This window comes from Oncorhynchus mykiss, chromosome 6, assembly GCF_013265735.2.
Source record: "Oncorhynchus mykiss isolate Arlee chromosome 6, USDA_OmykA_1.1, whole genome shotgun sequence".
Taxonomy (NCBI): domain Eukaryota; kingdom Metazoa; phylum Chordata; class Actinopteri; order Salmoniformes; family Salmonidae; genus Oncorhynchus; species Oncorhynchus mykiss.
In genome coordinates this window covers 21,098,790-21,332,214 of record NC_048570.1, presented here as the reverse complement: position 1 = coordinate 21,332,214, position 233,425 = coordinate 21,098,790, and the positions used below count along the sequence as shown (strand labels likewise).

The 233,425-nt window shown below is 42.4% G+C and overlaps 9 protein-coding genes across 14 annotated transcripts; 7 read left to right on the top strand and 2 right to left on the bottom strand.

Moving 5' to 3' along the window:
- Positions 1-1,408: 1,408 nt before the first annotated feature.
- Positions 1,409-14,167, bottom strand: pmpca (peptidase, mitochondrial processing subunit alpha). The gene is made up of 13 exons (XM_021605596.2): positions 14,012-14,167; positions 9,620-9,822; positions 9,403-9,482; positions 9,155-9,237; positions 4,736-4,830; positions 4,474-4,574; positions 4,004-4,267; positions 3,820-3,912; positions 3,582-3,700; positions 3,402-3,492; positions 3,127-3,189; positions 2,868-3,012; positions 1,409-2,716 (listed from the first exon to the last, which is right to left on the bottom strand). Exons 1-13 carry the CDS (start codon positions 14,056-14,058, stop codon positions 2,547-2,549), a joined length of 1,554 nt encoding a protein of 517 aa, XP_021461271.1. The 5' UTR covers positions 14,059-14,167; the 3' UTR covers positions 1,409-2,546.
- Positions 14,168-40,032: 25,865 nt separating this feature from the next.
- LOC110513712 lies at positions 40,033-60,280 on the top strand. The gene is made up of 20 exons (XM_036979598.1): positions 40,033-40,097; positions 44,136-44,311; positions 45,206-45,490; positions 45,637-45,788; positions 45,914-46,067; positions 48,753-48,942; positions 49,066-49,160; positions 49,248-49,434; positions 49,558-49,655; positions 51,497-51,650; positions 51,829-51,947; positions 52,213-52,365; positions 52,546-52,659; positions 54,689-54,756; positions 54,957-55,068; positions 55,329-56,400; positions 57,430-57,578; positions 57,844-57,913; positions 58,024-58,216; positions 58,313-60,280. Exons 2-20 carry the CDS (start codon positions 44,206-44,208, stop codon positions 58,814-58,816), a joined length of 3,975 nt encoding a protein of 1,324 aa, XP_036835493.1. The 5' UTR covers positions 40,033-40,097; positions 44,136-44,205; the 3' UTR covers positions 58,817-60,280.
- ptgs1 (prostaglandin-endoperoxide synthase 1) lies at positions 60,070-120,641 on the bottom strand. Of its 2 annotated transcripts, XM_021605593.2 has the most exons (11): positions 119,670-120,640; positions 119,466-119,555; positions 103,014-103,130; positions 99,587-99,727; positions 96,818-96,961; positions 96,534-96,715; positions 92,884-92,967; positions 87,234-87,480; positions 86,765-87,051; positions 73,383-73,530; positions 60,070-60,817 (listed from the first exon to the last, which is right to left on the bottom strand). In XM_021605593.2, exons 1-11 carry the CDS (start codon positions 119,674-119,676, stop codon positions 60,468-60,470), a joined length of 1,797 nt encoding a protein of 598 aa, XP_021461268.1. In that variant the 5' UTR covers positions 119,677-120,640; the 3' UTR covers positions 60,070-60,467. The 2 variants fall into 2 exon arrangements, with proteins under 2 accessions (XP_021461268.1, XP_021461269.1); XM_021605594.2 differs by lacking the exon at positions 103,014-103,130 and having other exon boundaries at positions 119,670-120,641.
- A 22,277-nt stretch (positions 120,642-142,918) lies between these two features.
- Positions 142,919-149,557, top strand: LOC110525464 (LIM/homeobox protein Lhx6). 2 transcript variants are annotated; one of them, XM_021605590.2, is made up of 8 exons: positions 142,919-143,470; positions 144,719-144,901; positions 145,142-145,263; positions 146,134-146,354; positions 146,716-146,816; positions 147,040-147,135; positions 147,306-147,486; positions 147,712-149,557. In XM_021605590.2, the coding sequence occupies exons 1-8, from the start codon at positions 143,393-143,395 to the stop codon at positions 147,792-147,794; spliced, it is 1,065 nt and encodes a 354-aa protein (XP_021461265.2). In that variant the 5' UTR covers positions 142,919-143,392; the 3' UTR covers positions 147,795-149,557. The 2 variants fall into 2 exon arrangements, with proteins under 2 accessions (XP_021461265.2, XP_036835492.1); XM_036979597.1 differs by lacking the exon at positions 142,919-143,470 and adding an exon at positions 143,525-144,337.
- A 6,595-nt stretch (positions 149,558-156,152) lies between these two features.
- LOC110525463 (keratin, type I cytoskeletal 18) lies at positions 156,153-168,405 on the top strand. Of its 3 annotated transcripts, XM_036979596.1 has the most exons (10): positions 156,153-156,348; positions 156,506-156,543; positions 157,036-157,460; positions 157,742-157,824; positions 158,485-158,641; positions 159,626-159,790; positions 160,036-160,161; positions 161,164-161,381; positions 167,191-167,216; positions 167,363-168,405. In XM_036979596.1, the coding sequence occupies exons 2-10, from the start codon at positions 156,537-156,539 to the stop codon at positions 167,476-167,478; spliced, it is 1,323 nt and encodes a 440-aa protein (XP_036835491.1). In that variant the 5' UTR covers positions 156,153-156,348; positions 156,506-156,536; the 3' UTR covers positions 167,479-168,405. The 3 variants fall into 3 exon arrangements, with proteins under 3 accessions (XP_036835491.1, XP_021461264.1, XP_021461263.1); XM_021605589.2 differs by lacking the exon at positions 156,506-156,543 and having other exon boundaries at positions 156,155-156,348; positions 157,041-157,460; XM_021605588.2 differs by lacking the exon at positions 156,506-156,543 and having other exon boundaries at positions 156,155-156,348.
- Positions 168,406-172,715: 4,310 nt separating this feature from the next.
- Positions 172,716-183,275, top strand: LOC110525461 (UDP-glucuronosyltransferase 2A2-like). Its single transcript, XM_036979595.1, has 2 exons — positions 172,716-172,883; positions 181,620-183,275. The coding sequence occupies exon 2, from the start codon at positions 181,635-181,637 to the stop codon at positions 183,204-183,206; it is 1,572 nt and encodes a 523-aa protein (XP_036835490.1). The 5' UTR covers positions 172,716-172,883; positions 181,620-181,634; the 3' UTR covers positions 183,207-183,275.
- A 1,358-nt stretch (positions 183,276-184,633) lies between these two features.
- Positions 184,634-188,759, top strand: LOC110525460 (UDP-glucuronosyltransferase 2A2-like). Its single transcript, XM_036979594.1, has 2 exons — positions 184,634-184,777; positions 187,097-188,759. The coding sequence occupies exon 2, from the start codon at positions 187,112-187,114 to the stop codon at positions 188,693-188,695; it is 1,584 nt and encodes a 527-aa protein (XP_036835489.1). The 5' UTR covers positions 184,634-184,777; positions 187,097-187,111; the 3' UTR covers positions 188,696-188,759.
- Positions 188,760-196,524: 7,765 nt separating this feature from the next.
- On the top strand, positions 196,525-201,084 carry zbtb26 (zinc finger and BTB domain containing 26). Of its 2 annotated transcripts, XM_021605587.2 has the most exons (3): positions 196,525-196,669; positions 197,471-197,638; positions 197,843-201,084. In XM_021605587.2, the coding sequence occupies exons 2-3, from the start codon at positions 197,498-197,500 to the stop codon at positions 199,040-199,042; spliced, it is 1,341 nt and encodes a 446-aa protein (XP_021461262.1). In that variant the 5' UTR covers positions 196,525-196,669; positions 197,471-197,497; the 3' UTR covers positions 199,043-201,084. The 2 variants fall into 2 exon arrangements, with proteins under 2 accessions (XP_021461262.1, XP_021461261.1); XM_021605586.2 differs by having other exon boundaries at positions 196,533-197,638.
- Positions 201,085-210,486: 9,402 nt separating this feature from the next.
- LOC110525458 (probable G-protein coupled receptor 21) lies at positions 210,487-217,195 on the top strand. Its single transcript, XM_021605585.2, has one exon. The coding sequence runs from the start codon at positions 212,011-212,013 to the stop codon at positions 213,067-213,069; it is 1,059 nt and encodes a 352-aa protein (XP_021461260.1). The 5' UTR covers positions 210,487-212,010; the 3' UTR covers positions 213,070-217,195.
- Positions 217,196-233,425: the final 16,230 nt, after the last annotated feature.

Here is a 233,425-nt window from a genome sequence, read left to right as displayed (position 1 = left end):
CCGATGCCATAGGAAGGCCAGAAAGATCATCAAGGACATCAACCACCCAAGCCACTGCCTGTTCACCCCGCTATCATCCAGAATGCGAGGTCAGTACAGGTGCATCAAAGCTGGGACCGAGAGACTGAAAATCAGCTTCTATCTCAAGGCTGTCAGACTGTTAAACAGCCATCACTAGCACATTAGAGGCGGCTACCTATAGACATAGATTAGGAATCACTGGTCACTTTTAGAAATGGATCACTAGCCACTTTAATAATGTTCCGTATCCAGCATTTTATCTAAGTCTAAATATTCCTGTTACATTGCACAACCTTCAATGTTATGTCATAATTGCATAACATTCTGGCAAATTAGTTCTCAACGAGCCAGGCGGCCCAAACTGTTGCATATACCCTGACTCTGCGTGCAATGAACGCAAGAGAAATTACACAATTTCCCTAGTTTAATATTGCATGCCAACCTAGATTTCTTTTAACTAAATATGCAGGTTTAAAAATATATACTTCTGTGTATTGATTTTAAGAAAGGCATTGATGTTTATGGTTAGGTACATTCGTGCAACGATTGTTTTTTTTCCCCCGCTTTTGTTAAATCATCCCGGTATGGCGAAGTTGCAACGAGCCAGGCGGCACAAACCCTGACTCTGTTGCACAGAACGCAAGAGAAGTGACAATTTCCCTAGTTAAAAGAAATCCATGTTAGCAGGCAATATTAGCTAAATATGTAGGTTTAAAAATATATACTTGTGTATTGATTTTAAGAAAGGCGTTGATGTTTATGGTTAGGCACACATTGGTGCAACGACGGTGCTTTTTTCACGAATGCGCTTGTTAAATCACCCGTTTGGCAAAGTAGGCTATGAGTCAATGATAAATTAACAGGCAATATATGAAATCAGGACATGCTAGATAAACTACTAATATCATCAACCATGTGTAGTTAACTAGTGATTGTTAAGATTGATTGTTTATTTTATAAGATAGTCCTTGCTGCACTCTCATAACAGGTAGTCAGCCTGCCACGCAGTCTCCTCCTGGAGTGCAATGTAATCGGCCATGATCAGTGTCCAAAAATGCTGATTACCGATTGATATGAAAACTTGAAAACGGGCCATTCCGATTAATCGGTCGACCTCTATACTATGCCACTATATGTTAGTCCAATACCGCTCGGACATACGCATATATATGTTCTTAATCCATTCCTTACTTAGATTTAAGTGTATTTGGGGTATATGTTGTGAAACTGGTAGATGTTACTTCACTGTCAGAGCTAGAAGCACAAGCATTTCGCACCACCCCCGCAGTAACATCTGCTAAACACTTGTATGTGACCAATAACATTTGATTTGAAGTGGACATTGAATATCCCTCAAAGACAGCGTATCAACTTCAGAACTTAAATCTTTTAAATATTTTATGGCAATATTAACATTTATTTACCGGAAACAAATTGGCCTGAATATAGATACACATATGGGTCTTCACATTCAATAGGTTCACTTTCTCTCCAGGACCCAGAGATATCTTGGTTTGAAATAAAATAGTGGCAATATTCTGATATGAAGTGTCTTGATGAAACACAAATAGTGAAAAAGCTGTGGATACATTATTACAATTTAGCAATATAGTTTTGCAACAGAGAAACAAATGTTAAGATTTTCTGGCACCTGAGAGGATATCAGCACACACACATACAGTACTACTTACATACAGAGGTCAAAACTGTGTTGGAATGGGTTGAATGACAGAATGGAGCGCAGGCAGAACACTGAGAATACTAAAACAAACTACACAACACAGTATCTTATTTCAGTCTGGCTAAGTGGAGATCAATGTGTATCTATCTACAAGAAATAACAGTCTCATGATTGGTGACACCAATCCAAGCATTGCCCAATGTTATTTTATTATCTCCTGTGCGGTAGAGGTGACCAACAACTATGTGTATGAGAAGGGACATTGACAGAAGTGCTAGCAGTTAGTCGGAAGAGTGTCTCACAGATTTCAGTCACCCACTGCTGAAGATGACAAGGCCTTAGGTGAGACGTCAGCCTGTGAAATCTGATAAAAGTGTATGTAACATTGAAGGAAGTACCTGTATCAACTGTGAAAACGGTGTAGGACATTGCAAGGCCTGTTTGCTATCCTAAAGGCTAGAGAACAGAATCACAACCCCTTATTAGATTAAGGTCATTTGTAGGTCACCCTGCAGCACTCAAGCAATGCAGCACTCAAGCCATATTCACCCACACTCATTCAAACATACATGGAATTAAACCCAAAAGCATGCCAACCGTCCCAGCCAACGTGGGTCTGGTAAGATACTGAACAGGAAATAAAACTTCCTCTGGCAATAAAATGTAACTGTTCCTGACTGAATAAAATGTAGTTAAAATCACCACTCTCAGCACTTTTCTTTTGCGGTTGAGGTCCAAACATTAGTCCTCTCCCAGAGCTTAACACAGCTCCATTGCCAGACCACTAGTGTAGGCCAGTGTCCAGTTTATACAGTGATGCCTGGGTAAACAAACACGAGGGGGTCTATCGGAAGAGGCGGTACATGCGAGGCAGGTGTCCATCCTTGCTGGACAGGGCAGCTTGGATGTGCTCATAGGAGGGCATCTCTGTCAGGTCTCCTAGGGCTGCTACTGCTGGCTTGCTGCACAGCATCTTTGTTGTGACCCGCTTGATGTCACTCGCTGTAACGTTACCTGGACAGAGTGAAAAGTCAGCATACAGAAGTACTGATTTGTCACGTCAGTTATGATTAGCCAACTCCCTGAAGATTTTTTTGACAAACGTTTCATTCTGGGCTTGCTGATATCAATATCCGCTATTATGATCGAGGGTACTAGTACTCACTGATGAGGTCACATAGCTCGTGTGGCAGCTTCCTCTTCCCTGTGGCTAGAACCTGTCGGCCGACATCCTCAAAGATAACCGGCCGCGACTCCAGGTTCATCATCAGCATAGACTTGAGCTGCGTTTTCGCTCTCTCCAACTCCATCTGAGTACGGAAAGAGAGATGCAAAGTTTTGAAGTCTCAAGAAAGAGTTTAAAGTTCAGAAAGCTTTGTTGCTTTTGTGTCAATTTCCCCTCACAGGCTAATGGCCAGCCTTACCTCTCCTGCTGTCCCAGCCATCTGAATGAACTCTCTGGTTAAAATCTCCACCATTTCCCGAACCTTAATAAAGCAAGATGTTGCAATCAACAACTTTGGAATGACAGCAGCACTTTCACAACTTCAGAGAACACGCATACAAAGTAAAATATTGTTTTTATTTTGAATAGTTCTCCTGATGTTATTCTCTAAGCATATGGCAGCTTTGTTTTAGCCCTTCATCTACCGTGTAAAGTCCTGCCTTTGCATGGCTCTCCCAAATCCCCTGTCCCTACCTGTCTAGGGTCTGCGCTGGCATGGATACACAGCAGGCCAGTGTCCTCATAACTGTGATGGTATGAGGTGGCATTGTACATCCAATGATGCCTGTAGAAAAAATAATAATAAACATAATCCACAAAATAATACAATCTTATGTACTTTAATTAGAATTGTGAATGTTGCATCATGCTTACCTGTTGAGCACATTCAGGTAAAGTCTAGTGAACATGCCTTTCCCAGGACCCCCCGCTGAGAAGGACCCACCTCCACCCATCATCATATTGAGGACGGCAAAGGGGATAAAGTCATCCTCCTGTAACACAAAACATGCATATATTATACATAGAACATCCAGCTACAGGATAGCATAGAAACAGTTCAACCAAGTTGGCAGGAGATCTTCCACATCAACCAATCAAAGTGGGTACCCACCAGGAAGGAGCAGCTCTCCAGGCCAATCATGATGTGTGTGAGCTCAGGGATGGGGGTGGGGCCAAGGCTCACATCTGACATGTCCTTATCCATCTGAGAAGATCAAAAACAAAAGGTTTACATTCTGAATTAGTAAAGAAAATATTTTTAAAAGGGAAAGGAAAGCAAAGTGAAAAATACTTACCCTTACGATTCCACCAGTATACTGTGCCACAGACAGGTCGACATTGGTAGGCGTACTGGCACCCCATACTGGCTTTACATTTAGCAGATATTTCCTGGCACAGGCCACCAGTTGTTCATGTTCGATGCCCACTCCAGCTAGCACCATACGCTCTGGGCAGTAGTAGCTCTGCAGGTACATGTGTAGCAGCTTCTTGTCGATCTTCTCCACGCTCTCTACTGGGCAGAAGCGAGGCAACCCAACGGTGTTCCCCCGATATGCTGCCTTGTTCACAGAGTAAGTGTTGTGAAATATTATGTATCGCCATAGAAATATATGTGTCAACAAATGGCGCAATTGATTATCTATGCACACTGCAGAGAGGTGGGCCAAAGTCAATTACAAACAGTGCAACAATAGATTTCATGCAGCTCAAGAGTGTTGTAATTTTCTGTCACTTAAAGAGTGGATCAACCAGTCACATGACTCACTGCATGGATCATCTCTGTCAGTAAAGGTTCAGGGTCAGGCCTCATGCTCAGATCCTCCAGCTCAAAGCGCACAGCCATCCTAGTCATCTCAATCTCCTCATCTAGTAACCCAAAGCAGAGCCATCCTTGATGAAAATATACTCCCACAAAAACATTTACCAGTCTGTTACTTTGTAGACAACTCAATTAAGTCAACATTTTCTCTCGTCATTAAGGGAAGCATCATTAAACATGACAGATCGGTCACTCAGTGTTGACTCACCTAGTAGGCGTGGCTGCAATACAGCGTCAGAGAGCAGGCTGACTACCGTGTCCAGTCCCTTCACCTCGGCAGAGACTGCATACATGGTTGTGTCTCTGTGAATAGAAACCTTAGGCATCCTACAAACTGACTGAATATCTTCATCCCATTCCACAAAGCAGTACTGAGATCATTTATACAGTACCTTCAGAAAGTATTCAGACCCCTTGACTTTTTCCACATTTTGATATGCTACGCCCTTATTTTAAAATGTACTAAATATGAATTTCTTTATCAGCAATGTACACACACAATATCCCATAATGACGAAGTGAAAACAGGTCTAGACATCTTTGCAAATTTATTACAAATAAAAAAACAGAAATACCTTATTTAAATAAGCATTCAGACCCTTTGCTATGAGACTCAAAATTGAGGTCAGGTGCATCCGGTTTCCATTAATCATCCTTGAGATGCTACTAAAACTTGGAGTCCACCTGTGGTATATTCAATTGATTGGACATGATTTGGAAAGGCACACACCTGTCTATATAAGGTCTCACAGTTGACAGTGCATGTCAGAGCAAAAACCAAGCTATGAGGTCGAAAGAATTGTCCGTAGAGCTCCGAGAAAGGATTGTGCCAAGGCACAGATATGGGGAAAGATACCAAAACAATTCTGCAGCATTGAAGGTCCCCAAGAACACAGTGGCCTCATTCTTAAATGGAAGAAGTTTGGAACCACCAAGAGCTGGCCGCCCAGCCAAACTGAGCAATCGGGGGAGAAGGGCCTTGGTCAGGGAAGTGACCAAGAACCCGATGGTCACTCTGACAGTGCTCTAGAGTTCCTCTGTGGAGATGGGAGAACCTCCCAGAAGGACAACAATCTCTGCAGCACTCCACAAATCAAGCCTTTATGGTAGAGTGGCCAGCCACTCCTTAGTAAAAGGCACACGACAGCCCACTTGGAGTTTGCCAAAAGGCACTTAAAGGACTCTTAGACCATGAGAAACAAGATTCTCTGGTCTGATGAAACCAAGATTGAACTCTTTGGCCTGAATGTCAAGCGTCACATCTGGAGGAAACCTGGCACCATCCCTACGGTGAAGCACGTTGGTGACAGTATCATGCTTTGGGGATGTTTTTCAGTGGCAGGGACTGGGAGACTAGTCAGGATGGAGGCAAAGATGAACGGAGCAAAGTACAGAGAGATCCTTGATGAAAACCTGCTTCAGAGCGCTCAGGACCTCAGACTGGCACAAAGGTTCACCTTCCAACAGGACAACGACCCGAAGCACACAGACAACGCAGGAGTGGCTTCAGGACAAGTCTCTGAATGTCCTCGAGTGGCCCAGCCAGAGACCGGACTTGAACCCGATCGAACATCTCTGGAGAGACCTGAAAATAGCTGTGCAGCAATGCTCCTCATCCAACCTGACAGAGCTTGAGAGAATCTGATGAGAAGAATGGGAGAAACTCCCCAAATACAGGTGTGCCAAGAAGACTCAAGGCTGTAGTTGCTGCCAAAGGTGCCTCAACAAAGTACTGAGTAAAAGGTCTGAATATTTATGTCAATGTGATAGTTTTTTATTTTTAATACTTTTGCTATAAAAAAAAACATTTTGCTTTGTCATGATGGGTATTGTGTGTAGATTGAGGGATTTTTTTGTTTATACATTTTAGAATAAGGCTATAACGTAACAAAATGTGGAGAAAGTAAAGGGGTCTGAATACTTTCCGAATGCACTGTACATGCCAACTACATACTGTATCTACAACATCAAAAGGGATAAAGAGTACCATGACTACACTAGGGTTGCACATTTTGGGAATATTCAGAGGCGGAAACTTTCCGTGGGAATTAATGGGAATATGTAAATTCATGGAAATAAGTAAATTAATATTAATACCATTTAAATGTAGATGTTTTTGGCATTGGATATATTTACCATATCATATGGAGACAGAAACATAAACCTTTTACCTTATCATAAGTAGACAATTGCAAATTATTAAATTGTTCCAATAGAAATAAAAAAAACTATTTAGCTACGAATTGAACTTTAATTAAATGAGTTGACTTCAATGAACAACAAAAGGGAATATTGAATGATCCCCAATGATCTATCGCATCTCCCAAAAATCTGTAAAATGATAGTCTAGAAGCTAAAGCTTTGATTGTCTTCCTCTCAGGCTTCCATGTATTCTCCCTGGACATCCTCAATGTCCAACTCCTTGAACATCAGACTCTGAGGCCTCATCTTCACTGTCACTTTCCAACCTTCTTGAGGATGGCTCTTTGTTAGACTAAAAAAGCCTCAAATTTAACCGGATGCCACCAATTTTTCAACCCTTGTATTGGTCAGCCTGTTGTGTGCTTTGGTGTGTGTGTTCCCAAACAAGGACCAGTTGCGCTCTGAGGCAGCTGATGTTGGTGGGATTTGGAGGATGGAGGCAACAGGGGAAAGAGCCACAGGTCCAAAGTCCCTTCCATCTGATGGCTGATGAGATATGTCGGCATGACTGCCATATTGCAGCTCCATCCTAAAGCCCTTGCTTGGAAGTGTACTTCGCCAGACTGCCAAGAACCTTGCCCTCATCCAGGCCAAAGTGGCGAGACAGGGTAGTGATGACACCATAGGCCTTGTTGATTTTTGCACCAGACAGGATGCTCTTGCCAGCATACTTGGGGTCCAACATGTACGCTGCAGCGTGTATGGGCTTCAGGCAGAAGTCTTCACGCTTTTTGATGTATTTCAGAACTGCAGTCCTCTTATTGGAGCAACAGTGAATTGGGCAGGGCAGTACGGATTTCTTCTCTTACATCTGCAAGCAGAGCCTGAACACAGACAGGATGGCATTGTCTCCCTCGATCCGTGCAATGGCTAGTGCTATAGGTTTCAGGAGTTTCAGGCTGCTTACCACTCTCTCCCAAAATATTTCATCCAGGAGGATCCTCTTGATGGGGCTGTCCATAATCGGCAGACTGTGATATGGCCATTTCTTGGAGACTCCTTCCCCTCCAGGACTGTCAACATGATGACAACACCACCCCAACGGGTGTTGCTGGGCAGCTTCAATGTGGTGCTCTTATTTTTCTCACTTTGCTTGGTGAGGTAGATTGCTGCTATTACTTGATGACCCTTCACATACCTAACCATTTCCTTGGCTCTCTAGTAGAGTGTATCCATCTTTTTCAGTGCCATGATGTCCTTGAGGAACAGATTCAATGCATGAGCAGCATAGCCAATGGTTGTGATGTGAGGGTAGGACTCCTCCACTTTAGACCAAGCAGCCTTCGTGTACGCAGCATTGTCTGTCACCAGTGCAAATATCTTCTGTGGTCCAAGGTCATTGATGACTGCCTTCAGCTCATCTGCAATGTAGAGACCGGTGTGTCTGTTGTCCCTTGTGTCTGTGCTCTTGTAGAATACTGGTTGAGGGGTGGAGATGATGTAGTTAATTATTCCTTGGCCACAAACATTCGACCACCCATCAGAGATGATTGCAATACAGTCTGCTTTCTCTATGATTTGCTTGACCTTCACTTGAACTCTGTTGAACTCTGCATCCAGCAAATTAGTAGTTAAAGCATGTCTGGTTGGAGGGTGTATGCTGGGCGAAGAACATTCAGAAATCTCTTAAAATACACATTGCCTGTGAGCATCAGAGGTGAACCAGTTGCATACAAAGCTCGAGCAAGACATTCATCAGCATTTGTCTGACTATGTTCCTCCATTGAGTAAAAAAAACGTCTGATTCCAGGAGGACCATGAGCTGTTGCTATCGATCAGGTGTCTGATTAATCATTTTCACATTGAATAGAAGTAGAGGGACTTTTGTCAGAGGTTGCTTGTTGTGAGAGCTCACAACTGAGCGAATTAACACTCAGCAGGCTCAAGCAAGCTAAAACCCACATGGTAGCAAAAACTAACTAGCAGAAATGTTTAACAAGTTAGAAATGATTTAAACACTTTGTTGTAGGCTACAATTTACCAGTTAACAAAAAAAATCAGGTATGTCATATAAAATATATTCACCCAGTACTGTAATCAAAACTTACCAGAAAGCATGTAGTCCTTGGCTCAGACAGTGTAGTAGTGTGGGCTCAATAGGATCTCATTAGTGTGCAAGATCTTGACAATCAGCTGTACATGTGATGGAAGAATGCACTGTGCATGCAGAGGGTTGCAAATCCATTGAATTGGGGAGTTTAACCAAAATATGCCACAATACCTTGTGTATCCCACAAAACAATTCACTGTTATAAGCTAATTTTTGATGATTTTAAGCAAAATTACCCAAATTCCCAGGCTTAACTTCCCATGGAAAATTTACCGGAAAGTTTCCGACCCTTAGCAACCCTACACTAGACCTTTCCATCATTCACAGTAAAAACATACTGTGCCTGGATAATAAAGCCAAATAAAATATTCATACCTGGATGTTTGGCAGTCACAGATCCCTCCATGTTTTTCAAGTGTGAGAAGAATTTCATCTTTACTGCCATACTGGGCTGTGGACTGAAGATGCAGAAGGTGTTATCATTTGCCATGAACAAAAACATTGCAATCAATTTGCTTGTGCTACAAAATGACAACATAGTGAGAGGAAACAAAACAGTGGAACATATTTTGTACAAAGGTGTCTGTTGACTAGCAAGACGTCTCAAAACAGGTAAGACTTACAGAAAAGGCAAGTTTCTCCAAAAAGTGTGCAATTCCACTGGGGTATTTTGTCTCATGTCTAGAGCCTGAATTTACTAAAACTGGAAGGAGAGAGAAATAAAATCAATATTCAGTCATACTATTAATATGCCGCATACTATTGATTATGCGGCAAGAGACGGTCTGAAATAGAATGATAAAGAAAGATCAGCTCTATTCAATATCTGTAGCAACTTACTTCCAACTGTGCAGAACTGACCAAACTTGTTTTGAGATGCTACTTTAAGACCATTTTCCAAAGTAGTGATTTTGGTCTCGCATTGTTCATGGCTGTCCACTGCTGCAAACACTGGTTTTGGGATCCCTGGTAACGGTGCAGAGAGTGAGATATTGGGATATCCACTGCCACTGCTGCACTTTCTATACGCTGCAATTCCAAACCTGTAAATGCAAAAACGTGGGTTAGTTTATGGATTGCTGCAAATAACAGCAGCATATCTTGACAGGTGAACTGAACACTCACAAATGAGTACCAGATTCACCTACCCACATGATAAAGCTAGCACCAGATGCTAACCACTGATGATGCCAAAGTCTGCTTGTCCAGAAATCCAAGTTGCCAGTGTCGGTGTACGCTAACATTTGGGACGTTGAACATTCAGGCTACTGGTCAGACTATGGAGGCTTTAGTCTAGAGCAGGGTTTCCAAAGATCTTTGGTTTGGTACTGTTGATTTAATCATACGCGCCTGTCCATTGCAGGACTTAGAACGCAGTTAATCATTTTCAAACTCAATGGCAAGGAAAAAAATCGAGGTGCTCTATTTATAATAGCAGCACCCACCCATAGCTCTCGCTCCAGCAGGTATATTTCACTGGTCACCCCCAAAGCCAATTCCTCCTTTGGCCGCATTTCCTTCCAGTTATCTGGTGCCAATGACTGGAACGAATTGCAAGAATCACTGAAGATGGAGACTCATATCTCCCTCACTAACTTTAAGCATCAGAGGTCAGAGCAGCTCACAGATAATTGCACCTGTACAAAGCCCATCCCCATATTGTGTTATATATATATATATATTATTTTTTTTGCTCCCTTGCAACCCAGTATCTGGACTTGCACATTCATCTTCTGCACATCTATCACTCCAGTGTTACTTGCTAAATTGTAATTACTTCGCCATTACGGCCTATTTATTGCCTTACCTCCCTAATCTTACCTAATTTGCACACACTGTATATTGATTTTTTCTATTGTGTTATTGGCTGTCTGTTTATTCCATGTGTAACTGTGTTGTTGTTTGTGTCGCACTGCTTTGCTCTATCTTGGCCAGGTCGCAGTTGTAAATGAGAACTTGTTCTCAATTGGCCTACCTGGTTAAATAAAGGTGAAATAAAAAAAAATAAAAGTCACTGGCCACAAACACATTCACGGATTTGACAGTCATGCCATCACTCCCGCCGTAACTGGATCCTGGACTTCAACACATCTACCATGTTGACCCTCAACACAGGGGCCACTCAAGGGTGTGCTTAGTCCCCTCCTGTACTCCCTGTTCACCCACGACCGTGTGGCTGCGTACGACTCCAACATCATCATTAAGTTTGCTGACCACACAACAGTGGTAGGCCTGATCACCGAACACGATGAGACAGCCTATAGGGAGGAGGTGAGAGACCTGGCAGTGTTGTGCCAGGACAACAACCAATTTGACAGAACTTGAAGAATTGTTTTAAGAATAAATGTTGCACAATCCAGGTGTGGAAAGCTCTTAGAGACTTACACAGAAAGACTCACAGCTGTAATCACTGACAAAGGTAATTCTAACATGTACAGTGCCTTGCGAAAGTATTCGGCCCCCTTGAACTTTGCGACCTGTTACCACATTTCAGGCTTCAAACATAAAGATATAAAACTGTATTTTTTTGTGAAGAATCAACAACAAGTGGGACACAATCATGAAGCGGAATGACATTTATTGGATATTTCAAACTTTTTTAACAAATCAAAAACTGAAAAATTGGGCGTGCGAAATTATTCAGCCCCCTTAAGTTAATACTTTGTAGCGCCACCTTTTGCTGCGATTACAGCTGTAAGTCGCTTGGGGTATGTCTCTATCAGTTTTGCACATCGAGAGACTGACATTTCTTCCCATTCCTCCTTGCAAAACAGCTCGAGCTCAGTGAGGTTGGATGGAGAGCATTTGCGAACAGCATTTTTCAGTTCTTTCCACAGATTCTCGATTGGATTCAGGTCTGGACTTTGACTTGGCCATTCTAACACCTGGATATGTTTATTTTTGAACCATTCCATTGTAGATTTTGCTTTATGTTTTGGATCATTGTCTTGTTGGAAGACAAATCTCCGTCCCAGTCTCAGGTCTTTTGCAGACTCCATCAGGTTTTCTTCCAGAATGGTCCTGTATTTGGCTCCATCCATCTTCCCATCAATTTTAACCATCTTCCCTGTCCCTGCTGAAGAAAAGCAGGCCCAAACCATGATGCTGCCACCACCATGTTTGACAGTGGGGATGGTGTGTTCAGCTGTGTTGCTTTTACGCCAAACATAACATTTTGCATTGTTGCCAAAAAGTTCAATTTTGGTTTCATCTGACCAGAGCACCTTCTTCCACATGTTTGGTGTGTCTCCCAGGTGGCTTGTGGCAAACTTTAAACGACACTTTTTATGGATATCTTTAAGAAATGGCTTTCTTCTTGCCACTCTTCCATAAAGGCCAGATTTGTGCAATATACGACTGATTGTTGTCCTATGGACAGAGTCTCCCACCTCAGCTGTAGATCTCTGCAGTTCATCCAGAGTGATCATGGGCCTCTTGGCTGCATCTCTGATCAGTCTTCTCCTTGTATGAGCTGAAAGTTTAGAGGGACGGCCAGGTCTTGGTAGATTTGCAGTGGTCTGATACTCCTTCCATTTCAATATTATCGCTTGCACAGTGCTCCCTGGGATGTTTAAAGCTTGGGAAATCTTTTTGTATCCAAATCCGGCTTTAAACTTCTTCACAACAGTATCTCGGACCTGCCTGGTGTGTTCCTTGTTCTTCATGATGCTCTCTGCGCTTTTAACGGACCTCTGAGACTATCACAGTGCAGGTGCATTTATACGGAGACTTGATTACACACAGGTGGATTGTATTTATCATCATTAGTCATTTAGGTCAACATTGGATCATTCAGAGATCCTCACTGAACTTCTGGAGAGAGTTTGCTGCACTGAAAGTAAAGGGGCTGAATAATTTTGCACGCCCAATGTTTCAGTTTTTGATTTGTTAAAAAAGTTTGAAATATCCAATAAATGTCATTCCACTTCATGATTGTGTCCCACTTGTTGTTGATTCTTCACAAAAAAATACAGTTTTATATCTTCATGTTTGAAGCCTGAAGTGTGGCAAAAGGTCGCAAAGTTCAAGGGGGCCGAATACTTTCGCAAGGCACTATTTACTCAGGGGGTTGAATACTTATCTAATCAATATATGTTTTATTTTTCATAAATTCTTTGCAAATGTTTACATGTTTTATTCCACTTTGACATTAAGAGTACTTTGTAAAATGTGAATACTTTCTGAAGGCACTGTATCTACCTTAAATACCTCGTACCCCTGCACATCGACTTGGTACTGGTACCTGTATAGCCAGGTTATCTTACTCGTTGTGCAATTATGTGTTATTCTTTTCTAATGTTTCTCCAATTTCTTTCTCTGCATTGTTGGGAATTGCCCGTAAGTAAGCATTTCACTGTTAGTTGTTGTTTACGAAGCATTTGATGAATAACATTTGATTTGATCAAATGAAAGACAACCCGTCACTGTGTAGAACCACCAGTGAGGTGATGATTTGTTTAGATTATCCTGTCAAAAAAAGTGTTGCTTTAACTTTTTCGTATTGGCCATCTACTGTAAGCATTGGCACAAGGAGATGAAATTATAAATGTCTACTTAACTTTTTTATTTTGCATACGCTTTTACTCAGAACGACTTACAGGAGCAATTAAGGTTAAGTGCCTTGGTCAAGGGCATAGACAGATTTCTCACCTAGTCGGCTCGAGACTTGAACCAGCAAGTTAATTGGTCTTGTACACAGTTTTGCGGACGTTATAGCGGCTGCAGCGAAATGTTTATATTACTAGCTAGCGTCTAACAATGCAGTAAAATGTCAACAAAAACAAAATAAAATCTAAATCATTTAACTTATATTTTAGGACTATCAATTATAATTAACATTATTTTTCTACAGGATTCTACTTAAATCGCGTAAAAACTACCGAATGAGCCCAAAACGTGCTTTGATTGGCTTCTAAACAGCTTCTACCCCGCCCAATCCTTAAAACAACTGAACATCTAATTAAATGGCTTCCCAGACTACGTTACTGTCAATAACGCTATTCGGTTTGAGACAACTATAGATACAAAAATATCTAGCTTTCCACAACATTGTTTTGTTTGACTTTGATTGTCCTTAGCTCCACGACGAGCAACGTTACTAACGTTAGCTTGTTTGCATGCTAGCTAGGCTATACTTGGCCAGCTAGCTGACCACGAAAAGGTACATACATATTTCAGTAAAGTCAGTGCAATCACAAATGCAACTGTTTTAAGATGAACATTGAACATTACCTCTGAACACGGCCCCAAGTTCTGCACCTCGACATGTGCGTTGCCATATTGAATTATCTGAGACCACCAATTCACCCGGATGATACTGCAAAACACTTCCTCTTTCGACTATTGCCTAGCAACGTCAAACCAATTTCCAACCAGAGAAACTTTTGAAGAGATGGGAAACTCCATTGGAATCGTATTAATTACCATAGTGTGTGTTGCCCATGCTACGTCAATGGGTCGCGCGGTTCATTCTGGGCATTTTTGGCACAAGGAGAGCTCTCCTTCAAGGAGTGAATGGGAGTCAATTTGGCGCTAGTTCTAAACCCCAACATTAGCATCAATTTCGTCAACAACAAGTACAACATGACAAATATTTTCCAAAATGTGAGATCATTAACTTGCTCTCTGTAATATTGTATAGCTTTGGAATTGTGGCATTACGTACTTTAGAGGAAATACGCACGTTTGTCGACTAATGTGCCACGTTCAAAACAACTGGGAACTCGGAAATCTCCGACTTCCTAGCGTTCAAATAACTGGCAGCATGACCGCGATTGGTCAACAGTCTGCTGGGTGTGGAGACACTGACGTAATGCAAAGATGCGCAAGACTCTTGGCGGCAGTAATAAATCATCTCCATCTCTGCCCATTCAACATTGTCTACATTTACTTTTTTATTACTTCTAAACAAAATCACTTTTGGGGGGTTTTTCATATGCTTACAATTTTTTGAATCATTGCTTGAATCGTCGTCACTTGCTTGAACAGTCACTATATTTGGTTGTGCTCTTTGCAAAGTAACTACTTTGGATGCAGCAGTTGTTAATAACTAGAATGCTAACGCTTATTGAAATAGGCTGTAGCAAAAGCTAACCAAAGAGCCATTTTACTGGTTGAGGTTGAAGTGTTTTTTAAGTATAATGCAGTTCACTTGTGATGATGACACACACATTATATTAAGCAGGACATTCACAATCTAAAAGTAATGTGAAATTAACTCATATGCAACATGTAAATAGAGGATTTTTTTGATGGCGTACAATAAGAACTCCCCTTTGTTCTGCCACCAATTTGCGAGCACCACACTCACGCGGCAATGTAACAGTATTGCTTCCGTCCCCAGGTTGGAAGCAATACTGTTACATTGCCGCGTGAGTGTGGTGCTCGCGAACCACACATCAACAACTGACACCCACGAAGCATCATTACCCATCGTTCCACAAAAGCCGCGGCCCTTGCAGGGCAAAGGGAGCAACTACTGACGGGACGTGACGTCGCCGATTGAAACGCTGTTAGCGCGCACCACAGTTACATGAACACAGAAAGGGGCCTATTACATTCCTCCTTTTTGCCAATTTGATTCCCATCTCCTTTATCTAATATCTCTGGTCCAACCTTTGTGGTCGTCACTAGTTATCACACACACAAAGTCATAAACCCCGCCTATTTCTACAATTTCTCTTCTTAAAATCTGCTTTTAAACCCAACTCTAACCTTAACCATAACCTTAACCCCAACCAACTTTTGTCAGCTAATTGTGAACGTCAGCAGAGGAAGAGGCGAAGCGAGAGGGATAACTGGACCCAAAATCTTTCTTCTCCAGCAGGTGTCGTTTTTCATTTTTTTTCCGCTCAACAAGCCCGGAGTTTTATTTATTTTACTATGCAAGTTGTCCTTGATTGCCAACATTTTTGATGGCTTATTTGTTACCAGCGGCGTATTTGATCAAATATAAGTTTCGTAATGTTTAGGTTAAGTAGGGCACGTGACATTCCGGCAACTTTGAGAAAACTTCTATCGGAGTTGTGCCTGTCGTTTACTTTCGTATCTGCCCTCTCATTGGCTAGAATGGTCCCGATAATTTCTCCTGGACTGCCTTCCATTTTTAAAGAATTGTATTTTCATTGTTAGAGCAACCACTTGGTTATCTGGTCAATACAATGGATAATCTGTGACCTCAGTCATTGCTTTGAAATGCAACCTCCCAAAACGCAAATGTATTGAGCCCTGCATGTGACATTAACTGCGATTTTTTTTTAAACAAGCTCACAAATTATATAAATTGTGCTCATGATTTATAAAACGAGCTCACTAAAACGGGCAAGAATTGATATAAAACATGCTCATGATTTATGAAACAAGCCCACAAATTGTAAAACGTCCCCTAAAGTCTGTGGAGACAATATCAACCACCACCACCCATTCAGACCCCTTGACTTTTTCCACAATTTATTACAATAGAGCCTTATTCTAAAATTGATTAATTGATTAATCCTCATCAGTCTACATAAAATATCTCATAATGATAAAGTGAAAACAGGTTTATAAAACAGATACCAGTTTTCAGACCCTTTGCTATGAGACTTGAAATTGAGCTCAGGTGCATCCTGTTGCCATTGACCATCCTTGAGATGTTTCTACAACTTGATTGGAGTCCACGTGTGGTATATTCAATTGATCGGACATGATTTGCAAAGGCACACACCTGTCAATATAAGGTCCCATAATTGACAGTGCATGTCAGAGCAAAAACCAACCCATGAGATCAAAGGAATTGCCCGTAGAGCTCCGAGACAGGATTTTGTCGAGGCACAGATCTGGGGAAGGGTACCAAAAAATGTCTGCAACATTGAAGGTCCCCAACAACACAGCGGCCTCCATCATTCTTAAATGGAAGAAGTTTCGAACCACCAAGACTCTTCCTAGAACTGTCCACCCGGGAAAACTGAGCAATCGGGGGAGATTTTAAACACATTTAATCCTAGTAAAAATTATGTGTATAAGGTCAGTTGGGATCACCACTTTATTTGAAGAATGTGAAATGTCATAATACTGGAAAGAATAATTTATCATCAAATTTATAATTTTTCATCACATTCCCAGTGGGTCAGAAGTTTACATACACTCAACTAGTATTTGGTGGCATTGCCTTTAAATTGTTTAACTTGTGTCAAACGTTTCGGGTAGCCTTCCACAAGCTTCCCACAATAAGTTGGGTGAATTGTGGCCCATTCCTCCTGACAGAGCTGGTGTAACTGAGTCAGGTTTGTAGGCCTCCTTGCTCACACACGCTTTTTCAGTTCTGCCCACAAATTTTCTAGAGGATTGCGGTCAGGGCTTTCTGATGGCCACTCCAGTACCTTGACTTTGTTGACCTTAAGCCATTTTGCCACAACTTTGAAAGTATGCTTGGGGTCATTGTCCACTTGGAAGACCCATTTATGACCAAGCTTCCTGACTGATGTCTTGAGATGTTGCGTCTATATATCCACATAATTTTCCCCCTCATGATGCCATCTATTTTGTGAAGTGCACCAGTCCCTCCTGCAGCAAAGCACCCCCACAACATGATGCTGACACCCCGTACTTCACGGTTGGGATGGTGTTCTTTGGCTTGCAAGCCTCCCCCTTTTCCCTCCAAACATAACGATGGTCATTATGGCCAAACATTTCTATTTTTGTTTCATCAGACCAGAGGATATTTCTCCAAAAGTACAATATTTGTCCTCGTGTACAGTTGCAAACCGTAGTCTGGCTTTTTTATGGCAGTTTTGGAGCGGTGGCATCTTCCTTTCTGAGTGGCCTTTCAGGTTATGTCGACATAGGACTCGTTTTAATGTGGACATAGATACTTTTTTACCTGTTTCCTCCAGCATCTTCACAAGGTCCTTTGCTGTTGTTCTGGGATTGATTTGCACTTTTCACACGGCTGCGTGGTCCCATGGTGTTTATACCTGCGAACTATTGTTTGTACAGATGAGCGTGGTACCTTCGGGCATTTGGATGAACCAGGGATGAACCAGACTTGTGGAGGTCTACAATTTCTTTCTGAGGTCTTGGCTGATTTCTTTAGATTTTCCCATGATGTCAAGCAAAGAGGCACTGAGTTTGAAGGTCGGCCTTGAAATACATCCACAGGTATACCTCCAGTTGACTCAAATTATGAAATTTTGCCTATCAGAAGCTTCTAAAGCCATGACATAATTTTCTGGAATTTTCCAAGCTGTTTAAAGACACAGTCAAAGTAGTGTATGTAAACTTCTGACTCACTGGAATTGTGATACTGTGAATGATAAGTGAAATAATCTGTCTGTAAACAATTGTTGGAAAAATTACTTGTGTCTTGCACAAAGTAGATGTCCTATCCAACTTACCAAAACTATAGTTTGTTAACAAGAAATTTGTGGAGTGGTTGAAAAATGAGTTTTAATGACTCCAACCTAGGTGTAAGTAAACTTCAGACTTCAACTGTATGTAAATAAGCTATTTCTGTTTCTTACTTTTAACACATTTGCATACATTTCTAAAAACCTGTTTTCACTTTGCCATTATGAGGTATTGAGTGTAGAATGATGAGGGAAAACATTTATTTAATCCATTTTAGAATAAGACTGTAACGTAACAAAGTGTGTAAAAAGACAAGGGGTCTGAATACTTTACGAATGCACTATATACACACAGTGTCTCATGCGGATGACATTATAGTGTATAAAGTTACATTTCAGATGTATGAACGTTCTCACTGCTCACTCGTTATCCTCATGGACGATTTCACCCTGCATGTTAATAAGTGCTGCTCAGATTCTAAGGACTTTGTCCATTTTGTGTGTCAGGTTGATGGAAACAGTTTGGGAGAGGATTTTGAACACCTTGAGTATTCTGATAACTCTCACGACATTTATATGCACATTAGCTATCCTTCTGGTGCTTGTGACATCCTCGTCAGACAGCTGGCCTTCTTTCTGAGTGAAGGCTGGTATGGAATCGAGATTGTGTGCTTTCTGAAGAGTGGTTTCAGAGCAGCCGATGACACAAGTGGTGTTGGGGAACTTCTCTTTGAAGCACTGAGTGAATGTATTCTGGATTGTCTCCCTTGGCAGACATGGAATATAGATCCTCATGTGCTTCTACATTGTGTCAATCCAGTAGGAAAGGATTCTGCATTCAGCAAGATCACTCTGGAGTGGATTCAGCTTCAGCTTCATCAAGGTTAATAGGATTTGATCAGTGATATGCATTTTGAAGTTATCTGTGTAGAATTTATGCAGAAATGCTACATGGTCAAAGAAAACACTAAGAGGAAGGCCAGTATACAACACTGAGCTGGTGTCATTCTTCAGGATGGTTTGGGTCAACGGCTCTGCACCACCACATTGGTTTGTTTGTGGCAGGTGGGCTTGTTGACTGGTTCTCTTGACACGTAGCTGTCAGCCACTGCTGGAACCTGCATTTGAGTATCAGCATCTTTATGCTGCGGTGGCGTTGGCACACTCAGATCAGACTCTGCATCACCACAGTTGTCTTCATCTGTCAAACAAACATAACAGAGACCACAAGTTTAACAAAATAAAATACACATTCAGCCTAATGGTCATGGATAGGTATATATAAAAAAAACACACAAAAAAAACACTTAAAAGTTGAAAGATTTAGCTAGTTAGGCATTTCATGAGCATCACCAGTGGCATACCAGTAATTGTGGGGATAATCATGGCGTGTGGGAGACATTGTCAGACTGAATTTGTTGAATAGCTGTCACTCCCTGGTCTTAGTATTCTGTGTTCTATTTATTATTTTGGTTAGGCCAGGGTGTGACATGGGTGATTTATGTGGTTTGTTTTGTCTAGGGGTTTTGTAGTTTATGGGATTGTGTTTAGTTAAGTAGTCTAGGAAAGTCTATGGTTGCCTAGAGTGGTTCTCAATCAGAGGCAGGTGTTTATCGTTGTCTCTGATTGGGAACCATATTTAGGCAGCCATATTCTTTGGGTATTTCTTGGGTAATTGTTCCTGTCTCTGTGTTTTGCACCAGTTAGGACTGTTTTCGGTTTTCCACGGTTCTTGGTTTGTATAAGTATATTGTTCACGCTATCATCTTTATTAAAGATGTTTATAAATAACCACGCTGCGTTTTGGTCCGCCTCTCTTTCACCAGAAGAAAACCGTAACAATAGCTAACAATGTAGGGACTAACTAGCTCGGGTAGTTATCTAGCAACACTGTATCAGATTGGCTGCCCTCGAGCTAGCTATCTAAGTGGGTAAGCTAGACAACAGTTAGCTAGCTACAGTATGTTGGGACTTAGGAGTTGCTACCTACTACTAACATAGCTAAACTAGATAACAGATGGGGTGTCCTGAATCAGGCAGAAGTTACGATAGCTAGCGAGTAGCAGCTAGCTAACAGCTACCTGTATGTGTTGATGTGTTGATGAGAAGTTGCTTTCTGGTCTGTACTGGAGCATCATAGCCCAGCCACTTCTCAGGGAAAGGATGCTCTTCTGTCGGCCTCTTGTCCACAAAGTGATAGCAACACACATAGGGTTGGTTTGGTTGTTTCTTCAAGTTCTCCATGAACAGCTTCCCTTTCTGACAGTTATTGTGGCATCCCCTTACCAAACATAAAATGAAAGAAGAACAAAGGCAGAGGGACCTGCTTTATGACCAATAAGTGATGCGACGGGAAACGTACAGGAATTTACGAGCCTCTCCCAACTTGGAATACTAATCAAATGTCGCCCTTTTTACTTTCTGAGAGAGTTCTCAGGGATTATCACCATGGCTGTGTACATCCCTCCCTAAGCCACCACCAAAAATGCTCATAAAGATATTCATTGTACCCTGAACAAACTGAAGACTGCATACCTGGAGGCAGCGTTCATTATCCTGGGGGACTTTAACAAATGTAATTTGAGAGCCGTGCTCGCAAATTACTTCCAAATCAAATCTTATTTGTCACATACACATGGTTAGCAGATGTTAATGCGAGTGTAGCGAAATGCTTGTGCTTCTAGTTCCGACAATGCAGTAATAACCAACGAGTAATCTAACCTAACAATTCCACAACTACTACCTTGTACACACAAGTGTAAAGGGATAAAGAATATGTACATAAAGATATTTCAATGAGTGATGGTACAGAACGGCATAGGCAAGATGCAGTAGATGGTATCAAGGACAGTATATACATATGAGATGAGTAATGTAGGTTATGTAAACACAGTGGCATAGTTTAAAGTGGCTAGTGGTACATGTATTACATAAAGATGCAGTAGATGATATAGAGTACAGTATATACAGTGCCTTGCGAAAGTATTCGGCCCCCTTGAACTTTGCGACCTTTTGCCACATTTCAGGCTTCAAACATAAAGATATAAAACTGTATTTTTTTTGTGAAGAATCAACAACAAGTGGGACACAATCATGAAGTGGAACGACATTTATTGGATATTTCAAACTTTTTTAACAAATCAAAAACTGAAAAATTGGGCGTGCAAAATTATTCAGCCCCTTTACTTTCAGTGCAGCAAACTCTCTCCAGAAGTTCAGTGAGGATCTCTGAATGATCCAATGTTGACCTAAATGACTAATGATGATAAATACAATCCACCTGTGTGTAATCAAGTCTCCGTATAAATGCACCTGCACTGTGATAGTCTCAGAGGTCCGTTAAAAGCGCAGAGAGCATCATGAAGAACAAGGAACACACCAGGCAGGTCCGAGATACTGTTGTGAAGAAGTTTAAAGCCGGATTTGGATACAAAAAGATTTCCCAAGCTTTAAACATCCCAAGGAGCACTGTGCAAGCGATAATATTGAAATGGAAGGAGTATCAGACCACTGCAAATCTACCAAGACCTGGCCGTCCCTCTAAACTTTCAGCTCATACAAGGAGAAGACTGATCAGAGATGCAGCCAAGAGGCCCATGATCACTCTGGATGAACTGCAGAGATCTACAGCTGAGGTGGGAGACTCTGTCCATAGGACAACAATCAGTCGTATATTGCACAAATCTGGCCTTTATGGAAGAGTGGCAAGAAGAAAGCCATTTCTTAAAGATATCCATAAAAAGTGTAGTTTAAAGTTTGCCACAAGCCACCTGGGAGACACGCCAAACATGTGGAAGAAGGTGCTCTGGTCAGATGAAACCAAAATTGAACTTTTTGGCAACAATGCAAAACGTTATGTTTGGCGTAAAAGCAACACAGCTGAACACACCATCCCCACTGTCAAACATGGTGATGGCAGCATCATGGTTTGGGCCTGCTTTTCTTCAGCAGGGACAGGGAAGATGGTTCAAATTGATGGGAAGATGGATGGAGCCAAATACAGGACCATTCTGGAAGAAAACCTGATGGAGTCTGCAAAAGACCTGAGACTGGGACGGAGATTTGTCTTCCAACAAGACAATGATCCAAAACATAAAGCAAAATCTACAATGGAATGGTTCAAAAATAAACATATCCAGGTGTTAGAATGGCCAAGTCAAAGTCCAGACCTGAATCCAATCGAGAATCTGTGGAAAGAACTGAAAACTGCTGTTCACAAATGCTCTCCATCCAACCTCACTGAGCTCGAGCTGTTTTGCAAGGAGGAATGGGAAAAAATGTCAGTCTCTCGATGTGCAAAACTGATAGAGACATACCCCAAGCGACTTGCAGCTGTAATCGCAGCAAAAGGTGGCGCTACAAAGTATTAACTTGAGGGGGCTGAATAATTTTGCACGCCCAATTTTTCAGTTTTTGATTTGTTAAAAAAGTTTGAAATATCCAATAAATGTCGTTCCACTTCATGATTGTGTGGCAAAAGGTCGCAAAGTTCAAGGGGGCCGAATACTTTCGCAAGGCACTGTACATATGAGACGAGTAATGTAGGGTATGCAAACATTATATTAAGTGGCATTGTTTAAAGTGGCTAGTGGTACGTTTTTTACACCAATTTCCATCAATTTCCATTATTAAAGTGAGCGGGAGTTGAGTCAGTATGTTGGCAGCAGCCACTCAATGTTAGTGGTGGCTGTTTAACAGTTTGATGGCCTGGAGATAGAAGCTGTTTTTCAGTCTCTCGGTCCCTGCTTTGATGCACCTGTACTGACCTCACCTTCTGGATGATAGTGGGGTGAACAGGCAGTGGCTCAGGTGGTTGTTGTCCTTGATGATCTTTATGTCCTTCCTGTGACATCGGGTGGTGTAGGTGTCCTGGAGGGCAGGTAGTTTGCCCCCGGTGATGCGTTGTGCAGACCTCACTACCTTCTGGAGAGCCCTACAGTTGTGGGCGGAGCAGTTGCCGTACCAGGCGGTGATACAGCCCAACAGGATGCGCTCGATTGTGCATCTGTAGAAGTTTGTGAGTGCTTTTGGTGACAAGCCAAATTCCTTCAGCCTCCTGAGGTTGAAGAGGCGCTGCTGCGCCTTCTTCACAACCTTGTCTGTGTGGATGGACCAATTCAGTTTGTCCGTGATGTGTACGCCGAGGAACTTAAAACTTACTACCCTCTCCACTACTGTCCCGTTGATGTGGATAGGGGGGTGCTCCCTCTGCTGTTTCCTGAAGTCCACAATCATCTCCTTTTTGTTGACGTTGAGTGTGAGGTTATTTTCCTGACACCACACCCCGAGGGCCCAGGGTCTCGTCGTTGTTGGTAATGAAGCCTACCACTGTAGTGTCGTCTGCAAACTTGATGATTGAGTTGGAGGCGTGCATGGCCACGCAGTCTTGGGTGAACAGGGAGTACAGGAGAGGGCTCAATGCACCCTTGTGGGGCCCCAGTGTTGAGGATGAGCGGGGTGGAGATGTTTTTACCTACCCTCACCACCTGGGGGCGGCCCGTCAGGAAGTCCAGTACCCAGTTGCACAGGTTGGGGTCGAGACCCAGGGTCTCGAGCTTGATGATGAGTTTGGAGGGTACTATGGTGTTGAATGCTGGGCTATAGTCAATGAACAGCATTCTTACATAGGTATTCCTCTTGTCCAGATGGGATAGGGCAGTGTGCAGTGTGATGGTGATTGCATCATCTGTGGACCTATTGGGGCGGTAAGCAAATTGTGGGTCTAGGGTGACAGGTAAGGTGGAGGTGATATGATCTTTGTCTCTCAAAGCACTTCATGATAACAGAAGTGAGTGCTATGGGACAATAGTCATTTAGTTCAGTTACCTTTGCATTCTTGGGTACAGGAACAATGGTGGCCATCTTGAAGCATGTGGGGACAGCAGACTGTGATAGGGAGAGATTGAATATGTCTGTAAAAACACCAGCCAGCTGGTCTACGCATGCTCTACAGTCCTTGCCTACAGTCCTTGGTAGTGGGCCGCATCAGTGGCTCTGTATTAGCCTCGAAGCTGGCAAAGGTGTTAAGTTTGTCTCGAAGCAAGACGTTGGTATCAGCGTCGTGGCTGGTTTTCCATTTGTAGTCCGTGATTGTCTGTAGACCCTGCCACATATGTCTCGTGACTGAGCCATTGAATCTATACTGACATTTTGCTTGTTTGATTGCCTTGCGGAGGGAATGAGTACTCTGTTTCTATTCTGCCATATTCCCAGTCGCCTTGCCATGGTTAAATGCAGTGGTACACGCATTCAGTTTTGTGCGAATGCTGCCATCTATCCACGGTTTCTGGTCAGGGTAGGTTTTAATAGTCACAGTGGCTACAACATCTCCTATACACTTCTTTATAAACTCACTCACCAAATCAGCGTATATGTTGATATTATTCTCTGAGGCTACCCAGAACCTATCCCAGTCTACGTGATCAAAACAATCTTGAAGTGTGGATTCCGATTGGTCAGACCCGCATTGAATAGTCCTTAACACAGGTACTTCCTGTTTGAGTTTCTGCCTATAAGAAGGGAGGAGCAAAATGGAGTCTTGGTCAGATTTGCCGAAAGGAGGGCGGGAGAGGGCCTTGTAAGCATCGCGGAATTTAGAGTAACAATGGTCCCGTGTTTTTCCAGCGCGAGTGCTACAGTCGATATGCTGATAGAATTTAGGTAGTCTTTTTCTTAAATTTGCTTTATTAAAATCCCCAGCTACAATAAATTAAGATATATGGTTTCCAGTCTGCATAAAGTCCTGTGAAGTTCCTTGTGGGTCATCGTGGTATCGGCTTGAAGGGGGGAAATACACGGCTGTGACAATAACTGAAGAGAATTCTCTTGGGAGATAATACAGTCGGCATTTGACTGTGTGGAATTCTAATTCTGGTGAAGAAAAGGACTTGAATTCCTGTATATTGTTACAATTACACCATGAGTTGTTAATCATGAAACATACACCCGAGAAACAGAGTATGTTACAATCCCTGATGTCTCTCTGGAAAGCAACCCTTGCATACAGTTGATCAGGCTGTTGATTGTGGCCTGTGGAATGTTGTCCCACTACTCTTCAATGGCTGTGCGAAGTTGATGGACATTGGCGGATACTGGAACACTCTGTCGTACATGTCAATCCAGAGCATCCTAAACATGCTCAATGGTTGACATGTCTGGTGAGTATGCAGGCCATGAAAGAATTGGTACATTTCCAACTTCCAGGAATTTTGTACAGATCCTTGCAACATGGGGCTGTGCATTATCATGCTGAAATATTAGGGGATGGAGGCGAATAAATGGCACAACAATGGGCCTCAGGATGTCGTCACAGTATCTATATGCATTCAAATTGTCATTGATAAAATGCAAGTGTGTTTGTTTTCCGTAGCTTATGCCAGCTCATACCATAACCCCACCGACACTATGGGGCACTCTTTTTCACCCTGGTGAGGAAGACGAGCGTGCAGATGAGTTTCCCTGAGACGGTTTCTGACCGTTTGTGCAGAAATGAATTGTTTGTGCAAACCCACAGTTTCATCAGCTGTCCGGGTGGCTGATCCCACATGTGAAGAAGCCGCATGTGGAGGTCCTGGGCTTGCGTGTTTACACGTGTTGTGCGGTTTCAATTGGACATACTGCCAAATTCTCTAAAATGACTCGAGGCGGTTGAGAAATTAACATTACATTCTCTGGCAACAGCTCTGATGGATTACAACATAGCTATCTTCATCACTGTGATGCTGGCCAGGAAACTGGAGTACTACACTTTCTGTCTCTCTCTATCACTTCAAAAAAAGCTATTAAATTATTGCCAGATAATTACATTATGGACTAGTCATTAATGGGGCTAAGATTGTCCACTCCTGGTTTAAGTGTGTCCTGTCGTCTTTTTAACTGGCAGTATTCTTCTATCACATTCCTCTCTCTCCACTCCCTTTCTCTCTCTCAACCCCATCTCTTGTTCCCAGGGGGAGTAGTCGTGTTGTTGCTAATGAGAAAGGCCTTGCAAAGACCATCCAGACTCATCTCATTCCTCAACCTGTTGTTCCCACTGGTAGTACTCCTGTCCACCCTCCCCTCCTGGCAGAGGGAGATTCATGTCTGGGCCCTAGTCAGTTGTACAACTGAATGCATTCAACTGAAATGTGTCTTCCACATTGAACCCAACCCCTCTGAATCAGAGAGGTGTGGGGAGGCTGCCTTAATCCACATCCACGTCATCAGCGCCCGGGAAACAGGTTAACTCAGTGGCAGAACGACAGATTTTTACCTTGTTAGCTCAGGGATTTGATCCAGCAACCTTTCGGGTTACTGGCCCAACGCTCCTACCCACCAGGCTACCTGCCGCCCCATTAACATGCTGTATGTGGGAGACAGCAGCAAGGGGCATGGTACGACCAGGATACAATGACACCACCTATTTGTTCGCAACATTTAATTCCCTTTAGTAAAAAAATGATAATTCAGCATTAAAATGTATTGTTGCTATGGATTTATAAACTGAAGGGTGCCTAATGGCGTGCAAATGTTTGTGTTAGTGCACACGTGCGTGCGTGTGTGTGTCCATTCTCTATGATTCAGTTTATTTTGAGAGAAAACACACTCCACCAGTGATCTAGTTTGTTATGATGTCAGAGCAGAAGTGTGATGATGACACTGAATGAAGTGATGAAAACATGAGTATGATGTCTCTGGCAGCCCCTGAAGTACTGGCTCAGAAACCATACAGCAAGGCAGTGAACTGCTAGTCCATCGGAGTCATCAAGATGTTGAGGCCGCTGGATGACTATAGGGTTACCACCACAGGGTCCTGTAGATATTAATGTACTGTGGGTGTCTGTCTGTACTACATGGATGGAACTTCCTAGATGGAAACAGAGGTAATGGGGTTAAGGTGTGTGAGGGTGTGTGTGTGTGTGTGGTGTGATGTGATGAGGGGCGAGAGGGGCTGGGCCACGAGGAATGTGTGTTAAAGTGTGTGTGTGATAGAGAGAGTGTGCAAAAGAGCATGTTGTGGCAAGAACAGAACAGTGGAAGAAATCTCTCCTCCTCTGTGCCACCCCTTCTTGTGCCTCTGGAAATATTTCAGACAAGGTAAATCACCTTCACTCCCTGTCAGTTACATCACTGATTTATTTGACTAACCTAACTGGTATTATGATAAAGAGAAGATGGGAGAGAAGATTAAAATGACAGGAAGAAAGCAGATATGACCGTCTAAAGGTAGTTGCAGACTGACAGTTAACTTCACTTTTCTCAAAGGGGGGTTGGATCAAATGGAATGAGCCTTGTGTAAATAAGCAAAGTGTGTGCGCATGTGTGTGTGTTTGGGGAGGGGATGTTAAGCATGCTTGTTGTAGTACAGTACTGTACCCTGTCCGCGTGTGTGTGTGTGTGTGTCTATATCTGTGTGTCATCCCCAGTCATCCATTCCTCACCTGTTCCTTGGTCCGTTGCTGAGCCTGCCTCCTACCAGTGTCTGTAGGGAGGGCAGAGCAGAGTGGCTCAGCTGCTATCTAACTCGGCCATCTCCGGCCCCCAGGCATGGCCTGCCACTTGCATCATCTCAACACCCACAGCCACTCCTCCACTGCAGACTCCTCCTGCCTCTGCCTCTCTGCATAGCACAGTACCTAGAGCCCACAACCACCACCTCACAGCCCAGCCCAACACAGCCAGGCCACTGGGGAAATAAACATGTAGACAACATTGTCAATACAACAGACCACTACAGAGATGGACAGAGAAGATGTCAATAAAGTAATGTTCATAAGGCACAACACGGAAGAAACTGCAATGAAACGGGGAGGTAGAATACTTTCTGAACTTGTGCAATATCAAATTCTTGTTTTTGTTTATATCATAGCAACACATTGTTTATGGTGTGTGCTCTAATGAGCACAACCTAGCTCCAATAAAGAACATGTTCAAATCAATAGTGGACAGCATCAACAGGGTTGAATTCAGGTGTGCAACAATGTACACGTTGAGTGTTTGTGTGTTTTTGGGTGAATGAATGAATCGACAATGGATGAGAATCCTAGGCTGGATGCCTGGCTGGACATAATGTAAAGTTTGCGGGAACAGTACATGCACAAAGCCTCTCGATTAAGTGGACACAACGCAAATGAGTTAGTGAGAGCCACACAATGGACACAACCACAAAACAAAGCGAGGTAGCTAACTAGTATGCCCAGGCCTATACTTTAGGGAGGGTGTTCAATTTATTTAACAGTAGAAGGGGAGGGTCATGTGAAAATACGTTTAACATTGGGGAGGGCGGGGGCATTTATTTTCATAACATCTTGAGTTACCCCTCCAAAAATAGCACATGGCTAGCATCACATTTTCTACCAATTTATCTAGGCTAGCTAACTAGGTTGCCAGCCCTTAGCTAATCTAGCTAACATTAGCTAATGTTGGTGATTATGTCAATCTGAAATGAAAACCTTAACTGCTTTCGGAAATTTAGTCTTTCAATCGATAACATTAGATGGAAAGTTCAATGTAATAGCCTACACATTCTTACCTTGGAAAGCAGAACTTGCATGTCTGCTACATTATTGTTACCTCCAGTGCTCCATCCTTGAGATGTCGAGGATGACGAGTATGAGCGTCTCCTCTCTAAAAACCAGAAAGCTCTAATTAAAACTTCCATTAGAGCTCTGCAAGCATTATAATGTCAAAATACGTTCTTCACTCACCAAATATGGGTTTTTCTCTGAGCTACTATCTTCATTTAATCCCATTATGGCTGGTATGTACTTCCAAAAAAGGTCTAATAAAACATATACATGCAAATGAAAAAATACCTATCCAATGTATTGACCTGTTGTAGACTGACGATTAAGATAACCTATTAAATTACTCTAAGTTCCAGAATGGGATGAAAACAGCTGCTAAATTGGTCAGGGAGGAATTGAAACCAGTCTATTTGAAATGAATGGTTTAGAGAAGTTGTCAGTACATCCAACCGGCCTCACAACCGCAGACCACTTGTAGCCATGCCAGCCCAGGACCTCCACATCAGGCTTCTTTACCTGCGGGATCGTCAGAGAGGGGGGAGGGGGGGGGGGTATTTCTGAGGAGTATTTCTGTCTGTAATAAAGCCCTTTTGTGGGGAAACTCATTCTGATTGGCTGGACCTGGCTCCCCAGTGGGTGGACATGGCTCCCAAGAGGGTGGGCCTATGCCCTCACAAGACCACCCATGGCTGCAAGTGATACGTGTTTCTTCAGGTGGGGGCCATCGCTTTGGAGGTTCGAACCAATGAAGTTCGTACCATTGTCCGAAAGAAGCTTGAAAGTCTTGCCTCCACGTGCAATGAAGCGTCTTAGAGACATCAGGAAGGCATCGGCATCCAGGCTCTATATGAGGTCCAGGTGGATGCAGTGGCTGGTCATGCATTTGTAGACCATGCCCCATCTCTTTTTGTTTGCGACGCCTGATTTTTATGTTGAATAGTTTGAAATAATCCACTCCAGTAGAGTAGAAGGATGGCTTGTACAGTCGCAGATGAGCAGGAGGTAGGACTGACATCTTAGGAACTTCAGGTTTGGTTCGCCATCTTTGGCATTGCAAACAGGTGTGCTGAAACTTCCAGATGGCCTCCATTCCATGGCAGAATTCAGTATCTATGACACAGTTCTGCCAGAACCCTCTATGGGTCAGGATAGAGGAGAGTCTCATCGAAATCTTGAATGAGTAGCTTGGTCAGTGGATGATGCGGATCCAAGACGATGGGGTGCATAGCATCCATCTCCAGATGCTCTGCGCAGTCTACCGCCAACTGTAAGGAATCCTGAATCCTTATCGTACTCAGGAGACAAGGGACCCAGACGACTGTTAGAAGGTATAGACCGTTTTGACATGACGGCTTCAGGAGGAGGTTCTGTGATGGAAATGTTCTTGTGTATATAATCGTATGTTTAGCACAATGCTGATTTTGTAATAACCTGTCATGCTTGGTTCATGCGAGTGATGGGTTGACTAAATGAGTAAATCACACTATCACTCATAAGCAATTTGGCAGTATGCCCAAAATATTATCTTAGGACTAGGGAAGTGGCCATGTTAATAAAGATTGCTTCATTTACTTTGACTTTGAGTCCTTAGTGGTTAATTTCCACGACAGTTTTCTGCGGCTATGTAGTCTGCTGCTTTGCTGGGTGAACTGGAGAGTGTACCGGCCACCCATGTAGGGATTTAGTTGTTGCCTTCATAAGGTCTTTCCATGTATCAAACGTGCTGATATCTGATATCTGAGAACTGGAACTGAAAGACATGTCAGCAGAAGGCTGATTTATTCAGTTCGCTATCATCAGGCTCCGGGTCAGCAGAAGGCTGATTTATTCAGATCGCTATCATCAGGCTCCGGATCAGCAGAAGGCTGATTTATTCAGTTCGCTATCATCAGGCTCCGGGTCAGCAGAAGGCATTGAAGGCCACTGATTTTCTGATTGTTGGAGGAACTCAGGGCCTTGGTGCCATTAATGCGCTTGGGCCAGCTCTTCCAAGGTCTTGCCCCGAATGATGCCATCCACCGGGTTGTTCTGGGTATCCACATACCTCCATTTGGCTACATCCATTAGGTTCTACATTTTTGCAACACAAGTTCCAACGAATACCTTGTATCTACAAGATTCTGACTTGAGCCAATAAATGACTGTAGTGTAATCGGACCAGAGGATGACTTGTCCAATGGGCAGAGTGAGTTCTGCTTGGAAGACACTGGCCAGCTGAACCCCAGTGAGTGCAGCACTCAGCTCCAAGCGTGGCATCGACAACTGCTTCTTTGGCACAACGCAAGACCTGGCCAGAATGAAGGAAATGTGTACCTGCATCTGGCCACCTACAGTCTGCATGTAGGGAACAGAGCCATATGCTCTCTCTGACGCATCACAGAATATGTGGAAGGCTCTGGTCGACTTTGGGTTGTCAGCATATGGTTTTGCGTAAGTTCTGGGGAGTTCCATTTGGACAAGGTCAGGAATATCTTGTTACCAGACAAGCCATCTGTCTAGCAGGCTTTGAGCTGAATGGGGTCATCCCAACCTATCCCTTCTTTCCACAGGTCCTGGATGAGTACTGTGTGGTGCTTGTATCCCAAGGAGTCTCTGAGGCAGTTCCAACATAGCCCCAGGGTTCCTGGAAATCCGTGCTACTTTGGGAAAGCCATAGTTCGCTTCTTTTCGATCTGGCCTCGGGCGGAAGGGGCTCGATGGCAGCTGGTACATTGCTTGCCCACTAGCGAATCGCTAAGCCTCCAGTCTGTAGCAACTGGCACAGTCCGTTAACGAGGTCTCTTGCTTCATCGGCAGAGGGGATGCTTTGAAGGCAGTTGTCTACGTAGAATGACACCTCAACTGACTTCACAAGGTCTTGGTTGTCTCCTACATTGTCCTGAACATGTCGCTGCAGTGCATAGATGGCGCAACAGGGACTACAAGTCGTGCCAAATGGCAAGACCTGCCACTCATAGATACTCGGTTCTATACATGTTCCGCCAGATGAAGCGTAGCATCAATTTGTCAGCTGGTAAGACACACTGTACACACTGGCTGTATGGGTATCAGGGGGTGAGGCATATCTGAACCAATCAGCAGCAGAGGTTGAGCTTGGGCCACTCGTGGCAAAGGCAGCTTAATGAGGTGGTTGTATCATCTTTGGTGAGCTGCTACTGGGCAGGAGTGTTTGGAAAGGCCTAGGTTGCCTGTGGTGAATGCCGGACGTATCCCATACTTCTTGAAAGGTTTGAGCAGGGGGGACACATCAACGATAACTGAGGCATCAACTACAACTGAGGCACCGACAATGTCTTGTCGAACTGTCCTGAGGGTGAGGGTCTCAGGCTCAGAAGTGAGGTTTAGTTGTTGAAAAGCCTGTGGAAGGATGATGCTACGCTCCGAGCCATCGTAAAGCACAGTGTATGTTTCCAGGTCTCGGTCTCTTGTAAGTAAGACTTTCACGACCTTAAGCATTACTTTTGCCAATCGGTTGGGTCTGTCCAGGTACACCAGGCTTAGGCATGCCCTATCTCAATCCAGCATCAGCATATCCTTCCCCGGGACAGATGGCACCATACCCGGAGCCTGCTCCACCACCTGGCATGGATCAGCTGATTGCCTAATTACTCTGCATTCCGAAGCCATTGTTGCCCTACCTTGAGAGCGGTAGAAAATGTGACTTTGCCCTCAAGATGACCCTAAATGACCTGATGGGCAGTCACAGACACCTAAATGAGCAGTATGTATCAAGTGCTCGTGGCCTATCTGAAACTACAGAGTGCAGTCAAGCTCGCTAAGGCCTATGTGCACGACTCAAGACCTTCCACTGCTGCCTTACAAGCCATGCAGAACAAGTAAGTTCAGCTCTTCCAACTCATCCAGTGTGAGCTAGCCACCATCCTAAACTCCCCAGCTGTCAGGTTCTGAGAAGCCTTCTACACCTTGCCCTGTCTATCCACTCACTGGTAGACATGCTTAGGACACTTGAGGGGCAAAACGGCTATGAGCTCAGATGTGGTTCCCACGTTGACCGGCTCTTGACCAAGATGCCACAAAGCTACCGGGATGAATTCATTGAGTACTGCTTCGATCACAGCATCAACTGGACTGGCACAGACCAGACGTACACCCTACATGACTTGGCAGCCTGGTTGCAGAAGTAGTCCTGGGCTAAGCGCATATCAAGCAGAGCTGGAGCAGGGTGCGGAACCACGGGAGCTGATAAGTGCCATGGATAGGCAGGGAGAAGACGATGTAAGTCTTCATTGTCTCTGCCTCTTTCTCCTAGGTTGGCGTGTTGTGGTTTTGTCATTGGGACAAAGCTGCCATGTGATTCATCAGATGGTGCTGGTGAGAGGCTCCTCTGCTCTTACTGAATTATCTGGGTTCTGGCTGCATCAACACTATCCTTTTATTTAAGAAAGGATGTCACGAGCTTGGCTAGCTCTAGCTCATTAGCTATCTTCTGTAAATGCTGCTGCCTGTTCAGTTGTGTAGCTATTGCTTCTCGGTCCTGGAGAGCTTTCTCCTGTCGACGCTGCGCTTCTTCCTGTTGTCGCTGAGCTTCTCTGGCTTCGCTGCTATGTGTTGACACTCTGTTGACATTGTGATCTTGCTCTAGCTGACGGTGTAGGTTATTAAATTCCATGAGCTTCATTCTTTCGTCTAACATAACTGTTTGAATGTCGGATAGGTCTGGGATGCGACTCACAGATGAGTGGGCACTATACTGTATCTGGAGCTGGTAACACTCCTCTCTGAACGGATGTCTGCCTGACTACTCCTTTGTCCTAATGAGGGGGGTGCCTGGTTGGCTACTTTGAATCATCTCAAATATAAAACATATTTTCATTTGTTTAACACTTTTTTGGTTCCTACATGATTACATGTGTTACTTCATAGTCTTCACTATTATTCTACAATGTAGAAAATAGTCAAAATGAAGAAAAACCCTTGAATTAGTAGGTGTATCGAAACCTTTGTATGTTACAGCATTTTAGTTTCATTATGTTGAAATGGAACCAAATGGTCTGTTTTTGTCTTCAGTCCTTTAAATAGGATAGATGGGCGATATGGGCTATGGTAAAAGTCGAATGTGATAGTCTGCCTATAACCAGCCTGAGTAGGCCTTTATCTTAAATCCTATTCTATTCAGACTTTAATCAAATTGGAAATGAGCTATTATCAACCCCCCCCCCAACAATGTGTACATAGTATGCAGTTTAAGTATTAGCACGTGTGTATGGGTATTCGGACACAAGCCAGTGTCTTTAGGGATCACAGAAGCACCTTTTTGTGAGGCAGTCTCCCTAGCCTAGATTAGGGATGCAGAATAGTACAATTGATCTCTGAGAGTTGCCCATGGCTGCCCACCACTATTGGACCCCAAATAATGGTTTGCCCTAGAAATAGGCAAGGACCTGAATGCTGCTATTTCCACATGCTTTTAGCTTGTTTTGGAACAGCTGAGCAGTTTTTCAGAACAGTTGCTGCAGTAGGGGTATTCAGACATTGTTGACAAAGCAATGAAACATTAAGCTGATTTTGCCAGACATAATTGCAATTATCTTTTGCTATTATGGTCTTGAGGGTAACAATGCTGCTCACTGTGCAAGTGGCTGTGATGCTCTGGACTATCTCTATGTTGCCACGCATTGGTTCTAGCTATGAGCTCCAGGATACCATCCATTCTTTGAAAAATGAGAATGTCCATCTTCACCACCGTCTGGAGAATCTCACCCGCACTCTCCGCAAACTGAAGCATCTGCTCTTGGATCACTCACGAGGTGAGCACTTATGGATTCAAGTTTGCTAAGTTTATATTCATATAATTGTACAGTAGGTGTGTTCCCACATTTATTGCTTACTTATCTGTCATAATATAAGCATAAATTCCAATTAAATTCCATACAGACATGGGAGGACAGCATGACAACTCACTGCATGCCTTGAATGAATGGACACAACATGGTAGTATTATATTTACAGGATACAAAAAGTATCACATTTCTATGATGCAATTAACCACTGACAATACTACATCTGTACCAATCTCCTCAATCGCCCTGGTTTTCCAGGTATCGGTCCTGAGAAACATCACCTGCTGGAACAGGCTTTCTGCTGGCCTGATCTCCAAGGAGCTGCCAATTCTATCTTCACTGTACCTGCCCTCTTCCTCCTTACTCCAATCATTGTCTGGTTGAGCCATCTGCTTTTCTGACTTCTGAGAACTTGAGAAAACAGAAATCACTATTGTTAGCCTGGTCCCAGATCTGTTTGTGCTTTCTTGCCAACTCCTATGGTCAGTGTCTCACGCATGAGTTAGTGTAGGAGCCCGTAATATCGGCATATTAAACAGTGTTTAAGAAATATATTACCTTCAACAGTGTTATCCTGTGATCAAGCCATCAATGTTTTGTGATTATTGGTGTTGCAAAAATGTTATCGGGTTAGCAATTAGCATGTTTGACATTTCAGTGGAAATACTACTATTATCAGCTTTTTGATAAGCGATTTAGCTAAAAAATGCACTGAGTATTATCGGCATAACCCAGTTATTGGCCACCTTGCTATTTTGTTCAATTACAAGATATATCCATTTAAATTTGTGAAAAAAAGTGACACCAACCTCCTCTCTGAAATGTTTACTAGATAGTTGACTAGTTGGCTAGCCTTCCGGTTAAAAAAATGTACTTGCCCGTCAACTTTTCATTGTGTTGGCCGGTGTGCCTTCCTGTGGACTCTGGTTCTTCACCAACATCTTCTTCAGTGTTGTAACCAAATAATGTCTCATAATTTGATTTACAGATGAATCTTATGTTTTGAGAAAGTAGATAACAGTTTAATACTAAAATATAAATGAGTATGAATAATTTACATCAAATAAAACTTTCATTTCAGTGATGTGCATTGACATAAACAATGAAAACACGGTTGGAGTTTGTGTTGCAGAGGAAGAAATACACAAGATGGGTTGAATAAATATATGTAAATTATATTTTAGACATGTATTTTTTACAAATAAATAATTGCATATGAAAACTATTTAATCTCAACCTCCATCCCTATATTGTCACAAAAATCCAGCTCAACCACCACCTCTAGATCCCATTGCACACACCTGCAGTGGAACCAGTGCTGGCAGAAGTCACAGCACACCCAATGGTACCTCTGACTCACACTCCTGCGGGGAGATTGCAGGCGGATCACGTTCCCTACAGCAAACACAGCAGGTGGTGTCTTCTTTTATTTAAAAAATAATAAATAAAACATCTAATTGATTAACATGGTTTGCAAATGTTGAAGGACTACAGCAACAATAGTAATTGATACAACTGAGAGAAAAACAAGCAGATTCTGAAGTACCTGAGGGTGGTGCCATGGGCGCGGTGACAGAGGTAGCTGGTGGAGCTTTTCTCTTCCTTTTCTGTGCTGCAGTTGAGAAAGTAAGTAGTGTTAGACAGAGCATGTTTCAGAAAAAACATTTTCTACTTTTTTACATCAATACCACTAGAGGAAGCTTCAGAAGTTTTGGAAGAGGTGGACATGCTGGTGCTATGGACTGTAGATATGTAAAGAGAGAGACAAATGTTTTAACATTTGCAGTTTTATTAAACCGTTTTCTTTTCATACTTTAACATGTGTTTACCTTAGGTGGTGGCTGTATTCGAATTGCAGAGGGCAGGGACACCAGACAAGGCTGTTGTGGTGGTGTGACCATGGAAGATGGAGGAGGTAGTTGGACTGGAGAAGGGGCTGGGACTGGAGCAGGGGCTGGGACTGGAGCAGGGGCTGGGACTGGAGCAGGGGCTGGGACTGGAGCAGGGGCTGGGACAGGAGCAGGGGCTGGGACTGGAGCAGGACTGGGACTGGAGCAGGGGCTGGGACTGGAGCAGGGCTGGGACTGGAGCAAGGCTGGGACTGGAACAGGGGCTGGGACTGGAGCAGGGGCTGGGACTGGAGCAGGGGCTGGGACTGGAGCAGGGGCTGGGACTGGAGCAGGGGCTGGGACTGGAGCGGGACTGGGACTGGAGCAGGGCTGGGACTGGAGCAGGGGCTGGGACTGGAACAGGGGCTGGGACTGGAGCAGGGGCTGGGACTGGAGCGGGGCTGGGACTGGAGCAGGGGCTGGGACTGGAGCAGGGGCTTGGACTGGAGCAGGGGCTGGGACTGTAGCAGGCCTGGGACTGGAGCAGGGGCTTGGACTGGAGCAGGCCTGGGACTGGAGCAGGGGCTGGGACTGGAGCAGGCCTGGGACTGGAGCAGGGGCTGGGACTGGAGCAAGGGCTGGGACTCGTCTGCTAAATACGTGTATGTGACCAGTACAATTTGATTTGTAATCTGTATTCAGTGTGAATGCGATTTTCATCATGAATCATTGCTCAGGAATGTCTGCCTGCTGGCCCAAAGGGCCTGATTAGAGAACCAGAGCTGAGGGTTTGAATGAAACCACTCTACACACCCACACTCCCTCAACGCTGAGGGAAGTCCTCTCATATCTCACTATCTCACAATGAGCTCTCTCAAGGGGAAGGTATCACTGCATTACAAACAATATTCGGATACTATTTGTTTTATACTTTGGGGTTGTAGGCAAATGCATTTACATTACTGTGCAAGAGATGCATAATTTATAGAATAGATATTCATAGCTCTAGTGACAATTTGGCTTCAATAAATGAATGACTCAACTTAGTACATTGCATTTCAATTACATTATTATTACATTATTGATGCTCCTGAGTATATATATTTACAGCTAACCAATGACCACATTTCCTCCCCAGGACTTTCATTATATATAGTGCTTTTTGTTCAACTTTATTACATCAGCAGTCAGATAGCAATGCTTAGCGTCTAGGCAGGTATTGAGCTGCACACCTCCTTTGGTGGATTTGTGTGTTTGATGTCCAGAATTGACAATATCACATGTGCCAACTAAATCAGTCTTTGTCCAGTTAATTAAAATCACTCTCCTTGCATAGATTATACATCGGTCTATTTGTACTTTCATTTCCATTTGATTGTGCTGAATTGATTGGGGAAAATAAGTCCATTTACATTTGCAAAGACTTACTACAGGTAGACCAAGGCGAGGCTATGCTTGGATAATACCCATGCCTTTGAATGTGCTAAACAGTGCTACTACAGCCTCAATTCCATGGAGATGAGACCATTGTGTTATGCTGTTCAATCAGGTTTAGTCTATCTGCTCTTCTCCCTAGCATGGGTATCAGTGGAGGCTGGTGGGAGGAGTTATAGGAGAACAGGCTCATTGTAATGGCTGGAATGGAATAAATGGAACGGTATTTAACAGATCAAACATATGGAAACCATATGTTTGACTCCGTTCCATTAATTCCATTCCAGCCATTACAATGAGCCTGTTCTCCTATAACTCCTCCCACCAGCCTCCACTGATGGGTAGAATAAAACTGCTTATCTTTTAATGCTTGCATTGACGTATCCTTAATTGACAGTCTTGTCTATAGACTTTACCATTAACCACCAGTTCTGATTCATTTAATGGGTTCTGTGCAGGCAATCATAAAATCCTTATTTTCTATGAACAATCTGCATAGAATAAGTGTCTCACCAACATCTTACATGACATAATAGTGTTGTTATCAATTGTTTGATAATGTGTTAATTTCTGTTTTTCCTCATCTAAGACCACACATAATTCCCAAAGCTGATGCAAAATTGGTGAGTGGTGTTGCCTTGCAGTCATTCTCATTAGCCCCATTTAATGCTGAAACAGTACAGACAGCACATTCCATGATGAGCACATTCCATGATGCACAGCCCATTAACAGATCCACTTCTATAGATTGTCTCATGCCCAGACAGACATTCTATAGAACTGCCTGTTTTAGTCACGCAGGATACAGGCAACTCTTTTGACTTGTTGCCAGAGATTTCCACATCACTAAGGACCTATCATGGTCCAAACACACCAACACAGTTGTGAAGAAAGAGGACACAAAAACGCCTCTTCCCCCTCAGGAGGCTGACATGATTTGGAATGGGCCATCAAATCCTTAAACATTTCTACAGCTGCACCATTGAGAGCATATTGACTGGCTGCTTCACCACTTGGTACTACTCGGCATCCGACCGCAAGGCACTACAGAGCGTAGTGTGTACGGCCCAGTACATCACTTGGGCTGAGCTCCCTACCATCCAGGACCTCCATACCAGGTGGTGTCAGAGGAAGGCCCTAAAAATGGTCAGACTCCAGCCACCCAAATTATAGACCGTTCACTCACTAGACTCTACCCACACACTCACGGATACTACACTGACAATCCAACATACAAACACACACACACAGACACTACATACACTTACACACACATAACACACACACACATATTGACATCACACACACTCACACATAGACACACTTTCACACTCTTCACATGTGCTGCTGCTACTGTTTATGATCTGTCCTGAGTGCAGAGTCACTTTTACCCCTACCTACATGTACATATTACCTCAATTATCTCAACTACCTCTTCACCATGCACATTGACTCAGTACCAGTACATAGCCTTGTTATTGTTATTTTATTGTGTTACTACTTTCCTTTTTAATTTAGCAATTTTTTGTTCTTACTTTTTAACTCTGCAATGTTGAGAAAGGGCTTGTAAACTCCTTGATCACACCTACAGCGTTGTTGCGCAAAATGGTACGCAGAATCATCTGAATATGTGGAAAACAAAAGTTCAACATTCCCTATCTGCTACCATTTCTATCAAGCCATCTATGCATACAGTTTGACGCATACGACGATAAATACAATGTATGCACCACACAGAACGCACTGCAACTGCCTCTGCAACGCAATGCTGCAAGGCAAACGCAGCGTTCCATTGGAAATGAATGTACTTCTGGTGCACCAAAATGCAATGATGCTGTCGAAGTGGTCGAGGCGTAAGTAAGCATTTCAGGGTAAAGTCTACACCTATTGTATTTTCAGTGCATGTGCCAAATAACTTTTTTTTTTATTCATACTGTATGCCCCATATTCTTCTTGATAGTACATTCAAATAATGTCTTTTGGCATGAACTAAATGGTTAAACATATTCATGAGTTATAATTAATATACATTTTCATTATCTGTGCATGTCTTCTTTCACAGCTCATCAGTGCTCCTTCACTGGGAACAATAATAGAAACACAATACTTAGTATTGTATCGTGATAATAAGCTTGTTATAATACTGTTGGAAGTGGAACATTTGGGATTTCCTTGTTCTCATGTGTGTGAAGGTGGTTTTGTTCTTTACTATGGCTATAATTGGATTATGCTCTGCTCTTCTGTTTGTGTGTGTGTGTGTGTGTGTGTGTGTGTGTGTGTGTGTGTGTGTGTGTGTGTGTGTGTGTGTGTGTGTGTGTGTGTGCATGCAAGTGAGCGTGGCTTGTCCTTTCCACCTGGAACCTAAGCATATGCAGCTGACGAACGGAGGGTTTGCACAGACTGGAGAGATCTACTGGATGAAGGTAGAGTATATTACTTTATACATCATAATACTGTATTTCATATTTCTATAACTTGCAAATAAGTAGCATAAGCAAAGGTTGTCTTGTAATTTTAGTTATTTTGCTAAAATAGGTAACACTTGCATGCTTTCTGCATTTTATTTGGTCATTCATTTTAATAGTTTAAAGCTATAGTGTTAGTTCCAGTAACAATAGTGCTAGTTGCAGTTACATTCAAATATACTGTAATATTACAGTGGGTGTTTGTGCTTTTCTGGTAATTACATTTCATATTAATTTGGTAATGTTGCAGTGGCCTTTTACAAGCACTGGAATTATTTTCATGCATCTATGTATGTTTTCAATATTACACATAAATAATGTATTATTCAAAAACAAATTGATTGCATTTTGATGGTTTGGGAGCCTGTCTCATTGGAGTATGAGTGTTCTTTTACATAAAAATGCTGCTGACAAATAATGCAAGACATCTGAAACCAAAACAAAGAAAATCTTAGGGAAAAGAGAGACAGAGCATTTAAGTGCTTGAGTGAGAGATTAAATCCAATCTTAATGACTTGCTAAACTGCTTGTGAGGTAAATGGTCTGCTGTGAGGCAAAGCAAACACACACCCCCAGGCCCTCATCAGATGTGTGTTAGCATACCCACTGCTGGCTCTGCTTCCCATGCCAGATGATTCAGGCACGTAAGTGCCCATTCACATGCCCACTATCAAGCACTTCCACTACCAGCCAGGGTCCATGGCCATGGGACCACTTTCACTATCCTTTTGTTTAACAAATTATTCTAAGACATCAAATAACATCAAATAACATATTCGGAATCATGTAGTAACCAAAAAACTTAACTTAAGGTAAGCGTCCCGCTAGGGGTGAAACTGGAGGGAGTGCAATTCAAATATATAATCATACAAATTATGGATATTAAACATTTAGGTACATACAAGCGTCTTATATCGGTTTAAAGCTTACATTCTTGTTAATCTAACTGCACTGTCCAATTTACAGTAGGCTAAACAGCGAAAGCATGCCATGTGATTGTTTGAGGACGGCGCCCCACATCAAAATATTTTTCCACCGGCATAGGTTTCAGAAATTCACAAATAGCGATTACAAATTCACTGACTTTTTGAAAATCTTCCTCTGATTTGTCATCCAAAGGGTCCCAGCTATAACATGTAGTGTCGTCTTCTTTATATCCTAAAAAGTCAGTTTAGTTGGCACCGTCGATTTGAGTAATCCACTCGTTCAACATGCCAAGATAGGAATCCGAAAATCTACCCCTAAACTTTGTTTCAAGAAATCAAAATATGTTTCTATCCAAACCTCAGACACCCAAAAATGTCATTAAACTATAATATTTCATACGGAAAGAAGTATGTTCAATAGGAAAACAATATTAGCAAGTATGTGTCTTCTTCATCGCGCGAGCATTCATGAATTTCCAAGTCTGTGTCCCTGTAGTAAAACTCATTATTCTTACTCGTTTTGGAAGAAACAAGCCTGAAACCTTGAGCATTGAGTGCTGACATCCAGTGGAAGCCATAGGAATTGCATCCTGAGAGCTAGATGTCAGAATGCCCCTATACGTTCCCTTGTAATAGCATGGGCTCTCTCTCAAAAAAATTCTGGTTGGTTTTTCTTTGGATTTTCTCCTACCATATCTATTGTGTTATAGTCTCCTACATTATTTTAACAGTTCTACAAACTCAAAGTGTCATCTTTCCAATGGTACCAAGTATATGCATATCCTGGCTTCAGGGCCTGAGCAGCAGGCAGTTTACTTTGGGCACGTCAGTCAGGTGGAAATTGAGAAAAAAGGACCCTAGCCTGAAGAAGATTGATTTAATTTTAATTAAAAAAAATATAAATATATTTTATATTTGAGATTCTTCAAAGTAGCCACCCTTTGCCTTCATGGCAGCTTTGCACACTCTATCAACCAGCTTCACCTAGAATGCTTTTCCAACAGTCTTGAAGGAGTTCCCACATATTCTGAGCACTTGTTGGCTGCTTTTCCTTCACTCTGCGGTCCAAATCATCCCAAACCATCTCATTCCTTCTTGATCAAATAGCCCTTAACCTGGAGGTGTGTTGGGTCATTGTCCTGTTGAAAAACTAATTATAGTTCCACTAAGAGCAAACCAGATGGGATGGCGTAACGCTGCAGAATGTTGTGGTAGCCACGCTGGTTAAGTGTGCCTTGAATTCTAAATAAATCACTGACAGTGTCACCAGCAAAGCACCCCACACCATTACACCTCCATGCTTCACGGTGGGAACCACATGCGGAGATCATCCGTTCACCTACTCTGCGTCTCACAAAGACACAGCGGTTGGTTCTCTGAACAGTTGATTTTGAGATGTGTCTGTTACTTGAACTCTGTGAAACATTTATTTGAGGGGTCATGGTATGGGCAGGCATAAACTACAGACAACTAACACAATTGCATTTTATCGATTGCAATTTGAATGCACAGAGATACCGTGATGAGATCCTGAGGCCCATTGTTGTGCCATTCATCCACCACTATCACATCATGTTTCAGCATAATAATGCACTGCCTCATGTCCCAAGGATCTGTACACAATTCCTGGAATCTGAAAATGTCCCAGTTCTTCCATGGCCTGCATACTCACCAGACATGTCACCCCGGGAGCATGTTTGGGATGCTCTGGATCGATGTGTATGACAGCGTGTTCCAGTTCCAGCTAATATCCAGCAACTTCACACAGCCATTGAAGAGGAGTGGGACAACATTCCTCAGGCCATAATCAACAGCCTGATCAACTCTATGCGAAGGAGATCTGCCGCGCTGCATGAGGCAAATAGTGGTCTCACCAGATACTGACTGGTTTTCTGATCCACGTCCCTACTTTTTTAAAAGGTATCTGTATTCCCAGTCATGTGAAATTCATAGATTAGGGCCAAATTAATTTATTTAATTTGTTTGATTTCGCTATATGAACTGTAACTCAGTCAAATCTTTGAAATAATTTTTTTGTTGCGTTTATAGTTTTGTTCAGTGTAGATTGTAGGCCAGACCTACAAACTTGGACGCTACAGACGATTTTGTGAGAAGACTGATTTTCAGGACAATTCATGGTCTGACAAACATTGCTCCTAACTGTCACCTTTCACCGCAGATTGAGATGCATACAATGCAAAAATATATCTCTAGCTTAAACTGACTGATTCTTTTTAGATTTTTAGTTCTTATGCTAATTCATTTTATGTGGGGGCACGGACATCGCCTCTAAGGGGTTAAGTTTTCTGTGTCCACACTGCCTGCACTGTTACACTTAAATTAGTGTTGAATTGTTAGGCGTCTACTTCAAATATTTACATTGAATGGAAATTGAAGTGAAAGCTTTGTTGCCTTTGGTGTTGTATGTTTCCATACTTTTAAAATCAATGTTCATGTGCGTGAAACACATGCCTCTATGAGCACCAACTGTCACATCACATAGTCATTCTATCCTTACATGGACATGTTGGGCTGAGCATGAAAGCCCATGTGATCAGACAGGCAGCTTTCTTCCAGGGGGGCTGATGATAACTGATCTTCACAGTACAAAGCTCCGCAGTCCTTTTCATGTCACCTTCATTGAGTGGAGGGGCTGCTGCTGCTGAACTGGAGGATGAAGTGGCTGGCCCATTGAAGAGAGTAAAGAGGCTAGTAACAGACAATGCTCCACTGCCATCGCGGTGCCACTGAAACACACAACCAAAATAGGTATCATACAGAGAGAGACAGAGAGTGGTGCTAAGTGAGTTCTTTCATATATTACATGGAGCACTGAGAAAATGCAAACACACATGCACAAAAGATCTGCAGTAGTGCAACACAATTGGCAACCCCTTTGGATGCAAAATATTATTAGTTACGCACTATAATAAATACACAATGAGATTAATAATTGCAAACAACACAGGGAAAATTTGAAATAAACTAGGCCCCTGATTGAACTGGTCAAACATCCAAGCTACCTTTTTTAAACCTACTTATATAAGATGATGGGCACAATGTTTCTCAGGACACGTTCACTGCTGGTGCCATGGACGAGCCTCTCTGGACCTCAGTGTCAGGTGGAGCCCTGCAGTAAGATGCTCGAGTCTATGTTTGTCTGCAGTTCCCCTCCTGTGACCTCTCACCTTTGGCTGCTCATTCTCTCCTGCTCTCTTCATGGTCAACCAGCCCTGTCTGACCTGGGTGAGTGAGAGGCAAACTAAACACAGGGTTTACAGTATGTATGCTCTCCCTTTTGTTGCTGTTAATGCTGTTTAATGTTAAAGAGTGGGGCCAAATGTGATCATGAACTTGGTGTTGCCTAATGATTGTATCCATAATTAATGCATAGACTGGTTACTGCACAATTATTGCATAATAATGGTGACTTTTTTCTCGTCATATCATTAATGACACTTACAGAACAATGTTTTCATTAGAGATAGGTCCACCTTTATGAATTGCAACACTAATACTACGAGATAATTATGTATCAATTAAATTCTATCATGATTTCTGCAATGATCGAGACCAGTTTTTCTAAATAGTCTCAATGCTAATTTCCATACCCCATGTATAATGTGACAAAAGCCTTTAAAAAAACCTGCTTCAGCTTCCTCTGTCTCCTAGCAACATGCAGCTTCACACCACACTGTAATCTGTGATTTCTCTCAGTCCTCAGGTAGACTGGATGTTTGGGAACATATTCAATCCTTAGATTTTTAGTAAATTCATATATTAATGTTATTGAATCCTGTTATGTTTTTTTTATTTTATTTTGTAGAGTAATAACTCAAAACAACACTCACTTTTGCTGGGTACTTCACTGTCAATGATTGCATCTAACATTAATGTTTTGAAGTAAAGTATCATTTGTATTATACATAACTAGCAATGTAGGTGCCTAACTGGTGCACTGATCATTTCTGTATCCTTTCCTATGACAAGATACTGACAATTAGACTGACTGGGTCTCATGTCTTACTTAACATAACTTATAGGATCAACCCTTAATAGGGAAGTCTCAGAATACAGTTTGTCAATTTGCTGCCTGTTCTCTCTCTCCGTTTTGTATCTCACACTTGTGTCTGTGTTCAGTGTTCTCCACCCATCCAGAGGATGGTGTTGGTGTACTGGGTGCTCCCCTCACACTGTACTGTGCAGTGTATGACTCCAGCAGCCAGGGGGAACTGTCTGTTAGATGGGAGAGGGCCAGTGGAGAGCCAGCAGCATTGACTCCTGGTCTTGGCAGAGGGATCCACCAATTGGCCAACGGATCTCTGTTCTTCCCCCAGCTGAGAGAGGGGGACCTGGGGAGATATGTCTGTAGTGCAGGCATTGGAGCCAAACACATCATGACTGTTGTCCAAGTGATGGAAGCTGGTTAGTTGGCCTTCTCAGCTCTTCTATATGCTTCTTCTGAAATAATACAATGCATTAGCTTTAATACACATATTATCTGGCTTTTTTGTGAAATCTGTCTCGGAAATGAGAAAAACATAGATACATTGGATTCTTTGTGTGTGTAGACCTGGAGGTGGTGTTCTTCAGTCCTCAGTCTCAGACAGTCAGTGAGGGTCGGCCAGTGTTCCTCCAGTGTGTCTCAGGGGACAGCTCCCCCCCAGCACACATCACCTGGCTCAAAGACAACACACTCTTCACCAAAGGCGCTCAGATTCAGGTATCAAATGCATTAGGCTTTGCATGTATTGTATGGATTTGATCACGTCCATTTTTATGTCTTTGTGTATGTACATTTGATTGTGTGTGGCTGTGTACGTTTAAATACAAAGTGTGCTTCTCCAGGGTCAATATGGAGGGGGTAACCAGAGGAAGACCTCAGGCACTCTTCACCTCTCTAATGTCTCAATAGAGGACGACGGGGAATACGTCTGTGTCACACACAACACCTTACTGAACACCAGCCGGGAAAGCAAGGCAGCTACACTCACAGTACAAGGTGAGACAATGCACAGCCTCTCCCCTACTCGCTATCCCTTCTGTCTGCCCTGTCCTGTCCTCTTAGAACAGCATGGCTAGTGAGGGAGGTAAGAGTCCAAGTCCGAGAACTGGAAGGAGAGGTGGCCAAAGGAAGAATTGGCTTTGGGGGTGACCAGTGAGATATACCTGCTGGAGCGCGTGCTACAGGTGGGTGCTGCTATGGTGACCAGTGAGCTGAGATAAGGCGGGGCTTTACCTAACAGAGACTTGTAGATGACCTGGAGCCAGTGGGTTTGGCGACGAGTATGAGGCGAGGGCCAGCCAACGAGAGCATACAGGTCGCAGTGGTGGGTAGTATATGGGGCTTTAGTGACAAAACTAATGGCACTGTGATAGACTACATCCAATTTGTTGAGTAGAGTGTTGGAGGCTATTTTGTAAATGACATCGCCGAAGTCAAGGATCGGTAGGATAGTCAGTTTTACGAGGGTATGTTTGGCAGCATGAGTGAAGGATGCTTTGTTGCGAAATATGAAGCTGATTCTAGATTTAACTTTGGATTGGAGATGCTTAATGTGAGTCTGGAAGGAGAGTTTACAGTCTAACCAGACACCTAGGTATTTGTAGTTGTCCACATATTGTAAGTCAGAACCGGCCAGAGTAGTGATGCTGGACGGGCGGGCAGGTGTGGGCAGCGAGCAGTTGGAGGCCACGGAAGGAGAGTTGTATGGCATTGAAGATTGTCTGGAGGTTGGTTAACACAGTGTCCAAAGATGGGCCAGAAGTATGCAGAATGGTGTCGTATGCGTAGAGGTGGATCAGAGAATCACCAGCAGAAAGAGCGACATCATTGATGTATACAGAGAAAAGAGTCAGCCTGAGGATTGAACCCTGTGGCTCCCCCATAGAGACTGCCAGAGGTCCGGACAACAGGCCCTCCGATTTGACACACTGAACTCTGTCACAGAAGTAGTTGGTGAACCAGGTGAGGCAGTCATTTGAGAAACCAAGGCTATTGAGTCTGCTGATAAGAATGTGGTGATTGACAGAGTCGAAAGCCTTGGCTTAGTAAAGTACAGATACACCTAAAAATGACTTATGTAGAACTTTTAAGTATTTTTACTTAAGTAAACTAAGCAAAAAAAGAAACGTCCTCTCACTGTCAACTGCATTTATTTTCAGCAGACTTAACATGTGTAAATATTTGTATGAACATAACAAGATTCAACACCTGAGACATAAACTGAACAAGTTCCACAGACATGTAACTATTAGAAATGGAATAATGTATCCCTGAAAAAAGGGGGGTAAAAATCAAAAGTAACAGTCAGTATCTGGTGTGGCTACGAGCTGCATTAAGTACTGCAGTGCATCTCTCCTCATGGACTGCACCAGATTTGCCAGTTCTTGGTGTGAGATGTTACCCCACTCTTCCACCAAGACACCTGCAAGTTCCCGGACATTTCTGGAGGGAATGGCCCCAGCCCTCACCCTCCGATCCAACAGGTCCCAGACGTGCTCAATGGGATTGCGATCCGGGCTCTTCACTGGCCATGGCAGAACACTGACATTCCTGTCTTGCAGGAAATCACACACAGAACGAACAGTATGGCTGGTGGCATTGTCATGCTGGAGGAGATTGCTTGCAATGACAACAATCTCAGTCCGATGATGCTGTGACACACCGCCCCAGACCATGACGGACCCTCCACCTCCAAATCGATCCTGCTCCAGAGTACAGGCCTTGGTGTAACGTTTATTCCTTCGACGATAAACGCGAATCCGACCATCACCCCTGGTGAGACAAAACCGCGGCTCTCCAGTGAAGAGCACTTTTTGCCAGTCCTGTCTGGTCCAGCGATGGTGGGTTTGTGGTCATAGGCAACGTTGTTGCCGGTGATGTCTGGTGAGGACCTTCTTTACACCAGGCCTACGATCCCTCAGTCATCCTTGTTCAGCCTATTGCGGACACTGATGGAGGGATTGTGCATTCCTGGTGTAACTCGGGCAGTTGTTGTTGCCATCCTGTACCTGTCCCGCAGGTGTGATTTTGAGATGTACCGATCCTATGCAGGCGTTGTTACACGTGATCTGCCACTGTGAGGATGATCAGCTGTCCGTCTTGTCTCCCTGTATGTGCCTTAGGCATCTCACAGTACGGACATTGCAATTTATTGCGCTGGCCACACCTGCAATCCTCATGCCTCCTTGCAGCATGACTAAGGCATGTTCACGCAGGGACCCTGGTAATCTTTCTTTTGGTGTTTTTCAGTCAGTAGAAAGGCCTCTTTAGTGTCCTAAGTTTTCATAACTGTGACATTAATTGCCTACCATCTGTAAGCTGTTAGTGTCTTAACGACCGTTCCACAGGTGCATGTTCATTAATTGTCTATGTTTTATTGAACAAGCATGGGAAACAGTGTTCAAACCCTTTACAATGAAGATCTGTGAAGTTATTTGGATTTTTACAAATTATCTTTGAAAGACAGGGTCCTGAAAAAGGGACATTTCTTTTTTTGCTGCATTTACTTAACACTACTGTATCAATGTATACATCATTCCTGTAACTGATCCAAATCATATGCTGTATGCTAAATCAAGGTTGACTAAAGTAGGGCAACTAAACATGAGGAAACTGAACTTAGGAAAGAAAGCCACTATATAGTATTGAGGCACACCCCCATGTTTTTCTGTTGCTCTGCAGGAGTCCCTACAAGGCTGCAGATCACTCAGGGCCCTAACAACATCACAGTTGCCATAGAGACGGAGGCCTCCATGCGCTGTGTTGTCCGAGGCTTACCGCCTCCCACAGTGCAATGGTTCAAAGACAGCCATCTCCTTGTGAACAACTCTGGCTTGAGTCTGCAGAACAAGGGACAGCTGCTTGTTTTCAAGTGAGATCTTGAGGACATTAAGACATTATAAAAGTTGTTTACCTTTAAATCAAATGTAAAAAGCAAGCAGCGATAACAAAAGTGATATTAATGTGTGTGCTGTGCTGTGCCCTTTACCCCCAGGAACGTGTCTGAGGATGATGAGGGTTCCTACCACTGTGAGGCCAGGAACAAGAGGGAGACAGTCAGGTCTAAGGCTGCCTTTCTCCTTCCAGCAGGTGCTCTGGTTGTTGTCAATCAAACCCAAATATCATATCTATACTAGCTCCTTTACTGACATACAGTACCTCCCTACCTCTCCACAGTGATGGGGTGGACCTTTGTCCAGCAGCCTACCAACAAGTCTGTGAGGATGGGGGAGTCTGTTACTCTAGTTTGTAGACCCCCCTACAGCAGACCTCCAACAACAGTGTCCTGGTTCAAAAACAACCGCCTCCTCGCTCCCAAGACACACTTCACTGTCAGGCCTAGTGGAGACCTCATCTTCCACAGGTGTGTGTGTGTGTGTGTGTATACAGTGTGTCTAGCTTATGACTAGATTATTTTTCTGTATGATGGTAATCCTCAAGTGAAACCAGACAGTTTCAAGCTGTAATTAACTGCTTGTTTCTCCAGTGTCTATGACACAGACAGTGGAGTCTACTTCTGCAGAGCATCCAATGTCCACCTGTACAGATCTGTGACCTCCAGAGCTGCCAGACTGACCGTTCTGGGTAGATACTGTATGACATCACACAGGATGTAGGCTTATTATTGTCTAGCCATGTGTCTGTATAAGAGATATTCAGGATGATACCTGATACAGCACGTTAATATTCATACAAATACACTTGCAATCATAATCAAAGACAGTTAATTATCTGAGATATACAGTGCCTTGCGAAAGTATTCGGCCCCCTTGAACTTTGCGACCTTTTGCCACATTTCAGGCTTCAAACATAAAGATATAAAACTGTATTTTTTTGTGAAGAATCAACAACAAGTGGGACACAATCATGAAGTGGAACGACATTTATTGGATATTTCAAACTTTTTTAACAAATCAAAAACTGAAAAATTGGGCGTGCAAAATTATTCAGCCCCTTTACTTTCAGTGCAGCAAACTCTCTCCAGAAGTTCAGTGAGGATCTCTGAATGATCCAATGTTGACCTAAATGACTAATGATGATAAATACAATCCACCTGTGTGTAATCAAGTCTCCGTATAAATGCACCTGCACTGTGATAGTCTCAGAGGTCCGTTAAAAGCGCAGAGAGCATCATGAAGAACAGGGAACACACCAGGCAGGTCCGAGATACTGTTGTGAAGAAGTTTAAAGCCGGATTTGGATACAAAAAGATTTCCCAAGCTTTAAACATCCCAAGGAGCACTGTGCAAGCGATAATATTGAAATGGAAGGAGTATCAGACCACTGCAAATCTACCAAGACCTGGCCGTCCCTCTAAACTTTCAGCTCATACAAGGAGAAGACTGATCAGAGATGCAGCCAAGAGGCCCATGATCACTCTGGATGAACTGCAGAGATCTACAGCTGAGGTGGGAGACTGTCCATAGGACAACAATCAGTCGTATATTGCACAAATCTGGCCTTTATGGAAGAGTGGCAAGAAGAAAGCCATTTCTTAAAGATATCCATAAAAAGTGTTGTTTAAAGTTTGCCACAAGCCACCTGGGAGACACACCAAACATGTGGAAGAAGGTGCTCTGGTCAGATGAAACCAAAATTGAACTTTTTGGCAACAATGCAAAACGTTATGTTTGGCGTAAAAGCAACACAGCTGAACACACCATCCCCACTGTCAAACATGGTGGTGGCAGCATCATGGTTTGGGCCTGCTTTTCTTCAGCAGGGACAGGGAAGATGGTTAAAATTGATGGGAAGATGGATGGAGCCAAATACAGGACCATTCTGGAAGAAAACCTGATGGAGTGTGCAAAAGACCTGAGACTGGGACGGAGATTTGTCTTCCAACAAGACAATGATCCAAAACATAAAGCAAAATCTACAATGGAATGGTTCAAAAATAAACATATCCAGGTGTTAGAATGGCCAAGTCAAAGTCCAGACCTGAATCCAATCGAGAATCTGTGGAAAGAACTGAAAACTGCTGTTCACAAATGCTCTCCATCCAACCTCACTGAGCTTGAGCTGTTTTGCAAGGAGGAATGGGAAAAAATGTCAGTCTCTCGATGTGCAAAACTGATAGAGACATACCCCAAGCGACTTACAGCTGTAATCGCAGCAAAAGGTGGCGCTACAAAGTATTAACTTAAGGGGGCTGAATAATTTTGCACGCCCAATTTTTCAGTTTTTGATTTGTTAAAAAAGTTTGAAATATCCAATAAATGTCGTTCCACTTCATGATTGTGTCCCACTTGTTGTTGATTCTTCACAAAAAAATACAGTTTTATATCTTTATGTTTGAAGCCTGAAATGTGGCAAAAGGTCGCAAAGTTCAAGGGGGCCGAATACTTTCGCAAGGCACTGTACTTTCTTAGGTACAGAAGTAACAAGCTAACCAGCCTATTCTTCCTCCTCCCCCTGACCACCAGCATCTCCCTCGGTGAGGCTGTGGCCACAAGTGGTGACAGTCCCTGTAGGGGCCCAGGTGGTGTTCCAGTGCCAGGTCTGGGGACAGCCCCTCCCCTCCATTGTCTGGTCCAAACAGGGACGCTCCATTCAGACTGGTGGCAAGATCGCTGTGGGGTACGTTCAGTGTAACAGAGGTGGTTCTGTGAGGCTTTAGCTCAGTGGGCGAACACAGTCTTGTGTTACTGATCACTAGAGGAAGTATTTGGCGTAATCAACCAATCTGTCAGGAACCGTTAGCTTGCAGACCACTAACCTTCTTGTGGTAATGAATGACAAGCTTCTCTGTTCTCAGCGTGAGAAACACTACCCTCTACATCCTGTCTGTCAGGAGCTATGATGAGGGCACGTACACTTGTGAAGCCTCCAACACTGTGGGGCATGACCGGAGAACAGCTACTTTACATGTCGCTGGTAACTTACCTTCCCCAGTACAGTACACACATTCTGTTTGATGTTATACTAAAGAAGTGTGTGTATAATGGATGTCTGGATGCCTTAATAGAGCTGAGTACTCTTGATCATGCTACAAATATTGGCCTATATCCCATGTATGGACAACAAAGTTAACTTCATCACATTAGCCGGAAGTGAAGCTCAGGTGTGATTAAGGTGCTTAGTATCTGAATGTATTGAGACAATGTGGTGCTCCCCCCCCCCTCCCCCCTCTCTGGCTTAGTAAGCCCCATCATAGTGTCTTTCCTGGGGGCAGTGAGCAGCTCAGAGGGGTCCTATGTGGTCCTGCCATGCAGGGCAGTGGGGGACCTCCCCATCAGGTACACCTGGACCAGGGGACACTCCATCACCCCAACCCTGGAGAGGCATGTAGATGGTGAGCCAGTCACATTTTAAATAAAACTTACACCTGCCAAGAAAGATACCCTACCACATTCCCTTATGATGGCATAAATCCATTCTACTAGTGTTTACAGATCTGAAGAGATGAGATCGGTGGTAAGGAGAATAATGAGAGCTTTGGTGAATGTGTGACTGTGCCTTCATGTGTGTGCAGATGAGGGGGCTCTGCATATCTCCAGTGTTCAGGTGTCTGATGCAGGGGACTATCACTGTACCGCTGAGAACATAGTGGGACGACAGCAGAGAAGAGCCACCCTCACCATCTCTGGTTTAACCATGTCTTTATGATATTACCTCAACATTAAAGTAGACCACTTTTGCAGCTTCAAAATGACTAACAAATATATATATTCATAATTGAGTGAGACATAAGGTAATACACTTGACATCAACTTCTTATACATGTGTAGTAACTTTGATTATTACAATAGCAGCATTGTTGTTACATAGGACTTTGGAAATTGCAATATAGTGCATCACTTTTCCTCTTGTGTACAGTAGTTACAAAAACTCTCAGCGCATTGCTATGCAATTACCAAAGTATTATGGAACAACATACTAATAAAATGTTGCTCCAAAAATAATGACAGTTTTATTACACAGGCACAATACCAATTTAATATTAAGTGTTATTGAGAATGATAACAGTAACAAAATATGTCTATTAAGTGTTGAAAGGAAACTAAATATATAAAAAACGACCTTCTTGAATAAACTATGGCCAAGGTAGGTGGAAAATCATGTTAGTTTGTATTCAGCGTAACTATACCTTTATAAATGTTATAGTGTGTGTTTGAAACAAGAACACTTTCCTTCAGATGGACAAAGAGGTTCAAAGTTGTTTTTGCTAAGCATCCAACTTGCTGTTTGCAATTGGCTTTGAATTTCTCTTCAGTATTTTCAGGTATCATAAAATTAAGGGTGTTGCTACAGATAAATCGTTTTCGCCCCACCCGCCCCTCCTGAAACCGATTTCTCAAAGCTAATGCTTCTATCACACCTACATCATCATTTCCAATGGAATGTTGCGTTTGCCTTGCCAGCATTACATTGCATTGGCAAGTGCATACATTGGATTTGACAGAAATGGTAGCAGAATACAGGTATACATAACATTTTGCGCAATAAAGCAGTCGGTGTGATCAAGAGGTAAGATTTTTTTTTAAACGGGGGAAAAAAATATCAAGAGGAAAGATCTGGGTCACATTCTGCGCATGCGTTATTTTACGCACACATTTGTTTCTTTAGCCTTGATCACACCGATAGTATTCTTGCGCAAAATGGTACTCAGCATCGACTGGAGATGTGAGCAACAAAAGTTCAACATTCACCTTCTGGTACCATTTCTTTCAATCCGGCTATGCATACAGTTTGACGCATACGACGATAAATACAATGTATGCACCACACAGAACGCACTGCAACTGCCTCTGCTGGGCAATGCTGCAAGGCAAACGCAGCGTTCCATTGGAAATGAATGTACTTCTGGTGCACCAAAATGCAATTTCAATGTCGATGTGATATAGGCTGCTGCTCACCCTCCCCTCCCTTCACATTTCGGTCTTTACTTACCCCCTTCTACCTCTGGACAGCCGAACTTTCTAGGCAGCCAAGCATTTAACTTATCCGGAAAAGTACAAATGCATGTCAATAATATTTTTTGTGTAAACATGTAAATAGCTGCATGTAGCCTACTCCCCACCTGAAAAAAATAACATGACATCGCGCGTATGCTTTTCTGAGGCATGGAATGCAATAGTTCGAATAGTTTTGTGTACGACATGAAGTGTGTAGGCTACACCAGTGACCAGCCAAAGGCGATCAAGGAGGGGGGAGAAGACTGTAAAATGGATTGGGATAATACAGGAGATTGTTTGTGCTCTATTTACTTTATTTCGATCTTCAACATGCAGTTCCAGGTGCAGCCCTACCAGTAGTTGAAGGCAGCCAATCAAATAGTTTCTGAAAAGTAGTTACTTCCTGAGATCTGTATTAAAATATATATTTTAAGTAGTTGCTTTCTCAGATCTGTATTCAGATAGTTTAAAAAGTAGTTACTTCTGGGATCTCTATTCAAATAGTTTCTGAGATCTGTATTGAAATAGTTTTAAAAAATAGTTACTTTCTGGGATCTGTATTCAAATAGTTTTGAAAAAGTCGTCACTTTCTGAGATCTGAATTCAAATAGTTTTGAAAAGTCGTCACTTTCTGAGATCTGAATTCAAATAGTTTTGAAAAGTCGTTACTTTATGGGATCTGTATTCAAATATGCTCATCATTTTCTTCTCTATCTTAAGCTGAAGATGACCCAGCTGATAGAGAAAGGCAGCATAGACAGATTGTATCTGCAGTGAGTAATAATGAGGTTGGTGTGGAAGTCTATCGCTTGTCTGCTGAATTGTTTACCATAATCAGTAGTAGACAAGTCTAACATCCCGAGTCACATCTTTGTGTCTCTCTTCAGTTGTGTAATTATTTAAAACGGCTTTCAGTGGCTCAGTGTGTTATGCATTTTATCAATGCCAAATTTCATGAATCTGACAAACATCTTTTCACAAATTGCAGGTTCCAAAGACTGAAGCAGAGCAGAGAACTCCCCTGTCCAGTAATGACCGGAGTCTAGTTCAGCATTCTGAGATGACCCACTCACATGTCTCCCGACAGGGAGGAAGCACAGGTGTGTACAGACAAAAACATCAACTGTAGAATGCAGTGCAGGCACATCCTTGTACTAACTACCCTTTGCTGTATTTACTTGCCAAAACAATATTTTACTTTTTTAATGTAATGTTCATTCTTTAGATTTTGAATCACACTCTTTGACATCAACTTTATACAGTCAGCTATTGAGCCTAGAAACCCAAAGAAAGCAGTGGTTTTCTTGGTGTTCTACTAGCATGCATTGTTTTGTTTGATACCATTATTTTCTATTTGCAGTCCGAGCAACTCAAAGAGACTCAAGCAATGACATCCCCCAAGTGTCTACTCCTGACACTCTACGACTGCTCTCGTCTCTCAGGCAGACAGCTTTAGGACTAGCAGGTCTCTACAGAGGACAAACAGGACTGCTGGTTCCACCTGACCTTCACTCTCTGCTCCCATTGGACCTGGCCTCGGCCAATCCAACCCAGTCCCCAGTCACACAGATCCAGCATCCAGTGCTACAACCCCTACCTCCACCTCTATTTGAACCCTTAGACCTACTCACCCAGCCTTCAGTAACTCATAGAGTCATCTCACTCACTCAGATTCAAATAATACCTAACCAGCCAACATTAACACACAACCCACCCCCAGTGACACAACGGCAGGTTTTAGTCCCAGATAGCCAATCTCCATTAACACAGTCCGTATTCCAAAGCCTCCACAACCAGCCATCAGTCATGCATTTCCAGCGTCAAGTCACTGAGCAACCAATTAAACCCCTAAACCACATCGGCAGATTTACCCAGTCTCTGGTCTCACTCCCGCAGCTTCCAGACTCTTCCAGCCACCCGTCTGATTCCTTTACCCAGCGTCCTGATTCTCTTACCCAGCCCAAAGAACCTTTGACTCAGTCTCTACTCATTCACAGCCTGCATGCTCCCGACTCAATCGCTCAAACCCACCATCCTGTACCTCAAAGTAATCCTTCAGACCCACATATCCAGGATCCTAGCACCATCACCCTGTTTTCACGCTCACAAACCCAGACTCAACCATCCAAAACTCAGCCTCAACCATCACCAACCCAGCATGGACCTACACAAACCCAGCGTACAGATCTCCTCACCCAGCCTTCAGGCTCAAACACCCATCTTCCTGACCTGATCACCACACCCCTCACCCCTGACCCCCAGGGCCCTAGTGCCCCCTCTGCCTCCACCCCATACCCCCTGCAGCAGAACACGAGCCAGCCTGCTAACCCAGCTCATCCAGCCAAACCAACCAGGCCCAATGACACAGAGCCCATAGAGTGGCTGAAGAGGAACACCTCTCAGTCCCCCATGAGGACCAATGAGGACCCCAGGTAGGGCACCATGCGGTACAGAGACAGGAGGAGGGAGACGGAGGGGACTTTTATTCCTCCCAGGCTTGCCTGCTTACATCACGGTTCCCCAACTAGCAGCTCGCCACAAGTGATTTTATTTGCCCCCCCCCATGTTTTCTGAGCAAAAACAACACATTTTCTATTTTATTTTTATTGTTGCGCATAAAAGATTGTAAAAACATCAGCAAATCAGTTCCAAGTGATTTTAATTTGGAACATTTTTCCCAAAGTATTCCCACGCATAATAGAGAGATATATGTGACCGTTTACAAATTTAAGCGAGGTTTGAAATGTTTTAGGCAAGTATTATATCTGTTTGGGCTTCTTGCGGTCAATTTGCAGTCTACATATTATTTGTGATTATATTCCAGCCCCGTGACCATCCGCTCAAGTAAAAATCGGGCCACAACTGAATCTAGTTGATGATCCCTGCCTTACATCATAGAGTAGATCGTTTCCACTGTCTCTGCTTACAGTGTACATACATTAATTTGAGAAAAGCAAAATATAATACTCAATGTTTTAAGTAATGGAATGCAACAATAAGGCTTAATCAATGCAAGAACTTTCAAGACCTGAATTTCTTAAAATAGATAATGATCTGCAAAAGATGTCCGGGTTTGGTTTGGTGAAGATTGTAGATACCGGTAAGCAGCTTTTATCTATCTGGGGCTGACAGGCTTAAGCTCCAGATGAAACTCCACCACAGCTGCTATCACTTTATCTTGCTTACATAGTTGTACAAGTTACGACATGCACTTGGGCGTATTATTCTGTTGACTGTAATGACCTAACGTTCTGCATGATGAGACCATGACTTGGTTATGTTCCTAACGATTTTGATTGGATAATGTTGCAAGAGAAATGTCCATCACAACTGAACCTCCTAATATCCAAAGTCTGTCTTTTACATACTGTATTTGGATCTTCAGACAATTATAATCACCATTAACAATGAGAATAATTGAACACTCTCTCTCGTCTCATTCCATCTCTTTCCTCCCCCAGAGTAAAGCCTCCTCCTCCGTGGCTTCCAGTGCTGGAGAAACATGACATCCCCATCGTGGTGGGAGTGGGTGTGTCTATGGCCTTCATCTTCATCACCATGGCCTTCTACTCCCTGGTCCAGAAGAACGAGCCTGTCCCCACTATTAGAAGTCAGTGGGCCTGTATAGCTCACTGTAACTTCCTCCTATTGTCCACCCTTTGGAATACTGTACTCACTGTTTAAAATACTCTTAAGACAAGACACTCTCATAACAAACCAGGGCACCCCCTAGGAATGTGGGAACCCCTATATAAAAAATATCAAAATTGTTTTGCTCATTCCCAAGATTCTGTATGTGATTTAAACCCTGCATGGAGTCAGAAGTGGAAATATTAATTTCTCTTATTGAATCCCATTAGCCTTGTCTTCCACAGTTCCCAGGAACCTGGGCGTCCCATGCAGACATGCTGAACGTCTGGACACTGGGAGGACCTATGAGAACAGGTGACTGGTTTCAGCACTATTGTTTTTGTTGTGGAGGATATCTCTATGAAAATAGGACAGTACTTTCCCTAATGGCTAATATTAAGTATATGTATCCTCTGTTCTGAAAGGGCATTTGAGGATGATGATTTGGTGGCTGTGATTGAACAAAGCCCCAACACATCAGATACACGCGCCAGGCCTCCTGCCCCCAGCCCAGTCACTGTGATGATAGACCCAGCCTCTGATGAGACACAGCCCCCGCACACTCCAGAACACTCGTTTATAGCAGAGACCTATCTTGAGCCCAGCGAAGACACACAGGTCAGTGTGTGTGTGTGTGCGCGTGCATGAATATGTAAAATTGGGTCAAATATAACATTTCCCACACATTACCATACCAATATATTACAAATTCAGTTGCAGCAGCTGTCTGGATCCTCTCCACTTCAGGTCGACCACTTCCTGGATGAAGAGAAGGAATGCAGCCTGTCTCACCCCAGTATCCAGCTGCAGTGTGTGGAGGACTGGGGGGGCGGAGGAGTAGAATACGGACAATGCCAGGGCCAAGAAATCCTACCCCATCCCCCCTCTCTCTCTCCTTCCCCACCTCCTGTGCGTGAGGAAAGCCTGCGCTCCTCCCTGACCCTCCAGACAGCTGAGCCCTATGCCACACCGGTCCGCCACAGTGTCAGTATCTGCCACAGTAATGCCCCCCTCCTCCTCTCCCACTGCATCTCCCTGGGCCTTACCACCGTCGCTGTTGATGTCCACTTCTACCCAGCAGCCCCTGCTTCCACCACCACGACAGTGGCAGCCGTCACCCAGATCAATGCTACTGCACCAGGGCCCCAGCTCAGCTCCCGATTGGCTCACAGTCAGGAGCATGACCAATCGGCTCCTACCGTGCGCCAGAGTAAGTAAGTAGATAAAGAGGGAAAGGCAGATGGAGAGATTATTCCAACACAGATGTTGCCATTAGTCTCCACTGGAGAGTTTGGCTGGATTGTTGGTCGTCTTCACATTTCAACTGTCTTGTTCTGACGGTGGTGAGGAGAATGTGTGTGTATCAGAAAGAGGGATCCATCTGGATTCTGGAACCATCCACTGAAGACTATAGGACAACTGCCTTTACTCTGATGCCTTTACTCAACCTAAATGCTCTTCACATACTGTACCAGCCAGCTACAAATGTGTCAATAACATAAAGTAATGTCAATGTATTCTGTTTCTGTCCTTCGCAAAGAAAAATCATGAGAATAATTTATTCATATACATTATTTCTGCTCAGTTTTCTATTTTCTTACTACTGAAACCTTTGAATAGGGAAACAATGTATTATGGCTTCAATGTGTATTACAAATGTCAGTTACATAATGGTTCTTTAGGCCTAAAATAATACATTCATAGGAAGCAAAAACAATGTAATATAGGCAAAAAAGTATTAACTGCTTCCATAATCCTCTACATGCCATGGTTTCTGACTTTACTGAATATATAGTGTTGTGTACATGTCCATTATATTTATATACTTCATAAACTACTTTGAATGTGGCAAATACATTTTTATCAGTTGTATATTCTACAATGAAAAAAGCCAAGGAGAAAACAGCGGTGTACAAAATATTGCAATCTTTGTTGCTGTACACTTCCTATTCAGGTAACCCCCCCTCTCTCTCTGTTGGGCCATAAACAGACTGTTACTTCTGTGCTGAAACCAAAGGAAGATGTTATGACGACAGGGCTTAAGTCCCAACTGAGACCCAGCGGACCCAAAATTGAGATGATCAGTGATTTTGTGTTTTCATTATCTGGATCAGTTAACTTTAAGTTCAGTGAAATGTCTCAATTTCATGAATTTCCTTTTCTACCACCATAAATTCATCCCTCAGACATTACTGCGTAACAATTTAGAATTCTGTTTTTTTATCATTGTATTTGTTTCAACAACATGTACCGTATCAATTGTTCCTAACAATGACAATGTCAACAGAAGTGATCGTAAACAAAGGTTTCTATTTTGTAATATTACATATTTATTTTGGTGTATAAAAATATAAATCTTTAGTGATCTTGTTACCTTTAAATGCTGATAAAATAGTAACTAAAAATATTAAAGTTATTTGAAACAGATCTAACATTCACATACTGTAAAGTAAAACCAACAAAAACAGTACTGTATCAAATAGATTTTTTATTTACTCAAGAATGGCCAACAATAATAATGCTGTACTTCATTTGACAATATTCTGTTATACAGTTTCCAATGTGATTTTCATTTCTACCTTTTTGCAAAAATACTGTTAAATCAATGACCATAGCTAGATCATTATGGATGTACTGTAATGTAGACCTAAATTAATATCAAATAAACCTTATTACAAACTATTTCACTATTTTATGAGTTTTTAATTCAGGCTACTTTTCATGTTCACAAAGTACAACGTACATAGGGAACTTGGTGATGATTCATAAATGCAGTCCTTGCATTGTAAACATAATATACAGTACAGGCATCAAAGGTGGGCAAGGGCATTACAGTAATACCATACAACAACACTAACGTAACCATGGATTACAGTTCAGTGGACGGTTTCCTTGGCGGCGGTTCCTGCCCAGCTGGAGGCACACTGAAGGCTACGTACGGACACCACTTAGTGTTCAGACACACCAGTCTCTCCAGCGAGGCTGAGTTGACTATATCAAAGCCTGTCTGGCCTCCAAACGTGCTGGGCTTCCAGTACTCAGGGGAACAGATCGGGTTACCCAGAAGGCCTTTCAGGGAGAACGGAGCCCCCATCTCCACCATGCTCTCGCCAAATATGGCGTTGGGGCGTGTCTTCTCCAGCATGAGGGCGGGGTAGAACTCCAGCGCATCGATGTCACCATAGAGCTCCTCCAGCTCCCTGGCCATCTCCTCCTCACCTAAGAACAATAGAATAGATCTATATTGTCCCAGAAGAGCAATTCAGTTGCAGCACAATTACATCAATAGGGCACATTTAAAGCAAATTACATTTTGGTTATTTAGCATATGCTCTTATCCAGAGTGACTTACAGTTAGTGCCTTTATCTTAAGATAGCTACAGTGCATTCAGAAAGTATTCAGACCCATTGACTTTTTCCACATTTTGTTATGTTACAGCCTTATTTTAAAATTGATGAACAATTGTGGACACAGTACTTCGTAAAGAGGTAGGTTTTTCAGGATTTTTTGAAAGTTGTGCAGGGACTTAGCTGTCCCGACGGTAGGGCGAAGCTGGTTCCACCATTTAGGTGTATACAATACAGTAGAGAAGTATAAAAGAGTTAATCAGAAACACATGAAGTTAAAGACAAGACTGGTTTGAGATGACAGGACGACAGACTGTAGTTGGCTTCTTAACCTATAAGAGTCTAATCCCTGTCTAATCTGGGGGGGTGGGGGGTACTACTAAGCTATATGGAATTGTTTTAAGCAGGTCATAGCAAGGATTATTTTGCTATTTGATTTAGATTTTTAAATACCCTTTGAAATATATATATATATATATATATATATATATATATATATATATATATATATATATATATATATATATATATAAATGGATTTACTGCTATTAGCCCATACAAACGCATTAAATAACATTTTTGGGGACTACCTAAAGGAAGTTTGTTTTTGTATTATTATTTTTTATTTTTTTACATGCATTTCTACCCTTATTTTTGTCACTAAACAGTCTCCATATATACTGTACTTCCATACATTTTTTGACTGGTACTGGGGGGCCTTCGGATTAGTTTTATAAGGCCTGTGGGCGTCCTAGAGTAAAACAACATGTACGTGTCAGTGAGTGTGTAGCCCAAATTTGAGCAAATTTATAGAAAATTGAATACATAAGTATGCACACCCTTAAGTCAATAGTCTAAGAGCTTTGCACACGATTTTCAAGCCAATTTAAGGCAAAACTAACTCGGCCATTCAGGGACATATTCACTTTCGTCTTGGTAAGCAAAGGCAGTGTATATTTGACCTTGTGTTTTAGGTCATTGTCCTGCTGAAAGATGAATGTGTCTCCCAAAACAGACCGAACCAGGTTTTTCCTCTGTGCTTATAGCTGTATTCAGTTTCTTTTTATAAAAAAAAACCTAAGTTATTGCATACCATAAGCATACCCATAACATGATGCCACCACCATGCTTGAAATGATGAAGAGTGGTACTCAGTGATGTGTTGTATTTGCCCCAAACATAACACTTTGTATTCGGGACAAAGTTTTACTTCTTATTGCAAACAGGATGCATGTTTTCTAAGATTTTTATTCTGTACAGGCTTCCTTCTTTTCACTCTGTCATTTAAGTTAGTATTGTGGAGTAACTACTATGTTGTTGATCCATCCTATCAAAGTCATTAAACTCTGTAAATGTTTTAAAGTCCCCGTTGGCCTCATGTTGAAATCGCTGAGTGGTTTCTTTCCTCTCCGGGAACTGAAGTAGGAACGACGCCTGCATTTTTGTTGTGTCTGGGTGTATTGATACACCATCCAAAGTGTAATTAATAACTTTTCACCATAATCAATGGGATATTCAATGTCTGCTTTTTAACATTTTTACCCATCTATCAATAGGTGCCTTTCTTTGCGAGGCATGGGAAAACTTCCCTGGTCTTTGTGTTTGAAAATCACTGCTCGATTTAGGGACCTTAACCTATAATTGTATGTGTCGGGTACAGAGATGAGGTAGTCATAAAATAATCATGTTAAACTACACTATACAGTGCATTCAGAAAGTATTTAGACCCCTTGACTTTGTCCACATTTAGTTACGTTACAGCGTTATTCTAAAATGTATTGAAAAAATATCCTCAATCTGCACACAATACCCCATAATGACAAAAAGAAACAGGTTTCTTAGAAAAGTTAAATGTATTAAAAATAAAAAACAGAAATACCTTAGATAAGCATTTTGCTATGAGACTCGAAATTGAGCTCAGGTGCATCCTGTTTCAATTGATCATCTTTGAGATGTTTCTACAACATGGAGTCCACCTGCGGTAAATACAATTGATTGGACAAGATTTGGAAAGGCACACCACTGTCTATAAGGTCCCACAGTTGACATTGCATTTCAGAGCAAAAACCAAGGCATGAGGTCGAGGGAATTGTCCGTAGAGCTCCGAGACAGGATTGTGTCGAGGCACAGATCTGAGGAAGGGTACCAGAAATGTTATGCCGTATTGAAGGTCCCCAAGAACACAGTGGCCTCCATCACTCTTAAATGGAAGAAGTTTGGAACCACCAAGACTCTTCCTAGAGCTGGCCGAAGGGAGAAACTTTACGAAGGACAACCATTTCTGCAGCACTCCACTAATCAGGCCGTTATGGTATAGTGGCCAGACGGAAGCCACATGACAACCCGCTTGGAGTTTGTCAATAGGTAACTAAAGGACTCTCAGACCATGAGAAACAAGATTTTCTAGTCTGATGGAACCAAAATGGAACTCTTTGGCCTGAATGCCAAGCGTCACGTTTGGAGAAAACCTAGCACCATTGCTACGGTGAAGCATGGTGGTGGCAGCATCATGCTGTGGGGATGTTTTTCAGTGTCAGGGACTGGGAGACTAGTCAGGATCGAGGGAAAGATGAATGGTGCAAAGTACAGAGAGATCCTTGATGAAAACCTGCTTCAGAGCGCTCAGGACCTCAGACTGGGGCAAAGGTTCACTTTCCAACAGGACAACGACCCTAAGCATACAGCCAAGACAACACAGGAGTGGCTTCGTGACAAGTTTCTGAATGTCCTTGAGTGGCCCAGCCAGAGCCCGGACCTGAACCCGTCCGAACATCTCCGGAGAGACCTGAAAATAGCTGTGAAGCGACTCTCCCCATCCAACCTGACAGAGCGTGAGATGATCTGCAGAGAAGAACTGGAGAAACTCCCCAAATCAGAGCCGGTCAGCCCTATACATTCACTGTGGAAGTTGTGTAGGGCCCCACAAATTACACAAGGGCCCTACCTCCCCCTCATGTCAAAGTGGGTGTCAATGTTTACAACTTCCATGAGAGGATAAAGCTGAACTATCCTTCTGGTCACGAAAAGAGAAAAAATAAAACACCATGAGTGAATTGCGGGAACAGCAATCAGGTAAACTTGTGTTCTCTCCTCTCCAAGTTTGATGTCAGCAAATAACAGTACCGTTAAGTACTGAGCACAATATGTGCCGAATTGTTCCTTTACTCATAGAATGTATTATTTGCCCATCACCGGTGTGGAAGTTCATATCCAAAACCCAAGCTTGGAGTACTTATTTAAAAAAAATAAAAAAATAAAAAATAATTGATGCATTAAGCACATCTTTATCATAACTCCTCTCAAAAATATCTTCATGTTAGCTTTCAGTGCATCTCTCTAGTCTGTGTCTTGCTAACCTAGCTGGGCAGAGCATATCTTGGTCTATCTGTGTCTTGCTTGCCAGTCACTTCCATGGCTGTGTTGTGACTTTGTGCCTGACAAAGGGAGAGTGAAATACATCCATTTGGGGCAAAGGTGTTTATAAACTGCAGTTCAGAAAAGATAACCGTGTCGCGTGTGAACATGCGTTTATATGCATGTGCACAAAATGAAACCCGCGCTTTCCAGCAGCAACCTCTGTGGGAACCAGTTCAGACAATATATGGGTGTGATGGCACTCCTCATAGGTGCAAATCATTTAAAAACAAGACAATGATTATCTAGTCTCTCAGTCAAGGTTTAGTTACAGCTCTGGACTAATGCAAGCTGGAAAGCAATGGATTGACATTGACTATTGATTTATATATTGAATTTAAAATGTTGATTAGCTGGGCATTCTGGGAAATATGGATGCACATCTCTCAGTAAATAATAACCATCAAGTATTCAGCCAAGTCAGAGTATAAATAGTATTTTATATTTGAAAATGTATAAAAGGAAATCTGGGGGAGCCAGTTTGAATGGGCCCGATGCAGCTGATAAAATTAATAATAGTATTGTTATCTATAATTTACAGGTACTATGCTTAAGTTTGTCAGTAGAGGATATGCTGGATCATCAGCCAGTACAATCACAGACTCAGTTGATCCACATCCAGCCTCAGCCAGTACTAACACAGACCCAGTACAGCCGGTTTCAGCAAATACTAACACAGACCCAGTACTGGCAGCTTCAGCAAGTACTAATACAGACCCAGTACAGCTGGCAGCTTCAGCAAGTACTAACACAGACCCAGTACAGCCGGCTTCAGCAAGTACTAACACAGGCCCAGTACAGCCGTCTTCAGCAAGTACTAACACAGACCCAGTACAGCCGTCTTCAGCAAGTACTAACACAGACCCAGTACAGCCGTCTTCAGCAAGTACTAACACAGACCCAGTACAGCCGTCTTCAGCAAGTACTAACACAGACCCAGTACAGCCGTCTTCAGCAAGTACTAACACAGACCCAGTACAGCCGTTATCAGCAAGTACTAACACAGACCCAGTACAGCCGTCTTCAGCAAGTACTAACACAGACCCAGTACAGCCGTCTTCAGCAAGTACTAACACAGACCCAATACAGCCGTTTTCAGCAAGTACTAACACAGACCCAATACAGCAGTCTTCAGCAAGTACTAACACAGACCCAATACAGCCGTCTTCAGCAAGTACAAACACAGACCCAGGTGAAATACAGGCAGCCTCAGCAAGTACTAACACAGACCCAGGTGAAATACAGGCAGCCTCAGCCAGTACTAACACAGACCCAGGTGAAATACAGGCAGCCTCAGCCAGTACTAGCACAATCAGAGGTGTACAGCCAGCATCAGATACAAGCAGCTCAGACCCTAATAGAACAGTTGCTGCTCCACTAAATGACCCAGCAGATTGGCCCCCAGTCTTAACAGACTTTATGAGGACTGAGTTGGTGCACGGAGGTCCATTCAAACCAGGAATGGATTGTTATGACCCTAAAGACAAGTCGAGAAGAGGTTTCCATTCAGGCATATTACAGATACAGCTGTCAAATGGGGGAAAGATTACCAGGAGCTGGCTTTCACAACCAAAAACAACACTATTGTTTTTGCTGTAAGCTCTTTTCTACAAAAGACTACAAAATAATAAAGGAAGGTGTGAATGACTGGTCAAATATCAACGCCATTCTGAAACACCATGAGGGTAGTCCTGAACACACAGATAATATGAATAAGTGGAGAGAACTTGATCTGCGCCTAAGTTGGGGACAGACTCTTGACCAAATTCAAATTACAATTTGAGGCTGAAAGAGATGGCAGGATCTCCTTACACATTTAATAAGTATCACCCAGTCTCTGGCTGAAAGAAACATTCAGGGGTCCATCAGACAAGCTCTTCCAACCAGATAATGGAAACTTCCTAAAAGAGGTTGAATTACTTGCAAAATTTGACCCCGTTATGGAAAATCATCTCAGCAAAATTAAATATGGAGGGACACATACTCATTACCTTGGGAAGCGCACACAGAATGAGCTGATACAGATGAGTGACAAGTTTCTGGAAGAAATAGTAACTCAAGTAAGAGACTCAAAGTACTTCTCCATTATCTTGGACTGTACACGTGACAGTCACCAGGAGCAAATGTCCATTATTCTGAGAAGCGTGGCTTTAAAGGGAAAGCCAGAGAACAAGGAGCACTTCCTCGGCTTTGTTAATGTTTCAACAGGCTTGAATCTGTCCACTGTCATCTCAGATAAGCTGAACGAGCTTAAGATTCCATTTGAAGATTGCAGAGGACAAGCTTATGATAATGGGACCAACATGAAGGGCAAGCACCAAGGAGTACAAGCCAGACTGCTCAAAAAATATCCCCAGAGCCACGTTCGTCCCATGTGGAGCACATATTCTAAACCTTGTCATTGCAGATGCTGCCAAATCTTCAAAAGATCCAGTTGGGTTTTTGTGCAAAAGCTCTTCACCTTTTCAGCTGGCACATAAAGTGGAGTGTTTTGAAGAAACACGTGAACATAACCGTGAAGTCATGGAGTGACAAGATGGGAAAGTAGGCTCCAAAGTGTTCTGCATTCAGGTATCAGGCTTCTGAGGTTCGGGAGGCATTACTGGAAGCCAGACAGACGATCAACAATCCTGTGTCCAAAGTGGAGGCACAAGCACTTGCAGAGGAAGTTGGGTCCTACCGCTTCTTGATTTGCTGTGTTGTATGGTGTGAGATACTGACAATGACAAACTAGGTGAACAAGCACCTCCAATCCGCCTCAATGTAGTTGGATATCACAGTGAATTTAGTCTCAAATGCAAAAGGCCTCGCTCACTACTTACAGGTTAACTGGATTCCCTGAGGCCCAGACAACAGCCAAAAGCATTTGTGAAGAAGTGAGTGCTGCATCAGAAGACCTGGCCTCCACAATCCCCCAATCAAATTGAGATGGTTTGGGAGTCGTGCCGCAGAGTGAAGGAAAAGCAGCAAACAAGTGCTCAGCATATGTGGGAACTCCTTTAAGATTGTTGGAAAAACATTCCAGGTGAAGCTGGTTGAGAGAATGCCAAGAGTGTGCAAAGCTGTCATCAAGGCAAAGAGTAGCTATTTGAAGAATCAAATATATTTTGATTTGTTGAACACTTTTTTGGTTACTACATAATTCCATATGTGTTATTTCATAGTTTTGATGTCACTATGTAGAAAATAGTAAAAATAAAGAAAAAACCCTGAATGAGTAGGTGTTCTAAAACCTTTGACGGATAGTGTATGTAAATTGATTTCATTTTCTGTTGTTGTTGGTATTATAAATTTGCAAACATTACTAAAAACCCATTTTTGATTTGTCATTATGTGGTAGTGTGTAGATTGATGAAGGAAAAAAATAATTTAATATATTTTAGAATAAGGCTGTAACTTAACACAATGTGGAAAAAGTCAATGGGTAGGTCAGAGTACTTTCCGAATATACAAAAGTATGTGGACACCCCTTCAAATAAGTGGATTCGGCCATTTCAGACATACCCCATTGCTGACAGGTGTATAAAATTGAGCACACAGCCAAGCAATCTCCATAGACAAGCATTGGCAGTTGAATGGCCTTACTGAAAAGCTCAGAGACGTTCAACGTGGCACCGTCATAGGATGCCACCTTTCAGTTCATAAAATGTTTGCCCTGCTAGATCTGCCCGGCCAACTATAAGTGCTGTTATTGTGAAGTGGAAACATTAGGAACAACAATGGCTCAGCCACCAAGAGGTAGGCCACACAAGCTCACAGAGCAGGACCGCAGAGTGCTGAAGTGTGTAGCACGCAAAAATAGTCTCATCGGTTGCAAAACTTACTACCGAGTTCCAAACTACCTCTGGAAGTAACGGCAGCACAAGAACTGTTCGTTGTGAGCTTCATGAAATGTGTTTACATGGCCGAGCAGTCGCACACAAGCATAAGATCACCATGCGCAATGCCAAGCGTCATCAGGAGTGGTAGTTTTCCACCATTGGACTCTGGATTAGTGGAAATGCATTCTCTGGAGTGATGAATCACACGTCACTATCTGGCAGTCCAACGGACAAATCTGGATGTGGAGGATGCCAGGACATAGATGATTCTGTGCTTCCAACTTTGTGGCAACAGTTTGGGGAAGGACCTTTCCTGTTTCAGCATGACAATGCCCCCTTGCACAAAGCGAGGTCCATACAGAAATGGTTTGTCGAGATCGGTGTGGAAGAACTTGACTAGCCTGCACAGAGCCCTGACCTCAACCCCATCGAACACCTTTGGGATGAATAGGAGCGCTTTTGGTCATGTAGTGTATTATTGCTCATTGTTTACAGACAGATTATTTCACTGTATCACAATTCCAGTGGGTCAGAAGTTTACATACACTAATTTGACTGTGCCTTTAAACAGCTTGAAAAAATCCAGAAAATGATGTCAATTAGCCTATCAGAAGTTTCTAAAGCCAAGACATCATTTGAGTCAATTGGAGGTGTACCTGTGGATGTATTTCAAGGCCTACCTTCAAACTCAGTGCCTCTTTGCTCGACATGGGAAAATCAAAATAAATCATTTTTTTGTAGACCTCCACAAGTCTGGTTTGTCCTTGGGAGCAATTTCCAAACACATGAAGGTACCACGTTCATCTGTACAAATAATAGTACGCAAGTATAAAACACCATGGGACCGCACAGCCGTCATACTGCTCAGGAAGGAGATGCGTTCTGTCTCCTAGAGATGAACGTACTTTGGTGTGAAAAGTACAAGTCAATCCCAGAACAGCAAAAAAAGGACCCTGTGAAGATACTGGAGGAAACAATTACAAAAGTATCTATATCTACAGAAAAACCGCTCAGCAAGGAAGAAGCCACTGCTCCAAAACTGCCATAAAAAAAGCCAGACTACGGTTTACAACTGCACATGGGGACAAAGATCATACTTTTTGGAAAAATGTCCTCTGGTCTGAAGAAATAAAAATAGAACTGTTTGGCCATAATGACCATCGTTACATTTGGAGGAAAAAGGGGGATGCTTGCAAGCCGAAGAACACCATCCCAACCGTGACGCACGGGGGTGGCAGCATCATGTTGTGGGGGTGCTTTGCTGCAGGAGGGACGAGTGCACTTCACAAAATGGATGGCATCATGAGGAGGAAAATTATGTGGATATATTGAAGCAACATCTCAAGACATCAGTCAGGAAGTTAAAGTTTGGTCGCAAATGTGTCTTCCAAAAGCATATTGCCAAAGTTGTGGCAAAATGGCTTAAGAACAACAAAGTCAAGGTATTGAAGTGGCCATCACAAAGCCCTGACCTCAATCCCATAGAACATTTGTGGGCTGAAAAAGCATGTGCGAGTAAGGAGGCCTACAAACCTGACTCAGTTACACCAGCTCTGTCAGAAGGAATGGGCCAAAATTCACCCAAATTATTGTGGGAAGCTTGTGGAAGGCTACCAGAAACGTTTGACCCAAGTTAAACCATTTAAAGGCAATGCTACCAAATACTAATTGAGTGTATGTAAACTTGTGACACACTGGGAATGTGATGAAAGAAATAAAATATGAAATGGGTCCTGGACTTCCTGACGGGCAGCCCCCAGGTGGTGAGAGTTGGTAACAACATCTTCACCCCGCTGATCCTCAACACTGGGGCCCCACAAGGGTGTGTTCTCAGCCCTCTCCTGTACTCCCTGTTCATCCATAACTGTAGTGGACGACACTACAGTGGTAGGCTTGAATACCAACAACGATGAGACGGCCTACAGGGAGAATGTGAGGGCCATCGGAGTGTGGTGTCAGGAAAATAACCTCACACTCAATGTCAACAAAACAAAGGAGATGATCGTGGACTTCAGGAAACAGCAGAGGGAGCAGCCCCCTATCCACATCGATGAGACAGTAGTGGAGAGGGTAGTTAACTCCTCGGCGTTTTAAGCTCCTCGGTGTACACATCACGGACAAACTGAATTGGTCCACCCACACAGACAACGTTGTGAAGAAGGCGCAGCAGCGCCTCTTAAACCTCAGGAGGTTGAAGGAATTTGACTTGTCACCAAAAGCACTCACAAACTTCTACAGATGCACAATCGAGAGCATCCTGTCGGGCTGTATCACCACCTGGTACGGCAACTGCTCCGCCCACAACTGTAAGGCTCTCCAGAGGGTAGTGAGGTCTGCACAACGCATCACCGGGGGCAAACCAGCTGCCCTCCAGGACACCTACACCATCCGATGTCACAGGAAGGCCAAAAAGATAATCTAGGACAACAACCACCTGAGCCACTGCCTATTCACACCGTTATCATCCAGAAAGCGAGATCCGTATGTTGGAGACAGCTTCTATCTCAAGGCCATCAGACTGTTAAACAGCCATCATGAACATTGAGGGGCTGTCGCCAACATACTGACTCAACTCTAGCCACTTTAATAATGGAAAAATGTATGTAATAAACATATCACTAGCCACTTTAAACAATGCCACTATATATAATGTTTACACACCCTACATTACTCATCTCATATGTATATACTGTACTCTATACCATCTACTGCATCTTGCCTATGCCATTTGGCCATCACTCATTCATATATTTTTATGTACATATTCTTATTCATTCCTTTACACTTGTGTGTATAAGGTCGTTGTTGTGAAACTGTTTGGTTAGATTACCTGTTAGATATTACTGCATGGTCGGAACTAGAAGCACAAGCATTTCGCTACACTCACATTAACATCTGCTAACCATGTGTATGTGACAAATTAAATTTGATTTGATTATTCTGACATTTCACACTCTTAAAAGTGGTGTTCCTAACTGACCTAAGACAGGGATTTTTTTACTGGGATTTTAAATGAATTTGGTTAAGGTGTATGTAAACTTCCAACTTCAACTGTAAGTCAAGACATTTCAGCCTTTCCTTTTTTATTAATTTATAAAAAATTGTAAGCCAGTGACACAAAATTTCAATTTAATACATTTTAAATTCAGGCTGTAACACAATAACATGTGGCACTGTAGGTGCTCTTTTGACCGCAAATCAGTCTGTCGAAGCTTCATCAATTGAGGTTGAAACGAGTCAGCCTTTTCATTAGTAAAAGAGCAACTATGCATTAGAAAATACATATGGTTGTTGCCGTCTTTTTGGATTCATGACTTTACCCAGATGAGCACCCGATTCCATGGAGCCATTTCCTGATTATCATCAAATGTCACGTTTGATTGATGCGCACGCATCCCGACATCAAAAAGCTCTGTCACAGGATAGCTAATTCTGATGTCGAGACTAGAGGTCTACCGATTAATTAGGGCCGATTTTAAGTTTTCATAACAATCTGGAAATCGGTATTTTTGGGTGCCGATTTTTATTTTATTTTTTATACATTTATTTAACTAGGCAAGTCAGTTAAACTTATCTTATAAAAAAACAATCAATCATAATCACTAGTTAACTACACATGGTTGATGATATATGCATATAATCTGACTGAGCATACAAGCATCTAAGTATCTGACTGAGCGGTGGTAGGCAGAAGCAGGCGCATAAACATTCATTCAAACAGCACTTTAGTGTGTTTTGCCAGCAGCTCTTCATTGTGCGTCAAGCATTGCGCTGTTTATGACTTCAAGCCTATCAACTCCCGAGATGAAGCTGGTGTAACCGAAGTGAAATGGCTAGCTAGTTAGCGCGCGCTAATAGCGTTTTAAACATCACTCGCTCTGAGCCTTCTAGTAGTTGTTACCCTTGCTCTGCATGGGTAACGCGCTGCTTCGATGGTGGCTGTTGTCATTGTGTTGCTGGTTCGAGCCCAGGGAAGAGCGAGGAGAGGGACGGAAGCTATACTGTTACACTGGCAATACTATAGTGCCTATAAGAACATCAATAGTCAAAGGTTAATGAAATACAAATGGTATAGAGGGAAATAGTCCTATAATTCCTGTAATAACTACAACCTAAAACTTCTTACCTGGGAATATTGAAGACTCATGTTAAAAGGAACCACCAGCTTTCATATATTCACATGTTCTGAGCAAGGAACTGAAACGTTAGCTTTCTTACATAACACATATTGCACTTTTACTTTCTTCTCCAACACTTTGTTTTTGCATTATTTAAACCAAATTGAATATGTTTCATTATTTACTTGAGGCTAAATTGATTTTATTTATGTATTATATTAAGTTAAAGTAAGTGTTCATTCAGTATTGTTGTAATTGTCATTATTACAAATTTAAAAAAAGTTGTTATATATATATAATACTGAATGAACACTTATTTTAACTTAATATAATACATAAATAAAATAAATTTAGCCTCAAGTAAATAATGAAACATATTCAATATAATATATTTTTAAAGAATCGGCCAATATCGGCTTTTTTGGTCCTCTAATGATCGGTATCGGTGTTGAAAAATCATAATCGGTCGACCTCTAGTCGAGACCTTGATAAAATTAACAATGAGTGAGTGATGACCATGAAAACAAGCAAGGCTAATGGCTATAGCTATGATCAACAAGTATATTATATTTCTGGATTTATCTAGCTCTATTTGGGATGTTTTACCTCCCCTCCCTGGCTTGCTAGGTAATCAATCCTCTCATGACATTTGCAATGTTTTAGGCGATAACCATCTGATTAAGTGTTAGTTTACTTACACGATCTGCATTTGAAGTTGCATGTGATTGTATCCACTGCTTCGTAAACAAAGAGGTTTCTGATTATGAACGGTTTGTGTGTATGTATTGATATGTAGGCTACATGTGCCTTTTGTAAAAAATAAAATAAAAAGTAAAATACTGATGCAGTTCTGTCCTTGAGCTATTGTCATCTATTAATGTTCTGTACTATGTCATGTGTCATGTTTTGTGTAGACCCCAGGAAGAGGAGCTGCTGCTTTTGCAACAGCTAATGGGGATCCTAATAAAAGACTAATACCAATACCAACTGCGCATGCAACCTTTTATGATGCAGCCGGTAAATGGTTCTATAGAAGCTTTTAGTATCATCGTAATTTCCAAAACTCTAAATATGTAGTCTTACCAGTGAAGTCAGAGAAAGATGTGTAGGGCCTCAGGTTGAACCTCTTCCTGTACTCGTTGAAGGGTTGGAGACGCAGAGCCCTGGACTCTTCAATAACACCCTCGGCCACCTTGGTCACCACTGGGTGGATGTTCTTCCCACCTCCTATCTGAGAAACAGAGAAAGGATTAAAACCAACTTAACCTCTGACCCCATACCCATAGGTACTGGTGTAGACTACATCGAAAAGGATCAGACGGGCATCACCTGTATAAATATAGGATGCATGAATGACTACATGAAAAAAAGTATTCAAAAGAAACAGGTAGCAGAATAGCTCTCGGATGGATAGTTGATAGGGATTGATTTGGAAATGGGGAAGAGAATGATCTAGGAAAGATAAACATGTTCAGACAAATAAGAAAGCGACAGAGCTTAAAACTGCACTATTCAAGGCAAGCATAGTGTGATGGAAAATGTTATGTTTGTGCTTTTCTAATAACCAATTTCTGTGTTCATGCAAGTAACTGATTGAACGAATCCTCACTATCAGTATCTGCAATTCGGCAGTACACCCAGAACCTTGTTTTGAGAACGAAAGGATATCTCAGTTTCAAGGTCTCAGCTTGGAGACAAGAAGCCTTGTGAGGTATTGGTCTGTCACATGCATGAACCAAATGTTAATGATGAATTATGAATAAGTTAAATCATGCCTATGTAACGTGTATATAAGCAGGATATAAGAGATCTAAATGGGACTGCCCCGATAGTACACATCTGTCAGGAGCTCTATGGTGCATCAAGTTTATTGGAACATCTCCAGTTAACTGTAAATAAACAATGATTAATTTAAGATTGACTTTGAGTGTCCTGTGTAGAATTTCCACAACAATAGAAATCTAAAAACAGGTAGCTACATCTGTTCTTTCACTTAACTCTTCGAGTAACCAATGACTATAACAAGCAGAGGATTGCTTCTCAGGCTACATGAGAGAAGGTGAGAAAGGTGCCATCCCAGCAATTGTATATTTTGTATACAGTGGGGAAAAAAACCTTCAGACATGGTAGTGACTGCATACGAAGAGGAAGTTATAAAAACTGCAGTTGAGGGTCAGCTACTCTAATGTGGTCTGGGTGAGAATGGCCCTCCCGAGAAGGGCCCTAAATGTGTTACTTCATATACAGTATACACCCACAGGTGTCACTGACCTACACACAACACCCCATGTCAAAGTGGAATTATGTATATATTTTTTTATAAAAACAATTTGAAAAGCTAAAATGTCTGGAGTCAATAAGTATTCAACCCTTAGTTAATTGTATTTATTATGAATCCCCATTAGCTGCTGCTGGATCCTGCTAAATTAAGGCAGTTGTAACCTCAACTTGCTTAAAAAACATTACAATACATTCACAACACATTAAGTGTGTGCCCTCAGGCCACTAGTCTACTACCACATATCTACAACACAAAATCCATGTGTATGTGTGTGTGTATGCATGTGTGTGTGTATGCATGTGTCTGTTTGTCTCTCTTCACAGTCCCCGCTGTTCCATAAGGTTTATTTTTGTTTTTTAAAATCTAATTTTACTGCTTGCATGAGTTACTTGATGCGGAATAGAGCTCCATGCAGTCACGGCTCTATGTAGTACTATGCGCCTCCCATAGTCTGTTCTGGATTTGAAGACTGAAGAGACCTCTGTTGGCATGTCTTCTGGGGTATGCATGGGTGTCTGAGCTGTGTGCCAGTAGTTCAAACAGACAGCTGGGTGCATTCAACATGTCAATACCTTTCACAAATACAAGTAGTGATGAAGTCAATCTCTCCTCCATTTTGAGCCAGGAGAAATTGACATGCATATTATTAATCTTAGCTATCGGTGTACATCCGAGGGCCAGCCGTGCTGCCCTGTTCTAAGCCAATTGTCATTTTCCTAAGTCCCTATTTGTGGCACCTGACCACACGACTGAATAGTAGTTCAGGTGTGACAAAACAAGGGCTTGTAGGACCTGCCTTGTCGATAGTGCTGTTAAGGCAGAGCAGTCTGAGAAGTCTGTATTATGGACAGACAATTTCATAAATGTGTCAAGTGCAGCATCTGGTTGCTCCTCATTACACACCATAGACCAGCAAATATTACTTACATCATCAACATAGGAATCATTACAAAACTTGTTGTATGACCTCACACTATATTAGGCCCAGCCTTCAGCAATGTGCTTGAAAATATATGGCAAGACTTGAATATGGCTGTCTAGCAATGATCAACATCCAACTTGGCAGAGCTTGAAGAATTGTAAAAATAATAATGTACAAATATTGGACAACCCAGGTGTACAAAGCTCTTCAGCCTTTTTCACACCGCAGGGCTTAATGCTCAAATGAGTTTGTTTTTCAAATCCGTGTCGGACTACTGACTGTCCAAACAGTTACAAGTGACCAAATTGGATGTGTGTGTTCTGACAGCAGTCATTTGCTGAAAAGGCTATGCTAGTTGTCACAGTAATAATGGGTGTGCGCAATTGTGTAGGCTGTTTTGTTGTGGTTGTGCTTCCCATCACTCAGAAGTTACGTAGCAATTTGAATGTTCCAAATCATAGAGTAAGAACACTTTTAAACCTTGATAGGATAAGACGATCCAACTTGCTAGGTAGCTGTTTAGTTTTCTAGCACATTCCCACATTTGTTTGTGAACAATTAACAAGCTAGTTAGCTACCACATGGACCTAGCAAGCAACATGTCGAAAAACAGTCTAAAAACAACTTGAGGGACCTAGCAAGCAACAAGATATGTCGAAAAACAGTCTAAAAACCAACTTGAAGTCAGATTTGACCGTTCAAACAAGTCACATGGCCAGGAATCAGATTTGTATTTGACTTCAAACCACCTACAAAGCTGGTTTTAAATGTGGCTTGAAATATCAGATTCCATGTGCTTTTTGGCTGTTCAGACTGCAGGAAAAAAGAACAGATTCAAATCAGATATGCAAATAAATAGGATTTGAGTCACTTTAAACTGCCATCTGCCAATTTAGAGACTTACTCAGAAAGACCCATAGCTGTTAATCACTGCCAAAGGTGATTTTAACATGTATTGACTCAGGGGTGTGAATACTTATATAAATGAGATATTTCTGTATTTCATTTCCAATAAATTAATAAAACTCTCCATCTCTCGTACATAGAATTTGCTTGGCTCAAAAGAACTACAACAACACACACATCAATTCAGTTGAAGTCACTTCAAATAAATAGCTTCTGCTTTTTGGTAGAAATAGAAAATAGATTACATTTTTCAGAATTTTTGTTTACTCCCTGAATAGACTCCCTGACTTCAATTCGAATTGACCCTAACCTTGACACACAATCCTATCAGACAGATCATTATAGCCCAGATCTGTATGCACTTTAGACAACTTTCTATGTAGGGGAGAGTGCCAGGTAAGTTTCTCCAAAGAGTTAGTTGAGCAACCCTTTGTTTCTAGGAAAAAAAAATTATAAATGTGACCAAATATTTAGGAAGAGGTCATCATTTCATGGATTATGTAAAGGAAAATCCCACATGGAACATGTGGTTAGCAAGTTAGGTAAAATAAAAAAGATTTTCAAAGTCAAATTAATTTATTGTGTTAAGAGATTTCATGATGCTTGTGTCTAAACTGAATTAGATTGATTTATAAATCAGTTGGGGTCTCTATAAGCTACAAGATGAGGTCCTAAACATAGCATGAAAGTGCATCCTTGTAGCTGTATTGGGCTAATATAGTAAAAATGTTTGCCTAGGGGTAAGTTGAGCCAATGGCCACCATACAAATTATGATGACATTTTTGTCAGGTTGATGCATAATACGAATAGTATTTTTGCATTGTGTCATGCATATGAACGCATTTTTGTTACAGAGCAGATATCATGCAACAAGCCCCCCTTAAGGTTATTGAAAGAGCAGCCAAGGAAGTGACAGAAGGGAAGAAGTACAAGCAGCAGCAATGGATGATAAAAATAACTGAATGACACTGAAGTAGATTGACAAAAAGGAAAACAAAACATGTACCTGTGCGTAAGAGAAGCTATGATAGAGTAGAGGCACAAAAGGTCTTATCTGATGACATGGAGTCTGAACTTGCTAAACATATCAAGAATCTTGCAGACCAGTTTCATGAGCTTAGTAGCCTCAATTGCAGTGAACTTGCCTAGAAATTGGCACATAGAAACGACATCCCTATCCCAGAAAACCGGTCAGGAAATGGAAGGCTAAGTGATATTGAACAGAGAGATCTATATCTGAATGTAGGTATGCATTAAAAAAAATGTAAATAGTTTTGTCACACACACCGGTTAGGTGTAGTGAAAATGTGTTGTTTGTAGGGCTGTCCCCGACAAAAAATATTGGTTGACCGAAAGTCATCTGTTCTTTCCACCAATTGATTGGTAGACATTTTAAAATGCATTTTTCCAAATAGGGTGTGTCTATGTGATTTCAGAAAATTAACTACTGTTTGGCTACATTTGGGCGCAGGCCAGGTAGCCTAAAGGCCTACTCCTATACATAATAAGGTGAATGTCCTAACTCAACATTGACAGGAGCACTCCACACAAAAGCTGGAATGAATGGAATTAACCAAAACTTGTTTCTCACAAGTGTAAACAGGTTGTGTGGTCTGCAAACAACGTGTCCCCTCTGACAATGAGAACAGTAAATGAATGATTTAACAGAAATTACTGTAACCAAACAAACATTTTAGAATAGAAATGATAGGAATTAACAGTAAATGTACAATTGGTGATATACTGTATGTAATGGGTAATTGATACACACTAACAATCAAACACAGACAACTCACACAATGGAGTTATGAAACAATGAATGTGCACAAATTGGAGGGAGAGAGCTCATTCTGGAGAGAGACATGCATTGTGCATCTTAGCCACAGTCTTGGCCTCCGCAATGGATTAGTTCACCGAGATGGGCGCGAATCAGACAGGTGTCTCGTGTGCCATAAAAAAATATGTTTATTTGCTACTTCTCTACAAAAACGACTAATTGGGGTCAACCCTAATTGTTTTACAGTCAGCCCTAGTAGTACAGTGCCCCTGGAGCAAATTAAGGTTACGTGCCTTGCTCAAGGGCATACAGATTTTTCACTTTCTCGGCTGGGGCATTTGGACCAACAACCTTTCGGTTACTGGCCCAACGCTCTAACCGCTAGGCTACCTGCCGCCTTACTGATTGTAATGTTTTGTACAAACACCTTAATATTAAGGTGCACTCTCTTTGGCACTCAAAACCGCCTCAATTTGTCAGGTTATGGACTATACAAAGTGTCAAAAACGTTCCACGGGGATGCTGGCCCATGTTAGCGCCAATGCTTCCCACTGTTGTAACTTTAATGAGTTACAGAGTTAATGTTTAAGTTTATTCTTTGAGCTGTATCTAAAGATATTTCTTTAGATTTATTTGCATATGTAATTGTATTGGGTTGTGTTGAATTACGCTTTTTGACTGCAAGTCCCAGAATGCCTTGCGAGAGGAATGAGTGATAACGCGCCAATTATGTGCAGGTGCGGGTGATTGTGGCTGATTTTCCAACAGCATCTTACCTGCATTGCTCTGTACCAAAACAATTGTTGTTAAATGTAACGTAAACAAGTATTCTTACTAAAATAAGCTTTCGTATCAAACCCGACGTCCCGAGTCATTACTAAGAAGTTAGTTAATCTGAAAGTTGGTGCCGAAACCCGGGACATGAGCTGCGACGAAGAAGTGGCTGAAATGGCTGAGGAGGAACGTCGGCATGAAGCAGAAAGAATGAGACGAAAGCGGGGTACCATTCGAGGCGCAACAACGCGGATTTTGAATCAGATTGACGTGAAAATATCCCAGTCAAATCCGGATACCGATCACTTGAGTACATTGTTGGAATTGCTATCCGCTAAGGAGGACAGTTTGTTTGAGCTCGATCGTGAAATTGAACAGTTAACGCCATTGGACGGATTGGAGGCAGAGATTGCATGCACGGAGGATTACAAAGAACGCATTATCATGCTGAAGAGCCGTGCACAAAGAGTGATAACGAAGAAACAGGACGTCAATCCACTACCAGCCGGGTGAGTGACGCTAACTCAAACATATCACAGAGACAATCAGTAAGGCTACCGAAGTTGATTATTGAGAAATTCTATGGAGATGTCAGTATGTGGCAGGAGTTTTGGAGCCAATATGAGACTGCTATTCACAGCAATGATTCACTGTGTAAAAAAGAGAAGTTGACCTATCTGAAAACATCTCACTGGACCAGCTGCAAAGGCAGTAGCAGGACTGATGTTAACAGACAGTAACTATGATAATGCAATCGCTCTACTCAAGAGCAGATTTGGAAGGAAAGATCTTGTGATTAGTGCTCATATGTCAAGGCTGCTGAATCTCACACCTGTGAAGAAATCCTCTGATCTAAATGCATTGAGGCAGCTATATGATGAATGTGAAATTCAGATTAGGAGCCTGGAATCACTGGGTGTAATGTCAGAAACCTATGGAAGCCTACTATTCCCAATCTTACTGCAGATGATTCCAGAGGACATAGCTCTTGACTATAGTCGTCAGAGGGGAGTAGATGATGAATGGAAAGTGTCTGAGATTATCAGTTTCCTACAGAAAGAGGTTCAGAGCAGGGAGAGAGCGCTACAAATGACAAGATCATACAACCAACAGAAAGAGAGCAAACCATGGAACAAGTCATGCTTCTCCAATGAAATGAAACCAAAAAGACCCAACATGCCCTCTGCTGCAGCACTGCATACAACCAGCCAGAAGGAACAACAAACGTGTCTATTTTGTGACAGTGCAGACCACAAATCAGAAAACTGCACTGACTACAATATTGCTACACGCAAAGAGAAACTACAGAACATGGGAATATGCTTTGTATGTTTAGGACAGAGACACATAGCAAAATTCTGTAAAGTCAAAGATGTGTCATGTGCAACATGTGGAAGCAGACATCACATTGCGGTTTGTACCAGTAAGAGGAGGGAGGTGCAACCCCCTACTGTTTCTGTAGATGCTGTTGTTTCCTCAGTTATTCCCCATTCAGTGAAGATGAAACCAGATGGACAGAACACTGTGTTGCTACAAACGGCAAAGGCATGGGTAGAAGGCCCATCGGGCAGGAAGATAGCTCGTTGCTTACTAGATGGAGGCAGTCAGAGAAGCTTCATACATGAAAACTTTGTGAAGGGCTTGAAGCTACCAGTAATCAGACAAGAGGCACTCACTCTTCACACGTTTGGCTCCTCTGCCCCAGCAACATCCCAACGCAACACAGTGAAAGTCATCTTGGAGAATGTCTGGGACAAACAGCAGAGAATAGAGATAGAGGCAATTGAAACCCCACAAGTGTGCACAGCTGTGATGAAGGTTCCTGGTGAACGGATTCAGCATGAGCTCAGTAAAAGGGGACTGCAGCTCGCAGACTTTCCAGGAGATGACAATGATCCTGAACTCTCTGTCCTGATAGGAGCAGACTACTACTGGCAGATAGTATCAGGCAGAGTGGAGCGACTGACGGAGACGCTAGTTGCTTTAGAGAGCACCTTTGGATGGTCGGTGCAGGGACCCGTGTCCATGTCAAGTGTCGCCGAGGCAACTTGCATGTTCATCCCACTTGATGAAGACACACTAGTCTCCAAGCAATTGCATGCATTCTGGGAGCTTGAGTCTCTGGGTATTCTAAGCGAGAAAACACAGAACTCAGAGGAAAACGAGGCTCTACAAAGGTTTGAGGAAACAACCACCTTCAAAGTTGGGCGATACCATGTGGAGTTGCCATGGAAACGAGAAATGCCAGAACTCCAAGACAACTATAGAATCGCCAAGAAACGGTTTGAAGGTCTGAAGAAGGATGTGACGTTGTACAGCAGATACAATGAAGTAGTAGAAGACTACTTACAACAAGATATGGCAGAGGACGTGCCCAAGGACAACGCATCAAGTGCAGACAACGTAAAATACTACTTACCTCACCATGCAGTACTACGAGAAGATAAGGTGACAACAAAACTGAGAGTGGTGTTTGATGCCTCGTCCCATGAAGATGGCTGTCCATCTCTCAATGACTGTCTACTCACAGGACCGAACCTGAATCCGGATCTGCTCAGCGTTCTGATAAAGTTCAGACTACATGAGATCGCATTCATGGCAGACATCAAGAAAGCTTTCCTGCAGATATCCCTAGCAGAGAGAGACAGAGACGCCGTGAGATTTCTATGGCTCACTGGCCCACCAAGGGGAGAAAATGAAGAGGAGCTGCGTGTGCTGATGAAAAGAGTGGTATTTGGAGCTTCCCCAAGTCCATTTTTGCTGGCAGCTACAATCAGGAAGCACCTGAAACAATATGAAACAGAACAACCAGAAGTTGTAGAGATACTGAGAGAGTCACTCTACGTAGATGACTTCATTGCAAGTTCACGCAATGTTGAAGAGGCTTACCTTGTGACAACAACTGCAAAGCGAATGCTGTCGAATGCAGGCATGGACCTCTGCAAGTGGATGACCAATTCTCCTGAATTGAAAACAAAATGGGAGGAGAGTACGACAACTGATCACCCATTGACGCTAGAAACACAAGGATTAGCGCTGAAGGTTTTAGGTTTAGTATGGAGGCCGGAAACGGATGACTTTGTGTTTGACCTCAGGCCGCTACTGAGCATTCTAAGGCAAAAGGAAAACACAAAGAGAAGTGTTCTGCAGTCGTCTGCACGTATCTTCTCTTGGTTTCTTAACTCCCTTCACCATCAGGATCAAGTGCATGTTCCAGGAAATGTGGGAGAGGGGACTCAGCTGGGACGAAGAATTACCACCTGATCTGACACGAGAATGGCAACAGTGGTGTTCAGAACTACACCAGTTACACCAGCTCACCATACCAAGGTGGTACCGAACAGACATGTGGCCACAGAATAACCACACCCTGAAACTACACGTGTTCTGTGATGCAAGTGAAAGGGCTTACAGTGCAGTAGCTTACTTGCAAGGTGAGTCACAAGACAGGGAAACAACAAGTCTAGTCGCATCCAAGTCCAGGGTAGCCCCACTTAAGAAAATGACGCTGCCACGCCTGGAGCTCATGGGAGCTGTGATTGGAGCGAGACTAGCAAACAACTTAATGACCACACTGAAAATGGAAGAAAAACAGATTAACATGTGGACAGACTCGATGATCGTGCTGCATTGGATTTGCAGCTCAGCTCAGAAATGGAAACAGTTTGTTGCGAACAGAGTGACGGAGATCCAGTCCTTGACCAATCCAGAGTCATGGTCACATATTGAAGGGACAACTAATCCAGCTGACCTCCCTACAAGAGGACAAACTGTTAGAAACTTGACACAGAGCGAGCTATGGTGGAATGGACCCAGAATTCTGACATCACCCAATCAGTCCGAAGAGACTGATGATAACAAGGTTCCGGATGAGGTGAATATAGAACTCAAGTCCAGTTGCCAGGCTACTGTACAACTCGCAGCAAACAGCACAGACAGCACTGAACCTGTGTTGGAGCTTGAAAGGTACAGCAAACTGAAAAGAGTGTTCAGAGTCACCGCCTGGATAAAGAGATTCATAGCCAATGCTCGTACAACCATAAAGATGCAAGGTGAACTGACTGCTGACGAACTGTTCGATGCAGAAAAGTACTGGATTAAGGTAACACAACAACAGAGTTTCGGACAGGAGATCAAACTACTGAAGGCAGGAAAAAGCCTAAACAATGACTGTAAAATCAGAGAACTGAAACCTTTCCTGGACGAACACGAACTACTCAGTGTAGGAGGAAGACTGCAACAGTCCAACTTCACATTCAGAGAGCAGCACCCATGGGTTCTGCCCAATAAGTCCAGATACTCAGAAATGCTGATACAGTACCAACATGAGAAGGTGATGCATTCTGGAGCAAGAGACACTCTAGTACAAATCAGAGAGCGATACTGGATCTTGAGTGCTAGGCAGCTAGTCAAGAGCACAGTGGCAAGATGTATAGTGTGCAAGAGATTCAAGGCAAGGGCCGGACAGCAGGTCACTGCGCCTTTACCAAAAGACAGAATAACTGAATCCCCACCATTCGAAGTCACAGGTGTGGATTTTGCAGGACCGCTCTATGTGAAAGAAAATGGTTCTGTGAAGAAGTCATACATTGCACTGTTCACTTGTGCTGTAACCAGAGCAGTGCATTTGGAACTGGTCTCAGATCAGTCAACAGAGACATTCTTGTTAGCTCTAAAAAGATTCATCTCAAGGAGAGGATTATGCAAGGTAATCTACTCAGACAATGCAAAAACGTTCAAGAGAGCTGATCAGGACTTGAAAGAGCTGTGGAAGGCAATCGAAGAGCCCAACTCTTGGCGTTCTTCTCAGAAAGGGGCATCACCTGGAGGTTCATCGCAGAGCGAGCAGCCTGGTGGGGCGGATTCTGGGAAAGACTCGTCAGGTCAGTAAAAACATGCCTGCGAAAGGTTCTTGGGAGAGCTTCACTTAATTTTGAAGAGATATGCACAGTCCTGACAGAGGTTGAAGCTATCCTAAATTCTAGGCCTCTGACCTTTGTGCACAATGAGGTGGATGAACCACAACCCCTGACCCCAGCACACTTCCTGGTGGGTAAAAGACTAACCTCTTTGCCTCCAAAGCCATTTCCAGCTGACACTCAGCACCCAACGTTAAACAAGGGGGAAATTACATGGATGGAAGTACAGGCAGAGACTTGTGACCAGTTTCTGGAACAGTTGGCGAAGGGACTACTTGCTGGATCTAAAGTCAGCACACCGCTGTGACACACCACAGCCCACCCCACTGAAAGCGGGTGACGTTGTACTCATTGGAGAAGATAACCTACCCAGACAAACCTGGAAACTAGGAAAGATTGAGGAACTGTTTCCAGGCCGAGATGGCTTAGTTAGATCATGTTCAGTTCGTACTGCTTCAGGGACTTTGTTGAGGAGACCTATTCAGTTGATATACTGCCTAGAGATCTAGATGAACACAATTGTTCATCGGGGGGGAGGATGTTGTAACTTTAATGTGTTACAGAGTTAATGTTTAAGTTTATTCTTTGAGCTGTATCTAAAGATATTTCTTTAGATTTATTTGCATATGTAATTGTATTGGGTTGTGTTGAATTACGCTTTTTGACTGCAAGTCCCAGAATGCCTTGCGAGAGGAATGAGTGATAACGCGCCAATTATGTGCAGGTGCGGGTGATTGTGGCTGATTTTCCAACAGCATCTTACCTGCATTGCTCTGTACCAAAACAATTGTTGTTAAATGTAACGTAAACAAGTATTCTTACTAAAATAAGCTTTCGTATCAAACCCGACGTCCCGAGTCATTACTAAGAAGTTAGTTAATCTAAAACCCACTGTTGTGTGAAGTTGGCTGGATGTCCTTTGGGTGGTATACCATTCTTGATACACACAGGAAACTGAGTGTGAAAAACCCAGCAGCGTTGCAGACGTTGACACACTCAAACCGGTGTGCCTGGCACCTATTAATGAATAGCATTCTCACAATTTGTGAATGCTATTCATTGACTACAGCTCAGCGTTCAACACCATAGTGCGCTCAAAGCTCATCAATAAGCTAAGGACCCTCGGACTACACACCTCCCTCTGCAACTGGATCATGGACTTCCTGACGGGCCACCCCCAGGTGGTAAGGGTAGGTAACAACATATCCACCATTCTGATCCTCAACACAGGGGCCCCTCAGAGGTGCGTGCTCAGTCTCCCCTGTACTTCCTGTTCACTCATGACTGCATGGCCAGGCACAACTCCAACACCATAATTTTAGTTTGCCAATGACACAACAGTGCTAGGCCTGATCACCGACAACAAAAAGGCAGCCTATAGGGAGGTCAGAGACCTGACTGTGTGGTGCCAGGACAACCTTTCCCTCAACATGATCAAGACAAAGGAGGTGATTGTGGACTACAGGAAAAGGAGGACTGAGCACACCCCCATTCTCATTGATGGGGCTGCAGATGAGCAGGTTGAGAGCTTCAAGTTCCTTGGTGTCCACATCACCAACAAACTATCATGGTCCAAGCACACCAAGACAGTCATGAAGAGGGCACAACAATACCTATTCCCCCTCATGAGACTGAAAAGATTTGACATGGATCCTCAGATTCTCAAAAGGTTCTACAGCTGCACCATTGAGAGCATCCTCACTGGTTGCATCACTGCCTGGTATGGCAACTGCTCAGCCTCAGAATGCAAGGCACTACAGAAGGTAGTGCGTAGTGCCCAGTACATCACTGGGGCAAGCTTCCTGCCATCCAGGACCTCTATACCAGGCGGTGTCAGAGGAAGGCCCTAAAAATTGTCAGACTCCAGCCACCCTAGTCATAGACTGCTCTCTCTGCTGCCGCACGGCAAGCGGTACCGGAATGCCAAGTCTAGGTCCAAGATGCTTCTAAACAGCTTTTATCCCCAAGCCATAAGATTCCTGAACACCTAATCAAATGGCTACCCAGACTATTTGCATTGCCCCCCCCCCCCCCCCTCTTTTACACAGCTGCTACTCTCTTATTATCTATGCATAGTCACTTTAATAACTATCTACATATTACCTCAACTAACCAGTGCCCCGAACATTGACTCTGTACCGGTAGCCCCCTGTATATAGTCTAGCTGTTGTTATTTTACTGCTGCGCTTTAATTACTTGTTACTTTGATTTCTTATTCTTATCCGTATATTTTAAAACTGCATTGTTGGCTTGTAAGTAAGCATTTCACTGTAAGATGAACCTGTTGTATTTGGCGCATGTGACTAATAAAATTTGATATGATTTACCATACTCTGTTCAAAGACATGTAGGTGTGCCTATTCACCCTCAATGGCCCACATACACAATCCATGTCTCAAGGCTTATTAAATCGTTCTTTAACCTGTTTCCTCCCCTTCACTGATTGAAGTTGATTTAACAAGTGACATCAATAAGGGATTGCAGCTTTCACCTGGTCAGTCTGTCATGGAAAGAGTTACTAATGTTTTGTACACTCAATGTACAATATACCACACCCCCATTCCATTAATTAAACTTTGACCTATCAGCACCGCACCCACTTACCCCAAGGCGGTTCAACTTACCCGTCTCTATGCTCAATGTAATCCATACCCTGGGTAAGTTCTTTTGGACATGCTATTTTCTCAAACTGTTATGTTTACATGAATTCTAGCATCCTGAAATATATGTAGATATCTCTGTTAGAAATGCTATATTTCCCTTGATTTAGTGATGCTGAATAACATATACCCCACTCTCCCCTATGGCATGACAATGATATTGAGACTAGGGTTCATCAATATAACACTGCATATGACATCCCATGGTCACCACACAGCCCATACCTGTCCAGCACACTGGCGTGAGAAAGCGTCCACCAGTTTCTCCACCCCGTAGTGTGTGACGATGGAGGTGTTGAAGATGAACTGGGAGTAGGGCACCACGTCTCCGTCTATGTGGAAGCTGTCTGGCATCAGGGGGTGCCAGTGGTACAGTTGGTTGAACTCCACAGCGATGCGGTTCCTGTACTGAAACGTGGACTTGAAGAGCAGGACCGGATCAAACTTCAGATCCAACAGGTAGCCGCTCAGGTGCTGCACGTAGTCCTCGATCACTATCCGGATAGTCTCACCTGGAATATGAACCAAAAAAAAATGTATCTACTATAGCAGTGTGTGGATTATTTTCCCCGTAACTATTCACTCAACCCAGAACATAGAAAGGTTTCCTTAATATTAATATTCCTGCCTAAAGCACAGTGTCTGGCAACATGAAAGACAAGAGAGATCTCTGTTTAGTCCAGTGTGTACTTACCTATGACGATGAGCCTGGTGGTCTGGAAGAGCTGCTCATCCCCCCAGGTGGGGTGCTCGGCCTTCAGGATGTCACAGACGCGGTTGTGTTCTCTCAGCCACAGGGTGGCGTACATGGTGAGGCCTGGCAGCAGCCCAAACACCTCCTGCCCAATGGCCATGCGCTGCCCCTCGGGAACCCCTCGAGGGTAGCTCATATTCACTGCCGCCTCGGCTATCGTTGGAGGGTACACCTCACCTTTAATTACCTGGAAGAGAAGATAGTGAAAAAGGGAAAGTAATACTATGGACCCCTTAAGAGCTTTACTGACTCAATAGCACAATACTGAGCTTTAGGTGATTCAATGAGCATGCTTTACTCATTTCTTTGGATGATAAAAAACTTCATCATTCGTGTTCCCTTTGGGGTTTTGTGGAAAAGACATTTTAAATATGTCACTGACAGGAATGGACCTCTGCGATTGTAAACTTTATTAATGTATCCTTCCTTTATACATACTGTAACTTAAAATATGTTGGTGAACAGGATGTTCACCAGCAACCTGCCAAACTAATCAATGAATATGTCTTGCCAATGCCCAATCATTACCAGTGGAGGAACGGGCCGTGCCCATGCCCACAACATTTTGAAACACTACTGTTAGTTACAGTAAATACTGTTTACCTCAACAACCCCCCTAAATAACCAACAGTTGTACAGCCATCTCATCCTGAGTCCTATGCATAGTGTGAAGTACATTTAAGTATCCCTATACTTCTGTTATTACGGTGCTATCACTCTTATTAGTGCGCCTGCGCAGAAGTCTCTTGCAGTTAGACCTGGCCTGAGTGTGATGACAACTATGTACTGTGGAAATAGAGTAGGGCTTCCCCAAAGTCAGTCTTTGGGCCCCCCATGAGTCCCCCCCCCATTTTTTTTGCCCTAGCACTACACAGCTGATTCCAATAACCAACTCTGGGAAATCCTGATTTAGAGTCAACATTGGTAGCAGAGGATGGCTGATAACTACAATGGGCCACCTCGCTTCGAAGAGAAGAGGTTTTATGTAAGTTTGAAAAATTAACTCGGAATCTGGACACGGGTTAATAATCTGGACGAGAAAAAGCAAGCATTTGCGGTGGTATTATCGCTCGGAGAGAGAGATACAACACAGGAAAAATCTGCAAAGGATTTGAACAAGGACGACGGTATTCAAACTTTGATCAGAGAACTGGATTCTGTTACTTAAAGAAGAGAAAGACTGCCTACGAGGCATATTCAAACTTTGAGTGTTAGACATATTTTGGGTTGCAATGACTGACTACATCATTTATTTTGAACAGACAGGATGTGCAAGTAACAGGATGTAACAGGATTTACAACAGGATGTGCACGTACAACATGGTTCTCCTGGATGCGGTGTTCACTTTCAAGTTGCTAGATACTGCCCGCCCGGATAGTAGAGAGAAACAGTTGGCTTTGACTGCTTGTACGGTGCTGACTTTTGCGTCTATAAAGTTGGCACTAAAAAGGATTTTGGGTGAAAAGACAGCTGTCACGCCAATAATAGATGGAATGCAAGTGAGTGACCTAGCATATTACACTGAACAGCAGAGAAAAAGCGCCAATAAGTAATGTTATCAAGACAACTAGACGAGGGCGCCATTGCCTCGCACAAATCCACTGAGCAGGTATGGAGGGAGATCCAAATGTGTTATTTGTCAACGCACTTAACATTGGGTTAAAGACTGTCCTCATAAAAACTAACAAGTTAAAATAAGAGGAAAATGTATACAGAGAGATAGAGCAGTGTAACACTACAGTCACGTTCTGACCTTAGTTCTTTGGTTATGTCTTTGTTTTAGTATGGTCAGGGTGTGAGTTGGGTGGGTTGTCTATGTTATTTTTTCTATGATTTGGGATTTCTGTGTTTGGCCTGGTATGGTTCTCAATTAGAGGCAGCTGTCTATTGTTGTCCCTGATTGAGAACCATACTTAGGTAGCCTGGTTTCACTTGAGTAGTGGGGGGTATATTTCCTGTTTAATGTTTTTGTCTTTCACCTTACGGGACTGTTCGTTTGTTATTTATTGTTTTGTTCAGTGTTCTAGTACGTCATTAAAAGCTATGAACACTTACCACGCTGCTCATTGGTCCTCCTCTCTTTCTCCCAACGACGAACGTTACAGAACACTTACCACGCTACGCATTGGTCCTCCTCTCTTTCTCCCAACGACCAACGTTACAATTACACTGTTTTCAAACGAATCTGCTTCTAATACTGAGATCTTTATAGTTGAATCCTTAGTATCAATCCCTGCAGATCCTATGTGTACATGCAGTGTGTGGTACAAAATGGCTTGATAGCCATGTCAGTGAACTAAATATGAAAGAAGTACAACATTTGATTGACACACCAAACAGAGCTTTCAAATTTGGAGAAGGGAGAATCGTCCACTCTACCAAGAGAGTCAAGCTACCAGCAAAAATTGTCACATTAAAACAGGTGGTCCCTGCAGATATCCCTTTATTATTAAGCAAAGCATCCCTCAAGAAGACAGGTGCTGTACTAGACATTACAAATGACAAGTCTGTGACGTTTAAACAACCAGTGCCCCTTGCACTTACTACCTCAGGCCACTATTGTGCTCAAATTCTAGACAAAGACATCACACAAAGTCCATGTGAAAACGAGATTCTGACGGACACAGAGCACATGGAGATTCTGACAGTCACAGAAAACATGACCACAGAGAAAAAACTAAGTATTGTTAAAACTTCAAACAGTTTGGACCAATGGAGGCTCATAATGACTGGAACGGAGAAAATTGAATGGCATAAAACACATGGAAACCATGTGTTTGATGTATTTGATACCATTCCAATAATTCCGTTCCAGCCATTACTACGAGCACTTTCTCCCCAATTAACATGCTACAGTTGACAGACATCAGAAATTACTCAGCAGTTCTGGGAATAATGATGATGAGTGCATTTCCATTCTACGGCAGATAGTGAGCAGTTGTGAGACATTTACATTTAAAAAAAGATGGAACCTTTAACTAGACAAGTCAGTTAAGAACAAATTCTTACTTACAATGACAGCCTATACATGCCAGACAAAGCAAACCCAGACCAACTGTTGGTTTGCCACTGGCTTCCAAGTAAAATTAAACACTGGCTGTAGATCTACACGAGCTAGGACCAAGTCTGTGGTGCCTTCACATAAATGGACCACTTCACACGCTTCAGTGCTGGAAGCATTGTGATTACATAGAAACCCATTAAAATCGTCAAGCACTTCATTAATTCCTGGGTAAGTATGCATGGCCCGCCCCAGAAATTGTACAATGACACTGGAGAATTCAATAATAATGAAACGAGAAATGGCTGAGAAATACAACATGGAAGTAAAGACTGCTGCATACAGTCCATAAAGCAACGGACTTCTGGAGAGACAATCAAACTTGCATTTCTACAGGGAACAGAGCTGTCAAGGGACATTCACGTCTGACCTGAAGCTAAGGGCCACTGTGGTAACGTAAAAAGTGTATGTATGGCCTGGCAAATGCCTCGCTCTAATGGTACAACAAAGTCAAGGCAACAGGCCTCCCGAGTGGCGCAGCGGTCTAAGGCATTGCATTGCAGTGCTAGCTGTGCCACTAGAGAGTCACAGCCGGCCGCGACCGGGAGACCCATGGGGTGGTGCACAATTGGTCCAGTGTCGTCCGGGTCAGGGGAGGTTTTGGCCGGCAGGGATGTCCTTGTCCCATCATGCACCAGCGACTCCAGTGGTGGACCGGGCGCAGTGCACGCTGACACAGTCGCCAGGTGTATGGTGTTTCCTCCAACACATTGATGCGGCTGGCTTCCGGGTAAAATGGGCATTGTATCAAGAAGCAGTGCGGCTTGGTTAAGTTTCGGGGGAACGCACGGCTCTCGACCATCGCCTCTCCCGAGTCTGTACGGGAGTTGCAGCGATGAGACAAGAGTGTAACTACCAATTGGAAACCAATTGGGGTAAAAACATTTTTTTTTTGTCAAGGCAATGCTGAGTACAGTTTGCAAAATGTCACAAGTGGGTCCTGCAGTCTTCTATTGGCTTGATCAAGACTGCAATGTGACTGGAGTACCTGCCTGTCATGCTGATGAATTCATCTAGTGTGGCTCACAGACCTTTGCTACAACTGATTCCACACCTCAAAGCCGTTTTCCATGTCGGCCGTGTGGAGCATGATAGTTTTAGTTATGTTGGCATGAAATTTATTACAGTTGACGCAACAATACTGATGCAACAAGAAAGCTATATCAATCTTCAACCCATCCACATGAATTTAAAAAAGCTTCAATTCCCTCTGTGGAATTGAAGCTGATTGAGGTCAAAGATAGGTCAAATGCTATGGGTTACTAGATAGTAGACCTGATGTAATGTTTGATGGCTGCAACTTGGCATCCAACACAAAACATGCCACTGTACAAACCATTCATGAGGCAAACAAAGTCGTTTGTAAACTGAAATCAGAACAAGTGACTAAAGTTTCAGCATGTGGGAAAAGATGACTCTCAGAAACCAGTTGTTGTCAGTGATGCTTCCCTAGGAAACCTTACAGACAGAGGCACACAATGTGGACATATAATCGTGTTAATGGGTGAGGAAGAAAGATTCTCATCTATCTGTTGGCAGTCAAAAAGGACAAGGAGGGTTGTACGGAGAACACTTGCTGGAGAAACCCTTGCTCTTTCTGGCAAGTCTGTTCTCAGAGCTCACCACTGGTGAGTCAAAACAACCCATTGTACCTGTAGTTTGTGTCACTGACAACTACTTCCTAGTTGATGCTGTCAAATAAACCAAGTCTGTCACGGAGAAAATATTTCATCTTGAGATTAGCAGCATCAAGGAATTTATTCAAGCACAGAGAATCCAGAGGAGGAACAGCTTGCTGACTGTCTAACTAAAAAGGGAGCATCATGTCGTGTTCCTAAAGGCACTCAGTAATGGAAAGTAGCAGCTTGATTCATAAAAAAAACACGTTGTCAGACAACCCATTTGTAATGGGGGACTTGAATAATACTAGGACATTTAATTATTTTGTTGATGTTCTCTATTTATCTTTAAAGAAAAGTGGGAAATTGTTTGTCATGTTATAAGTATCCCTATACTTCTGTTATTACAGTGCTATCACTCTGTTATTAATGCGCCTGCGCAGAAATCTCTCTTGCAGTTGGACCTGGCCTGAGTGTGATCACAACTAAGTACTGTGGAAATAAGGTAAACATTGTTAAACTGGAACCTTGTCGTGGTGTCATTTATAGTTAACACAAGCCACTGCTGAAAGAGACATTGATCAATGGGGTTGTTACAACATCAGCTCTCCCTGACTCTGAACCAACACCCAGTTCCCAAAAACAGATACCAATCCCAAAACTCCTTTCTGTAGAAGTTCATTTCAACAGATAAAGCCCATGGGTGTACTTCTTTATCCCGACATGAGTCAAGATGTGTATTCTTTCATGCTAGTGATGCGATAAGATAATTTATGGGGCTCGGAACGAATAGTATTTACTTTAATCACAAGTACCTCAGAGTTACCACAGAGTGGTACCATGTTTACAGTAACATTCCAGTGAAGACTTGTCCACAGCTGGAGTGGAGTTATGCAATATTCTACATACCTGGTATTTCATCTTTCCGTCTTTAAGAAGCCGGAGGTTCAGCTGACGCACCAGATTATCGCCGTAGACATGGCCGGCATCCACCTGTTTAGAGATTATAAAATATGAGATTAAAAAGAGATTTTGTGAGACATGACGCATGGCAAGAGATAGAGATGAATATGGTTCTCATGTCTCTCGTAGAGTGTGCAGGGTTTGTTTGTTGATGGTGATGACATCGTGATGAGGCAGATGATGGTTTAGCTTATTTGAACTTGACCTGGTGCTGTGCAGTAAAAGTCTCACAGCGCACAAGTGACATTGAGTAACATGCCTATTCCTATAGCCTATTTCAATCAATACAGTGAGCTCCAAAAGTATTGGGAAAGTGACATCTTGTGTTGTTTTGGCTCCGTTTAGTATTTGGTCCCAAAATCCTGGCACGCAATGATTACATCAAGCTTGTCACTACAAACTTTTTGGATGCATTTGCTATTCGTTTTGGTTGCATTTCAGATTATTTTGTGCCCAATATAAATTCATTGTAAATTACATAGAGTCCTTTTGGAGTCACTTATTGTAAATGAGAATCAAATAAATGTGTTATACATCCTTATTTTCTTTTTTTACCCCTTTTTCTACCAAATTTCGTAATATCCAAATTAGTAGTTACAGTCTTGTCCGTACGGGAGTTGCAGCAATGGGACTCGGGAGAGGCAAGTTCGAGAGTTGTGCGTCCTCCAAAACGCGACCCCGCCAAGCCGCACTGCTTCTTGACGCAATGCTCGCTTAACCCAGAAGCACCAATGTGTCAGAGGAAACACTGTACACATGGCGAGCATGTCAGCGTACATTGCGCCCGGGACAAGGACAACTCGGCCGACCAAGCCCTTAGAGGCAAAAATATCATAACCCCAAGACATGCAAACCTCTCACCATTACAGTAACAGGGAAGGTTAGCATTTTTGGGGGGGAGGGGTAAAATATTTGTGTGACTAACCTTCTCACTCTTCGTTATTGATGATTTTTTCAGGATTATCCGTAATCATGGTAGCATCCACATTAATGTAGAAGTGTTTAGAAACGTATTATATTCTTATTTACAATAAAAGCTGCTGTTTGACTTTAAGACTGGGCTCTGTCCATTTTTATAGTAATAAGGGTCATACATCTCCTTATGAATTGACAGAGTGTTTAATTTTAATTGGGTGTTAAAACAGAGGAATTTAATTCCTACAACAACTATGTACATAAAGTGCTGTAATTTCAAAACAGTTCATCCATTATGGATGGAAATACCCTCAAATTAAAGCTGACAGTCTGCAATTTAACCCCATAGTCATTGCATCATTTCAAATCCAAAGTGCTGGAGTACAGAGCCAAAACAAAACAAATGTCACCATCCCAACACTTTAGGGCGCTCACTGTCTTATGTAGCTTATACAGAAGGCAAGACAGGAATTCAGGACAGACAGAGAGGAGAATTCCACCAAAGCAGTGCAAAATGTTCTGTCAGGAAATATTGTTTCTCTCCCTCCCTAGCCTAAACCTATAATCTTTTGGTAACACTTTACTTTACACCCAGTGTCATAATGGCTGACACATAATTGACACCATGTCATAACAGCTGACATGTCATGAACTGTTATATGGTCATAACACTGTCATGACATATATGTAGACATTTTATGGTTATTTATTTTCAGACATGCACCTACCCCAATGCTCTGTTGCTGATGACTGAAATGAATGCAGAAACAGATTTCAGGAGCAGGACAAGACACCCTCTTTTCAACTGATGACTGATATTAAAAGGGCATGTAAGTGATAGGACTATCTGAATTATGGGGGTCATATTGCTTGACAGTGTATATTTTGTGTCCATGTAAAAGGGAGTCGTGTTTGGCCACGCAGTCGTGGGTGAACAGGGAGTACGGGAAGGGACTAAGTACACAACCCTGAGAGGCCCCAGTGTTGTGGATCAGCGTGGCAGACATTTTGTTGCTTACCCTTACCACCTGGGGGCGGCCTGTCAGAAAGTCCAGGATCCAGTTGCAGAGGGAGGTGTTTAGTCCCAGGGTCCTTAGCTTAGTGATGAGGTTCGTGGGAACTATGGTGTTGAACGCTGAGCTGTAGTCAATGAACAGCATTCTCACATAGTTGTTCCTTTTGTCCAGGTGGGAAAGGGCATTGTGGAGTGCGATTGAGATTGCATTATCTGTGGATTTGTTGGGGTAGTAATCGAATTGGTGTGGGTCTAGGGTATCCGGGAGGATGCTGTTGATGTGAGCCATGACCAGCCTTTCAAAGCACTTCATGGCTACTTCCTTGGGCACAGGGACTATGGTGGTCTGCTCAAAACATGTACGTATTACAGACTCGGTCAGGGAGAGGTTGAAAATGTCAGTGAAGACACTTGCCAGTTGGTACACCTATGCTTTGAATACACATCCTGGTAATCCCCATTCAACATGACAGAGCTTGAGTGGAACTGCTGAAAAGAACGGGAGAAACTCCCCAAATACATTTATGCCAAGCTTGTAGCGTCATACGCAAGACGACGAGGCTGAATCGCTTCCAAAGGTGCTTCAACAAAGTACTAAGTAATGGGTCTGAATACTTATGTAAATGTAATATTTTCAGGTTTTATTGCAATATAAATTTGCAAAAAATTCTAAAAACTTGTTATTGCTTCGTCATTATCAGGTATTGTGTATAGTGATATATATATAAAAAGCATTTTAGAATAAGGCTGTAACGTAACAAAATGTGGCAAAAGTCAAAGGGTCTAAATACTTTCCAAATGCAGTGTATGTCACAGGTGTAAATATGGGTCATAACAGTGTTATCACATTATGGCCATGTCATAATGTGTTAGGACACTGGGTGTCAAGTGTTAGCTTTATTTTTATAACAGAAACTACCTAACTATCTTGTGTCTAGCAGTTTTTAAACGTTTCATTGTTTTATGCATGGCTTTTTCCTAATCAAACAATCCATCTCAAAAAGTACGTTAGCCAGAGGACTAATAATGAGAACAATCAATAGAAACATGGAATGATAAGCTTAAACTGTATTAAACTTAAGAAAGAAATGAACCATAAAGGCAGAGAAAAGCCTTGCATGCGAGGTTGAAAACCAAACTGCTTCTATCCAGCCCGTGGTGTACTGTAGGTTTATAACCCAGCTCATTATGGTAAGATGGCCCGTTCCTCAGACAGTCACTGCTCCATCATGTGCTCGCAACAGACACAGACAAACCTGTTTTGCTTCTCCATCAGAAAGGAATAAAAGATGTGCCATTGCGTGCACATGCCAGGCTTTCAACAACATTATCTTTTGCCATGATTCATTCAGTTGCATTTGATTTTGCGCTATAGCCCAACTGTCGTTTTAGCTGATATTTTTGTCATTTTTGGGGATATTTTTTATATACTGTATCACAATGTTTTATGGGTACTTATAATCAAGATGGGACAAAAAGTTTAATGTCGCTAAACACTAGTTGGAATAGATTTGTTTTGCGCCAAGGATTTGAGTTGTCTGGCCCCGCTAACACCTAAATACATTACCCTCTCTAAATATAGAATATAATGCAATAATGATATAATAGAATAATATACTGTACAGTACAGGGAGTACATATAGAGTAGCGGTAGTAACATTCTCACCCCATGCCCCAACGCCCTGGTGAAGCCCAGGCCCATGCTGTTTTGAGTCTTGAAGAACTGATGGGTGAAGTGCTGAGCGAAGAAAGCAAACATCAGGTTGGTTCCCTGTGGATCCGGCCTGAACTTCCTCCTCAGCAGAAACTTCTCCACCACCAGCTTTGGGTCTGGGAGGACAGATTTTCCTGGAGAAAAGTATGTATGTTAGCTATGCATGTTGCCGTTGGGAAGATTTATTTTCGTAAGTAGTCATTATTTTCTGATAGGAACTTTGGATGCCCTCTCACCTTTGGCACCCATAGGGGTGGGGCAGCCTTCAGGCACAGGGGGTAGGATACGGGTGTAATAGGAGACATTGGAGTAGGATTCCCAGCTGAGGTATCCATACTTTGAGTTGAAGGTAGGAGGACTGGGAATAAGGTTTGCTCTGACTTTGGCAGAGAGAACACAGAATAGTTTGACACATTGATCATTAAAGGCCTGAAGTTTCACTGAAAAAGCAATAATGGTTGGAGGAAATGCAACCCACAGGATGGAAATGCATGCGTACGTACGTGCGTGCATCACATATTTCAGATGAAGAGATGTCACTTCTCTCATACGTTACAGGAAACATTCTGTAATGTCAGAAAATACCTGACTTCCAAACAACCCTGATGATAATCATCTTTAAAACTGCAACTTTCAACTCAGTCAAGACATTCTCAACATTGAAGAAACTTCCAATTGATGTTGAGAAACATTCAACTTTTATAGTTTAAAACCGGAATCTAATCCAAGGCTGTTGGCAGAGATTCTACTCATGGTAAACGGTGAGGAGGTCGGCTCAAGCGTTAAACACCTTTAAAAAGGGGCATTGTTAGCAGTGTAGTGCCCTGCACTATAACATGTCTTGGATCTCATCCCTCTCTCATCTTTTTAAGTGGGAGAACTTGCACAATTGGTGGCAGACTAAATAATTTTTTGCCCCACTGTATATTAGTTACATCAGACGTGTTGCTTGACTTTGCAAAGCCACAAGCAAACATTTGAGGGAAGAAAGTATCAATATGATGCAACTGAAAACAATTAACATTATAGTACATAATATCAAGAAACAAACCGTGTTGTTCATCTGCAAAGCAAAATAAACCAATATTTCTTAGACACACAAGTCAGTCAGGTTCTGCGTGTGTTTATAGCACATGACAATCAGCTATACATCTTGAAACAACTATGGCTGTGGAAAAATACACGGACCAGATCCTGTAATAAAACTGAAAAACCGTGAGGAAATCCAGCTACCAGCCAGAGGGGGAATAGAATCCTGTGAGGAATGCAGCTGCCAGACAGAGAGAGGGGCTGAAGGGAAGCCAGGGCGTCCAGTAAACAAGCTCACGTCGACAAACACACTTAGCTCAGACGCCGTGCCATGAAAGATTAGACCTTAGCAATTCTTATGACACATGGGGCTTGCTATAGCAGAAGAACATGACATGGTTGTTAACAGGGTTGACACAGATGTGTTGGGGTTTAGTGGAGGCACAAGGTTAATACAGTACATACTGATGAGATGAACACCATGGGTTTTATTGTTAAGGCTTACCACAGTAGCCTTTTAGTATAATGGAAGTACAGAAGTGACCCATGCGCCGTCCCGCCATTCCCTTCCATTTCAGTCATTTAGCAAACGCTCTTATGCAGAGAGAATTACAAGCAATCAGTGCTTTAAAATAAAGTAGGTAAAACAACCACATCAAACCTAGACAATACCAGTATTGCAATACTCATTAGTGTGGCAGAAAGGAAACAAAACACAAAGCAGATTTAACTTTAGGAAAACAGCCCTAATGTTGGAAACAAACATGTTGTCATCCAGAGTCACATTTATTTCCCAAGCTAAAGAACACAATATTTTACATATAGACCAAAAACTTTGGTCTGCTTTAGGCTTTCATGTTTGCCATGGAAAATATATTGCGAAACTGGTATCGTCCCGGACCTAATCACTACCCTCTCTCACCGTACCACCTTAACACACCAGAGATTGGTGGCACACTAGTGTCTCTTCCCAGTCATGGGGTTAGAAAGAGGGGAGACAGAGGTGAGGAAGTCTCCATTCCAATCTCCATGGAAGGAAGTGATGTGTAGAGTGAGGTGGTAAATCAGCTGGAGGACCATGGAGCACAGGCCTGGGAGAGAGACTGAATAAATAAGGTCAGGATGTCAGGCCAGGGTACGCTGCTCCACCCAACTACCAGTTAGCACGCACACAAACACAGACAGGAGGAAATTGGTGGAGAGAGTGTGGGCCAGCATAAAAACACTGGACCATGCCAGCTTAAAAACAACCTAGCTGTACAAATGAATGATAGTATGGTTAGTAGAAAGCGTTGAAGGATGCAAATATACATAAAAATATATATATTGGACAACTCAAATAAAAAAGTCCATAACGATCACAGCTGCTGCTGCTATTTCGACTTTAAGGCAGTGTTAATCTGCAGATGAGTACTGAACTCAGTGACCCCCTTCTTCCTCTTTTCTTAAGGCAACAGCCCGGGCTTCTGAGATGACTTACAATACCTCACCATGCCCCTCTCTTAGATGTTAAACCTTGTAAATACACCTAAAACTGTATGCAGCTGTAGCGAGTTAGAGGGGAGAGCTCAGAGTGTGGTGATGAAACCATGGGCCAATATGTGTTATGCAAATATTTACATGCTGGGAACATAACAAAAGGAACCAAGAGGCAAATGAACACAAGTTGTAAGCAAACTGTCCAATTAATCTGCCGTAGTCAGTGTACATTGGTAGGGAAGAGAAACTCCTCTTAGTGCAGTAACATAAGAGTAGATATATGAATATATGGCTCTGGAGAGCGTTAAAGCATTTTCAACAACATAATTGATCCATGCATGCATTTCCATCATCATAACTTGTTCCCCCTGGTTACAAAGCACTGTACATTGTACGGCATTAAGTTAGCCATTCCACCCCTTCCTTATACATAGCACCCACATGGCAACCATTTTGTGCCAGAATGCTCACCACGGCTGCATTGAATGGCGACTCACCTGTGAGGACCACCCTCATGAGCCAGTCCCGTAGGAAGGTCCTGTTGATGAGACTCCACAGCCAGTGGAAGTGTGTAAGGATGTAGTGGACCACATCAGGGCTCGGCTTCAGCTTCAGGTAGACCCTTGTCCAGAACTCAGCTACACACAGAGATAAGACACAGCAGGGATAAAAAAAGATAAGGCACAAAGCTTTGATAAAGCAGGTGTTGCATACAGTACAGCAGAGTTCCCAAACTGGTGGCTCACAGATTTCATTCCCCCCCTAAGTTTTCAGTAAAATAAATGAGGGGACATAAAAGACTAAAAACAACAGGAAGTCAACTCCAAGTGATTTCAATTTTGGAAATATGTTCCCAAGTGTTCCCACACTTGAGAGACACATGATTGTAAACAAATAAAAGCAAGATTTGAAATAATTATGTTTAGTCAAATGTCTACAAATTATTTGTAATTATGTTGTTTCGGCCCCCCGACCATTTACTTAAAAATAAATAGTTGATGATCCCTGCAGTCCAGTGTCACTCTGGGGCCCACCTAGACTGCCAGTCAATGTTTCCCTCGGATTACTTCACAGGCAGGGTGATGAGGGTCCCTAAATAATCATCCAGGGCTTCCAAAGCCAACATTTTCAATTGAGACTAAATCAGGTCAAGCTAAAGGGGAAACCGAGCAAGGCAGATGGCCCACCCTGCCTGAATAATAGTAAGGGAAACACTGCTGCTGCCAACTATAATAGCCAGGATTGAGGCGATAAACCATGGTAGCATTCTAGACTACTGATGAGCACTCCACATAAGGAGACATTTAGCAGAGACAGAATGACGACAAGGAAGAGGATATACAGACCGTTGATGGGATAGAAGAGACTCACTACTGAGTTGATCCAATTTAAAGTCCACTATTTGACATTGAAAAGCTATATTATCAGAAAACTCCTGAGCAGGACAACACTGGAAATGGCTTAGTTTCCTTTAAATCTAATTTCTATTGGTGTTCAACTCAAACCTGGCCAGTTTATTTTGACTTTGAGCTGTGATAAGGGGATGTTGGTTCATTTCACCTCATTTTGAAAGTCCCCTCTCCACAGACATGCAGTTGACATGTTACTGAAAGTCTGTCCTTTATTGAGTATCTATAGATGGACTATGAAAAAACTTCCACAGCTTAAATTTCCTGAAAGTAGAGTTGTATAGTGCCCAGAACAAACATGCCTGTTAGATATGCTGGGCCAGCCCAGGACAGTGTGTCCTAGTAGGAGGTTAGAGAGGAGGTGAGAAATACAACCATGTAGTGCCATCTGCATCAATCACTACTGACCCATGGCTCCTCCGGTATGAAAATATTTACATATGTCTGGATTTTCAATGCCTTCAGAAAGTATTCACACCTCTTGACTTTTTCCACATTTTGTTGCGTTACAGCCTGAATTTATAATAGATTACATTGAGATGTGTCACTAACCTACACACAAGTACCCATAATGTCAAAGTGGAATTATGTTTTGTTTTTTAAAATATATATTTACAAATGAAAAGCTGAAATGCCGTCTCGAGTCAATAATATTCAACCCCCTTATTATGACAAGCCTAAGTAAGTTCAGGAGTAAAACATGTTCTTAACAAGTCACATAATACATTGCATGGACTCACTCTGTGCAATAATAGTGTTAAACATGATTTTTGATTGACTGCCTCATTTTTCTACCCCACACATTCAATTATCTGTAAGGTCCATCACTCGAGCAGTGAATTTCAAACACATATTCAACCTCAAATAGACCAGAGAGATTTTTCAATGCCTCGCAAAGAAGGACACCTATTGGTAGATGGGTAAAAAAAAAAAAAACACTGACATTGAATATCCCTTTGAGCATGGTGAAGTTATGAATTACACTTTGGATGGTGTATCAATACACCCAGTCATTATAAAGATACAGGCGTCCTTCCTAACTCAGTTGCTGGAGAGGAAGGAACACACTCAGGGATTTCACTATGAAGCCAAATGGTGACTTTAAAACAGTTCGAGTTTAATGGCAGTGATAGGAGAAAACTGAGGATGGATCAACAACATTGTAGTTACTCCACAATACTAACCTAATTGAGTGAAAAGGAAGCCTGTAGAGAATACAAATATTCAAAAACATGCATCTTGTTTGCAACAAGGCACTACAGTAATACGACAAATATGTGACAAAATGAACTGTATGTCCTGAATATTAAGTGTTATATTGGATTTGCCCAAAACATATTAGAGTACCACTCTCCATATTTTCAAGCAGAGTGGTGGCTGCATCATGTTATTGGTATGCATGTAAGTGTGGGGATAAAATACAATATTCACCTTTCAGCAGGACAACAACCGGAAAAGAATTTGCCTGTCAAGAAGACAGTGAATGTTTCTGGGTGGCCGAGTTAGTTTTGACTTAAATCTGCTTGAAAATCTATGGCAAGACATGAAAATGTTTGTCTAGCAATGATCAACAACCAATTTGACAGAGCTTGAAGAATTTTGAAAAGAATCATGGGTAAATATTGTACAATCCAGGTGTGCAAAGCCCTTAGTGACTTACCCAGAGAGTCTCAAAGATGTAATCTCTGCCAAAGATGTCTAACATGTATTGACTCGGGTGTGAATACTTATGTGAATTAGATGTCTAAAAACATGTTTTCTGGAGAAGAAAAAAATATTTTATCAATTTTAAATTGAGGCTGTAAAAACAAAATGTAGTCAAGGGGTATGAATACTTTCCGAAGGCACTGTAAATGTTACATTTTTTTGATACGCAAGGTTTTATACTGGTATGCCAGTTTGAACATGGCATTCCTTTTTAACCCTAGACCGTATATCTGTTACCTTATTTCACAACTGGCAGTATTAAGAGACAACATTGAAAGTCATTTCATTTTGTTTTGGTATTATTCATTATTAAATCATGCACTATGATTCCCAGAAACCTTTCCTACAAGTGTGAATGGTACGCCACAAAACAACTGAATTCAAAAGACTAAACTATTACTCATCGTGAGGATCATGTCAGTTCCCGTTAGGATGGAAGACGGGGGAATGAAACAAATGAAGTGTTTACAAGCTACTAGATGGATGAGGGACCAGTGGAACTTTAAAACGCGTAGACATTTCTCAAGTAAACTATCAGTGTTAGACTGGACACAAAAACGCCTCCCTGGCTTTGCAAAGCCATACCCCAGCTGTGCAGAACCCCACCACCAAAATCATTCACTTTAAGGCCTAGAAATGTTATTTCCTGGTTATGTAATGCGCTCATCTTTTCTTTTCATTTTACAAGTCCTTCTGCACATCAGGAAAGGATAGCAATATTTTGATAAGCCAGGGAGGAAAATGGAAAATGTAACTTAATCAAAAGAATAATAATCAAAAGAATGTATAAGCAAAACATTTCACTTACGGGTAGTGCAATTCTGTCCATAGAAGCCGGTGCGAGTGCAGTCACATTCATAGCGGTCAGTGCCAAACCTTAAACACACACCCCAGTTTTGACAGGGGTAATAGCAACAGGGATTCACTGCAAATGAGAAAACACACACTTCGATTAAAGTATAGTTTGGGCACTGAGCTTTTCCTGACCATTTGAAATGACCAAGAACGCCAAAGTTTTTCCTAGTAGAGCACATACTTTTTCCTGATCACCATCATAACGACGCACATCTGTGTTGTCAGCCAGGACAATATTCAGATGGTGTCCAGCTTGGATGCCACACTGAAAAATGTGCTTAAAGCATGAGCAGAAGATTGATCTCAGGCTGGAATTTGATGTGTTGTCCTCCTCCCTGGCGAGGTAGGGAACATCTATTTAATAATACAGTTATGTGCACATAACTGCAGTAAAAGTCAAGTAGAAGGGAGGAGGGCAAAATCAAGTTCCAGCCTGACTTCATTGTTTTGCTCATGCTATAAGCACATTTTTTATGATTGTCATCTGGTGAGGACACTCACCAAAACGACAGCTAAATGAGCATGTCATCTTAGTCAGGGCCAAATCCTAACTCGAGGTGTGAACAACCTAACCTACTATTTTCACACAAATCTTCCATTAGTGCATTAACAGTAAGTTGAATGATTTCCAGTTGAGATTCAGCCTATAATTAATTTACAAGCCAGGAAAGAAGAGTGTTTGGACTACTTAAGAGTCAGACTGAGGTTGGAGAGCTGTGCTAACAGAAATGTCTGCTGCCATGAGGCAAGCACGATGCCAACTCTCACATCCTTGGCCATGCAGTCACTATCATGTTATGGCTTCCTGTCCTTCCCTGCAAGACATACATCCATTGAGATGATCATAAATATAATTTTCACAATGAAGAGTATGTATGAGTGGCAGTAGTTCAGCAGATCCTTCCTCATTAAGCAGTGTTCTTCAGTCATTTAGATAACTGGAGTCTTCTGCTAGGAAATGATGGCTTCTTGATAGGCGACAGTCCTATACTGTACTAGTAGTCAACTCATTCAACCAACAGGACAGATATTTGGTTGAATATTTATAGTATGAAATATGTATTAAACACCATAGTGTTCCTAACCCTTTCAAATGTACAATGGAAGTTAAGATTTGTACCGTTAACTGGAAAAAGAATGTATGATACAGCAGAATTTGTTCCCGGCAGATCATCTTATAGCACATAATTGAAAACAGTCTTCCTCCACCTGCAAATATGCTTTGTGCCATCTGTGTTAACACAAACAAGTAAGTGTGCCAGTCGGTATAAGGCCATTATTACTATAAGTTTAGATTGCTAAGTTAGTCAGCTATCTAAAAATTGTTAGATTACATTCTAATTGAGTGACTTTCAGTGACAAATAAGAGAAAATAAAATTCTAAATTGTGTATTTTACTATTCTAACTCTGAACAGTAAGTTGAGACCGACAGTTTATTATAAAATATTGAACTGGGGTGTATTCATTAAGTCCTGCACCAGAATGCAGGACCAAATGGAATAAAATGGGTAGGGACCTACCTGGGGTATATTCATTACGGAAATCGTTTACCATTTATGAACCAAACGGAAGCAAAACGAGAGCTTCTATTGGGCAATATTAGTTAGGTCCCTCCCTATTTAGTTCCATTTGCTTCAGTTTAAGATACTATTTTTTTTCCCATTGCTAAATGTTTTACGTTTGGAATAAACAGTTTGTTGCAAAACATTTTGCAACAGACTATTGTCTTTCAAATTAACTCATGGGTAGACGGCTTGCCTAGGGCACATAGCAGTCCTATGAGTGGGGGATATCAGTCAGGGAGGTAAATCACGTCTTGAATGGCAAACTACACTTGCCTGCTGGCGGTAGGAATTTATGGTCTAAATAGTAAGCGGAAAATAGCAAGCGAGAGGAATTCTTTTGCCACCTGGGCCCCTGTTCATTAGCTTCATATTCATGCTTTATACTTTGGAAAATGTACATAAAACTGTGCTCTTTATACATTTTGGACATTATTTTTGCTGTTTTCCACACCAGCAGAAATCCACTTTTTCAAGCTGAAAGACAAGAGCTTACCCATGATGTTGCACATCGATGCAAGTCAATAAGTCATGGTTTTAGTCAAAGTATGATACACACAGAACAGAAATATAAAAACGCAACATGCAACAATTTCAAAGATTTTACTGAGTTACAGTAGATAAGGAAATCAGTCAATTGAAAGAAATTCATTAGTCCCTAATCTATGGATTTCACATAACTGGGAAAACAGATATGCATCTGTTGATCACAGATTACTTTTTTTTTTTTTAAACTTTTTTTCTTTTAAGTAGGGGTGTGGATCAGAAAACCAGTCAGTATCTGGTGTGACCACCATTTGCCTCATGCAGCACGACATCTAAAGTTGATCAGGCTGTTGATTGTGGCCTGTGGAATGTTGTCCCACTTTTCTTTAATGACTGTGCAAAGTTGCTGGATATTGGCGGGAACTGGAGCACACTGTCGTACATGTCGATCCAGAGCATCCCAAACAGTGGGTGACATGTCTGGTGAGTATGCAAGCCATGGAAGAACTGGGACATTTTTCAGCTTCCAGGAGGTGTACAGATCCTTGCGACATGGGGCTGTGCATTATGCTGAAACATGAGGGAATGGCAGCAGATGAATGGCACGACAATGGGCCTCAGGATCTCGTCACGGTATCTGTGCATTCAAATTGCAACTGTGTTCGTTGTCCGTAGCTTATGCCTGTCCATCATGGGAAACTCTGTTTCCGCACGCCCACAAGACGTCATACACACCTGCTTGCCATCTGCCAGGCACAGTTGAAAACGGGATTCATCCATGAAGAGCACACTTCTCCAGTGTCCATCAACGGTGAGTATTTCCCCACTGAAGTCGGTTACAGTGCCGAATTGCAGAAGGCACTGATGAGGAGGACGAGCATGCAGAAGAACTTCCCCGAGACGGTCTCTGACAATTTGTGCAGAAATTCTTTGGTTGTGCTGTGGAGGTCGTGAAATTGTCAGCCGGTAATTGTCAAGCAAATAACTGCTAGTCTCACGGTAATTAACAAACACTTTTAGCATCTCCTGGCTTCCACGCATAACCTACAAGCCACTGATGTGGACCTTTGGAACATCTACATTTTAAAAAGTCTAGCCTACCCATCACAATAAATGTATTATTTATAGCATATTCTGAGTTTTCCTTATTTTATGTTGTCATCTGGCTTTGGGCTACACTAGTTCATTCAGAAGGCAAGATTTGCTTTGAATTCCATGGTGTTATTTTATATTATTTTACAGTATGAAGAAAACAGGGAGTGGCTGGCACGTGGCTATTCTGTGTCGAGCGGTTAACAAAGAAACAGGTCCACCTACAGCGCATTCGGAAAGTATTAGGACCCCTTGACTTCTTCCCCAAAATGTTAGGTTACAGCCTTATTCTAAAACGGATTTTAAAACATCCTAATCTCAGCAATATTAACACAATACCCTATAATGACAAAGCAAACAGGTTTTTAGAAATGTTTGCAAATGTATAAAAAAATGAAACAGAAATATCACATTTACATAAGTATTCAGACCCTTTACTCAGTACAGTGAATTATAAGTGAAATAATCTGTCTAAACAATTGTTGGAAAAATTACTTGTGTCATGCACAAAGTAGATGTCCTAACCGACTTTCCACAAATGTCTTGTTAATTAACAAACGATTGTTTTGGCATGGTTGAAAAATGCGTTTTAATGACTCCAACTTAAGTGCATGTAAACTTCTGACTTCAACTGTATAGAACCTTTACTTTACTAGGCAAGTCACTTAAGAACAAATTCTTATTTACAATGATGGCCTACCGGGGAACAGTGGGTTAACTGCCATGTTCAGAGGCAGAACGACAGATTTTTTACCTGTCAGCTCGGGGATTTGATCCAGCAACCTTTCGGTTACTGGCCCAATGCTCTAACCACCTGCCACCTTCTTGGATACAAGCTTGGAACACCTATATTTGGGAAGTTTCTCACCTTCTCTGCAGATCCTCTCTAGCTCTGTCAGGTTGGATAGGAAGCAAAACTGCACAGCTATTTTCAGGTCTCTCCAGAGATGTTCGATCAGGTTCAAGTCCGGGCTATGGCTGGGCCACTCAAGGACATTGAGGTTTGTCCCGAAGCCACTCCTGCGTTGTCTTAGCTTTGTGCTTAGGGTCGTTGTTCTGTTGGAAGGTGAACATTCAGCCCAGTCTGAGGTCTTGGGTGCTCTGGAGCAGGTTTTCATCAAGGATCTCTTTGTATTTTGCTCCGTTGATCTTCCCATCAATCCTGACTAGTCTACCAGTTCCTGCCGCTGAAAAACATCCCCACAGCATGATGCTGCCATCACGATGCTTCACCGTAGGGATGGTGCCAGGTTTCCTCCAGATGCGACGCTTGGCATTCAGGCCAAAGTGCTCAATATTGGTTTCACCAGATCAGAGAATCTTGTTTTTCATGGTCAGTCATTTAGGTGCCTTTTGGCAAACTCCAAGCCGGCTGCCATGTGCCTTTTACTGAGAAGTGGCTTCCATCTGGCCACTCTACCATAAAGGCCTGATTTGTGGAGTGCTGAAGATATGTTTGTTCTTCTGGAAGGTTCTCCCATCTCCACCTAGGAACTCTTACAGAGTGACCATCAGGTCACCTCCCTGATCAAGGTCCTTCTCCCCTGACTGCTCAGTTTGGCCAGGTGGCCAGCTCTAGGAAGAGTCTTGGTGTTTCCAAACATCTTCCATTTAAGAATGATGGAGGCCACTGTGTTCTTGGCGACCTTCAATGCAGCAGACATTTTTTGGTACCCTTCCCCAGATCTGTGCTTCGACACAATCCTGTCTCAAAGCTCTACGGACAATTCCTTCAACCTCATGGCTTCGTTTTTGCTCTGACATGCACTGTCAACTGTGAGACCTTATATAGACATGTGTGTGCCTTTCCAAATCATGTCCAATCAATTTAATTTACCACAGGTGGACTCCAATCAAGTTGTAGAAACATCAAGGATGATCAATTGAAGAAGCAGGATGAACCTGAGCTAAATTTAGAGTGTCATAGCAAAGGGTCTGAATACTTATCTGAAATATATATTATTTTACATTTTTAATAAATGTGAAATTCTGAAACCTCTTTTCACTTTGTCATTATGGGGTATTATGTGTAGATTGATGAGGGAATTTAAAAATATATATATTTTAGAATAAGTCTGTAACGTAGCATGTGGAAAAAAGGGAAGGGGTCTGAAAACTTTCCGAATGCATGTTATATGCTTAATTTAGAGTTATTTATGCTACTTCAGTTGTGAAAAACGTTAGAATGTATAAAAAAAATCCAAACATATAGCCTAAGGCTGCATGATGCCACTAATGATGATTTGAAAAAGTTGCATGGAAAGGCATGAGCTCTGCTCTGGGTTTTTTTGTGCAGGCTGCTCACACTTCAGTCTCTCATGCACAATTTGACAAGCACTTGATAATATTCTCACCCATCAGACATTTCTTAATTTAATCTAGTCTTTACATATAGCCTAATATATGTGTGGAATTATTTTTGATTTAGAATGCCCTACAAAAAAACAAACATGTAATCCATACGCCTGTCTATACAGAAATCATTCAAAAATAGGCTACTAAAAGATAAAATTTGTCCATAAAGGATCAAAAATACGTTGTAGACCGGCCGCGACCGGGAGGTCCGTGGGGCGACGCACAATTGGCCTAGCGTCGCCCGGGTTAGGGAGGGCTTGGTCGGTAGGGGTGTCCTTGTCTCATCGCGCACCAGCGACTCCTGTGGCGGGCTGGGCGCAGTGAGCGCTAACCAAGGCCAGGTGCACGGTGTTTCCTCCGGCGCATTGGTGCGGCTGGCTTCCGGGTTGGATGTGCGCTGTGTTAAGAAGCAGTGCGGCTTGGTTGGGTTGTGTATCGGAGGACGCACGACTTTCAACCTTTGTCTCTCCTGAGCCCGTACGGGAGTTGTAGCGATGAGACAAGATAGTAGCTACTACAACAATTGGATACCACGAAATTGGGGAGAAAAAGGGGTAAAAAAAAAATTAAAAAATACGTTGTAGAGTGTTCTAAAAATCGCATTGCCTACCGTTGGAAGGAAAGGCAGCGCGGGCAATTTGGGCACATTATTGTTGAGTTACGACTGTCTGTGAAAAGTAGGAGGCAAAGCAAGGGATATAGCATTATTTCAAAATATAATTGCGGGAAAACAGTTTGGAAAACAAATGGTTTTGCTTTAAAAGAGAATACATAAAATACTGTTTTTTAGTTATCAAAATTCTCAAATCAATTGAGTGAACAACCGTATAGCCTATTTTACTAGCACCAGCGGAGAGCATATTCACTATTTATCAATGTAGGTTCAGTGCTACTGAAGTTTGTTTTGAACAACAATTTCCTCCTCCAGTTTAGATGGACGTCATATTATGTGTGTGCCTCACCTCTTAGGCTTGTTATATGGACGTCATATTATGTGTGTGCCTCACCTCTTAGGCTTGTTATATGGACGTCATATTATGTGTGTGCCTCACCTTCTCTTAGGCTTGTTATATGGACGTCATATTATGTGTGTGCCTCACCTTCTCTTAGGCTTGTTATATGGACGTCATATTATGTGTGTGCCTCACCTTCTCTTAGGCTTGTTATATGGACGTCATATTATGTGTGTGCCTCACCTTCTCTTAGGCTTGTTATATGGACGTCATATTATGTGTGTGCCTCACCTTCGCTTAGGCTTGTTATATGGACGTCATATTATGTGTGTGCCTCACCTTCGCTTAGGCTTGTTATATGGACGTCATATTATGTGTGTGCCTCACCTTCTCTTAGGCTTGTTATATGGACGTCATATTATGTGTGTGCCTCACCTTCGCTTAGGCTTGTTATATGGACGTCATATTATGTGTGTGCCTCACCTTCGCTTAGGCTTGTTATATGGACGTCATATTATGTGTGTGCCTCACCTTCGCTTAGGCTTGTTATATGGACGTCGTCATTTGTATTAATCTTTGTCAGTGTCAGCAGTGTAGGCTACTCTGAAATTTGTCTTATTAGAAAAGATTCTTCTGTCTCCAGTCATATAAAGTGTGGTAGAATTGCATGAAAATATGTTTATAAAAAGGCCACATTTTTCCCAGTCGAAGAAAGTAGAAACACAAGTCAGCTGAAATAGCTTATAGCCTACTCCATATGCGCTCAGCCATGCATTGAACTGTCTTTTTTTGCGAACAGTGATCGAGTTAAATTAGCCTACATTATGACTATCCAATCTACTCATCACATTACGAATAGTAGGCTAGTCTGCAAATGTGAAAACTAATGTAATGTTTTATTATAGAGGTTCATTTTTATGGTGAAAATGTGCTTCCCCAAACTTGAAAACACACACACCACATACTGTATGTTGTAAAGCAGATTAAATGTGCTTAATTTCGCAATAAATATATAAGCATGAGAAAGCTTCTTCTTTTAAAATAGTGGCTAGTCAAAACTCTTTTCACACCCAATTGCGCAATGACTAGGCTTATAAGAATAGAGGTTTCACTAGGCTCTGTAGGCTATGTCCACTCCAACCGTGTTGCATGGGTCCTTGGCCTATAGGCGACGTTTGGAGTCATTTGGCCATTTTAGTTGTAATACAAACCTTATCAAAACATATAGGCCTATGGACTAGGCTACATGTGTGCAACTATGATTTGAAAAAGTCAAAAAAAAAATCCTGCCGTTTCTCACCTTAGACTGCACATGCTGGGCATAATTCACAAGTGATAATATTGTCACCCATCAGACTATTTTCAATTGAATCTTTTCTTTACATATACTAAATAATATATGCGTATGAAATTAGTTTTGATTTAGAATGTAACATTATCATGCACCTGTCAGAACAGGGTCAGGGGGGGAAAAAAAATTGTCATATGCACCTAAATAGCTAATGGAGGAAGCTTTTCCCCACAGTACATTTTTATGCCAGCCTGGTAAGCTATAATCCTGATGTAAAGCAAAGCAATGTGTTTAATATTAGGAACGTTGAGAAATAAACTAAATAAATATAGTAGGTCTAGCCTATAGAAAGCTGATGGGATCCTCTTTTTAAGAGGCCATCAAAACAGTTGTCATAGTCTATAGAAATGTTTTGCAACATGAGCTCATGGCCTCTAATGCAATAGCATTTGCATTGACGTCAGAGTGATAGAGAGACAATAGAGCGCTGAGTACCAGGCCATTAGCAACTGTCCGTTAGCAAGTTTGGTAGGCTACTAATGACCATCAGCGGCATCAGAGCTCAGTTTTGGAGAATCCGAGTTACCTTGACTAAACGGTCAGGTGGAATTTGACTGCGGCCATGACTTGTGGCGGTAATATGCTCACCGTAACAACCCTAGCTGTCCAAACCCAGTTTTATCAACCGTCTGGGAGGCTTGTCTCAGATTATCCTGCAGGTGAAGAAGCAGGATGTGGAGGTCCTGGGCTAGCATAGTTACACGTGGTCTGTAGTTGTGAGGCCGGTTGGACGTATTGCCAAATTCTCTAAAATGACTTATGACCATTTAATGCTCTGGCGGACATTCTTGCAGTCAGCATGCCAATTGCATGCTTCCTCAAAACTTGAGACATCTGTGGCATTGTGGTGTGTGACAAAACTGCATATTTTAGAGTGGACTTCTATTTACATTCGAGTCATTTAGCAGACACTATAAGTCGCTCTGGATAAGAGCAAGTGCATTCATCTTAAGATAGCTACACATATCACAGGCATAGAAAGTACATTTTACCTCAATGTAGCTGTCAGTAGTGTCAGAGCTAGAAGGTGGGGTGGGAGGAGGATTATTTAAAGATACTGTTTGAAGAGGTATTGTTTCAGATGTTTTCAGAAGATGGGCAGAGACTGTTGTCCGAGCGTCAAGGGGAAGCTGGTTCCACCATAGGGGTGCCAGGACAAAGGAGAGCTTGGACTGGGCTGAGCGGGAGCTGCCCTTCCATAGGGGTGGGAGGGCCAAGAGACCTGAGGTGGCAGAACGCAGTGCTCAGGTTGGAGTGTAGGGTTTGAGCATAGCCTGAAAGTAGGGAGGGGTAGTCCCTCTTGCTGTTCCGTAGTTAAGCACCAAGGTCTTATAGTGGATGCGAGATTCAACTGGAAGCCAGTGGAGTGTGCGGATGAGCAGGGTGACATGAGAGAAATTGGCAAGGTTGAAAACCAGGTGAGCTGCTGCATTCGTTGCAGGGGTTTGATGGCACAAGTGGGGAGCCCAGCCAACAGCGTGTTGCTATAGTCCAGACAGGAGAGGACAAGTGCCTAGATTAGGACATGCGCCACTTCCTGTGTAAGGATTTTTAAATATATATTTTTTTACCTTTATTTAACTAGGCAAGTCAGTTAAGAACAAATTCTTATTCTCAATGACAGCCTAGGAAGAGTTGGTTAACTGCCTTGTTCAGGGGCAGAATGACAGATTTGTATCTTGTCAGCTCGGGGATTCGATCTTGCAACCTTTCGGTTACTAGTCCAACGCTCTAACCAGTAGGCTACGCTGCCGCCCCACGACCCAAGGTAGGGTCGGACTCTACGGATGTTGTAGAGCATGAACCTGCAGGAGCGGGTCACTGCCTTGATGTTTGCAGAGAACGACAGGGTGTTGTCCAGGGTCACACCAAGCTTCTTTGCACTCTGGGAGGGTGACACTGGAGTTGTCAACCATGATGGAGAGGTCTTTGAGCAGGCAGGACTTTCCAGGGAGGAAGAGTAGTTTCACCTTGTCGAGGTTGAGCTTCAGGTGGTGGGCCGACATCCAAGTTGAGATGTATGTCAGGCACACAGAGATGCTTGTCGCCACACCTGGGTGTCAGAAGGGGGGTGGGGGGCGAGTAGTTGAGTGTCATCCACATAGCAATGATAGGAGAGACCATGTGAGGATATGATGGAGCAGTGTGACTTGGTGTATAGAGAGAAGAGGGCCTGGGGTGCAGACACAGATCATCTCCACGTCACATGGTAGGAGCGGCCTGCCTGGTAGGATGCAATCCAAGAGTGTGCAGAGCCTGAGACGCCCAGCCTAAAGAAGGTGGAGAGGAGTATCTGATGGTTCACGTTGTCCAAAACAGCAGATAGATCTAGGAGGATGAGAACAGAGGAGAGAGAGTCAGCTTTGGCAGGGGGAAGAGCCTCCGTGACACAGAAAAGAGCAGTCTTGGTTGAGTGACCCGTCTTGAAGCCTGACTGGTTAGGGTCAAGATGAGAGTTCTGAGAGAGATAACGAGAAAGTTGATCAGAGACAGCACGCTCAAGTGTTTTGGAAAGAAACGAAAGGGAGACAGGTTTATAGTTTTTGACAGTTGAGTCAAGTGTTGGTTTCTTGAGGAGGGCAGCAACTCAGGCCATTTTGAAGTCAGAGGGGATGCAGCCAGTGGTCAGGGATGAGTTGATGAGGGAAGTGAGAAATGGGAGAAGGTCTCCAGAGATGGTCTGGAGAAGGAAGGAGGGGATGGGGGTCAAGCGGCCAGACCTCACTAGTGACAGGATGTCATCTGGAGAGAGGGGGGAGAAAGAGGTCAAGGCGTAGTGTAATTCTGTGTGAGTGGACACAATATGCTGAGTGTATGAGTAGCGGATGTCGTCAACCTTTTTTTCCAAAGTGGTTGACAAAGTCATCCACAGAGAGGGAGGAGGAGGGGTGGAGGATTAAGTAGGGAGGAGAAAATGGAAAATAGTTTGCTAGGGTTAGAGGCAGAAGATTGACATTTAGAAAGTGGCTTTAGCAGCAGATACAGAGGAAGAGGGTAGAGAGGAGGGAGGGAAAGGATGATAGGTCCTCCAGAACATAGGTTTTTCTACATTTTCGCTCAGTTGCCCACAGCCCTGTTCTGTAAGCTCAGCCACGGAGCAGAAGGGAAGGGCCGAGCCAGCCAGGAGGAAACGGGACAGCGAGTCATAGGATGCAGAAAGGGAGGAGGGTAGGGTCGAAGAGGCGGCAGGGAGAAGGATTTAGCAGAAGGGAGAGATGATTGGATAGAAAAGGAAAGAGTAGTAGTTACCATCTGGGTAGGGGCTGAGTGGTTAGGGTTGGAGGAAAGGGAGACAGAAAAAGAAACAAAGTAGTGATCAGAGACCTGGAAGGGGGTTGCAGTGAGATTAGTAGGAAAGAAGACTCTAGTAAAGATAAGGTCAAGCGTATTGCCTGCCGTGTGAGATGGAAGGGATTGGTAAAGGGTGAGGCCAAAAGAGGCAAGGAGGGGAAAGAGAGTTGGAAATAAATTAATTTGAAGGCAGATATTGGCAGGTTGAAGTCGCCAAGTACGAAGAGAGGTGAGCCATCGTCGGGAAATTATCTTATCAAGGTGTCAAGCTCATTGAGGGATAAGTCGGACCACAGAGTGAAGGAAAAGCAGCCAACAAGTGCTCAGCATATGTGGGAACTCCTTTAAGACTGTTGGAAAAGCATTCCAGGTGAAGCTGGTTGAGAGAAAATGCCAAGTGTGCAGAGTACAGGGTGGCTATTTGAAGAATCTCAAATATAAAATATATGTTGATTTGTTTAGCACTTTTTTGGTTACTACATGATTCCATATGTGTTCTTTCATAGTTTAAGTCTTCACTACTATTCTACAATGTAGAAAATAGTTTTAAAAAATTAAGAAAACCCTTGAATGAGTAGGTGTTGCAGTTTGGATTTACGCATCCTGAAAATAAACGCTTAGACGGCAAAGGCTTTCTGTGACAGAAAAATCTCTGTAGAACAATTCCCATCCCTTACAAGGGGCTAAAACATAGGTTAATTTGTGTGCATATCTCACCAAAAACACTGTTATTCCTCATACTTTTATTTCACTTAGCCTAATTACGTCAGTAAATTCTGTATTTAAAATCTAATATGCCAACTTGTGTCTTTGAAAATAAATGTAATAAGCATTTATGGACAGTGATGAATATAGGCTAAGTCATAAAATGAGAAATGTGCCTTGCCTTAAATATCCTGTTTTGACATTTTAATATAGCGCACAAGCTGCTAGGCAAAAAAGGTAATCATAACAGCAAAAGATCTTGCCTATGTAAGATGGCAAGGTTTTCTTGAATGTGGGGTAATTGTGTAGAAATCCAATGTCACACGAACATATTCAAACTCCCAGTATTTGGGGAAAAGATCAGGGGTGGGAAGCCAACCCTCTTGGAGAGTTACAGGTACCTGACAAAATAAAGGAAACGCTTGAGTAAATAAGGGATAAAGCATATTGAAAGCAGGTGCTTCACACAGGTGTAGTTCCTGAGTAAATTAAGCAATTAACAGCCCACCATGCTTAGGGTCATTTATAAAAATGGCCATTATTTTGGCTACCATGGCTAGAAGATCTCAGTGACTTTGAATGAAGGGTCTCAAAGAACCATAGGGGGTTTAAAGTGTATCTGTGTTTTTCCAAGTATCCAAGCCATAGACTGCTGCTACCCCCCGGCAAACAGTACCGGAGCATCGGCTCTCGGACCAACAGGCTCCGAGACAGCTTCTACACCCAAGCAAAAATACCGCTAAATAGCAATAAGACTGCTAAAATGGTTAATTAAATGGTTACACAGACTATCTGCACTGACCCTATGCACACTCACAATACAAATAAATAAATAAATAAAATATATATATATATATATATATATATATATATATACACACACACACACAACACAAACACACCTTTGCACTCATCATATGCTTCTGCTACTCTGTTCTTTACTATTATCATCATCAATCCTGATACCTAGTCACTTTAACCTGCATTCATGTAGATACAGTACCTTCAACGAGTATACATACCGCCTTGACTTAATCCACATGTTGTGTTAAAGCCTGAATTCAAAATGGATTAAATAAATAAACACTCACCCACCTACACACAATACCCCATAATGACAAAGTGAAAACATGTTTAGAAATGTTGGCAAATGTATTGCAGAAATATCTGAAGTACATACTGTACCAGTCAAAAGTTTGGACACACCTACTCATTCAATAGTTTCTTTACTTTTACCATTTTCTACATTGTAGATAAATAGTGAAGACATCAAAACTATGAAATAACACATATGGAATCATGTAGAACCAAAAAAGTGTTAAAACAATGAAGAGGCAACTCCGGGATGCTGGCCTTCTAGGCAGAGTTCCTCTGTCCAGTGTATGTGTTATTTTGCCCATCTTAATCTTATTGGCCAGTCTGAGATATGGCTCTCTTTTTGCAACTCTGCCTAGAAGGCCAGCATCCCAGAGTCACCTCTTCACGGTTGACGTTAAGACTTGTTTTGCGGGTACTATTTAATGAAGCTGCCAGTTGAGGACTTGTGAGGCGTGTGTTTCTCAAACTAGACACCGATATACTTGTCCTCTTGCTCAGTTGTGCACTGGGGCCTCCACCTCATCTTTTTATTCTGGTTAGAGCCAGTTTGCGCTGTTTTGTGAAGGGAGTAGTACACAGCGTTGTACGAGATCTTCAGCTTCTTGGCAATTTCTCGCATGGAATAGCCTTCATTTCTCAGAATAAGATTAGACTGATGAATTTCCAAAGAAAGGTATTTGTTTCTGGACATTTTGAGCCTGTAATTGAACCCACAAATGCTGATGCTCCAGATACTCAACTAGTCTAAAGAAAGCCAGTTTTCAGCTGTGCTAACATAATTGCAAAAGGGGATTCTAATGATCAATTAGCTAATCCAAGTTTATCATTTTAAAAAGGCTAACACAACGTGCCATTGGAACATAGGAGTGATGGTTGCAGATAAATGGGCCTTTGTATGCCTATGTAGATATTCCATTAAGAATCAGCTGTTTCCAGCTACAATAGTCATTTACAACATTAACAATGTCTACACTGTATTTCTAATCAATTTGATGTTATTTTAAATGGGCAAAATTTTTGGGGGGAATTTCCTTGTTTTTGAAAGAAAAGCTGTGACCCCAAACTTGAGTGGTAGTGTATATATGAAACGTTTATTTCTAGTGCAGTCGCATATACAATCAACCGCAATGATGAAACTGGCTCTCATGAGGACCGCCACAGGAAAGGAAGACCCCAAGGTACCTCTGCTGCAGAGGATAAGTTAGAGTTACCAGTCTCAGAAATTGCAGCCCGAATAAATGCTTCACAGAGTTCAAGTAACAGACACATCAACACCAACTGTTCAGAGGAGACTGCGTGAATCAGGCCTTCATGGTTGAATTGCTGCAAAGAAACCACTACTAAAGGACACCAATAAGAAGAAGAAACTTGCTTGGGCCAAGAAACACGAGCAATGGACATTAGACCAGTGGAAATCTGATGAGGCCAAATTTGAGATTTTTGGTTCCAACCGCTGTCTTTCTGAGACCCAGAGTAGGTGAACGGATGATCTCCACATTTGTGGTTCCCACCATGAAGCATAAAGGAGGAGGTGTGATGGTGTGGATGTGCTTTGCTGGTGACACTGTCAGTGACTTATTTAGAATTTAAGGCATACTTAACCACCATGGCTACCACAGAATTCTGCAGCGATACACCCTCCCATCGGGTTTGCGCTTAGTGGGAGTATCATTTGTTTTTCAACAGGACAATCACCCAAAACACACCTTGAGGCTGTGTAAGGGCTATTTGAACAAGGAGAGTGATGGAGTGTTTCATCAGATGACCTGGCCTCCACAATCAACCCAATTGAGATGATTTTGGATGAGTTGGACAGCAGAGTGAAGGAAAAGCAGCCAACAAATGCTCAGCATGTGTGGGAACTCCTTCAAGAGTGTTGGAAAAGCATTTCATGTGAAGCTGGTTGAGAGGATGCCAAGAGTGTGCAAAGCTGTCATCAAGGCAAAGGGTGGCTACTTTGAAGAATCTAAAATATATTTTAATTCATATAACACTTTTTTGGTTACTATATGATTCCATGTGTTATTTCATAGTTTTGATGTCTTTACAAATAAAGAAAAACCCTGGAATGAGTAGGTGTGTCCAAGCTTTTGACTGGTACTCTGTGCGTGTTGTTTATTTATATATCTAACACACAAACACTACATGTCTATATAGGTCTTAATCCCATTTTACCTTTAGATGTGTGTATTGTTAGATATTACTGCACTGATGGAGCTAGGAATACAAGTATTTCGCTACACCTGCAATAAAATCTGCTAAATATGTGTATGCAACCAATAAAAAATGTAAAATGTGATTTCATGTTTTTCAGCAACTGGGAGACTGGTAGGGATAAAGGGAACAATGAACAGAGCCAAATCCTTGATGAGGATACTTGAATCCCATTGAAAATCTGTGGAAAGACTTGAAGATTGCTGTTCGAACCAGGGATTGTAGTGACGCCTCTTGCACTGAAATGCAGTGTCTTAGACCGCTGCTGTATTTAATTTTCAATGAATTTGACACTGTCATTATAGGGTATTTTGTGTAGATGGGTGAGAAAAATAATATACTTAATCAATTTTGAATTCAGGCTGTTACAACAAAATGTGGATTAAGTCAAGGGGTATGAATACTTTTGGAATGCACAAATGCTTTGTAATCCTGCACATTGATCTGGTACTGGTACTTCCTGCATATAGCTTCATTCTTGTATTTTATTCCAAGTGTTAACATTTTATTCTTACTTTTTAACTCTGCATCGTTGGGAAGGGCTCGTATTAAGCAAACATTTCACTGTCAAGTTTACACCTGTTGTATTCGGCAAATGTGATAAATGTAAAAAAATTGGGTGTGTGCGCGCGTATCTCAGTCACAAGATCTCAACCCAATTGAAAACTTATGGGAGATTCTGGAGCCACCTAAAACAGCGGTTTCCCACCACTATCAACAGAACAGCAAATTATGGAATTTCTCATGGAAGAATGGTGTTGAATTCCTCCAATAGAGTTCCAGACACTTGTAGAATCTATGCCAAGGCACATTGAAGCTGTTCTGGCGGCTCATGTTGGCCCAACGCCTAATTAAGACACTATATTGGGGTTTCCTTTATTTTGACAGTTACCTGTAACTCAAGGCAGGATTAGCTAAAGTTTGAATTTACATGTTGGGTTCTTAAAGTCAAGGAGAGACTGCAATTCGTACTATGGTTAGCCACTGCCACCAACCATTAATATCATATACAGTTAGCATACTCTAAATTCAATGGCCAAATCATCTGAAAGTAACTTAAACCAAGTCGTCGAGTTTTGAGTGTGTATATTTAAAATAAACCTTAATACATCTGACCAGTGTTTTAAAAAGGGCCTACGGCTAAACCATGAGAAAACATGTAGATTTTCAGGAAATTCGCTTTAAAACAGATTTTGTTTCCTGGGCCGGACCCACGGAAAAAAAATTGACACCCCTGGAAAACTTGGCACCCCTGAATAATACTATAGGTTATAATAATACAAGATATTACGCTTACCAACATTCGCAGAGGCGTCTCTGATCTCTTCCCCTGCACATGTTGGTAACCTTAGCAGCAGGATAAACGCCCATACGCACACGATGCACTCTAGAAACACAATTATCAGAGTTAATTAATTGAGAAACAACCTATACTAACCAGGGTTGGCGACTTTGATTAAATATGTTCGGGGGGGGGGGGAATTAATTATAAGGAACTCACCTCTCATTGTAAGATGTCCTGCATAAAACGCACCTTCAAAGCACGCGCTCTTCTCAGTAAGACAGTGCAACAAAAAGTAGTTATTAGAGTACTCTCATAAATAAACACCCATACCCGAAACGAAGTATTTTCTGACAGGAAACTGTTTAGATACCATCTAAAAACTGACAAGTCCACACAGAATTACATACAGGACATTATGACTGCAAGAATGTAGGAGCGAAACGAGTAGTGTAGCTCCCCATCTCCTGGTTCACTTCAGTATGCAGCCTTCTCAACACCCAGATTGGCTAGTGTGTGATGTAGTTTAATGGCTCCATCTATTGGTTGTTATGAGAGCATTACAATCCTAGTGAAGATACTTTAAACTAGTATGAATACTTGCTTTTCTTGCAATTGCAATATCCTTGAATTTTGCAAATTACACACCCTGAAAATCATCATCATCGTAACTGTGTAACCAGTATAGAGGTAAAATGGTTTTATATTGGATATTCAGTTCTCTCGTCAATAGCTATTAAACCAAACATGCCATTACTATGAACATAGTTTATTCTGAATCAGGGGTGGATGGAGAAAAATCCACATGAGTTTTTATTTTTATTTTTTAAACAATTTCAGATTTCAATCTTCAATAGCTCTTACACAAAGCGTTCCAAAGATTATGAAAATTACACATTCTGAATCGGGGGAGGATAGACAAAAACGTACAGAGTCATCATTTAGGATGTGGAGTTCCAGGTCCCAGTGTGAATTTACAACGCAGGAGGGAAAAAATAAGAATAAGTAACAAACTTTTAAAAACATGAGGCTACGTCCATTTGGCGCAGGCCTACATGCAACACGCTACTGTGTATCCTGTCATCTGCAGTGGGGAACTTTTACGGAAAGAAACCTTTCATTTCTCTTCTTCTGTGGGTTTTATGGCTGACTATACCCCAAAAAAGTGTATAGCCACTACAAACTGGACAGGGTTAAAACATTTTTCTTTAAAGAAAATCCATATGTGATGGGGAAAACTAACTTCATCCACCCAAATAAAAACAAAAACAAAACTCCCACTTGTTCCTCCCTTCAAATCTTTGCATATGGCTCTAGCCCAATATTGGACTAAAGGAGCCTAATGTTACTCCTTAGTTTAAGGACCTTACTTGTTCTGTTTAAAGTGTGAATTGGCTCTTGGAGCCAAAACAGGCAAATACTCCAATTAAACCTGATTCGATTTTCAATTGTGGTATAGTTCTAGAAACATAACCGGTTTTAACTCAGTTGCAGCCAACAGTATTTGTCAGAGGGTGAAAACACATTTGTTGTGTCTCTGCTGACAAGGTAAAAATCTGTCGTTCTGCCCCTGAGCAAGGCAGTTAACTCACTGTTCCCTGGGCGCCGAAGACGTGGATGCCGATTATGGCAGCCCCCCGCACCGCTCTGATTCAGAGGGCTTGGGTTAAATGGGGAAGACACATTTCAGTTGAATGCATTCAATTGTACAAATGACTAGGTATCCCTCTTTCCCTTTCTTCTGTTTACAAACAGGTGTTTGGAGATGCAGATAGCTAATTAGCACAAATAGTTTACTCTGTCTTCAATCTGTTTTCTGTAAACAAGCGCTGTAACATGGAAATATGGCCGTGTAGGAACACTAACCCTATAAAGGTGTATATCAATTTAACCTTTTTTTAATGATTTCTCGCCGATATTAAAGATAAAGTCTTAATGCTTCCAAACCACAAAGTGTGTGTTGCTGTTCAGAAGCTTTTCGTTTCTTAACAAACCTCCCCCCTACAGAAGACACCTTCATCCAATGACTCTTATGTGTAATGTAATGGAACTGAAAGTCATGATCAAGGGCTAGTACGTCCCGTGACAATACTCCATGCAATTCCTTCAACGAGAAAGCTTTCAGTCCCAGGAACTGCTCCAACAACTCCACAATGATATCTATTTTCCTGGACTTCCTGTGGCACTGTCCTTGGCAGTGCCATTCATCACCATAGCTATAAAGACCACAAAGTACACCTTCTTAACCTGTAAAATATCTGGGTCTTGCTGGTGAAAGGCAACCCCTGCAGCCTGCAGTGAAGGCCTATCTACCACTAGGGCAGTTACGGTGGGTGACCTTATTGCCAAATCGGCAGTCACAAGTCATGAAGGCAGCCAAATTACATGTGACCGTTTAGCCAAGGTAATTAGGCTTCTCCAAGCTCTGATGCTGCTGATGGTCATTAGTAGCCTACCAAACTTGCGAATTGCCTGGTACTCTGCACTCTATTGTCCCTCTAAACACTCTGACATCAATGCAAAGGTAATCGAAAATCTAATCAAACACTCCATGAGAGCCCATGAGCTATTGCAATTGCTTGAGAAAAAACAGAGTGATCATCTTTCTATAGACTAGGCTTACTATATTTATTTCTCAACTTTCCTAATATTAAGCACATTGCTTCTCTTCACAACAGGAGTACAGGCTACCTGGCTGACATGAAAATCAACCACGGGAAAAGTGTCCTCCATTCACTATTTAAGTGCATAGATTACATGTATTTTTGTCCGCCGCCACTGTTTTGAGACAGGTGCATGATAAGGGTCCATTCTAAATCAAAACAAATTTCCCACATGTATTATTTAGTATATGTAAAGACGAGATTAAATCAAGAATCGTCTGCTGGGTGACAATACTAGCCTATCACTTTTGAATGATGTATTATCACTTGTGAATGATGCCCAGCGTAAGGCAAGAAACAATGGCTTTTTTTGCGACTTTTTCTAATCATAGTCTCAACCCTCATGTAGCCTAGCCCATAGACCTATATGTTTTAATAAGGTCAGTATCACACCTCATGTAGCCTAGCCCATAGACCTATATGTTTTAATAAGGTCAGTATCACACCTCATGTAGCCTAGCCCATAGACCTATATGTTTTAATAAGGTCAGTATCACACCTCATGTAGCCTAGCCCATAGACCTATATTTTTTAATAAGGTCAGTATCACACCTCATGTAGCCTAGCCCATAGACCTATATGTTTTGATAAAGTTTGTATCACAACTAAAGTGGCCAAAAACTTCTTAAAATGAAACACATGAATCCGCTTTACAGGTGTAGAGCCTAACTGGCATACATAAGCAGCGTGTGAGTTTCAAGTTTGGGGAAGATCCTTTCCTCCATAAAAATGCATCTTTATAATAAAAGCATTACATGCATAATCACATTTGCGGTCACTTTTGATAAAGGTGTTTTCCTGCTAATGGAACATTCACACTGCCCTGTGCCCATTGCTGCACTTATAATGTGAAGAAGAGTTTATCAACATTTTAAGCTAAATGTTCTGATCTGTTGTCAGCTTCATTGCCTAAAAACATTGTTTTGATGCTAGTGGTTGTATTAATTTGGGATCTATAGCATTCCACAACTGTTCCTGACTATGTTTGGAATATTTATTTATTGCACAGAATAGGTCAACTGTTGTAATATGGCGGATAGTAGATTGACATAGGCTAGTACTTTTGCTGTTCGTTAGGCCTACTCGTCTTGTTGGCTGATGAAAAGTAAATGTGGACAGTTCTTCCAAATTCTTGAATATGCACCTCGGAATTGGATAAGGACACACGCAGTTGCGTTCCTGATGTGTCTGTCTTCACTTGTAGCCTGTGAGAAACACCTGATCACGTGATGGAGAGCCATGTGAGTGAGATGTGCTTCAGAGCACGCAGCACTCAGTGAGAAGGGAATTATAATTATTATATTCGGCCACTGGCCGTAAAAGGCATGGATTTTTTTAGGGTGCATTACGGCCACACAAAGGGGACGCTGCTAGGAGATTCAAGGCATTATCAAGTGCTTGTCAAATTGTAGCAGCATGTGCGCACTCCCTCAAATCGTTTGGAGAAAATATCCTTTGTATTTCATTCAGCTTTGTTCAATTGCATTATTCATACTATGAAATAATAATAATGCTATCGGAATTCTAAACAAATCTTGTCCTTTAAATGAACTAGTGTAGCCCATAGCCATAGCCAGATGAGGACCTAACATAAGGACAACTCAGAGTATGCTATTCTGTTCTTCTGAAATAGACTACATTTTCTTCATATCATGTTTCTTTAGACCTGTCTAAAATAAATAATGGATTTATTGTGATGGTGTAGGCTATATTACATGGATTTATTAGACTTTTTCAAATGTAGATGTTTCAAAGGTCTGCATCAGTGGCTTGTGGGCTATGTGCGGAAGCCAGGAGATGGTAAATGTGTTTATGTTAATGAACGGTCATTACCCTGACCCTTGACAATCACCAGCTGATGAAATTTCATGACTGCCACAGCCCTATCCACCACCATGGACTCTTCAGGAAGACCATTCAAACCCTTAACCTTTATAATAGCTGCTGCATAGGAAATGCTCTGTACAGCCCTGACCTTGGCCACCTCATTCTCTTTCACCCTTTTCGGGCATTCCAAAGAGGTGGCTTCATGGTTCCCACCACAATTGCAACATGTCACATTGCCATCACTTTTAAAACACATGATATGACCTTTTCCACAACTTAGACATCTCGGCTTCTCCCTTCTGCAGACACTTGGTACACACACAAAAAAAGCTTTACAGTGATCACACTGCATTGGTCTTGGGATAAATGCTCTGACTCGGTAGTTTATATACCCCAACTGCACCTGAGTAGGGAAAGACTCCATGTAAAAAAACTAAAGAACAGATAGACTCTTCATTTTCTCTTGATTTACCACACAATTCATCCGACATGCAAAAATCAGTACTGGAATATTCTTAATCTCGACAACATCGATTTACCGTTAGATGCCAGATATTACCCTCTAGGGGCGCCCTATTCCGAAGAGGCACACACAACACGTCAAACTTCTCAAAATCGGGTGAGAAGCAACACACGTTCCTTCTGATCCTCAGAAGTACAAGAAATCAAAAGAAGCCCACTTCTCGTGATTCCCACAGCCTTACTTTACCCAGCACTCTCTCCACCAGTTTGGACCTCTCAAATGGATTCTTCAAGATTGGTGATCCGATCAGCTGCTCCTCATCAACAAACTGTACTCCAACAAGATAGGAATGGACACTCTCAGCACTGTACGCTACTTTGCTTTATTTTCCATTCTTTTGGACAATAGTCACATTTTCCTTGATTCCACCGCCATTACATTCAAGATCCGCATCAGTGTTTGTCATCTTTTTTTCCCCTTCCAGAAAGAAATATCTTTCTTCTTCTATATTATTATTGCGGTCCGCAACCATATGTTAGAGGTGCATGCCGCCACCCACGGGCAACACACTAATTGTTCCCAAAGACAAAGAAACAAAAACCAAATAGTTCTTCTTTAGTCAGATTCAAATGTCAACTCCGATCACTACATGCTCTGGGGCCTGTGAAGGAAGAGTGTCTTCGGACATAATTCCTTGAAATGTTTTGGGTGTGAAGTCCTGGAGACCCAAAAACCTTTCAGCCGCAGATACAGGTATGGCCAGTTCCTTGGACTTCTTGTTTGTTTGTGAAGTATTATTAATCACATGCGCAATAAACTCCACAAAATCTACCTTATTCAAGATCAGCATATCACTTTCCCTCAACTGTTAAACAACACTCTGAATTCCCACAAGCTGCGGGGCATCCACCTCCATATCTTCAGCTCCACGCGCTCCTTCATCTATTTCACGTGCCTCTGTGTAGGAGACCTGCTGTACAGCCCTGACCCTTGCCACTACAAACTCTGGGGAATTGGGAACTTGATTTCCAGCACAATTGCAACACAGTACATCCTCAGATTCTTCAGCAACATTCTTTCGGCACACACTTGACACATGGCCATACCTTTTGCAATTATGGCAAAAAAAGAAAATAAACCTCATTTTTCTTCTTCACTGCATTACGGTGGTCCGTAAACAAACGTTAGAGGTGCATGTCGCTACCTACTGGAGTGTGTAGTCTATCACAGCTTACAGACTAAATGTATAAAGAAACAAATATTAAGAAAAACTAAACCCTCCTGAGTAAATCCACATGTGGATTTATCACAATGAAATATCACAATGTGCCATCCCAGCAGCAATATTTGTGACCTGTTACCTCAAGAAAAGGGCAACCAGTGAAGCACAAACACCACTGTAAATACAAACTATATTTATCTGTCTATTTATTTTCCCTTTTGTAATTTCTCGCATGGAATAGCCTTCATTTCTCAGAACAAAAATAGACTGACGAGTTTCAGAAAAAAAGGTATTTGTTTCTGGCCATTTTGAGCCTGTAATCAAACCCACAAATGCTGATGCTCCAGATACTCAACCAGTCTAAAGAAGGCCCGTTTTATTGCTTCTTTAATCAGTACAACAGTTTTCAGCTGTGCTACCATAATTGCAAAAGGGTTTTCTAATGATCAATTAGCTAACACAACGGATTAGCTAACACAACGTGCCATTGGAACACAGGAGTGATGGTTGCTGATAATGGGGCCGCTGTACGCCTATTTAGATATTCTACAAATCAGCCGTTTTACAAATCAGCCGTTTCCAGCTACAATAGTCATTTACAACATTAACAATGTCTACACTGATCCATTTTTTATTATTTTAATGGACAAAAATGTTGCTTTTCTTTAAAAAACAAGGACATTTCTAAATGACCCCAAACTTTTTGAACGGTAGTGTATGTATGGAAAGGTACGTTCAAATCAAAAGGGGTGCTGTCAAAAAGTGTTTGAATTCAAATGGATTTACCCTCCTACCTAATTCTGTACTTCTAAGAAAATAAAATATTTTTTTTAACTCCACCATCCCTATGTTTGAGCAATCAAGGTGACAGACAGTGAGTGACACATTCAATACCGCCTTGCACACTCTCTCCTGCATCTAGCTGATCTAGGGTGTAATCATTAGTCCAACAGTTGCAAACAAGAGATTCTATTGGAGAAATTCAGGTATGTTTATCCCCGTTTCATTCCATTTGCTTCCGTTTAAGAAATGTTTTTCAACAGAATTAGAGGAATGAATACACCAGTGGAGGCTGCTGAGGGGAAAACAGACGGTTCATAATAATGTCTGGAATGCAGTCAATGGAATGGTATCAAACATGTGGTTTCCATGTGGTTAAAACCACTCCATTGACTGCATTCCAGCCATTACAATGAGCCATCCTCCCCTCAGCAGTCTCCACTGGAATACACCCCTGATCACACACAAACATAGTTAACTTCATGTCAGCCACACACAAACAGCATGATCAATTTGCTTGTTAACTCCTTTCTTCCATCTATGCGCTCTCCTCCTCTCACCTTTCCCCTTTGCTTGTGGACTTCAGTGCACAACACATCACCAGTCTGTGACCAGGCAAAAAAGCTTTCCAAGCCAAACCTTCATATCACAACTGCTCCACACCGCCTTATTGGTTGTCACTACATTGGCTAAGGTAATAGTCACCATACAGTGCATTCGGAAAGTATTCGGACCCCTTACGTTTTTCCAAATGTTGTTACATTACAGCCTTTTTCTATAATGTATAAAAAAAATCGACACACAATACCCAATAATGTCAAAGTGAAAACAGGTTACTAGAAATTGTTACAAATTTATAAAAAATACATGAAAAATACCTTATTTACATAAGTTTTCAGACCCTTTGCAATGAGACTCGAAATTGAACTCAGGTGCATCCTGTTTCCATTGATCATCCTTGAGATATTTCTACAACTTGATTGGAGTCCACCTGTGTTAAATTCTATTTATTGGACATGATTTGGAAAGGAGCACACACCTGTCTATATAAGGTCCCACAGTTGACAATGCATGTCAGAGCAAAAACCAAGCCATGAGTTCAAAGGAATTGTCCGTAGAGCTCAGAGACAGGATTTTGTCGAGGCACAGATCTGGGGAAGAGTTCCAAAAAAAAATCTTCAGCATTGAAGGTCCCCAAGAACACAGTGGCCTCCATCATTCTCAAACGGAAGAAGTTTGGAACCACCAAGACTCTTCCTAGAGCTGGCCGCCCGGCCAAACTGAACAGTCTGGGGAGGAGGGCCTTGGTCAGGGAGGTGACCAAGAACCCAATGGTCACTCTGACAGAGCTCCAGAGTTCCTCTTTGGAGATGGGACAACCTTCCAGAAGGACAACCATCTCTGCATTACTCCATAAATCAGGCATTTATGGTAGAGTGGCCAGACGGAAGCCACGCTTCAGTAAAAGGCACATGACAGCCTTGCCAAAAGGCCCCTAAAGGACTCTTAGACCATGAGAAACAAGATTCTCTGGTCTGATGAAACCAAGATTGAACTTTGGCCTGAATGTCAAGCATCATGTCTGGAGGAAACCTGGCACCATCCCTACAGTGAAGCATGGTGGTGACAGCATCATATTGTGGGGATGTTTTTCAGTTGCAGGGACTGGGAGACTAGTCAAGTATGAGGGAAAGATTAACAGAGCAAAGTACAAAGAGATCCTTGATGAAAACCTGCTCAAGAGAGCTCGGGACCTCCGACTGGGGCGAGGGTTCAACTTCCAACAGGATGACGACCCTAAGCACACAGCCAAGACAATGCAGGAGTGGCTTCGGGACAAACATCTGAATGTCCCTGAGTGGCCCAGCCAGAGCCTGAACTTGAACCCGATCAAACATTTTTTGGAGAGACCTGAAAATAGCTGTCCAGCGACGCTCCCCATCCAACCTGACAGAGCTTGAGAGGATCTGCAAAGAAGAATGGGAGAAACTCCCCAAATACAGTTTTATGGGCTCCTAACCAATTGTACTATTTTGTGTTTTTTTTGCATTGTTTTATTTTATTTTGTACATAATGTTTCTCCCACTGTCTCTAATGACCGAAAAGAGCTTCTGGATATCAGAACAGCGATTACTCAACTCAAACTGGACAAAGATTTTTTCTTTAACGCGTCTAAGGATTTACTGCTAACACCGGACCGGGCCCAAATCCCCTTCATTCGCATGAAGAAGGAACGTGCAATCATTGGAGAATAAACTGGATGAACTCCGTTCAAGACTATTCTAGTATATACTACCAACGGGACATTAAAAACGGTAATATATTATGTCTCACCGAGTCGTGGCTGAAAGATGACATGGATAATATACCCTTGGCTGGTGTTTTCCATGCATCAGCAAAGCAGAACAGCTGCAACCGGTAAGACAAGGGGTGGTGGTCTGTGGCTATTTGTCAATAACAGCTGGTGCGCAAAATCAAATATTAAGGAAATCTCAAGGTTTTGTTCGCCTGAGGTAGAGTAATTCATGATAAGCTGTAGACCACACTATTTACCAAGAGAGTTTTCATCTATATTTTCGTAGCTGTCTATTTACCCCCACAACTGAGGCTGGCACTAAGACCGTACTCAACGAGCTGTAAAAAGCCATAAGCAAACAAGAAAACGCTCATCCAAAAGCAGCGCTCCTAGTTGCCAGGGACTTTAATGCAGGGAACTTAAATCCTTTTTACCTAATTCCAAACAGCATGTTACATGAGCAACCAGTGGGAAAAAAAACTCTAGACCACCTTTACTCCACACACAGAGATGGATACAAAGATCTCTCTCACCCTCCATTTGGCAAATCTGACCATAATTCTATCCTCCTGATTCCCTGATTACAAGCAAAAACTAAAGCAGGAAGTACCAGTGACTCGCTCAATATGGAAGTGGTCAAATGACGAAGATGCTACGCTACAGGACTGTTTTGCTAGCACAGACTGGAATATGTTCCGGGATTCATCCGATGGCATTGAAGGGTATACCACATCAGTCACCGGCTTCATCAATAATTGCATCGATGACGTCGTCCCCAAAGGGACTGTCCGTTCATACCGCAACCAGAAGCCATGGATTACAGGCAACATCCTCGCTGAGCTAAAAGGTAGAGCTCTGGACTCTAACCTGGACTTTTATAAGAAATCGCGCTATACCCTCCGACTAACTATCAAAAAGGCAAAGCGTAAATACAGGACTAAGATTGAATCCTATGACACCAGCTCCAACGCTTGTCGAATGTGGCAGGGCTTGCAAACTATTACGTAATACAAAGGGAAGCCCGCCTGTGAGCTGCCCAGTGACATGAGCTTACCAGACAAGCTAAATGACTTCTATGCGCACTTCAAGGCTAGGTACACTGAAGCATGCATGGGAGCACCAGCTGTTCCGGACTACTGTGTGATCACGCTCTCCGTAGCCGATGTGAGTAAGACTTGTAAACAGGTCAACATTCACAAGGCTGCAGGGCCAGATGGATTACGAGGACGTGTACTCCGAGCATGCGCTGACAAACTGGCAAGTGTCTTCACTGACATTTTCAACCTGTCTCTAACCGAGTCTGTAATACCTACATGTTTCAAGCAGACCACCATAATCCCTGTGCCCAAGAAAGCGAAGGTAACCTGCCTAAATGAATACCGACCCGTGCGTGCTTAGTCCCCTCCCGTACTCCCTGTTTACCCCTGACTGCATGGCCAAGCACGACTCTGTAGTGGAGCAGGTTGAGAGCGTCAAGTTTCTTGGTGTCCACATCACCAACAAACTTACATGGTCCAAACACACCAAGACAGTCGTGAAGAAGGCACGACAATGCCTATTCCCCCTCAGGAGACTGAAAAGATTTGGCATGGGTCCTCACATCCTCAAAAAGTTCTACAGCTGCACCATTGAGAGCATCCTCACTGGTTGCATCACTGCCTGGTATGGCAACTGCTCTGCCTCCGAGTGCAAGGTTCTACAGAGGGTAGTGCATGTGGCCCAGTACATCACTGGGGCCAAGCTTCCTGCCATACAGGACCTCTATAGCAGGCGGTGTCCGAGGAAGGCCTGAAAAATTGTTAAAAACTCCAGCCACCTAAGTCATAGACTGTTCTTTCTGCTACCGCACGGCAAGCGGTACCGGAGCACCAAGTCTAGGTCCAAAAGGCTTCTTAACAACTACTACCTGCCAAGCCATAAGACTGCTGAACAGCTAATCAAATGGATACCCGGACTATTTGCACCCCCCCCCCCCCCCCCCCTACTGCTTCTCACTCTTCATTACGTATACATAGTCACTTTACCCCTACCTACATGTACATATTACCTAAATTTCCTCGACTAACCTGTACCCCTGCACATTGACTCGGTACCGGTACCTCCTGTATATAGCCTCGTTATTGTTATTTCATTGCTGCTCTTTACTTTATTTTGTAAATATTTCCTCTCTCTTATTTTTACACACAATACTCCATAATGACAAAATGCTAGATTAATTATTTGATCATTTTAATGTGTGCAGAACATGTTAGTTCATGCTGCAAGAGCCCTGATAGGTTGGAGGACATCCTTGTCTCATCGTGCACCAGCGACTCCTGTGGCAGGCCGGGCGCAGTGCACGGTTGCCAGGTGCACGGTGTTTCCTCCGACACATTGGTGCGGCTGGCTTCCGGGTTGGATGCGTGCTGTGTTAAGAAGCAGTGCGGCTTGGTTGGGTTGTCCTGAGCCCGTACAGGAGTTGTAGCGATGAGACAAGATAGTAGCTACTAACAATTGGATACCACGAAATTGGGGAGAAAAAAGGGGTAAAATTCACACTAAAAAAACTAAAAACTAAATGTAAGGGTATACTTAAACAGTAGCTTAATAGGATAACATTCCAAACTTTTCACATGGAAAACTTCCCACTTATACTATACCTTAGCCTACAGTACCTGGTTTGAACCCCAGGAACCCCTACTTTCACCCAGGGGTAAAGAACAGACTGCTGTAACCTGATTGGCTGAATGCGGTGTGAAGTTGTCAGAAAATCCAAAAATTGTAGTGGAAAATTGTGTTTTATTAAGACAGTACAGATATATTTTTTTCTGGCGGCACACCATTAAACTAGTTAAGGAGGAAACCGATGCCTTTGCAGCCTTAATGGAGGATGTTTTATGTATGAACCTGTCGCGGGGGACACACGAGTGTAGTACCAGCAGGGCACATTAAGCCAAGACGATAGTGGAGATCCATAGCCCCCACTAGCGGCTGCCCAGATTAACCACAGCATGTTTGGAGTGGACAGAAGGAGACTTCAATGGCAAAAACAAACAATTCTGATTTCAATGATTTACTATAAAGATAACATAATTAGAAAATATAAAATGTGTTTTTCTTTGAAATAGTAAATACATGTCATGATAAATCTGCAACGATAAAATATGACAATGATATGTGAGGACGTGCTGGCAAAATGAATGTGCAGCGCTAATAATACACAAGTAAGTATTGCAAACATGTTATTTATTGTGTGTCGGCATGATGCAACTGAGGAATGAAAATGACTTGTATGGAGGTGTTCTTGTAGTTCTTTCACATCAATGCAGGTGAAGAGAAATCCACTTTAGACTATTGAGATGCATACAATAATCCACTAAAAGTAGTGATGGTCTTTAAATACTTTCAAAAGTCATCCTCAGCACAATCAGCTTTTGGCTTTCTATGGAGCCCAAGCATGAGCCAATCCCAACCCTCTGAGACTGCCAAATTCATTCTGTGTGTTCTGAGAGGGGGATATATATATAGAGAGAGAGAGAGAGAGGGAGAGAGTGGGGAGGTGTAGTTGCATCACTCAACAGCCCAGAGACTGGAGGAGAGAGAGAAGACCCAGCTCGCCCTGTATCCTTCATGTCCAAAAACCCAAGACTGTGTCAGCAATACATTCACTCTGACAGTGGCTGGCTCTCCGTCAGGGAGCAGAGACACGTTACGCAAACAGACTAGTAGCTTTTCTCTTTTAAGGCTAATCTCAAAATGGTCATTTTAAATCTGTGAACTGGAGTATTGCAAGCTAAACTCATTGATTTGCTATTAGGCTGTGCCAATCAGACCTGGGTTCTAATACATATGTATTTTAGTATCTGTTTTTTTTTTTTTTTTTTAAATCTGTGTATTTTTGTATTTTCAAATTCACAGTCCAAAATAAGTACTTTTATTTGAGTATTTGAATGGTTATTTGAAAAAACAAAAAGTCTACCAAATTGTGTTTGAAAGTATTTTCAAATACTTATTTCAAATACCTGGATTAAATTCACGAAGTGCATTTGAGTTTTTATATTACTTGTATAAATATTGAACTACTTTTCTTTTCAAATTAAATATATCTGAATACAAATGTTATTTGTCACATGACAAATAAAAAAGCATTACATGGGTTTGCTCCTACCTATCTCTCTGATTTGGTCCTGCCGTACATACCTACACGTACGCTACGGTCACAAGACGCAGGCCTCCTAATTGTCCCTAGAATTTCTAAGCAAACAGCTGGAGGCAGGGCTTTCTCCTATAGAGCTCCATTTTTATGGAATGGTCTGCCTACCCATATGAGAGATGCAAACTCGGTCTCAACCTTTAAGTCTTTACTGAAGACTCATCTCTTCAGTCGGTCATATGATTGAGTGTAGTCTGGCCCAGGAGTGTGAAGGTGAACGGAAAGGCTCTGGAGCAACGAACCGCCCTTGCTGTCTCTGCCTGGCCGGTTCCCCTCTTTCCACTGGGATTCTCTGCCTCTAACCCTATTACAGGGGCTGAGTCACTGGCTTACTAGGGCTCTTTCATACCGTCCCTAGGAGGGGTGCGTCACTTGAGTGGGTTGAGTCACTGATGTGATCTTCCTGTCTGGGTTGCCCCCCCCCCCCCCCCCCCCCCCCCCCCGTGGCGGAGATCTTTGTGGGCTATACTCGGCCTTGTCTCAGGATGGTAAGTTGGTGTTTGAAGATATCCCTCAATTGGAGTGGGGGCTGTGCTTTGGCAAAGTGGGTGGGGTTATATCCTTCCTGTTTGGCCCTGTCCGGGGGTGTCCTCGGATGGGGCCACAGTGTCTCCTGACCCCTCCTGTCTCAGCCTCCAGTATTTATGCTGCAGTAGTTTATGTGTCGGGGGGCTAGGGTCAGTTTGTTATATCTGGAGTACTTCTCCTGTCCTATCCGGTGTCCTGTGCGAATTTAAGTATGCTCTCTCTAATTCTCTCTTTCTCTCTTTCTTTCTCTCTCTCGGAGGACTTGAGCCCTAGGACCATGCCTCAGGACTACCTGACATGATGACTCCTTGCTGTCCCCAGTCCACCTGGCCGTGCTGCTGCTCCAGTTTCAACTGTTCTGCCTGTGATTATTAATATTTGACCATGCTGGTCATTTATGAACATTTGAACATCTTGGCCATGTTCTGTTATAATCTCCACCCGGCACAGCCAGAAAAGGACTGGCCACCCAACATAGCCTGGCTCCTCTCTAGGTTTCTTCCTAGGTTTTGGTCTTTCTAGGGAGTTTTTCCTAGCCACCGTGCTTCTACACCTGCATTGCTTGCTGTTTGGGGTTTTAGGCTGGGTTTCTGTACAGCACTTTGAGATATCAGCTGATGTACGAAGGGCTATATAAATACATTTGATTTGATTTGATTTGATGTGCTGAATTGAATACAACAGGTGTAGACCTTACTGTGAAATGCTTACTTACAAGCCCTTAAAACAATGCAGTTCAAGAAATCGAATTAAGAAAATACTTACTAAATAAACTAAAGTTTAAAAAATCTAATAAAAAAGTAACACAAGAAAATGACATAACAATAGCGGGGCTATATACCGAGTCAATGTGAGGGGGTACAGGTTAGTCAAGGTCATTTGTAAAGTGACTATGCATAGATAATAAACAGCAAGTAGCAGCAGTATACAAAACAAATGGGGGGGTCAATATAAATAGTCCGGGTGGCCATTTGATTAATTGTTCAGCAGTCTTATGGCTTGGGGGTAGAAGCTGTTAAGGAGCCTTTTGGTCCTAGACTTGGCACTCTGGTACCGCTTGCCGTGTGGTAGCAGAGGGAACAGTCTATGACTTGGGTGACTGGAGTCTTTGACAGTTGTTTGGGCCTTTCTCTGACATCTCCTAGTATATAGGTCCTGGATGTCAGGAAGCTTGGCCCCAGTGATGTACTGGGCCGTATGCACTACTTACTTTGAAATGTATGTGAGGTAATTGAGATATCGAGAGCTTGGGACTATAAGGTTCTATCTGCGTTTTTTGTCAAAAATGTTGTTATTGCCATAGCCTTGTCCTGTTCAATTTTCTCTACTTATATAGTACTCTAAATATCCCAAATTACGTTGTTAAGTTCAAAAGAATGCAATGTAAAAATTGTTGACACCATTCAAACCAATTATGGTTCAGAATTTTAAAGCCAATTATCTCAGAATCATCTTTTTGTAGATAGAACCTTATAGTCCCAAGCTCTCGATATTTGAAAAATTATTTGAACCCAGATCTGGTGCCAAAACAGTTCCCTTCGAAATGTTTGTGATTGTACAGTACACTCCATAGAATTAGAATATGTATATTCTATTACATCATATTTCTATGGTACACACCATGGTCTACGACACCCCAGAACACTACAGTCTGAACTTGACTATATCTGATGTTTCTCCAAATTGAGCTCACAGCAACAAAACCACATGCATCTCGTGATGGATATTTAAAGGAATGAAAAAGCACCAGGAACCAATTATCAAATAATACTTTAGCCCTTTTCATGACGCATACCGTATCTGTATGGGGCTATACTCTCTCTATTGGTTACCATGGCTGCACTGCATTATTTGCTCAGGCACGGGTAGTGTTGAGGTTCATATATAGGTTCCCCAGGCAGCAGTAATTGAGATCAGATGCGTGATACATCTCCGACCTGGGCCCTGACTGTGACTGAGTAACCTGGAAGCATTTATTTTATCGAGAAGATGTTTAGTTAAGAGCGGCAGTGTGGCTTAATGAGTCTGGACCCGGGCGACCCGGCCTGGTGATGAATATGATTGGTGAAAGCACTGAAGGCTGGTTCCTGAGCCCTTCCTTCCCCCTGGATCAGGTTTCAGATTAGTAGACTTCCTGTCCAGTGGGTGAGCAAGCGGAGTGGACTGACTCTTTAGCTCCAACTGATGTATTCTGGTGGTGGTGGGGACCATCATGTATTATCTCAGATGGGGTTTACGACATAGTCAGGAGGCCCTCTGAGTCTCATTTGTTACATCTGAGGAGAAGCAGCTGATTCGAAATGAGTTCTCCCCTGTCGGGGGGGGGGGGGGGGGGGGGGTATATACATTTACCTTGATGGCCCTCTTTGGAGCAGTGGATTGGGATTTCTAGTGTACTAGGTGGTCTCCGACTTCGTAAGCTGCTCTCTCCCCTTTTCGGTTCTTTGTGAATTTGTATGGGGATTAACTTGAGTTTATGTATAGCATGTTTACATGTTGTAGGGCCTAATGATGTCTACAACACACGTGACAATTCAACGTGAATTATATAAACAGAAAGTCTAGTCAACATGTAGCATGAGTATATCATCATCAAACAGAATAAAGTGCTGCTAGTGGGATCATTTCCTACCACCCTAGTCCTGCATGTAATGATTGGTAGGCTGAATGGGGGAGCCAGTATTGTGCTCATTTATCAGCTGTCAGAAAGTCGGCACAGTTCAACGTAGGAAAACACAGAGGCCCCTCATTGTAATGTGGTCACTCTAAGCTCTGGGAGGGAGGCTGTGCCGTAAAGGGCTAGGCGTTCAAAGGAAATTAATGAACGAGTACTTAAGGGATTGTCTCCCAGTGAGCATCAAAACACAATACACACAGGAGCACATGTGTTCCTCTTTTGCTGTAGCACTTTGGTTGTGTGTGGGTTATGTCACTTGATGATGTGTGGATCCTGACACTTAACATCTTTGCCCCTCAGTCCCTGATAAATGTCCAATTGCTTATAACTATTCCTGTGCTGGGTAACTAAATGGTCGAGACTGGTTTCACACATTTCATCTCCTTCTCAAAAGGGGACTAGGGGGACTCATTGAAAACACACTGCTGGGGTAGATGAAATTACTGATTGTAGTCCAGGTAACAGGTTACAGACTCTATCCAGTCCCACTCTTAAACACTCCTCTTCTTCCTGTCCAACCGTGTGAATTCCCTCTGGTTGTTCAGAGTGCAGGACTGGCAAGCCTCGGTCAGCTCTCCTTGAAAGTGCTAGATTTTACACACTGAGTTGTTAGGATCAACAGGAGGAGCAGGATATTGCAGTCGGCATTAAACCAAGCATACAACGGCCTCCTGCGCAAGTAATCTCCACGTTGAGCCGATTTGATCTGACAATTTAAACACTTGAACTCAAAGACGTTCTGTTTTGAAGGGATTGCTCAGTGCCAGGGTGTGTTCTGGACATGCTGCACGTGGACCCAAGGGGGTTTCCTTTTGATTAGGGGCTTATTTAACTGTGAATTGCTCAGGTCACTGTAGGTGAGTGCAAGTAGTCGGATGTAAACAATTTTCCACCTGGAGGTAGTTACCTGATTGTGTAAGTAGCTGACCCCTGACGCCAGCCCCACTCCATTCAAATATGGGGCTGGTGTTGGGGCTGGGCCTAGGGCTGTGGCTGGGACTATGGCTGGTCAAGGACTGGGGCTGGTAATGCTTATCTAGGGCAGTATTTCTACAATAGAATAAATGTGTTACCACAGCATTTGACAGTCATTCAGACAATCAGTCACCTGGATGCCTGCACAATGACCATACACCTGCACAGGACCCTTGCAAATAGTGGAAAATCTATTACCATGTTTACAGACCTCTAACAGCTTGTATATTTTCATCCTGCAGAGAAAAAGCATTAACTCTCCTCTCTGCTCAGCTCCAACCTATGTGCTGCCTCCTAGTAGTAAACACAGAGGCATACTGTAATGCACTTGATAAATATCAACCGAAATAAAGCAATCAGCTGCAAGCAATTTGCATGTCTGTGTTGGAGCCAGCGGCGGGTGATTTTCTCTGCTGTCATCCATCATGGGCTCCCAGCTCGGGCCAAGATACACAATGCCCTTCAATTGCAGTCATATGGAGCCCAAATGCAGAAAAACCCACCAGTTCTACTAGTCTGTACTTCAAATAAACTTGTGTTTAATGTATTTTTGTCGACTTACAGTACAACAATGCTTCAGAGAGAGAGTTGGTGTAATGTTAGGACCCTAATCTGCCGCATGCAGGACCCTCATTTTATTTGAAGAGTAGCTCCAGACCAGTGTTACAGTAAACTCCTCATGGGGATTTTTCAACAGCCCACATCAACGGCCCACCACAATTCAATATGATAAGATATGCAACAGTTTCCTTTCATCATTTATAAGAGATAATTTTCATGTAGCCTGATTTTCAGTAAAATAAAGAGGTCAGGAGTCCCTGCACTAAGCCAAAATTATAGAAAAATCGGAAGGCTATATGACCTGTGGTGCTTACCCCAAAAAGTCTCAAAAAAGGGTCCGGCTGAAATATATAGAATTCAATCAATGTAAAGTAAGAAAAAACGAACTTTTATTTTTTGCTCTACAATAACTGACGAATGGAAATATGAATATAATCCAACCTCCAACACCCGTTTGTTCAGCCATCATTTTTATCCGTTTGTCATATGGTGAAACAAGTCCACAGTGGCAGTGGCGCTACAGAGACAAGATAAGGTCCCAGCATTGCGTTTGGGCTTCGTTGCCTCCTTCCCCAAACACTTTCTTTCAGCGAACATGCCAAGCAGAGCATCTGTCATTCTGTCACTTGGTTTTAGGCTGTGTGTGTGTGTGTGTTCAAGTTCAAGTCACATGCACATGCACAGGATGCACATGGTGTACACATCCCAATCAAATGCTTACTTGGTGGATCCCTCTCGACAATGTAACAACAATAAGAAATAAAACAAAATAAAAATAAAGATAATGTAATTAAATAGAATACACATTTTGCATAAGTATAAACACAAGAAGGAACTCTACAATTTTACAGTACAATATTTACATTTGAAGAGCAAAGGGTTTAAATTGTGCAGTATTTAGCAATAATAAATAAAAGTCTAGTAGCAGCAGTCGTGATGTGTGTGTAGCATGAATGTATATGTGTGGGTGTGAGTGAGTGAGTGAGTGAGTGAGTGAGTGAGTGAGTGAGTGAGTGAGTGAGTGAGTGAGTGAGTGAGTGTGCATGTGTGCTAGAGGTGCGGAGAGTCAGTGCAAATGATCAGTCCACTCTTACAAAAAAGTCCTACAGGAATCTTGCAGAAATTTGACCCTTTGTGAAGGAATTGTGCAAGTGTCCTGCAGGATTCACAAGTATGAATTTTGAAAATCCTAGAAGACCATGTCAATTCCTGCAGGAATCCTGCAGGACCGAAACCTTCAGGATTGTGATATTCCTGTAGAATATTGCAATTCCTGCAGGACCAAGTACATTACAGCACGAATCCTGCAGGACAGAATCCTGCAGGGTATTGATATTCCTGCAGAATATGGCAATTCCTGCAGGACCAATTCCATTACGAATCCTGCAGAATATAGATATTTCTAGGGCCATATCGGATAGTCAAACTGCTGAATGAGGAGATAAAATGTGTGGAGGTGAATGCACATCATTTTGTATATAGCTAGCTAGGATTTTTATTTAAAAAAACATATTTTTAACCAGTGCTGTAAAGTACTTAAGTAAAACAAATACTTTAAAGTATCTGTACTTAACTTTACTATTTATATTTTTGACAACTTTTACTTTACTTCACTACATTCCTAATGAAAATAATGTACTTTTTATTCCACACATTTTCCTTGACACCCAAAAGTACTCATTACATTTTGAATGCTTAGCAGAACAGAAAATGGTCCAAATCACACACTTATCAAGAGAACACCCCATGTCATCTCTACTGCCTCTGATCTGGTGGACTCACTAAACACAAATGCTTAGTTTGTAAATGAAGTCTGAGTGTTGGAGTGTGCCCTTGGCTATCCGTAAAAATACATACAGTATATAATGTATATATTTTTTAATTCATACTTTTTTACTTTTGATAGGCAAGTATATTTTTGCAATTACATTTACTTTTGATACTTAAGTATATTTAAAAGCCAAATACTTTTAGACTACTCAAGTAGTATTTTACTGGGCGACTTTGACTTTTACTTGAGTCGTTTACTTTTACTGAAGTATGACAATTGTGTACTTTTTCCACAACTGTATTTAACTCTCCTTTACAATTTACTGGCTGCTAGCTAGCTTTGATTTAAAAAAAATATGTTTTAAACTTTTGTTTCTATGGAAAGTGACAAATGAGGTCCCTCTTGCTACTGTATGTCTCTAGTACTTTTGTCACAAGTTAGGCTATCATTTTTAAGTGTTTTGAAAATTCAATTTTTAGATTAGGTTTCCTTTACTACTACAGTATATAATTGGTACTATTTTGTCACTGTTTTTCATGTAACAAACACACAGATGTATTTAGTTATATTCTGAACTCTGCCCCACTCATCTCTCTCCTCCCCAGTTAAAACCGAGCATATAAACAACAGAAGGCAGCACTGAGCAGCCATGCAGGCGAAGGTAACACAGTTTCAGCCTCTCATTTCTCCCTTTAAAATGGAGCCTAACACACACACATACTCACAGATGTTGTTGGTGTACCAGCCATATTAAAACAAACTATCACCAAGTTTACAATTGGAGACATCTCTTTCCCTCCTTCACACTAATACACATAAGTTGTTCATTTGACATTACCATTACTCTCACTCTTATTACAAAATATGCTTTTACCATATTTATTCAAAATCTCATATTTCCTTTCTCTTAGGAATCATATTTTATGCAGTGCTGGTGAAATGGACAATCAAACATGTTCACTGTTGCTGCATTGAATAAAAAAATTGCCATGCAATCTGATACCTTGTGCTTTCTGTCCATTCATTTGAAAGAATGTGGATTATCCTACAGTAAATTATCTCTGAAGGATGAGAAAGGGATCCTGCAGGTTGTCCTACAGGAAAATGGCCCTGAAAATCTTGTGGAATTCCCTGCAGGATTTTTACCTACAGGATCTCCCACTTGATTTTGGGGCCATTTTGCTGTAGGACAATTCCTGCAGGTAGGCCTTTGTGTGCATGCACAGCACGTCTGTAATCGACACCAACATGGGGAAAGCCTGCGGTACTCCAGGAACAGGGTTGCCTACCCTTGGACTAGAACATGTTGTTCACATTTACTTGTTTTCCACAATAGGACTCCTCCTTAATAATGATACTTTTCCTGCAAGCAATAGGTACACAAACAATGCCTTTAAATAACTCCTCCTTACCTTGTGCATGCATTCACACAGAGTGGACTACACGTGATCCATCGTCGACATACTGACCAATGGACTGTCCACTGGGGACTATTCAGTGGCAGTGATGGCTTCAACATGTGTTATGCAGGTTGTTGTTATTGAGGTTGTGGACAGAATGCTTATTGTCTGTGTAGAACATGGACAGATGTATTCTACCTACCGGAAAGGCTAGGCAACAGGAACACGGTCACATCGCTGCACCTCACCTCACCACTTCCACAGAACAACACAGGAAGCAGCAGGATGCCACAGGTGTCACCTCCCCGCCAGTGACCTTTCCTATTGTCTGAGGATACAACCAATCAAAACACACTTCATGATTTTGTTGAATTACAGTAAGTCCTTAGAGCAGAAGCTGAAGAAGCAAAGCCAAAGAAATTGATGCCGAACAGAATTACTATTAAACAGAGAAAAGAGTAATCTATTTTTTTTTTTTACTGTATTACAGTAGGATCATAGGTGACAGTAGTTTGAGTGCCTTTGTCCTTGTATTCCGGGGATTGTTCCAAGTAACATGGAGTACAAGGAGTGGAATGTTGCAGAGGCTGGTTCCACCCTTAAGGTTACAGTATATTGTATGGTTATTCTACTTTATAATATAGAATGAGTGAAGGAGACCACAAAAGCCTGTTACTGACAATCCCATGGTGTTGCTGACAAGCTCATCCCACTGGGCACAAACTGGTTGAATCAATATTGTTTCCACATTGGACCAACGTGGAATAGATATTGAATTGACGTCTGAGCCCAGTGGGACGGCTGTGCCATTACAGAATTGCATGGGAGGCTTGCCGGTGTCTGGGAAGTTTTTATTTTTTATTGAACCTTTATTTAACTAGGCAAGTCAGTTAAGAACACATTCTTATTTACAATGACGGCCTACACCGGCCAAACCCGGACAATGCTGGGCAAATTGTGCGCAACCCTATGGGACTCCCAATCACGGCCGGTTGTGATACAGCCTGGATTCAAACCAGGGTGTCTGTAGTGACGCCTCTATCACTGAGATGCATTGCCTTAGACCGCTGCACCACTCGGGAGCCCCAGTGACACTCCCCTGAATTACAACTCCATGGGGAAACAGGCGGAAGACATTAATGTAACAAGCAGGACAATGTGGTTCCTCCAGTTCATACTTAATCACATTTGTTTTGGTGTCAGAACAATTAAGTAGGTCTACAATTCATCAATGGAAGTTCCTGAGACAATCCCAAAGTGTAACACGCAAGGAACACTCAATGTCCTCATAAAGACGTTGAATGCTGTTTGCAGTGTGTTCTCTCTACAAGAGAAAGAGGTGTGGCATGGTTTTACAGAGAGACATTCCATTAAAGGATGCCTCCCATCAAAACACACACACACTTCTGAAATGTCCACTAATATTGAGATTTGTTGAATTTAAGAAACCAGTAAATGAACAAATAATTAGACCTAAATGTTTATTTTGATTGGCAAATTATTCATATTTGATCTCCTGTTACTATAAAACAGGGGCAGGCAACCGGGGTCCTGGAGGGCAGCAGGTACTTTATGTTTTTGATTTAACCGACCTGGAAGACCAGGTGTGTTGAATTTAGGTAATCATTGAACTGATCGATTAGTTGTTGGTCAGGTGTGGTGCCTAGTTGGAAGAAAATTCTGCAGTACCTATGGCACTCCAAGAGTAGGGTTGCCTACACCTGCTTTAAAAGTTTCAGTATCTCCAGTATGATCCAAAAAGTATGCATTCAGCTGATTCAAACCTCAAATCATCACAGTTACTGCAGACAAAGTGAATGGGGTAGGAAACATAATTTAGTGCTCCTGTATTTGTGAATTTACCACAAATCTACTTTTTTCTAAGCCAAAAGTTTTCTATTTCACATAATAGTAGGCCTATTTATTTAATTGTAAGTATCATATTTATGCATGATCTCACATTTACTGTAGCACTTTGAAGCATCCATGTATAGTACTGGTAAACGAGATAGGCCTATTTTCATCATCTGCTGCACGCAACAACAATACAAACAAATCTTAATTATGTTATTTATGCCCCCACCCCACCCACTCCTATTCCTCTCAAGGCAGACCGGAGTAACGTCCCTTTTGGAGAGGTGGAGAGGGCGAGTGCCTGAAGGACCAGTGATTGTCCGTCATCCCCTCAAGAGCTTTCTTGAATGGAAACCGGTCGCTGAATTTCTTGAACGCACCGACCTACACCGTGCAGAGCACGCGGGATAGCCTCCCCAACTCAGCGCATGCCGATACATCGCAGGCCAGCGTCGATTTGGACTAATTTGCTGCTGGCTGCAGCTTCAACAATATATAGCGCAAAGGACTGTATCTTGGAAATAAACACCATCAGGGAGTGGCAGTAAAGCTAACGGTCATGGACAATTCAACCTACTTTTATGAATGTCCGTGCAAGGGGTTAAACGCTTTTTTGCTGTTTTAATTTACATTTTCATGTGTAAAATTGTAATTCGCTACTAAACCCATTCCGGGACCCTACTTGGAAACCGCCTGCCTCTCACTTAGACTACAGTGTTAACGGGTCCCCTGCATGTACTGGAACAATGAAGTTCCATCTCCACTCCCGGAGGAGAATAAAGTCTTATTGGACAATGTTTTCGTTAAGCAGGTATGACATGACATCTAATTATCTGAGTATATGCAGTATAGGCTATCGACTCACTGCAAGTGAAGACTTATGCTAATTGCTCGGCTGCGCTGCTCGTTGAATAGCCCAGCTGATTGCCTTTTTGTTTTCCACGTTCCAGCCTGTGTTTAATGATAATTATAAACACATTTCACAATTGTGCTAGCCTAATTTTGTTTAAACGAAGGACAAAATAGATTCTGAATTCCACCCAAAACCAGATTTCTGGCACTCTTTGAATACCGTTTTAATCACCAAGAGAGGCTCAAGTGGCCTATCATAAGGGAAGCCGAGACAATCACCCTCCTTTATGTTTCAAGATCAGCGGCAACTTACGTAGACTACTATGAATAGTGCGATGTTCAATTGAGGCTCTTCAAATCTTAGTCTTGTGTTGAGAAATTCGATTTTCGATTACGGCTATTAAAATTAAAATATGCAATTATTCTGGTGGCGCGATGCCTTCTCTGATTGACAGTTGAAATTGACACTGGCTGCCTCTTATCCCGAGCATTTGAAGCCATCACTAATTGCAGGTAGTCCATCTTTTCAGTGCTTTCGATTGCAAGGGAACTATATGCGATTATTTAAGGAGGTAGTTTACGGGTTGTGCGTAAAAGAAAAAGATAAGTCCTAATTATAATTGCTTCAGCAAATGTAGCTTTTGTCGCCAGGATTTAAATGCAGTAGAAAGTGTTATTCATTGTTTTGGACTGGATATAGCTTGCAGTATGGGCTGGTAGGGATGCGTAATGCTCAGAGCAGAGCAGGGCGCAGAGCAGACTTTTGGCGCAGCTCCAGGCTTCATCTACACCGCTGTTACTCCACAAACAGAATAGCTTGATAATGGTGAGTTATTCCGACTTAAGACATTCATTATGTTATCTAATCAAAATAGGAACATCGACATAGTGTAAACTGATAATCGGAGTCTTGGCCGAACCTGGACTACCTGTTTTTCATTTCCCGACCCCATTTTCATAGTTTACTTTTGTGACAGGCCTTTTAAGTTTTGTTTTCAGTAGCAGGGTGTTGTTCTAAGCCCATTTCATTCGAAATCTGTGTTGCATTTAGGCTACTGCATACAATGCTTGTTTTCTTGTATCCTGTGAGTTTGTCATGTGTTGTGCCATGTGTCCTGTAATTTATACAAGTTGAGAGGCCTTGTAGCCTACCTTGCATCCCTGGCGATATAAGATTATGACAAGAAAAATCTATCCCAAACCACAGTCTCACTCGGACGGGGAGTCTCACGCAGATGTAAAAGAAGAGGCTCCTCTCCTGCCCAGTCCTCTGGTAACACCGTCTATGTGCTCGCATCCGACCCTGGCCTCCCCGACGCCAGTTCAGTCCACGGGGAAAAACCAGTGTGCCAACTGCGGCACAGAGATCCAAGACAGATACCTACTGAAAGTGAGCATTATAATGCCTTTAGTTACACTGCTCAAATCAATAATCATTTAATATTGAATTTAAACCCTGTTTATTCCTCATGAATTGCATGCATATTTGCATAGTCTTTCACATTACTTCCATTTTATAGAATAAGTACACCGAACAAAACATTATTATTATATGATTATTGTTGTTGTTATTATTATTGTTATTATTATTATCATCATTATTATTATGAGTGTTTATTTATCATTGCAGGTGAACAATTTGAATTGGCACGTGGGATGTCTGGAGTGTTCAGTCTGCAGAGTATCATTACGTCAGCACAATAGCTGCTACATCAAAAACAAAGAAATATTTTGCAAATTGGATTATTTCAGGTAGGGTAAGTTTTGCTATTTGTTTTCCTTAAAATGTATGTTCTATGTTTGGCACGTGGACGAATGTTCATAAACAATTGATTACTTATCATATCATCGTTATTATACATTTGACTAAAAATGCATTGTTATAAGGCGAGTGTTTCATTATGTCTTGGGGCAAGTAAACAGGATTGTACTGTTTTTTTCGTTGTAACTTCTAAATCAAATAAATACAACTACAAGTTTTACGTTTGGTAAAGCAACAACAAATGCAAATCTTTTAACGAGGCTATTTGAATAAAAACCTAGACCATTTATAACATATCATGATGCATACTTTACGACCGATAAATAGTTTTTGTCACGTTATTTTTCTCTTCTTTCTATATATTTTAATTGTTGTCTTTAGTGATAATGTGGCGGACATTATCAACATTTTTACTCTCAACCATGATTCTTACAACTTTGAGATCACTAAATTTAGATTATTCGTTTTGTTGATCTTCATTTATTATTCCCTCCTCAGACCGGGGCCATTGCTAAAACATTATGTCCTTTATCAAGGTCTGTTTTTCTCACTCACTCTATACTTGAAGCATGTCAAGTAAACGCGATTATTATATTCTCATCATTATTCTATAATTAAATTGTTATTATGATCTTATTGCTGTTGCTTGTTATGGTTTTAATTAACAGAAGGATAAATAATATTTGACTAAAGTGAAATTCGTTTGGAAAACTGTAAGCAATGCTGTCTGTAATCTTTTACAATAAAATTACTTATTTCTATCCCTGGCCTGCACAACATTTCAGGTGAAGACAAGTTTATTTTCATTAGGAGTAAAAGACTAGTAACAATTCCCCCTGCTCTTCTCTGTCTCACCACAGTAAGTTTGGCACCAAGTGTGGCCAGTGCAGGCGCCAGGTGTATGCCAGTGACTGGGTGCGGCGGGCACGGGGCAGTGTGTACCACCTGGCCTGCTTCGCCTGCTACTCCTGTAAGAGGCAGCTGTCCACAGGGGAGGAGTTTGGTCTGGTGGAGGGCAGGGTGCTATGTCGGGCCCACTACGACACCATGGTGGAGAACCTCCAGAGAGCGGCTGAGAACGGTACGTGGTCAGACGGGTGTCACAGACAATGTCAGGGAGTAGGGAGCCCAAATATGAGCCAAAGAAAGGGTACTGATTCCTAATACATTTTTGTGTGGGATGCATGCTGCCTCAGAATTTAATCAAGTAAATCGCCATGTATGGAATTTTCCAGGTAGGATTCATCCCTGAGTAAACTGTATTGTGGGAGAAGAATTCAGACATAATTGGGGTCCTACGTTTCTTACTCTTAGGATTGTATGCTTTGATGTCCAGCACCTGCACACATTACATGTGTAGCCTATTTCTCTTTCTGTTGTTTTATGAGACAAACAATATAACATAGTGTGGTGTTTATTTCCACCCTGTTCGTGTGATTTAGGGACGGGTCTCACTTTGGAGGGAGCCTTCCCCTCTGATCAGGATGGCCAACCCAAACCAGCCAAGAGAGCACGTACTTCCTTCAGCGCTGAGCAGCTACAGGTACTGTCGGTGTGTGTTTACATGTGTGAGTGAGTCTGTGAAAGTGTGCACAGTATTTGTATGACAGAGAGAGACTGAACAAAGACAGGATGAATGTTAGTTTTAGTTGTGCGTTCTACATCATTCAGATAAATGTGACTGACTGACTGAATTTGCTTGATTCAGTGAATATTCAGCTGCATTTGGAGCTTCATGACTGAGTTTGCTAGGTGTGTGTTCCCAGGTGATGCAGTCTCAGTTTAACCAAGACAACAACCCTGATGCCCAGACTCTACAGAAGCTGTCAGACATGACAGGACTGAGCAGACGGGTCATACAAGTATGTATGACAATATCAAACTAGTGGGTGTAAGGTTGTTAGGCATTTAGGATTTAAAAAAATAATGTAATGAAATAAATAATATGATATAATAACATCATTCATCTATACCAGATAACTTGTTGCATGCATCATTCAACGATCTTTAGTAACGTTCCATTTTCATATAGGTTTGGTTTCAAAACTGCAGAGCAAGACATAAAAAGCACCCTCCCCCCCAGCACAACGGTCACCTCCAGGGAGCCCCCCATCCCCACTCCAGAATCCCCCCCTCACTGCCAGACAACCTCTACTCCCCTTTTAGCAGTCCCGACAGACCACACCTGCTGGCTCTGCATGGATACATAGACAGTGAGTAGTTTTTTTTCATATCGATGGACAACACATGCATGTACATTTAGGTGACTTTGGTTCTAACATAATTATATTTTTGTTAACGCCGTTCTTCGATGCAGATGATCAAAGATAGTTACTGACTATAATGTATTTCAATTCACATCGCATCATTTATAGTTCTTGTGTATTTAGTCTAATTGAGTAAAACAAATATATATATATATATCTTTCTGTGCACAGGTCATCCCTTCTCGATGCTGTCCGCCCCTAACCACCTCACCCACCCAGGCATGGTCTTACCACAGTTACCCATCAGTCGCTAACTAACACCCCTGAGACCAGCACTTCCCCCACAAACTTTATTTCTCACAGAACTTTCCATCCCGCAAAGTTGAGAACATTTCAACATTAGCCTCTCCCATTTTACTATACAAGAGGACTGCTGCGGCTTCTTCCGCCTTCATGGTCTGCAGAGTTGGAAATATCACATTGTCAATTGGACGGACAGTTTTATAATGGCAGCTAGACTTTAGATTATCTGTGGAAAAACATCCCAGTCCAATATAAATATGATAATCATCAGGACCAGATTTGACCACCCATCCATTGACAGGGAATAAATTGGAACTCCGGGACCAGGATTAGGAACAGGAAGACTCATCCAACAGGAAATCTCCTTTCATTCATTGTGGATTATGATTTTTCATCATCTTATTCATCAACTGGTAGTACTAAAGGTATTTCATGTTTCAATTTCCATCGTTTTAAATAATACTTTTTTCTGTCACTCTGTCAGCTTGTTTTCCTGTATATAACCCTCCTATACATAGACTATTATTTATGTGTAAGGTGACGATGAAGACTCTTCTGACCTTGTGTGCTGAGAGAATGTTGAGTGTTGTTATTTACTTGTTTCAGTTCAGTAAAATGGAAAGCTTATGTGTCGCTTTATTTATTAAAAAATATACTTCACCAAGAAGCACTTTTAAAAATGTTTTAAAATGAAATAAATAATTTATTGTAAATTGTAAATATTTTACTGATTTAATCAAATGTGGTTTAAAGGTTGTTGGAAAAAAATAAGTTGGGAAATAGAACATTACACATAACATTTATAGAAATAAAACTATTTGGTTTTACAAGGACCCAACAGGAAACATGAAGGATTTAAGTTCTATAATCGTGAATAGGGAACATGCTGTGCAGAAGATAAAATACACAAAGTTGAACTAATTATTTCACTAACACACACACACACACACGTATGTATGCACACACACAAACACATTTATTTTTTACTAAATACTGCACAATTTAAACACTTTGCTATCCAAATATAAATATTGTACTGTAAATTGTTGAGCTCCTTCCTGTAGTTATACTTATGCAAAATGTGTATTCTATTTAATTACATTATCTTTATTTTTGTATTATTTCTAATTGTTGTTGCATTTTCAGGAAGGAACCTGCAAGTAAGCATTTGATTGAACTGTGTACACCATGTGCATCCTGTGAATATGACAAATAAACTTACACACACACACACCCCTGATACAAGCACCTTACACTCATTCAACAATAGTAAATCCATTAGGTTACCCAGTAAAGGCCAAGTACCCTTTGTAACCTGTATTTAACAGCAATATTCATAAGTATGTAATGATCATGCTACAGGTTTGAGGGTCCCCAATTTAGTCTCTGTTTTTAATGGCTGCAAAAATCAATCCGATGGCAATAACCATTTAAAACACTTAACTCTGTGGATAGTATTGATCTAGCACTATGATTCATTCCATAAGACCTTTTTACTGTGATAATCTGAAGTTGTTGTATTAATTGACACCACTCAAGCTGCTGTTGTGGCAAGGAAGAGCATAATGAACTCTGAGGAAGATGTAGTCCTGACCGTTTCCTTTGTTAGGGATCCAAGTCAGTTATCTATTGTTAATACTAAGCCTGAATTAATTCTCACCTTTCCATTCTAATGCTCTCTTCAAGTAGGTTGACGGTCCGTTTTCCCTGATCTATGAATTTGATAAAATGAGAGAAAATCCAGCTCAATGTACCTTGCATAAAAACCGTATAACACTTCAACATGTTTTACCACCTGTCATTCTTTGCCTTGTAAAACTAAAGTCAAACACTGATTATACATAACAGTCATTGAATGAACAACAATTGCATACAGTGTTTTGAGCTCACGTAATCAAAATTCTCGTTATAACAGTACATTTAATTAAACAGGTATTGTCATAAGCAGTGAAAGTGAGAGAGGAACAATACTCCGGCAGACCTCATACACGCACGCACATATGCCACATACGGTGGAACAAATGGAAACCACAATCGTTCCTAGCTTGTGACAGTCATTGGTGCTTTAACCATGCTAAAATATCTGGCATCCCAGTCAGAACCTCGCTCTGTGAGAGGGAATTCACTTGAAATCAAAGAAACTTGCTGTTGGCATTCAATAGAGGGAAATGTGTTGTGAATTTGATGCATGACACCACCAGCAAAGTATGTTTGACAAAGAATAGGATTTACTGTAAGCTATCTGTCTATCGTTTGAGAATCCAAAGGATTCAATTTTTTTTTAAGTGTGTTGGTAAAGGCCAATTTGAAATGAAGATACCTCCAGCCTCAAGGGCCCTCTATTATCACCATTCCCCGCAGGCACAGATCTGGGATCAGCGTAACCTTAATCGATCCTCAACCATTAGGGAGGGGAGAATGCAAATCTGACCTTAGAGGAGTGTTTAGGGGCAACGTCAACCTATACTCTCATCCATACTCAGAGGGACCACTGTTCACCACAAGGGGGCATACATCCAATAACCACATCATCCCAAGCCATAGACCAATGGTGCTCTCGGGAGTAGTAGCTGAGTTGCTCCTTGACACTGATTTAAGGTCCGTTTTTAATTTTCCCTCCTAATGGTTAAGGTGATGATTGAGAGGGTAAGCTGATCCAAGATATGTGCTTATGGGCAACTTCTACCCAGAACATGTTCTTGCTGCATTAGGAGACAGATAGCCTCCACCAGGCTTTCACCTGAGTGAGGCCTGAAAGCCTTGGCTAGGAGACAGAGAATGTTAGATACATGACTACATGTTCCTTGACCCAGTGACACAGAAACCAGAGCTACAGTAAAAAAGAGGGGTATATACTGTAGGTAGAAGCAGCAACAGTGGCTTCCCTTGTGCTGTGATTTGACCATTGAAGATTTAATTAGAGATGGGTATGCATTGACTGAGCCAGGTGTGGATCAGGCAGAGATGTGAAACCCACCCAACATGAGTGGAGCAACGGAGAGGACATTACCATGCCTGACACATGGAAACAAGGACAAGGAGGAGGAAACGGGAGTCTCAGGATGTGGCCAATTACAGAGAGATGGAAAAGAACCGTCAGGAACACCAGTTGAACAGCTTGGAATTTAACATGAAGTTTACATTCATTCTAATTACTCTAATTACATTTGTAATTACAATGTGATAACTTTCTTTTTTTCTTAAAACAAGTCATTATGAATGGTCTCTACAGCATATTCAAAGTCACTTTTTAAAAATTATTCCTTTACAATCAGACCAATTGTGAAATAGAAAACAATTCTGAATTCCTTGAGGTGAAGTCCTTGAGGTGACTGGTTTTGCAAGATACTTTACCAATAACCAGTGCTTTCAGCTATATGATCTGATTTGCCTTTCTTGTGCCCTTCTAGATGTAATCTGTGAAAGGACCTTTTTGTGTGTGTTGTACAGAGAACTACCCGATGATTATCAATCAGGCATATTCTGGGCTACAGTCCAACTAAATGAGATATAAATGCAAATTCAATTTTTTTGGTCAAATCAAAATCTCTAACACAGCAACCAATACCCATTGAAAGCATGAAGCAGACAGAACAGAGGATTTAAAACCATGTTTCTCCAGGCACAAGCATCTCTGGTAGTAAGAACTGTCTCATTTTGTCATAATGTCATGCGTCTGCCCTGTGATTGGCAGGCTCAAGTGCTTACAGATGAAATGGGGCCCCATGCTAATGAATAGGCCTCTGATTGCAGGATTCCTCTTCCCGGATTACAGTGTAGCTCCACTGATGAGCAATTACATTTACAGTAGCTCTTGTCTCTGCTGCATATTCACATCATCACATCACTGTTCCTGCTACTCACCATCATACTGATCAGCAGCACTTAACTCTCGCTGTAGACAACAAAAGTCTGTGCCATTTGGTTTTAGTTCCTCTACCTCCTCCTCTTTCCTCTTTCTCTTCCTAAAGTAAAGTTTATTTCTGAAGTTTCATTTTCTGCCTGCTTTTCTTGTATGTGCACCTTTTTATCTGTTCAGAGGAACCCTCATCCATACAATGTATCGCAATGATGTACAGAGAATAGCCTGTGACAAAAACAGTCATAATGGTCACAAGGACTTACACAATCTAACATAGATAATGATGATGACATACTGTAAACTAGAAAAAAAGACAAGCTGTAAAAGCGCAGTGTTCTAGGAATGCCTCAGCTTGATGACAACTTTAAAAGGCCTCTTCCTGTCATCTTCTTCAAGCTATTCACATCGGATATCAAGAATAACAGTCATGCAAGTCCACCACAAAATATGGGTTGAGTGTAGCTTTTTTAAAGCATCAGAGAATATTTTTTGTTGGAACACTACAGTTGTACTTAAACCTCATATTTAAAGTATTTCTGGCATGCAGGGTTATTCATCGGCTGTTTTTGTGACACAAGACAGAAGAAATATCTACATGAAGGACGTTCAACCCCACTCTCTATTCTGGACCCGAACTAGCTGGAAGGGGGCCAGTGGTTGAAAACCATCTACAAGGGCATAGTAGTTGACACACTACTATACATTGCAGAGCATTGCTTAGAGAAACACCTCACTTTGAGGCCAAGAGCATGCTGTTTATGAACATTATGTTGAGTTAGTTTACAACAACAAAAAATAGTACATGTGTGTTTTTGTTAAATATGGGAAGGAGAAATGTGAAAATCATGGAGACTGTACACAAAGTCGTTTCTGAATGCTACAACATGAAAACCGTAGTATAATAAACTCAGATTCTTACTATAGCACACAGTACAACTACGCCTACACGAAGAAACATACACATATGCATTGAACATTAGGAGTAGCCTACCACTGAGGAAAACTGAGGAAATAGCTAACACAAATGATAAACTTTGACAACGCTCAAAGCCAACTGCCCACTTTGCAAAAATAAATATGAAATGTCAACGTGAGTCAAAAATGTGTTAATTTATCAGGGTGACAACAACTGTTAAAACTGTACAGCAGTACTTCCGTTTGATTAATGATTGGCTACACTTGCTACCCTATAATTCACGGTAACATCTTGGAAGCATCACCCTGACTGTGGCTACTCTATTGTATTGTACTGGCAGGAAAGGGGGGGGGGGGGGGGGGGGGGGGTGTATAGAGACTGTGGACCAAGCATCTGGAAGACTAGAGTATAGAGTGTGTCCAAGCAGCCTTTTAGCTTACCGTATACACCCCTGCCCTCTCAGACATAGAATGAGAAATCAGTGTCTATATTCTTAACCAAGTTTAATTACGTATGTTTAGTCCTACAAATTATTTGATTTCTATTTTGCACTAAATTACTGAATTCAAATGCATCTACACTGAGTATACAAAACATTAAGAACACCTTCTCTTTCCATGACAGGCTGACCCCTTATTGATGTCACTTGTTAAATCCACGCTTGTAAGCAGGAATCAGGAGGATAGAATTATGGTCGGATTTTCCAAATGGAGGGTGGGGGAGAGCTTTGTATGCACCACACACAGAGATGCATACAAATCTCTCCCCCACCCTCCTTTCGGCAAATCAGACCATAATTCTATCTTCCTGATTCCTGCTTACAAGCAAAAACTAAAGCAGGAAGTACCAGTGACTCGCTCAACACAGAAGTGGTCAGATGGCGCGGATGCTACGCTACAGGACTGTTTTGCTATCACAGACTGGCATATGTTCCGGGATTCATCCAATAGCATTGAGGAGTATAGCACCTCAGTCATCGGCTTCATCAAAAAGTGCATTGACGACGTCATCCCCACAGTGGCCGTGCATACATATTCCAACCAGAAGCCTTGGCTTGAAAACTATTACGGACTACAAAGGGAAACCCAGACGCGAGCTGCCCAGTGATGCGAGCCTACCAGACGAGCTGGTAGGCTCACGTAAAATGGCTTTTATGCTCGCTTTGAGGCAAGCAACACTGAAGCATGCATGAGAGCACCAGCTGTTCTGGATGACTGTGTGATAAAGCTCTCAGTAGCCAATATGAGATAGACCTTTAAATAGGTCAACATTCACAAAGCCGCGGGGCCAGATGGATTACCAGGACGTGTACTCATAGACAATGTCAGAGGAAAGCCCATAAAATTGTCAGAGACTCCAGTCACCCAAGTCATAGACTGTTTTCTCTGCTACCGCACCGCAAGCGGTACCGGAGCACCAAGGACCAAAAATCTCCTTAACAGCTTCTACCACCAGGCCATAAGACTGCTGAACAACTAATCAAATGGCAACCGGACTATTACATTGACCCCCCTCCATTTGTTTTGTGCACTGCTGCAAATCGCTGTTTATTAGCTATACATATCCATTTCACTCCTACCTACATGTACATATTACCTCTAACCTGTACCCCCACACACACACTGACTGCTGCAACTCGCTGTTTATTAGCTATACTTAGCCATTTCACCCCTACCTACATGTACAAATTGTCTCTAACCTGTATCCCCGCACACTGACTCGGGAACCGGTACACCCTATATATAGCCCTGTTATTGTTATGTTATTGTGTTACTTTTTATTATTTTTTCTTTCGTTTATTTGGTAAATATTTTCTTAACTCTTCTTGAACTGCACTGTTGGTTAAGGACTTGTAAGTAAGCATTTCACGGTAAGGTGAGCAAGTATTCGGAGCATGTGTATTCGGTGCATGTGACAAATAAAGTTTGGTTTGATTTGATGTGAAGGGGATGAGACAGGTTAAAGAAGGATTTTTAAGCCTTGAGACACTTGGAACGTGGATTGTGTATGTGTGCCATACAGAAGGCGAATGGACAAAGGCAATAGATGTGTGCCTTTGAAAGGGGTATGGTAATAGTAGGTGCCAGGGGCACCAATTTGTGTCAAGAACTGCAACACTTCTGGGTTTTTCAAGCGCAACAGTTTCCCATGTGTATCAGGAATTGTCCACCACCTAAAGGACATCCAGCCAACTTGGCACAACTCTGGGAAGCATTGGAGTCAGCATCCCTGTTGAATGCTTTTGACACCTTGTAGAGTCTATTCCCTGACAAATTGAGGCTATTCTGAGGGCAAAATGGGGCGGGCGGGTGGGGGCAGGGGGGTAACTCAATATTACGAAAGTGTTGCTAGTGTCTGGTATATCAATTTAAGTCTGCTTTGCTATTTCAACAAATGAATGTAGTTGCCTATAAATGCAATAGCTCCTTCTTACCACTGAATGGGGTGAAAGCACTGCCTAAGGCAGCTCCTATCAACATTTCATGTTGGGGATGTCAACAGGTATGTCTCCACTCTTCACACAGTGATTAGGGATTCACCATTTATGCTCATCCAGACTACAGCTGTAATATTTATACCATAACCTTACAATCTTAATTATCCCAACAATTTGTTTATATATTGTTAATAACAACTTTGGATTTCCTCATGTGGTCAGGGTCCAGGTCTGTCAATATGAATGAGGTCAGTTTTAGTATCTGATGTGTTGGAGGTGGTGATGTTTCCAATAAGGAACCACTAATTTCCCAGTTTGACTCAAAAAGCACATCTCTTTCATTGTTAAATGCAGATGTTGTTCAATCTGACAGTGTTTAGATATCAAAAATAAGGACTGCACGAAGGCGCAGATAGACATTACCAAAACCTAGACTTGCAATGCAAGGGTATGTCCGTGTTTTTAGGCCAGAGCTCAGCCCCAAACCAAACTCAAACTTCCGCCCACCTCGGTACCATTTCTCAGGGGTTTTTCCTTTCTTTCCTTTCTCCTCACTCTCTCTCTCCATTGTCCCAGCTTCCTCCCTTCCCTCCCCAGCCCCTCGGCCCTCAGCCCATCCTCACATGGAACAGTTGTATCCGGTTACTCTGCATTGTGCTGCGGCTCAATAGGAGCCCTGTTCAGTGTGATAGTGAGTGTGTGTGTGTGTGTGTGTTTTATCACCCCTAGCTAAACTCTCCATTGTAGCTAATCAGGTCAGACAGGACAGTGCCTTTAAAGAGGATGCTGTTTACTGAGATTGGAAGCATAACAGGCAGTAGAGACTGTCTGTGTGACTTCTCAGTTTGCCCTAGCATTATTGGTCCGTCATTGATGTGCTAGCATTGATTTTTAGTATAACGTAAGTCTAATTAATATACGTCTATTGTATTATATACAGTATTTGTGCCATGCTTGTTCAGTTGGTGGTGTATCATTACGATGATGGGATTTTTTGTAAACCTCCATTTTTGTCAAAAGAAGGAGCCGAGAAATAAGACATATGGGATTACAATATTTGAGGGGATTATAATGATGATATATTTTATCTATCATGGCAAGACTTCAAATTTTGTACCCCTCTAGGGTGTCACATTGCGCTCTACTAGTGGATCCTTTCGATTGGATACATCCATGATGGCTCCGCCCAATACACATGTATTCTGAGCCAGTCCCTAGCGCCCTTCGGTGACACAGCCCAGCTCACCTGAGGATTCTCATATAGTCATAACAGTCACCTGTACCATCAGGGTCGGAACCCATCGCGCCACAAACAACTTTCACAGGACCTGCTTCAGCACACATTCATATGTAAGTACTTTTGTCTTTGAAGTTCTTTATTTTCCAAAAGTTTGTAAATAGATTATGATTATGTATGTTGAACTTCTTTCTGTTGTGTGACCTGAAATTGACAGTTAACAGGTTTTTTAGTGTTCGGTAAAGCACGGTTTTCTTTGTATTTTTTCAGTTCACACTGGGGAGGGGAGAGTTAAAACACAATGTACAGTAGGTCTGAAGCAGTGACATCTAGATGCTAAATTACTTTGTCTTGTGCAAAGAGATGGAGACTTCAGCTTCATGGATATTAGATGATTGGATGATTTTGGATGATTTCAAACATACTGTATTGTTCGCTAAAGCAATGTTGACTGAGAGTCTATTGTGCACAATTGACATGAGCAAAGGGTATTGTTAATTTAAACCACCAGTTCAGAATATCATGAGTTTAGGTCTGAGCTCTGTGTGCTGTATGTTTCTATAATGACACAACACTGCATTACAGTGGGTTTATAGTCCAGCTGCTATATGATTACAAATGACAGAATAGTTCAAACAGTGTGTTTTAGTCCTTCTCTACTCTGCTTAGTAGTGTGGTTAAGGTTATGGTTAGTTTCTAATTCAGATTTTTAGGAGAGAAATGTAATAACTTTTGCCTTTGCAGCTTGGCCAGTTAGTGACAACTGACAACACTCTATTCTCTCCACCACTCTGCCCCAGCACAGCAGAAACGCACTATGTCCTCCACCTTCTCCATGCGCAGCTACTCAGCCCGCCAGCCATCCTTCTCCAGCATGTCTCTGAGAGACAGCAGTAGTAGTGGTGGCAGGAGCCGCTCCAAAGCCCCTGTCTCCTCCCTGTCCTCTGCCAGCACCCTGTCCCTCTCCCGCTCCCTCTCCATGGGCAACGGGCTCAATGTCCTGGGCGCCCTCTCCTCCCTGAACGGCATGGGTGTGGGCGCCAGCGACAAGGAGACCATGCAGGGCCTGAATGACCGGCTGTCCAACTACCTGGACAAGGTGCGCTCCCTGGAGCGATCCAACGCTGAGCTGGAGCTCAAGATCAAACAACTGATGCTGGAGCGGGCCCCCAAAGGTCACGATATCGAGGGTATGATGGCCCAGGCTCACGCCATTGGACAGGAGGTCAGTGCCCACCTGGCAGTAATGATGAATATGATATGTAATCAGCTAGTCAGTAATTGTGTATAGGTCACAATACCTGGGTACCCTTATTGTTTATATTGTGTAGTCCTATTCCACAAACGTCTCCTGTATGTGCCCTGCCATGCTCCTCAACTTTCTTCTTTCACTAGTACATCCGATTCGACTGCTGTCCTGTGATGGGACACTTTCAGATGTGTATCTATGTGCTTTAGTGTCTAACTTTAAAGTAAATGTGTTCCTTCCTTCCTGCTACTTCTCAGGTGAGAAAGAAGACCCTGGAGAATGCCCGCATCATGCTGGAGATTGATAACGCCAAGCTGGCCGCCGATGACTTCAGGGTCAAGTGAGTGCCAAACATAGAATTAGGAATTAGAATACTAGAATGGACATGAACCTTCTTATGATGGGATAAAGGTCAGCTATTTTGGTCAGGGAGTTGGTCAACCATGGTTTGCCAGTGCTTTCACCCCATTCTGGAACTTTTAGGGTTCATGACATAGCCCCTCTAGTAATTTAATAAGATCTCTATGGTGCCAACACAGAGGGGCTTTTCTTTTACCTGCCTGTCTGTGAGATTCACATGGGAGTGCTAGACTACGTTGCACTTTGGATAAATTACCTCTCTGTCAGGCCGAGAAATAAGAGCCTGCTCCCACGGTACTCACAGACTGAAAGGAGGCCATCAGTTAGCACTGGCCATGATAGATAGATAGGGTCAAGGAAACATCATCCATTTCAGAGGTATCTGTGGTTGGCAAGGTGAAGCACAAATCAAGAGGCGCCAGAGTTGTCTGTGTCAAGGTCCCTATGAATTCACAATGTACTGATGGTATACAGTCAAATGTTGGAATGCAGCAGTGCTCACAGAATGTGTAGATGTGTCTGCTGACCGAGGTATGGTTAAGTGTGTGTTTACCTGCGTGCGTTTGTCTGCATACCGGCGTGTGTATCTGTGTGGGTCCATGTCTGTGTGCTATGCCTTTGTTACCATCCATTTGTGTAGATGGGAGGCTGAGGCCACACTGTGCCAGTCTGTAGAGAGGGACTGTCTGGCTCTCCGGAGGGCCAAGTCAGACCACGACCAGATCATAGCCACCCTGAGAGGAGACCTGGACAGCCTGAAGGAGGAGCTCTACTTCCTCAAGAAGAATCACGATGAGGTGAGAGCTCCGCTGCATGGGTCAAAACTGATGAGTCAAAACTGATGAGTCAATACTGATGGGTCAATAGTGATGAGTAATTACACATCAACCTAATCACTTCACACGTTGTCAAACTGTTTTTGGTTCAGGGGAGGTTTGTTCCAGTGCACATACTCTTAAATATGAATTACATCCTCACAAAAACATGAGGCTTCATATGGTATCCTTATGGCATCTTGTTTGACTTCGTAAAATGTTTATTATTTTAGGCAAATGGTGCAAATGGGTAATTGTGTTCAAATTAAAAATATATTCTCATTTGGTACGTGAATACAGTTTCATTCCCTCATGCATGTTGAATGTCACTGAAATATAATCATGGGTAGAATGACCACACCCTGTACTACTTGTAGTCTTTGAGTCTAGTGATACGATGATCATACAGACTACTGCACACACACACATCATTACGTAAGCTCCACTAGCCACAGGGAGTGTGTGTGTTTAGACAGCCAGGTGTGGTGTCCAGGATGTGGCCAACAACTCAGGCTCCCTAGTAAAAATTATATCTCCCACACACACACACACACACACACACACACACAATATTACCTCTGAATAATTCATAATAATAATAAAACATTTATTGGGTTCTTACATTTGTGCTAATTCACATATGTACAAGTGTATATTAACAGACAATAGAGTGTTAATGTTTCCATCAGATACCTTTTTAAGAGCTCAACTGGCTGCCTCCCCATAGAACCAGCAACAACACACTGACCTCAACTGACGCCTGACATCTGGGTGTTAGTGTGTAGACATTGATTAGAACCCATCAGTATCAGCCATTACAGTTTTCCATTTCCAGGCCCACTTAATGTGTTTGTCTCTCTCCATCAGGGTTGGGGTCAATTCCATTCCAATTCTAACTCCAGTTTAATTCCTGAGGTGACTGCATTGAAATGGAATTGACCCCAACTATGGTCTCTGTCCCTGTAGGAGATGGGCTCCATGAAGGCCCGTATGGCCAACGAGCAGGTGAATGTGGAGGTGGATGCAGCCCAGGGCCCAGACCTTGGGGCCATTATGGCTGAGCTGAGGAACCAGTATGAGGGCATTGCGCGTAAGAACAAAGAGGACTCAGAGACCTGGTACCTTAAGAAGGTCAGTGAGACATCTGACATGGTAATGATGAAGAACTCAGCTGAGCTCAGTAGGATGTCATCTGTGTTTGTGAACGTAGTACTGTATATGGGTAGATGTACTGATGACTGCTGTGTGTATGCAACACTACTGGTGCAATGGAATACTTATTCAGTGTCAGCCTGATTGTTTACTGTATGTACACGTATGATATGTGTGTGTGTGTGTGTGTGTGTTGTGTGTGTGTACGTGTGTGTGTTTTGCAGCTGGAGTCAGTGCAGTCAGAGGTAAAGGAGAGCGGTGAGGCGCTACGCTGTGCTCAGAGTGAGCTCAGCGAGAGACGCCGCTTCCTACAGGCCCTGGAGGGGGAACTGGACAGTCTGCGCAAACAGGTACTGCAGCTGTCCTTCAGCTGTTCAAACGCCACCTTCTGTCGACAGGCCCCTTTCAGTCCAGAGACACACGCTTCAGCTGTACAGACACAGCCCCTTTGTGTCCAGACACACCCTTATCTGTCCTCTACCATTTCCTCGGCCTCTACCAATGCTTTCTCCCTGATGAGAAGCAGGGTTGGGGTCAATTCATTTTGGATTTTGAGGATACTGAATCACTGGGCATCATTGTAAAATGAACCCTGTGGGAGGTGCATGGAAAAACACTGCTCAAATAGATTGAGTCATCCTCTCTTAGTGTGTTGCTTCACATCTGCATCTGTTTTGCCATTATAAAGAAACAGTGCTGCAGTGCACACAGTGAATATCCTCTGCTCTCCTGAGTGAATGGAGATAAATGGAGGTCAATTCATCAATGTGTCAGGACCCAGACAGAGCCAGACAAATCAAGGTCATATCTGTGGCACTGTCAGTAACATGTGAGGGTAGATATATACATCCCACAGCAGCTCCAGATCTACATAGAGAAGGCGCTGGTTTGGAAAACAGATCATGTGTGATTGTTCAACCTGCTAAAGAACCTAATGTCTCTCTCTATAAGCTGAAGAATGATGAGTGAGGATGACACTCCCTGGTCTTGCTGGTCAATTGGTGAGGGTTGACAGATGGTAAATTGATGAGCCAGGTGTGGAATTCGAGAGCCATATACAGACTGTGTAGTTCTACTCAGGAGCATATAACATGGCTGCTGTGTCTGTATATAATATTAGTGCGCCAGCTTGAAAAGTGATGAGCTAGTGGCAAGCTACAACAATTTGGCAGCCATATTTGTGTATAACATAAGCATTACAGTGATGAGTGGTGTAGTGGTAAGACACTAACACATTTCTAGCATGCCTGAGTATAAAATTAGCGCCTTAGCTTAGCGACGATCCCAACATCTAGCTAAACACAGTAGGTTAACTTGGCTGCCCTGGCCTGTCCTGTCTGTCCCCAATGCAGGTGGGTGTGTTGGAAGGGAACCTGAGAGAGACAGGCCATAAGTATGCTCTGGAGATGGACAGTCTGCAAGCCATGCTGTCTCAGCTGGAGGAGGAGCTGTCCCAGCTGCGTCTGGACATGCAGCGCAACAAGACAGACTATGAACAGCTGCTCCGCATCAAGCAGAACCTGGAGCTGGAGATCGCCACCTACAGGAGACTGCTTGAGGGAGAGGAAGTGTGAGTCCCTCTATTGATATATTTTAATATTTGTATTCATTTTTTAAGCTCAGATTTACACCGACATAATTATTATGAAGATTGACATTCCCTCACCTCCCTCACTGACATTCCGTTAGATTTGAACATAAATACAGTAAGATAATGGGGGAGAATTATTCTTCTTGGTATGAGTTATTTGGAAACAAGCCTGAGCCTTGGTGAACTGTCGTCTAATTCAGACGGTAAATGAGACAAGAGCCTGGTGACAATACCACCACTGTATGTGTGACATGGCTTACTTCCGTCATATGTACACTGAACAAAAACATAAACGCAACATGTAAAGTGTTGGTTCCATGTTTCATGAGCTGAAGTAAAAGATCCCAGAAATGTTCCATATGCACAAAAAGCTTATTTGTCTAAAATGTTGTGCACAAATATGTTTACAATCCTGTTAGTGAGCATTTTTTCTTTGCCATGATAATTTATCCACCTGACAGGTGTGGCATATTAAGAAGCTGATTAAACAGCATTACCATTAAACAGGTACACCTTGTGCTGGGGAAAATAAAAGGCCACTTTAAATGTACAGTTTGTCACACAACACAATGTCACAGATGTATCAACTTTCGAGGGAGGGTGCAATTGGAATGCTGACGGAAGGAATGTCCAAAAGGGCTGTTGCCAGAGAATGTAATGTTAATTTCTCTACCATAAGCCAGAGCTGGTGGTCGAACATCATGTTCTAAAACATTGTTTTAGAAAATTTGTCAAAATGTCCAACAGGCTTCACAACCGCAGACCACGTGTAAGGTGCCATGTGGGGAAGCAGTTTATTGACATCAATGTTATGAACAGAGTGCCACATGGTGGCGGTGGGGTTATGGTATGGGCAGGCATAAACTACGGACAACGAACACAACTGCATTTTAGCGATGGCAATTTGAATGCACAGAGACACCATGACGAAATTCTGAGGCCCATTGTTGTGCCATTCCTCCGCCGCCATCACCTCATGTTTCAGCATGATAATGCACAGCCCCATGTCACAAGGATCTATACACAATTCCTGGAAGCTGAAAGTTCTTCCATGGTCTACAGTCCCGGTCAAAAGTTTTGAGAATGACACAAATATTAATTTTCACAAGGTCTGCTGCCTCAGTTTGTTTGATGGAAATTTGCATATACTCCAGAATGTTATGAAGCGTGATCAGATGAATTGCAATTAATTGCAAAGTCCCTATTTGCCATGCAAATGAACTGAATCCCCCCAAAAAACATGTCCACTGCATTTTAGCCCTGCCACAAAAGGACCAGCTAACATCAGGTCAGTGATTATCTTGTTAACACAGGTGTGAGTGTTGACGAGGACAAGGCTGGAGATCACTCTGTCATGCTGATTGAGTTCGAATAACAGACTGGAAGCTTCAAAAGGAGGGTGGTGCTTGGAATCATTGTTCTTCCTCTGTCAACCATGGTTTCTGCAAGGAAACACGTGCCGTCATCATTGCTTTGCACAAAAAGGGCTTCACAGGCAAGGATATTGCTGCCAATAAGTTTGCACCTAAATCAACCATTTATCGGATCACCAATAACTTCAAGGAGAGCAGTTCAATTGTTGTGAAGAAGGCTTCAGGGCGCCCAAGAAAGTCCAGCAAGCACAAGGACCGTCTTGTAAAGTTGATTCAGTAGCAGGATCGGGGCACCACCAGTACAGAGCTTGCTCAGGAATGGCAGCAGGCAGGTGTGAGTGCATCTGATTGCACAGTGAGGCGAACACTTTTGTAGGATGGTCTGGTGTCAAAGAGGGCAGCAAAGAAGCCAATTCTCTCCAGGAAAAACATCAGGGACAGACTGATATTATGCAAAAGGTACAGGGATTGGACTGCTGAGGACTGGGGTAAAGTCATTTTCTCTGATGAATCCCCTTTCCGATTGTTTGGGGCATCCGGAAAAAAGCTTGTCCGGAGAAGACAAGGTGAGCGCTACCATCAGTCCTGTGTCATACCAACAGTAAAACATCCTGAGACCATTCATGTGTGGGGTTGCTTCTCAGCCAAGGGAGTGGGCTCACTCACAATCTTGCCTAAGAACACAGCCATGAATAAAGAATGGTACCAACACATCCTCCAAGAGCAACTTCTCCCAACCATCCAGGAACAGTTTGGTGACGAACAATGCCTTTTCCAGCATGATGGATCACCTTGCCATAAGGCAAAAGTGATAACTAGGTGGCTCGGGGAACAAAACATCGATATTTTGGGTCCATGGTCTGGAAACTCCCCAGACCTTAATCCCATTGAGAACTTGTGGTCGATCCTCAAGAGGCGGGTGGACAAAAAAAAAAACACAAATACTGACAAACTCCAAGCATTGATTATGCAAGAATGGGCTGCCATCAGTCAGGATGTGGCCCAGAAGTTAATTGACAGCATGCCAGGACGGATTGCAGAGGGCTTGAAAAAGAAGGGTCAACACTGCAAATATTGACTCTTTGCATTAACTTCATGTAATTGTCAATAAAAGCCGTTGACACTTATGAAATGCTTGTAGGTTAGATTACTCGTTGGTTATTATTGCATTGTTGGAACTAGAAGCACAAGCATTTCGCTACACTCGCATTAACATCTGCTAACCCTGTGTATGTGACAAATAAAAGTAGATTTTATTTTATTTTATTTTATTATACTTCAGTATTCCATAGTAACATCTGACAAAAATATCTAAAGACACTGAACAGCAAACTTTGTGGAAATTAATATTTGTGTCAGTCTCAATTTTTGGCCACGACTGTACATATTTAACAGACATGTCACCCGTTGAACATGTTTGAGATGCTCTGGATTGACAGCTTGTTCCAGTTTCCGCCAATATCCAGCAACTTTGCACTGCCATTGAAGAGGAGTAGGACAACATTCCACAAGCCAATGGCAGTCACGCCCCAACCTTTAAAAAAAAAAACTTCTTAAGGCTAGGGGGCGGTATTTTCACGTCCGGATGAAAAGCGTGCCCAAAGTAAACTGCCTGCTATTCAGGCCCAGAAGCTAAGATATGCATATTATTAGTAGATTTGGATATAAACCACTTTGAAGTTTCTAAAACTGTTTGAAGATGTCTGTGAGTATAACAGAACTTATTTGGCAGGCGAAACCCCAGGGACAAACCATCCAGGAATTTTTTTTTTGAGGTCACTCTCTTTTCAATGGGTTTTCTATGGGGATCTGGATTTCTAAGGCACTTGCTTGCAGTTCCTATCACTTCCACTAAACGTCAACAATCTTTAGAAATTGGTTGATATTTATCCGTTGTGTAATGAAGAGGTAGGGCAGTTCAGAACGAGGTTTGAGTGAAGTGTACTGTTTGTTAGAGGCGTGTGACCTGAAAGCACGCTCCACTTTGTTTTCGTCCGGTATTGAACACAGTTTTTCCTGTCTTAAATTGTATCAATTATTTACGTTAAAAAATACCTAAAGTTGTATTAGGAAAGTTGTTTGAAATGTTTGGAACAAGTTTACATGTAACTTACTAGATATTTTGGAGTTACAGTGCCTTGCGAAAGTATTCGGCCCCCTTGAACTTTGCGACCTTTTGCCACATTTCAGGCTTCAAACATAAAGATATAAAACTGTATTTTTTTGTGAAGAATCAACAACAAGTGGGACACAATCATGAATTGGAACGACATTTATTGGATATTTCAAACTTTTTTAACAAATCAAAAACTGAAAAATTGGGCGTGCAAAATTATTCAGCCCCTTTACTTTCAGTGCAGCAAACTCTCTCCAGAAGTTCAGTGAGGATCTCTGAATGATCCAATGTTGACCTAAATGACTAATGATGATAAATACAATCCACCTGTGTGTAATCAAGTCTCCGTATAAATGCACCTGCACTGTGATAGTCTCAGAGGTCCGTTAAAAGCGCAGAGAGCATCATGAAGAACAAGAAACACACCAGGCAGGTCCGAGATACTGTTGTGAAGAAGTTTAAAGCCGGATTTGGATACAAAAAGATTTCCCAAGCTTTAAACATCCCAAGGAGCACTGTGCAAGCAATACTATTGAAATGGAAGGAGTATCAGACCACTGCAAATCTACCAAGACCTGGCCGTCCCTCTAAACTTTCAGCTCATACAAGGAGAAGACTGATCAGAGATGCAGCCAAGAGGCCCATGATCACTCTGGATGAACTGCAGAGATCTACAGCTGAGGTGGGAGACTCTGTCCATAGGACAACAATCTGTCGTATATTGCACAAATCTGGCCTTTATGGAAGAGTGGCAAGAAGAAAGTCATTTCTTAAAGATATCCATAAAAAGTGTCATTTAAAGTTTGCCACAAGCCACCTGGGAGACACACCAAACATGTGGAAGAAGGTGCTCTGGTCAGATGAAACCAAAATTGAACTTTTTGGCAACAATGCAAAACGTTATGTTTGGCGTAAAAGCAACACAGCTGAACACACCATCCCCACTGTTAAACATGGTGGTGGCAGCATCATGGTTTGGGCCTGCTTTTCTTCAGCAGGGACAGGGAAGATGGTTAAAATTGATGGGAAGATGGATGGAGCCAAATACAGGACCATTCTGGAAGAAAACCTGATGGAGTCTGCAAAAGACTTGAGACTGGGACGGAGATTTGTCTTCCAACAAGACAATGATCCAAAACATAAAGCAAAATCTACAATGGAATGGTTCAAAAATAAACATATCCAGGTGTTAGAATGGCCAAGTCAAAGTCCAGACCTGAATCAAATCGAGAATCTGTGGAAAGAACTGAAAACTGCTGTTCACAAATGCTCTCCATCCAACCTCACTGAGCTCGAGCTGTTTTGCAAGGAGGAATGGGAAGAAATGTCAGTCTCTCGATGTGCAAAACTGATAGAGACATACCCCAAGCGACTTACAGCTGTAATCGCAGCAAAAGGTGGCGCTACAAAGTATTAACTTAAGGGGGCTGAATAATTTTGCACGCACAATTTTTCAGTTTTTGATTTGTTAAAAAAGTTTGAAATATCCAATAAATGTCGTTCCACTTCATGATTGTGTCCCACTTGTTGTTGATTCTTCACAAAAAAATACAGTTTTATATCTTTATGTTTGAAGCCTGAAATGTGGCAAAAGGTCGCAAAGTTCAAGGGGGCCGAATACTTTCGCAAGGCACTGTATGTGGCGCAAGTTGGAACCGGTGTTTTTCTGGATCAAACGCGCCAAATAAATTGACATTTTGGGTATATAACGACAGAATTTATCGAACAAAAGGACCGTTTGTGATGTTTGAGACATTTTGGAGTGCCAACAAAAGAAGATCTTTAAAGGTAAGGCATGAATTATATCGTTATTTCTGAGTTTTGTGTCGTGCCCGGCGGGTTGAAATATGAATGTCATGTGTTTGTTTTGTGGGGTGCTATCCTCTGATAATCGCATGGTTTGCTTTTGCCGAAAAGCCTTTTTCAAATCTGACACATTGGCTGGATTAACAACAAGTGTAGCTTTAATTTGGTGTATTGCATGCGTGATTTCATGAAAGTTTTATATTTATAGTAATTTAATTGGAATTTGGCGGTCTGCCATTTCACCGGATGTTGTCAAATCGATCCTGTAACGGGATTTGATCCCTAAGAAGTTTTAAAGGTATCTGTGGCCAACAGATGCATATCTGTATTCCCAGTCATGTGAAATCCAAAGATTAGAGCCTAATTAATTTATTTCAATTGACTGATTTCCTTATATGAACTGTAACTCTGTAAAATCTTTGAAATTGTCGCATGTTGCATTTATATTTTTGTTCAGTGTAAGTAAACTGTGTTTTATTGATTTGACTTTCAGGATCAAGGAAATGCCTCCAACTAAAAGTAAGTACATTGTCAGATAATTTCTTCTCTAACCTCTATCCCAGCCTTTAAAATCCTGGCAGCCATTTTGTGCCACACACCAGCTATTACAGTGTACTAGTGCTGATAAGTAGAAACTGAAACTGTGGATCTGTTCTGTGTTACAGAGGAGCCCGAGGTGAGGACCAGGAAGATCGTCAAGGTGGTCACCCAGACCATGATCAACGGCAGGGTAGTGGAAGAATCCAGTGAGGTGGAGCAGATCAAAGACAGCAAGAAATAAGATAATCAGCTCCATTCGTTTAATCTTCATTATCTTCCTCTTCATCACATACCCAGAGCCTTGGCCCTCCACATTCTAGTTGAAATCACAAATTTGTAAAATAATGCTTTTTAATCTACAAACAAGGACAGTCTGAGTCGACTAAGGAGATGTTCGACCACCAATCTCTGGACATGCAGTAACTGGAGCCTAAAATGTGGGAAATGTGTGGGGTCAATGTATAATCAATATTGGGAATATATAATTTCGGGGTTTATTTGGGAAATAGTAAACAGTAGTAGGCAAATTGTGGACTAGAATTGTATCTGTTTTTATATGAGCGGGAGAGCTTGAGAGATCCCTTCAACATTCTACTTTACATTAAGTTCTTTACGGCATATAGTAACTTTGCAACTATGCTGTACATTCACCAAAATGTAATTATGCCTATATTGTAGCTGCAGATAAATGTAATGATTGTATTGTAATGAAAGGAAACTCTGTTAGCAGTAGTTACAAAGTGGAATACAACTAAAAGTAAGTACATTGTCAGATAATTTCCATATGGAATTGTATTACATATAATATATATATATATATACACACACACTACAGTTCAAATGTTTGGGGTCACTTAGCAATGTCCTTGTTTTTGAAAGAAAAGCAACATTTTTGTCCATTAAAATAACATAAAATTGATCAGGAATACAGTGTAGACATTGTTAATGTTGTAAATGACTATTGTAGTTGGAAATGGCAGATTTCTTATGGAATATCTAAATAGGCATACAGAGGCCCATTATCAGCAACCATCACTCCTGTGTTCCAATGGCACGTTGTGTTAGCTAATCCAAGTGTTTCATTTTAAAAGGCTAATTGAAAACCATTTTGCAATTATGTTAGGACAGCTGAAAACTGTTGTCCTGATTAAAGAAGCAATAACACTGTCATTCTTTAGACTGGTTGAGTATCTGGAGCATCAGCATTTGTGGGTTCAATTACAGGCTCAAAATGGCCAGGAACAAATAACTTTCTTCTGAAACTCGTCAGTCTATTCTTGTTCTGAGAATTGAAGGCTATTCCATGTGAGAATTTGCCAAGAAACTGAAGATCTTGTACAACGCTGTGTGCTACTCCCTTCACAGAACGAACTGGCTATAACCAGAATAGAAAGAGGAGTGGGAGGCCCTGGTGCACAACTGAGCAAGATGACAAGTACATCTATTTTGAGAAACACACAAGTCCTCAACTGGCAGCTTCATTAAATAGTATCCGCAAAACACCAGTCTCAACGTCAACAGTGAAGAGGCGACTCCGGGACGCTGGCCTTGTAGGCAGAGTTCCTCTGTCCAGTGTCTGTGTTCTTTTCCCCATCTTAATCTTTTCTTTTTGTTGGCCAGTCCGAGATATGGCTTTTTGTTTGCAACTCCCATCACTCTCCTTGGTCAAATAGCCCTTACAAAGCCTGGAGGTGGGTTTTGGGTCATTGTCCTGTTGGAAAACAAATGATAGTCCACTAAGCACAAACCAGATGGGATGGCATGTCGCTGCAGAATGCTGTGGTAGCCATGGTGGTTAAGTGTGCCTTGAATTGTAAATAAATCACTGACAGTGTCACCAGAAAAGCACCCCCACACCTCCTCCTCCATGCTTTACAGTGGGAACCACATATCCGTTCACCTACTCTGCGTCTCACAAAGACACGGCGGTTGGGACCAAAAATCTCAAATTTGAACTCATCCGACCAGACAGATTTCCACCGGTCTAATGTGCATTGCTCATGTTTCTTGGCCCACCAAGTCTCTTATTATTATTGATGTCCTTTAGTAGTGGTTTCTTTGCAGCAATTCAACCATGAAGGCCTCCTCTGAACAGTCTTCTCTGAACCGTTGATGTTGATATGTGTCTGTTACCTCAAGTCTGTGAAGCATTTATATGGGCTGCAATCTGAGGTGCAGTTAACTCTCATGAACTTATCCTCTGCAGCAGAGGAAATTCTGGGTCTTCCTTTCCTGTGGCGGTCCTCAGGAGACCCAGTTTGATCATAGCGCTTGATGGTTTTGCGACTGCACTTGAAGAAACGTTCAAAGTTCTTGGAATATTCTTGATTGACTGACCTTCATTTCTTAAATTAATGATGGACTGTCATTTCTCTTTGCTTATTTGAGCTGTTCTTGCTATAATATGGACTTGGTCTTTTACCAAATATGGCTATCTTCTGTATACCACCCCTACCTTGTCACAGCACAACTGATTAGCTCAAATGCATTAAGAAGGAAAGAGATTCCATAAATTAACTTTTAACAAGGCACACCTGTTAATTGAAATGCATTCCAGGTCACTACCTCATGAGGCTGGTTGAGAGAATATCAAGAGTGTGCAAAGCTGTCATCAAGGCAAAGGGTGGCTACTTTGAAGAATCTCAAATATAAATTAGATTTGTATTTGTTTAATACTTTTTTGGTTACTACATGATTCCATGTGTTATTTCATAGTTTTGATGTCTTCACTATTATTCTACAATGTAGAAAAAAGTTAAACTAAAGAAAAGCCCTTGAATGAGTGGGTGTGTACTAACTTTTGACGGGTACATGGAAAATCTATGGAAGAATAATCAGGGCCTGAAAATAATAGGGAGGCAGAAACTGCCCAAATACAGTAGTCTCAGATGTGTGAGTGTGTGTGTGCGTGCAAGCGAAAGAGAGAGAGAGAGGGATGTCTAAATAACGTCTCAAACGTTTCTGCAAACACGTTAGTTTGCAATGACAACAGTGACGCCCTTGACGGCATAGGCAGGCAGTACAATTGATGTCGTGAAAAGCATTGTATTGTCCTGTTTTTCTGGATTATTGTGGTACGCATAGAGTTAAGATCAGGTGTCATGTCAGTTATAATACCATCTATGGCTACTGTCACCTGCCCCAAATTGACCAACCCACAAAATAAGAATAATCTTTCCATTGTCTATCTAAGTTCTTTATTACTCTTGTTAACCTGGATGATCAGTTGTAGATAAGGGACAAACTTTTATCTGCTACCACTTTATAATGAGCCTGTGTAACTCAATATCTATGAAGTGCACAATGCTCCTTTTTCAAAGCACCCTTTTTTCTACCCTTTTCACTGCCCTGACCTCTAATCACTGAGGCCCTCACTAGTGTGTGAAGTTCCCCAGTGACATCTGAGTGTGTGTGTGTGTGTGTGTGTGTGCATCCAGCCAGCTACAGGTATCGGACCCTGTAATGCCATAGAAACCATGGTAAGTATAATAGCATATCTGAGTGAAGTATTAATGTTGTTTTTATATGAAAAAACCTGTAATAGTGATCAGCTACTGTATGTATTTGCTAAGCAGCTGAGGTACTGAGGTCACTGAAGCACTGTATATAACATGATGCCTCCTCCGCTCACATGTATCAATCTTCCCTAAGTATGCAAATCTCTATGGATAATCCGCAACATCATATTTACAGTATGGAGGCTTATTTCATGATAGTCATTTGACGACTGTGTAGAGTATAGTCTATTGACAATATTAAATATTCCTTTCATGTTCTCTATATTGTTAAATGATACAGTGGGCCGCTGACATACATTCACAATACAAACACTATGACATAGTGTCCGTGGTCATACGAACCAGGAGGGTTTAGTGCAGCAGAATAAAGAGAAACTATCAGGGGGAATAGCGGCACCAAAAATACACCTATGCGAGTCACATCCATGTTCAACATGAAAGTACATTTTTCCAACAGGAACTGTTAATGTGAGTTGGAGAGAGATATTATTTTTAATGTTATACGCTACACAAAACATTATGAATGGCTTTGTCTCACAGTCATACTTTTGAAGAACAACTGAATGGAAGATGAGACAACATCACGGAGGGCTGTGGTTACTCAAGGCATTCATTTATGAGGTCACACACACCAGCATGCAGGTGTAGGTCAGACTGCCCAAAGAGTCAAACGAAACATACTTTATGAATTTCTGAGCACCTCCAAGACGTATGAAACCTACTTGGTCTTTAGACAGAAACGAAAGTAGGGAGGTTGGTCGGGGAGGCTGGGTAACCGCAATCAGTGATCGTCTAGCAATCCAAAGGTTGCGTGTCAGGGACAACTGGAGCATTTTAGCTAACCTTTCCCCTTATTCTAAACTGAACCCATTTCACCTAATCTGCTACGTAAATTATCCTAACCTTTGTCATTAGTTCCCCTAAATGCCAACACAAATTCTCCCTGTAATTCCCACCCATGCACACACAAAGACACAGACAAAGATTTACAAATATATAAGCAAACAGGTGCAGTTCAAACAATAAATATCTTTCTTCCAAAAAAGGAATAAGAAGAACAGTGACTGGCACCAAAACTCAGTTCATTCTGTGCTTTCATATCATGTCAACGATGTACAGTATATTACCACATCACTGTCTGACAAATCTGCAACACAATCCTGGAAACTCCCTGTGAAATATGAAAGTAGTTTGCACAACAACCCTATCGGGGGTGTAAATTGATACCATCTGTTGTAGTTGCATCTGTCGGTGTTGTGTGGGAATAGTGCAGGTAGTGTGTCCTCATGGAACCACCATTATGCAGAATAACTCTGGTGAATGCTTTTAAGTAGCCTGTATTCTTTTGATTGAGAGGACTGCCCCCCTGTGGCCAAGTCTGACAGGTAATATTTACGGCTCAGTTCATGAAAACGTGCATGTTGTTTCCCTGCAGTACTGTAGCTATTTTTCACATGGTCAAATAAAATCTAAGAATGAACACTAAAAACCTCATAGAAACTACTACTACTACTACCACCATGTAGACTCCCCTTCACAGGTAGATGCTTCCACACTTTTCAGAATAAGAAGTGTGTGCACAGACAGGCAGTCATTTATATAAAGACACTGAAAACATTGCTAAGGTGTTTTGAAAACAGACCGTATTATCCATGAATGACATGAATATCAAACTAAATTTGCAGTAGGCTGCATAGAGTACTTAGGAGATTGACACACATGACCAGCATTGGACCCACTCCCTGGACCAACTCCAATTTCAGTTTTTCAAACAGATTTCTTAATGATTTTATTTCACTTTACTAAACAGTTTTTTCATGATTAGTTTCCATTTAAGTTTCCATTTTAGTTCACTATAACAATGTTGAACTAATTACCATTTCCTAATTCATAACAGGAATTCAACACATAAAAGCCTTACTCAATTACAGGGGTGTTATTACACTGCATGTCAGAACTTGTGAACTTTGAACAAGAGAACACAGATTAGTTGTGGCAGCATAAGTTAGGTTACTCCAGCTCAAAGCCACAGCCATAGGACTACTTTCACTGTTTGCAAACTGCTGTTCAGGGGAGGTTGGCCAAACATCACTTTGGATTTAAGGCTACTTGCAGACTGGTTTTTTTTTGGTAAGTGTTTATGTGAATAAAATCTAGTTTAAATTAACAGTTAAAGTAGTGGAATATCGGAATAGTTAAACCTGTTGTTGAAACAGTTTCTGACCTCAGTATCTGGTGTTGAAAACATAGCATCATCAGACCTACAACGTTCTCAGATTAACCCATTGGAACTCATATCGATCTATGTTTACAGAGAATTATAGAATACCTATAAACTTATGTAGAAGAACTATAAACTTGACTAGATTCAATAGCTTTTACACAACATAAATGTCTAACATCTCAAGAAGCATCCTCCACAAACATTTGTAGTTATACAAATCCATATAAAACTCAGCATCACCATTCAAATTAGATTAACTTCTTTGATTGAATATTTTCAGTCAGGTCTAACAAAGCTTTTTGTAAGGTATGTAAACAAAATAATCGTTTTTAAAGAGACGTTGTCAGAGTAGCTCCCATCCTATACATATTTCGTGGTGCATCTGGGCTTTGCCAGTGGAAACAATTGTGTCACGTAACAAGCAAGCTTTACCAGACATAGAGAGAACTTGCACAACTTTAGAAGTAATGTGCCTGAAGGCTTGCCAATGACTGGGAGAATTGTGACAGTATTGGAAGACTTCATAGCATTACACAGTGCCTCTACGTTTTCAATTGAACATTGCATACTTATTTACAGTAAGTGTAAAGATTTGTATTGTGTACATTTTTTTTGTCAAAAATTGTCTTTCGTTAACTAACACTCGCACTGACTCTTTCCCCCTTACTAGCTCTGACTTTGCTGATAGCTACTTTATTGAGGAAAAATGTACTTACTTGTCATGTACTGTCATGTTGTGTCTTGTTTCTGTCCTTTCCCTTCACCCTGTCTCCCTCTGCTGGTCGTTGTTAGGTTACCTTTTCTCCCCCTCTTTTCCCCAGCTGTGCCTTGTCTCCTCCTAACTACCTCGTCACCCCTTTTCCCACCTGTTCCCTTTTTCCCTCTGATTAGTCCTCTATATCTCTCTCTGTTTCTGCTCCTGTCTTTGTCGGATTCTTGTTTGTGTTGTTCATGCCTGAACCAGACTATCGTCATGTTTGCTGCAACCTTGTCCTGTCCTGTCGGAACCTGCCGGTCCATCTGAGCCTACGTTTTGTTTTGTTATTAAAGAAGCTCTGTTTACGTTAATTCGCTTTTGGGTCCTCATTCACGCACCGTAACAGAAGAATCCGACCAAGAATGGACCCAGCGACTTCGGATCCTCTCCACTCAGCCGTCGAGATCCAGGGAGCGATGCTAGGCAGACACAAGCAGGAATTGTCTGCTGCTCGGCATGCCGTTGAGACCCTGGCCACCCAAGTCTCCAACCTCACAGAACAGGTTCACCATCTCCGCCTCGATCCACCGGCCACTTCCAGGGCTTTCGAATCTCCGGAGCCCAGAATCAATAACCCGCCGTGTTACTCTGGGGAGCCCACTGAATGCCGCTCGTTCCTCACCCAGTGTGATATTGTGTTTTCTCTCCAGCCCAACACTTACTCCAGGAGCACTGCTCGTGTCGCCTACGTCATATCTCTCCTTACTGGACGGGCTCGTGAGTGGGGCACGGCAATCTGGGAGGCAAGGGCTGAGTGTACTAACCAGTATCAGGACTTTAAGGAGGAGATGATACGGGTTTTTGATCGATCTGTTTTTGGGGAGGAGGCTTCCAGGGCCCTGTCTTCCCTATGTCAGGGTAATCGATCCATAACAGACTACTCTATTGAGTTTCGCACTCTTGCTGCCTCCAGTGGCTGGAACGAGCCGGCTTTGCTCGCTCGTTTTCTGGAGGGTCTCCGCGCAGAGGTAAAGGATGAGATTCTCTCCCGGGAGGTTCCTTCCAGCGTGGATTCCTTGATTGAACTCGCTATTCGCATTGAGCGACGGGTTGATCTTCGTCACCGAGCTCGTGGAAAGGAGCTCGCGTTCTCCGTTGCCCCCCTCTCCGCATCACTACCATCTTCCTCTGCCGGCTCGGGTGCTGAGCCTATGCAGCTGGGAGGTATCCGCATCTCGACTAAGGAGAGGGAACGGAGAATCACCAACCGCCTCTGTCTCTATTGCGGTTCTGCTGGTCATTTTGTCACTTCATGTCCAGTAAAAGCCAGAGCTCATCAGTAAGCGGAGGGCTACTGGTGAGCGCTACTACTCCTGTCTCTCCTTCAAGATCCTGCACTACCTTGTCGGTCCATCTACGCTGGACCGGTTCGTCAGCTTCCTGCAGTGCCTTAATAGACTCTGGGGCGGAGGGCTGTTTTATGGACGAGACCTGGGCTCGGGAACATGACATTCCTCTCAGACAGTTAAGGGAGTCCACGGCCTTGTTCGCCCTGGATGGTAGTCCTCTCCCCAGGATTCAGCGTGAGACGCTACCTTTAACCCTCACTGTTTCTGGTAATCATAGCGAAACCATTTCTTTTTTAATTTTTCGTTCACCTTTTACACCTGTTGTTTTGGGCCATCCCTGGCTAGTTTGTCATAATCCTTCCATTAATTGGTCTAGTAATTCTATCCTCTCCTGGAACGTCTCTTGTCATGTGAAATGTTTAATGTCTGCTATCCCTCCTGTTTCCTCTGTCTCTTCTTCACAGGAGGAGCCTGGTGATTTGACAGGGGTGCCGGAGGAATATCACGATCTGCGCACGGTGTTCAGTCGGTCCAGGGCCACCTCTCTTCCTCCACACCGGTCGTATGATTGTAGTATTGATCTCCTTCCGGGAACCACTCCCCCCCGGGGTAGACTATACTCTCTGTCGGCTCCCGAACGTAAGGCTCTCGAAGATTATTTGTCTGTAGCTCTTGCCGCCGGTACCATAGTCCCCTCCTCCTCTCCCGCCGGAGCGGGGTTTTTTTTTGTTAAGAAGAAGGACGGGTCCCTGCGCCCCTGCATAGATTATCGAGGGCTGAATGACATAACAGTGAAGAATCGTTATCCGCTTCCTCTTATGTCTTCAGCCTTCGAGATCCTGCAGGGAGCCAGGTTTTTCACTAAGTTGGACCTTCGTAACGCTTACCATCTCGTGCGCATCAGGGAGGGGGACGAGTGGAAGACGGCGTTTAACACTCCGTTAGGGCACTTTGAATACCGGGTTCTTCCTTTCGGCCTCGCTAACGCTCCAGCTGTCTTTCAGGCATTAGTCAATGATGTCCTGAGAGACATGCTGAACATCTTTGTTTTCGTTTACCTTGACGATATCCTGATTTTTTCACCGTCACTCCAGATTCATGTTCAGCACGTTCGATGTGTCCTCCAGCGCCTTTTAGAGAATTGTCTTTTTGTGAAGGCTGAGAAGTGCTCTTTTCATGCCTCCTCCGTCACATTTCTCGGTTCTGTTATTTCCGCTGAAGGCATTAAGATGGATCCCGCTAAGGTCCAAGCTGTCATTGATTGGCCCGTCCCTAAGTCACGCGTCGAGTTGCAGCGCTTTCTCGGCTTCGCGAACTTCTATCGTCGTTTCATCCGTAATTTCGGTCAGGTGGCAGCCCCTCTCACAGCCCTTACTTCTGTCAAGACGTGCTTTAAGTGGTCCGTTTCCGCCCAGGGAGCTTTTGATCTCCTCAAGAATCGTTTTACATCCGCACCTATCCTTGTTACACCTGACGTCTCTAGACAGTTCATTGTCGAGGTTGACGCGTCAGAGGTGGGCGTGGGAGCCATTCTTTCTCAGCGCTCCTTCTCTGACGACAAGGTCCACCCTTGCGCGTATTTTTCTCATCGCCTGTCGCCGTCGGAACGTAACTATGATGTGGGAAACCGCGAACTGCTCGCCATCCGCTTAGCCCTAGGCGAATGGCGACAGTGGTTGGAGGGGGCGACCGTTCCTTTTGTCGTTTGGACTGACCATAGGAACCTTGAGTACATCCGTTCTGCCAAACGACTTAATGCGCGTCAGGCGCGCTGGGCGCTGTTTTTCGCTCGTTTCGAGTTCGTGATTTCTTATCGTCCGGGCTCTAAGAACACCAAGCCTGATGCTTTATCTCGTCTCTTCAGTTCTTCAGTAGCCTCCACTGACCCCGAGGGGATTCTCCCTGAGGGGCGTGTTGTCGGGTTGACTGTCTGGGGAATTGAGAGGCAGGTAAAGCAAGCACTCACTCAAACTCCGTCGCCGCGCGCTTGTCCCAGGAACCTTCTTTTCGTTCCCGTTCCTACTCGTCTGGCCGTTCTTCAGTGGGCTCACTCTGCCAAGTTAGCCGGCCACCCTGGCGTTCGGGGTACGCTTGCTTCCATTCGCCAGCGCTTTTGGTGGCCCACCCGGGAGCATGACACGCGTCGCTTCGTGGCTGCTTGTTCGGTCTGCGCGCAGACTAAGTCCGGTAACTCTCCTCCTGCCGGCCGTCTCAGGCCGCTTCCCATTCCCTCTCGACCGTGGTCTCACATCGCCTTAGATTTTGTCACCGGACTGCCTTCGTCAGCGGGGAAGACTGTTATTCTTACGGTTGTCGACAGGTTCTCTAAGGCGGCTCATTTTATTCCCCTTGCTAAGCTTCCTTCTGCTAAAGAGACGGCACAAATCATCATCGAGAATGTTTTCAGAATTCATGGCCTTCCGACGTCAGACGTCGTTTCGGACAGAGGTCCGCAATTCACGTCTCAATTTTGGAGGGAGTTTTGCCGTTTGATTGGGGCTTCCGTCAGTCTCTCTTCCGGCTTTCACCCCCAGTCTAACGGTCAAGCAGAACGGGCCAATCAGACTATTGGTCGCATCTTACGCAGTCTTTCTTTTCGCAACCCTGCGTCTTGGTCAGAACAGCTCCCCTGGGCAGAATACGCCCACAACTCGCTTCCTTCGTCTGCGACCGGGCTATCTCCTTTTCAGAGTAGCCTCGGGTACCAGCCTCCGCTGTTCTCATCTCAGTTCGCCGAGTCCAGCGTCCCTTCCGCTCAGGCTTTTGTCCAACGTTGCGAGCGCACCTGGAAGAGGGTCAGGTCTGCACTTTGCCGTTATAGGGCGCAGACTGTGAGGGCTGCTAATAAGCGTAGAACTAAGAGTCCTAGATATTGTCGCGGTCAGAGAGTTTGGCTCTCCACTCAGAACCTTCCCCTTAAGACCACTTCTCGCAAGTTGACCCCGCGGTTCATTGGTCCGTTCCGTATTTCTCAGGTCATTAATCCTGTCGCAGTTCGACTTTTTCTTCCGCGATATCTTCGTCGCGTCCACCCGGTCTTCCATGTCTCCTGTGTCAAGCCCCTTCTTCGCGCCCCCGCTCGTCTTCCCCCCCCCCCCCCCCCATCCTTGTCGAGGGCGCACCCATCTACAGGGTCCGTAGGATTTTGGACATGCGTCCTCGGGGCCGTGGTCATCAGTACCTAGTAGATTGGGAGGGGTACGGTCCTGAGGAGAGGAGTTGGGTTCCCTCTCGGGACGTGCTGGACCGTGCGCTGATCGATGATTTCCTTCGTTGCCGCCAGGTTTCCTCCTCGAGTGCGCCAGGAGGCGCTCGGTGAGTGGGGGGGTACTGTCATGTACTGTCATGTTGTGTCTTGTTTCTGTCCTTTCCCTTCACCCTGTCTCCCTCTGCTGGTCGTTGTTAGGTTACCTTTTCTCCCCCTCTTTTCCCCAGCTGTGCCTTGTCTCCTCCTAACTACCTCGTCACCCCTTTTCCCACCTGTTCCCTTTTTCCCTCTGATTAGTCCTCTATATCTCTCTCTGTTTCTGCTCCTGTCTTTGTCGGATTCTTGTTTGTGTTGTTCATGCCTGAACCAGACTATCGTCATGTTTGCTGCAACCTTGTCCTGTCCTGTCGGAACCTGCCGGTCCATCTGAGCCTACGTTTTGTTTTGTTATTAAAGAAGCTCTGTTTACGTTAATTCGCTTTTGGGTCCTCATTCACGCACCGTAACATTACTAGGACTGTGATATGTGAAGAAAGAACTCTCCGGGAAAAAGAAAGGTGGAGGTGTATGTTTCATGATTCACTACTCATGGTGTGACTGTGGTAACGTACAGTAGAGGAACTCAAGTCCATTTGTTCTCCCAATCTGGAATACATCACCATCAAATGCTGACTGCATTACCTTCTGAGATAATTTATTCGGTCATCGGCCGTGTATATTTACCTCCAAGCCGACACTGTGACAGCTCACAAGGAACTACACTGGACTTTGTGAAAACTGGAAACCGCATATCTTGAGGCCGCATTTAGAGGTTCATGTCTATGTACATAGACATTAAACAATGGTCACTTTAATAATGTCTGCATACTATTTTACCCACTTCATATGTATATACTGTACAGCGCCTTCAGAAAGTATTCATACCCCTAACATTTGAATTCAAAATTGATTAACTATATTTTATTTCTCACCCATCTACACACATTACCCCATAATGACAAAGATAAAACATGTTTTTAGACATTTTTACACATTTATTTAAAATAAAATAAAGAAATATACAATTTACACAAGTATTCACACCCCTGAGTGAATACATGTTAGAATCACCTTTGGCAACGATTACAGCTGTGAGTCTTTCTGGGTAAGTCTCTAAGAGCTTTGCACACCTGGATTTTACAATATTTGCACATTATTCTTTTGTCAATTCTTCAAGCTCTGTCACGTTGGTTGTTGATCATTGCTAGACAGCCATTTTCAAGTCCCTTCTATGCGTGGCATTGGAAAACCTCCCTGGTCTTCGTGGTTGAATCTGTGTTTGAAATCCACTGCTTGACTAAGGGACCTTACAGATAATTGTGTGTGTGGGGTACAGAGATGAGATAGTCATAAAAAATTATGTTAAACACTTATTGCACACAGAGTGAGTCTATACATCTTATGATTTAACTTGTTATTATGCTAATCTTTACCCCTGAACTTATTTAGACAAAGGGATTGAACACTTATTGACTTAAGACATTTCAGCTTAAAATGTTTACTGAATTTGTAAAAATGTCTAAAAACATAATTCCACTTTGACATTACGGGGTATTGTATGCAGGACAGTGACACAAAATCTCAATTTAATTAATTTTTAATTCAGGCTGTAACACAACAAAATCTGAAAAAAGTCAAGGGGTGTGAATACTTTCTGAAGGCACTGTACATGATTAACATATGAATAACACAGTAAATTATTGATCAACACAGAAAATGTGTATTTTTCTACTAGCACTAGCACTGACAACAACTACTTTATTGACTGAAAAAGTACTTTCTACAACTGTGATATGTGGTTGTCTCATCCAGCTATCTTAAAACCTATTTGGGATAGGGGGCAGCATTTTCACTTTTGGATGAATAGCATGCCCAGAGTGAACTGCCTCCTACTCTGTCCCAGATGCAAATATACAGTATGCATATTATTAGTAGTATTGGATAGAAAACACTCTGACGTTTCTAACACTGTTTGAATGATGTCTGTGAGTATAACAGAACTCATATGGCAGGCAAATACCCGAGAAAAAATCCAACCAGGAAGTGGGAAATCTGAGGTTTGTAGTTTTTAACTCAGCCCCCATTGAAGATACAGGGTGATATTAGTTATATTGCACTTCCCAAGGCTTACACCAGATGTCAACAGTATTTAGAACCTGTTTTGAGGATTCTACTCTAAAGGAGGGGCTCATAAGGGCTATTTGAGTGAGTGGTCCGGCAGAGTGCCACAGCCTCGGTCTGGCACGCTCATGTGAAAGGTAGCTACGTTCCACTTCATTTGTACAGATAAAGGAATTGTCCGGTTGAAACATTAATGAAGTTTTATGTTAAAAACTTCCTAAAGATTGATTCCATACTTAGTTTGGCATGTTTCTACGGGCTGTAACGGAACTTTTTGAACTTTTCGTCTGGATTTATTTGCCCTAACAAAAGAAGACATTTGGACATAACTGATAGACATTATCAAACAAATCAAACATTTATGGTGGAACTGGGATTCCTGGGAGTGCATTCTGATGAAGATAATCAAAGGTAAGTGAATATTTAAAATGCTATTTCTGAGAAATGTTGACTACCCAATATGGCGGGTATCTTTTTGGCTGCTTTGTTGTCTAAAGGCTGTACTAGGATTATTGCATGGTTTGCTTTCTGATACAGCGGTTGCATTAAGGAGAAGTTTATCTGAAGTTCCATGTATAATAGTCGTATCTTTATCAATGTTAATTATGAGTATTTCTGTAAATTGATGTGGCTCTCTGCACAATCACCGCATGTTTTAGAACTACTGAACGTAACGCGCCAATGTAAACTCAGGTTTTTTTTATATAAATATGAACTTTATCAAACAAAACATACACTTATTGTGTAACATGAAGTCCTATGAGTGTCATCTGATGAAGATCATCAAAGGTTGGTGATTCCTTTTATCTCTATTTCTGCTTTTTGGGACTCCTCTATTTGGCTGGAAAAATTGCTGTTTTTCTGTGAGTTGGTGGTGACCTAACATAATCGTTTGTGGTGCTTCGCTGTAAATCCTGTTTGAAATCAGACACTGTGGCTGGATTAACGAAAAATGTATCTTTAAAATGGTGTAAAATACTTGTATGCATGAGGAATTTTAATGATGAGATTGTTGTTGTTTTGAATTTGGCGCCCTGCACTTTCACTGGCTGTTGGGAGGGGGGATTCCGCGAGTGGAACGCACTAATGCAATACTTGTAAGTCACTCTGGATAAGAGTGTCTGCTAAGTGACTAAAATGTTAATGTAATTCAAACCTATTTATTAGGAAATAAGAGATGGAGTTCCTCTGTAACTAACTATTCTTCCTTTGTATCGTTTATCAAAGGATTCACCTAAGAGATGCATCAACCAGCCCTGGTCACGGTTGCTGTTCTGCTCTTCTCTCTCACCACTGTCTATGGGGGGAACGTGCTGGTCTTCCCATTGGATGGAAGCCACTGGGTGAATATGAAAGTCCTCATCGAAGAGCTGCACTCCAGAGGCCATAGCATCACAGTGATTCGTCCAACCACCAACTGGTACATCAAGGAGAAATCCCCTCACTACTCGTGCATTACCATCCCAGTATCTGGTGGTGGAATTGTTGAGGAGGTCTTTAGTTTGTTTGTGAGCAGACAATTGCAGATCCAAAGGGAGCGTGGAAGTTTCTGGTCTCGTATGAGTCTGGAGCTTGAGGTAGCGAAGCAGATCTATGAGTTACACAAGGATTTGGTCGTAATGATGACTACGATATTCGAAGATGCCGAACTAATGCAATTGCTTCGCGATGCAAACTATGACCTGGTTTTGACAGATCCTGCCATTGGTGGGGGTGTGTTTCTGGCTCACCGCATTGGACTTCCTCTTGTCTTCAATGTCCGATGGACAGTCCTGGGCGAGGGTCACTTTACCATCGCCCCCTCGCCTCTCTCATATGTCCCGTTGCCAGGAGCACTGTTGACAGACAAAATGACTTTTCAAGAGAGAGTCATAAATGTTCTGTTTTATCTTTTTACAAGGTTTCAATTTGCATACGTCATAGACCCTAACTACATTCCGTTTGTCCATCGTTACTTCGGCCCTGACGTTCACTACATGTCATTGTTCCAGGCAGCAGACATATGGCTCATGAGGAATGACTTTACCTTTGAGTTTCCGCGGCCCACCATGCCAAACGTGGTCTACATGGGCGGTTTCCAGTGCAAGCCCTCGAAGCCGCTTCCTCAGGACATGGAGGACTTTGTCCAGAAGTCCGGGGACCATGGGGTCATCATGATGTCCCTGGGGACCTTGGTGGGACAACTTCCTGAGGACATCACTGAGGACATCGCAGCTGCTTTCGCCAAACTGCCTCAGAGGATCGTCTGGAGGCACACTGGGAAGAGGCCCACCTCCGTGGGCAACAACACCTTACTAGTGGATTGGCTCCCCCAGAACGACCTCCTTGGACACCCCAAGACCCGAGCCTTTGTTGCCCACGGCGGAACCAATGGAGTCCAGGAGGCCATCTACCATGGTGTCCCTATTGTTGGCCTCCCGTTGGTCTTCGACCAGCATGATAACCTCAATAGGATGAGGGCTAAGGGAGTGGCTAAGATAGTGGACATCGCCACCGTAGACAGAGACATCTTCCTGGAGGCAGTGAAGGTTGTTCTCTATGAGCCGACCTACAGGGAGAACATGCAGAGACTATCCAGGTTGCACAGGGACCAGCCCATGAAACCACTGGACCGTGCCATGTTCTGGATTGAGTATGTCATGAGGAACAAAGGAGCGGCACATCTGAGGACAGAGTCTTATAAGATGTCCTGGTTCACCTACCACTCTGTTGACGTCATAGCCACGCTACTGGCCATTGTGTTGCTCATAATGCTGGTTAGCACTTTAGCTGTAAAGTTTTTGTGGCATTCGGTGTTTTGTAGGAGGAAGTGAAACATGAATGATATCGATGTATTAATGAATATTAATATTTTATCAAATTATCATTAATAAAATATTCAAAATATTATTTGATGGTATCCTTCCTAACATCAATAAGAATGTCACACTCCTTAATGTGGGTATTTGAAACAATACAGTTGGTTACTTTTGGTAATATATCTTTGCATGTCACCCTCACATTAAGTATTGTACTCCAAATTTGTTATTACTGTATGTTGTAAATGTTGTACTACAGCACAAAAAGTCACTTGGGTTGAGAGAGAGAGAGAGAGAGAGAGAGAGAGAGAGAGAGAGAGAGAGAGAGAGAGAGAGAGAGAGAGAGAGAGAGAGAGAGAGAGAGAGAGAGAGAGAGAGAGAGAGAGAGAGAGAGAGAGAGAGAGAGAGAGAGAGAGAGAGAGAGAGAGAGAGAACTCTCTGATATAGGTGACAAGAGCTGATAAAACTCCTGGATCTGATTACAAATAGTTATTACATTTGTATAACAAGGCCAAAGAACCGTGAGAGCTGTAGGTAGGCTCGTAAGTAGGCTAAAGCTTGTAAAGACTTCTACGACACATTTGTTATCTGATTTATAGCAACTGAAATAAAAATAACTTCAATATAATGCAGGGTTGCTGCATGCAAATCACTTGAGTAAAAATATAAAATAATTAAAATTCATAAATTATTAATACATTATTTAGCTCTTTGAACCCGAGGTCACTACTTCACATTTTTTTTACCTAAAATGCTCAGTAGACCACATTCTGGTCCACATGGTTGGCTATGTGGCCTGCTGAGCAGGCTCAGTTCAAGAAAATGTGCTTGTTGTTTCCCTGCAGTACTGTAGCTATTTTTCCCATGGTCAAATAAAATCTAAGAATTAACACTAAAAACCTCATGGCATTTAAACTACTACTACTACTACCATGTAGACTCCCCTTCACAGGTAGATGCTTCCACACTTTTCAGAATAAAAAGTGTGTGCACAGACAGGCAGTCATTTATATAAAGACACTGAAAAACATTGCTAAGGTGTTTTGAAAACAGACCGTATTATCCATGAATTATGGCCCATAATACTTATAGTATCACCTCTGACTGTATTCAAATGACATGAATATCAAACTAAATTTGCAGTAGGCTGCATAGAGTACTTAGGAGATTGACACACATGACCAGCCTTGGACCCACTCCCTGGACCAACTCCAATTTCAGTTTTTCAAACAGATTTCTTAATGATTTTATTTCACTTTACTAAACAGTTTTTTCATGATTAGTTTCCATTTAAGTTTCCATTTTAGTTCACTATAACAATGTTGAACTAATTACCATTTCCTAATTCATAACAGGAATCCAACACATAAAAGCCTTACGCAATTACAGGGGTGTTATTACACTGCATGTCAGAACTTGTGAACTTTGAACAACAGAACACAGATTAGTTGTGGCAGCATAAGTTAGGTTACTCCAGCTCAAAGCCACAGCCATAGGACTACTTTCACTGTTTGCAAACTGCTGTTCAGGGGAGGTTGGCCAAACATCACTTTGGATTTAAGGCTACTTGCAGACTGGTTTTTTTTTGGTAAGTGTTTATGTGAATAAAATCTAGTTTAAATTAACAGTTAAAGTAGTGGAATATCGGAATAGTTAAACCTGTTGTTGAAACAGTTTCTGACCTCAGTATCTGGTGTTGAAAACATAGCATCATCAGACCTACAACGTTCTCAGATTAACCCATTGGAACTCATATCGATCTATGTTTACAGAGAATTATAGAATACCTATAAACTTATGTAGAAGAACTATAAACTTGACTAGATTCAATAGCTTTTACACAACATAAATGTCTAACATCTCAAGAAGCATCCTCCACAAACATTTGTAGTTATACAAATCCATATAAAACTCAGCATCACCATTCAAATTAGATTAACTTCTTTGATTGAATATTTTCAGTGAGGTCTAACAAAGCTTTTTGTAAGGTATGTAAACAAAATAATCGTTTTTAAAGAGACGTTGTCAGAGTAGCTCCCATCCTATACATATTTCGTGGTGCATCTGGGCTTTGCCAGTGGAAACAATTGTGTCACGTAACAAGCAAGCTTTACCAGACATAGAAAGAACTTGCACAACTTTAGAAGTAATGTGCCTGAAGGCTTGCCAATGACTGGGAGAATTGTGACAGTATTGGAAGACTTCATAGCATTACACAGTGCCTCTACGTTTTCAATTGAACATTGACTACTTATTTACAGTAAGTGTAAAGATTTTTATTGTGTACATTTTTTTTGTCAAAAATTGTCTTTCGTTAACTAACACTCGCACTGACTCTTTCCCCCTTACTAGCTCTGACTTTGCTGATAGCTACTTTATTGAGGAAAAATGTACTTACTAGGACTGTGATATGTGAAGAAAGAACTCTCCGGGAAAAAGAAAGGTGGAGGTGTATGTTTCATGATTCACTACTCATGGTGTGACTGTGGTAACGTACAGTAGAGGAACTCAAGTCCATTTGTTCTCCCAATCTGGAATACATCACCATCAAATGCTGACTGCATTACCTTCTGAGATAATTTATTCGGTCATCGGCCGTGTATATTTACCTCCAAGCCGACACTGTGACAGCTCACAAGGAACTACACTGGACTTTGTGAAAACTGGAAACCGCATATCTTGAGGCCGCATTTAGAGGTTCATGTCTATGTACATAGACATTAAACAATGGTCACTTTAATAATGTCTGCATACTATTTTACCCACTTCATATGTATATACTGTACAGCGCCTTCAGAAAGTATTCATACCCCTAACATTTTGTTGTTACAGTATGAATTCAAAATGTATGAAATATATTTTCTTTCTCACCCATCTACACACAATACCCCATAATGACAAAGTTAAAACATGTTTTTAGACATTTTTACACATTTATTTAAAATAAAATAAAGAAATATACAATTTACACAAGTATTCACACCCCTGAGTGAATACATGTTAGAATCACCTTTGGCAACGATTACAGCTGTGAGTCTTTCTGGGTAAGTCTCTAAGAGCTTTGCACACCTGGATTTTACAATATTTGCACATTATTCTTTTGTCAATTCTTCAAGCTCTGTCACGTTGGTTGTTGATCATTGCTAGACAGCCATTTTCAAGTCCCTTCTATGCGTGGCATTGGAAAACCTCCCTGGTCTTCGTGGTTGAATCTGTGTTTGAAATTCACTACTCGACTAAGGGACCTTACAGATAATTGTATGTGTGGGGTACAGAGATCGATAGTCATAAAAAAATGATGGTAAACACTTATCGCACACAGAGTGAGTCTATACATCTTATGATTTAACTTGTTATTATGCTAATCTTTACCCCTGAACTTATTTAGACAAAGGGGTTGAACACTTACTGACTTAAGACATTTCAGCTTAAAATGTTTTCTGAATTTGTAAAAATGTCTAAAAACATAATTGCACTTTGACATTACAGGGTAATGTGTGCAGGACAGTGACACAAAATCTCAATTTAATTAATTTTAAATTCAGGCTGTAACACAACAAAATCTGAAAAAGGTCAAGGGGTGTGAATACTTTCTGAAGGCACTGTACATGATTAACATATGAATAACACAGTAAATTATTGATCAACAGAGAAAATGTGTATTTTTCTACTAGCACTAGCACTGACAACAACTACTTTATTGACTGAAAAAGTACTTTCTACAACTGTGATATGTGGTTGTCTCATCCAGCTATCTTAAGATGAATGCACAAATTGTAAGTCACTCTGGATAAGAGTGTCTGCTTAGTGGCTAAAATGTTAATGTAATTAAAAACGATTTATTAGGATATAAGAGATGGAGTTTCTCTGTAACTAACTATTCTTCATTTTTATTGTTTATCAAAGGATTCACCTAAGAGATGCATCAACCAGCCCTGGTCACGGTTGCTGTTCTGCTCTTCTCTCTCACCACTGTCTATGGGGGGAACGTGCTGGTCTTCCCATTGGATGGAAGCCACTGGGTGAATATGAAAGTCCTCATCGAAGAGCTGCACTCCAGAGGCCATAGCATCACAGTGATTCGTCCAACCACCAACTGGTACATCAAGGAGAAATCCCCTCACTACTCGTGCATTACCATCCCAGTATCTGGTGGTGGATTTGTTGAGGAGGTCTTTAGTTTGTTTGTGAGCAGACAATTGCAGATCCAAAGGGAGGGTGGAGGTTTCTGGTCTCGTATGAGTCTGGAGCTTGACGTGGTGAAGCAGTTCTATGAGTTACACAAGGATTTGGTCGTAATGATGACTACGATATTCGAAGATGCCGAACTAATGCAATCGCTTCGCGATGCAAACTATGACCTGGTTTTGACGGATCCTGCCATTGGTGGGGGCGTGTTTTTGGCTCATCGCATTGGTCTTCCTCTTGTCTTCAATGTCCGATGGACAGTCCAGGGCGAGGGTCACTTTGCCATAGCCCCCTCGCCTCTCTCATATGTCCCGTTGCCAGGAGCACTGTTGACAGACAAAATGACTTTTCAAGAGAGAGTCATAAATGTTCTGTTTTATCTTTTTACAAGGTTTCAAATTGCATACGTCATAGACCCTAACTACATTCCGTTCGTCCATCGTTACTTCGGCCCTGACGTTCACTACATGTCATTGTTCCAGGCAGCAGACATATGGCTCATGAGGAATGACTTTACCTTTGAGTTTCCGCGGCCCACCATGCCAAACGTGGTCTACATGGGCGGTTTCCAGTGCAAGCCCTCAAAGCCGCTTCCTCAGGACATAGAGGACTTTGTCCAGAAGTCTGGGGACCATGGGGTCATCATGATGTCCCTGGGGACCTTGGTGGGACAACTTCCTGAGGACATCGCTGAGGACATCGCAGCTGCTTTCGCCAAACTGCCTCAGAGGATCGTCTGGAGGCACACTGGGAAGAGACCCACCTCCGTGGGCAACAACACCTTACTAGTGGATTGGCTCCCCCAGAACGACCTCCTTGGACACCCCAAGACCCGAGCCTTTGTTGCCCACGGCGGAACCAATGGAGTCCAGGAGGCCATCTATCATGGTGTCCCTATTGTCGGCCTCCCGTTGGTCTTCGACCAGCAAGACAACCTCAATAGGATGAGGGCTAAGGGAGTGGCTAAAATAGTGGACATCGCCACCGTAGACAGAGACATCTTCCTGGAGGCAGTGAAGGCTGTTCTCTATGAGCCGACCTACAGGGAGAACATGCAGAGACTATCCAGGCTGCACAGGGACCAGCCCATGAAACCACTGGACCGCGCCATGTTCTGGATTGAGTTTGTCATGAGGAACAAAGGAGCGGCACATCTGAGGACAGAGTCCTATAAGATGTCCTGGTTCAACTACCACTCTGTTGACGTCGTAGCAACGCTACTGGCCATTGTGTTGCTCATAATGCTGGTTAGCACTTTAGCTGTAAGGTTTTTGTGGCGTAAGGTGTCTTGTAGGAGGAAAGTGAAACATGAATGATAGCGATGTATTAATGAATATTAATATGTTATCAAATTATCATTAATAAAATATTCTAAATATTTTTGGATGGTATTCTTCCTACCATCAATTAGAAGGTCACACTCCTTAATGTGGGTATTTGAAACAATACAGTTGGTTACTTTTGGCAATATATCTTTGCATTCCATTTTTTAAATGTCACCCTCACATTAAGTATTGTACTCCAAATTTGTTATTACTGTATGTTGTAAATGTTGCACTACAGCACAAAAACTCACTTGAGTTGCCTGGTTGAGAGAAATACAGAGAGACAGAGAGACAGAGAGAGACAGAGAGAGAGAGAGAGAGAGAGAGAGAGAGAGAGAGAGAGAGAGAGAGAGAGAGAGAGAGAGAGAACTCTCTGATATAGGTGACAAGAGCTGATAAAACTCCTGGATCTGATTACAAATAGTTATTCCATTTGTATAACAAGGCCAAATGGCCGTGTGTGCGACGTGCATGTGTGCATGCCTGTGTTTGTGTGTCCAGAGCATAACCTCACCTCCCAGGGGACGTGTCCATGGTACCAGCAGTGGTTTAGCAGGATGCTGCATCTCAGCCCTTCCTTTAGCTCTGCGTAGCTTCTCTCGAAGTTTAGGAAAGGCAGAGGTAAGTAAGGTATAGGTAAACAAAGAGTTAAGGGACTGAGGCAAAGAGCTGTAGTTAAGCTCGTAGGTCGGCTAAAGCTTGCAAAGCCTTCTACGACAATTTTGTTATCTGATTTATAGCAACCCAAATCAATAGAACTTCAATAGAATGCAGCGATGCTGCACACAAATCACTTGAGTAAAAATATAAAATAATTTAAATTCATACATTATTTTTAAATTATTTAGCTCTTTGAACCCGAGGTCGCTACTTCACATTTTTTTAACCTAATATGCTCAGTAGACCACATACTGGTTCACATGGTAGGCTGTGGCCTGCTGAGCATTGGGTCCATGCAGTGTTGCCAACTTAGCGACTTTCTCGCTAGACCCCGCTAGCGACACGTTTTCAAAAAAGCGACTAGCGACAAATCTAGCGACTTTTACTGGTGTTATTGGAGACTTTTGGAGACTCTGACGTGAAAAAAATCAAGAATCGACAGAAGAAAGTTCATTTGTAGTTCTAAACATATTTAGGGTGTTTTTTACTCACTTTTCGTCTCTCCCACAATGTTATTCCTCTCTCCTACAGCTTCCATCACAATTACATGCACATGGTAAATTATGCAAATTGGGTGATGACGTCATTTAGCGACTTCTAGTGACTTTTAGGACTGCCAATAGCTACTTTCCTTACTGAGTTGGCAACACTGGGTCCATGTCACCACTCACTCACCACTGACCAGCAGCTGAAATGAAACTCTACCACTTTAAATAGTCATCCCTCTCCAGACTCCTCTAGCTTAGAGAGCGGCGCAAAATCTGGTTGATTTAGTATGAAGATATGTAGATACTGCTTCTCCCAATACACATCCATTTTCACGCCTATAGGCGATGTCATGGGCAATTAGCTAGCTAAACTCATGCGCAGAATACGTAATAGGGTCTAACAATCGTGTCCAGCCGAACTGCGCATGTGCATGCCGTCAAATCAAAGGCACTATGACAGATCTACGAGTTGCAAGATGAATCAGGAAAGTAGCAGATACGACAGTCGGTAGAGCCAGGAGGACACAATAGAAGATGTCATACATGTAGCTGTCAATATGCTATGGGACCAGGGATAAGAACAAGGTGTGCCTCCATGACACTACAATTGTTGCACCAGAATATCTAATTGCAAGGAATTCTGTGTATTGTTCCACACATAAGGGGGGAAAAAGTAAAAGCAAATTTCCCCAAATATGTGGATATTAAGATTTAGTTCAGTAACATCAACAATTCTTGCGGGGCATGTGTACACTAGCAAGCGGTAAATTGCCGCGTGCCACTTAGGTCACCCATTGTGACTAGCTTGAGGGCGTGCTGGCAGCAAGTTCGATTGTGTGTCAAGAATTCAGCATTGCAAGTTTGTATGAGGGTCTGGATATTAAATGGGTAAATAGTTCAATAGTAAAATGCTCTAAAACGCTCTGGTGACAAAACAAACTTTGCTGTCCTGTTTCCAATTGTCCACATGGCTGGGAGAACCTATGTAAGTAAATACATTTTGAAAATGTAAAAAAAAAACATGTATTATTAGCTAGCTAGCTACAGTACAGGCTAACTCAAATTAGCTGCTAAATGAGCTAGCTAGCGTTGTAAGGAAGTGCTATTTCTTATGCAGGTGACCAGCTTACTGCTATTACATTGCTATAACTGAGACAACGTATTTTCACAGTAAAACATGTTAGGTCCCATACAGGATAGCTCCCACACCCACACACACACAGCACACACACATTACACACACTAACTGCCGAGGACACACAGATAAGACATACACCCACACATTGGGAGGAAGAGACAGCCTTGACTTGCAGAAACCAGCGCACACACCTAATCTCCTTTCTAGCCGAACGTTGTGTGACTGAGGACAGCGCACACACCTAATCTCCTTTTTTAGCTGAACATTGTGTGACAAGGAACGGCACGACAAGACTCAGAGGGATGACGGACGGCCCAACAGGACCAACCAGAAGACCAGAACTTCTAGACTCAACCTACTTTCTGTACTGTATATAACATACATGCACTCTGTTATCGGGGCTTCTTTCTGCTGGTTCCTTATGAACCGAATGAAATGGGCCCGTATACGTTGTACCAGATATCTTTACTCATAATTAAACTGTCACTTGTCATACAATTTACCACCTTGTCTGAATCGATCCTTGACCGGCTCACCCTCCTACATATACCATTATCAACACTAGCTACAGTACAGGCTAACTCAAATTAGCTGCTAAATGAGCTAGCTAGCGATCTAACCAACTTTACATACTGAATAGATAGCTAGCTAAGTGAATGAAATATCCCCAGCTACTTAATTGGCTAGCTGTTTTGATGTATTTATCACTGTAAAAACTCCAAATGCATTTGTAGGTAGCTAGCTAACAACCATTTAGGAGGAGGGTGAAAGGATAGCAGCCCCAACTGTCAAAGTGAGAGAGTAAGCTATTCTGGATAGGGCAGGTACTTGTGTAGTTCCAGTCCCTAGAAGTGAGGATGGAGAAATTAAAAAACATAATATTCAGAGCGGTGTAATTTGAGTATAATGAAGTCTGTTTCTTGAGAGGTTTTCTGTCCTCAGATAAAGAGAGCTATGAAAGCCTGTCTACAGATGAATAAAGTCCCACTGAAGAGCAGTGGTTCTCAGTCCTGGTCCAGGGGACTCAAAGGGGTGCGTATTTTTGTTTTTGCCTTAGCACTGCACTGCTGATTCAAATGATCAAATATCAAGTTTCAGGTGGTATTTATGTATTCGTTTGTGATGCTATCCTTGATATGATCCTGTAATTGTCACATGCACATGTGTGTGCACATGCATCTATCTGTCCAATGTTATCATGATTTGTTATAAGGGATATTATACATTAGTAATCCACAATTACCTGGTGATGTAAAAGTCTAATAATGACATTATCTTCCATATTCCTACAGATACCTTGTAACTGGAGATTATTTCAAAACGATTACCTACAGTTTTTTATTTATTTATTTTATTTCACCTTTATTTAACCAGGTAGGCTAGTTGAGAACAAGTTATCATTTGCAACTGCGACCTGGTGAAGATAAAGCAAAGCAGTTCGACACATACAATAACACAGAGTTACACATTGTCACATTTTGACCTTAGTTCCTTTGTTTTGTCTTTGTTTTAGTATGGTCAGGGCATGAGTTGGGGTGGGCAGTCTATGTTCTTTTTTCTATGATTTGTGTGTTTGGCCTGGTATGGTTCTCAATCAGAGGCAGCTGTCTATTGTTGTCCCTGATTGAGAACCATACTTAGGTAGGTGTTTTCACCCTTGAGTTGGGTGATTATTTTTCAGTTTCAGTGTTTGCACCATTCGGGACTGTTTCGGTTTTCATTTTGATTCTCTTGTTCTTTTGTATTCATTTTCCATTAAATCACATTATGGATACATACCACGCTGTATTTTGGTCCTGTATTTTGGTCCTCCGATCCTTCCTACTACTCCTCAGAGGAGGAGGAAGAAGAAACCCGTTACACACATGGAATAAACAAACATACAATCAATAATCTATATTAGAGGTCGACCGATTATGATTTTTGAACGCCGATACCGATGACAAAAAAAAGCCGATACCGATTAATCGGCCGATTTATAATTTAAAAAAAAATATATATATATACAGTGCCTTGCGAAAGTATTCGGCCCCCTTGAACTTTGCGACATTTCAGGCTTCAAACATAAAGATATAAAACTGTATTTTTTTTGTGAAGAATCAACAACAAGTGGGACACAATCATGAAGTGGAACGATATTTCAAACTTTTTTAACAAATCAAAAACTGAAAAATTGGGCGTGCAAAATTATTCAGACCCTTTACTTTCAGTGCAGCAAACTCTCTCCAGAAGTTCGGTGAGGATCTCTGAATGATCCAATGTTGACCTAAATGACTAATGATGATAAATACAATCCACCTGTGTGTAATCAAGTCTCCGTATAAATGCACCTGAACTGTGATAGTCTCAGAGGTCCGTTAAAAGCGCAGCGAGCATCATGAAGAACAAGGAACACACCAGGCAGGTCCGAGATACTGTTGTGAAGAAGTTTAAAGCCGGATTTGGATACAAAAAGATTTCCCAAGCTTTAAACATCCCAAGGAGCACTGTGCAAGCGATAATATTGAAATGGAAGGAGTATCAGACCCCTGCAAATCTACCAAGACCTGGCCGTCCCTCTAAACTTTCAGCTCATACAAGGAGAAGACTGATCAGAGATGCAGCCAAGAGGCCCATGATCACTCTGGATGAACTGCAGAGATCTACAGCTGAGGTGGGAGACTCTGTCCATAGGACAACAATCAGTCGTATATTGCACAAATCTGGCCTTTATGGAAGAGTGGCAAGAAGAAAGACATTTCTTAAAGATATCCATAAAAAGTGTTGTTTAAAGTTTGCCACAAGCCACCTGGGGGAGACACCAAACATGTGGAAAAAGGTGCTCTGGTCAGATGAAACCAAAATTGAACTTTTTGGCAACAATGCAAAACGTTATGTTTGGCGTAAAAGCAACACAGCTCATCACCCCGAACACACCATCCCCACTGTCAAACATGGTGGTGGCAGCATCATGGTTTGGGCCTGCTTTTCTTCAGCAGGGACAGGGAAGATGGTTAAAATTGATGGGAAGATGGATGGAGCCAAATACAGGACCATTCTGGAAGAAAACCTGATGCAGTCTGCAAAAGACCTGAGACTGGGACGGAGATTTGTCTTCCAACAAGACAATGATCCAAAACATAAAGCAAAATCTACAATGGAATGGTTCAAAAATAAACATATCCAGGTGTTAGAATGGCCAAGTCAAAGTCCACACCTGAATCCAATCGAGAATCTGTGGAAAGAACTGAAAACTGCTGTTCACAAATGCTCTTCATCCAACCTCACTGAGCTCGAGCTGTTTTGCAAGGAGGAATGGGAAGAAATGTCAGTCTCTCGATGTGCAAAACTGATAGAGACATACCCCAAGCGACTTACAGCTGTAATCGCAGCAAAAGGTGGCGCTACAAAGTATTAACTTAAGGGGGCTGAATAATTTTGCACGCCCAATTTTTCAGTTTTTGATTTGTTAGAAAAGTTTGAAATATCCAATAAATGTCGTTCCACTTCATGATTGTGTCCCACTTGTTGTTGATTCTTCACAAAAAAATACAGTTTTATATCTTTATGTTTGAAGCCTGAAATGTGGCAAAAGGTCGCAAAGTTCAAGGGGGCCGAATACTTTCGCAAGACACTGTATTTATTTGTAATAATGACAATTACAATAATACTGAATGAACACTTTTAACTTAATATAATACATCAATAAAGTCAATTTAGCCTCAAATAATTAATGAAACATTTAAATAATGCAAAAAGAAAGTGTTGGAGAAGAAAGTAAAAGTGTAATATGTGCCATGTAAGAAAGCTAACCTTTAAGTTCCTTGATAGGCCAAGCATATTTTCAATCCTCACAGGTGTGAAAAGGCAGTGTCTCGGGTGGTTGTTGTCCTTGATTATTTTTTGGGCCTTCCTGTGACATCGGGTGCTGTAAGTGTCCTGGAGGGCAGGTAGTTTGCCCTTGGTGATGCGTTGTGCAGACCACACCACCCTCTGGAGGGCCTTGCGGTTGTGGGCGGTGCATTTGCTGTACCAGGCGGTGATATAGCCCGACAGGATGCTGTGCATCTGTAAGTTTGTGAGGGTTTGGATGACAAGCCAAATTTCTTTTAGCCTCCTGAGGTTGAAGAGGAACTGTTGCGCCTTCTTCACCACACTGTCTGTGTGGGTGGACCATTTCAGTTTGTCCGTGATGTGTATGCTGAGGAACTTAAAACTTTTCACCTTCTCCACTGCTGTCCTGTCGATATGAATAGGGGGGTGCTCCCTCTGCTGTTTCCTGAAGTCCACGATCATCTCCTTTGTTTTGTTGACGATGAGTGAGAGGTTATTTTCCTGACATCACACTCTGAGTGCCCTCACCACCTCCCTGTGGGCTGTCTCGTCGTGGTTGGTAATCAAGATGATAAAGCAATACACATAACTGATTTCAATATAATAATAGTCCAGAATTATGCGGGCCGAAATACAGAAACTACAAATGTATTGGTAATTTCTTATCAGATAAGACATTTTAAAATTCACTTTAAAATAGCTAGCTAGCTATGGTTACCGACTTCATCCTGCATCCATCGACTGTATTGTGTGAGTATCTATTGTCAGCCACTCATACGGGTGTTTTTGTTTGACCCATGCGAAGGTGACCAAAGACATGACTGAAACAGCAACTAATTTGCTGCGATTCATGTACAATGGAGGAATATTCATGTGATATTTGAGTCTCTCGCTCACGGATTGATTCGATAATGAGTTCGACTTACCACTCAAACGTGCTCAATGACAGAAGTGAATTTTTTTTAAACTAAGTTGTTAATTTGATCGATTTCTAATAGTACAACCTAGATTCAAAGCAGTTATTTTATGTAGCTGAACATGTCATTATTACAAGCTCGTGAAAGTGACAAATGTTTTCATTTTCATCCAAATCTATTTTATATAGAAGGAGTTGCAACCCAGTCTCTCATTCATTATGTACTTTCTGTACAAATTAGCACAATGTCTTTATGTACTAATAGCACAAACTCATGGCGCATTGAACTCCATCAATGCCACGCCCCTTCTGAATCCTATAACTCGATGTTCTCAGAGTTTGTGCTATTAGTACAAATAAACATAACTTGCTATCTACTGCTATCAAAACTTCGTGACCTTTGATCACGTGATGTTTTTAAAGGCAGTGACCAACGATGTACATCAATTTGACAGAAGTGATTCTCTCGAATGCGCCCATTGACCTCTTTAACCCCGGTCTGCCGAGTCTGCTTCGCAATCATTCCCGGAAGTCTCGCGATGTCGGGTCTCTCAGTTTAGAAACTCTGTGGCACTGCCCCTCCTCACTGGTTTCCACTAGTTACCACAGCCACAAAGGGATATTTGGCTATTATCGTATAAATGTGTGAAAATAAAAATGTGCTTCTTGGTCGTAATTTAAGGTTAGGGATTGGCATAAGGTTAGCAGTGTGGTTAAGGTTAGAGTTAGCTTTAAAAACGAATTTTCGGAAAATAAACTGTAGAAATAGGCGGGGTTTATGATTTTATGGCTGTGGGATCTAGTGACGAACCTCCTTACTAGCACTTCCGCACTGTAGGCAAACTGCAATCTTTTTCAAGACGATTCTAGATTGAAAAGTAGATTCATGTAAAGTGATTTTACCGAGACAGTTTTCGAGGCGTGATTTTCCTATTGACAATAGACGATAGGTGAATGTTTTCTCTAGCGCTGAAATGTAGTAATGCTTTGTAGTAATGTAGTAATGTAGTAATGTCTTTACAATCGGGACACTGGTAAAATATGGCCACTGTTTTCAGAGCCGCATCTAGATTCCCGTGATGAAGAGAAAGAACGCCGAGTAGACATAATATGCGTTTGCTTGATCGTTTCACTAAAACAATGAATGACGCCTAGCTGTGTTTCTGTTTGATCCAAATGGAGTGACATAATTTTTTCTGAATATTTATCAAACATCAGTTTGTCTTTGACGATTAGGCTCCGCGTCTGCTGTCAACCATGTCTCCGCACAGCAGCATAATAATAGGCCTGAGAATAATAATCCTACTATATTATCAATTGAGATTGTTTTACGTCTTGATATATTTCAGTTTTCATATTGATCTCTTATAATATCAGCATTATTGATTGTTCAAAGATTTATTTGATAATAACGGAAATATTATGTCATGATTTTCTATTTGGGTATGGTACACTTCACATTACACTGATAGTCATTGCTCAGAAACATAAATTAATGTTGCACTCTCTTATCATCATGCTTGACCCTTATTATGTAGTTTGAGCCGTTTTGATGTCTTATAAGCCTTTCTAATGACATATTATGTCTATTTAGGACATTTTCAACTGCCTCAAGCTGGCTGTTACTAAATCAGGATGATTCTGTTAATACTACCTCCTAAAGGGATCATATTCTTATAAAAAAGTCCCACATGATATTCCATATACCTGTTATCAAATGCATTGCCATTGTGTTTTCTCCCTCCCACCAGGCCTGCAGGCAGCTGCAGGAAGCCACAATGTCCATGGCCCAGCAGCAGAACCAGGTGATCCTCCAGTTCCGCTTCGGAACCTTTGGAGACTCTATGCTGCAGAAGATGAACTTGCTTCGCCGCCAGACCCGCTTCTGTGATGTCACCGTGCGCATCAATGACCTGGAGGTACACATCTATCAGCCACCTGTGTTTTTGCACTTATTATAAGCATTCTCTGCTGCTTATATTGTAATCATTTTCTGTTTACCAAGTTTTTATATATTTTGTATCTTCTTTTTATCATTATTTTATTAGTCACATCACCATGAGGTGCAGTCTCTGTATGAATTGTGCTATACATTTTATTACATTATTTATAAATATTATTAGGTCCCCGGTCACAAGGTGGTGTTGGCTGCCGGTTCTCCCTTCCTCCGGGACCAGTTCTTTCTTCAGGACTCGTCCACAAGGGAGGTCCAGATTTCCATGACCCAGGAGGCAGAGGTGTGCCAGCGGCTGCTGCTGTCCTGCTACACAGGCACCCTGGAGCTGCCTGAGCTGGAGCTGGTCAACTACCTAACTGTGGCCAGCTTCCTCCAGATGGGCCACGTGGTGGAGCAGTGCACCCAGGCTCTCATGAAGTTCATCCAGCCACGACACTGCCAAGTGAAACAGCAGCCTCAGGAGGAGGAAGGAGATGGAGAGACTCTCAGAGCCTCTCCCATCCAGAAAATAAAGGAGCTGCCCCATGCCCAGGTAAAACATCGTGAGGAGGAGGATGATGAAGATGATGATGTGATAATTCAGCCGATGACCCCTACCCAGAGGCGAGACAGGGGTGAGGGCGAGGAGAGCCCCATCACCATCGTAAAGGTGGAGGCCGTTTGTGAGCGGGTGTCGGAGATGTCTGCCTCCATTGCAGGGTGCTTCCACACCAGCTCCCCATTGACATTACACTCCCCTGAGCCCCAGCACTCCCTAATCAACTCCACCGTGGACACCCGGGCTGGTGAGATGACCATACCACATATGCCAGGATACCTGCTCAGCCCCCCCCCACTACCCACCTCAGCCACAGGGAGACCTAATCTGGGGGGGCACCTACGAAACTCAGACAAATCTCTTCAGTGGTACCACCAGTGCCCAAAGTGTGCCCGTGTGTTCCGCCAGCTAGAGAACTACGCCAACCACCTCAAGATGCACAAGCTGTTCATGTGCCTGCTGTGTGGAAAGACGTTCACCCAGAAGGGTAACCTGCACCGGCACATGCGGGTCCACGCTGGCATCAAGCCCTTTCAATGCAACATATGTGGCAAGACCTTCACTCAGAAATGCTCTCTCCTGGACCACCATAACTTACACAGTGGAGACAAGCCCCATTGCTGTAACTACTGCTACATGGTGTTCGCACACAAGCCCGTGCTCCGCAAACATCTCAAACAAATCCACGGCAAGAACAGCTTTGACAACGCCAACGAGCGGAGTCTACTACATGACGGGGTTCTTGATTTTGAGTACGGGCGTCTGCAGGACTGTAGCATGGACAATAGCATGGACAATAAACCTGTTGTTATGGATGACTCTCTTTAGTGCTGTATCATCTTTCATTTCTGCTGAGTCATAAATGAATAGCTGCGTAGTAGTGTTAGCTGAATTGTAAACCGTATCCTACGGTACTTGAAGGTACAACACTGAATATTAGAATAAAAGTTACTGTAGACGTGTATACAGTATGTGTTCATATTTTATAACACTGTTAATTTAGTGAATGAGTCAACATGATATTTAAAAAGCTGCCCTGGTTGTGTGGTGTCATTTTTGTAAAACATGTAAATGCATATTTTATTTATGAATAGACAACATAATGTGAATCTGTTAGATTTTTTTATCAGATTAAAATAGCAAGCTTTAAAAATGTGTAATGCTGACATTTCTGTTAAGTCACAACAAGTGTTCTTAAGTGAAATGAGTGCCAAAAATATTACTGACATGATTTGTCCTCAGGAGGATTGTTTTGGCTAAGGTAGCCCACAGTAGGACCAAAGTGATGATAGTGTGTCTTTAAAACATAATATGTTATTATTGTCGATTAAGCCTGTTTTGGAAATGGGTAGACAATAAATGCTTGTATGAGGATGTGACGTGGGTGAGAATGATGAGGATGTTGTGTTTCTACCATGTCAGAGGAGCAGACACCCAACAGGAAAACAATGAGTCCCACATTACTTTAAGTGACCCTAAAAGCTGATCTATTTGCAATGTTATTAGATTGGTAGGTACAGGTTAATTACAGTGTGTGTACACATTGCTACGTAGTACGGGTAGTTTGGACCCAACTGTCAATTAGAATTTATTTGCAAATCTAATTGATAGCCTACAAAGTCCAAACAGCTATAGTTAGCTGTGCAACAATGTAATTACTATGCAGTAAGTACTACGCAACAATGTGTATCTACACTATAATTACACTGTACCTATCAATGTAACCACCATGTAAAACTAGTATATATTTTTTTCAGCACAATGGAACCAAACAAGTTACTGTAGTCAGCCTGTAACCCCAAAAGCATTACCATGATTCCTACAGCAGATGGAGCCATTGTATACCATGTAATCTCACAACATGATGCGCTGTCTTTTGTATTCTCTGAGAACACTACATATAAGTTACCCATTGTTGTGGTTGTATTACTGATGTTACAGTACTGTAATTCAAGATTGTAAGAGGATTTACATTGATGACCATTCCCCATGCCACAGCATCAGGGTTATTATAATATAGTAAATTAATGTTTACACTAGTCTTTTTATCTGCTCTATTTAGATATCAATATACTATTGTACTTCATACCATGCCTTATGAATAGATGTATTCACTGTCACACTGATCTCTGTTTTATTTACATAGATATCAAATTAAGGGGCCACATCAGTTGATTGACTACTTGACTGGTTACAAGTAACCTACAGACAGTTCTAAATGCATATTGAGTGCAGTCTAGCCTGCGCAGATTACAAGATCATTATACTGTATCATATTGATGGCATTTCTGAGAAGGTAAACACATCACCAGGGATTACAAATATCTACAAATCTGAGCAGGCCTGCACAGAGTATGTCTGTAAATCTGGAATACGCCCTCTGTGTGTGTGCAGGTGCGGTGGTGCATGGACGCATAGTCTGGTGCAGCTGGCATGTCTTCCTGCGCCTAGCCCAATCACTCGGGCAGACAGGATCTGCTTGGCTGAAACTCTGCAGCCCTGCTGTGCAGCCAGTCACAATCCTGACTCTTGGCTCACTCACAATTACTGTAGTCAGCTCACATGGCTAACTGGGTTTGCTCATTTTTGTTAAGTCTCCTCCCGCTCCGGCGCTCAACGTCACCGGTCTACTATCCACCGGTTCTGGCAACCCATCTTTACACACACCTGGCAACCATCATTACACACACCTGGCAACCATCATTACGCACACCTGCACAGTCACACCTGAACTTCATCACTACCTTCATTACTTACCATTTATCTAGCACTGTTTTGTCAGTCATCAGGTAGCATTGTTTGTGTGAGACTCTTCTCTTGTTTTGTATCATTCCATGTTCGTTATCATTAAACTCACTAACTGCACCTGCTTCCTGACTTCCTGTGTCTATGTTACAATTGTTTTGTGGAATATGTCATTAAGACGTTGTCACTGTCTATGTTCTGTTGGTACAGATATTGCCTGTTTTGTATATGTGGCCCCTATTAAACCAGCTCTGTGTGTGTGTGTGAATCCATTAAGCAGCAGTTACAAGAGAAACATAGCTTTAATCCCCAAATTGCTTAATTATGTAAACTTAAACAACTAATTTGATTTGTTAATTTGGCAAAAGTGCTCTGTGTTCACATTGAGTTTCTCAAATGTTTTGCTAATTGTGGGCAGGAGCTCTTAGCCTAAAGGTGATAATTGTCAATTTAATACACTACCAAAGAAGTGTGAATTTTGTTGATTTTCTGTTTTGGAGTCTGCAGACACAGTGCCCAGAGAACTGTCTATGGCCACTTGCCCTAATTTGCTGTTATTATTCAACTGAATCCACAAAACAACAGTGATACGGAATGTTATCAACCAGCCAAGTCCGCAACGATTGATGGTGAAAGATCTTTTCCAAGAAGCCATGTGCACCTCAGATAGAATATTATACATATTACCACTCTGGGACTTGTCTTTTGCATGGTCAGGCCTCCAGACCGTGGTCATTGTTTTTACAAATGGGACATTTGGGTAGAAATATTAATCCCTTTGTTAAACAAGTCTTCTCTGGAAATAGCTTCAAATGTTTTGTTTTAGTGCAGAATATCAAATATTAGTCACCCAGTGAAGCCCTCAGAGCTCCTTTTGTTCTCCACTGGACATTTTAAGATGTTTTAAGTGGCTGCTTGTCTCACAGAATATGTCTGTCTTAAGGGGCTGGATGTCAAGAACATGAATTCAATTATACTGAGAAGAAATACAATGTTTTTAGAACTGGTCCTGTCCCTGTCTGACTCCGGGTGTTTTCTGTCAGATAACACAAACATAAGGATGTAAACATAGGTACTGAGGACATTATATTGTCAAGTGGAGTGCATAATATCGTAGTACAGTATATATCCACAGTAGTATCCACTTCAGTAGATATGTCCTGGAGCAGGGGCAGATTGGCCATCTGGCAATTTTGGCAAATGACAGATGAGCTGGACCATTTTTTATTTGGGTGGGCTGGTCGAAATTGACACACATCTTTTAAAAATATTTTTTATAAAATAAATGAAAAAGGTGACATGGCCGGTGGCCCATGAGCCTGTTAAGATTTGTTTTACACTTTCATTACAGTATAGTGTATTATCCTCATGATTCCTGTAATGAAAGTGTGTGCCCTGCCCCTGTGCCTGTTTAGCTGGGGCCTGCTGTAAGTGTAGTTATTTCTTAACTCTCAATAGCAACTATTTTACAACCAAGATATTTGATATGGCTTTGAGATATGGATTGGCGTGAAGTGCTCACCGGCCATTGTGAGGGCTACTACCAGCAGTACGGCCGGGATGATACCAGTATTGTGATATTTTTCCATGGCGAAGCAGATTAAACTCTTTGGTCCTTTAAAAACCTGCTGTATGTAAAATATTCTGTCCTGTAGCTTGGAAAATAAATACATGTGACTCTGGATGACAACATAATGATGTTTGTTTCCAACATTAGGGCTGTTTTCCTAAAGAAGTTTAATCCATTTTGTGTTTTGTTTCCTTTCCCGATACTAACGAGTATCGCGATACTGGTATCGTAACGGCCCTAACCAGCAGTGGGTGTTATTTACAGTTAGTGATCTAGTTAGTGTGTTTTGAGTTTCCACTTCCTCAGGTGTTGAACTCCAATTAGCTTCTGATATTAGTTAGTGCACATAAAGATGTAAATGTTATGTGTCAGCATTGTTGTGTCAGGGTGTAGGGTGTATGTTTGGGGGTGGGGTGTGTGTGTGTGGAGCGTGAGTTAGCGGAGCGTGTAGTGACGTGGGCTGGTGTGAATTAAACGCTAGAGCCTAATTTTTGTCCCAGTCCTCCCCTGCCCTGGATTGCTACTGGATGTGCAGGCGTTTGCTCCAACGCTACTGTAACCAACCTTCCTAATCAAGGTCCTGAGGAGCAGCTGTGATGTGTCCACATCAACAAAAGGACAGCTACCAGAAGGTAAAACAAGATTACATGTCATCGTTCCAGTCTCTCTGGCTTAAAATATATAATGATTTAATAATATACAGAGCTACCGTTCTTCATCCAAACTATAAATTAATCATAGGCTACATGAGAAATCGCTGATATGTGATATTGATTTCTGACAAAAGTGTGTGTGTGTGTGTGTGTGTGTGTGTGTGTGTCAACTTTGTCCAAATTTCTGCTGCTTTCCTCTGGTGTTAAGACCAAGATGACTGGTTTAAACATATCAAGCTGCCTGGTGTGAGAGGGATCATATTAATACATCGATGAAATCAGTGTAGACATTTACTTTGAGTGATTGAACAGTACTGAAATCCAGTGAAGTGGAATGAAGTCTAACTGCTTGCCCTGGGGAGAAGCTGAAATAGCACTGTCAGTCATGTTGACTTTCAAAATCCTGCGGTAAGTTGTATGCTCTTCACTTTAAAATTAGAATCTTTAATTGGTGAAACTGCCATATCCGTTAAGGATATTACAACAACAAGGAAGTTACTGCAAACAAGAAACACTGCAATTTTTTAACCATGCAATTATCTAGATCCCTCATCTCCTCGGTTTCATCAACAAAACAATAACAATAAGAAAGGCGCTGGGGGTAACTGTGGCGCTGTTTCCCCAAATGTAGTTTTCATCTTCAAAAGGATGTTGAATTTGTGCAATTGTCCTTAATTAGCTCGGAGTTACTGTATTTAAACTTCACATTGTCATTGCTTTACACACAGTAGCCTACCAGCCTTGGGACATATTCTTCTATACACACAGTCCCTCACTGTCTCTTTCTCACTGTTTTTCTTTTCATTCATCTCTCTTTGTCTTTCGCCTGTTCACACACATACATTCTACTAATTAAAAACCATTCATGGGGAAATTAGATATTTTAACTAATCTTACTAATTACTTATCTGTCCTCAGGCAAAGCCGAGGGTGCAGAGGCTGGGAGCGCTGCTAAAATCCCACTTCCATTTCTCAGTCTTATTACTCTCACTCATTGTTCTTAATCAGAACCTTGAGATGAATTAAACATAGTCCAGCTGTGGCAATTAGTGCAGCTTACTGCCGGGGGTTTCCTGCCTCTGTGTGTGTGTGTGTGTGTGTGTGTGTGTGTGTGTGTGTGTGTGTGTGTGTGTGTGTGTGTGTGTGTGTGTGTGTGTGTGTGTGTGTGTGTGTGTGTGTGTGTGTGTGTGTGTGTGTGTGTGTGCGTGTGTGTACAGTATGTACGTACACATACTCTACATGACCAAAAGTATGTGGACACCTGCTCGTCAAACATCTCATTCTAAAATCATGGGCATTAACATGGAGTTGGTCCCACCTTTTCTGTAAACAGCCTCCACTCTTCTGGGAAGACTTCCACTAGATGTTTGAACATTGCTACAGGGACTTGCTTCCATTCAGTCACACACACGTAATTCTCATGAAGAGAAGACACCAATACAGGGGACACAGGTCGGGGTGCCTTGTGAGAATTTGTCGGCGAGTGGGTAAGCCGCCTCTACCATCCGTCCTATTGGCCAACGTGCAGTCATTGGAGAATAAACTTAATGAGCTCCGTTCAAGACTATCCTACCAATGGGACATTAAAAACGGTAATATCTTATGTTTCACTTATGGCTGAACAACGACATGGGTAATATACAGTTGGCTGGTTTTTCCGTGCATCGGCAAGAAAGAACAGCATCCTCCAGTAAGACAAGGGGTGGAGGTCTGTGTCTATTTGTCAATAACAGCTTGTGCGCAAAATCAAATATTAAGGAAGTCTCTAGAAAGGGAAGCCCAGCCACGAGCTTCCCAATGACACAAGCCTACCAGACGAGCTAAATGACTTCTATGCGCGCTTGGAGGCAAGCTACACTGAAGCATGCATGTGAGCACCAGCTGTTCCAGATGACTGTGTGATCATGCTCACCGTAGCCGATGTGAGTAAGACCTTTAAACAGGTCAACATACACAAGGCCTCAGGCCCAGACGGATTACCAGGGCATGTATTCCGAGCATGCACTGACCAACTGGCAAGTGTCTTCACTGACATTTTCAACCTGTCCCTGGCCGAGCCTCTCATACCTTCATGTTTCAAGCAGACCACCATAGTCCCTGTGCCTAAGAACACCAAGGTAACCTGCCAAAATGACTACCGACCAGTAGCACTCACGTCTCTAGCCATGAAATGCTTTGAAAGGCTGGTCATGGCTCACATCAACACCATAATCCCAGAAATCCTAGACCCACTCCAATTTGCATTCCACCCCAACAGATCCACAGACGATGCAATCTCTATTGCACTCAACACTGCCCTTTCCTATCAGGACAAAAATAACACCTATGTGAGAATGTTGTTCATTGACTACAGCTCAGCGTTCAACACCATAGTGTCCTCAGCACAAGGGCCCCTTAGGGGTGCGTGCTTCGTACCCTCCAGTACTCCCTGTTCACCCATGAATTATTAGCCAAGCATGGCTCCAACACCATCATTAAGTTCTCCCTCAATGTGACCAAGCATGAGCATGAGACAAAGGAGATGATCGTGTACTACAGGAAAAGTAGGGCCGAGCACACCCCCATACTCATCGACAGGGCTGTAGTGGAGCAGGTTAAGAGCTTCAAGTTCCTTGGTGTCCACATTACAAATAAACTATCATGGTTCCAAATACACCAAGACAGCTGTGACCTCTATACCAGGCGGTGTCAGAGGAAGGCCCTAAAAATAGCCAAAGACTCCAGCCACCCTAGTCATAGACTGTTTTCTCTGCTACCGCACGGCAAGCGGTACCGGAGCACCAAGTCTAGGACCAAAAGGCTTCTTAACAGCTTCTACCCCCAAGCCATAAGACTGCTGAACAACCAATCAAATGGCTACCCAGACAATTTGCATTGACCACCCCCAATCTTTTTTTTTTTACGCTGCTGTTCATTATCTATTATCTATGCGTAGTCACTTTACCCCTAGCTACATGTACATATTACCTCAATTACCTCGACTAACCTCTGCCCTCGCACATTGACTCGGTACCGGTACCCCTTATATATAGCCTCGTTATTGTTATTTTATTTTTGCTCTTTAATTTTTTACTTTTGTTTATTTCTTGAATATTTTTCTTAACTCTTATTTGTCTTAAAACTGCATTGTTGGTTAAGGGCTTGTAAGTAAGCATTTCACAATAAGATCTACACCGGTGCATGTGACAAATAAGATTTGATTTGATTTGATTTAAAGAGCATTTGTGAGGTTGGGCACTGATGTTAGGCAATTAGGCCTGGCTCACAGTCGGCGTTCCAATTCATCCCAACGGTTTTTGATAGGGTTAAGGTCAGGGCTCTGTGCAGGCCAGTCAAGTTCTTCCACACCGATCTCGACAAACCATTTCTTTATGGACCTCGCTTTGTGCATGGGGGCATTGTCATGCTAAAACATCCCCAAACTGTTGCCACAAAGCTGAATGCACAGAATCGTCTAGAATGTCATTATATGCTGTAGAGTTAAGCTTTCCCTTCACTGGAACTAAGGGGCCTAACCCAAACCATGAAAAACAGCCCCAAAAACAGCCCCATTCCTCCTACACCACCAAACTTTACAGTTGGCGCTATGCATTCAGGCAGGTAGCGTTCTCCTGGCATCTGCCAAACCCAGATTCGCCCGTCAGACTGCCAGAGGGTGTAGTGTGATTCATCACTCCAGAGAACACATTTCCACTGCTCCAAAGTCTAATGGCAGCGAGCTTTACACCACTCCAGCCGACGCTTGGCATTGCACATTGTGATCTTAGGCTTGTATGTGGCTGCTCGGCCATGGAACTCCATTTCATGAAGCTTCTGACAAACAGTTATTGTGCTGACGTTGCTTCCAGGGGCAGTTTGCAACTCTGTAGTGAGTGTTGCAACTGAGCCGTTGTTGCTCCAAGACGTTTCAACTTCACAATAACAGCACTTACGTTTTACTGGGGCAGCTCTAGCAGGGAAGAAATTTGACGAACTGACTTGTTGGAAAGGTGGCAACCTATGACGGTGCCACGTTGAAAGTCACTGAGCTCTTCAGTAAGGCCATTCTACGGCCAATGTTTTTCTATGGAGACTGCATGACTGTGTGCTTGATTTTATACACCTGTCAGCAACGGGTGTGGCTGAAATTGCCGAATCCACTGATTTGGAGGGGTGTCCACAAACTTTTGTATATATAGTGTATGTTTGCGTCCTGCCTCTGTTTGATGTGCCCAGCAGCGCAGTAGAACATGTCAAAGAAGTAATTGTTTAGTGATAATGTTACAATTGTAGTATGAAAGTCGCTTTCTACGGTATGTCAGTGTACAAACGTATCCCATCACTCTTTGGCTTTACAGTATGTATTTTTAAGACTTACATAAATAAACGAGATAATAGAATATAATTATAAATGCTTTATTTGCGCTTTAGTGAGTTTGTTGGACTGACTAATCCCATCGTTCATAACTCTAATGAATGTGTAGTCACACTTACATGCTCTTAAGTGTAACTAGATAAACAGTGTTTTGACTCAGACAGACTGACAACAGATAGGCAGGTCTGGCAGCTGTATCAGGTCTGAATCTAGCTACAGGAAACTATTGCAATACAGTGTACTGGTAGCCTATAAAGAGACCTGGAGGTGTGTCTGATGGTGTAAGTCTATTTTACAATGTAGAATACAACAACATGCACTATACCTGGGCAAGGTAAATTACAGTACACAGATGTGTACAGTTTATAGAAGCGTGGGTCATAGAGAGTAATGTACACTTCAGCACCTATAACTGACTGGCTTAACTGTGTTGATCATGGCCATTATCAAGGAACAACATGATGTGTCAGGACTGGTTGGTTGTCATGGAGAGGAAAAGCCACCGCCTCTCTCTGGTCTCATCACTTAAGTAGTACATCTGACCTATGACCTTTAGGTGATGATGCATCCCCTCACGTTGGTATGGATAACGTTCATGAGATAAAATTGCTGTTTTTATATCACTGTTTTTTGCTGTCGTTTTGATGTGAGGGGTGAATGTCATCCCACCCGATTTATTGAGTCATGAAATAATGACAGACTCAGTTCACTTTATTGACCTTATTCAGGAATTTGTCTTGCATCATCAGCTCTTTAGTTCAAAGACAATCAACATATGCAAACAACAACGAGATTAACTGACAACAACAAGATCACAGAGGCAGATGACAACACAATCAAGATAGGCTCATTCTCCACTGTCCATCAGGTTGTCTGTAGTCCGTCCCTTGAGGATGATGTCAAACCAGACAGTGGACTCGTCCTGCAGAAATGATAGAAATTGTCTCTGGCACCAGTCAGGCCTTTAGTAATCGAGCAAGTGCCAGTGTCTAACTCAATTTGGCCAGAAGGAGTGTGGCGGAAAAGAGACTGTCTTTACGAGTAGGAGTTAGTTATAATAGGTAAATGGATACACTACAGTGATGCACAGCACATGTGTGTGGTTTTGAGTGAAGGTATGGCTCAATGTTCTGTACTCGGATATACATCTTCTTACAGAAATACTGGCTATATCATATTTCCAGTTCCACTGTATAAGCAATTACTTCTACTACTGGTACTATTTACTCTCTCAATATAGCTGTATATATACCCATCACACACACTGCAGCTTCACCTTTCTGTGAAGCTGATAATACCTGAAGAAACGAAGGGAAATTAGTCACAGCCCCACCTTCAACCACCACCTTCTCCCAGAGAACAGTGTTTACTATTTACTGGTTTACTATTTCCTGTGGTAATATTGGGGTGAGACATGTGGGTAGATGTTTACCTACTCTGCAGGGTGAAGGCCACGGAACAACTCAGCACTTGTTCAGCGGGTCCAGGCCGACTTTGTGCATGATGTGCATGAATTGACCCTTGACCCAGTGGTAAACACGATCAATGACTGACACCCCCTCCATATGGTGAAGAATAGCAAACCACCTCTCAATGCCTGCTCTGTTCCTCTCCACAAACTCGCACACACTGCAGACTGGGCTGGGCGTCTCTCGGATTGCATCTTACCTGTCAGATTGATCCTACCAGCTGATGTGTCAGCACCACGTGGTCTCACTACTGGTGTCCACCATGGCTCGGTTCTTGGCCCTCTCCTCTTTTCTCTATACACCAAGTCACTTGGCTTCGTCATATCCTCACATGGTCTCTCCTATCATTGCGTTGCAGATGACATTCAACTACTTTTCTCATTCACCCCTTCTGGTACCTAGGTGGCGACACGCATCTCTGCGTGCCTGGCAGACAGCTCAGCTTGGATGAAGGCCCACCACCTCAAGCTCAACCTCAACAAAAAGGAGCTGCTCTTCCTCCCAGGGAAGGCCTGCCTACTCCAAGACCTCTCCATCACAGTTGACAACTCTACGGTGTCCCCATCCCAGAGTGCAAAGAACATCGGCTTGACCCTGGACAACATCCTGTCGTTCTCTGAAAACATCAAAGCAGTACTCTTGCTGGTTCACGCTCTACAACATCAATAGAGTATGACCCTTCCTCACCCAGGAAGCGTCACAGGTTCTAATCTGGGCACTTGTCATCTCCCACATAGACTACTTCAACTCTCTGCTGGCTGGGCTCCCCACTTGTGCCATCAGACCCATGTAACTCATCCAGAACGCTGCAGCCCGTCTGGTGTTCAACCTTCCCAAGTTCTCCCATGTCAACCCGCTCCTTCACGCTCTCCACTGGCTCCCAGTCGAAGCTCGCACCTACTTCTAGACCCTGGTGCTTGCCTATGGAGACGCAAGGGGAACTGCCCCTCCCTAACTTCAGGTTCAAACCCTACACTTCAACGCTCTGGACTCTTGGCCGTCCCACCACAGCAGAAATCCGTCTGAAAATTCCATCTGAAATTCATCTTCACCAAGTATCTTGTTTAAATCCCACAGTGAGTTCTGTTATGGATGATCAAAAAGGATGGTTCCATGGCTCCTCTTTCTTTAACCTGTGTGTGTGCGTGTGTCAGTGAGTTTGTGTGTGAATGTGTGTGTGTGTGTCCATGCATGTGTGTACATGAATGCATAACCATATCTCTCTGTGTGTGTATATGCATGTGTGTCTGTATCTGTATTTGTGTGTGAGGGGACACTTGCACACATGTGTACAGTATGTGATGGGGGAGCCTTCAGAGTCTTCTGTGTATATGTAGGTGGGTGTGCACAGTCTGTGTGGAGAGATTTCTACCCAGCTATACTCACTGGCTGAGCCTGCAGAGAGGGAGGAGCTCTTCCTCTCAGGCTGTTGCTGCTGCAGGCATAGCAAAGGAAACAGAGAGAGAGAGAAAGACGGAGAGAGAGCGAGAGAAAGGGGGAGGAGAGGGCAGTACCATTGCTGCATCAGTGCCACAGCAGAATGGAGCAGTAAAGGGCTATCGTTTCCTCCTTATTATTTTACTCTAAACACTCACTGGTTCAAAAGAGGTTTGGAATCAGAGACTGGAGCTCCTTGCACCGCTGGATGCTCTACGATACTCCTCCTATCCTCCTGCTCTCTGTGGATGCTGTGGTATTCTGGATTTCTATTTCTTTGCCTCTCTCCTGCAAAGCACTTCTGCTGCTGCTACTTCTAGACATTTACGGCACTGTTTTGGTTGGAATGTGTTTCTGGCTTCTGATGACTGTTTTTGTCCGTTAAATCTCTCTCTACACTGGTTATAATTTCGCCGAGGAATTATAGATCCAGACCTTTAGATGACCTCCGGGACTCCTTGAACTCCACCTGCGGGTATTGTATAGGGCATGCACAGAAGTTGACATCCAGAGATTGTGTTTGTATGCACCTCTGCAGCTCAGTGGGAAGGAGACAGGACTAGAGGTGGAACCGAAACTAGTGGGTAGACAGACTACTGCAGCCATGTGTACTGTACACACCAGAGCCTGCATGTGCTAGGTTAGCCCACCAGAAGGCTGGCTGTTACTGGCACACGACTCAATTACGTACACACACCCAGAGACACACACTCATACACAGCAACATTCTCTGCTGTTCTCAGTGCGCAACAGAGCACAACGTTTGCTACTGTAAGACTGCATTGCACTCTGAGGCCAGAAAAGTGAAAAAAGAGACTAGAAGAAGAGGAGCAGCAGAGAAGAGGAGGGGAAGAAACAACCATTGAGTAGCGGCTTAACTCCAGGGGGAACTAAAGTGCAAGGGAGAGGAGCACGGATTGATGAACTGACCGTGAGAAACTGACCATCTGGTTAAAGAGAGAGAAACTCTCCATCTGGTTGAAGAGAGAGAAACTGACCATCTGGTTGAAGAGAGAGAAACTGACCATCTGGTTAAAGAGAGAGAAACTGACCATCTGGTTAAAGAGAGAGAAACTGACCGTCTGGTAAAAGAGAGAGAAACTGGCCATCTGGTTAAAGAGAGATAAACTGACCATCTGGTTAAAGAGAGAGAAACTGACCGTCTGGTAAAAGAGAGAGAAACTGACCATCTGGTTAAAGAGAGATAAACTGACCATCTGGTTAAAGAGAGAGAAACTGACAATCTGGTTAAAGAGAGAGAAACTGACCATCTGGTTAAAGAGAGAGAAACTGACCATCTGGTTAAAGAGAGAGAAACTGACCGTCTGGTTAAAGAGAGAGAAACTGACCATCTGGTTAAAGAGAGAGAAACTGACAATCTGGTAAAAGAGAGAGAAACTGACCATCTGGTTAAAGAGAGAGAAACTGACCATCTGGTTAAAGAGAGAGAAACTGACCGTCTGGTTAAAGAGAGAGTAAATGACCGTCTGGTTAAAGAAAGTGATAAAGACCGTAATAAGAGATGAGAGCAGAACTGAACTGACCGGTCTGTTTCCCGCAGCTCCAACATGAACTCTTCCTCCTCTGATGTGAACCAAAGCAGCTCTCCTTTCTGCCTGCTGGGCCTGGGCTACTCCTACAACCTCAACACCTGCGTGCTGGAGGTGTCCGTCATTCTCTTCCTCACCATCCTCATCATCAGCGGCAACCTGGTGGTGATCTTTGTGTTCCACTGTGCTCCACTGCTTCACCACCACACCACCAGCCACTTCATCCAGACCATGGCCTATGCAGACCTCCTGGTGGGGGTGAGTTGTCTGGTACCCTCCCTGTCCCTGCTCCACTACCTCAAGGGGCTGGACGAGGAGCTCACCTGTAAGGTGTTTGTCTACCTGGTGTCTGTGCTGAAGAGTGTGTCCATGGCGTCTCTGGCTTGTATTAGTGTTGACCGCTACATCGCTATCACACGGCCGTTCTCCTATGCTACGCTGGTCACACCATGTCGCCTGCGCGTCTGTATCGGCCTCATCTGGCTCTACTCCGCCCTCATCTTCCTGCCCTCCCTCTTCGGGTGGGGGAAGCCTGGCTACCACGGAGATATATTTCGCTGGTGTGCGACCTCGTGGCAGACCGATCCGGGCTTCAGCTCATTCATCGTGGCTGTGCTGTATGCTCCAGCCACCCTCACTGTGTGTTTCACCTATGGGAGCATCTTCCTCATCTGCCGTCAGCACACCCGCAAGATCATCCAACGCCTCACACGCTTCGGCCCCCAGGGGAACGAGAGGGGCGAGCGTGGTGAAGGGTGCCTGGATAAGCGCTACGCCATGGTGTTGTTCCGTATTACCAGCGTGTTCTACGTGCTCTGGATGCCCTACATCGTCTACTTCCTGCTGGAGAGCGCCGGCCTCTATTGCGACCTGGTGGCCTCCTTCCTCACCACATGGCTAGCCATCAGCAACAGCTTCTGCAACTGCCTCATCTATAGTCTCTCCAACAGCATGTTCCGGAAGGGCCTGGGCCACCTGTTCACATCACTTTTTTCCCCCTGTCTGGAACTGGACTGCTGCACCGAGGGGAAGAAGGGTCCTGCTCCACCCAGCCAGCGCCCAGCCCAGGCCTGCTAGGTGTGACAGTCTCCTACAGACACTGTCTGGTTGGTTAGCTACAGTAAGCTAAGGCCTCTGCTTTAGCTCCTGGTGAGTGCAGTGTATTACTACATTGCATGTCACAGGGTGTCTCGCTACAATGGTAGTGCATAGACCCCTGAGGCCAGGCCAGAGAGGTGCCCATGTCTATGCCCTTCATTTCAGAGGGGTGGTTTACAGAGGGGTGGGGTTTTCTCCAGTCTTTTTCTGCAGTGTTCTCCCAAGCGTGGGCCGTCTGTTTCTGGCTGTGTGGATCACCACTGTGCATGGAGGAGAAGGTGTAAGGTAGTTTAGATGAACATCAGAATGGATCTGAGGAAAAAAGTAGCAACTCCAGTCGTATAGCTCTGGTGCCATGTTTGGCGCCTGTGAATCTTTAGCCTACCAAATATCTTCCAAATGCAAAAAAAAAAGGACAATATCAGCACAACACGACTTGCATTGTGTAAACCACTGCAGTGAAAAACGTTATTTCAACATTGATGCAAAACTGTTACATTGTGTTCTTTCAGGGTAGACAATAGTGAATCAAAACAAGTATTTCGAAACGAAAGTACTAAAAAGACTGTATTTCTTCTCTTAGAAACTGCAACAGACAGTTTCCATTTTGTAGCAGTTATTGAAAAATTGAAATATTTGAGTGTCAAATGATCTGTTAATGATGCTGTGCAGTACATTACAGTATTACATACAGAAAGGATACCAGTTACCAGTAACAGTCACTTTCCAAGAAAATAATTTAGTTTGTTCAGAAGCGTATTTTGTGTATTTTATCAAAAGGATTCTTCTAGGCGGGAATGTTGATGTATAAAATTGCCAATTTTGGCAAGATGGCCGACTCTAAGCCCACCGGCATTCTGGTTTATCTTGGAGCTATGTCTTCATTCTGCATTCTCAACAAGGACACAAGTAGATTTATTTGAGAATTGTATTTTCTGTCCATGTTCCCTCAGGTTGAACGTCAGTTGTTTGTACACCCTTAATTGCTGATGCCTTTAGACTGGTCTTGAAATTGCAAATGCATGACATGCTCCACATTATAATATGGCAGCAATAACATAGTCAAGATGTTCTTATAGATTGGAATTGCATCATGTTAGGCATGCTACCGATCCAGATGCACAACAAAATACAAAGAGAGACACACTCATTACCGTGTGCATGCTGACTACTTACAGTCGAGCTATTCTCTCCCTCTGTGCTCCTTGGCTCCTGATATCTGTACAGATGAACTGAGTGGAGGAGTAGCACATTAATCAGAGGTCTAGACTGTCCTTCTAGAAGGCAGAAGGGTCATGGAGACAATGTGTTTCTAAGGGTTTCATGTAAAGTAGGTTTAGGTGGAACTCCAGTGGGTCTCGAAGGCTTGTATGGACAGTGGATTTGTGAATTGCTTATAGGTTTCTATGTGAACTAAGTTAGATCTGATATGTAGGATAGGAGAGCAGACTTTGGTCAGTGTAAACTTCATTGAAACAATACAATAAAAGGTGCAAAGGTGATTGTTTTGTATGTGCGGGACTCTTCTTATATGATGAACCCATGGGTACCCAGGTGTAGACAATCACTCCCTCACACGCACAGTAGAGCAAGCTAGGGTCAACCTACCATGGCAATTAAGCAAAGAGCATTTTAAGATGGGTCTGCAGTGCACCACTCTGTATTCTTATACCCAGGAAAGATTGCATTCCATTCTAGGAATTTCAAGAACCACAAGGACAGCATGCAGGCATATTTTTTACTATAGTGTGTATGCAAAGCTTGTATACAACATCTGTTATGTTTCAAAAATGAACTGTTCTGTATGTTTTTGGATATCTGTTGCAAGAATAGTGTGTCACTGTGGAGTTATGACAGTTGATATCCCAGGTTAATATAGGATAATCCTAGATTTTTTCAAATAAATAATGGGTGAGATAATCAACACTCATTTTAGGATGATGCTATGGAAATGACCTTTTCCAGCTATAGCCTACACAACAATGTATGATGGTGTGTAAATAGCATATTATACAGTATTTCCTTTAGGTCGTCTAGTTTTCAGAAACGTCACCTTTCCGGGAACGACCTTTGTAGTTCAAGAAAACAGATTTATTTTTGTATGGGTCTTTATGGCTGTGTTTACACAGCCACACTAAGAACCCAATTCAGATTTTTTTCCTGACTGTCCACACTCAGTTTTATATGTGACCCATATCAGATTTGAGCATTCTATCTGAAGTAGCACATAGATTCAATGCTCATTTCCTGTCAGTGTTCCTTAACATTTTTGGGTAGTCATCTTGGTAACGGCACTTCAGAGCAAAAAAATCTGATCTGAGCGTCCAGACTGAGGTTGCATATGGAGCATCAGAACTGTATCAGAATTGAGATCCACATATGGATGTGGTATAAATCTGAACTCAAAAGATCAGATTCCAAAAGATCAGATTTACACAGGGAAAAGGCCATGTCAGAAAAGAGTCTGTATTTAATTAGAATATTTGGAAAGATGTCTGTTTTTCCTCAGGGGCCATCTGTAGGGCTTCCTTCTCCCCATGCTGCTGTCTCTGTTTGTCTGTTTGTGCAGTGGGGGTCTGTGCAATACAAGTCTCTGTCCTCTCCCAACTCTTCTCAAGACAGTAGAAACATATCAGTAGTGGTATTACTTTTATTTATTTACATTTTTTCCAGGCAGGTCCATTTATAACCAATTCTTATTTACAATGACTGCCGGGCCTGCCACAAAAGGGCTCTTCTTGGATATCTAACACAAGCTTGTTGGTAAACTGCATTATGCGCATGTGATATTTGATATCTATCTGTATCTGATTGGAGAGTAGTTATGCATTATCTGGCTCACATGACTGTTCTAGAATGGGAGCATGTAGTGTGTGTTCTATTGCGCTCAAATGACTAGAAACGTGAGCGTTTATTTTATATTGAGCTCACATGAATGCTCTTCAATGGGAAAGTACAGTACTCAATGTACTTTAGGTTACACTTCATTTTAAGGGGTTCTTATTACAATGTAATTACACTGTAGCATGTATTGTAGTTAACAGTAACAACCAATAGTTACAGTGTAGTAACAAAATGTAACTGGTAGTAATTGCAGTATGTAATTACAAAGGTGTAACAATCTATTATTTTTACCATGCTTGTTTCAAATGGGCTTAATGGTTTGTTTCTTCTCAGCTGCATTAGATTCAGTAACAACTGTCACAAAGGTTGTGACCCCTCGTGGATATGCTGGGTGTCCGAGAGATTATGCTTAATAGGCTCTAATTACTTACCCATGAATGTGCACTGTTGAAAATATATCTCCACTCAATGTTATTGCTAGCACTTGCCACCAAAATAAAGTGTACCATCTGGGTTATCTTGGTCATCCCAGATGAGGAAAAACACACTATTTCAAGCATACTGTAGTACATGGAATGTTTGCCTAAGTACAATGTAATTATTAGGTGTAATGAAGTGTCTTTGAGTGGTACTTACTTGTAATTAATGTGTACTTGTATAGTACACTACCCATCCTGACAACCTGGCCCTCATTTGAAAGCTTCTGGAAGTTTCACTTCATATCTGTACCTTATTGTGAAATGAAGTGAAACTTCCAGAAGCGTTGAAATTGAGGGCAGGTTTGGGATGGGGAGTTGTAATGTATTTAGATTGGAACCGCGACCACCATCTCAACCTTCCTATGAATTCTGATAAGGAATGAATTATCATTCATTCTGAGGAATACAGAGAGATAATGGCCAAACTTCATGAAATATAAAATGTTTCCTGGTGTTGTGTTTTTAATTAACGTGTAACTGAACAACTAGTTTATTATACATACTGAACAGGAAAGAGACTTTTGCTTTGCTGCCACCATTAGAAACTCCACAAGTGATGTTTTATTGCACATTTTAACTCAAATATAAGGTGGAACAATGCTGGTTTTCCAATGTAAAAAGCAAAGCTCTTCAACAAATGTTCTGTACCTCACGTGTTGGTGACTGTACCTGACGTGATGATACGTACTGTATTTTATGACATTTTATGACATTTTATGACAATTACTGATGACCATTTTGATTCTGATTGTAGCCTGCAACCAACAACTAAATGTGACTTTACCTGCTGGAGCACTTTTTGGCTCATTTCTTTTAGGTTGTGTGCGTTCTTGCTTTAGTATTGTGGGCAATGAGAAAAATGTTTCCTCAAATTGACATGGCACGGACTCTACCCTCTGTTTTTCAGGCTCATCTGTCCACACAAACATACAAACAAATACATGCGCGCGCGCGCGCGCACACACACACACACACACACACACCTCTGTAGTGTTTATCTCCCTCACACACAGTGTGTTGATGTAGAGGTGCTCTGGTGCAGCAATGGCTGTGAGGTAACCATGTCGGAGTGTATGTCAAGCCAGAAATAGAGGGAATACGAGCATTGATGTTTATCGTGACCAGGCTGGCTGGATCGCTGGATGCTGCCAACCTGGTCCAGGCCTGAGTCACCGCCCATGGACGGGATGGCAGCTGTAGTCGGTGGGAACCTCCGATGTGGAACCTCCGATGTCCCTCCTGCCTACTGGAAGTTCTTTGTTTATTACCCTTTCTTCCTTGCTTTCTTTCTTGTTGGTTTTACCCTTTTTCTAATCTAAATGGGAACTGGGGTTCTGATAGCTGAGAGAGCGTGAGAACAATCTTAGGTAAGTTTGTTGTTTATGCCCAATTAATGTGGATGTTCCCTCAGTACACAGAAATAGCCAACAGCAACTTCATCTCTGATGTGAAGCTGCTGCAGTCAGACAAGCTTTGCTGTAGCAAATGTACAGTACATTCTGCCGGAGGGCACATGACTACAAACCACAGTTACAATAGCCCTACCACTACAAACCAGTTACAATAACCCTACCACTACAAACCACAGTTACAATAACCATACCACTACAAACCAGTTACAATAGCCCTACCACTACAAACCACAGTTACAATAGCCCTACCACTACAAACTACAGTTACAATAGCCCTACCACTACAAACCACAGTTACAATAGCCCTACCACTACAAACCACAGTTACAATAGCCCTACCACTACAAACCACAGTTACAATAGCCCTACCACTACAAACCACAGTTACAATAGCCCTACCACTACAAACCACAGTTACAATAGCCCTACCACTACAAACTACAGTTACAATAGCCCTACCACTACAAACCACAGTTACAATAGCCCTACCACTACAAACCAGTTACAATAACCCTACCACTACAAACCACAGTTACAATAGCCCTACCACTACAAACCACAGTTACAATAGCCCTACCACTACAAACTACAGTTACAATAACCCTACCACTACAAACTACAGTTACAATAGCCCTACCACTACAAACCACAGTTACAATAGCCCTTCCACTACAAACCAAATCAAATCAAATTTGTCACATACACATGGTTAGCAGATGTTACTGCGAGTGTACCACAGTTACAATAACCCTACCACTACATACCTCAGTTACAATAACCCTACCACTACATACCACAGTTACAATAACCCTACCACTACATACCACAGTTACAATAACCGTACCACCACAGGCTAACCACTATACACTTATTAATGTACTGTAGAATGATTTGTCTAAATCACATTACTTTTTGTACAGTTCTCAAGACACTTGATATGGCAAACAAGCAAGTAAAGTTCATGGTAGGTGGTTGATTATTGTGTGAAGATTTCCGTTTGAGATTAAATGGAAATGAATGGGCCAGTAGAATAACATTACTGTACTGTAACCTAGCTCTCAGCCCGGTCTGGCAGCTCTCATCCACTTCCTCAGCAGTTTCAGGAAACCCTACCACCCAACACCGTTTTATCTCGCAAACAGTCACATAATTTAAAATAAAAACATGTAAAGAAGGAATCCCTCCTTAAACTGTACAGTAAATATATAAAGTGAAGTCAGAGTAGGATGAGAGATGAGCTGAGAGGTGTTGAGCTTGAGACAACACTCTGGATCCTCTCTCCCCCTCTCCTCTCTGATTTCCTCAAACAACCCAGAGCTGGTGAACATGATGGAGCCAGCCCCAATCTATTATTCATAGAGGCTTTTCTGGTCCACATAAACATAGCATGAATAATTGAGCTACAGGTAATTAATCATTGAAAAGAGCAGGATTGTAATCTATGTGGCACTCTGTACATGGTTGGATGCCTGGGTCTGGGCGCCAGCCGACAGGCCCTGTAGTATACTGTAATCCTTGCAACAGCTCATCTCCCTTCCACATCACATCTCATGATAGATTCATGATGTGGGAGCCTATGGAAATGTGAAATGGCACTATTCCAGACTTCATCATTTAATGCAGACTATACCAGAACCTATGGCAATGCAGTTCTTCTGAAGCCTTGGTCCTGTAACTCAATGGAGCACAGTAAGATGAGGACATGGATCTCTCGCAGTAAACATGTAGACATGCTGTAAAGGGGAACTCACTCTCAGTGAACAGTAGATTAAATACGCTCACTGGCCAGTTTATTAGCTACACCCATCTAGTACCGGGTTGGACCCCCCTTTAGCTCCAGAACAGCCTGAATTATCTGGGGAATGGATTCTAGAAGTTGAACATGTTCCACAGGGATTTTGGTCCATGCCATCACGCAGTTGCTGCAGATTTGACAGCGGTACACCACCACCACCAGCCTGTACCGTTGACACCAGGTCATGCTGCTTATGCCAATTCCTGACTCTGCCATCAGCATGACGCAACAGGAAGCGGGATGCATCGAACCAGGCAATGTTTTTTCACTCCTCAATTGTGCAATGTTGGTGATCGCGTGCTCACTGGAGCAGCTTCTTCTTGTTATTAGCTGATATGAGTGGAACCTGGTGTGGTCGTCTGCTGCAATAGCCCATCGTGACAACAATCGACGGGTTATGTGTTCTGAGATGCCGTTCTGCACACCACTGTTGTACTGTGCTGTGTTTTTGGTCCGCCCGTTAGCTTGCCATTCTCCTTCTACCTCAGCTCAATGAGCTGTTTTCACCCACAGGACTGCCGCTGACTGGATTATCTTTTGTCACACCATTCTTGGGAAACCTTAGACACTGTTATGCGTGAAAAGCCCAGGAGGACGTTTCTGAGATACTGGATCCAGCGTGCCTGCAATCGACGATCATACCCCACTCAAAGCTGCTTAGGTCACTCGTTTTGCCCATTCTAACTTTCAATCAAACAGTAACTGCATGCCTCGATGCCTGTTTTATATACTATAGCAAGCCGTGGTCACATGACTCTCTGTCTGTAGAAGTGAACGGGTGGTGTACCTAATAATAATAAACTGGTTGGTAAGTGTATAGTAGTAGTGGTATCGAATCCCTATGTGGAATGGTAACTGCTACACAGTTACCATACCATTTACATAAGTATTCAGACCCTTTACTCAGTGCTTTGTTGAAGCACCTTTGGCAGCAATTACAACCTTGAATCTTCTTGGATATGACTCTACAATCTTGGCACACCTGTATTATGGGAGTTTCTCAAGCTCTGTCAGGTTGGATAGGGAGCGTTGCTGCGCAGCTATTTTCAGGTCTCTCCAGAGATGTTAGATCGGGTTCAAGTACGGGCTCTGGCTGGGCCATTCAAGTACATTCAGAGACTTGTCACGAAGCCACTCCTGCATTGTCTTGAATGTGTGCTTAGGGTTGTTGTCCTGTTGGAAGGTGAACCTTCGCCTCAGTCAGGTCCTGAGCGCTCTGGAGCAAGTATTCATCAAGGATCTCTCTGTACTTTGCTCCGTTCATCTTTGCCTAGATCCTGACTAGTCTCCATGACACTGAAAAACATCCCCACAGTATGATACTGCCACCACCATTCCTCACCGTAGGGATGGTGCCAGGTTTCCTCCAGAAGTGACGCTTGGCATTCAGGGCAAAGAGTTCAGTCTTGGTTTCATCTGACCAGAGAATCTTGTTTCTCTTGGTCTGAGAGTCTTTAGGTGCCTTTTGGCAAACTCCAAGCGGGCTGTCATGTGCCTTTTACTGCGGAGTGGCTTCCGTCTGGCCACTCTACCATAAAAGCCTGATTGGTGGAGTGCTGCAGAGATGGTTGTCCTTCTGGAAGTTTCTCCCTCCCATCTCCACAGAGGACCTCTAGAGCTCTGTCAGAGTGACCATCGGGTTCTTGGTCACCTCCCTGACCAAGGCCCTTCTCCCCCGAGTTTGGTCGGGTGGCTACCTCTAGGAAGAGTCTTGGTGGTTCCAAACTTCTTCCATTTAATAATGATGGAGGCCACTGTGTTCTTGGGGACCTTCAATGCTGCAGACATTTTTTGGTACCCTTCCCCAGATCTGTGCCTTGCCACAATCCTGTCTCGGAGCTCTACGGACAATTCCTTCGACCTCATGGCATGTATGGCATCATACATCCACATTAATACAGGCCTTGGTTGATAAATAATTCACAGTGTGCATGAGTTTGAAGGTAGGAGAAAGAGAGAACAAGTGTACAGCCCCTTCAGGGTTTTCTGTCACTGGCCTACACCAGAGCATGTGAGAAGAGTTGAGTGGTCGGAAATCCCGCTCATCACTCATGGAAAGGTGCTTGAACACCGCTCCAGCGCTCCACATCCTTCTGCTCCACTAAAAAACACTCCTCTCTCACAGAAAAAAACTGCTGCTCCAAATTCGCTCCATTCATTAAAATCACAATTTAACCAAAACATTCATCCGTTTTTTGGACTATCTCCAGCTACCATTTGGGTTTGAATTATTTAAACTAAACCATATGATTTGAATGAAAAGTATTACAATAAACACTAAAAAGGGTGAATGTAAGAAGCGCTCATAATTTCAAATAGGCTACATACACCTTTCTTTGGCCGCCTCTCCTTCCAGTTCTCTGCTGCCAATGACTGGAACGAACTACAAAAATCTCTGAAACTGGAAACACTTATCTCCCTCACTAGCTTTAAGCACCAGCTGTCAGAGCAGCTCACAGATTACTGCACCTGTACATGGCCCATCTATAATTTAGCCCAAACTACCTCTTTCCCTACTGTATGTATTTTATTTATTTATTTATTTTGCTCCCCATTATTTTTATTTCTACTTTGCACATTCTTCCACTGCAAATCTACCATTCTAGTGTTTTACTTGCTATATTGTATTTACTTTGCCACCATGGCCTTTTTTTTGCCTTTACCTCCCTTATCTCACCTCATTTGCTCACATCGTATATTGACGTCTTTCTACTGTATTATTGACTGTATGTTTGTTTTACTCCATGTGTAACTCTGTGTTGTTGTATGTGTCGAACTGCTTTGCTTTATCTTGGCCAGGTCGCAGTTGTAAATGAGAACTTGTTCTCAACTTGCCTACCTGGTTAAATAAAGGTGAAATAAATGAAAATAAAAACATGTCATATAAACACAGCATATAAACACATTTAAACATGAACACTATAAACACTCTAAAGGTCAGGACCACTCTAAAGGTCAGGAGCCAGACAGGGAGCCTAATTATTTAGGCTATATTATTTCAATTATTTCAAGGCTATAGCCTACAAAGAAATACATTGTGAAGCATTTGCAAGTGCAACACACTAGACTGGTAGGGAGTCAGGGACATTAAGCGTTCAGCATTTAAACAACATTTAGCTATAGTAAATCATTAAAGTCTTTAAATTGCAAATTTTTGCTGTGAATTACTTAGAATTAAATATACATTTAACAAAAAGTGCCTTATTAGGCTCAGTCTACATTGCCTCTTAATTCATTTTTAGAAACACTGCGCTAGCAGAGCCACTGGGGATGCTAAACACCGTTTTGCCCACACTTGCCAGGCTGGGCATGGATGCAGATGGGTTTTTTTATTCTATAGGTAGGCCTAAAGGTTTTTAGGCAAAATAACCAAATCAAAATGGAAAGCTCCTTGAAAGTTGGATTATGACCTATTGTATAGAATAGATAATAGAACAAAAATGAACAAAACTTTTAAGAGATGAGATTTTTTATTTATAAATACTTTGCTACAATGACACACTTAGTTATCTACCTGCCTACCTCCTTCCTTTGTTTTAGCATTAGCACATAAATCTCAAATTGGCAGATGAGTAAAACATTTAAAGCAGTCATTGAATATTTATTTGAGCATGATGAAGTTATGAATTAAACTTTGGATGGTATATCAATACACCCAGTCACTACAAAGATACAGGCATCCTTCTTAACTCAATTGCCGAAGAGGAAGGAAACCACTCAGAGATTTCAACAGTTACAGAGTTAATGGCTGTGATAGGAGAAAACTGAGGATAGATCAGTAGCTTTTTAGTTAGTCCACAATACTAACTTAATTGACAGAGTGAAAAGAAGGAAGCCTGTACATAATGCCAATATTCCAAAAGATGCATCCTGTTTGCAACAAGGGACTAAAGTAATACTGCAAGAAATGTGTCAAAGCAATACATTTTGTGTCCTGAATACAAAGTGTTATGTTTGGGGCAAATCCAATACAACACATTATGCTTGTAATTGTTATGAACCGGGGGGTTTTTCAGGATAAAAAGAAATGGAATGGAGCTAAGCACAGGCAAAATGCTAGAGGAAAACCAGGCTAATGGGGATCCTAATAAATTAAATCAAAATTCAGTCTGCTTTCCACCAGACACTGGGAGACTAATTCACCAACCAGCAGGACAATAACCTAAAACAGAAGGCCAAATCTAAACTGGAGTTGCCTACCAAGAGGAGAGTGAATGTTCCTGAGTAGCCAAGTTACAGTTACACTACTTAAAAATCTATGGTAAAACCTGAAAACGGCTGTCTAGCCATGATCAACAACCAATTGGATAGAGCATGAACATTTTTGAAAGAATAATGGTCAAATGTTGCACAATCTAGTTGTGGAAAGCTCTTCGAGACTTACCCTGAAAAACTTACAGCTGTAATCGCTGCCAAAGGTGCATCTACAAAGTAAATTAGATATTTCTGTATAAAATGTTCAATATATTTGCTAAAAATGTCTAAAAACATGTTTTTACTTTGTCATTATGGAGTATTTATTGTGTGTAGATGGATGATAGAAAAAAAAAAAAAATTCATCCATTTTGAATTCAGGCTGTAACAAAACTAAATGTGGAATACGTCAAAGGGGTGTGAATACTTCCTGAAGGCACTGTACAGATAAGCGACAGGAAGCGACAGGAAAAGTAATACATGATGCCCCCAACTCAACAATGCCATTTACAGCATGAATCTCCCTACTTCATATTTTTATACTGTAACAACCCTACAGAGCAAAAGTATTACAATTCGGGCCCTCATGGTCCCATAGCATCACTAGGATTCATTCTTCCCCTCTAATCAACCAATCTCGGGATCTATAGCTTGATCCGATCCCTGAGCCAGTTAAGTCCTGATACCTGACATGCTATCTCTTTACATCATGAGATTCTACAGCTCAATAGTTCCACATCTCTTAGAAGGCAGCAGGCTCTGTCCAGGCAACCCTGGGAACTGGGCCGCTAAGAAGACAGAGCTGCAGGTTCTTCCCCACTGCCCTTCTTTTTACACCCCTGAGGGAGAGGAGACAGTAGATGAAGCCATGAAGACTTTGACTACAGACCAAATCAATTTGCCTGAGGCTTCCTAGCTGCCCAGACTGTCCAGCGGCCCCCTTACACCACACAACAGTGACCAGTGTTAATGACGTGACATAGAGCGGCTGTTGATGATGCTATTTCTCTCCTTTATCTATCCAGTAAGGCTTGTCTCATGATCTGTAGGTGCAGTAAATTAGAAGCACCAGAAACACTACATGATTTAGAGAGCAAAACAAAGCAGCTCATTCAACTAATTGATGTTGACGTTATAACAGAACAACTATCGTGGGAAGATTTAACAGGCTTTTCTGGTCTTCTGCTTCATTGATAGATAATGGAATCATTGTCCTAATGGTGTTGGGGTTTCTTGTGTCCAGTCTTGAGTCCAGTCTCATAATTGTCAAGTGCAAACATCATACTGTATCTCTTTCTGGTTTAAAAGGACTCCTTATAAACACAACACAGTGCTAGTGATTTATAGTGCAAAAACAAAGCAGCATATTCCCTTGCTGCTGACTTCATGTTACTAAAATTGTCAGCGTAAGATTTGAATAGACTTTGTATGCTATCCGTTGAAAGGGGATGAGATCATGCATTGTACTGTGGATTGTATAGGTTATATAAAAAGAAAGCGCAGAGGTTTACATTGTTTACATAACATTTACATTGTTATCAAACAGTCAATAGAAACTGGAGAAATCCAGAGCCATCTAGTGGACATGACTTATTACTGTGCAATGAACCCACTATTAGCCTACTAAACATGTTCAGGATACAATGAGGTGAGTTCTACAGTGCCTTGCAAAAGTATTCACCCCCTTTGCTATGAAGCCCACTATGAAGCCCCTAAAATAGATCTGGCGCAACCAATTACCTTCATAAGTCACATAATTAGTTAAATAAAGTCCACCTTTGTGCAATCCAAGTGTCACATGATCTGTCACATGATCTCAGTATATATAAAGCTGTTCTGAAAGGCCCCAGAGTCTGCAACACCACTAAGCAAGGAGCACCACCAAGCAAGCGGCACCATGAAGACCCAGGAGCTCTCCAAACAGGTCAGGGACAAAGTTGTGGAGAAGTACAGATCAGGGTTGGGTTATAAAAAAATATCCGAAACTTTGATCATCCCACGGAGCACCATTAAATCCATTATTAAAAAAAGGAAAGAATATGACACCACAACAAACCTGCCAAGAGAGTGCCACCCACCAAAACGGACCAGGCAAGGAGGGCATTAATCAGAAAGGCACCAAAGATAACCCTGAAGAAGCTGCAAAGCGCCACAGTGGATATTGGGGTATCTGTCCATAGCACCACTTAAAGCAGTACACTCCACAGAGCTGGGCATAAAAAAAATAAGCCAACATGTTTGGTGCTCGACAAAAGGCATGTGAGAGACTCCCCAAACATATGGAAGAAGGTACTCTGGTCAGATGAGACAAAAATTGAGCTTTTTGGCCATCAGGGAAAACGCTATGTCTGGTGCACAACACCTCAGGGAAAACGCTATGTCTGGTACACAACACCTCCCATCAACCAGAGAATACCATCCCCACAGTGAAGCATGGTGCTGGCAGCATCATGTTGTGGGGATGTTTTTCATCGACAGGGATTAGGAAACTGGTCAGAATTGAAGGAATGATGGATGGTGCTAAATACAGGGAAATTCTTGAGGGAAACCTGTTTGTCTTCTAGAGATGTGAGACTGGGATGGAGGTTCACATTTCAGCAGGACAATGACCCGAAGCATACTGCAGAAGCAACACTCGAGTCTAAATGTCTTGGAATGGCCTAGTCAAAGCCCAGACCTCAATCCAATTGAGTGTGTATGACTTAAAGATTGCTGGACACCAGCGGAACCCATCCAACTTGAAGGAGCTGGAGAACTTTTGCCTTGAAGAATGGACAAATCTTGTGGCTAGAAGTGCCAATCTTATAGAGACATGATTGCCAATGACAATGATTGCCAAGGAGTGGGTTAACTGCCTGTTCAGGGGCAGAACGACAGATTTGTACCTTGTCAGCTCGGGGATTTGAACTTGCAACCTCTCGGTTACTAGTCCAACACTCTAACCACTAGGCTACCCTGCCGCCCCCTTTCTCTGACCGTAACCAATACTAAACCAAACTTTGTACTGTTACCTTAGGGTGACAAGGAGGAGGATACTACCTACCTACAGTTGAAGTCAGAAGTTTACATACACTTAGGTTGGAGTCATTAAAACTCATTTTTCAACCACTCCACAAATTTCAGACAGGACAGGATTGTTTACAGACAGATTATTTCACTTATAATTCACTGTACCACAATTCCAGTGGGTCAGACGTTTACATACACTAAGTTGACTGTGCCTTTAAACCGCTTGGAGAATTCCAGAAAATAATGTCATGGCTTTAAAAGCTTCTGATAGGCTAATTAACATCATTTGAGTCAATTGGAGGTGTACCTTAGGGTGTATTTCAAGGTCTACCTTCAAACTCAGTGTCTCTTTGCTTGACATCATGGGAAAATCAAAAGAAATCAGCCAAGACCTCAGAAACAAAATGTAGACTTCCACACGTCTGGTTCATCCTTGGGAGCAATTTCCAAATGCATGAAGGTACCACGTTCATCTGTACAAACAATAGTACGCAAGTATAAACACTATGGGACCACACAGCCGTCATACCGCTCGGGAAGGAGCCGTGTTCTGTCTCCTAGAGATTAATGTACTTTGGTGCATTCAGAACAGCAGCAAAGGACCTTGTGAAGATGCTGGAGGAAACACAAAAGTACAAAAGTATCTATATCCACAGTAAAACGAGTCCTATATCAACATAACTTGAAAGGCTGCTCAGCAAGAAAGAAGCCACTGCTCCAAAACCGCCATAAAAAGCCAGACTACGGTTTGCAACTACACATTGGGGACAAAGATTGTACTTTTTGGAGAAAGGTCCTCTGGTCAGATGAAACAAAAATAATTATGTTTGGCCATAATGACCATCGTTATGTTTGGAGGAAAAAGGGGGAGATTTGCAAGGTGAAGAACACCATCCCAACCGTGAAGCACAGGGGTGGCAACATCATGTTGTCGGGGTGCTTTGCTGCAGGAGGGACTGGTGCACTTCACAAAATAGATGGCATCATGAGAAATTGAATTTATGTGAATATATTGAAGCAACATCTCAAGACATCAGTCAGGAAGTTAAAGTTTGGTCGCAAATGGGTCTACCAAGTTGTTTCAAAATGGTTTAAGGACAACAAAGTCAAGGTATTGGAGTGGCCATCACAAAGCCCTGACCTCAATCCTATTGAAAATTTGTGGGCAGAACTGAAAAAGTGTGTGTGTGAGCAAGGAGGCCTACAAACCTGATTCTGTTACACCAGCTCTGTCAGGAGGAATGGGCCAAAATCCACCCAACTTATTGTGGGAAGCTTGTGGAAGGCTACCCGAAACGTTTGACCCAAGTTAAACAATTTAAAGGCAACGCTACCAAATACTAATTGAGTGTATGTACCATTCTGTTCAGTATATTTGAAAGTGGAGTCAATTTGGAGAGAAACCTAAACTGGTACCTCCACTGACGACCCTGATCGTGTAGAGGCTAAAGGCCAGTAGAGGGTGCTGCTGCCACACTCCACATGCTTTTCCCAGATGTGCAGGTTTTGGTTCCAGAGCAGCGACTGATTCAACAAAAAAAATGTATAATAATCAAGCCTTTGAGAAGTTGACATTAGTTGAGTCAGGTGTTGGTGTGCTACTTTTATTAAGTAGAGGTTGAAAGCTAATGTTTGTAATTACTAATTAAACCCTGACTAAAAATGAGGAAAATGATTGGCAAGAGAGCTGTAAAGTGATGGAGAACACTGCTGCTCTGAAATGGAACCATATTACATATTGCATTGGAAGTCATTGAAAAAATGACAAACCTAAAAAGGTAATTACGTGATCAGAGGATTTATAAAAGGGGACAGAGATGAATTTGTGCCACAACTCATGAGGATCTGTCCCAAACAATCAAACTGGGCCCTTCAGTTATCAATGGTTTGAAGCAGAGTCTATATTTACAAAACATTGCCATAGGCTTTGGCTTGGAAGTGCTAGAATGCACCCTCCACGTGCTAAAATTGAATAAATTATCTTGTTCTTAAACCCATGTCTTCAAACACAGCCTGCCACCCGATAGGGGCAGGAGGATTGAGATGGAGGCCCTGAAATACTGACAGCCCAGCATCTTTTTTTATTTGATATACGTAAGCTTTAATTAACTAGGCAGGTCAGTTAAGAACAAATTCTTCTTTGCAATGACGACCAAACCCTAACCCGGACGACGCTGGGCAAATTGTGTGCCGCCCTATTGGACACCCAATCATGGCCGGTTGTGATACAGCCTGGGACCGAACCAGGGTGTCTGTAGTGACACCTCTAGCACTGAGATACAGTGCCTTAGAACACTGCGTCACTGGGGAGCCCAACTCAAAAAGGTGCCACCAACCTCCTGTGATATATACGTATATAGTTATGGTCTGACTACTTCGTGACCACTGATCTCAAAAGGACTATACAGCACTGTAAAGTAAGAAAAATCCTAGAAAATTTTACTCAAATGGTGCGCCAAAATGTACTTTCATCTATCAGTGGTCACAGACCAAAAGGAGATGAATATACATTTACATGTTTTAATGGGACAGAGTCAGTGGAAAGATAGGATGACAGACCGCAGCAAAGCTACCACCTCTAACGCAAGTGCCAGCGTTGCGTAATCGTACGCCACCTCCTGCTTGGCTCACACTGCTAAAAATACCAGCGTCTCTGCAGATCCATCCGATATGATCATGTGTGTCTAGGATCAAATGACTTCACCATTCCTCTGTGTCAGGCAGTCGCTAGCCTGCCCAGTGTGTGTAGATGCAACTAGAGCTTATTTTGGGTCCCATTCGGGGCCAACGTCAGGACAAGCTGCTAAGTGGGCAAGGCTGGAAGCAAGGGGCTCTAGTGGCTACCATGGAGAGCTTGACTCCAGGTGACAAGGCCTATAACTAACTCACATGTCCAAGACTCTCTTTAAAACGGTTTGTTTAATGCTAAATTCAATGTGTACCGTACATAGATACTCCCCACTGCATGCTCATACAAAACAGAATCCTGTGGTAAGCAGTAACAGCTCAAGAGGAAACGGATGGATGAATGGGTCCAAGAGCAGTAAAATCACTAATAACAGGTATAGTCAGCCCTTTATTCTAGGATTGAGACACTCATAAGACTGTAGAAATAGTTGAGGTCAATCAGACCGTACATTCACAAAAAGATAAAAGAAAATGTCCAGAAAACAACAAATAATTGAACTGGAGGGTATAACAAAGCTGCCACTGAAGGAGCGCTCAGGTTTCAGAAAGTTATGTTGTGTTTTTACAAAGAAATCATTCTCACAGAGAATTTTTTTTTTTTAACAAATCAAATCACAAGTCCATCTGAATATTGTTCTGAGAAAATAATGGATAGAACACGTAATACCATGAGCACACGACAAACGACACGACAGTGTGCACTAACTTTAGAGGACATTCAATACCAGCAGCATTTGATCAAGTGCAGGCAAAGCCATTAAACCACAACACACAGGACCTAAGACTTTCTGAAGATAGATACATCAATTAGAGAAAACTTGAAAAATACATGCATGTCTTGCCCACTGTTACAGCATTAGGTGCATGTGTGAGAGATGGAGACAGAAATTGAGTTATTAATTCCTGGTTATAGATATCATTCAAGATGTAAATGTGCTGGCCTGAGTAGAGTTATGCTATTAACTGCTACTTTGACATTTTTTTTTAAAATGGACTAGTATTAGTCTAAGCTCTGCTAACACTTAAAATGTGGAAATTGTTTTTACAGTACTTACAAATTAAACTCATAACATACATACATACACACACACACACACACACAAAGTACCAGTCAAAAGTTTGGACACACCTACTCATTCAAGGGTTTCTTTATTTGTACACTTTCCTACATTGTAGAATAATAGCGAAGACGTCAAAACTATGACAGAACACATATGGAATCATGTTACCAAAATGTTAAATCAAAATATATTTGAGATTCTTCAAAGTAACCACCCTTTTCCTTGATGATAGAATGCTAAGAGTGTGCAAAGCTATCAACCAGCTTCATGAGGTAGTCACCTGGAATGCATTTCAATTAACAGGTGTGCCTTGTTTAAAAAGTGAATTTGCCTCCTTCTTGATGCATTTGAGCCAACCAGTTCTGTTGTGACAAGGGTGGTATACAGAAGATAGTATATACTTGGTATTTTACCAAATAGGCCTATGGCAAGAGCAGCTCAAATAAGCAAAGAGAAACGACAGTCCATCATTACTTTAAGACATGAAGGTCAGACAATCCGGAAAATGTCAAGAACTTTGAATGTTTCTTCATACGCAGTCGCAAAAAAATCATCAAGCGCTATAAAAATGGCTCTCATGAGGTCCGCCACAGGAATGGAAGACCCAGAGTTACCTCTGCTGCAGAGGATAAGTTCATTAGAATTACCAGCCTCAGAAATTGCAGCACAAGTAAAAGCTTCACAGAGTTCAAGTAACAGACAACTCAACATCAACTGTTCAGAGGAGTCTACGTGAATCAGGCCTTCATGGTCAAATTGCTGCAAAGAAACCACTACTAAAAGGACACCAATAAGAATAAGAGACTTGCTTGGGCCAAGAAACACGAGTAATGGACATTAGACCAGTGGAAATCTGTCCTTTGGTCTGATGAGTCCAAATTTGAGATTTTTGGTTCCAACCGCCATGTCTTTGTGAGACGCAGAGAAGGTGAATGGATGATATCAACATGTGTGGTTCCCACCATGAAGCATGGAGGTGTCGTGAGGGTGCTTTGCTGGTAACACTGTCAGTGAAAAATGTAGAATTCAAGGCACGCTACCACAGCATTCTGCAGCGATACGGCATCCCATCTGGTTTGCGCTTAGTGGGACTATCATTTGTTTTTCAACAGGACAATGACCCAACACACCTCCAGGCTGTGTAAGGGCCATTTGACCAAGAAGGAGAGTGATGGAGTGCTGCATCAGATGACCTGGCCTCCACAATCACCTGACCTCAACCCAATTGGTATGGGTTGAGTTGGACCGCAGAGTGAAGGAAAAGCAGCCATCAAGTGTTCAGCATATGAGAACTCCTTCAAGACTGTTGGAAAAGCATTCCAGGTGAAGCTGGTTTAGGCATAACGTGGCTATTTTGAAGAATCTCAAATATATTTGGATTTGTTTAACCCTTTTTTGGTTACTACATAATTCCATGTGTGTTATTTCATAGTTTTGAAGTCATCACTATTATTTTTTCCAATGTAGAAAAAAGTTATAAATAAATAAAAAAACTTGAATGAGTAGCTGTGCCCAAACTTGACTGGTACCGTGTGTGTGTGTGTGTGTGTGTGTGTGTGTGTGTGTGTGTGTGTGTGTGTGATATATATATATATATATATATATAAAAACTCAGCAAAAAAGAAACGTCCCCTTTTCAGGACCCTGTCTTTCAAAGATAACTCGTAAAAATCCAAATAACTTCACGTATCTTCATTGTAAAGGGTTTAAACACGGTTTCCCATGCTTTTTCAATAAACCAGACAATTGATGAACATGCACCTGTGGAACGGTCGTTAAGATACTAACAGCTTACAGACGGTTGGCAATTAAGGTCACAGTTATGAAAACGTAGGACACTAAAGAGGCCTTTCTACGGACTCTGAAAAACACCAAAAGAAAGATGCCCAGGATCCCCGCTCATCTTCGTGAACGTGCCTTAGGCATGCTGCAAGGAGGCATGAGGACTGCAGATGTGGCCAGGGCCAATAAATTGCAATGTCCGTACTGTGAGACGCCTAAGACAGCACTACAGCGAGACAGGACGGACAGCTGGTCATCCTTGCAGTGGCAGACCACATGTAACAACACCTGCACGGGATCAGTACATCCGAACATCACACCTGCGGGACAGGTACAGGATAGAAGCAACAACTGCCCGAGTTACACCAGGAACACACAATCCCTCCATCAGTGCTCAGACTGTCCTCAGTAGGCTGAGAGAGGCTGGACTGAGTGCTTGTAGGCCTGTTGTAAGGCAGGTCCTCACCAGACATCATCGGCAACAATGTCGCCTGTAGGCACAAACCCACCATCGCTGGACCAGACAGGACTGGCAAAAGTGCTCTTCACTGACGAGTCATGGTTTTGTCTCAAAGGTGATGGTCGGATTCATGTTTATCATCGAAGGAATGAGCGTTACACCGAGGCCTGTACTCTGGATCGATTTGGAGGTGGAGGGTCCATCATGGTCTGGGGCGGTGTGTCACAGCATTATCGGACTGAGCTTGTCGTCATTGCAGGCCATCTCAACACTGTGCGTTACAGGAAAGACATCCTCCTCCCTCATGTGGTACCCTTCCTGCAGGCTAATCCTGACGTGACCCTCCAGCATGACAATGCCACCAGCCATACTGCTCGTTCTGTGCATGATTTCCTGCAAGACAGGGATGTCAGTGTTCTGCCATGGCCAGCGAAGAGCCCGGATCTCAATACCATTGAGCACGTCTGGGACCTGTTGGACCGGAGGGTGAGGGCTAGGGCCATTCCCCCCAGAAATGTCAGGGAACTTGCAGGTGCCTTGGTGGAAGAGTCTCACAGCAAGAACTGACAAATCTGGTGCAGTCCGTAAGGAGATGCACTGCAGTACTTAAT

What these genes read in the sequence shown, in the direction of transcription:
- pmpca (XM_021605596.2), bottom strand. Translation starts at nt 14,058, where the DNA reads ATGGCAACGCACATGTCGAGGTGCAGAACTTGGGGCCGTGTTCAGAG. An exon ending in TCAGTTCTGCACAGTTGGAA is followed by an intron (nt 9,483 to 9,619) that starts GTAAGTTGCTAC and finishes CTCTCCTTCCAG; the next exon opens with TTTTAGTAAATTCAGGCTCT. An exon ending in TACCTGAATGTGCTCAACAG is followed by an intron (nt 3,493 to 3,581) that starts GTAAGCATGATG and finishes TTTTTTCTACAG; the next exon opens with GCATCATTGGATGTACAATG.
- LOC110513712 (XM_036979598.1), top strand. Translation starts at nt 44,206, where the DNA reads ATGCTCGAGTCTATGTTTGTCTGCAGTTCCCCTCCTGTGACCTCTCAC. An exon ending in GGTGGCAAGATCGCTGTGGG is followed by an intron (nt 51,651 to 51,828) that starts GTACGTTCAGTG and finishes CTCTGTTCTCAG; the next exon opens with CGTGAGAAACACTACCCTCT. An exon ending in CTGCAGTGAGTAATAATGAG is followed by an intron (nt 54,757 to 54,956) that starts GTTGGTGTGGAA and finishes CACAAATTGCAG; the next exon opens with GTTCCAAAGACTGAAGCAGA.
- ptgs1 (XM_021605593.2), bottom strand. An exon ending in CACCCCTATGGGTGCCAAAG is followed by an intron (nt 96,716 to 96,817) that starts GTGAGAGGGCAT and finishes ACTTTTCTCCAG; the next exon opens with GAAAATCTGTCCTCCCAGAC. An exon ending in CACGCCAGTGTGCTGGACAG is followed by an intron (nt 73,531 to 86,764) that starts GTATGGGCTGTG and finishes TCTGTTTCTCAG; the next exon opens with ATAGGAGGTGGGAAGAACAT.
- LOC110525464 (XM_021605590.2), top strand. Translation starts at nt 143,393, where the DNA reads ATGTACTGGAACAATGAAGTTCCATCTCCACTCCCGGAGGAGAATAAA. An exon ending in AAGACAGATACCTACTGAAA is followed by an intron (nt 144,902 to 145,141) that starts GTGAGCATTATA and finishes TTATCATTGCAG; the next exon opens with GTGAACAATTTGAATTGGCA. An exon ending in TCTGCATGGATACATAGACA is followed by an intron (nt 147,487 to 147,711) that starts GTGAGTAGTTTT and finishes TTCTGTGCACAG; the next exon opens with GTCATCCCTTCTCGATGCTG.
- LOC110525463 (XM_036979596.1), top strand. An exon ending in TGGACAGTCTGCGCAAACAG is followed by an intron (nt 160,162 to 161,163) that starts GTACTGCAGCTG and finishes TCCCCAATGCAG; the next exon opens with GTGGGTGTGTTGGAAGGGAA. An exon ending in GGAAATGCCTCCAACTAAAA is followed by an intron (nt 167,217 to 167,362) that starts GTAAGTACATTG and finishes TCTGTGTTACAG; the next exon opens with AGGAGCCCGAGGTGAGGACC.
- LOC110525461 (XM_036979595.1), top strand. Translation starts at nt 181,635, where the DNA reads ATGCATCAACCAGCCCTGGTCACGGTTGCTGTTCTGCTCTTCTCTCTC.
- LOC110525460 (XM_036979594.1), top strand. Translation starts at nt 187,112, where the DNA reads ATGCATCAACCAGCCCTGGTCACGGTTGCTGTTCTGCTCTTCTCTCTC.
- zbtb26 (XM_021605586.2), top strand. Translation starts at nt 197,411, where the DNA reads ATGATATTCCATATACCTGTTATCAAATGCATTGCCATTGTGTTTTCT. An exon ending in TGCGCATCAATGACCTGGAG is followed by an intron (nt 197,639 to 197,842) that starts GTACACATCTAT and finishes AAATATTATTAG; the next exon opens with GTCCCCGGTCACAAGGTGGT.
- LOC110525458 (XM_021605585.2), top strand. Translation starts at nt 212,011, where the DNA reads ATGAACTCTTCCTCCTCTGATGTGAACCAAAGCAGCTCTCCTTTCTGC.